Source organism: Eulemur rufifrons, chromosome 15 (genome assembly GCF_041146395.1).
Source record: "Eulemur rufifrons isolate Redbay chromosome 15, OSU_ERuf_1, whole genome shotgun sequence".
Lineage (NCBI taxonomy): Eukaryota > Metazoa > Chordata > Mammalia > Primates > Lemuridae > Eulemur > Eulemur rufifrons.
The window spans coordinates 9,318,442-9,606,799 of record NC_090997.1 but is presented as its reverse complement, the minus strand read 5'-3'; the positions used below and the strand labels follow the sequence as shown (position 1 = coordinate 9,606,799).

Here is a 288,358-nt window from a genome sequence, read left to right as displayed (position 1 = left end):
AGGAGAGGACTGCCACCAAAGCGCCACCTTGGGCCTTAGACTCTGGGGTGGGAGGTGCAATAAGGGTCTTGGGAACCTCCACCTACACTCCTTCCCCCCCGGGCCACTGGGGCAGAGGCTGTGAGTAGAACTCACGTCAACCCTGCTGCCTCCTGCCTGCCCACTTCTGTGGAATAGATAGACACTTCATGCATGTAGATGTGAATACTACATACAGACTTTTTATCCCACTGGGCACAACCTCCAGTATGGTATTGGACAGAAGTGCTGAGACATTGTCTTCCTATCTTGGTAAATACTTAATATTTCATGATCAAATAGGATAAACCATAGACTCTCTCAGGCTATTTCTGCTTTGAACTATTATTTGAATGGATGTTAAACTTTACCACTTTCTGCATCTCTCAATGACTTCTACATTAACGAATTAATGACTTTAATGTTAAACTATCCTGGCATTCCTGAAATTCCACATAGATCATGGTTAATAATTGCTTTCATATTTGCTGAGGCTGGTTTTTTTTAAGCTTGAAGGCTTTGCAGCATCAGATTTGAGGCAGGTTTGGCCTATGGTTTTCTTGTCCTTCATGATGTCAGGGTTATTACAGCCTCAATAAGTTGGGAAGTGTTCTGTTCTTTATGTAATGTCACTTAAGTATCTATTATAGTGAACTCAATAAACCTTAAGAAGTAGAGTTAAGATCCCGTGAAAAAGATGTCAATGCTAGATTAACCAGGCAAACTTTCCAGGGGGAACACCTGTGATAAGGGGAGGAGCCAAAGAGGCTGGAGACCCATCAGCCCACAATGCAGCTATGACTGTAAAGTGGAAGGAATGCAGGCTGGGTGGGGTATCCTGGCTTGTGGTGCAATGCTAAGAGTCCAAGTCAAATATGCCCGTTGAGAGTCCTACCTCCCAGGAACAGACCTACATTAGTATTCCTTCCATGGTCAGTCAGTGGCTAGGAATAGCCATAAGAAGTTTGGCATTGGGTACCTCCATTAGTCTTTCTTCTTTTTCTGGAACATAGCAGAGGGGAACAATACTCACACTTCCTGTAGTCAGGTCTGATAATCCCATGGTTGCTACAGAAGACTATGTGTCATACCTGTCATGGCCTAGGAGTTGAAGGGCTAACCTGGGTGGTATACTATTTCTCCAAGCCACCTCTCCCAGCCCTCCACCCCTGCAGCAGGTGCTGGGGAAGTTGAGACAATTGAATGAGCAGAGCACATTCTCTAGCACCAACTTGCATTGGATGCCAAAGCCCTGGAACACCAGATCTTCAGGGTTGTAGGAAGTTGATGTGGTTCCCACGATCAAGGTTGGGTGTGTGTTCTGATCCAGCAGCAAAAGGGAAGATAAAAGATGGTGAATTGTGGCCTTAGAACACTGCTGGAACCTTGACACTCGGTAGATAGGCCCAGGCAAAGTTGGCATTGATGGGAAGCCCAGACTGTGGGATCTGCTGGTACCTGAAATCAGTGATCATCTGCTATAGTTTCTGCAGCAGATAGGGCCATGTGGCTCTTGAATCTTGAAGTCAATTTATCTCTGGTCTTGCGTCATGCACTACAAAGACCTGCTGTCCTTAGCCAAGGTGGTGGGTCTGGGTCATGTGGCTCCAGGTGCACAAAAATCCCTGTACCATACATAGAAATATAGCAGCCACAGAATCTGTGTCCCTTACCATCCTGACTGGGCCAGAGTTGGGTTGACCTGAGGTAGTGTTCCAAGTGACAGTGACTTGGTTCTGGAGAGTTAAAGGCAAGGAGAGGTCTGAGAACCACAGGAAAAACCAGAAAGCATAGGAGAAAGTGCTATAGTTGTCTAGAAACCTACCCACAGAGGTTATATGGAGAACTTGGGAGAGGACCCTTAAGGTCAACATTGGCTGCTCAGCTCATGTCTATGGCTTGGCAAGTGCCTGTTAAGTAGCTGGAACTAGCTAAGAGGCCAAAAATACAGTGGAAACCCTGCTCTTAGAATTTCCCTGAGTTCAGATTATGACAAAAACTGGATATCCTTGAGTTAAGAGATCTGAATTGTTCTGGCCAATGCTGCCTTAAGATTCCAAGGATTGGCCAGTTTGGGAAGCTATTTCTACAGTGTTCCCTGTTTCACCCATCTACAGTCTCATCCATCAGGCAAAATGACATTATTTCTGATAACCCACGTAAGTCCAACTCATCTTCTAGTCTCTGTAATATCCAGCACACACTTTACTCCCAATGTTTGCATCCAGCCTCGATAACCTCAGCAGCTTTTTACCCACCCTTACCAAAAACATGATACAAGTTGAAGTTCTCTGCCTTCCTATTTTAGCACCAAGTGCCAATTAAATATTTAAGCACCAACCTTGTTCTGGGTGCTATCCAAGGTATTAGGCAAATATGTTGCTTGAATCCTCTGGAATTGGAAGTACAAGAGATTGGGGTTATGGTTTGACAGCTATAGTGGGCGAGCTAACCAGAAATACAGGGAATGCCTTCAAGTTACAAATGCAGACAACATCTCTTAAAAGAATAGAAAGGACTGTAGGGGAACTGGCTCAGCCCACAGGAGAGTGTCATCTCAGATGTTTTACATCAAGAAGTTCCCCCTGTGGTTAAGAATAGAGAGCTAGGCTCCAGCTCCCCTGCCACTCTCCTGGGGGCTTCCTGGGGAGAGGATGGCCTCAGCTCAAATGCCGCAGTGGCTCCCAGAGGTGGTGCAGCTGAAGGCTGTCATATAGCTGCACTCCCCTTGGGTATCAGGTTCCTTAAGGGAGATCTGGCTGGCATGCCTCCATGGCTGTCTCAGACCACCCCTTGTACCACATAAACGTGATTCTCCATGCGTGCTCAGGGGCTTGCTCCTCGAGTGTTCTGGTGGGCCTCTCATACTGAAGAAAAGCTCAAAAGTTAGCGGAATGAACCATATCTCCTACTATGGTGGCTCTAAGGGCCACAACTAGTCTAGTATTCAGGTCCTCATTTATCCTTGATGTGTTCTGACTTCTCTGCCCTCAGATTTCACCTCAGTTGGTATCCATGGCTTAACTAATAGTATGTCTGAAACATAATTCCTGAGGAGTCTGAGCCTTTGGTAATCATACTTCTCAGACTGTGGTGGCTGTACCTGTTGAATTGGTCAAAGCAGCACCAATAGGCTCCTATTGGGTCACATGAATTCCACACATCCCTCCAGTGCCCATTGTGTATGCAGAGCTCAAGTGCCTCCTGATAAGCGTGGCATCTTTTCACCTACTGGTCCATAGAGTCCAAAGTGTTCTGGAAACACCTGAAGCTTCATTGATCACCTTGCTGCATCCCTACAAAAAGTGCATCCCATTTACGGACCAGGGTCTTCTAACACTGCGGAGCTAAGACTTCACAATAAAGTCCCCCAGTAGTGTAAAGTTAAGTGGGAGCATTTCTGATTGCATCTTCAGTTTCCCAGTCCATAGCACTCTGCCTAGTGGGGTACAAAGCTAATAAGAGATCTCTGACTTGGGTATGCAATGCCTCCTTGGAGATGCTTTCCCATTGTTAGAATAATACCTCTAACTTCACTCAGATGTGTCATTCGAATACCTCTGATCAGCCTCTGGATGGTGTGCTATGTGATACAATCAGTGCGTCATATTGCGAGCTCTCTCCTATAACTTCACTACATAATAGATCTCTGGTCAGAGGCCACGTTGTGCGGGATTCTTTGGTTGCAGATCAGGAAAGTCTCTACATCCCTAGGGATGGAGTACTGCCTGAGTCTCTGAGCAGGGCAGTCAAATTCATATCTGAAATAGATATCAATACCTGTTAGAACTCACTGTTGGCCCCTCAAAGATGGAAGAGCCCTGTAGAACTTCTTACCAAGTAATTGCCCTCCCTGAGGGATAGTGCTGTATCAGGCTCACTACTGGTCTCTTTCAAAGCATCCTGGTAAGCATGACAGTGACAAGTCTTCACATCTCATGCCTACTCCCAAGTGTTCTTCCACATGCATCTACCCCAGACGTCCTTGACTCTGATTTGCCGGTCCTTTGTGTCTCAACCCCTGGCCGGTCCAATTTGCCACTGCTGAGGAGTCTGTATGAGTTCTCACCTTTCCAATGACATACTGCTCAAAGCCTTTCTACCGGGAAGACTTTGCCTTGGCAGTGCAACCTCACAGCCATCCCTGAGTGTCTGCTAGAGCTACCATTCACCTCAGCTTCTCTATGCTGGTCTAACACGTAAGTCAGACTTGTACTTTTCTCTTCAGTTGGTCATAATTGGGCTCTGTTATTTCTCCATAGATGTGAGCTCATGTAGGGGATCTTGGGGCAAACAACATGGGTGGTGTAGGGGCCTGGGTCACCTGCTTACGCACCTGCATTTGGATTTCCTCCACTTCCATGTTCTTGGTGGATCGATGCTAGGTCTAGCCAAACTTGTGATTTAGCGGGTCTAACTGACACTACTAAATGATGGGAAGTTCCAGATGTATATTCACATGGTAGCACATGGTGAAAACTTCTCTTCCTTCTCACAGGCCTGGTAGGGTATGGGCCTTTCCTGTAAAGACAAAAGTGCTGTAGATGCTGTGCGCGTGCTTTGAACCCTAGGGGACTGCACTGAGATTTTTCCCGCTGGAGCTCGACATAAACCCCAAACACTACTGCCCATTACTGATAATTCTTAGTTCATGATCTACCTTATTTTTACAGCCTTAGGATCTTATATAAACACAGAAATGTATATACACACATGTATATACACATAATGCAACTCAAGTTTTAACATGACTTACATCCATGAAACCATCACGACATTCAAGGTAATAGACATATTTTTTTTCTCACTATGTTGTGTGGTCCAGGGGTCAGGGGTGACTGTTTCAGTCCAGACCTGATGCAAAGTCTGTTCCTACTCTGGGTTCTCCTCGGAGCTGACAACCTTTTGTGTCATCTGTTACACTGGCTAGAGCAGTATTCCTTAGGTTTGAAATGTGTTGTTTCTAGAACCTAAAGAGGTCTTCCAGGCACTGTGCTACCTCCTTAGTTGCCTCTTAGATATTCTACCAAACTTTCTCCAAAGGCATTGTCTCATTCTTGACCCTAGACCTTTAAAATCTTCCCTGAAGTGGCAGGTCCCTGAACCTTCATAGGGTGTAAATTCTGTCCTCTAAAGTGCCAAGTGTTCTAAGTGCTCCTCTTATAGTCTGGCCCTTTGAGCAGAACCTGTAAGATCAAAGCCTGGGGATGTTTTCTGGGCTCCTGTTGCTACTTGCTGGCTAGTTCTTACAGTTTCTTGGGATATTACTTTCCTCCTTTATTCAGGATTAGTACTGGGATTTTAAACCTAGTTATCACTGTGGTATCCAAGAAATGCCCCGTTATGGGAGAAGCTGTTGCATTATGGGGTAAAAAGCCTTTGGAAAGTCTACCTAACACAGAAGCAGATCACCTCTATAGGATGTGATGACTCAGGAATGTCCAACAAGCCATGATTTTGGGGTGCATCCAGCCAGATGTCCACATCCCATGTTTTGTAGTCCCCAGGTCTTCCTGGCTCAAGCTCAGACGTTATAGCAGACTTGTCTTGACAGAGAATCCAACTATCTTTTAATTTCGGCAGCTGCACCGATCCTGAACTTGCTTCTCAGCTGTATCTACTCTGACTGCAAAAGATAAGGGATTCTTGTAAGCTAGCTGCCAGAGAGACACTTTGGCTCTCATTTGGACCTAACAATAGTTAGTGTTTCAGCTTCTCGTTCATAGGGCATCGCAGCAGAGTGTTAATTCCACTTCTCTGTACTTAAGGCTCTGAATCACTACCCTTGCTAGAGAATTCCTCAACAGGGACATTCTCGAGTCACTATTGATGAAGTTTTAATAATTGTTCTGCCACCTGATATCAGAAGCCATATATAAGCCACACATCCATTGGGATTGGATCTTCCCTGGCCATTTGCAGTGAGGTGATCCAATCACCAAATCCCAGTTGACCACTTGACATCTCAAACTTGTCATCCACTGTACTGATGTAGAAAACAGATTCCATGTATATTCCGAAGTACAAGATTTTCTGGGGAAAACTTAGAAAAGATAAAGGGGCCAAGGAACTGGCATTGGCAAAGTCTTCAGACCACAGTGTTCATCTGACACCTGTGAAACGAGAAGGGAAGGATGGAGAATTGGGTAGGAACAACCTGGGGCTGCAGCGCAGCTCTGAGAAAGCCTTGGCAATACTCACGGGAAGCTCTGGTGCAGAGGAGTCCCTCAGACTTAGTACTTCCCAGCATGTTCCATTATCAAAGTGCTTCATATTCCAGGGAGAATGACCTTAGGTCAGGTGCTGTCATGGACCCCAAAGGTGCTGTAGATGGAGGCAAGTAGTTGATACACTCCTTGCAGCTTGAGTTTGTTCTTGTAACAAGCCAGCCTTCCTGTGCCTGAACATAAGTCCAGTCAGATGAAGTCCATACAGATCGAATCTGTGCCCCTATGTGAGATGAGTAAGCTTGAAGTATCTTTCGTTAGTGACAAGCTTCATAAAGGCAATAGAGCAAAAGAGATGACTTGGCAGGGATTGTGGAGGCAGCAATAAAGGTGCTCAGGAATTTGAGATGATATATTGGCTCTACTTTCTGTTGTCTTAAACATATAAGTGTCCTGGCAGAGACTTGAGAATGTAGCAAATGGCCTGATGCAGAAGCACCTGAGCATAGTTGAACCGAACTGAAGCACTGGCTGATACCTAATGAAGGGGGAGAGTCAGTGAGAGGCAGCTCTATCATGCAGAACCTTGCAGTCTATGGTAAGGAGAGTGGGTTTTCCTCCGTAGCTGATAGAGAACTGGAAGCAGTGGAACAACACGAATGATGCCTCTAATCTCTCTGCCTTCACTATTCTAGGTTGTCCTAGAGCCTAGGATTCTAAAGGGGGTGGTCTCAGGACCAATCTGGTATATTCAGAGCTTGACAACCAAACTCTTGTCCCTCAAACCGGGAATTAACCTGGTATTCAGCCTTTGGAAAGGTTGCTAGAGAACGTTAAATGCTTTAAAGGGACCCTGTGATTCTCCAAGCTGGTTTTGGCCTTTGTGCCAAGTAGCTCCTTACTGGGGTTTAAACTCTTGCTGCTCATACAGCTAAGTGATCATTGTAGATCAACTTGCTCATAATATGCCTCCAGATAGACTGCTTGCTACTTACGATTAATGGCTCATGTATTAAGATTCCTCTAAATATCCAATGCCCAAGACAACCTAAAGATAACAACCTATAGCCAATTTGATTCAAGACTAAGCTACTGATAGACTGGGCCCACTAAGGAAACCAGAGCCAGCTCAAGCTAAAATGTCTGATAGAATTTAAAATGGGCAATTAGCTACAAAAACAATTGAAAGCCAAACAGGATATGCTGGACTACAAATTAAAAGCAGAAGCTGCTTGTAACCCTTAGGCCTGAAAGGACAAAGGGAAGACAGTGCCTCTACAGCCTTGTCGTATGGACTACCGAGACAAGACTAGAGGAACGGCAGGGAATGCTTGGAGGAGACTGAGAGGGCAGAGGGACTGACTCTAGAACCCTGGAAAAGAAATAGCTACAGGCACATTCTGAAGGTGGGAGAGGGGAAAAACACCCTGGCTGCTTCCACCTGCCACCTAATCTCCCATCAAGGCTTCCTGTTGGCAAAAGCCCGATGACAGGTGCCTTATTTGCACAACTGTCACTTGAATTGGACTGCGGGCACTCTACACCACCATCTCCTACTTCAAGCCTGCTGTTGGACTACCTCAACCATCAGCCCTGGAGAAAATGAAGAAGCAATTGTGGAATCTGGGAATAACTGCGGCTCTGGGCAGTTTAGGGAGGGCTTGATGTAATGTAGGATGACTATAGACTGGATGACAGGGTCAGTCAGTGTGTCCAGCAGGAAGACACCCACACTGCAGTGCAGCTCTGGAGAGAACGTCTCAGCTCACTCAGGGACCTTCCGCACAAAGACTGCTGAGAGTCCCGCATCGGGCAGGACAGACCGGGGCCTGGTGTGCCTTCCCCGGGCGTCGGCTGGGATCGCCCTGGGTGAAGAATGTCCTCAGTTCTGACACTGGCAGATCCCACAGGTGCTGAAGCTGGAGGTGGTTAGCAAACCATACCCTTCAAGGCAGGCAGGTCCTTTGTCAGGGAGATTCCAGTGGCACGTCTCCACAGCTGCCACAGTGACCATGTGACTCAAAACTAGAATGCCTCAGTGAAGAGAATTACTGATCACACTGGGGCAACAGGTACAAACCAGAGCTGTCCAGACAAGTTGGCGTATGGCCCCTGGGTATAACGGCTATGACCAGGACAAAGGGCAGCTGGCCGAGCTCGTGAGGGTGCCAGTGAAAAGTGAATTCCATTCTCCTCCTGCCTCTTTGGCACAATTGCTCTGAGATGAGCATTGACTGTTGTCTGGCAGAAACCAGTCCCAACTCAGCATGCTAATGCACTGGACCAAAGTAGCGTGAAGGCACGTGAGGTGAAGGGTCTGAAGGCAGGTGAAGGTTGATGAGCCCTGGGCATTTGTAGCTCCATCCTGTCTCCTGGTGGGGCTGGTGGATTGCAGCCCGGGGAGCCTGCTTCCTGCCAGTACTGCTGCTCAAGGAGGGAGACCTGACCTAGAGAGTCTTCTCTCAAGCTGCAAAATTTCTTAGGGATCTTATCTTTCTGTGAACTCACTGGAGCTGAAACAAACTAGAATCTTGCCTTTCATCTTTGTCCAACAATGCACTACTAGATAAGTCATATTCCTCTGGTGTTGGATATTCTTAGGCCAAGATAAGACTGGAGGAAGAACCTATTTCAGAAGGGAAACAAACTTGAATAACATGTATCACTGGAAACGGGGCATCCATACTGAGAACATCAAATATATAAAAGAAATACATAAGACACCAGCATTCGGGAATGAGAACAAAAATGAATCAAGTATAATGTACAAGTTGATAGAACACAATAGGAATAATTAGAAGAATACAGCTGAAGAACAAATTTAGTGAACTGGGAGATCAGATTAAATCTTCATGGAGGAAGGGGTAGAAAAATAAGGCTTGCAGGATATGAGAAGTGTAAACGTGAAGACAGAAGAATCAAAAGAAAAAATAGTTAAAATAGCAATGATAAACATCCCAAAATGATCAGTGCCTGCACTTCAAAAGAGTTCATGGAATACATGGAAAGAAACCCCACAACTAGATGCAACATAAGATTTAAAACCCATGAGTTTCTAAAGGTCATCTACAGAACAAGAATCAATCTCATAGCGTTCAAGAAAAATATTGGGTGAAATAAGGGAGATAATCTTTAGAGAATTAAACTTATAGAAGTCCTCAAATATGTAGAGAATGGTGTAATCAACTGTATATCTGTTACTCAGATGCAATGACTCAATTTTGTCTTGTTTCACTTATCCCACCAGACTTTTCACCTTACTTTGCTAGAATTTCCTTAAAGCGAATACCATGTATCATATTTTATTCACAAATAATTATTTTAAAGTCACTGTCACATCTAACAAACCAACACCCCTTAATATCTGATAGGTCAAATTTCACTACTTTAAGTATCCAGCCTCTACCTTATTCAAATCAGGCTCCAGACAAGTACCTACTGCATCTGGTTATTTCCTTACCCAAGGTAGAACCAGGGTGGACTTAATTGCTAATGCTTAGTTGTGGGTGCAATCCAGGAACCGTGACCTTGAAGAAAAAGGAACACGAGACAGAAGACCAGGAAACATGAGCTGCTTCTGCATTACTAAGTTGGCCACTGCTTCACAAATGTCACGGCTGACTGCTGTGCCTCCTGAGTGACCAGTATAGAAGGGGGAGAAGGAGGAATTGATCCCTGGGCTCTGTATTCTAGCACTTGCTGGTCAGTTTTTCAGGGATTAAACTTCTGGATATTGCCCACTTGACGATTGGAGGGACATACAAGTCATGCCTCCATGCAGTATGGCATGTCATTGGAGCTTACAAGCTCAGGCATGCAGCTAAGCAGTATAACAAAGTTGGCAAGGCATTGGCCAGTGTCTAGTTTGTAGGAGTCAGGTAACCCAGGGGAATCTGACATGTCTACTGGTCTTAAGTCATCCTCTAACAGACCCCACTTGTCATTGATAGGCTAAAGAAACTTGGTCACTTGTCCTATGCAGTGTCCTATATTCCAGGTTTGGCTGATTGCTTCAACATCTAACTTGTTCCTCTTTCCCCCCTGTAGTTACTGTAAACTGGTGGTTCTACAGGCTGACTAGACAGTTATGGCAAGAAAACTTCACAGGCAGCCTATACTTCCTATTGCATCATGTTTGGAAGTGTTTCATCTGGTTCAAGTCACAGTGCTGCTATGCTTAGGGAATGGATCAGGCTGACACCATCTGAACCCACTGAGTTTCTCATTGCCCTTATCTAAAGATTTTAGTTCATATGGTTGTTCATAAAGAACTCCAATACTAAACTCCTCCCTCTACTTATACCCTTTACAATGTGACTTTGCTGTTCTTCCAATCACAAAATAGACATCTTCTCCACTGCTTAAATGGGAACTGGCCTTGTTACTTTGGGTGATAGAATGTGGCAGAAATGAAATTTCTACTTCAAGCCTGGGCCTCAATGGATCTTGTTTTCTTTTCTTTCTTTCTTGGTGTCATGAGAATGGATCTGGGAATCGCACTGAGAGTAAAAGTCCTGTTGTCCTAAGGTCATTCTAAACCAGCCTTGAGCTGACCTCCAAGTGTGAGCCCAGCTCCTCCCCACAGCTGGCTACATACTTTGACTTATTGCAGAGCAGATGTGTGCCTGGCAGGCAGTTTTTCAGGGGACCAGTGGGTCCCCTTCAAGGTACTGTTATTGAACTTGACAAACCCAAATTTGTCCCAAAGTAGTGGATGATGACTTCTTCCTACTCATCCCCAACCAGGATAACACAGGGGGAAGGGTGTGTGGGAGTAATAGCTACCTCTACAAAACAGGCCAGAAGTTCTACAAGGCTGGTTCCCAGGGCTCCTCCAACTCTTTCCCAGTGTTCAAAATATCCTCCCTGATCACATTTCCTAAGCCTTTCTACTAGGCAGGGATGCTAGCCTTAAGAAGCAATGCAGAAATGCAGAGTCATGAGGTTAGAATCTGTGTCCAGATGCTATAGAACCTGTGCTGGTGGTTTCCTATAAGATGTATTTCCTCAGCAAAACAAGCTTTTGCAAAAAGCTTATGAAAATCTCTAATAGAAATCTGGTTTGAGCCATATGCACATAACTATCTGAAAGGAACATAGTAGTATCTTGCTACTTTGCCATCCGTTCCAGGAAACACTATGGACAGGGAATCTGACCAGAATTCCCAGAGCATAAGTAAATGCTGCAGCTGGTCTTCTGCCATCCCTGACAACCCTGAGATGTCTGCCATGATGCTGTTGTACAGGAATTGGGACATGATCTGTAGGTCCCAAACAGGCTTAGCTAACATGCACACATCCTGATCTATTTGCACACAGTTGCTCACTTAGGGCCTTGGCAAGCTAGTCTCACTTCAGATACTATTGTCTGGTTGTCACGGCCCCTAATGACCAGCCAGCCTCCAAGGTAGCTTCCTACTGGTGTTGAGGATGGTGTTTCAGAAATGAATACCCTTGAATTGGCTCAAAGGGCTCATGAGAACACTCCATTCCCCACCCAAATTCTGGGTCAAGCCTCCTGAGTAATGATAGATAAATCCTAGAGTTGCTGGCTGGCTTCTGTCCCTGCCCAATTCCTTGGAAGCTTCTGAAGGTAGCTGAGGACTGAGGTGGTAGGACTGAGACCAGTGGCAGCTCAGAAGCTCAGGCTGAGCTTCCTAGAACCTGATTCTCTAGTTGCAAGGAAGCAGGCATTCTCTGTAGGATGGCAAGAGGAGTTCTTTATTATGCTTCTTGGGTGCATGAGCATAGCAATCTGAAATATTGTTGTTTCAGTGGATGCTATAAGCCTGCCAGGGTCAGAGAGAAGTTCTTCAGGCCAGTTCACCGAAAGTACTCAGTCCTCTCCTGTCTGTTTTCTCTAAAGGAAGTTTAGACTAATAAGTAGCATGTCTTATTCAAAGAAGTGACTGTTCTGAAGTCAGGCCCAGGTTGAACATCCATCTCATCTTCTTACTTTGTGAACTTTTAAGATTTTTAATCTCAGTCGTCATACCTTTTTTGTAGATATTGCTTTATAGTAAGTTCAATCTTACTATATCTTCAAGTGGTGGTAAGATAACATACAAAATCCCAAGACGACTAATAGTGACTATAAAAACCCCATTGGAATTGTATGGATTACTTTAGAAATAAAGGTAAATATGCTAAAAACCAGTTGACAGGGCAAGTCCTATCCTGGTACCATTATTGTAGTGGTTTCAACTTAACAACTAAGATCAACAGAACAGGGAGGCCAGAAACTACCTGTCACCTAAATTTATATTGTCGGAGGTATCACAAATCAATGAGCAATACAAGAATTATTCAGTAAGTAGTATTTACAATTGGTCATTTGGAAAATGGGTTTGGCAGATCTTGTTTCATATCCTAAAACTACAGAATGATGTATAAAAATAAGACTAGAGAAACTAAAAAAAAAACAAAGAGGAATGCTCATCATACTCCTGAAGGTTAAGTTTCTTTGTTTCCTGAACTTTAACAAAGACAACTTAAAACACAGAATGTTGACAGTAACTTGTATGTACTGGAGACAAACATATACAGCAAATATACTGTGTTCTTGTAGAACAGGCTATGATTTAGATATTCCCAAAAACCTCAGTGGCTTAGCGCAAACATTTCACTCATATTGGAGTAATGAGGGTTGAGTGGCTCGCCTCCAAGCCATGACTTAAAGTGAGATGGAAGTAGCATGAATTCCTATCTAGAATGTCTTCCAAGGTCTTCATAAACATGGAAGAATGATCTCTTGGGGGTTCCAGTGAGACCTAGAAGTTGTGGTCTAACACCTCCAATGGCACCAATGTGTACATGCTTGTCAGTAATAAACTTGCACCAGAATACAAATTGCCCATATCACTAATCACTGTTCAATTGGGATTATTGCCCTAGCAAGGCTTCTCAATGGAGGAATGTATATTAATTCAGTGTCTGGTACGGGTTATTTACTCATGGACTGATAATACAGTTGGTAGATCGGTACTTGTGCGTGGCTTAGACTTAGCAGCACTGGTGTATGCTCTTCCCACAGTGTGACCAGAAACAAGTCATGCTCCAAATTCACTGCAAGAAAACCTGGAAAACAATTGTCAGAGATGCTGCTGTGTGCTCCTAAATCATAGTTTTCTTTGTGGACACAAGGCTACAATAGGTCAACACTTCAAGTTTACAACTGGTCATCTAAAAGCTACTAGACCAACCAGGAGTGATGTTGAAAGTGTCAGAGTAAGGACCTCTGAAAACTTTATCCCTTCATAAAAGCAACAAGAACACCAAGAAAAGCTGTCAAAATGAACTTTTTCAGAACTTGGAAACTAACAGTCCTATAACAATCTAGGGAAAACCTGAATCTAGGTAATAACAGCAAACTTTGTGGTATCTTTTAAATGGCCTATTCCCTCCCACCATCACCCTGACTTTGTGGGAGTCCTAAAAACCAACACCTTGCAGACAGAAAACAGCAGCCAAGCAGTCACCAGAACAGGCAGAAAAGGGACTAGACCTTCGAGGCCCCATTCCTGGAGAATTGTTATTGCTTAACCTGTCTCCTGGCTTTGCTGGAAGACCTCATTCATGAGGCTGTCCTTATTTGACGTGATTTTGATCACCTAGGGAAAAAAGCCTTTTCCACAGGGCACTTGTCAGGAATAACTAAAGGTAATTGTTTAACACTGCAGCTGCCTGAGATGGCAGATGACAGAGCAAACAATAGGCTAAATGAAAACCTGGAAATGACATGTCCAGAGGAATTTTGAAAAGCCTTGAATTCCTAAGAATCTGAAAGGCCATGTGCATGTGTAGGGCTGTACATGCTGAGGAAAGACCTTAGAGCGCCCTAAGCTCTTATCTCTGGCTGACCTTGAGGCTCTGCATAAGCAGAAAGTAATGTCTAAGGATGGAATCTTCAACTGCCTGGCTTAGTGTTGAAGGCATGTCTTAACATAAGCAGAAAAGCCCCTCAGTAACATCCGGGAGACTTATTGGTTCCAGGCATTTAAGGAAATCTATCTAATCAGTAGCTGCGTACTTAACAAAACAGACTTCAGTGACCACACATGACAAAACACAGAATTCACAGAACTCAGTTACTAAATAAGCAAACAGTAATAACAAACTCTGGGGAGAACCTGATGGTCCAGAGTTGCCACATTGTATTAAGATTTAGTTTCCAACAAAACAATATCCTAAGCACAATAGCAATCAAAGTATCTCTGAGGAAGCCCGGATTTTAGACTTACTAGACAACAACTTTAAACCTGCTATTTAAAATACCTTTGAAATAAAGGTCTAAAGAACTAAAAGCATGAGAAACATGTTTTGCCAATTAGAGAATATCAACAGAGAATAATTTTTCAAAGAACCAAATAGAAATTCTCAAGTTACAACACCTGAATAAAAACCTCCCTAGAGGTTCAACAACAGATTTGAGGAGGTAGGAGAATCGGTGAACTTGATAAGTTGATTGACTTGAAGATAGGTCAAAATGTCCTGGAATTAAGGGTTGTGGTTGTCTAACCTTGGGAAGATACTAAGAAGAACTGAATTTTGTATAGTTTAAAGGGTGAATTTTATGGCATGTGCATTTTGTATTTCATGTCTCAAAATCACTGTGAAAAGTAAAACAAGTCTTTGGGTGAATAAAATAAAAAATGGAATGGAGCCTCCAATCCACTTCATTGAAAGCCCATTCCTGTTCCTCATGAACTGCTCATTAATCCTCATCTTCAAACAACATTGTTATGGGTCCACATGTTGTAGTGCTGCAGGCTTTTATGTGAATTAACTGTAATCTTGTGACTTGCTCTACTCATTCAGACTTATCTATGCATGCTGCTGTGGCCCATCCTTCATTACCAAATGATTCTAATGATAAACTGTGATAGGTTTGTGGATTTCGCATTAGTGGGATTTTTTTGGTTTAGATATTTGCTTTTATGAGCAGTGTTGCCTCAAACATTCATGAGCACTACTTGTGCAGGTATAACTGTCAACCCAAGTATATGACTGATCTCTTCTGTCCCCATGTGGACACCCTTGATTCTGCTCTCTTGCCTGATTGCTCTCGCAAGGACTCCCAGCACTATATTGAATAGCATTGGGGACAGTGGGCAGCCCTGTCTGGTTCCAGTTCTAAGTGGGAATGCTTTCAATTTTTCCCCATTCAGTATGATGTTGGCTGTGGGTTTGTCATATATGGCTTGTATCATTTTTAGGTAGGGCCCCATCTGTGCCTATTTTGTTAAGCGTTCTTATCATAAAAGGGTGTTGAATTTTGAGCCTAAAATCTCAATGGAGGTTTACTAAGCCAAGACTTTGAGGACATGCAAGTGAGAAACATGAACCGCAGACAAGCTGTGGCTGTTTTTTTCTGAAGAAGCTGGATGGAGGGGTTGATGAAGTGTAGTGGTTATTCTCGTGAGGCCCAAGAAATCCACATCTTACATAAAATAGGGAGTAAAGGAAGAATCAACTATGTAGGTATTCCAGGGCCAGTGGAAGAATGTTTTATTCTGTCTTGTCTCCAGTTGTTACCTGTAAGAAACTTTTAATTTATTAGTGTAGATTCAAGCTCTAGTTTTAGGTGCTAGACATAGGTACAGCTTGTATGTCTTTGCTTATGGGAGGTTGGCAAGGAATTTCCTTCATTATCTGTGGGGCTGGTTCTTCACTGATGCCTGAGGCTTCTACCTTCTCTCTTGCATAACAAGTTGGTAGGGGGCGGGGAAGAGATGCCCCTGAGACTGATTTTCTTTTTACACAATACTTCTCTAGGGTGTGCACCTGGGAGTGGTATTAATGAGTCTTAGGGAATGCATATCTTTAACTTTACTGTAATGGTTAAATGCTTGAGATTGTAGCACCAAATTTTACACTCTCCCCAGTAAGAGATAAGGCTTTCCTTTGTTCTACGTCCTTGCTAACTCCTTGGTACTAGCTTAAAAAAATCAGAACAAACTACAGTGGCATAATCTTGTAAGAATCATTTTCCCTTCCTTGATTACATATATGCTGTATTCAATTTCACTAAAATTCTAAGTTGCCATTCATGAGCTCTTTAACCATCTTATTTTTAAGCTCTGATTTATAGTTCCACACATTCTGGGTATTAATCCAGAACATATGGTCATGTCCCCTTCTCTCCAATTGTACTTTATTTCCTTATGTCCTTTGAACTGTTCTTAGTTATGGACATTTTGAATCAGACACTGTTACAGAAGTAAATAAGGATAATGTATATTAAAGTTCTGCCTCATTTAAGTACTATTCTCACTATTCAATCAATTACAGATGAATTAAATATCCAATTCTGTCTCATGGATAATAACCTATTGAATACTCCATCTCTTCCCCACTGGCCAGTAATACAGCTACATCAATGTTATGTATGATGGGTTCATGTCTAAATTGTAGTCTGTTCTATGTGCCCATCCCTGCCCAATATCACACTTCTATACACCTATAAAACTGACAATTGCATAATCAGGATATATGGTTTTGATAACTAGCCCATTTTCCACATTGAGCCCTTGGCCTTCCCTGACGGTAATAACTCTTAACCCAATAGGCAAATAGAAAGCCTCTAAAACTGCTCCCTTCAAAGTAGTTAATCAAACAATATCACATCCTGAGAGAGACTGGACGAGATTAATGCCATGTAATACCTAAAGGAGTGGGTGGTGGTGTCCATATCTCCATCTGACTCATCAGTATGGCTACAAAACCTGGATAGGTCTGGAGTGAGTTTGCTTAAGTCTAAGGATCCCCGACTGCAGCTGCTGTGACAGCACATCTCCTTGCTGAAATAGACTAACTTAGCCCCAGATACATGGTATGTAGTCATCACTGTGGTGTTTTCTATCAGAAAAGAAAATCAGAAGTGATTTGCATTTACATGGAATAGATAACATACTTAGTTTTACCCCAGGGATATATAAACTCTCTCCCATGTTCTGTAACGGTATGGTTTAAAGAGATCAGGACTGCCTTACAGACTGAAGGACATCGTATTGAGCCATTCTATTGATGGCATTAATGACTGGACAAGATGAGCAGGAAGGGCTTAACATGGAGGGCTTGGTAAGGCAGTGCGCTTCATGAAAGAAGAAAAACATTTACTGATGTTTCACAAGTCCCAGTGGTCTGAGTATGCAGAGTGAAAGATGAATTATTGCATCTCACACCATGACGAAGGAAGCACACACCTGGTGGGGCTCTTCAGGTTTGGAGGTAGCATAGTCGCCACCTGGGGATGCTGCTCCTACCCATGCACTGACAAAGGCTACAAATTCCAAGGGGGGCCCAAAGCAAAACTAGGCTCCTTAGGTCCACCCTATGCTGCCTGGGCCAGGCAACCTAGCAAACACTTTTCTGAAAAGTGCAAAATATTAAGTATGTTAGGCTGTGCAGGCTGTATAGTCTGTTATAAATGCTCAGGTCTGCTGTTATAGTGACAAAGCAGCCGCAGAATACTTCAGAAGGTAGGATAAACAGCTCAACAGTGGTCACTTATAAGACCAGAAGTCTTTATAATCTTAGCTCTTACATTAGATCTGTGCTCCATTTCAAATTAACCTTTGTATATGGACTGAGATATGAAGAAAGACCCTTGGCTAACTTTTCACGGGAATATCTAATGTAGTTCCACTTACTGAAAAGCTGCTTTCTTGGATCATGTTGGTGTCTTAAAGATCAACTCTCCATATGTGTGGGACTATTTCTGGACTCCCTATTCTGGCAACTGATGTTCTAAGGAAAGGACTCAATGCCTGTGTATGAAGGAGTGTGGTTATATGACAGCTTCTAGCTGCTAGCTCTTTAGGTTCTACTAAATGAAGTTATACTTCATTTGAGCCGATTTTTAAATAGAAACCACATGTATTACTTTCTAGAAAGGGGTTTTCTTTTGAACACACATCAGAACCATTCATCATAATATAATTGCAAGTTGTCAGGGCTGTGCCCTTCACTTTGTGGCAAATCAACACGTCTATCAGTGGCACTCATAAGCTTCTGTGTGTTTATTTCAAAATACTAAGGGATACAAATGTTCTAGGTTACAGGGATTGTAGCTGTTGAGGTGAAGCCACGTTCTGTTCAGGGAGGCCCCTAACTAATGACTACACCACCACCTTGGTCAGTTGTTGGCTGGAGGCTGCCCCGAAAGGAGCTTGCCCTAATCTGCCACCATGGTCAAAGACTTAGCTGTTTCTGTCCATTATGTGTCTCCTCTATGGAGTAACTTTCTCCAGAGCTCCCCATCGGAGTCTTTGTCAAGATAACATCACTACTCCCCAATAAAACTCTTGCACTCCTAACTCTTTAGCATCTACTTTCCAGAAAATCTAACCTCACAAATGATCTATGTCTACCCTTGTGCCAATACTACACTGTCTTGACTACTATAGCTTTATTAAGTCTTGGTCAGGTAGTAAGAATCCTGAGTTCTTCTACATCAAAACTACTTTGGCTATTCTGTTACTTCCATTTCAACATGAATTTCAGGATAATCTTAATTCCCATAGAAAATTCTGGTATTTTGTTTGGGATTGTGTTGCTTTATGTAGACTAATGGGGAAAATAGACAACCACATTTATGGATTTGGATAGTTAAGAGATAATCAGATCTTATTTCTTTCAACATCCTAGGTACTATACATCATTAAGAAATCAAGAACAAATCCGTTAAACATAAGGCCTTTTACCAATGTGTGCTTAGTTTTCTGATTGGACTTGAGTAGTCAGTAGAATTCTGGACCTCAAGAGGAATGGTTTCATAGACATCGTGAGAATAGGAGACAAAGGACCAGTTCAGTGACCCAGGGATTGGCAATAGCAGGCAGCTGCTAACACATCTAGGCTAATGGGGTAAAGGATATGAATTCTTAGAGACCCACGTCTAGGTTACCTGAAGGCTCTGTGGCAGAAGCAGGCAATATGGAGCTTAAGCCTCCACAATGAGATGGTGCTCGGAGCTGGGAGAGAAGGTAAGAACTACTTGGGCTTCTGTGTCCACATTGCCCAATCTATTATCTTGTGCCATTTGCTGAATCTGGTCCTAAGCTTACTGGGTGTGTCATTGCTGCATAACATTACCACAAACCTAGAAGCCTAATGCAACATACGCTACCTGTTTCTGTGGCTCGAGAGTCCAGGCGCAGTTTAACTGGGTCCTGCATCAGGGTCTCCCAAGGCTGCAATCAAGGTGCCAGCTGGGCTGCATTCTCATGTGGAGGCTCCACTGGAGGAGAACCCACTTCCAAGCTTGCATGGTTGTTAGTTCCTTATGGGTTTTGACTGAATGCCTCAGTTTCCCACTAGCTGTTGGCTGGAGGTAGGCCTCAGTTTCCAGAGGCTTCCCTAATTTTCTTGCAACATGGGCTCCCCCAACATGGCTACTGCTTCAACAAAGCCAGAAGGGAAAGAGTCTCCTTCCAAGACAGAGGTCACAGTGATGTATAATGTAATTACTGAAGTGACATGTCATCACTTCTGCCGTGTCTTACTGGCTGGGAACAAGTTGTAGTCCTACCCACACTCAAGGTGCAAGCATGGGAGTGCCAGGAGGCAGAGTCCTGAGGGCTGTCCTAGAGGTGGCCCATCTCAGCAGGGAAGCCTGGAAAAGCATAGTTGTGGAGGGGGAAAATGAATGAAGACAGAGGATCTGAGAGAGAAACTGACTTGCAGGAGAAAGATCACTAAGGTAACAAATCAAATGACATAAACCAGGCCTATTTTAGCCTTTATTTCCTTTTGTCCTCTTATTCCTGACTTTTTTCTCCCCACAGGCAATCACTCTAATGTCTTCAGTTTCTGAAATGTACTCATGTCCTAGGGTAATGTGAAATGTTATATTTTGAATTTACATAAAACTGTGCTATACATCTTTAATCCTCCAAGATAGGTGGTGGTTAATACTACATGCAGTTCATGGTTTCTAACTGCTGTGATTTTTGTCTTTGAGCATCTAGGTTCTTTTCCAACTTTCCTTAACCTACACCAAATAAATTCCTTGTAATCCACATGAAAGTACTCTGGAATGTGACTATGGGCCAAATGGGTCCTTTTGCTTTTTTCCTTTCCTATTAGTAGGGAAAGTACAGAGCTTTATGGTAGCTGACATTACGCATTGAACTTTGTATGCTCCTAACAGCACATGTTTTCTAAGCATTCATGGAAGACTAATAATTCTATACTAGGTCAGAATGTCAAATTTCAAAAAGCGGAAATTCCATTGGCACAAGAGGATATAACCTATGTAATTTCAAATAAAACTCCCACACCCTTCCAATCTAAAACGGTCTGCCTTGAAATTACTGGGTCAAAGAATAAATACCCAGAAGTAAACTCAGCCTGAAGTACTTGCCTTCTTAAATACATGTTTCTTAGTTATAGACCAGTAACCATAGGTTTAGTCAAACTTCACAATTTAAGGTTATTGAAGAATAAGAAAAGTAAGAAATAATCAAAATACACAGCTGATAAGAGCTGGCCCTTCTGGGGATGGGTGGGGACGGGTATGGAAGACTTCGACCAGACTCCTTTTAGTCACAAAACAGGCATATATGTTGATAAGTGACGGGATTTAGGAGGATCAGGCCCCTAGCTGATCATTTAGCTTTTAACAAAATGCTTCTCTCCTCAGTTCAAGTTTACCATCTCTAAGCTAAAATGAGACTGGAGGGGTGGGGGTGGGGGCTTTCACACAAACTTAAACACTAGCTAACGAATGAGCCTGTGCATGAGCTAATGGATTTGGAGAGGCCTGTGCAACTGAGCCTATGTTGGTACCAGGTGCTGCCTCCACTCCCCATCCGTGAGCATGGACCACAGGAAATTATCTCTGTACCCTTCCAGGGGGATGGACATAGGTATTCTTGGGTGGCAGCTCAAGCAGAATATTTAGTCTTGTCACCCACCACCTGGGGTTCACGTCCGAGGGTTCTGCTCAGTACACTGTCTTAAGTACCTCTTTTGACCTCTGCTTTAAGCATGGCTACATTAGTTTATGAACTTTTCTTTCTAAAACACTGGAGTGTAAGGAAGAAAAGAAATGTTTTGAGCATGTGCTCAGTTTACCACCTTGAAGTCTGATCATAGCTACAAATTCTTTTCTAATTTAGCATCTTTAACTTGCTAGGATGCTATGACAGTGGTGAAAAGTAGCAGTAATAGCATTTTCCTAACTAAATCAGGTGCCTTTAGTGATTCATGAAATGATTTTTCTAAGCCTCTGAAGGATTTCCTGTATAAAGTTGTAGAAGTTTTCATTCCTAGCTTGACAAAAAATCCATGATTTCAAAAATTGTGAATGCTTTTTTGCGATCTGAGAATGCAGCTTTTCTTATGCTAATGAAATTAACCCACCCCATATTGATCTGTCCTTGCATTTGAGATGTATCCTACTGCATCCCTATTTTTAATATGCTGCCATATTTGACTTCCTAATATCTTTAGACTCCTTGCGTCTGTTAATAACATAGCTTGCCGTTCTTCTGTCTATAGTAGCAAAACTATGCTAGCGTCATAAAACAGGCCACCTTATCTTGGCATTTTCTTTACTTATGCAATGTATCCTCTCATCAGTCAGGGGCTAAAGCAGGAAAACGAAACACTTCAAGCATTTACAAAGGGAATTCAATCCATGTAACTCTGAGGCTGGTGGAGGGGCAGGGAGCCAAACAGGTTATGGAGGTGGTGAGGAAACTGAAATTTATAGCTGCAGGGATCCTCAGCTGGGCTGGAAGAGGTGGAGGGAAGCAGGGTTAGGAACCACAAGGTGGGGCACCTGGAGATGAGGAAACCAAGCTGGCCCGAGTTCCAGAGGAAACGGCCTGAGCCAAAGAGGAAGGGGCAGGAATACACTGGCCTTCTCCCTTTCTCCCACCCTCCACCTCCATCCCCCACCAGGCCATTCACTGACTGAACCTGGCTGTGGGATAGCTGAATGCGCCTGGGAAATACAGCCTGTGAGTACGAGGGTCTGCCCCGGGGCGCTGAGAACAGAAGGGTAATGACTGAAACTGGGGACAAATGTCAGAAACTTGGATTGGTTTCAGGTTTTTGCTATCTGCACAGTACTGTTCTAGCATTCTTGGATGTTTCCTGGTACACACGTTTAAGATAGTCTTCATAGTACATCCATGAATTTGTTGGGACATGTGGATCTTGTAGCTAACTAGGCACCACCAAGCTGTTGCAGAACAGGTGTATGTCTTATGTTCACACTAGCTGTGTATGAAACATGTCATCACACCTGGTCCCAAACATGCCAGAGTTCCAGGGGTCTTCTGTCTGTTCCTTGTTTTGTGCTCCCAGAGGTTGACCTGAGTGAACTTCATCACCCAGGATGCCAGGCCCTCTAGTCTCCAGTTTGGTGCCTCCAGGGGGGAACAGTGATAGGAGATCTAAGATCTGAAAGAAGGTAACTGCTCCTCCCCCTTGTTCCATTGGGATGTAGACAACAGCTTCTCTGCTTGATGACTACACTGTCCAGTGTGCTCTCCCTTCATGCTAATACCATTGCGAAGAATCCCTTTGCAAATAAACTCTCCTAATCTGGCTGAGCCCACTTGTTCCTGTTGTGACTCAGACTGATAGAGCCAGGCATCTCTACCTCTAATGGCTGCCAATCTATTAGGTACTCTGGGTGTTTAGCTTCTATTCCCTGGTTATTAATGTTGACTGTCAACTTAAAAGACAGGAAAGAAAATTCTACATATGTTGAGTTTACTTTGGGAATGACTATTACTGGAATGCATGGAATGACAAGCCGTGAATGCATTAGTGAGGGAAGCATAAAGGGAAGCTTCTATTAACAGAAAAGCTTGCATAAGCTGATTAGAAACAGTTGTCATTCCAGAAGTTCAAAGCTAGAGTTGTCAGTTCTCTGGAGATACAAGTGTTCCTCTGAGAACATCTTACCTGAATTACTGCTATCCTAAGGAATGTCTAGTAATGGTGGTGAACAGCTGGAAGTCAGTGTCAAGACCCTGTTAGCCACACTTGAGCAATTGAGGGGACCAGAAGAAGCTCTCGGGGTGGGTTCATAAGGATTTCACTATTAAGTTTGATTCTTTTCCGTAGGTGTTATCATCATCTCGAGGCACTAGGACATTTTGTCAGCAGTTCTATTCCTAGAAAGACTTGAGAAAATGGGTACAGTTTAAAAAGGAAAACAAAGCAAAAATAGCAAATGACAATTCCAGTTTACTTGGTGGCTTTGAATCGTCATGAACCTAAACTTAAAGGCAACCAGCAGAACAGACAAAATGACAATAGGGAACTAGTTAAGACTTGTAGCCATGTGGCTTATTCTATGTCACTGAGTCTCAACTTCCCCAGAGGAGTTTACCCCCAGGTACAGCATGTAGTATTAGCAATAGCATGGATACCATCTTGTTTAGCTAATAATCAAGAGCCATTTGTTATCTAACACTATCCTGGCAAAGGAAGCTAATAAGTGTTGCTATGCAGCAACAGCCTTTGCAGTGGAGTCTTCAAGAATTTCTAGGGGTGGTAGCAGATAAATTTACTCATTAGCAGCTATACCATCCATGGTACAAAAGGAAGCAAATTCAGAGTCCCATAACCTCCCAAATAACTCATGTTTAACTCTGTAGTGAGGGGGCTGGTCCAATGATTATTCCAGTGATAGATTTCAGATCTACTGACAGCAGTCAAATGCCCCCAACCTACACTGGCCTCTTTCACCCAAGTGTCTAAACATCTACAGACCCACACTGACATACCCTACCCACAAAAGTAAATATGCTTAATTAGAAGCACAGATAATTTCCGAGTTTTCTGTATATGATAGAATTAAACCAGGAGTCAGTTATATTACTACATACTACTAATGGCCCTTGAAATTGGTTCCAATAGTTCTCTTTGCACACTAGACCCAGGGAACTTTTAAGAGGGAATGACCCATTGTTTATCTCAGGTCTAACTAAGACTATCTTTTTGAGTAGATAAGGCACGTAATGGGAGCTGAAGGCAGATGAGAAGAATGTTTAACCCTACAGGAGGGCCCAGGGATATAATTGGTACAGGTAGTTGGATCTGGGATGTTAGTGACACTTGTTATAGGTTGAACTAGAGGGTCACTAAAGTCATGAACAAATCTTGGTTTTTGATGGCTGCTCCAACAATCGGTAAGGTTTCCCCCTGTGGCAATGGACAGGGAAATAGCCACTGGGGGTTGTCTTTTCTAATTGGACTTCAGCCACTGCTGAAGCGGTGACTCCCTTGTAAGAGAAGTCTTCAACTCTATGGGAGAACATACAGATCAAAGTTAAAACATAACTGTCACCCATGTAAAGGAGGTAGCTGGGTAAAATCCAGCCACCAAACCTCGAATGACTAATCGGGGAGGTTAAAATAGCCAGGGCTGTAGACACTGGCTTTCCAGGATTGAGTTTAGGATAGGTAGGGCAGGCCAAATAAGCATTTTTGGCTGTTTGATTGATGTTACCCCATCAGTATTGTTTCATAAAATTGATCTGTAGCACAGTGACTTAAATCACATATAGTAGTTAATAAAGTTTCGTGGAATCTGGCAGGACACTCTACTTGGCCCAAACCAGAGCTCCTCTTTATCACTGAACCAGCAGCCACTATTTTTCTAACTTTTCAGCCTCTGGTGTCCAACTCTGTACATACTTAGTAATTGTCTTAAGATCACCTTTTGGGAATCTTTCTTGCTGTGCCACGACAGATCTGATCAGTAGTAAGACCTTTAAGGACAGTATGTCTTGCTGCATTGTCAGCAAGGTGACTTACTCTAGCTTCCATCGTCTAGTTTCAAATGGCCTGAAATTTGGATAATGGCTAGAGCAGCCAGGTAGCTGTAGTGCATCTAATTTTTTCACATAGAGAGCACTTACTTTGTTTCCATTGGAAATGAGGAAACCTGTGACTCCATGACACTCCAAAACCATGAGCAACTCCAAAAGCATGCCTACCGTCTGTACAAACATTAAGCCTTTCCCTTAGCAAGGAGACAGGCTTGAGTTGAAGGCAAATAGCTGAGCCTACCGGACTGAAGCGGCTAAAGGCACAGGAGCTGCTTCCATGACCTCAAAGGAAGTAGAGGTTGCAGCCTGCACAACACTTATCGGTGTCGCTTTTTAAATGCAGACCATGTGTAAACCAGGACGACTCAGCATTGTTGAGGGGACTCTTGTAGGAGTTAAAGGTGGTCTGTCAGTTAAGAGGTCATGTGGTGTCTCTGCCGAAGGGGAGAGGAGGATCACAGAGTCATTGCCATGAGTGACATACGGAGCAGCAAGCAGAAGCCTGTAGGAAGCGGGCTGGCAGGAAGATGCTGAGTGTGCTGAGATTTTTGAGAGCTTCTGCAGCAGGAGGCACAGATACAGTTAGGGAGATGCCACGGCTGTCACCTCAGCTGCCTTTGACTGGCGGGCTGGAGCAGGGATGTTCTTAGGGAATCCATGGGCACCAGGATCCAATTGTTGACTATAGTATCCTAGAGGGCAGTGTTGGCCTCTATGCTTTTGAGTTAAGACTCTCAAAGCATCTTTCATAGAGAAAGGGGATAAAAGGGAGTTTAAAAAGTCTTCCAGTTCTAGATCACCCTAATTATAATCTTCTGGTTTACAAACTTGCTCTTCAGATTTTACCCACATTGGGGTCAGGCTTGGTAAATTTGGAGCATACAGGGGTTAGGCCAGAAGAGAAGTTAGGGATCCAGTTATGACAGTAACCAAGTCCTAGAAACCTACAGAGTTGACACTTGGTTTTTGGCTGAGGAAATTGCGAAATGCCTTGAATCCAGTCTGGGTCTAAATGTAATCAATTCTCTGAAATTAAATGGCCCAAATATTTCACCTGAGTTTTCACTAGCTGCGGTTTTTCTCTAGAGACTTTGACCTTCAGCTAGTTGCTTTAACAGATGCACACTGTGTTTCTCTAGGCTACCTGTGACGCAGAGCAAAGAAGGCCATCTGCATATTGCAGCAGAGCCTTGGAATGAGGGACCACATCCTTCAAGTCTGCCTTTTAATATTTGAGAAAAACAGGAAGGGCTTTCAGTAAAACCCTGGGACATTATTGTCCAGGTGATTGTCCTTCTCATGTAAAGGCAAAAAGATATTGGCTGGCCTGATGCACTGGGATACTGAAGACTGTGCTATGCTGATCAATGACTGGAAAACCTATCAATGGGTATTGAGGTTTAATAACACATGGGATTTGGATCCACTGGATATACCTTGGAATAACAATATGGTTTATTTCTGAGAGAGGTCCTGAATGAACCTCCACCCATAGTGGTTTGGGTTTTAGATAGGTAGAACTGGGGTATATTACAAGGACTAGCACATGGAATAATGAGGCTCTGTTTTTATAGTCTTCGGCAATAAGTGTAATACCTTATAATGCCATTGGGTTTATGCTTAATATTAGGCAGGGGTTTTGACCAATCTGAATTTTAATAGGTACATTGAGTCTTGCCAACATCAATGGATGATTTTGCCCATAAAGACAAGGATTTGATTTAGCAGTGAGGGTGTGGCATTGTTTTCTGAATAGGAAGAGACCTAACAAATGGAATTTGGCATCAGGACTCCAAAGTTGAGTCAGCAATTTGGTTTGTGAAATTCTAAAATTATTTCCCTTTTGGGGGAAATCTTCCAGCATGGTATCTTTCTAGAAAATCAAGTCTAAAGAGGTGAATGGGGGAAGAACTAACGAGCAAAAAGGAATAGGTGTCTTGGAGAGGGCCGAGATGGAGAGAAATGGGCTGAGACAAAAGCAGTTAGGGCCTGTTGGAAACTCCCACAGACACTCTTCCTTCATTGAACCAGGCCTCTGCTTTACTGGCATTCCAGGTGATTCTGGCTTGGAGTTTGAGAATCTCTGTATTACAGCACCATGATGCCTGGGACTTCTCCCTGTGGAGAGTGAATGTTGCAGCGGCTAAAGAGGACATACAATTCCTCTAGCATCTGAGAGAGGGCAGCGACGGGCCCCGGGTTGAGAAGTTGGATGGTGAACTTGTCCCAGCATAGCACTGAAGAGAGAATGGAAGCTCAGGCCAGCTACCTCCAAACCAGACATTTAAGAGTTCTCATCTCCTACAGCCAAAGTGCAAATGTTGCTAAAAATCAAGCCCAGTGTATGACTGGGAAGTTAGCAGAGGTGCAAGGAATGCTAAATTCTCAGACCTAGAGTGTCTTACCCGAATGTCAGGCCCTGATGAAGAAAGAATAGGATGGCATTGGGACATCTGGGTTAGATATATTATAGGTCCTTGAACCACCCCTCACTTCCACGGAATCCACTGGGCCTCTCTCCGTAAGGATAAGGCAGAGGTCTCACCTGAGACATGTGTATTATCCTCTTAACATGTGTCCCCGTGGCTTCCAGGCCAATTACTAGTGTTAAGTCACGGCATGATCCAGATGGGGCAGTCTGCCTGCTATACGAGGGAAGGGATTACTCACCAACAGATCTGTGGGACCTGACTACTCTATTAGTAGGAACAGAACAGACCCAGGAATGAGCCTTAAAGGTGATAGAGCAGGGGAAGTCTGGATAATGGAGAGTTTGTATAGGGACCCTCATGGAACTAATGTTCTAGAAAGGACATAGGGAACTAGTCCTAAAATACTGCTGGTACAGATATGGGAAACTTTGGTGTAGGAGGTGGGGGGAAATGATGGCCTATAATAGCAGTTCTAAAACTATATACATATATACATTTAAATCCTGGGAGACTTTAAGAATCTCAACTCTTAAGCTTCCTACAACCTCTTGCAAATAAACCAGAATCTCTGGAAATAAGGCCCAAGCATCAGTATTTCTTAGAACTCCTTGGGTGACTTTTTAGCATACAGCCAAGCTTGAGAACCACTGGTGCATAGCAAATGGGAAAGATGCCAGAGCTACCTTGGAGTTTTGAGAAAGGAATAGAAGCCATTCAGATGTAGGCCTGTTCAAACTTTATCATAGATGACCAGAGAAGCCAGGATAGTTCCAAGAGGCCCCAGAAGGTCCTTCCTTTCCCTAAAATATAAGGAAAGCACTAGTGAAGAGGGCACCAACATCACCAAGATGCTAATGGCAGCTTTCCTTTGTAGGCCAGGGTTGACGAGGCAGGTTATTATGGAACTGGGCTCTCTGATATCGGTGAAGATGTTCAAGTTCAGATATAGCAGATCTAGACAAGAGCATTTAACCGTCAGAGCCAAGGTGGATGTGACTACTATATAGAGTTGCAAAGCCAGAATAGCAATCAGAAGTCTTAAATCCACAAGGCTACTAGACCACTAAAAATACAGTGAGATGGGCAGTCAAAAAGGTATTTCTTAGTCTTCTCACCCAGTCTCTTTCTAGTTAGATTATCAGTTGACCAGATGGAAAGTGAGTATCCCTTGCTCAATGCTCAAAGCTGAGCCAGTCCTAGCTAAGTCTACTTAAAGGAAGTATTACCACAATACCAAAACATGCATACAACAGTGATTCCCCATGTCCTTCAAAGGAATCTATGGTAATTTACTAACACATGAGGAACTCTACCCTGGGGAAAGAAATACTCAAATCTTTCAGGAGTCACTGGATGTGTTACTGATGTGAAGGACCAAAAATAGCCTAATCACCTTCGTATTTAGGGTTACAGTATGTGTGTGGTCAGTCAAAATTCCTCTCCCAAGTAGGTCTTTGCCAATCAGTCCAGTGAGTCTTTGGATCTATTTTATGGTCATTTCATTAACTGAGCCTGACTAGGTTGGACATACTTGGCAGTTGGCCAACCCCTATCTTTATTCTTGACCTAAGAATGAAATGAGATTTAAAAGGATAGGAAAGACTGGGCAGAGACCCACAAAACTACCCTGTTCAAGATAGCAAACCAGAGTAGACGCTGTATCTGGCTCGAACGGTAGAGATTAATGTTCCCTCTAAGTCATAAAGGATGCAGGAATAGGGTCCCGGTTAATCACGTCCTCTGCTCAGTGTGCCAGTTATGGCACCTATGAAAGTCAGATGGACTCATGGTGGGATGATTAAGGGCAACTCTAGGCAACAGAGACCATTACTGGCCTGATAGACCTGAGTTTGGCCCCTTGCCCAAAGCTGCTGCATCAACTTCGGTGCTTTGGACACTTGGCTGTCTCGAAGTGCCTGTTTACTTGGAACCAACAGCTGTTGTTTGTGACTAGCAGGTAGAACATGAAGGATATTCTCCCACCACGAATAGAAATAGGTGTGGCCACTCTTGTCATCTCTTCAGGAGTCCCACTTGAGGAATTTGTCTCCTATTTCTGTGACCATAGAGATTCTGGATCTTGCTAGGGAGGATAAAAGTAAAATAGTCTTACCAAGGAACATACAAGTTAATACTGGCAGGTCATTTTGGATAAACAGGCAAAGAAAGATGACTACATCGACTCTGACAGTGAGGAGTGAGGGCTGTGACATAGTGGGGCCAGGCAGTGGCTTGCCTGGGATTCACAGGACACACTTTGGTGCTTACATAACTGGTAACAGCCTGGAATTTCAATGGTCATGGCCTGATGAGCTCATTAACCAGGGTCTCAGACTCCTTTGGGACAATGTCTGGGTTGCCCCTCTGGGCAAGTGATCCAGACCATACAAGTGGGGGCTGAAGCAAAAAATCTTCTAGAGTAGGGTGGGAGGAGGAGCATTATCAGTGACCAGTTGCAGGTTGAGTCCTCCTGAAGCAAGTACCCATGTACTTTGGGTTATAAGATGTTTACTAGGGATCCACAACTGTGAAAGCAACAAGGAAGAAGCAGGCTGGGCAGATGGAGAAGTCAAACACTGAAGCAGGCCAGAGAAAGCCTCAGCCCCACCCAATGGGAGAGCTGCACTGAGTATTTCCCATCGATGCCCTGTGTTGGGCCAAAAGGACCCAGCCTATGATTCTCCTCTTCACCTAGTTGCAGGGTATGGGCTTACCCAGGAAGAACATCACCTAAAGCAAGGAAGCTCTATAGATGCAGACCCCAAGGAGGAGGGAGCTGGTGACCTTGTATGTTCAATTCCAGGCTGGCTGGCAGACAAAAACAGTGACGTCTGCCATGCTGGGTATGATGATGCAGCTGAGTAGAGGGGAGCCAAAACTGTGCAGGAAGCCTCAAGGGCACGTAGACCACAGCAGCAGCCGTGGTGACATCCTTTTACTTGCCCATGCCCCTGCTTGCCTGAGAAGGCTTGTTCTCCCCTGGGCTGCCAAGATGGTCTAGCTGTCGATATCCATTCTGTCCCTTAGTTCAGTAGTCTCCCCAATCAGATGTTTTCAGGTCTTGTGCCCTGGTGAGGTTGAGGCCACCTGTTTTGTGTGGTGTGTTTCCTTGCAGTCTAAGTGTTTGCTTTCATTATTTTTCTAGCTCATCCCACTTGAGAAAAGCTATGGTTGTCTCCTGTGTGGTCCCCATTCCTACCCCAGCATGGTGTTGCCTCCATAGCCCGGTACTAGCAGAGTTCTTGGGCACAACCACATCAGGCCATCCTGACTAATGGGGGTGGAAGGGTAGGTGGCTTGAATAGGTGAACAGAGGCACCAACAGCTGTTTCCAAGGATGGACCCTCAGGTAGTTCTTTCCTAAAACAAAACTAAAGCCTTAAGTAAAAGGGCACCAGCCTCACTGAGAAGCTGGCAGCTGTCCCCTGTAGGTCAGGACTGACGGTAAGAGAGGTGGTTATGGACTCCTGATGCCCATGGGGATGGTAGAATCAATCCACAAACTGCAAAGGCCAGGCAACATAGATGTAACTACCATTATAAGCCTCAAAGCCAGGACTAGCAAAGGCCCTGATTCACAGGCTACTAGACCACGATATATCTAGTAGTAGAAAAACATGGGTGGCCAACAAAGGGTATTGCTTCACCTATCAAGAGATGAAGAGTGGGTGAGCAGAAAGCTGATGCCAGCTGCCCCCATGGAAAGTCACTATCCTTTGCTCAATGCTCACTTCAATACTGGCTAATTTCCCCTTCAGAAGGGACCCCACAAAATACTGTGACAAGCACATGTACTCATTCCACATGTCCTTCCCCAAAGGAATCTATGGTCATTTATATGAGAAACTATACCCGTGGGAAAGGAAAATACTCCAATATTTCAGGAGTTGTATGTGGGTCAAATTTACTAATATGAAAGACCAGGGACCTTCCTATTAGAGTAAGGGTGTAGAGCTCAGTTATAGTCCTCACCCAAGTTAGTCTCTGGACTAGTCCTGTGAGTCTAGAGATCTACTCTGGACATTTCCCTGGTCTTTGAATGCCTGAAATAGATGGACCTACTTGGCAAAACCCTTGCTTTGTTTCCTGTTCTGTAGACTAAGGGTTGTAATGGCTTCAAAGACCATAAAACTGCCCTCAAGCCAAGACAGTAAATCAGAATTAATATCATAACTGGGTTGAATGGTAGAGACTAATGTTCCTTTACAGTCCTAAAGGATGCAGGGAGCAGTGGTCCCAATCAATCACATCCCCATTCTGTGTACCTGTACAGCTCCTGCAAATGTCAGATGGCTCATTGCAGGTGATGGAATAGAACAATGGAGGATCACAGACTACTGCAGTATAGTGCACAGCTTGGAGGTTGTCGGCCTGCCAACTTTTTGTCCAAAGTTGATGCAACAGCCTTGGTGCCTTTGATACCAGCTGTCTCGAAAAAATATACATGTGATTTGAACCAATATCCATTACTTGACACAATAGAGAGACTATGAGGGTATTCTGTCATCAAGAGGCTATAAACAGGAGTGGTTACTCTCTATCCCTTCTAATAGAAACCCACTTGGCATTTGTGCTTCCCATTGCCACAACTTCATGTTTTTGGTCAACATAGGCACTTCTGGAAGGCGGAAGACTTTTCTACCATGGGGCACAAGAGCTCCACATTAAACTGAGAATGCCACGAGGTCATCTTGGGACCAATAGACAAAGAAGGAAATGTTCGATTCTGATCATGAGAGCAAGGGCTGCTGCTATATGATGTGGCCAGGCCACAGCTTATCTGGAATTCACTAGAGACCTCTTGATAATCCTATGACTGGTAACAATCAGGTATTTCAGTAACTGTCCTGACAAGGGCTTATAACCAGAGACTCAACCCTTCAGGGATGAATGTTTAAAGTACTCCTCTTTGCAAGTAACCTAGACCATACAAGTAAGGGTTTAGAGTGAGTAACTTTCAGTACAGGTAGTGGGGGAAGAAACATAAGCAGTGATGGGGGGTTACGTGTTGGGTCCTCCTGAAGCAGGTACCCATGTAGTTTGAGGTATAAAATGTTAAGGATCCACAACCATGAAAGGAACAGGGAGGAAGCAGACCAGGCAGATGAAGAAGTCAAACACTGAAGCAGGCCAGAGAAAGCCTCAACCTACACAATGGGGGAGCTGTGTGTGCCTGTATTGCCCATAGCATACCATCTTGATCCAAAAGGACCCAGGCCCATGTTTCTCTTCACTCAGTTACAGGGTTGTGGGATGCCTCAGGAAGAATACCACCCAGAGTAAGGAGTTCAGCAGGTATACACCGTGAAGGAGCTGTAACCTTGCAGACTCCAGGCTAGGTGATGGGGGGAAACAGCCATGTGTGCCAGGCTGGGCTACCGGAATGACTGGGCAGTGGGAAAGCTGAAGGTACATGGGAAGCCTGAACAGGGAGTGTAGACGGCAGCAGTCTGGGCCATCTCCTTGCACTTCCCCTCTGCATGCCTTCCTGTTAGCCCATGTGACTTGTTCTCCCCTGGGCTACCAAGACTGGTTATTTCTGTCCTTTTTTTCATGAGTGTGAGGACACCTACTACCTCTCTATAAAGTGTGGGTACTTGGGTTTTTATCCTCCTTTCTTTAGCTCATCCCATTCTTTGGTTTGGCCTGTGGTATCCTATTGCTATCTCTTTACCTGATAGTGGCAGTCCAGTCCTCCTCTCGCTGCAGCATGAGTTCACTCCGGAGCCCACGGTTGGAAGCATTCTTGAGCCATCTGCGTTGGGTCATCCTGATCAACTGGGGTGAGAAGGGCTGGTAGACAGCTTGGATAGCTTGTGTAACTAGGGACTAGGGTATCTGCTTCCTGATAGGAACATCCAGAGTTGGGGGACAGCTATCAACCCACGCATGCCAATGCCTGGAAAGACTGAGCTAAACACTTAAAATGAGCTATAAGTGTGGTGAACAACATGGATGAACCTTATAAAGACCCATCAGGATCTTTTACCACAAATGAAATGATTGTTCTGGAGAATGATTATCAATATCTGACCTCAGGAAAAAAACAACCAGATACTGTATGTTCTGAACAAGTTCACAGCACAACAGTTCTTCTGGATTCAGATATGCACCCTTCTAGACCCATTTACCTGCCTCGAGTTCTGGCTTAGGTGGTTCTCTAACACTGTTCTGTACCTTTCCTGCAGTCTGGGGAGAAGTTGCTGCTACCTCAGCCACAGCCACCAAACAAGGAAATTCCAGGGCCTGCACGGTAAGAGTTCAGGTTGCAACCCTGCCCTGCAGAGCTTTACCCTGTGGTCATGAGGCTGTTGGAGACACCAGATGTGCAAGGAGTTAATGTTCTCCAGGGCAGACTTTGACCATGGGAGAAAAGAGCTGGTAGATAAACTAATTCCTCTTCCTCAAGATTGTTGGAGAGAGAGATGACTTCCTTTGTCCTCTATAAAGACTCCTGGGTAGACTGAGCAATTGACTTGCCAGGAAGCTATGGCTAACTCAGAACACCCTTTTTCTTTTTTCCATCCCTTCTTCCCTGCCTTTTCCCTTCCTGTTTTTGTTGGGACTCGACTCTACTACAACAAAATGTCAGTGAATGTGTTCTTGCCTCAGGATCTACATTCTAGGACACCTGGCCTAAAACAGTCCCTCGTTAACTGTTCTTGCCAAAACTTAGATTTAGATTCTCAATCAGATTCAAATCTAACTTTCAATTTATAGGAGATAAGGGAAAAACAATTACACTATGGAGACAAAAATCTGTAATATCGAGATTCCACAACCATTTAGAGTAGATGACCCAGTTTCAAGGAACTTAGTTTAAAAAAATAAAAATGGGTTTGTATTTGGATCTTGATTCAAAAGTAGAAGCTTCAAAGGTATTAGTAAAATACCATTTCTTGAATTGTTTATATATATATATAGGTGTCTGCTTAATTCTTAAATTGTCATATTTTGAAAACACTATTAGCAGATCAAAAATGGGGTGAACAAAACCAGATGGAGGAGCATTTGGGACTTAGCCTTATTTCAAATCTTCCTAAGTACTAAGTGGTTATAAGGCTAAGTGGTTAAGAGGTAGAATATTCAGAAGTGTGTGACTTGTTGAATGTTGGAAATAGAGATCTCAAGAATGATACCATGGTCCTTGTAAGTGCTCAACCCGATAATACCTTACTGTATTAGTAAGGGGCAAGATGAATGAAAGGAAGTCTTAGTCTGTTGGCACTTGAGAGTCTTATGGGTTGGTCAGGTGGAAATGAATATTGGCAATTAGAAGCTGGATAGAAACCTGGGTAAAGGGCATCTGTGTAGGTAAGGTGGTGTAAAGTGGTCAGTGACTGAGCTTACCTGGTGTCTATTTCAGGCCCTACCCTTGGGGGCCTGAAGTAGATATGCAGGTAGTCTATTGAGAACATAGCAAGAGTGGTAGCAGGAAGCAAGGGAAAGATGATACAAAGATGCTTTTTAGAGTTGGCTACCATTGTGGCAACTGATTGCTGTCCAACAAAGGAAGAAAAAGAGAAGCATTTGCCCAGAGGCTTCATTGTCCCCTTGATCAAGTGTTACCACGTGTGACTCCCTGGGCTTTCTGGTCTACGTGTGCATGAGTGCTGAGCGGGTTCCTACAGGCATCTATGTGACAATGTCAGAAACTCCAGGACAGGATGCCAAGTAGGTAAGGTGTTGGGTTGCTTCTGGGTGAAACTGGTCCCTGTAGCAATGGCTCAAAGGAAACATGAGATCAAATGGTTTGAAGTAGTCCTCAATGTTTCCAGAACCCTCAAGGGGAGTATAGAAAGCAAATAGTTGAGCCCCTGGGGAACACAGACTTTAAGAGACATGTAGACTAAATTGTCTGAAGGAATAGTTTAAGGATTAACAGCAAAGGAAACATGAACAGTTGCCACAAACTAAAGGCTCAAGAGTTTAAGAAGGAGAGATTAGAAGACGCAGCAGAAGTCAAAATGAATGTGACCAATGAGTTTGGGAAGTCATTGGCTAAAATACAAACCCTGGGATGAGAAATAAAAGCAAGGCTACAACTTACTAAGTGATAAATGGATTGCAGTCTGGGTAGACCAGTGATGTCAATATTAATATATTTGCATACTTCTGGCATATGCATATGCTAACTACATTGCCATATGTTAAATATTCTTAAACGAATGTCATAAAATACTTTTGTAACCATACAAACATTTTTACTAAATGAAAATACTGATTTTTTAGTCAGTGATGAGAATAAAAGTGCTCTATGTTCCAAAGTTTAACACTTCATGATACAACATTTGTAAAGATCTCAGTTTAGTTTGTTTTGACTCTTGGTTTTAAGGGTTGTCATAGCTGAGAAATATTTTATGAAGACTGGTAGCTCCAAGTAAAAGAACTACACTGTTGGCTGTTCTTATTAAATCAAGAAACTTACTGTGGTCCCATCTACCAATTATGCAAAATTCTTTGAGACTCTTCTGGAAAACTCCCATTCTGTCATTCTGTTGTTGTAAACTAATTGGAAGGTGTTGCATTTCTACATTCTTAACCAATTAGTCCAAAACCTCCCTGAAATTGTTTGAAAACATTCTTCTAACTTTAAAACATGTCTAGATTCTAATGTGCAGATACAAGACGTTTTAGACACTTCTTCTAGAACAAAATTTCAACATTGGAAATGTCCAAAAATCTGCTTTTACAGTATTCTCCATTGCATGAATTCTTCAAAAAGTTTTCTTCCTCTTTATCATTGTTACAACTTTTACCTTGAAGGGACAGATTTCTCAGAGCATCCAGTTGTCCCAAGGTCAGCAAATGTAGAACATCTGACATTTGGAAAAGACATGCTTAACTCATCCTTAAGTACAACTTTTTTCTCTTTAATGAGATAGGGAGTAATGAAACTTTTTCACATTGTAGACATTTGCTAGTTATAATTGCCAAGTATAAGACATCTCCTATGGTTTAAAATTCTTCATGAATGTAGTCCCCTCAATGACAACTTACTTCTATCACAATGTACTGTCTTCAACTTCTTGGCAACTCCATTTGTGAATGATGCAATGGATGAATTGCACCTCTGATACAACTGTAAACTCACCCTGGTATCAACAGTGGCTACGTTTTCCTTGAAGGGTATCATTTAATTTTTAATGTGGCTCACAAAAGCAATTTTAGGTATATCATTTTTGAAGTAGAGTCTGGCAGATACCATAATCTGAGACACATTCAAAATGTTTTCACTTTCCTCCAGCTGTATAGCAAACTCCATACCATATAATTTGTTCTAAGGTTCATTCTTCAAGTTCTTAGTATTTTCTGTGTATCTGCTAATAGTATTTGATAAATATTTGGTTCTATTTGTTTCCAGTGTACTCTAGCAATTTCTATCATAGCAGGATGAATCAAGTGTTCCCCTGGTGGTAAATGGATTTTTCTTTCACTCCTAAACATTTTATTGCTAAGTTCATTGAAGTCTCATGGAGCATTGGAGTAAGAACCACGTAACTCTACACAACACTGATGTAATTGTAGACACATGTTCTATATACCTAATCAGGATTAGCAAGACTTCAAAAATTAACATATCAAGGCACTGTGTATACTTAGGGAAGGGATTTATCTGCTATTAATGGCAGATCTTACCCTAAGTCTTGATAACTTCAACTGATGCCTTGGCAGATTTCTTGGGAGAACTGATTCTTACTCCATAATATGACTGTTAAAGAACCGTACTAGGAACAGAAATGATCAGCTTTGCAATTCTCTTGTTCTCAGGTGCTTATTAGTTTCTTCAACCTGCAGTTTCACTGTAAAGGTCTGTAACTCATGTCTGCCAAGATTGTGGGGATTACTGTAGTTAAAATTAAACATCACCAATCCACTTAGGTCGACACATTGATTGCTGAAGTTGTACGCAGAGACATGCTTGAGGGAGCCTTGGCCAGCATCTCCAGTTGGAGAACGCCTTCCCATGTCTCGTGTCCCAGGTACTCCCTAAAAGGGAGAAAATACTTTTCCTCAACTCTCATGCGTTTTTCATTGGCACCGATTTCTGTAATAAGACAGATTAACAAGAGGAAGCTTAACGTGCGCAGTGTATATCATGTTGGGAGGAAAGTAAATCAAGGCAGTGGCTTAGAGTCCTACCTCATATAAGATCCTCAAGGAGCAATCCATTGTAGGGAAGTAACAGGACCTAAAACAAAAACAAAATAACAGTCCTGGGCTTCAAAGGCAGGAAAAACCATGGGAAGGGGTAAAATCTGATCCTAGATTCTTGTACTGTCTGAGTTGATGGAAGATTTAGAGTGAAATTTCATAAGGCAGGAAAGGGGAAGAGTAGAAAGACCTTTTGTCTCTAAATCTGTCCTGCTTCTAGGCAAATAGGAAAGGCAGGATTCCCCTGCATCAACTGCCTCCAGCTCCATAATCCATGTTTCTGGGGAGGCACGCTTTTTCCCTTCATGCCTGACCAGCCAATGCATGGATGAGTGAGAGTCAACTTGAAGGTCTGGTGTCTTTATCAGAAGTTAGCAATAATGTAAGGGGTGGGGGCTGGAAGGTTTCACAATGACTGCGTGGCCAGTTTAATGCTTTCAAACTCTGTTTGTTGTGAGGCCTCCATACCACCTGTCATGCAAGTATACTTGACACACAGGCAGCAGTAAGAGAGGACTATGAACTGCAGCAAGTAGCTCAGCTCAGCATGCTGACTGAGGAACCCGCAGGTCTCGACTTTCCCTGAGACCCTGGTGGGGTGGCAGAGGGGTTACTGCTCCTCTCCCTGCAGCGCTCCCTCCAGTGGCAGCCACTGCGAAGACTTGGCCTTCACCGTTCTCCCAGGCAGGGCTGCTGCGGGCATCTCTACCATGGTCAGCGTTCTTGCCATTTGCATGGCCTCCCACAGGGTGTCCATGGTCCTTATCTCAGCCGCCTGCCTCTTGGCTGCACTTCTTTGGGTCTCAGGAGCCTGGTCATGGCAGGTGCTGTCACCTTAGTCTGTCATGCATATGTGTATCAGCAATCTCACTGGGGGCTGAATCACTTGTCATAAGTGACTCCACTGAGATATTTAAACTCACACAGCACCCTATATCACTGTCAAATCTTGTTTTAGTCCAGTAGTTGAGGTCAGTAACTCACAAGGGGGCTGATAAGGTGGGGCATCGTGTTCCTGAGGGGAAAGGGAGTTCTTCACTCTAAGTTCTAACATAACAGAGTCTGGTAAGACCTCATCCTTATAGGGAGATATGCTCCAAATTATCACAGCATACGTCATTCATGTAGCGGACTCAGTGTGTGGAATCATTTCAAAGCCACGTAACGTAGCCATAATAGGTTTGTTTGCCAGTGAACAGTGGGTCAATATGCTGAGACATCAGAGTTGCAGCTGAGAGAGTTAAAACCTAGGGCAGCTGAACGAGGAGACAGGAGGAAACCTGGAGTTCATCTCTGAGAGGTTTGGGAATAGGGTTTTTGAGGGGTCTGGACAGGCGATGGGCTGAAGCGTGGGGACTGCTGATTGGTTGAAATGAGGGGTGAAGTCATGGGACAGCAATATGAAGAAACAGCACTCAGCTGAGTCAGTTCCTTGGTGTCAGCTGTTCCACTGGAATCCAGGATCTGAGAAACATCTTAAGCAATTTTTGAGCAAAACGTTCCTATGATTCTGGCGTCAGATCCTATCTGTAGGACCGATGGGGGAGCAGGCAGCAGGTGGCCGGCTTGCTATGTGACTCTTGGTTGCAGGGAAGTGGGTCCAAGTGGACCAGTGCATCCTGGAAAATGTCTAACTATAGTCCTGCCTAAAGCCTGGCTTATGATAGTCCTTAACTCTGTGAGGGGTTCCTGCTGACAAGGGCCCAGATGGGCATATGCTGATCAGGATTGGAGAAATGAAACTGTTCTGCGGTTGCCTGTAAGCTTTCCGGAGTGCCAGGTCTGGAGTTCCTACCTTGCATAATGAAAACGGTGCTCTTATCTATGGTTTTAGCACAACTTAACAGAACATTGAAGTATGAGGCAAATTATTGGCCCTATTAGAAGAAAAATAACTAACTTTAGGAGTCCTTATAAAACTGACTGAAAGCGCTGGGTTATCCATGAGTAAAATCCAGAAAACCAACTGGATAGGTCTGGGGTTGGGTTGAAACCTGCAACCAGATGGCCTGTTTAATTTTTCCTAGAAAAGTTTCTACCTCTGCAGCTTCACTTACATAAGTACAGCATGTATTTGCTACCATGTAAACTCATCCCTGTTCAGCCAGGATGTAATCCGAAGCTATTCTATGTAAGGCAATCTGAGCCAATGAGTTGCATTTCTCTCTGCTAGGCAGCTATCACCAATGCCATTTCATTAGCAAGAATTCCCAAAGTAATGGAAATGCTTCTAATCATGTGTTCATGGGACATCATTCCCCACCGAGGTGACAAAGTCCACTTGACGAAGTACCCAACTCCAGTGTTGGTATATTCCCAAAGTTAATACATAGATCTTTTAGTCATACCAAGTGGTTTTAGGGAGCTGGTCCAGTGTTTAGTTTCAGCAGACACGTATGGGAGAAGGAATGATTAAGCTAATAGGCAAGTTCTTCCTATATGACAGCTATTGATGCACTCATAGGCCCAGGGGGTTCCCTGATAATACTCACAAACAGGTATCCTGGAGGTACACAGAGGACCTCAGGCTGTATAGATCAAGCTTAGAGTCTCGTGGCAGAGCTTTAGGGATTGCACTAAACCAAGGACCTGTAGCCAGTGGGTTTAGGTTTAGTTTTATTCCTGGGTATTTCTTTTGCAGTAAGGAGTTGCTGAATTTGGAGAGACCTGGATAAGATTCTAGAGGTTATCTCTGGGCAGGTCTGGGGCTACTAATATTCCTAACAAGCCTGGAGTAAAACTGAACACAGTGGGGAGGGGGAGGGGAGGGTATGTTACCTCCTCAGCAAGCTTGATCGAGGTAGCTCCAAGAAGTAGGGGCTCTCATAACAGTAACTGTTCTATGTGATTCTTCTTGTTGGGTCAGGAAATGAGATTATGTAGCTGGCTAAATACTGGGGTTATTAAGTGGCTCAGGGTACTTCACAACCAGAGGGCAAAGAACAAATTCTAAACCCTTCTATAAAGGGGTCAGAAGGAAACAGAACTTGAGATGCAGTGTCTTGGGTTGATGCCTCTTCTTGACAGGTCACTGGGGAGAGTTTTAATTATGTTCTATGCCAAAACTGGGAACAGCTTGACTAGGCATGACTAACGGGTCAGCATGATTATGAACTGAAAAGGGTTTGGAAGGACATATCCAGCAATCAGTTAAACTTCCCAAAGAGGCCAATGTCTGGGAAATCCTAACCACGGGGTTGTGTTCCCATGCAAGTGCAAGGGTCAAGAAAGCAGTGATACATACCAAAATCACATTGGTTCCCAGACGGATAATTAAAAAGCCTTAAAAAATAACAAATATATACTCAGTTCTATCAAAGCTATAAATTGAAATTCTTATGTTTCAGCTTCAGTGAAATAAACTATGTAATATGGTGAACAATTACTGTTGCCCAGCTGACAGACAAAACAATCCACTTAAGTCAAAGCAAATTTGATTGCTAATAGCCTTTTAAGAACTCAAACTGAGGGATGGAACTGTAATCCCAGACAAACTCAGGGAAACTGCTGGACACGCTGTCAGGATTGTCTTTAAGGTAGCAAGGTACTTACCAAAAGTAAAATAATAATGTCCTCTGAAGAGAGACTCATAACCTATCAGTATCTAAATACAGGAATACAAGGGACTACCTCTACATAAACTATCTAAGATGCATAAAACTCATACAATTAGGATGATCACAGCAATTATGAAATAAGTAAAGTCTGCGAAATTTAGCAGGGTAGACGTAGTTAACTTTTTGTTTTTTTACATACTGCTGTTATCATTGCTTTGAATCCAAAAGCACTTAATATAATCCCAGTATAAGGAGTTGGGGCTATTCATTAGCAGGGAACAAAATAGAGGCTATAAAGTCAAGTACTATCTAGCTTTTTTTCTTGAAGCTTGAGGTTGGTCAGGGGTTCACCAGTCCTTGCAGAGGACTTGAGCAGCCTCTGTACAAATCCCCTCTGGACATAGATCAGATGGGGTGAGCTTCATGTGGCCGAGACTTACCTCCTGTAAGTTTTATGGGAGGAGTGGGTCACGAGCAACACTTCGCATGGTCTATTCCACTGAGGCATCAGCCAATGGTGAGGATGCTGGTTTTTTCATTTCTTTAGTTATACACAGTCTCCAGGCTGAATACGATGGAAGGGCACATCTGCTGGAAATGACAACCTGCTGGAAGCAAACTTGTGAATGGCAGTTAGGCCTAAGGATTGCCCGTACTTGATAGCATCCAGCTCTCATGTTTGCTATTGGGGCCTTTCTATTTCAAGATACTAAGGGGGGAAAAAAGGTTTCTGCTAAACGGAAAGGTTTTATAATGCTTGAGTCAGGACTACAAGTGTGCCCATCATGGGAATAGTGTTCATTGTATCCATTAGGTAGGTTTTTGCCCCTTCCCTCTTCCCTCTCCCCCTGCTTGATTTCCAATGACTTTTACTTTGTGCACATGTGTGCCCATTGGTTAGTTCCAATTTATTGGAGTATATGTGGCTATTTTTCCATTTTTAGGATAATCTCTAGTTCCACCTAAATTGCTTTCTTGTATACTCGCTATACCACATCTTGTTAATCCATCATGAACTGATGGGCATTTGGGTTGATTCTATATCTTCCAAATTGTGAGTTATGGTGTAATACACATTCGAATTGGGGGGGTCTCTTCTTGATAAAGTGACTTCTTTTGGGTAGATACTCAGTAGTGGGATTGGGATTACTGGATTGAATGATAGGTCTACTTTGATTTCTTTAAGAAATCTCCATACTGTTTTCCATGGAAGAAGTACTAATCTGCAGTCATTGGGGCCTTTTCATCTAAGGGTTGAGCCTAGGGGGAAGGGTCTCTCATATAGGATTTCAAAAGGGCTAAGTTTGAGCCCACTTTGGGAGCTCACTCTTACTCTGAGCAGGGCAATAGGCAAAGCCTTATCCCAGGCCAAGTTGGTTTCCTGACAAATCTTAGCTAAAGTCTTTTCTCAGAGTATGATTCACTTTTCTCAATCTTCCCTGTAGACTGGCCTCCAGGCTGTATGGAGTTGCCATGTTATACCAAGGGCTTGAGACATCCTGAGTGACTTTGGCCACAAAGGAGGTGCTGTTGTCTCTCTGAATAGAGATGGGCAGGACAAACTGAAGGACAACTTAAGCAGAGCCATAACAACTTTGGATGTCTTCCATTTTGCAAGACAGTGCCTCAGCCCATCCTCAAAGTGTTAACACACATGAGCAGATACTTAGTTTCCCATCACCGTTGGCATTATAGTGAAGTTGACCTGCCAGTCCTCCGTTGGCCCTTCACCCCTCACCTACATCCCTACTATCAAGGGTGGAGGATCAGTTTTGGGGTGGTTCCAGGTGCAGAGGAAAAACTTCTATATATGTCCTTTTGAACAGTCTTATTCATATGTGGGCCAACAATATATTTCTGAATCCATACAATGTGGCACCCCAGCCATAATGTGTGATGTCACGAGCATGTCCAACGATGTCATCTATGAGATGTTCGAGTACCAGGACTGTTCCTTCTTCACTCTAAATCCACCCATCCTGGGCTTTTTGACTGGTGTCTTAGGTCCCCTGAGTACATAGTAGTGTGAGGTCAAGGTTTATTTGGGTATTAACAGCATTGAAATCTAGGGGGGGACCTTTTCTCTTGCTGCCTTGTCTGCCTGATCATTGCCTTTTGCCACCAAACTGTCCATTGATACCCAGGGCAGTGAACTACAAGCCATGTTAGGGGCCAAGGCTGCCTCCAGAGCTACAATGTCTTTAGCATGCTTAATTACTTCATTACTGGAAGTTAAAAGTGCTTTCTTTCCAAATAGCCCCGTGAGTATGGACAGCAGAAAGGCATACCTAGAATCCATATAGGTGGTCACTCGTGAGTCTTCACCTGGTCAGAGGGCCTGGGTGAGAGCAATGAGTTCTACTTCCTGTGCTGTTGTCCCAGGGAAAGTGCTTCAGCTTCTAAAATGTGCCAACATGTCACCACAGCATACCTGGATTTTTGCTGTCTTTGGTCCATGAAGCTACTTCCTTCTGTATATCTCCAGACCTGGATCTTCCAGGGATGTTTCAGTCAAGTCTGGTTGGCAAGAATAAACTTGCTCAACAATTCATAAGCAGTCATATATATGGGTTCAGTTACTGTCTGAGGGAGCAAGGTGGCCAGATTTAAAGTGGCTACAGCTCTTAACATACCTCAGTTATCCAGTAGGATAGCCTGATATTACCTAGCCTTCCAGAGATTGGCCAATAGCCTCCTTTTTTTCCCAATAAAGGAAGGTACATAGTGAAGGGTATGCACTGCTGTGGACTGGCCCAGGGTAAACTCTTCTCCTTCCCGAAGGTCTCGGTGGCAGCAATAGCCCAAAGGCAACATGGCCATCCCCTTGTGACAGTGTCTAATTGCATGATTGCAACTGGCCACCTGGCGTTTCAGGGCCCAGGTTAGCACTACTAAATACCCATTCCTTATGTCTCCTGTGAGAATAGGTCAAATGGCTTCCTTACATCAGGGAGCTGTTACACCAGGGCTCTTAGCACCCATCTTTGTTCTATTCTAAGGGTTCATCGCTCTCTAAAGCATCACATTATGGCTTTGCTGTGAGTCTGAAGTTGGATCCAAATGTGGCAAAATCCAGCCATGCCCAGAAAGTGGCTCAGCTACCACTGGGTAGTGAGTCTAGCAAGTCTAGCAAAAGCCTCCCTCCAGTTGGGGAGCAAATTTCTCTGCCCCCGGGAAGAACTACAACTTGAGGTATTCAGCTGAAGGTTGTGAAACTTCTTAGATACCTTGTATCCTGTTCAGCCAGAAAATTTAAAGTTAATATGTTATTCTGATCAGAAGCCCCCCTGGTTGTGCTAGCAACTGTCATTGATATATCGTAGCAAAGTCCCATCTTTTAAGTGAAAGTCCCAGAGGTCCTTGGCAAGTATTTTCCCAAAGGTAGTTGGAGGGTTTTTAAAATCTTAGTGAGTTATCCAACAGTGCTACTGTTTTGCCTTAGTAACTGAATCCTTGTCCTCCTGTTCAAAAGCAAATAACTTTTGTGACTCCGGACTTTGAAAAATGCTTTCTTTTGCATTCTTATCTAAGACCATAAACCAGAGTTGACCAGTTAAGGTTGTAGGTAATACATAAGGATTGGGGACCACCAGATGAATGTCTTCTACCACTTGGCTAATTGCTCTCAAATCCTGACCCAAACCTACATTGTTCAGTCTCGGGCTTCTGGACTGGCAAGACTGATGTGTGTTACATGGGGACCAGCGAAGTCTGAGTCTGACCTGGAGGACAGCAGATGATAAAGTTTGAGCGCCTCATCACACTTGTTACCTCAAGGTATTGTGTCAGATTTGGCAGTGCCATCCTTGCACATACCTTGACCTGTTCTAGTGTTGTGGACTTGGCCATCCCTGGTCTCCCATCTGCCCAGGCATCTAGATTCACCTCTTGTAGCAATTCTTCAGGGATGGGAGTGGGGCTTCTGAGCTGCATGTAACAATGCAATTTGCAAGGTGTGGGCTTGATCTGGGGGCACTGTAAGATTCAACCATCCCAGAGAGAACGGAACCTCTGCATTCAGTCTAGTCAAGAAATCATGTCCTTAAGAGTGGGGCTTTCAGGCACATAAGAAGCTATGTTTTAAGACTGTCCCAGCTGACAATCCAGGGTTTAGGGGAGTGGTCACTTTCATAGTTTCTGAGGACAGTTTGAATAAGCTTGTATTTAATACAAAATAGATGGCACCAGTATCCACTAGAAAGTCCAAAAGTTGATTTCCCTCCATAACAACTCAGGACTCCACGTGAGAAATATGAAGGGTATTGGCTGGGTCAGAGGAAGCCCCTGGGTCCTGTCGTTCCTGATCCTCAAAGTCCTCAGCCCTAGATCTCTTGGCTATTTCAGGCATGAATGGGAGATTGTTTTCCCCAGTATTGGCCCTTTTGAGGGGTGGGTCATCTTTTTCCCAGTGGCTCTCCTATTTGTAGTAAGCACATTGGTTGGGACTCGCAGTGGGGAACCTGGGGTTCTACCTTACGTAAGGTCTCCAGGTTCCTTGAGTTAGAGCATCTGCCAGAGGGTGGCTTGCTGTTGCATTTTTCATTCTTTCTGCTCCTGAACCTGGTCTGTCAGTGAACGCTTTAAAAGCAATCTCCACCAATTAGGACAAAGGCATACTAATTGCCCTTACTTCTTGCAACTTTCTCCAAATATCAGAGGCACTCTGGCTAATAAATGTCAAGTCTAGCATCTTGAAATTTTCTGGGGCTTGAGGTCAGTATCAGTATATCACCTGAATGCTCCAAAAACTCATGGGAATTTCGAGAGGGTCTCATTGGGCTTTGAACCTTGTTTTAAAGGGCTACCAAAGCAGAAAATCCTTACCAAGTCCAGCAAGAATGCAATCGTGATAATGCTCAAGCTTAAGCCTGTCTCCAGTATTAACATTCCATCCGGGACTGGCTGAGGACACTCTAACCTGGGCGGGTGCCTGCACCAGATTACTGAGAGAATCGGCGTGTGCACAATCTGCCTCCCCTTCAGCCTTTTCTAAGTGGCTCCTCAGTGGCTAAAAGTACGCTTAACAAGGTTTGGACAACAGCCCAGTTGGGGGTCACGAGTGGCAGTTACAGGAGAACAAATTTTCCCTCTTGATTGAATCATCCTGATAGGTGGGCATACCAGCTTTCCAGCCAAGTCAGAAGGAGAGAATGACCCCAAAGGAGAGCCCCACGGTGGTTCTGTGTCAGCATCAGTGCCTCCTGTGTGTAATTGTCCAAGGAGGAATTGCCCTGCTGGAGCTGAAGTGGCACCCTGGCCAAGCTGAGTTCCCTGACAGGTGTGAGCAGGGGAGACCAGTCCTGGCCTTCTGGAGGTGGGAGTCTGTTTCAACAGCTGGTGGCATGGCCATGGCTCCCCCATAAGGTGGAGGGGGAGCTGATGGCTCATTCCACTGAACTAGCCAAGCCCTGTCATTCTCTTCCTGTGACTGTGCTAGTACAAACTTATTTGCATTAACAACCTGTTGTACTGTGGTGGTTGCATTTTGTCTGTATTGGCTTATTTTGCCAGGGAAACAAAGCATTACACATAAGGGATTTCATCCCATTTTAGGTCTAACTGCAAGATGGTATTGTAATTAAGGGAACCACTTTTCAGCCACCTTTCCCCATATTCTAGTGAGTACTAGAGCTAGACTGTATTACAAAAATCATTTTCTTTTCATGGGTTCACAAGTGAAGGATGCCCAACTTTATAAGACACAGCCAATGGGCTACTTGAAGGAATCGAATTAGCATTTCCCATATTGGTTGAGACAAAACTACACCGCACACAAGACAAATGCAAATACCAGTTGCTATGCTGAGTTCAACCTAAAAGGTTCACCCAAACTTACCTTCGTTAGCGCATGCCTTTGATCCATGCAAGGTCGGGGAGGGATGGCCTCTGGTGAATGGTCTGTCTGTACAATGGAAGAAAGCAGTTGCATGGAAGTGAGTTCAAGTGCATCTGGGCTAGTGCCCAGCTATAACTCCTCCTAAAGCCTGGCGTGTGATGCTCGTTAACCCTGTGAGGGTCGTCTCGGCTGGCATTGCCAAGAGGCTCTGCAACCAGGAAAGAACAGCAGAGTAAGGCCCTGGGCTCCACATGGGCAAACAGTGCCCTAATGCCCAAACATAAGATACAGATGCAAGACACTTCCTTTCTTCAGTGGGGAGCTGCGAACATTTTTTGTATACCTCGAACATACAAACTTCTAAGGCTGAAGAAAAACCATCAAATATCTACCAACTGGGTTAGTTACATGTACATTTAAAATCTTTGACTTTAAAACATTGTCCTTTTTCTGATCTAAACTTATAAAACTTCATTTACTCATTTATATATAGCTTTAACATTAGCATTGTCATCACAAGTGACGAGCTGAGTCACCTCAGTTTTTCAAGGCTCATATGTTTCTTAGTCATATGATTTTATCTGAATTATATATAACTGCTATAAAGTTGAACCCAAGCCCCAAGGACTGACATGACATCAGTCTTTGCCCCTATTCCACTGAGCATAGACTTTGTTTCCTATGGTGTAACTCTATTACTTTTAAAAATCTTTAAAAGGCTTGTTTATAGTGGCACCTAAAACTTGATTATGAGGACATGGGGCGTGACCCCAGAAATCATCATTGCGTCGGTGTTTCTGTGAGACTGCTCACTTCCTTTACTGCTCGTCAGGTGATCTCTAGCACAGTCCCAAACCAGCATCGATTGAGGTCTTTCCTGGTTAGTCCTCCCCACGTAGCACTTCGTATTCACAGTGGAGAGGCTGCACCAGAATGAGTCTCTGTAGAGACACTCACTGTATTGGACTCCATCTTTCCTGCGGGGTGAGTTTTTGAGGGAATTCTGATATTTGCCTCACCCCAGCCCTGGCGTCATGCTGCATGACACACTGTTAACTTCTAGCAATTAGTCACTAGCATAATAGAGTCAAATGAGTGCCTGCCGCTGCCTGCTAGCCCTCCCTCATCTGTGCCAGCCCTCCGGCTCCTGGGTCTTACTCAGATCCAGGCAATCAGAGGAGGACGTGAGAATCTGGGATGTTGTGTTTGGAAAGAGTGGCACTTGCTGCCAGAGGAAGGAAACTAGTGTAGAAGTTAAAGGGGGAAAAATACTGGGAGAGTATGAGTTTGTAGGTAAAACAGAACTTGGGGAAGAGCTGCCGCCTCCAGGGGGTGGTGAAGGGGCATCAGTGGGGAGAATGTCTGATGTCTGACAGACAAAGGACTGCAGTTGTTCTTGAAGATTTTACTTAAAGCACAGTATTTGTGACAACTGTCACTCTGTTCCTTTGAAAAGACTCCAGGTGGAGATCGCACTACCTAGAACCTGTGTTCCCCTTGGGGCCGCGTTCACCTGAAGGCTCCATATGCTTGACATGGAGGGATATTATAAAATATATCTGATCTTCATCACTGTTTCGTGAAATACACCTCCTTGGCATCTCTGAAGTGACAATGTCTTTGCTAATGATATGACAAGTGGCCTCTCGATAGCCTCAGGATGGGGGCCGGTCACTGGAAAGACCAAGGCCTGATTGGAGGGTTGACTTCCACGCCTACCCCTTAACCTCCAGGGATGGGAGAAGGGGCTGAAGGTTGAGCTGATTGCCAATGATACAATAAACCATGCCTGTATGATGAAACCTCCACCAAAGCCCAGAGAAACGGGGTTTAGAGAGCTACTGGATAGCTGAACACATGGATGTGTCTGGAGGATGCTGTGCCCAGAGGTCAATGGAACCTCCGGGGCATTTTCCCACACGCCTTGCCCCTGTGCATTTCTTCTATCTGGATGTTCATCTGTTTCCTTTAATGCCCTTTATAACAGATGGGTAAAAGTGCTATTTGGACTTCTGCAAGCCATCCTAAAAAAATTGAACCAAAGAAGAGGTGGTGGTAGGTAATCCCCAACATATAAGCTGGAGTGGTGCCTGGACCCCCAGCCCCCGGTAAGGGGACAGGCAGTGTTCTTGAGTGCTGGAGTTAAGGTTATCGGAACAGCCTGTGGTGGCACAGATTGGAATACCAATGACTAAAAATGCCTTTATCCTGAATTTGTCTACTCAAATGAATATAAAACAGTTCCTATAAATAACTTCCTCTATTACTCACTTTTGTTCAATAAATCCAGTATCTAATTCTTAAGAAGGCCCCAAATTATGAGAACCCTGTGCATATGTGTGCCCTGTGGAGGAAGGTCATCCTGCTTGACCTGTCCACTGCTGTCTATTTCCACGAGGTGGCACCCCTAAGGCCTATCTGGGATGCCTTTCCTCTCTGCTGAACCAGATCCAGTCAAAGCTGCCATGGGATCCCCGGTTGGAATAGGAAAGTTTCACCTTTTTAGAACTCACGTTTTCCTGTGTCCAACTGTTTCCAAAACACAATGTTCATATTTCAAATGCAAATCTAGCAACAGTTAAATGTTAGTTTGATTACAGACTATCTGCCTGAAGTTTCCTTTCTCTAGGAAATCCTGTTTCTGGAACCTTGTATTTTTCAAGACTGTCCCCCCCCCCCCCCAATTTAGAAAAGCAATAGTGACACTGTGTGAGGAGTCCAGGGACTTCCAAAGATGTCTCACCCTTATCTCCTAACTCTGCACACAAAGGAAAAAGGTACTAGCCCTTTTCTAAGTCCTGGTCACAGGAGATCATGTTACAAGTGAATCCCAGGGCAGCAGTTTGACTGTTTGTTCTTAACCTTGTTGCATAAGGCTTGTCACAAGACAAGTGTTCCATCCGAACCCCTCAATTCCATTTGACTGGTGAAACGTGTACAACAAAGCTATCTTAACCATTTTAAGTACAATTTAGTATTAAGTACATTCATACTGTGCAACCAATCTCTAGGACTCTTTGTATTTCCCGAAACTAAAACTATATATCCATTAAACACCATTTTTCCCTCTCCCTCTCTCCCCCAGTTCTGGGCAATGGCCATTCTTTCTATAGATCTGATTGTAGGTTACCCCGTAAGTGAAATCATATGGTGTTTTGTCCTTGTGACTAGCTTGTTTTGCTTAGTATAATGTTCTCGAGGTTCATCCATGTTGTAGCATAATTTCCTTTTCACGGCTGAACAAGATTCCATTGTATGTGTATATCACTGTTCATTCACCTGTTGATGGACAGATGTGTTGCTTCCACATTTTGGCTACTGAGAATAATGCTTCTATGAACATAGGTGTGTACAAATCTCTTCAAGACCCTGCTTTCAACTTGGGGTATATTCCCAGAAGTGGAATTGCTGGATTTTATGGTAATTAGTTTTGAAGAATGATAATACTCTTTTCCATAGTGGCTATATACCATTTTATATTTCTGCCAAAAAGGTTTCCAATTTCTCCATATCCTCAGCATCACTTATTTTGCATCTTTTCCCATAGTGGCCCTCCTGTTGGGTGTTAGGTGGTACCTCACTGTGGTTTTGATTTGCATTTCCCTAATTACTAGTGGTGTTGAGCATCTTTCCATGTGCTTGTGGCCATTTTGTGTATTTTTGGAGAAATGTCTATTCAAGTCCTCTGCCTAATTTCTTTGTTGAATTCTAAGTTCTTAATATATTCTGGATATTTACCCCTTATGCATGATTTGCAATTATTTTCTCCTGGGATATCCCATAAGCTGCCTCTTTGTTCATTATGTCCTTTTCACAGAAACTTAGTTTTGATGTAGCCCAATTTATCTATTTTACTTTTGCCTGTGCTTTCTTTTGTCACGTCCAAGAAAGCATCACCAAATCCAATGTTGTGAAGCTTGTTTCTATTTTCGTCTAAGTTCTGTAGTCTCAGCTCTTACAAGATAAAACTCGATTGATTAAAGACCTGAATGTATGTGGTATAATGTGTAAAGTTCCAACTTCATTCTTTTGTATGTGGATATCCAGTTTTCCCAGTACCATTTGTTAAGACTGTCCTTTCCCTATTGAATGGTCTTGGTACTCTTGTTTAAAAAAAAAAAAAAAAAAAGTAATGAAAGGATTTATTTCAGGGCTATCCATTCTATTCCACTGGTCTATGTCTGTCTTTGACAGTATCCACTGCTTTTATTACTGTGGCTTTACAATAAATTTTGAAGTCAGACCTCCAACTTTGTTCTTTTTCAAAATTTTTTGGGTTATTCTTCAGGGTCCCTTGAGATTCTGTAAGAATTTTATGACAGATTTTTCTACTTCTACAAAAGAGATTTTTGTAGGGATGACATTAAATCTGTAGGTAAACTTGGATGGTATTGACAACAACAATATTAATCTATCAATGCATGAACGTGGGATGTTGTCACATTTATGTCATCTTAATATCTTTCAGCAGCATTGTTTTCAGTGTATGTCTTTCACCCCCTTGGTTAAGTTTATCCTAAGCATTCTTATGCTATTCATGTAATTGTTAATTTCCTTTTTAAATTTTTCAGTTAGTGTAAGAAACACAACTGACTTCTGTATTGATTTTGTATCCTGTAACTTAATTTGTTTAATAGGTTCTTTTTGTGGCATCTTCACTTTTACATATCGTGTCTGTACAGAGAATTTTTCCTTTCCAATTTGGATGCCTTATTACTTTTTTTCCCTAACTGCTCTGGCTAAGACTTCCAGTACTATGTCAAATGGAAGTAGCAAAAGCAGGCATCCTTTTCTTGTTCCTGATCTTAGAAGAAAGGCTTCTAGTCTTTCATCATTGAGTATGTTAGCTGTGGGCTTTTCATATCTGACCTTTATGTCAAGGTAGTTTCCTTCTATTGCTAGTTCATCTGTTTTCAATCATGAAAGGGTGTTGAATTTCTTTAAAATACTTTCTCTACATCAACTATTTTCCTCCCCCTTATTCTGTTAATGTGGTATACTACGTTGACTCTTTCATATTCTGAATCATCCTTGAATTCCAGGAATGAATCCTACTTGGTCATAGTACATGATCCTTTAATGGGCTATTAAATTGTTAGTGTTTTATTAAGGATGTTTATATCAGTATTCATTAATACTGTTCTGTAGTATTCTTGTGTCTTTGTCTAGGTTTGGTGTCAGGGTAGTATTGGCCTCATAGAATGATTTTGGAAATGTTCTACCTTCAATTTTTTTTTTTTTTTTTTTGAGTTGGGGACGATTATTATAAATTGTATTTTGAATTTTAATAGAATATACCAGTGAAACCATCGGTCCTGGACTTTTCTTTGTTGGGAAGTTTTTAATTATTCAGTCTCCTTGCTGGTTATAAGTCTGTATAGGTCTTCTATTTCTTAATTCATTTTTGGTTGTATGTTTTCAGGAATTCATCCATTTCATCTGGGTTATCCAGTGTCCTGGCATGTAATTGTTCATAGTATCCTCTTATAATCCTTTCTGTAAAATCATTTGTAATGTCCTCTTTCATTTCTGATCTTGAGTCTTCCTCTATTTAGTCTAAAGATTTGTCAACTTTATTGACCTTCTTAGTTTCACTTTTTTCTCCTACGTATTTTCACTAATCTTTCTTTCTAATAGCTTTAGGTTTAATTTATACCTTTTTTAATTTAAGGTGTGAAGCTACATTGTTTTTCAGGTTTAAGTGTTTATGGCCATAAATTTCCCTCTTACTACTTTCATTGCATCCCATAGGTCTTAGTCTATTTTTTCATTTGTTTCAAGACTTTCCAACTTCCCCATGATATCTTCTTTGATCCATTGATTTAGAAGTGTTTATTTTTTTTTATTTCAGCTTATCATGGGGGGTACAAAAGTTCAGGTTTATATATTGCCCATGTCCCGTCCATCCCCCCGATTCAGAGCTTCAAGCATGTCCATTCCCCAGACAGTGCGTATCGCACTCATCATGTAGCTATACCCCCATCCCCTCCCCCCACCCCATCCCCCCGAGTCAGAACATTCAAGCGTGTCCATTCCCCAGACAGTGCACAATGCACTCATCATGTAGGTATACACCCATCCCCTCTCCCCACCCCCACCTCAGTCCGAAACCCAGTTGGTGTTATTCCCAAACATGCACTTAGGAGTGTTTAATTTCCAGTTTCTTCTGCTAGTTTTATTCCCTTGTGATCAGAAGACACTACAATTTCAATTCTTTTATAATAAATTTTTTGACTCATTTTGTGGCCTGACAATGGTCTATCATGGAGAATGTTCCATGTGCACTTGAGAAATGTGTGTTGGGCGGGGTGTTCTGTACATGCCTACTAGGTTCAATTGGTCCTGATGTTTCCAAGTCCTATTTCCTTATCGATCTTCTATCTGGTGGTTCTATTCGTTATTGAAAATAGAGTATTTATTTCCCACTATTATCATAGAACTGTATTTTTTCAATTCAATGTTTATATTTAGGAGCTCTAATGTCTGTTTATAGTTATACACATATTTACATTTAGCTGTCTTGATTTTCCCTAAGGGGCTTTGTTGTATTGTGTTCTTCTGCCCATAATCTTCTGTTCCCAGATGCCAGTGGGTCTACAGCCCCTGCATCTCATGCTATAGCACCAGCCGCTGCTGCCAGCAGCCTTTAAACTGATATTCAAACTATGCTGCCGTTTATACCAGTGCTCAGAGTCAAGTGAGACAGAAACCAATCCTTCAGGCTTCTCATAGACAAGGTGAAAAATTGTAAGCAAGTTCCATTTTCTTTGTGTCAAGGAGAGAGCTAGGCTTTGGGCAGCTTCTCTCTAACCACTCACAGATGGAGTGAAGCAAGGGTGAACAAAAATGCCAGGTTACTTCCTATCACTCTGAGCGTGGCTTTTTCTGGTTAGGCATTAGTTTGGTTGCTGCAGCTTAACTGATTTCTAAAGTTCTCACAAAGCTACTTTGATCTGCATAGTTAGTGTTTCCATGGGGGAATGAAAAGCTGGTGCTCTTCTGCCATCTTGATTTCAATCCCTCGGTTTCCCCTCACCACTTCTGTGCACCTCTCCTGGGCTCGGGTGTGTTTTTTGCCTCCAATAGCCTGCACACACGCACCACCTCTTGGAAGGACTGCCCTCAGGACTGGGACCACCTCACCTGCAAGCGCAGCCACCCAGAAGTGTCTGGGAGTCTCCCTGGAAGGGTCGTTAGCCAGTGACTGTCCCCACCTGAGGCAGAAGAGCTCTGCACCTGTCAGTCGTAACTCTCACTCCAGAGTTGCCCTGTGGGAGCTTGTCTGAATCATACCCCTGCTTGGCCGTCTCTTCTTTCCCTGTCCTGCTTCCAACTCCTCACCTGTTTCTCCTGGCAACCCTTTCCTTCGTCATTTGTTCATATCCTCATCTCAAGGTCTGTTTCTAGGGAATATAACCTAATATGCAAAGTATATATTGCATTTCTCCATATACAAATAGTAGCTTGTAGCTTCTCAGGATTTAAATATAAAAGTGGTATTCTATTATACGTGAATCTTCTCATACATGGTAGAAAAACCAGATTCTATCTGATTTGCAAGAGATACTGAATATTACACAGGAATGTGGGATAGTAGAGAATTAGCAAGGAGAACAAAACCCTTAATTTTTAGGTCTAGTTGGGTCCTAGCTGGAGAAGAGGGGCATACCTCAGTGGGCTTAACTAGTGTTTCAATAAAGGGACTCTTTTTAAAGAGGTAGCGGCGGGGTTGGGGGACCTGTGAAGCACCAAGGGAACAGCAACGGGGGAGAACAGTTACCACCACTAGGACCTGGAGGGGTGTGAAAGGGGATGTTGTTACTAGAACCCAACACAAGCTGTAGCCATATGGCAGGGGTCACCCAGCAGGAGCTGCGGCTTTTGGTAGAAAAACATAGCGCTGCCTACAAAGGCCTTGAAGGGAAGGGCACAGAAGGAATAAGCACCCCATCCTGTCATTCTTCCTGCTCTTGACCTTCTGAGTGCCTCCCAGGGGCTGAGTCCACTGAGAGCCATAGGGCAAGTATGAAAACTACGGCTGTGCCACCAAGACCCCCTACAGAGCAGGCTTGCTGCCCGGGCATAGGAAGTGGTTCCCCCTAAGCCATGCCAACCTGAATCCACCCTCATCCAGTGACTGAGAGGTGAGGCTGCAAAGGCACAGCCACGTCCCCCATACACAGGACACTGAGATGGGCAATACTTGCCTCAAAGCTCCCCGCCAAGCTGGCGAAGGCTCTGTTGGGCCTGCACAGCACTCAGATAGCTTTCTCTACCTAATTCTGTTGCTTGCCCTTCCTTTCGCAGGTGTTGATTACCTAATAAACACCTTGCATCCCAAACTGTGTCTCCTCCCAGAGAAAACCAGTCCATGAGAGCAAGGGGGACGGAGGATACAATCACGCAGGTCAACCTACTGTGTGAGGAGCAAGACAGAATGGCTCTAGAAGGGTAAACAGAACAATCTGCACTTACTGTCACTTCTGCACTCTCAATTGCTCTTACGCTCTAAGGGAAAAGAATAAACCCTGGTACCCCTGAGGAGTCCTGGACCATCTGGGGACACCTGTAGGAAACCGGGGAGCTAAGGCAGTCAGGTGTGCGTGCCCGCCACACTCCACACGCTGTGCCAGGCTGTTGGCACAGTTGTCTCTCTGGTGGCCTATGTGCGTGCTGGCCCTGTGAGACTCTGAGTGCTGTCAAGGAAAACTCCAGTGATGCTAAATGATGCAGCTCTAAGTGAGGTGATTAAACAGTTCAGTGACAGGAGCATCCTCTCAGGGAGAAAAGCAACAGGAGGCTCCCAAGGACACACCTGAGTGAGTCAGAATGAGGTTCTAGTGCTGCAGGGAGGGAGCTGGCTGGCAGCCCAGGAGCGTGGTGGTCTGGCCGCTTCCTGCGGAGCAGTGCCCCATGCCCCAAGGGGCCTGTCCTCAGAGTGGTGGGGAGCTCTTGTGCACCTCAGGCCAGAGCTGGGGGGCTGCTGAATTGATGTAGGCTTAAGGCATAGTCACAGTTGTCACTGCTATGCCATTTGTTCTGAGTCCCCTCTGGCCCTTTTTTATAATTCTGCATTTCGTCCAGATTTTCTTGCATTTAAAGGATGTGACTTTCTCCTCCATATGTCAAGTTTCTCCCTGTCACAGGGAGATGCTGGGATAGAGTTTGGGGTGCAAGATCAATCAATGCCTGTAGGAAAATAGGATGGGACAGAAGCTGAACTATGAAGCACGCTGGACAGAACCTCAGCCAACCCCATGGGAACTCTGTAGCCGCTCTAGCCCATCAGTGTTGGGCCCAAATGACCAAGCCTCTGTACCCCCGCCCCTGTCACTGGGCACAAACTGCCCCAGGAAGGCATGGCCTCGAGTCTGTTCTTGATGGGGGGGATCTGGGTGGCACGTCTGTGTCCAAAGCACTCCCCCAGCTGTGACTCTGGTCTGTAGGACCTGGCTGCTCTTTGCCTGACATGTGCTGACTCCAGACTACAAACAGGGAGGATGACAGCCCCTGAATCTCTGATAAGGGGGCTGGGGACACTGTTCCCACATGAGACACACGGGGTCTTGTGACGGATCACGGTAGTTCCTACTAGTCATAGGCTGTATGTCGAGTTGTGACTTGAATTTGTCTTAAAAGATAGGCTGAACCTATACTCACAGCCCTCTTTGGGTATCCTCACTCCCCTCCCTGCTAAGGCAGACTCGGACTAAGATACTAGGACGGGGGCCTATGGGAATCTGCCTTGGGCTCAGAGCTAGTGATTATGGACCAGTAAATGCATTAGGAACTAGGTAATTAGATACACACCAGTATCTGAGTAATTGAGGGCTAGCAAAACTGTGTCATTCCCTAAAGGGGAGAATCCTTTCCAGCTCTGCAGCAAAAGAGCTGATGTTACACTGGCTCCCTCGTCCCCAAGCCCTTCCCCCCAGATGCTGTTCTTGCTCCTCATTCCACTGCCTGTGGATTCACCCTTTTGCTTAAAGGTGTCAAGAACAGGAAGGTTTGCTCGCCCTGCTGCCTGGCCAAGGAATGGCCATACTAACCCCAGGAGCAGCTGTGGTTACCTCAGGATTCCCATAGCCTTCCCTGACTTCCCCCTCTGCAGGGGCTCATTCAAGACTATGTGGCAGGATGACACCCCAGGGCCTGTTTGCTTCTGTCCCCACCTTGTCCCACTTGCAACCACCTGAACACCTCATGACTTGTCCCGTTGAGTTGGTCTGGACAGGTGAGGCTCGTGTTGCCTACTTTGTCCAGCTGTAGTTGGGAGGGCCACTGGAAGTATGCCTGGGTACCTAGACCTTCCCGGGTGCCCCTCAGGACTGAGCTAAGCCCTGGCCACAGGCCCTGGGGCCAGATTCCCCAGAGTCTCAGGATTGCACCTGGCTGGGGATTCCGAGGCTCTGTGGCCTAGATGTTGTCCAGGCTCTACCTCCGACAGCTACTCTTTCACAAAACCTGCAGTTTGCTGTGCCATTCCCCACCCCTTGGGGTGTGTCCTGCTTGCTGCGGGTTCCCTACAGGTACGTTGATTCCAGGAGAATTGCTGGAAGGCCTGAAACACTGCTCCTCAGAATAGGGGGTGAAACAGATGTGGCAAACACTCAGGCTGTCCCACTTGGCAGAGTCGTGACCAGCTCCCAAATCCCCCTGCCTCTGTCGGGAGGGCGCTGCCTGCCAGGGGGTGATGCTGCGGCCAGCAGAGCTCTGTGGCAGCTCACCTCCCTGGATCTGCGCCAACGAGTCCCCAGCGGGAAACAGGTGGTGCAGTCAAATTTGGATTATTCAAAAAAGGCTGATTTCCAAGGGAGCTAATCTCAAAGCTATGGGTGGCGGATAGAACTATCTTTGCCTATTTGGGATGCTATAAAGAAATAGACTAGGTGGTTTATAAGCAACAAACATTCCTTACAGTTCCAGAGGCTGCGAAGTTCAGGATCGAGGTGCCTGCAGATGTGTCTGAGGGCCTGCTTCCTGGTGCACAGACAGTGCTGTTTTGCTGTTTAGCTGCATGCTCGTGTGGCAGGACAAGGGAGCCCTCTGGGGTCTCCTTTATAAGCACTAATCCCATTCAGGAGAACTCTGCCCTATCACCTTGGGGGTTAGATGTCAACATGGATTTTGGGGGAACACAGACATTCAGACTACAGCAGGAAACACAAGGAATGATGAGTAACAAGCAGCAAAGCTGCCCCAAGCCCAAAGGTATGAGGGGCTGGCAGGGAGGTCACCAAAACCCGAGGAGCCAATCTGAGGAGAAGGCAACCTTGAGAGGAGCAAAGACCTTTGGTCAAGGGCATGGCCGGCTGGAGGTGACCTTTCTTCCCCTTCCCTATTTTGATGTCGTGCCCAGTCTCCCCAAGAGCTGAACCCAGCCAGGAAACAGGACAGGGGAGCACAACTGATGTAGGCATACATCTCTGCTTCCAGGGCAGAGCGTGGGATGGGCAGAGGCAGAGTGTATCTTGAACAAGTGGGACAGGTCTGGTACAAGAGTTCTAACTGCTTATGCGTGTGCCCCCGTCAGAGCTTATTCCCAAGGGTTGGCCAGAAGGTTGGTTCCTGATGTGCTTGTGCTGATCTATTGATGCATGACGGATTAACACTTGGTGGCTTGAACACTTATTGCCTCACAGCTTCTATGGGTCAGGAGGGTGGGGCAGCTCTGGCTCAGGGCATCTCAGGAGGTTGCGGTCATCTGCAGGCTTGCCTGGGGCTAGATCACACACCTCTGGCTAGGATGACAGCTCATCCTGGTCTTCCCAGGACTGACTGTTATGTTCTTCCTATGGCTGCTGTGGCATGCTATGATGGAAGGATTGATTATCTCAGAGACCCTATGGACCGCAAATCCTGAAATATTTAGGACTTGGCACTTCACAGGAAAGCTTGCCAGCTCTTGACATAGACTCATGCTGAAAATCAACTCCAGAAGAAACATGAAACCTTTCATCCCTCACCTTTGTAGCAGACAGTGTGCCTGGGTGTCTCCAAATGTCCCCTCGGGACTGAGCTAAACCCATCCCCTCTGGGATTAGGGCCAGACTCCCCAGGGTCTCAGAATCCTGCTTGGCTGGGGTTCCAAAGCTCTGAGGCCTGGATCTCTTAGCACATGTTACAATGCCCTTCAAATAGATGACACCAGACTTGGCATTCTATGTGAGAAACCCACTGAAGTGAGACACAGTTGGTGGCCTGCCATATCCACTCATTGTTACCACTTCAGTACACCCGAGAATGGACTGCCAACCATAGCACCTGGACTCTTCACTTGAGGGCTTTCTCTGCTGTTGAAATCTGGTGCATGGCAAGCCAGCAGTCTCTGGAGTTAATACCACTGCAAGCCCTCAGCCACTCACCAGCAGGAGTTAACATAAGGACACCCCAGTTCCCACACCCCTCCAGAAGAATAATTCTGGGGGGTGTTCTCTTACCGGCTCTCAGAAGTCCCCAGGGAGGTGGTCTCGGTTGCCCACAGTGGTAATGAGCTTGGTAACACCATTTGGCTGTCTCTTCCCTTTGTCTCAATTCTCTCCTCCCTTATCAGTGTTTCCCTGAGCTTATCTCTGAATATCTTGTGCTCAGATCTCTATCTTGGGGCTCCTGTCAGAACCCAATCTAAGATACTGGATACCTAAACTAGAAGTGGCCTGAAAAAGTCCTAGATTTGGCTCAGCTGATTTCCATGGCTGCTAATGTTACTTACTTGCTGTGTGACATATTTTGAAAGCAGAGTGGTCTTGCCCAGTTATCTGTAAAATGGGAATGCCACATCTCTGAAACCCTAACTGAATGAATGAGACTCTTCAGACTAAGAAGTCCCCAGGGGCTCAGCTGACATGAATCCTCCAAGTTTGTCTTCTTAGATGGAAACCTAAACCTCTGCCTTCATCCCTGGTGTGAGCATAGTAACCACCACCCCTTTGGCCTACTGCCATCGACACTATGGTCAAGATCGCTGCCTTTCAGGTGACGAAATATATCTAGGCAAGAGGACAATGATGAGAAGAATCTCCAAGAGTGTCCTGCTCCCTAAGGAGCCTGAGCTGGACTGAGCCCCACAGACTTATTCGCTGGAACTGGTGATGTGCTATAGTTTGAATGTGTCCCCCAAACCTTCATGTGTTAGAAGCTTGGGCCCCCATATAGCAGTGTTGGGAGGTGACTAGGTCATGAACTCTTTGCCCTTTTGAATGGACTAATCCATACATAATGAGCTATTGAGGGGAATGGGTTAGTCATTAGAGTGGGTCTATCAAAAGCCAGTTTGGCCTTCTCTCATAAGCCATCTCACCTTGTGATGCCCCCCACCACTGGATGCCACAGCAAGAAGGCCCTCACAGGCATAGCCCCTTGACCTTAGACTTCCTAGCCTCTGTAACTGCACAAGAAACTTTCTTTATAAATTGCCCAGTCTCAGGTATTCTGTTGTAGCCACAGAAAATGAAGACGTGGTACATATGATGCCCCTCTTCAATTCAAGATATGGATGGGCTCAAGGGAGGTCCTTTGGGTGCTCGAGGCTGGGGACAACTCCATCTGTCAAATCTATCGCTAGTTTTCCATGATTATAATGCCAACTCTATTGGTGCTCTCTTAGTAAGAAGGAATGAGGAGGTGTATTCTAGGGAATTTTAGAACACAAGAGACATCCATAAGCCAAGAAATAGCACAGAGGGTTATCTGGGATCCTGGAATATAATGTACTTTAAATTATTGTATAGTGGGGATCTTAAGTTCACTATATCAACCAATCCACAATACATACTTACTTTGTTCTGATGGGTGCTAATCTCACACTGCCTGATGCCTTGGAATCCAACTGGTAGGACCACATAACATCATCTTGGTGCTGAAATTGGCATTCTATCTCGGGCTTAGGGTGAGGGCTACAGAGAGAAAGGGTGGTCAAAGAATGGTCTCTTGTGGTAGGGAATTTCCGAGCTAATTGGGGAGACAGCGTAATACTTTCAAAGGTAGATAAGGCAACAGTCCAGATGACAAACTCTAGGCATGATATACTCCAAGGGACATTTCTGGAGGTGAAGAATATTTGAGATTGAAGCACAGATAGATGGAACTGAGGGGGAGAGAGAGAGACTGGCAGAAAAGGGCTTACTGAGGAAGAGCTTAAGAACTTGAAAGTTTCTGAAGAGAAGGCTGGATGGTCATGTGAGGCACATGGCCTTCAGATCGGTCTTGGGTTTGAATTTGACCTAACCACTTACAAGCTGAGAGAGCTTGGGTAATTCTTAGGATTTCCACTTAAATCATCACTTTTTAAATGCATAAAATGGGGATTCATAACCACCTCCTAAGGGTGTTAAGATTATAGCTGCCATGTGGATAGGTCTAGCACACAGCAATGTCAGGAAGTAGCAGTCACTGTCACCCCGTGTCCTTCAGGCTGGCCTGCAGAGTAGGGGTGACAGTCATTCTGTATGGCCCTAGCAGAAGTTACAGGGAGACAGATTTGTTTTGCATTAGAAGGACTATCTGAATAATAGTGGATCCTCTGGAACTTGGGACTCTCCCATCAGGTATTAAACAATGGCTGCTGCAGGCTCACTGCTGGGCGGTTGTAAGGGGTGTTGACAGTCTCGGGTAGTCAGATGAGACTCGGAAGTCACCTCCAACCCTGTGAATGATGTGTGCTAATCTTGTTGTTCAGACTCACTAGGCTTTGTCTGGACCCCATTCTGACCAAAAGCTCTCAAAACAAATTTGTTTCTAAATCTTTTCTGTTAAAACCTTGTTGTATCTCATTGCCTGATCAGGGACTTTCATTAGAGGAAGTGAGGTAGATAATATGTATGAAAAATGTTTTGACCTCCTTCAAATGTAAGAAACCAAATTACATTCCAGCAAATTTATTACAAATTGAGATTCTGCGCGTAGCTGTGCCCACCCTAGATGTGTTCTTGAACCTGTGCAAATTAAATCATTTTAGATGTGCCAGGAGGGAGCTTACTGTTTAACTCATATCAGAGGATGTCTCATGTTAAAGAATCCATAAGATGGCTGGATTTGTGAATATTAGATTTAAAGTGACTAGCAAAACCGTTTTCCAATTACTACTTGTTATAAAATGAGTTATGTTCTTGGAAGGATTTCTAGGATCACTAAGTGTGGGGGAAGAGAGTAAGCAAAAGATCCATGCATGTCCTGCAGACTCCTGGTTTTGCCATGCAAGGTCTTGCCTTCACTGGTCCTACTTTTGGGAGTCTTGTAGTTACGTACACCTGACTGGTTACTGGCTAGGGCAGAAACCTGGTAGTGAGACTCCTATTTCCCTGGGACCTTTAGCTTACTCAAGGCTGACTTTCAACTGTCAGTATCTGTGTCTCTGCGCCTGACAGCTTTTTCTGAAACTGCAGGGGAATTGGCAGACTCAGAGTACCAGACAATTAGCATTTGCTAAGAGCTGCCCTCAACCCGTGACTGGCAGGACCATAAACACCGGCACACATTCTCTTCTCTCTCACCCCACCCCCAATCTGGGTGAGGAATTCTGAGGCATTAACTTTGCACCACTGCCCAGGTGCCATTGTCTTCCCTGTATCCTTTCCTAAGCCCCTCCTGGTTCCCCTGCACTTGCGTTAAATCCTCGAGGGAACTTAATCTAAGACCCTGGCTTTGTCAGTTCTTTACCAGCCTCATATACTAGATTGTTGAATATCAATCAGGCCCCCGTGTGTGAACACTTGCACTTTCTGTCCCCAAAACTCCTGAGGGAGGAGCAGGGCAGCCCTCCAACTGTGCTGTGATGGAGTCATGGGATTTGGGACCAGGAAGCTGCCAAGGGTCCATTTGGCTATTTGAAGACTCACTTCTCAGAACTGGGGCATAGATAGCTGCAGGGAGACAAGGTGTCAATTCTTTGTCACCTTACCCTGAAAAACACCCACCTGTTGGTCTCAGAAAGGTATAAGGATGTTTCTAGATTTGTAAGGTGAGTCTTCAGCATCCGTGCCCTGTGTAGCCCATTTGAGGGGGGTGCTGTGTGGGTGTCTGCCACTGCCCTGCTCGGGAGAAGTGTGTGTTCTGGTTTCTAGACAATCCTGCCTCTTCCTAGACCCACGGAATTATGGGGGGTGGGGTGGTTCTTGATTAAAGGTTTGGCAAAGTTATGTCGCCTGCCCCCAGGACACCGCAGATCACCTGGGGGTATTTAGGGTCTCATTGTTCTGGGGCGACAGTGGTCTCCTGGGTGATGGACTGGGCCTGTTCTATGGGCTCCTTCTCTCCCTTGGTGAACTGACAATCGGGCACGTGGTGGTTTAGTGGCACTGAGATGGTGAGACGGTAGGAGCGGAGGAGAATGAGTGACTTTATAAGGGAAACTGAGTTCTTAATTTGAAAATGGTGTCCTGTCTGGTACAGGTAAACATCATTTATAAATCAGCAAATCAAATTGCATCTGGCACCATTTTTAATGGGTCTCATTAGCTTTCCACTGGTACGTGGAAGTACCTCTACACTTCCCTCGCTCTGCCTTGGGGGTACCTCTGATAGGAGGTGGCCCTGCGGGCAAGGAGCAGGGCAGCTGGCAAGGGGGAGCTGCGTGGCACAGAGAGCACACTAAGGGTGCAATAGGGTTCCGCAAACTTAAAATTCCTATGATGATTCCCCTGGTTTCCTCATCTAGATTACTAGACTTCTGTGACTTCTGTATTTTTAATTCCTCCCCAATTGAAATAACTTTAGAGCAAAAATTGTGGGAGGGGAGGGAGGAGATCAACTCTGAGGAGCTGGAAGTAAACTGTGTAGGGGGAAAAGGAGTTTACCATTTTTCCCCGGAAAGGAATGAAGACAATTGCAGGTTGACAAGGTGAGTTTTGAGCATCCAGGCCCTCATGTGGCCCATTTGAGCACGGCTGCAGACAAGCTCCATGGAACTGACCAAATCTTGATGGCACAGAGAACCAGAAACCTGGTCCAGGTTGCAAACTTCAATAAGACTATAAGCTGTGTCAAGGAAGGCAGGACTGTCTCGTCCACCTTTAGTCCCTGACTGACAAGCAAGATGTTTTGATAAATGTGATCATGTTTGTGCTCAGAAATGCATGTTTGAGTAGAAGAGCTCCTGAGGGCTGTCTGGGCTGTTGGAGGCGAGCTTGAGCCCAGAGAGTTGGGTTCTGCAAATGTCAGGGTCCTCAGAGGGGAGAAGTAATTACAGTCCTGACATTTGCAGCTCATGAAAGTGCCTGGCCCAGTGAACTATTTTGGAAACTACCGAGTGAAATGGGCAGCCAGGTTTTATGGAGGGACGGTGGGGGATTCTCTTTGCCTTTCCTGCTTGTGCTCCTCTCCTTCCCAGGCTCCCCACTGGCAGGATGATGGACCACCACGCTCCTCAGGTTCTCATCCATCCAGACAGGCCTTGTCTGCGACAGAAGGGAGCAGGCTGACTCAAGAAACGGACACATTCGGGGTGGGTCGGGGAAGACAGTCTAGAATTAGGGACACTTGCTACACATCTAAACAACTCTACTGAACAATCCAAGGCTACCTTCTGAAGGAGCTTATTCCCAAGGTGGTGGTTTGGGAATGAACTATACCTAGGGTCACTCTCTTACACCTTTATCCTAGCCTGTCAGATGTATCTGTTACCCACCTAGAGCAAGGACAAAGAGCCTAGCTTGAGAAAGTCTAGGGCATTTAAATCACCAATATTTCTGTTTGCAAGAGTGAGAATGTTCTGATGTTTTTCTCCAAGATCATCCTGGATAACTTCCTGGATCTGACTTGTTCAGGGACTTATCCAGAACACTGCCCCCCAAATGAGGGACAGCTAGATAGACATCTCCACTATAATCTTTCCCCTGGTGAGGTGTAGGTAGTATTAAGGGCTGCTTCTTGCCTGCACCAGTTTACAACAGGAAGGAATGCGCTGAATTTGTGGTAGGAGTAAACATGACACCTCAAACCATAGGCCCCTGATTTTTGGTTCAGAAACAGGTGCCAGTGTAAAATTACTTAAAATCTGATATCTGAAACTTCATGTGCTCCCCCAGTGTTATCAACCCAAACTCCTAATGGCTCTGTGTACTTTTAGAAACCTAAAATTTTTAGGCAGGGCTCCATCTGAGATTAAAGTCATCAAATATCCTACACTTTGTAGCACCATCCTCCAGACCAGAGATGGTACTACTTTTAACTGGAGTTTCTCTTCTGTAAACCTCCTTCCACCCCACAGGGCTGGTATGGTAACTATACCATAAATACTTGTGAAAATTCCATTTAGAAATCACAAGCCAAGAAACTACTGCATCCTTAAGGATTTTTCCCACTGTGGCACTTCTGTCAAGGTATTTTTGTTGGAGCAAATCATACTACTAGGGCGTCAGCCAAGCCATTTCTTTACACATCATGCAACTCCCAACACCATACGGTTGTCTTTCTCTCCACCTGTGCCGTGTGTCTGTTACTCTAGGTCTCCTATCCGGGTTCCATGTCTGGATCATAACCTAAAGTATCTTATACCCTTGCGAGGGTAGGTTATTAACCAGAACACTCTAGATAAAATGTTTTAGTTCATACAAACAACTGTAATGTAGGGAGATGAGGCATGACCCTGGAGGGGGGGGCGGCGCAAATACACACATATTAACGGAGTTGGGGGCATTGGAGACTGGAGATTTCTTTCCTCCTACAGCCTCCTAGATCCTGAATGGTAAGAAATCATCTTTCCAGTGTCCAGCATATAAGATCTCAAAGGATTGAAATCTTACAGTGGAACTGACTGCTTGTCAGATGCTGCTGACCATAGAGTTAGTCAAAAAATCAAACCCACTGAAAGTGCTTTTTCTGACTCAACTGCCTTCTTTCCTTTGCCCTCACTGCTGTCCCACATCGTGCCAAAGTCTCAGACCCCCTGGATCTAATCTTGCTGACCTCGTGGAGGAGGAGTTACAGGTGTGACCCAGTCCACCAAAATACCAGTCTATTAAAAGCTTCAGTTCAAAGTCCCTGATAATTTGCTGGGAAAGAGTCCCATTGGATTACACTTTTAATTGGTATGAAATGCAGCCCAGAAAACAGGGGTCTTGGGGAAACTTCATTCTTCAGGCTGGCAGTAATTAACCAACCTCCTCCAGAGTTACTGCCCCCTGGAGTACTGGAGTTGTTAAATTACCAGGCAGGGGGAAATTCCATTATCTAGAAGCCTAAACCTTATAAATTCATTGTTTTCTCCTCTCCTCCCTCCCCATCTTTCTCTGAAGGAAGGCACCAGTGAGCTCTCTCTGACCCAAAGCTTCTGAGGAGACTTAGAAACCCTGTAGAACTGACTGTAAGCAAATAACTATTCCCTCAGCCATATCATTTCCAAAGTGTTCAGGGGCAAAGACATGAGAGTCTGCCTTCATCTATTCAAGCTGCTATACCAGAATACCCTAGACTGAATGGCTTATAAACAACAGAAACTTATTTCTCACAGTTCTAGAAATTGGAAAGTTCAAGAACAAGGCAATGGCCTCCAGTGTCTGAGGGCTCCCTTTCTGGTTCATAGATGGTGTCTTCTCAGTATGTCTTCACATGATGGAAGGGGCAAGGCCGCTCTCTGGGATCTTATAAAGGCACCAGTCCCATTCATGAAGGCTCTACCCTCATGACTTAATCACCTCTCAAAGGCTCTAACTCCCAACATCACATTGGTGATTGGGGGCGAGGAGTGGGGTACAGCATTCAGACTATACTATTCTACCCATGGCCCTCTGAAACTCTTGTCTTTCTCACGTGAAAAACACATTCATTTCATCCCAGTATCACCAAAAATCAGACTTTAAAGTTGATGCTAGAGCAAGTTAAGTCCAAAGTCTCATCTCAATATTATCTAAATTGGATATTGGTGAGACTAAAAGTATAATTCATCCTAGGGCAAATTGCTTTTCAGCTATGTACTTATGAAATCAAAATATGCTTCCAAAATACAATGGAGAGGCAGGCATTAGGATAGACATTTCCCATCCCAAAAGGGAGAAAAGGGGGGTGGGGGGAAGAAGTAGCAGGTCCCAAGAAAGTCCAAAGCTCAACAGGGCAAACATTAAATCTCCAGAATAATCTTTGATGTCCTGCCTTCTAGACATACTGAGGGGGTGGGGGTTAGGCCCCGAAAGCTTAGGGTGGCCCTACCCTCCTGGCTTTGCCGGGTGCATCCCATACCACAGCTTTCCTGGGTTGTAGTTGGGTGCCTGTGGCTCTCCCAGGCTGAAATTGCTTGCTGCCAGTAGCTCTACCAGTCTGGGGCTTGGGGAGTGACCCTGCCCCCTGACTCACTGGGCGCATTGCCCTAATAATAGGGTCTTCCTGTGGTGGCCCCTGCCCCTACAGTGGTTCTCAGCCTGGGCCTCACAGCTGTCTGGGGTATCCTTTGTAATATAGGTGGAGGCAACCACACCTCCACAGCTTTGAGTACAGTGCGTGCTGCACCCAGGTGGCCAAGGAGTAGTATGACATTGGTACACAGCAGCAGAGCCTGTGATGTGGGGTGGCATCACCATAGCAGCCCCTCCCTTAAAATTGTGTTGATCCATAGACTCTGCACTCTGGGCCTGTGATGGGCGTGGTACCCTGATGATTTCTGAAGTGACTTCAGGGCCATTCTTACATGGTCCTGGACAATAGGTCCTGGCTTCTCTTTAAATTGTTGACTAATCTCCTTATGAGATGGCCATTTGGCCACACCCTTGTTTCTCTCCTGAGCATGCTTTCTCATTCCTGAGAATTTCCCAAACTTAAGTAAGTTTGCTCCTCTTGATTAAAAACTTCATCTTTAAATAAGTTTCTTCTTGCTTTTAACTATAAGCATTCCAGAGAATCCTGCTGCACCTTCAGTACTTAAAACTTGCTTCAGCCAAATATTATTTCATTGTTCATAAGTTCTACCTTTTATAAAACATGAATATAATTCAGCCAAATTCTTTGCCACTCTGAAGGTGATTCTTGTTGTAGTTTCAATAACCTTTCTTATCTACATCTAAGATCTCATCAGACTGGCCTTTGCCATTTATATTTCTAGCAGCATTCTGTCACTGCCACTTGGGTATTATCTAAGAAGACTGAGGTTTCTCTGCAGCTCTTCTCCCTTTGATCCCTTACCAGAATCGCCTTTTGGTCTGTTCATGGCAGTGTAGACTTTCGTAGCACGGACCTCAAGATCCTTCTGGCTTCTACCCTTTTTCCAGTTCCAAAGTTCCTTCTACAATTTAGATATTTGTTACAGGAGCACTTGCCCTTCTTCTCAGTATCAATTTCCTGAGTCCATTCAGTCTACTGTAGCAAAATACCTTCAATTTGACAGTTTATAAGCAATAGAAATATATTTCTCATTGTTCTGGAGGCTGGGAAGTTCAAGATCGAGGCACCAGCATATTGAGAGTCTAGTGAGGGCCTGTTTTCTGGCTCATAGATGCACCTTCTTGCTGGTGTAAGGGGCAAAGCAGCTCTGAGACTGGGCCTGTTTTACAAGGATATGAATCTCATTCATGAAGTTCTCCACTCATGATCTAATCACCTCCCAAAGGCCCCACCTCCTCACACCATCACTGGTAATTAGGTTTTGACATCACGAATTTTGGGAAGCTGCAGACATTCAGGACATTGATAGGTCTTTTAGATCCTGCCATTCTAAGACTTAAAAGATTTTCTAGCACCTTCTCTATAAGCCAGGATTATGGGGCAGTGGCACAAATTATTATATAGTCATACGATGTAATAAATACATAACGACGTAGTATAAAATCAGAAGGCAAACTAGTTTTCCTATGATGGAATAAAAATAAGACATAAATTGATATAAAACATAAAAGTAACCAAAGAATTGTTTGTCCATTTTGGAGATTAAAGAAAGTAAACTGGCTCTAGTTGCTATCTCTCAGGCCAGCGCACTGCAGGGTCATCTAAAAAAAAAAGGGCGGGGGAAAGTAAACTGCACATGTCCTGAACATTGCTGGCTTTGCCTTCCCCTGGGTGTTGCTAAAAATGTCAGAGAAATTCTTCTTGCTTCTTTCATGAGGAGGAAATAGATGAGGAGGAAACTATGATTTTGACATTGGTTCCAGTTAGAGATGAATCAATTATAGAACAATTAGAATCAACCGTTCGTTCAACTTCTGAAGTCAAACCAAACAAGCCTGGGAAACACTATGAAGTTCATCTACCTCCAACAAATGAACAATTCAAAGCTCCCCCAAAAGCTTAGACGTACAGCACCAATTCTCCCCTTGACAGCCATTTTGCCTCCCATTAATGTGTGTCGAGACACTTGGTGGAATTGGTGACAACAACTCAATGAGTACCAATGGCAAGAAAACAGAAGTTTTTCTGAGGCTTCAGCAGCATGCTTATCCTGAACAGACACGTGATATTCCCGAAACATCAAAGGAGGCCAGAGTATGGCCATATTCACGGAAACACAAGACAGGGACCCAGAGAGCAAGGCTGCAGGAAAGTTGCAGATGAATGAGGAAGCAGAAGAGACTAATATCATCACCTTGGCAATCTCCATTGGCGTAATGGGGAAGGATTACTGCAAGAGCTGTTCAGCCTGAGGCTGTGAATCCATGTTCTGTTCCTGCTTCTGCTGAGGCCTTTCTGACCCAAGCCTCTGACGTCAGGTGGGGTGTGGGCCAAGGTGAAGCGCTCTCAGCAGACACGAAGGGTTGGGTTTGCCTGCAGTTTTGTGCAGGTCAGGCCTACATGCCTGCCACTCCCGGGAGGATGATTTTCTGTCTTGTGTTACCAGCCTGCACTTTCCCATCCCCAGGCCTGGAAGATAATATGTTATGCCCTGACTATGCTAAGAGGAATAAGAGGATGATGAAACCATTAATGACAGCAGAGAAGAAAAAACCTGGTTTGAACATAATGTAGGAGAACAGAATGTGCCATCTCAAAGATGGATGGATGTACTTTGAGAACGTGTAACCTCTAATATGAAGGAATGGAAAAGGGATCATTTTGTAGATCATGAACATTCCTGCAAACAAATGATTAGGACTCAACAGTGAAGATGGTTGACTGGGTGACTCTTCTTTGGGGCCTGAAAAGCCACTAAAATAAAGTCGCTGCAATTGAGGAAAAAAAAAAAAAAGAATTAGTCCATTTTGTGTTGCTATAACAGAATACCTGAGGCTGTGTAGTTTAGAAAAAACGGATTTATTTCTTGGAATTCTGGAGGCTGGGAAGTCCAAGGCTGAGGAACCCTATGTGGGGAGGGCCTTCTCGCTGTGTCATAACACAGCAGAAGTCGTCATCACATGGTAAGAGAGCAGGGAAGAGAGGAGCACAAGGAGGAAGGCTGCCAAACTCAGTCTTTCCATCAGAAACTCACTCCTGCAATAACTAGCCCACTCCCATGATAATGGCATTAATCCATTCATGAGAACAGAGCCCTCGTTGACCTCATCACCTCTTAAAGGTCCCATTTCTCAATACTGTTGCATTGGGGATTAAGTTTCCAAGCTACAATCTTTGGAGGACCCATTCAAATCATAGCAAGCATGAACTGGTACATGTGACAATATGGATGAATCTCAAACATTAGATTCAGTAAAAGAGGCCCGGCACAAAAGGAAAGCTATGATTCCCAATTTATTGTGATACAAATCAAAATAGGGTTTGTCCAAAAGGTGTCAGAGTAAAGAGTGACTGCGAAAAGCAATCATGAGGGAGCTTGCTTAGGCGATGGAAATGTAGTCATGCATTGCATGATGACATTTTGGTCAATGGTGAACTATGAGGTGGTCCTATAAGATCATAATACCATACTTTTACCGTACCTTTTCTATGTTTAGTTCAGATATGCAAATACTTGGCATTGTGTTATCATTGTCGACAGTATTCAATACAATAACACACTATACGAGTGTTTGTAGCCTGAGAGCAGGAGGCTCATACCACTTAGGTTTGTGTGAGTACACTCTACGATGGCACAATGACTAAATCGCCTAAGGACACATTTCTCAGAATGTATCCCCATGGTTAAGTGACACATAACTAGTTTGTATACCGAGTGGTTAAATAGGTACATACCTTTGTTAAAACTCGTTGTGTTATATACTTAAGATCTATGCATTTCTCTATATGTAAACTTTACCTCCATAAAAGAATCAGACTTGAAGAGCACAATAGACATATGCCCTTTACTCGGCAAATTTTACTGAGAATTTGTCATTAAACAAGCATATAAAGTCATTGCAGTACTTATAATAGAAAAAGATATACAATTTAAATGCTCAGCAGTAGGATGATTAAATTATAGTAGCTTTATACAACAGAATGTTCCACAACCATGAAAAAAAGAATGTTGAAATGTACTTTGACACAGGAAAATACAAAGTGCGAATTAAAAACATTAGAGTACAAATCCATTTTTGCAGACATTAAATATAATTGGCTCTTTTCGTTTGGTTTAATTACAGGCAACAGTTATGCTTTTCTGAGTCCTAAAACATACATAACAGTATATGTGTCTATAATCAATGCATGCAACTTAAATCTCTAGTTGTGATGTTATGTGTTTTTAATTAGACTTGGGATGGTTCCTAACAATGCCCAATTCCTGGACTGCCAATGCTCATAGCCTGTTCTTTCTCTTTCCCTTCAACCCAGGCTCTGAATATTGTATACTTTCTGTCTATAAAAACATCCAGGGGCTTTGTGTTTCCATCTTGTTGACACACTGCCACCATTTCGTCTAGAAAATCTGTTTCCTCTTTTGGGCTTGAATGTTGGGCCTCCTCTCTGTCCGCAGCTGGCCAGCCTGCAATCCCAGGCTTGCACACTTTGTTCTTCCATGAAGGTGCTGGCTAACCTGGGTGGGATCTGTTTACCCTTGAATTCTGTTCATGCTTTGCTCCCCCTTGCAGGACCTGGCCTGAGGTTCTATGTGAGGTGCCCCCACACTTGGCATATTGGGTGCCTTCTCAGCCTCTGACTTGGGCCGCATCTGTGCCGTTCCATCTGGCTTATCTAGCACTGTCTTTGAGATCACACCTTCTCTTCATCTACCTTTTGTACTAGGTTTTCAAATCCTGAGACTCTCAGCTCAAGGTGCTTGTATATTTCCATATTTAGTATAACGCTATAAGATAGTGGGTTGAATGGTGGCCCCCCAAAAAGATATATCAAAGTCCCAACCCCCCAGACCATGAGAATGTGACCTTGTTTGGAAATAGAATCTTTGCAGTTACAATTAGATTAGGTATCTTTAGATGAGATCATCCTGGACTTAGGATGGGCCCTAAACCTAATGACAGCCTCATATAAGACAAAGGAGAAGACGACTTGACACAAGAACGCTATGTGAGGGTGGAGGCAGAGCTTGGAGTTATGCTGCAACAAGCCAAGGTACACACAGTCATCAGGAGCTAGAAGCAGCAAGGAGAGAATCCCCCCAGAGCCTTCAAAGGGAGCATGGCCCTGCTGACCCTTAATTTCAGACTTTTGGCCTCCAGACCGAGAATAAACTTGTTCTAAGCTACCCAGTTTGTGGCGACTTGTTCTAACAGCCGTGGGAAACAAATACAGTTAGTAATTAGAAAGTACCTGTATCAGTCCTTCTACCCCCACCACCTGACCTAGTGAAAGAAGGAATTGATGGTCTCAGTGTTAAAGACACAAGGCCCGAAGCAAGGGCTTGTGTGGAGGCAACTCAGTCTGAGGAGTGACTCCAGGAAATTTAGGGAGGATACAAAGTAAAACCAGAAAGGAGGGGAAGCCAAAACAAGCACGTGTCAGGTAGCAAGCTGGCCACCACTGTGGTCAACGGAGGAGTGCACTCACCGGGACACTCCGGGACCTGTAGCATGGGCCTCCAGAATCTTCCATCTAAGGGACAGGAGAGGGGACCATTCATTTCCCAGCTGCCTTCCCTCGCTGGTCGACAGGGGCCTAGTTGGTGTTACCTGCTCATTGCCCGGCTGCTTCCAGCGGTGCATGCGGGGTCAGGAGTGAGACTGTACCACTGCCCAGAGTTGGCGCGACAGCCATGGCTGGGGTACGAGGTGGGCCGAGAGGACACCAGGCAGGCCCCCAGAGGGGTGACCCTGATGTAGGAAGAGCTGTCATCAGACTTGAAGTGTCTAACTTTGGAGAAATGCTCTCAAAAACTCTCTAAGCTTGTTTAATTTACAACTGTTCATCTGACCTTCCAGATCTGTTGAGGGTTTAATAAGAATGAAAAGTGTCTTGTAAGCTGTGAAACACTTGCGAATATCAATCAAGATTTCCCCAGTTGTATACAATTAGCCCAAACGGCAAGAACCTGTTTTTCTACAATCTCGGCCTCTGTCCTCCACCCCTTCTCAGCCCTCTCCCCCTGCTTGTGCCCCGTCATTCCTGTGGGACCTGTAGCATCTCCCCTAGCCAGTGCCACACCCCAGCGAGCTATAGCCCAGCCTGAGGTACGATTAAGGCTCCAGGAAGATGCTCCCCGTGGAAGCACTTGGAAGGGAAAGAAAAGTGTCCTCAGGTACAAAAGGAACTTGTTCTCCTCAGGAGCATCTTTTCCTATAAAATCTAATTGCACCTTCCATGCTGCTCCAGCAAATGAAGTTTGAATGTTTAATAAGGACATCACCATTTGGGTGGCTCTGAGACCTCGGAAGGGAGGCACCAGTCTGGAGCCTGCACAGTCCACAACCGGCTCAGCAGGCCCTGCTCCTCTGCCTCACGTGGCCTGGGCTGGTGACCTTGCCACACTGCGGAGCCTGAGTAGGACTGCTGCCCACGGCAGAACGGCCAGATGCCGCAGGGGCCCGGCTCCTCCGTCAAACCACAGTCTACGTGTGGCTGGCCCCATGCTTAGCACCCGGCCCAGCACACACTAGCGTTGCTACTCACCACCAGGAAACAAGGATGCTCGTCCTGGGGGTGGGGTCAGCACCCCGAACAGGTCAGGTGCCTTTTCATCTTCTGTCTTCTCACTTTCTCTGATAAGCCGTGTTGGATCACAGGTCCCCTGATACATTACTTTTTAGAAGAAATACAGATACTGTGATAAAACATTAAGCCTTATTCAGAGCGTAAGAATATTTATAACTGTTTTATAAAGTTATAAATATAGTTTAGTTATAAGATAGTTTTTATAAGATCTTATAATTTATATTAGAAGAATTTATATAGCTTCAGTCCAGGTTTCAACTGGCAGCTCACTGGAGGAAGTGGAGGAAGGCTTGTTATCTGTAAGGGGGCTCTTTACAAAGCAAGAGTGGAATGGAAAGAAATCACAAAGGATAGTGGAGCTGTTGCCACCCCTAGGCCTGTTGATGAACAAGGAGAGGGGACCCTGAGAGCTGTGTCCCACAGGCTGCCTGGAGAAATAGCTTAAAGAATGCTGCCGTGCTAGGCACTGGGGATGGGGAGATGAAGGGAGGGGTTCCTTGCTTGTAAGAAACTCTGCTTAGAAAGGGAAGCAGTTATCCAAGTTTGTGTGGTACAAGAGGTATTCTACATCTTCCACTTCATGGATATCACTAGTAAACAGGATAGTTCTCACTCCTGGAAAGGGGGTGAGAAAGGAGAGATCACTAGAAGCCTTCATAGGTGATGGCTGAAATGCATTTAGAAGGAGGCTTGTTTAGACAAGATTTAGATAGGAGAAGCATGTGGTACACTCAGCCAAATACACTCGGTGGCATTTGGCTTCCTGGCATATTTTGGGAACGGCTGGAGTTCTGACATGGCTATGGGGATGGGGGAGTGGGAGAATAAAACAAGGTGCCTCGTTCAGTGACACATCCAAGACTGATCTTCCTGCTCTCCTTACCTGCTTCAGTCAGATAGGGATACTGGGAAGAGTGACTGCAACCACCGTGTGGTGGCACCCCCAGGACAGCTGATGGCCAACCCACGACATCGGCCTGAGCAGCTCGAGGCTGAGTGTGGGTCTCACCAGCCCTCCCCCAACTGCCTTCCTGGGTCTCTCAAGCAAGGAACGTAGTCAGACATGGAAGCCCTGCAGGTATGTGCAACCCAGGATTGAGCAGCCTCGGGGGTCTAGAAATGGGCGACCACAGCTCCTCCATAGTTCTTACCTGTGCTCAGACTCAGCCCTGCAGGTGTGCTAAAGGGCCCAAATGCCCTTTCCCCTGCCCCAGTTGCTAGGCTGTCTCCTCCATGCCAGTAACCTTTGAGAATCAACCCCAGGTCAGAAAAAAGCATCTAACATATGCCTTCTCCAAGGTATCTGTCTACCTATATACTTCTAGATATTTCCACCACTCTTACGGAAATCTGAGCATTTCTTAATAAGATAACACCTGACAAAATACCAATGTTGAAGGGGAAAGCCATGAACCTGCTTGCATCTATTGTTTTTGGCAGTACTGATGGTTCTTTAAAAAATGAAGATGAGACCAGGAACTGACAAGTTTTGAAAGGGGGAGGGGAGAAGGAGGTGAAAAAAATGTTTAGCTGGGAGATGCTAAATTAGGGAGGGTTTTCCAGCTTGAGGGTTTCAGGGTAGATAGGGATCATGTGGTGAAGTTTAAGGTAGGCTTAGATTCATCAAATGGCTACTTGCCCATTCATGTCTTGGTTCCATTCTCATCAGGCTGGGCCTGGTACATGTATCTCACTGGAAACCCATATGGAGTGGAGCCCCATGATGGCTACTCTGTAATCCATGTGGCCTGCTTGGGGAAACATAACTAAAACTGCATGAGAAAAGGCATCTCCAGTCACGTGTGGGGCGTGGAGGGAGTTGACAGGAATATGGTTCCCTGCCAAGCCATGTGTTTCTTCACCTTGGGGTGAGGGGTGGGAAAGTATCAGGGAGGAGCTCAAGACCTTTGCAGGTGCAATGCCAGGGTGACAGTTTGGGTGTGGAGGACACCGGCCTTTGGACTGATCACTGAACTCCATATCCCTTAATGTCTCCATCAGAAGTAGGTGAGAAATACCTGACCCAAGCAGGTTTAGTAGGTAAAGAGAGATGAGAAGCCAGCAGAGGTTATCAAGGGACTAAACTAGCTGGTGGTCATTCCTTCCTCCAAGACTAATACTGGAAACACTAAAGCAGGAAACACCAAAGAAGGAAAGCAAGGAAACCGGAGGCGGGGTGTGGTGGTGGGAGGTAAGGCCTGTATATGGCAGGCATGTTACGGAGCACAAATAGCAAAACTTGTTAGAATCCTGCTCTTGCATTTTCTTGCTACTGCCGTGGAGCAGAGAGTATCTGCGTGATGCCATGCAGCATCCTCACAACTAAACCCAGGGCAGTGGGAAAGCCCTACGCTCCCGAGAAGTGGCAGAAAATTAGGGGATTAACTGACTCGGGCAGTTCCTTCTGGCAAACTTCACCTCCTACCAGGACTGGGGGATATAAAAATATCTCATTCTGCTTTTCTCCAAGGAGATAAGGGCAGTGGTTGACTGGGAGTTTCTGGTGCCTGAAGCACTCCACATGAGAGGTGTCCCCTCCACAGCCCCTGAGCTCTTCGTGGGCAACGTAGACTGGACTTTTAGGCTTTCCCACAAGGGTTCACGGACATGAAGAATGAAAACCCTAGGGGAAAACAAGCTCAAAGTTCAAAATAAGTTTGGGGAGTCAACTGCTGAAACACATGTGCATATGTGTGCTAGGTAAGAGGTTCTGTCAAAAGCAGTAATATTAGAAAAATAGACTAAGAATTTGAAATTTTCCTAATAAACATACTAAATATGGAGACTTCACAATTTGGAACAAGAAAATATCAAAAAACAAGCGATAATATTAGTTATGAAAGTATAGTAACTGAAATAAGCACATGAGATACAGGTGAAAAATAACAGAATTGATACAATTTGTTAAGTAATTTCTCTGCTGTAAGATCAGACTGAGGAAATATGAGAAGGAATAAATAAGTGTTCACATCATGACTTATAGGAATCCTAGAAAGAGCTTAATGAAAAGGAGAGTGGGGAAATATTTAAATGGTGATAACTTTTCAGAAATTGATCTGAGGATACTTTGGATTGAAAGAGCCTATAGCATGCCAAAGAAGAGGGAATAGAAAAAGTTCATACCCAGCCGTGTTAAGAAATAAAATTTTAAACAATAGAAAACTTAGAGAAAGATTCTTCCATTCAACATTACTTTGAATGTCTTTTTGCATTCAGTGTTAAAAATTACTTTCTAGGAAAGTACGAGTTACTTTCTAGAAAAATATATCCAGCCAAGCTAATTGCTGTGGTTTGAATATTTGTCCCCTCCAAAACTCATGTTGGAACTTAATTGCCATTGTAACAGTATTGGGGCGGGAGGTTTAAAAGGTTTAGGCCAAGAGGGCTCTGCTCTCATAGGTGAAATTGGTGACATTATGAGAGGATGAGTTTGCCCCTCCTTTTATTACCTCTCACCCTCTTCTGCCATATTGAGGACACAGCAAGAAGTCCCTTACCAGATGCCAGCACCTCGATATTGGACATCCCAGCCTTCAGAACTGTGAACCAATAAATTTGTTCACTATAACCAGTCTCAGTCTGTTTTGTGTCACTATAACAATACCTAAGACACATGATTTAAGTATTCTCAGGAAATCAAGACCTTAGAAGCTTGCCATAAAATATCTGTCTAATAGTTTTGTCAAGTTCATATAGTTTTTTCAACTTTATTAAAGTATACTTGACAAAAACCGTACCTTTTAAGGTATACAATGTGATGTTTTGATACACATCACAAAATGATTACACAAGCTATCATAATCATCACCTCATTAATAGATGCAATTTTGTGTGTGGTGAGAATACTTGAGATTTATCTACTCTTAGCAAATTTCAAATATACAATAAATTAAAAACTGTACTCACCATGCTGTACGATAGATCTCTAGAACTTATTTATCCTGCTTAAGTTTGTACCCTTTGACTAGCATCTCATTTCACTCATCTACCAGCAACTACCATTCCATTCTTTTTTACATATGGTTTTATTTATTTTTAGTTAATAAATTGCATTCATTTATCATGTATAGCATGTTTTAGAATTCATATTATAGAATGGCTAAATCAAGCGAACATGCATTACTTCAGACATATCGTTTCTTATGATGAGAACACTCAAGACTACTTGTTTAGCAATTTTCAAGAATAAGACATTGTACTATATGGTACCTATAGTTCATAATTATTCCCTGATTTTGAGTTTGACTTTTGTAGACTCCATATAAGTGAGATCACGTGGAATTTGTCTCTAGATTATTTCATTTAGCCTAATGTCCTCCAGGTTCATCCATGTTGTTACAAGTGGCAGAATTTCCTTCTTTAAAGAACTATTATGAATATCCCGTTGTATGTAATTGCCACATCTTCATTTGTCAACAAGTGCTTAGGTTGTCTACATATCTAGGCTATGAATGAATAATGCAATAAACAGAGAGATGCAGGTATCTCTTCAGGATACTGATTTTTATTTCCTATGAATATATACCCAGATAGATCATAGGGTAGGTCTATTAACTTTTTGTAGAACCTGCAAACTGTTTTCCATATGATTACTAATTTAGATTCCCACCAATAGTATACAAAGGTTCCCTTTTCTCTGCATCCTTACCAACATTTGTTAACTTGTCTTTTTATCGATAGCCATAATAACAAGTTTAAGGAGATATCTTTGTGATTTTGATTTGTCTATTCCTGACTAGTGATGTTGGGTACTTTTGCATATACCTGATGGTCATTTGAATGTCTTTTTTTTTTTTTTTTTTAAACATGTCTACTCAGGTCCTTGGCCCATTTTTCAATTAGGTTACTTTTTTCCTGTTATTTGAGCTACCCTTATATTTTAGATATTCCCTTATCGGACATGAGGCTTGCAAATATTGTCTTCCATTCTGTGGGTTACCTTTTTACTCTGATTGTTTTCTTTGCTGTGCAGAAGCTTTTTAGTTTGATTCAATCCTACTTGTATATACTCTTGTGGCCTGTGTTTTTGGTCTCAGAGCCAAAAATTATTTTCCAGACCAATGCCAAGCTTTTCCCCAATGTTCTGGTAGATTTATGGTTATAGGTCTTAAGTTTTTAATCCACTTTCAGTTGATTTTTGTAGATGGTGTGAGATAAGGGTCCATTTAGATTCTTCTGAATGTGAATATCCAGTTTCCTCACCATCATTTATTGAAGCTGTCCATTCTCCACTTTATATTCCTGGCACCTTTCTTGAAGATTAATTGACCCCCTCAGCTTTTGTTTTGCTGAGAAGGTCTTCATATCCCTCTCATTTCTGAAGGATAATTTTGCTAGATGTAATATTCTTGGTTGACATTTCCCCTCCCTCCCAATCATTCTTAATATATTCTCTCACTCCTGGCCTGTAAGTTTTCTGCTGAGAAATCTACTGATGGTCTTAAAAACTTAGATTAAACAAGAAATTATAATGAAAATTCAAAAATACCTAGAACTGGTTTTCCCAGTTTCAAATGGTGGCATAGAAGCAAGCTGACTTCACTACCACCATCAACCCCCCCCCCCAACACACACACAGAAAAACAAAAATAAACACACAGGGCTGAGATTATCACCAGTAATATGCCAGAACTCAAACATGAAGATGGCAGTTCCTGAGGACATAGAAGTGAAAACTCCAAGCAGACGGTAAAAGAATTGGACTTCATATCTACAGTGCTCCTCCTCAGATCATCTTGGCACCAAGCATGTGAGAAAATTTCCCCTCAACTCACTTTCTGTGCTGGAAAGAGTGAGATCAAGATGGACAACCAGCTTCCGCACCATTTTGGGTTCCCTGGCAAGAGACCTTGTCCCTTCCTCAAGAGAAGCATAGTGAGTGCCGTGAGTGCCTGCAGGGAGAAATGTCCCTGAGGACAGCCAGAGACAACAGGGGGAGGTGGAACTACCATCCCCAGCCCTGAATACTCTGATTTGGTGTTTCTTTTGGCTGAGTTACAGAGCAGAGTGGCTCATCAGTAGCACTATGCTGTAGGAGGTATGTTCCACCCCTGGGAACGAACCCCTAACAAGCCTTCTTACGCTGCCAGGATATCCTCTTTAGGACTTCCCCATTCAGAATGGGCAGCACTTCAATTCTTCAGTAAAGCCAAGGCAAACCTGGGCTTGGGGTGCCATCTAGTGCCAATAAAAGGAAGTAATGACCTAAGTGGGGGGGAAAATTCAACAGGTAAATCACAAAGAACCTCTAAGCAATCATATCCAATCAAAACCAAAATGGGCCAGACAGAAGACTGGAATAAAGTAATCTTTCAATGTTAAGACATTGCTGTTTCTTGTGTATATACATCTAACAGAAGAACCATGACCTCAAAGCAAGTAACTGATCCTAATGAGATGGTAAGCTCTCTGACCAAGAATTCAAAATTGTTAAGGAAACTCAGTGATCTCCAACATAACACAGAGAAACAATTCAGGTATTTAACAGAACTCTAATGATATTGAAATAAACATTAAACAGAAATCTTGGAACTGAGAAATATGTTTGAACTAAGACCCTTTCAGTAGCAGAATGTATCAAGAAGAAATAAATCAGTGAACTCAAACAGGCTATTTGAAGATACAGAGGAGGAAAAAATAAAAGGAAAAATACTTCCTGCAAGATGTATAAAATTACCTCAAAAGACCAATTCTAAGAATTACTGATGTCCAAGAGAGCTGAGTAAGAGCAATGGGTATAAAGCTTATTCAAAGAAATAGCAAAACTTTCCAAAACTTGAGAAAGGTAAATATCCAGGTACAAGAAGTTCAGAGCACCAAAAAGATTTGACACAAATAGGACTGTCCCAAGTCAAACTCTCAAGGTCAAGGACATAGTATCCTAAAAACATCAAGAGAAAAGAAGCAAATAATATGTAAAGAAACTCCAATTCATCTGGCAACAGACTAAGAAGGAGCAGAATGACATTTTCAAAGTGCTGAGAGAAATAAAACCCTACTGTCCAGGAATACTGTATCCAGCAAAGTTATCTTTCAAATATTAAGGAGAGAGTCTTTCCAGACAACCAGCAAGAATTCACCATCAGCAGACTTGTCTTACAAGAAATGCAAAAGAGAATTCTTTAATCCGAGAGAAAAACTCAATAATAGGCAAAAATTGGAAAGCATAAACCCATTTTTTAAAGTACACAAACCCAGAATATCTAATATTTGTGGTGTGCCATCCACTCATAACTCCAGTGTAAAATCTAAAAGACCAAATTTATCAAAAATAACAATCCATTCAGAGAGGAAAATAACTTTTTATACCCTCTCCATAAGATGTTTTTGTAAGCTTTATAGTAACCACAATGCAACAACCTATAATATATATACAAAAAAACCCAAAACAATTAACTAAAACATACTACTAGAGAAAATCACCCAACTGCACAGGAAAAGAGGAGTTACAAAACAACCATAAAACAAGTGACAGAATGGCAACAGTAAATCTTCACTTATCAATACTAAATATATTAATAAATGGACACCTCCAATTATAATAAAAGGTATAGTGGCTGAATGGATAAAGAAACTAGACCCAACTACATGCTGCCTACAAAAAACCCACTTCACTTATAAAGGTACACATAGACTGAAAGTGATGGGATGGAAAAAGATATTCCATACAAGTACAAACCAAAAAACAGCAGGAGTAGCTATACTTAGATAGAATAGAGTACAAGTCAAAGACTGTCAAAAAAACAAAAACAAAAACAAAAAAAAAACAAAGGGTCTCTATATAATGACAGAGGGGTCAACTAAGCAAGAGGATATAACAATTATAAATATCTATGTACCCAACACCGGAGCACCCAAATATGTAAAGCAAACATTAATAGATCTAAAGGGAGAAATAGACTGCAATACAATAATAGAGGACTTCAACCACCACTCTCAGTAAGGGAAAGAAAAATCAACAGAAAGAATTAAACTACACACTAGACCAAATGGGCATAACTGACACAGAACATTTCACCCAACTGCTGCAGAATACATTCTTTTCATCAGCACATGGAACGTTCTCCAGAATAGACTATCTTAGGCCTGTGGTCCCCAACCCCTCAGCCGCAGCCCATTACGGGTCCATGGCCTGTTAGGAAATGGGCCGTGCATCACCACCTGAACTCTACTCTGCTCCACCCTCCCCCCACCCCTGCTCCATGGAAAATTTGTTTTCCATGAAACCAGTCCCTGGTGCCAAAAATGTTGGGGACTGCTGTCTTAGGCCACAAAACAAGTCTCAACAAATTCAAACAGGTAGAAATTATATCAAGCATCTTTTCTGACCATAGTGAAGTAAAACTAGAAATCAATAAGAGAACCTTAAACCACACATAGAAATTAGACACACTCCTGAAAAATCAATAGGTCAATGAAAAGATTAAGAAAATTTGCCTTGAAACAAATGAAAATACAACATACCAAAATCTGTGGGATGTGGAAAAAACAGTATAAAGAGGAGAGTTTATAACAAATGCCTACGTCAAAGTAGGAACTAGAAAAGCAAGAACAAACCAAACCCAAAACTAGTAGAAAGAAAGAAATAACTAAGATTAGAGCAGAAATAAATGAAATTGAGATTAAAAAAATAAGAACAACAAAACAAAAAGTTGATTATTTGAAAAGATAAAATCAACAAATCTTTAGCTAAACTAAAAGAGGGAAGACCCAAGTAAAGTCAAATGGAAAGACATTACAGTTGAGACCACAGAAATACAAAAGATTATTAGAGACTATTATGAAGAACTACATGCTAACAAAGTAGATAACCTAGAAGTAGATAAATTCCTGGACTCATACAACCTACCAAAATTGAGCCATGAAGAATTAGAAACCTGAACAAACCTATAATGGATAATGAAATCAAAGCCATAAAAGTCTCCCAACAAAGAAAAGCCCAGGACCTGATGGCTTCACTGCTGAATTTAATCAGACATTTAAAGAAGAACTAATACCATTCTACTCAAACTTGTAAAAAAAAAAAAAATAAAAAATTGAAGAGTACAGAGCATTACCCTGACACCACAACCAGATACAGACACAACAAAAGAAAACTACAAGCTATATAACACTGAATGTAGATGCAAAAATTCTCAACAAAATACTACCAAACCAAATTCAACAAAGCACTGAAAAGATCATTCCACATGATCAAGTGGGATTCATCTCAGGAATCCAAGGATGATTCAACATGTGTAAATCGATAAATGTAATAACTGTGTTCATAGAACCAAGAACAAAAACCACATGATCATTTCAAAAAATGTTGAAAGCATTTGATAAACTCTTTATGATAAAAACTCTCAAACTGAATATAAAAGGAAAATGTTTGAAGATAATAAAGCCCACATATGACAAACCCATAGACAATAAGCATACTGAATGAGGAGAAATGGAAAGCCTTCTTAAAACTGGAACAAGACAAGGATGCCCACTTTCACCACTTATATTCAACATAATACTGGAAGTGCTTGCCAAAGTAGTTAAGAGAAAGAAAGGGCATCCAAATTGGAAAGAAGTCAAATTAGCCTTGTTCACAGATGACATGATCTAAGAAAAACCTAAAGATGCCACCAAAAGACTGTTAGAGCTAAAACAAATACAGTGAAGTTTCAGAATAAAAAATCAATATACAAAAACCAGTATCACTTGTATATGCAAACAGCAATCTGAAAAAAAATCAAGAAAGCAATCCCAATTATAATGGCTACAAAGAATATAAAATACCTAGAAATTAACCAGAGTGAAAGACCTATATGAGGAAAACTGTAAAATACTTTAAGAAATTGAAAACACAAAAAGATTCCTTGCTCATAAATTGGAAGAATTAATATTAAAATGTCAGTGTCACCTAAATCAATTAAAATACCAATGGTGTTCTTCCCAGAAATAGAAGAAAAATCCTAACACTTACGTGGAACCACAAAAGACCCCAAATAACCAAAGCAATCCTGAGCAAAAAGAACAAAGCTAGAGGTATTTCAAAATATACTACAAAGCTATGGTAAACAAATCAGCAGGGTACTGGCACACAGACCATGGAACAGAATATAAATCCACACATTTATAGCCAACTTATCTTTGACAAAGGCACTAAGAACATGCAATGGGGAAAGGACAGTCTCTTCAATAAGTGGTGCTGGGAAAATTGGATAACCACATGCAGGAGAATGAAACTAGACCATTCTCTCTCACCATACATAAAAATAAAAATGGGTTAAAGACTTGAATGTAAGACCTGAAACTATTAGAAGAAAATCATTGGAAACACTCCAAGACGTTGGTCTGGGCAAAGATTTTTTGTGTAAAGCCTCAAAGCCCAAGCAACAAAAGCAAAAATAGACGTGGGATCATATCAAGTTAAACAGCTTTGCACAGCAAAGGAAACAATCAACAAAGTGCATAGACAACCCATAGAATGGGAGAAAATATTTGCAAACCATCCATCAATAACCAGAATACCTATGGAGCTCAACTCAATACCAAAAAAAAAAAAATCAATTAAAAAATGGGCAAAATATTTGAATAGACATTTCTCAAAAGAAGACATACAAACTGCCAACAGATACATGAAAAAAGTGCTGACCATCACTAATTCAGAGAAATGCAAACCAAAACCACAATAAGATACCATCTCACTCCAGTTACAAATGGCTTTTATCAAAAAGATGGAATTACACATGCTGGTGAGGATGTGGAGAAAAGGGAGCCCTTGTACACCTTTGGTTGGGATGTAAACTATCCACAATGGAAAACTGTATGGAGGTTCCTCAAGAAACTAAAAATAGAACTACCCTATGATTCAACAATTCCACTACCAGATATATATCTAAAAGAAATGAAATCAATATAGCCAAGTGTCTGCACTCCAATGTTTATGGCAGCACTATTCACAGTAGCCAAAATAAGGAATTGATCTAGTGCCCATTGGTGGATGAACAGATAAGTAAAATGTGCTATATATACACAACAGAATATTATTCAGCTGTTAAAAATGATCTTGACACTTGCAGCAACATAGATGGAACTGGAAGTCATTATGTTAAATAAGCCAAGCACAGAAAGACAAATCACATGTTCTCACTCACGTGGTGGCTAAAAAAAGTATGTATTTCATGAATATAGAGAGTAGATCAGTGGTTACCATAGGCAGGAAGGGGGGGGGGATATGAAGAGAGGTTGGTTTAATGGGTATGAATATACAGGTAGAGGAACTAAGACTTAGTGCTGAAGAGATCAGTAGAGTGACTATAGTTAATAACCTATTGTACACTTCAAAATAGCTAGAAGACTATTTCGAGTGTTCTTAGCATAAAGAAAAATATTTAAGGTGATACCCCAATTACCCTGATTTGATCTTCATATGAGTGTATCAGAACATCATATACCCCCAAAATATGTATGTATATTATGTATCAATAAATAAAAATACCTAGAACTAAATGGTGGCAAAATTAAATTACAGTCCCTGGGAGTGAAGCTAATAACTTTATCATTTAAAAAGAGGAATGTTCAAAGGTAATGGATCAAGAAGTTAGAAAACAAAAATAAACTCAAAAATCATATGAATTAATAAGAATGAAAATGAATAAAATAAGTCTTCAGTAAGACAAGCCAGCAGAGCCAAAATGGGATTGTTGAATAACACAATAGACACCTCTGATATGGCTGATCAAGATAAGGAAGTAAGACACAAATACTGTGCATAAAATGGGGATGGAGCTACAGTTAAAGATTCAAAAGACAATAAGTAAACACCAATTACAGGCCAGAAATTCTGAAAACTTAGACAAAAATGGATAGATTCCTAGAAAAAGGCAACTGACCAGAACTAACACAAAAATAGAAAGCTCAAATATTCCTATTCAAAACATTGAAACAGTGGTTGAAAATCTTTCTCTGAAAAGACTAGGCCTGCATGATTTTACAGAGGAATTCTATCAGATTGTCAAGGAACACATCATTCTAATTTACAGAATACGAGCAATAGAAAGAGGTGGTATTTCCCAACTCATTCCAGGAGACCAGCCCCAACCAAATCTAGTGAAAAACATTATGGAAAAACAAAATTGTGACCACATTGCCCTTATAAACATGGATTTAGTTTACTAATATTACCATTTTTGCATCCAAGTGTATGAAAAAGACAACACAATCTGGATATATACAAAGATAGTTTCGAATTCAAACTCCTAACCTTAAATAATCCTCCCACCTCAAAGATGGTTTAATATTAGAAATCCCATAAATGTCACATCAACAGATTAACAAAAACCAAGTGTTACTAAAAGATAATTCCCCATAGACCTCTTGTGTTCCTGCACAACTTGTGAGCAGAAGCTCCCACGACCTTTATTCCAAACTATCTTTTCGAGGATTACTGTATAGAAAATAGCCTTGAAAGATAGCGTCTCCTTCTGAAACAGTTACCTTACTATCCAGTATAATAAAGATAATGTCTCGCTTCAGACCAAACGCTGGACTGGTGGCTTTGTAGTCCATTTTAAAAGCTTCAGGTTCCTCAGCTGTGATGCACATCTACATGTGCAGCATCTACCTAGGCTTCCCTCATTATCCCGCGGGGCGGAGGGGCAAGGGGACTGATGTGAACATAAGATGACACTGCCTGTTGTGCCACGAGTAAAGTCCTATGTCTCTTACCCACGGGTCCCGTGTCTTCCCCCAATGTCTATAAAACCAGCAGGCTAACTTACTAGCTTGCAAGTAGGGTAAAATCTCAACCCCTTCACAGTTCTTGACAACTCTCATCACAAAACGTACAGGGTAAAGCGTGTGATAAAAATTTTCACAAGTAGTTGTAGAATATTGAGTAGGGGAACATCAAAAGCATTCTATTTAAAATCAGAAATAAAAGAATTTTCACTAATTTATTCAACATTGTATTGAAAATCCTGGCAAGTGCAATAAAGTGAGAAAAATACAGGCATAAAGATTGGAAAGGAGAAGAAAATATTTGTATAACAAAGTAATCTACATACAAATTATTAGAAATAATATACATTAAGATGGCAAGGTACAACCATAGTATAATCAAATATGGTTGTATGTCCATATCCCAGCAGCAAATAACTAAATGTAATTAAGAAGAAAACATGCTATTTAGAACACAGAGAAAATCAAGAATTTAAGATTAAATCCAACAAAAATTGTGTAAGATTTCTATAGGGAAATAAACCCTAATTAAGAAATATATAAAAGATCTAAAATGGAGAGTTATAGCACATTTATTGATTTAAGGCTTACTGCTGGAATTTTACAGAACTCAAGACTAAATTTTACAGGAATAATAAATATCGGAGTATGTTGTCCAATAAAAGAATAGTATTTCTCTATCAGGAAAACTATGGTACATTAGTTTAAACTGGTTGATGTTGACAGGATAGACAAATTGACAAATGGGACAGAATAGAGAGCCCCAGAGACAGACTCTGACGGTAGGTTGTCATGTCAGGGGGAAGGAAGAATTCTTTTTGATATAGCTGGGAAATTTTAACCTTATAGAATACAGTAAAATTCAGCCCTTTACCTCATACCACACCCAATAATTTAACATGAATTAAATAATTCACCTATATTTTCTACTGGTATTTTAATAAAGGTTTAATTTTGAACCTTGGAGTTGGGAAAAATTTAAGACACAAAACATTGACTATGAAAGAAAACTAAAACTTTACTATATTAAAATTAACTTTTGTTAATTCATAAAAGATTTCTATAATATATACTAGTAATAAAAAATATTCAGAATATAAAAAGCCCTGTACATAAGCAGCAAATAGGCAAAAGACATAAATGGGCATTTCACAGAAGGTGAAACATAACCAATAATATATAAAAATGCAAGTCAGGGTCACAATGAGACACTATTTTATACTTATTCAATTGGCAAACATTTTAAAAGTCTGACAGTACCAAGAGTGGGAAAAACTGAATCCATAAGATTTCTTATATCAAGTTATGAGCACTAACTTTGTAAGACAGCATTAATACTACAATGCACAAAACTCTTTGTGTCTGTAGGCAGGAGAGGAATTGCCGGGTTGTAAAGAATTTGATATTCTAAAGCTGAATATTCACACTTTTCCAAATGTATATGGATCCCGTCTACTCTGGTCAAATGCACATCCTGGCCCCATGCGGTTGGGTGGAGCCATAAGTCTGGTTTTGGCCAACGAGTTGAGTGGAAATCAGCTGAGTCTCATCTGTGCCAGAGCACTGAAATGTCGATTCCAGATTCTTCAGAGCTCTCTTTCCCTCTGTCAGCTACTGTCAACATTTGAGGTGGTGACTGTCTTGTCAGCCTGGGTCCTTGAGTGGGTACAATCAGTGTTCTTCCCTGTTGAACACAAAGGACATATAGCATAGGTGACAAACAAGCCTTTGCAGTTTTAAGGTGCTGAGATTTTGAGAATGGCTTGTTACTGAAGAACACTGTGACCTATTCTGATACGTACACAACAGGAGACATGTACAGGACTGTTTATAGCGCCAGTGTTCACAATAGCTCTGGAAACAACCCAAATCCCTGTCCCCTGAAGGAGGATGAATAAACTCTGGTATGTTTACTCAGTAGGAGGTTATTCAGCAGTGAGTAAAATAACCAGTGACACATAACAATACATATAAGCTTTAACAATGTAAATAAAGTGAAAATGTAAACCCAAAAGCTGATTTACATATATAATACATAATATTATATCAAGATGCCCTTCTTGTAAAACTAAAAATAACTAAAATGCAAACAAAGGTTCAAGAATACAAATGGGTATAATAAAATCATAGGAAAACGAAAGCAGGACGGTGATAACCACGGAATCCAGAATGGTGGTTCACTGCAACGGCACGAGCTGGGGTATAGAAGGAACAAAATCATATTGTCAGATGTAAGGTATTGCCAAAATCTTGATTTGGGGGGAGTTGGAGGGATATAGGAATATTTTATAAGTCCTTATTAAAAATAGTTAAATAAGTGGCAGTCTATTCACGGTCAGTGATGAATGCCTTATGAACCAAAATTATGGCTAATCCATAATCCAATTTTATGTACCTGAGATTTTAAACAATAATGGCAGAACCAGTCCTACTGGTTAAGATCTTTGCAAAAAGAGTATTTGGTGAGATTCTCAGTCGCCCAGAGGTTGAGAACATGTGGATGTGCACCGTCTACTGGCATTAAGTCCCAAGGTAGGGTGACCTGTGCTTAGAGGATCCCAATCAGCCTGTGAGTCACGTAACATATTCCTTTTTCTACAAGGTTCTTAGTTATACACTACAGTTAAAGGCTGAGCAGGAGGTAATTTCTGCATGAAATATGTAGTAATTACTGACCTGTCGACCACCCTGTGCCTCCTCCTCTTTTGCCAGGCCTTGCTCCAGGGACTGGGGAGACGACAGGACACTTGGGAGCTTGCAAAGGCAGGGAAATCTGTTTGTTGGGACCTGCGGGCAGGTAAGTGGGTGCTATGGACACTAAAGGAGAGTGTCTAATCCAAACTACTAATGGGAGAAGAGGTGACCTCCCAGCTGAGACCTAAGGTGCAAGTAGGATCTATGCAGGCAAAGGTTTGGATGGAGGGTGGAAGGTAAAGGAGGAAGAAGACGTATTTTAGGCAGAAAACAGTTATGTGTGACCCCAAGTGAAGGAGGTTTGGAGCAGCTAGCTCTAAGGTTCAGTCTGGCTGGACTGAACGAACAAAGGGCAGGACGACAAAATGAAATGTGAGAATAAACAGGTCCTGTGGGGCTGTGCGGGATTTGGATTTGAACCCAAAGGCGGTTAGTCACTCTGGAGTGTTTGAGGACCAGTATCAGATTTGCATTTCAGAGAAATGGCTCGGAGCTGCTGTGTGCAGGGAGATCACTTAGAGCGTGGCTCAGGGTTCCCACAGGAAACACAGCACACTCACGGGGTTTGACTGAAGGGAGTTTAATGGAGGGCTGTATACGGAGCCGTGGGCAGATCAAGGCAACCAGGAAGGGACAGTATAGCACTTGGGGAGAAGTGACAGCCACACCTTTACCACTGCAAGCCTTGGGGCCAAGGCTGCGGAGCTGTGTTACCAGAGCTTGATTGAACCTGGAGCCATGAGAGCGGCCGCCGAACAGAGGGGCTGTGGCTGCAGAGGAATGTCCGCTGCCCAAACCAAGCCCAGCAGGAAGGGAGAGGGACACCCCCACTGCCATGGCCTTCTAACTGCTGATTTCCTGCCCATGCTTCCCGCCGGCCTGACCTAAGCAGATGGCAGAGGCAGGGAACCTGGGTGCTGCGGTCCACGAAGGTCAGCCTCCAGGGCACAGAGAAGGACGTGGAGAGGCAAATGAAGAAAATTTGCACAGGAGGCTTGTTAAGGACTGAATATTCGTGTCCCTCCAAATGTATATGTTGAAGCCCTGACCACCAACGTGATGGTCTCTGGAGGTAATTAATTAGGCTTAGATGAGGTCATGACAGGATTAGTGTCCTTATAAGGAGGGTGAAAGAGACTGAAGAACCCCCTTCCTCCCCCTTCCTCCCCCTGAGATAATGGGAAGATTGAAAGAGATTTAGTAAGTCCATCCAACTAATGGACTTGGGATCAAAGGGGTGATGGTCCACAGAAGAAAAGACAACTCCATAGAAGAGGAATACCTAATGCAGTAGGTCACAAGCTGCCATTCACAAGGCCATGCTTCCCTAGTGGGCAGTGTCACCGTGGCAGTGCTCTTATGTGGCATGGCTTTCCCTCTCTCTCCACTGCATATCCAGCACCCACATCCTACGGCAGGCCTCGCCCACGGCTGGGGCTGGTAGGCTGAGCCAGGGCCCCTCCTGTGTTCTGGCTGCATGGTCCACCTGCTGATGCTGAGCATGTCTCTGCTCCTATAGACCAAATCACTGCTCTACGGGTCTAAGACTAGACTGGCAAGGTTGGGGGAGGGGAGAAACTTTGGGAGTCTGATTGGGGTTCGGACCCCAGCCACATTCTTCAGTCCACCTCCACCAGCAATGAGGCTTATAGCTTGATCTCCACTGGGATGTCCCTGGTATTTACCTTTCAGTTGGTTCTGAGATGAGAAAATACAGAAAATGAATGATATCCCTGAAGACCCCCGTGCTTGCCGTGGGTTGCCCACACATGCCATGTGATACCAGAGCCACATGGGCTTCTGAACCTGCCAGAAGTTCATAGTTCAGCCAGCTAAATGTTCACTAATGTCCCACCCAGCACGGAAGACTTCTAGATGGTAGTCAGGAAGTTGGCTTTTTACTCAAAAAGGAGAGCCACTTTACTGGTGGTTGTCACTTCACAAAGTGTGTTGCAGGGAAATAAATTGCTGTGCTCCAAATCAGAGGTCTTGTGGCAAATTATGGAGAACAAGAACTATATAAAAACAGCTGACGAAAGCATTGAACAAATATTTGTGTGCAATCACTTGTACGTGCAAAGTTCACCTTTTGTCTGTTTTCTGCATTGCGACAGAGAGATCTAACACAGGCCTGGAAGGGGCATGGAATAGCATGGGCCCAGGGGAGGGTCAGCAACTGATGCAGACCGGGGTAGAGAAGGGGAGAGGTCCTTTAAGGGAGGTATCAATTTCCTAGCACAAAGGATTAACAATACCGGGTTCATGCCATGCGTCGAACCTAAAATGATGTTTGTAAACTAAGCTTAATATCATAGCCTACCAACCACTTTAAATTTATTCACGGCTCCTTGTTCCAAAAGTGATTGACTATGCATATCACAAATTAGATTGTTTGCAATTTGTGGAACCATTTTCTTGCCTTTATATAAAGTCTAAAGTTCAAGAACCCCTTTGAGTATTATTGACAATTAAAGGTGTTTAGTTCAGATATCTGAGCACTGAAACCTTCTATGTAACCGAAGATAATGCTTATTTCTATCCAAGGGCATCACATTTAAATATGCAGAAGTAGCTGCTCTATAAACATGCGGATTAGTTACAAGAAGCCAGCAATCCCAATGTCTTTGTCTTAGCATCTGTTTGTGAAGAAACCCAAACTGACATTGAAGCGCACATAGTGTATTTTGGATGCAATTCCAGGAAACACTGGTTAGGGAGTGGGGAAGTGAGACAAAAAAGGGACGTAGCCAACACAGGGCACTGTACTTGCCATTGGAGCTTAATCCCATGGAGGAATTCTGGGAGCTGTCCTAGGAAACATGCCTCAGAGTCCTCCCACCCAAGAGGTAGGGGAGCTAATACCAACTCCCATCAGTTGTTGGTTGAGGGCCACTAGTGTGTGTGTATGTGAATGTGTGGATCCCTGTGTGAGGACAGAGCAAGAGGAAGTCCTCAGGCGGAGGAGCGGTTGCCGGTGGATGGATGGCAGGCCAGCATGCTCTGAAATGCAAGGGGCCGAGGGAGCCTGGGCGGGGCACCGGCAGTGTCTCCTACACCCAACGGCACACGTTTGGTCCTCTCCACCATGACTGAGAGGCTGGATGGAGTGGGTGTCTTGGATGATAGAGGAGGGCACTGGGTGATCATATTGGACCAGACCGGCAGGACAGTCCAGCCCACTGAGCACCCTGATCTGATGAGTCCACCCAGAGACAGTGGGCCAGAGGGGTCACTGCAGGATGTTACTGTCCACTTCACTGACATCGACAGGTGAGAACCCAGGGTTGTGAGGGAGGAACAGGCAGCTTGAGCCTTGGTCACTCTGGCAACAGCCTGGTCCCCTGTGATTATGTCTAAACCGTTCAGATCTGAGTGTGTTTTTACAGGGGATTCCGTGCATTTGAAGGAATTCTCCCACTGTCCTTAGCCTGTTGCCTTAACAGTGTCTTGATTTCTCTCAAGCAGACTTCAGTCTATCATATTTGCAAGGAAGGACCTCTTGTTCCCTTCTGCTCTTCACCCTGTCCCAGCTTCCCAAGGCTGGATCCTAATCTAGAGAAGCCATTCCTTATGGTGCAGGTGTGTGAAAACAGCCTTAAATGAGCACCCAAGGATCAGCATCTAAACAGTGCTTCTCAAAGTGTGGCTCTGAGAACCCCTGCCCCAGGAGCTGGAGGAACTTGTTAAATAGGTAGATTTGGGGGCTCCCTGCTATACCCATTGAATCTGAATCTGAACCATTAACAGGATAGCTCACCTTTAAAATTCTTAAAAGATGAGAAACCCCAGCTTCTCAAAGGCACCCACTTAACGGTTTCTTCTCTCCTAGCTGTAGGTCAGGTCACAGGTTCTCAAACTCAGCTGCACATTTGAGAAGCAAAACAGGTGATTCTGACACAAGACCTAGCCCAGTGGTTCTGAAATTTTGGCACACATTAGAATCACGTGGGGAGCTTCAAAAACTCCCATTGCACAGGCCACACCCAAGGCCAGTTAAGTCAGAATCCAGGAGTGAGATCTGGGCATTAGGATGGTTTGACCCCCCAGGTGATTCCAGTGTGCAGCTGAGTCTGGGAACCCGCTATCTGACCTACAGCGAGGAGAGAAGAAACTGCTCAGTGGTTGGCTTTGAGAGGCTGGGCTTTCTCAGCTTTAAAGAGTTTTTAAAAACAGGCCCTTCTTTCCTCCTGGCCTTACAAGTCTTATCTAAGACTCTCAACTTACAGATGAGGGAACTGAATCCTAAAAGGTAAAAATGCAGTGGCCAAACAGCTAATTGCATCTAGATTTCTTTCTCTTCATTCACTACAATAAACATTCTTAAATACTCAGTGCCAGTGCCCCGTGTTTAATAAGTCATTGTCAGACAGGGCGTCAGATGTGTGTTACCCAAATGTACCAGGCATCCCCACTGCATGATTTAAAGAGTTTTCTTTTTATATGACCTTACTCTGTACTTTTTAATTTCTAAGTCCTGACCAATCTCCTTATAAACAATAAAAGCAAGAATTTTGGAGAAAATGTAAATATAGGTAAATAATCCACAAATAAGAACTAAAAGTCCTCCAAACCACATACTGGAAACCACAGGCTTTTAAAAAAGAATAAAATGAACTCTCAAAATTTTGCATATATATACATAGTACAAGGTTGAAGTATTTTGACTTTTATCTCAACATTTGCAAGTATATGAAAACATTACTAACCACAATACACACGTTCTGGGACTTGTGAGTATGTCTATTACCATAGCTATGCACACTTTCTCCCATATGGAAGTAAAAAAGTAACTTCAGTTTATTGATTCGTTTTATTTTTTGAGAAGCTCATATGCAGTAGAATGCCATAGGGTATGTCTCAACTGTTGTTTTGTTTGCTTCCAGGAGATTTTGCTTTATAGAAAATTGTTAAAGCAAGTGAAACAACCTCAGTTCACTTCAGTGCGTCACATTTTACCTTCAAATGAAGATGGTCCCACTCCCAGGGAGAGATGTGACCAACTCCTCCATGCAGCCAATGCAAACTTGGTTCTCTGCAGGTGCAATATGAGAAACCAAACAACATCAGTTTGGATTTAATCAAATGTACCACGGAGCCATAGTGGGTTTTGGTATTGGTAATAAAGCTTTCAGTTTCATATTTTTTAAAAATTAATATGAAGGGGAAAATATGAGGAATAAAACCACATTTTAGAAGGAAAATTATAGGCTTCCTATAGGGGTTGTTTGCCAAATTATGAAGGCAATTCAACTGCACTAAAACCAACAGAAGCTTAGTTTGATTTTTCCTGAAGCCAAGAATCGTTTGCTTCATGTGTTGCACATTCTCATCTTTCTTTATGCTTTAAACCTCCAGTAAAAAATACTAAATATTCAAGGTAACGGAGTCTATATTCTTTCCATACCATGGGTTTGGCCTAGCGCAAAACCTGTTCACCTGGGACACCGCTTGAAATATCCCTAAACAGGCAGAGCAATGCATTTTGAAAAGTGTTCAGTTCTGCCTGAAGTGACTCTTTTCTGAAAGCATCTCCTGCTTCTGGCTCCTTTGCTCTGCCAGGTGACGAGAGCACTGATCTGTGAGACACACGTGTGCCACCTGGAGCAGACCAGGCTGGAGGCTCGGGGCAGGTGGCTGGAGGCCCAGAACCATGGCCTCCATGTGCTCCTGCTAATATTTAAAAGTTGTTCAGTTCCTCACCACTATTCTAGAAGCTCATGTTTAGTCTCTTCATCTTCCTCTTTCTCTGATTTCCTAGGTGATAGGGCCTGTGTCAACAAAGGTGTGGTCAGGAAAACAGAAACCACTGTCCAGGTACTTCAGAAGGGGGGATTTAACACAGAGTGGGTCTCAGCTGCCCTACTTCTGGTGGCTTAACTCAACCTGCCCTGTCTCTGAGGGACAGGGGTTGGGGGACATGCTACCTCCTGGGGCCTGCATCCCCGGTTCTAGGTCCTGGAGATACCCAAATTCCTGGGTTCTGGCAGCAAGACAGAGAAAAGAGTCTCTTCAGGAGAGCAGGTCTAACCTCTCACTCTGTTAGGGCTAGACAGGACTTGCACGTCTCACCTTTGTCTACGCTTGCTTCCTGAACTTCCCTCTCCAACCAAAATTGCTCCTCAAAATTACAAAGTGAAAATTCTCATCCTGTATCTATGCATGTAGACAGGTACATTGCGGAGAAAGGGGGTGAGGTGTCGTCTGTACAATGAGCAAGCCCAGCTCAGCCAACAAAAAACACACAGATAATTAAGAGTAGTATTAGAATAGGTATATAGAAAAATAAAAATACTCAAACCCCATTTCCCTATTACAGATCTGTTTGTATACTCATTCCCTTTCTATTCTTTTGACTCCCTTCCCCTAAAAGAATAGAGTTGAGAAGTGGGCCACGTTTACTAGAGCCCAGGGCCGTGCTTCTCAAACCCCACAATGCATAACCAAAAGGCTGAATGTTGCTTCAAGTTCCAGTACTACGTAAGCGACCAGAGCTTGGGAAGGTCCCAGGATTCAGAGAGCCACTGCCTTTTGTTATCTACTTCTATGCAACAAAATACTCCAAAATCTGGCAGATTAAAACAAACATACCCCATAAATATGTGTCAACTTGAAAATAGCATTTATTATCTCACTTAGTTTCTAAAGGTCAGGGCTTCGGGCGTGGCTTAGTTTGGTGGTCCCAGCTCAGAGGTTGCAGTCAAGCTACCAAATGGGCACCAGGCCTTCAGGGCTAGAGGATCCGCTCCAAGCTCGCTCACGTGGTTGTCGGCAGGTCTTGGTTTCCCGTGGGCTGTTGGAATGAGGGCTTCGGTTTCTCACCACAGGGCACCCTGCATGATCAAAACACAGGGCAGCCAGCTTCCCCCAGAGCAAGTGATCCAAGAGGAAGAAAGAGCCCAAAACAGAAGCTGCAATATATTTTATAACCTAATTTTGTAAGTGGCATGCCATCACTTCTGCATGCTATGGGTCACACCGGCCAATCCTGTCACAAAGCAGGAGGGGACGACACATGAGTAGGAACACCAGTAGGTGGCGATCGCTGGAGACCATCTTGGAAGCTGGCTGCCCCACCCTCATAGACCTCCCACCTAGCTTTTGCAAAGAGTAAGCCCAGAAGGAAGAAGTCCTAGTCCACTTAATAATCAAGCAGTAATTGCTTTTCATTCAGGTCCTGTTCCTTGTCCTTTTCTAAGAAACACTGAGCTGGAGGGATGACTGACATTCTGGAGTCCCATGGAAATACCATCGAATGCTATTAAACTGTAATCATGGTGGATCAGGTGAGTACACTCACAGAATTTGGGAGTCAAGTACTGTATTGCAAAGCTGAGGTCTCTGACGTATAACTGGTCCAGGGTCTTAAAATAAATAAAGTTTGGATCTTTTCTTGGCCACATTAGGATCATCTTTCCTAGGGTGGGGCATACTCAGAGACATTAGACTGTGGAAGTGGCTGCACTCACAGTGAGTCCTTGCAGGCCAACTTCATTCCAAATGGAGAGGGCAGGGCTCTTGCCTGGGCCAGAGCAAGTGCAATTCAGAACGAGCCCTTTAATCTTTGGTGGGCGTGATGCCTTTTTGCGATCATAACTCCTCCTCCGTCATCTCAAAAAATTGTTCTCAGATGATGCTCGGGAGCTTTTTGCCTCTTCAGGGAAACTATAGTTCTGATGCTGTAGGAAAAATAGTAGAGGAAAGGGATTTTTGTGTTGCCTTTGGAGTAGTAAAATCAGCAAAGGCCTGGGGAATCCAAAAGCTAAAGTAAGACTACACTGTAGAATGTGGAGCAGAGGTCCTGAATGTATTTCGTTGGATTTTTGAAGCATGAACAAGGGGCAGTCTGAGATATTGGAAAAAACCAAAGGTGTTTTTCCTATTCTCTTAAAAGTCAACATGGAACACTTCCCCTCTGGGTTTCTCCCCTGTACAACCAATCAATTCTCCAGAAGGCACCAACTGGCTGATCTACAACTCAATTCGAGTCAGACCCTATGTACCTGGAGATAGTGTCAGATGTCACAGGCTGAGGGCTCAGCCTCACAAAACTGTCCCCCACTCTCAATGTTGGTTGGGAGCAGTAGATTGCTACCTACGCTTCTGACCACCTGGCTATATATTGGGGGTTCCCCTGACCCCTTCCTTGGGTTCAATTTGCTACAGTGACACACAGAACTCAGGGAAATGCATTTCTCATTTATTATAAAAGGATATTACAAAGGATACAGATGAACAGCCAGGTGGAACAGGTGCAAGGCATGAGGGAAGGGGCGCAGAGCTTCAGTGCCCTCTCCAACATGGGCATGTCACCCTCCAGGCACTTCTATGTGTTCAGCCATCCAGAAGCTCCAGGAGCCCAGTCCTCTTGGGTTTTTATGGAGGCTTCATTATGTAGACGTGCTTGCTTACATCATTGGCTGCTGGTGATCAACTCAACCCTCTGCCCCTCTCCCCTCCCAAGAGGTTGAGGGGTAGCGCTGAAAGTCCCAACCCTCTAATCATGCCTTGGTCTTCCGAGTGACCAACCCCCATCCTGAAGCCACATAGGGAACTCCAGCCACCAGTCATTGTATGAGTATCAAGACACTCTTATTATTCTACATTACAAGGATTTTAGGAGCTATAGGTACATATGCCAGGAAACTGGGATGAAGACCAAATACATATTTCATGAAATCATAGGTAGTTTCTATAGTTGCTCAAGTGGGCTTCTGCAAGGCTTGGGAGAGACACAAATGGTAAAGGTCAGGGGTCAGTGAGTTCATTGTGCTTCTATGTTAAAAAATATCTTAAACCAGTCAAGATAGGCTAGATTGTACTGTAGTAACATACAATCCCCAAATTTTGGTGGCTCAAAGGTTTATTTCTCTCTCACACTTCATGTCCGTGATGGGTTGACTTGGGTGTTCTGCTCATCATCGTCACTTAGGGACCCAGGCAGGTGAAGCAACCACCGTTTTGAACTTGGCAGGTCACAACGACAGATGGAAAGCACATTCTGGAGAATCTCCCAGCCCCAAATAGAGAATTTCCAGTCATTTCCACTCATAAGTAGTTGACGAAATTAATTATAGGATCTTACCCAACCACAAGGGAGGCGAAAATACCACCCTCCCCACCCCCACATAAAGTGCCTGGAGAGGGGAAGGTGGGTGAATATTGCTGAGCAGCATTATTGACAACCACAACTGGATCCTAGTGAAAACGAAACCCTTTTATTTTGCTTTCTCATCTACCTAATTCCCCCAGATAACACTTCGTCTGTGTGAGTGTCTACAGCTGGTGACAGCAACATGGGTCTAGGGACCGTAATACGTACTGTGTTCTGGAATCGTCACTCTTGTTTAGGAAATGCTATTGTTGTGACTAGATGGTATGGGATCCAAGGCTGCTGCTATGACATCCATAGATCCTGTTTAGCCTTTCAAAGGGTACCCTTTGGAAAAGGGGAACAAATGAGACTCAAAGCTGGAATTAATTCAATGGTGCAGGTGCTGAAACGATAATGTCCCCTCCAGCAGAAAATATCCCAGAACACTGCCTGCTCTACCCAGGCTGCCTGGTGCCAGGTACTTGGTGAGTGTGAAGTCAAGGTCACAGCAGGAAGGAGGCTGCAACTCAAATGGTTCAAAGGAAAAAGAAGACTCCATGGAAGAACTTTTAGAGGTGTGGCCAGAATTAGGCGAAACAACCAGTACGTTTAAAGCACCCATTGCAAGCATCAGCCTGAACCTTGAAATCCCCTCGGATAAAAGGAGAGGAAATAGCGTTATCTTAGCCTATGAGAGCTAGAGCTGGGAAGAAGAGGCTGCTGAACAAAATCCACAGTTGTTCAAGCACACAGCCACCACTACAAATGTGGGCAAAGCTGGAAGAAATATTCCACCTTCTCTCTTCCCACCTGCCAGTCTCCTATAAGTATCTCTCGTTGGGTAAACCTGGTGAGCAGCCAGCTAGCAAGGGGGCTGCAGTGGTGCAGGTCCCGGGCACCAGCGTCCTGGGCAGAGAGAGGGCAGAAAATGGCCTAGAAAGATGGGGGCGGGGCTGGGGCAGGGCTGGGGAGAAGCATGACTGTCTCTACCTGGGTTAGCACAATCAGAAAACTATGGTGACTTCTGGCCTTTATTAACTTCTCTGGGACTTTAATTTCCCCAAGGGAAGGCAGATTTTATTTTCTCCATGGCAACACACACATAAAATAGGGAGAGTTTGTTACTGGAACTTAAGTATCTCTGAGGGAATTTAATAAAGAGAGGGGATTCATACGATTTCCATTTAGAATATTTTTTATATTGTGGGCATTGCATGTGTGCTACCCAGGTGCTTACTGTCCTAGTGAGCCAGGCTGGTCTATAAGGCTAGGAATGATTTGGCTTGAGAAATCAAATAAGGGGTCAATATTTGGTGACTCTATGACCTTGGGCCAAGTGTCTTATTTTATCCTTTCAGAAGCTTCTAGAGCCCACAGAAGAACTGCCCACAGGGGTTTCCCTTGTGATGGCTGGTGTCTCCCAGTGAAGGGGGTTGTCTCATTCCTGGTTGACTGTAGCCTTGAGTGAAGACTCCATGCAAGGGCTTTAAACTTGAACTCACTGGTCTAGCAACACCAAGTGGGTAAGTGTCGAGGAGGAAACACTTCCACCAATCAACCCTCTCCTCCCAGATGTCTACTCAACACCCAGGGAGGACCTGCTATCTAACAAGAATGCTGAGGTGTTGACTGGGTCTCATTCACAAGTTGATGCAGGGCGAGGCCTGTTAGGGGTTCCTGACTCAGTGCACTGGTTCTGTCCATTGGGATGAGAGAGAGCTCCAGGAAGTTTCATTGTCTTTATCAAGTGGGTGACTTCACCAAGTTCTTCCTCCTTGCAGCTGGAAGCTCTGCTCTCTTTTCCTACGTATGTTGGCTACTGATCTATGACTTTTGAATTTAGGGGATAGGTAGCAAGTCTTGCTCTAATCCTCAAACCCAAGCCTCATGCTTAATTCAGAGCTCTGTGTTAAAAAGTACACAGACTGCTGTGTACTTGCCACTGACTGCTGTGGTTTGAATCGTCCCCTAAAGTTTATAGTTTGGAAATTTAATCTCAATGCAAGTGTTGGAGGTGGGGCCCAATAGGAGGTGATTAGGTCCTGAGGTCTCTGCCCTCACGAATGGATTAATACCATTATTGCTGGAGTGGGTCAGTTATGGCAGGAGTGAGTTCCTCATAAAAGGATGAGGTCAGCCCCCTTCTTCTCCCTCTCTCATACTCTCCAACCATATGATACCTCTCACCATCGGATGACATAGGAAGAAGGCCCTCACTAGATGTGAACCCCTCAACCTTGGACTTGCCAGCCTCCAGAACTGTAAGTGAGAAATTTCATTATAAACTACCTAGTCTGTGGTATTCTGCTACAGCAATATAAAACAGACTGGCACTGACCTATCTAGTAATAAAGAGGCTCTTTGAGTTTAATTTTGCTACACATGTACTCACTATTAAATTGGAATTAACTAATGAACACATGTATACACAGAGGGAAGTAAAACTCAGTGGAAATCAACCAGGGGGAAGGGGGAAGGAGAGGGTAAAAAAACCTCCCTAATGGGTACTATGAACACTATTTGGGTGATGGCCACACCTATAGTCAGACTCAGCAATACAAAAGAGATTTATGTGACCTAAAACATTTGTACCCCCTTAATATTTTGAAATTGTTTTAAAAAATTGCTTTTATTTTTTATAAATGCATCCTTTAGGTGCCTGGGGAGCAGGAGAGTGGACATTCATTGCTGCTTGCCCAGCACCCTTTCCCCTCCCAACTATCTTTTTCTTTCGGTAAGAGCACCTTCCTTTTGGAAAATTCAACTTCCTCACTTCAATCATGCAATTTGAGTGGGAGATTCTCAGTCGCAGTCTATAGGGTGGGCACATGACCCAAGACAGACCAATCAGAGCAGTAGTAATGATTGGCCCTGTTTTGATCATGTGCTCATCTTTCCAGAGTATCAGTCCTTGATGTTGTTAAACCAAATCCTGGTTGGAAACAGCCTTTTCCTTCCTGGTAGTGAAGTTGGTGAGAGGTGAGCACAAAGCATCCAGGACCCCTGTCCCCTATCCGAGGGAGAAAAGTCATTCATTGTTTCCTTTGCTAGACTTCCACCCCCAAAGCAACAGATAAGTCTGCAAGAACGTTCCAGAGAGATCATGTAATCCTGCTCGTCCAATCTTCCCCAGCTGCAGCGGTGCCCTTCCTGAAGCCAATAGCATTTCCTTTTTGTCTAGGGTAGATTTAACTGGATTCTGTCACAAGCAGGAGTCCTGACTGATTTCACAGGGGACGTTAGGGGAGGATATGTAGGTGTTTCGGGTGCCTGGCCATCATACCAGCTCCAACCTACATCCTTCCCAGGAGGGATTACGTAAAGGAATGGCACAAAATCAACAGTGATCAAATCTCCCTAAATGGGTCAGGGGATGCCTCCCCAAAAAGTAATGCCTGTTGGAGGCATAGGTTTTTCTGAACCCCAAAAGCACCCTGGCAGAATTTAACAAGCTTCAATTTGCATCGAGACTGTAGTAAAAGTAAGAAAATTCTGCAGCATGAGAAACATCTCACAAGCCATTCTACGGCATTTGGACTTCATCTTGTAGGGGATGGGGAGCCACAGTGTCTACCACCCAAGACCCCCGACCTCTCTATTCAATCAAAACAACCATGTGCCTCAGGCTGGCACTTCTTGGGTGGTAAAGGAGAGACTGGATGTTAAAAATAACTAGAAGGGGAATCTGAGCTCATTTGCATGTTCTTTAGAAGTCTGAGACAAGGGAGCTGGGACAGTTCTAGTCACGGGGGATCTTGGACCAAGTCCCCCTGCCTCCCTGATCCCACCCCCGCCAATCTTCTCATCTGTGAAATGACATCAAAGGTGCGTCGAGAAGCCTTTGCTGACTCATGCGCTGACCAACACTGCCATCTAGCGGAGTCTTTGGAAATAGCCTCACAGGATCACGCCGGCTTCTGCACCTCGTCAGCCTAGGAGGCAGGGACACCCAACCCCCGTGCCTGGTCTGTCAGTGATGAGCTCCTTGGCCCTGGTCGCCCCACCACCGTGCACAGGAACACAGTTCCCGGCGTGGGAACAGGGCTCTGCAGCCTGCGGGCTATGCTCACCTGTCAGCCTGCTGTGGCCCTCATCAGAACCAGCACAGCTGTGCTTCCAGCGCTCTGTCCGTCCTGTGTTGGCATGAATGTAGGATGGCAGTACCGTACAAACGTGGCATTCCTCTGGATACTTCATTGTCTATTTTGCATGGGCTCCAGCCCCTCATATTCCTCCTCACTAATTTGGGGAATTGCCAATGCCAGTTGACAACCCCAGTCATCTTGGTGATGGAAGGAACAGGTGATGGTAATGTCTGCCATGTTGGTTTTTAACCATATTTTAGCTCACCGGGCTGATGTGTCCTTTAGCGCGGTTCATTCATGAACTTCACACCCCCACCTCGCTTGATGAGCTACCGAAGCCCACGTGAGATATCAGGGGTGCTGGTATCTATGCTGAAAGGGCCACCATCACCACACGTTTTCTAATGTCTGAGCTACTGGTGCAATGGTCAAGGGTGTTGGCTATTCCAAAGTTGCTACTCCAGGACCTCATCCTCCACATCTCCCCTTGCCACCAGCAGTTAGTTGTCACCAATTGGCACTCTTTCTTATATACCCAATGTTCTATGAAGACATAAGGTTTCTGCTCTATGGTCCAAAGTCTGGCAAAATATTCCTATTGGAGAAAGTCACTCCTACTTCCAATTCTACTTATTTCTGTACCGTAACTTCTAGTCACTTCTCTTTTGAAATCTAGGGTCAGAAGAGCAATATTTCCATTAGCCACTTTGGACTCAGTTCTGCCCAAGCAAGTTGTGATTCTTTTCTTTCTCAATACTTAACTCTGAAGCATGGCCCAGTCCAAGACTGGGTAGAAAAAGAACAACTAGAGAGTCGTGTCTTACTGGCCATTCCTTGTCTTGAGAAAAGGGCAGATGATGCAGGATCCTCTGATCTGGCCTCCTGGCACCATTCTTGGCAGATTTCTAGAACCAGGAAATGCATTAGGTCATGCACTTGCTACGTACTATGTCAGCCTGGAACCCAACTGAGCGAGGAGGATGAGAGGGGAGGGAAGAGTGGCAGAAGGGAGAAGGAGATAAGGACAAGGAGAATACAATCAAAGCTCTAAGAACAAAAGTAGAAAGTGTCTACATTTTCAGGTCATTTGAATGTGACTTCTGCCTTCTTTCATGTAATGTGGAATTGAAATTGTTGAAATTGACTGACTTGGTCTCCATTCAGTTCGCCAGTTATGAAACAGAGTGAAGGGGTATTTTTGTTTTGTTTTATCTCTTTTTGGTCATGCATTTTTGCAAGGTTTCTATTGCCAGAATAAATCCCAGGGATTATGTCTGTTCTCTCCTGCTGGCTGAAGACTCCACCTTGCTTTTCTGGGAAGCTGGGCCTGTCTACTCCACCCATCTCCTGGGAAAGAACATAGTGCAAGGGGTGAGTGGAGAGACTTCTGCAGAGGCAGGACTTAAACTGTCTTGAGATGAGGGAAGTAGCTCAGGTCCACGGAGCAGAAGGCCTGGCTTTCGGCTCCCCTCTTCCATCACTGTGCCTGTGTTGAATGTTGTTCAGTGCTATTCAGCAAGTTTGTGTTGCGTGCCTACTGTGTGCCAGAGCTTGTGCTGGAGGCACAACATAGCAGAGGGTTTCATGGCTATGAGGAAACACGTAGAAAATTCATCTGGATCTTCTACACAAGACTGTAAGAACAACGAAGGAGGAAGCTATTCAGTAGTGGAAAAAAGCAGCAGAAATTGGAAAGGGCAAATTCAAAAATAGGAAGTCCTGCAGAGATCGTAAGAATAGTATGAGTCTGAAATCTTAAATCTTACAGTGTCAGAAATTGAGGGGAATTTGGGGAACATCTAGTTGAACCTGCTCTTGTACCAATGTAGTGGCTGAGTCCTGATTCTGCCACCAATTTGTGGGCAACATCAGAGAAGTTTTTCTACCTCCAGTTCAGGCAGCCTGATTTGCATCACCCCAAGATCCTGTATGAGGAAGGGAGGTGCCTGTGTGGCAATGAATGGAGGGAAATATGGACTGGAAGACAAATGGCATGGGAATAATATGTTGTTATAGCATCTGGGAGATACAGGAACCAGGATAAAGCTGTGTGCCTGCAGGGTCTGGGCAATTGCGTCTCTTCATTCACCAATGGATTCTTGAGTGTCTGGCATGAACCAAACTCAATACTGGACACAAGAGATAGAAAGATAAGGAAAATTTACCACTGTTCTGAGAAAATGCATAATTAATCAACTCACACTTCCTTTTCTCCAGAATGTCCAACTCCAGCATCCCCTCCATGACTGTGAGCTCCTGTCTCCCGCTCCTCCCACTGCATCCACTTGTTGGTCCCTTGACCAGCCCCCAGCCTACCCAGCTTCCTGACGCCCTGCCTCCATGTCTTCCATGCCAGCCAGGCCAGCTGTGTTCTCGCAGCTCCCTCATGTCGCCCCTGTCCTCCACCTTTGATCTTGCTGCCCTGCAATTCCCAGTTTTGGTCCAACTCGTGCTTTCCACCCATTCCTTAAATAGTCATTAAGTATCTGCCATGGGCTCCTCCCTCTACACACTGAGGACACTTCAGTGAGAAGTGAAAATTCCTTCTGGGCTTGTGTTCTAGAAGCAGTAGACAAGCTTCATATAAACAATAAACATATAAAATGTAAACATGCAATAGAATGTCATGTAATAAGAGTGGTCAGGGAAAGCCTCTTTGACCTGAAGGAAGTGCAGCATTGAGCCAGGAGAACATCCTGGATAAGAATATTCCAGGCAGAGAGGCCCTGGGGCAGGAAATGCGATCAGTGTTCAAAATCAGCAAGTGGTGTGGCTGTGTGAACTAGTGGATGGGGACAGTGGGGTAGGAAAGAGAAGCCAGAGGCCAGCTCAGAGAGCCCTGTGGGCTGTGTCTATGTTGGGTTCCTCTCTAAATGTGACAGGAAGCCACTGGAGAAGGGAATATCTGAGCAAGGGGGGTGATGCGATCCCTGGAGAAGAGCAGGAAGCCAGTTGGGTGCTGCTGCAGGAATCCTGGGGAGGAGCGTGGGGCTCCTACAAGGAGGGTGCAGTCACCAAAGTGGTGGGAGTGCTTAGGTGCAGGCCGAGGGCTGTAGGTAGAGCTGATGAGATGCGTGAGTGGATCAGGTACAGGTCACAGGGAATGATGGGACAGATCCTTGGTGACTCTGAGGCAAGAATCTTGCCATCTTATGAGACAAGTCATGGGGAAGGACTAGGTTGGCAGGGGGTGAAGAGGAAATCAAAGATGCTTCCCCTATGTGTCTGAGATGTCTTAGCTGTCCCAGTAAGATATTATTAAGGAGGCAGTTTGGTAAATGATATAAACACGAGACCATTGGATCACCAGTGATGCTTGAAGCCACGATGCTAGGTGAGATCACCTAAGGAGTGAGTGTAAACAAAGATGTCTAAGGATGGAGCTCTGGGGACACCTTGACACTTAGAGGTCCAGAGGGTGGAAAAACCAACCAAGGGGGTTGAGACAAAGTTTCCAGAGACTAGAAGGAAACCAGATGACCCAGTGTCCTGGAGGTGACCACCTGCTCGGCTGTCACTAAGGTGGTGTGCCTACACACGGAGCCAGGGACGTGGTCCTCCACACATTCATGTCTTCCTGCCCCAGGTACGCCTGGAGGCTGCTGTATCCTCCTCTCAGCCCTTGCTGGGTAGTTTTCTTCACTGGGTCCCACAGTGTTTCCTCCACTTTCCCCATCCCTGACTCCTTCACATCCTACAAATGACCTCTTCGTTAGAAAGAGGGAGAGAACTCGCTTTCCTTCACTTCACAATGATGTCCACCTTCCTCTATTTCTGTCAGAGGAGCACAGGAGGAGCTCTCCTAGTTTCCTTCTCTGGCCAAAGTCCCAGGTTTGTCACCTTGATCTTCAGTATCCCAATCTCCCTGTCACCTGTAGAGCAGGAAGGAAAACAGGAGTGACTCCATGACAGACTGGACCTCCTAGGATAGGCCTAAGCTTCGGTTTCCCCGACGCGGGCCCTCCCCCTCCCAGGAATGCCGCTGGTAACAACTGAAAGCCCCCAGCTTGGAAACTGGCCAATCAGGAGCCAAGCGCCCCCCCCCCCCGGCTTAGAAACCAACCAATCAGGAGCCAACACTATCAGCCACTTTTGAAAGAACAAATGAACTAAGGGGGGAGGGATGGGAGGATGGTGTGCCCGGTACATGTAACCTACTGATGAGTATAAAAGCTTAGTTCCCACCCTAGGGCGGGGTCCTGGTTCATGGAGAGGCCACTGCGTTGGCGCTCTGGGACTTGGACCCTAGCTCGAGCTAGACAATAAACTCCTTTGCCGTTGCAGCCTTGGTGACTCTGCCTATCTGTTCCTGGGGCTGAGAGAAACCGGTTCTAACACACCAACATCCTGGATGTGTCACCAACTGCTCACCCTGCTCTCAACTGTTTCCCAGCCTGGGAAGCAAAAAGACCAGTTCATCCCTAGTGTGGACAGTTTCACTCCATATTCACCTTCCACCAGCAGCATCCTTATCAAACTCAGATCTGATGGTCATAGTGTTCCTCTGCTCAAAATCCTTCCGAGGCTCTTTCAGGAGAAAGTCCACACTTATACTGCAGGGTATTCAGGTAAGTCCCCACTGCCTCCCCCATCCTCCCCCCAGCTGCCTCCTCTGCTGCACACAAATGCTTCGTTACATATAGGGAGCGTAATCCTCCCCCAAACTACCACGCACACTCTTGACCACTGGCCAAAGTTAATCTTCATGCCTGGGTTTTACCAAGAGGCCTTCAACACACCAGCTCAAACATCAGCAACTCTGATGTTGTCTAGCCCATCTCCTCCCAGCCAGCTCCTCTACCAATCAGAATTCGCTGCTGTCTCCTCTATGTGTATAGACCTTGTTCTCCTATTGCTGCACCTGTCATTACAGTGCCCTTGTGTCTGTCACCCCTACTGGACTCACAGCTGGTTCCCTCGTGGTCGTGTCCACCTTTGCTTCCCCTAGAGCTGCGTTCTTAAGAGGGGCTCAGAACTGGATCTGTGTGGGGGTGGGGATGGCTGCCAGTTGCAGGAAACAGGCTGCCTGTTACACTCAAGGAAATGACTCAAGCTGAAGCCCAGGCAGGAACGAGTCTGGCGTGTTGGGTGAACAGTGGGAAGGCAGTGCGGCAGGAACTGAGGAGTCTGAGATGCTGGGAAGGATGAGTTGCCGAGGGTGAGGATGGCAAAGGAAATTTGTGGTCAGGCTCAAGGGTCTGGACCTCAATCCTGAGGAAGTGCCTGTGTTTTCCCAAGTCCTGTGGATTCCAAATGTCTGTTTTTCTATCACACCAAGTATTCAGAAATTGTGGTTCTGTGGCAACGTGATGCTGAGCAGCGTGTGACGTGGGGAAAGGGGGCTCAGAGAAGCATGCGTGCTGCCACCTGGTCGGAGCTGTGCAGGGAAGCTGTTAGTGCACTGCAGGTAAGGGGGAGCCCAGGACCAAGACACCCCAGTGGGACAGCAGGAGGGTAGCCCTAGGAAAGCCTGCACGTCACAGGGAGAGGGAAGGGTCAGGTCCACCCCTGGGCAGACAAATGAGTCTAAGGGCCTTGAAAGAAAGAAAGCTGCCTACACTCCAGTTAGAACTCGGGTGTCACGGCTCCCAATCCAGTGCTCCTTTCCACTCCGTGAGGGGAATCTGAGAAGATACAAGTAAGGAGAATGCTGGGCTCTGGAGATCTAAGCTCAGCCCTGAGAACTGTTTGCAGTTCCTAATGACATATGCAAATTTGGTGCTAAAATAACCCTGGGCTATATATACTTCTAGCTCTGCCGCTGGCATTCCGGTAGACGGCGAAGGACTGCCACGTCCCTCTGAGCCGCCCCTCCCGGCCTGCACTGCTCCGAAGCTCAGGCTCCCAGCGTCCCGGAAAGGGGTGGCCGTGGTGGCCTTCAAATACAGCAATTTTTTCCCATCACACAATTATGTGTTCTCACTATAAATTTAGAGAATAAAGACAATTTGTACTGAAAGAAATTATCCGTGACCGCGAAGGGCTTTATAGCACATTTCTAAGTACACAGCCTCACCTGGCCAGAACCCAAAGCCCCACACACCTGGCCTGGTGTCTGCTTTCCTGTGGTTCACTCAGCCTTCTGGCCCACGGAAATCCTGTTCTGGTTCTACAGCCTACTCTGGGCTTCTCATATTTCTATCAACTACCACAAACAAAACAAAACAAAACAAAACAAAAAAAACCACAAGTAAAACCTAACTCTTTCTCCAAAACACATAGTTCTCAGGAGTTTAAAACTGAGGCAGGTGTTTTAATAGAAGTCTCAGAAGAACAGAATGGAGACACAAATAGTAGAACAAGAGGAAAAGAAACAATTAAGATAATAGCTAAGGATATAAGTCTTTAAACGAAAAGAGCCCATCAAATATTAAGCAGAATTTCTAAAGTGACACATACGTGGGTATATACTAGTAACGTTCTGTATCTCAAAGATAAAGAGAATTTCAAAAGCTTTCAGAGATGCAAAAATATTTTTTTCTATAATACAAAGGAGCAAGAATCAAAAAGACATAAGACCTCATCAGCAATTGAGGCTAAATGACGATGGAGCAATGCCCTCAAACATCTGAGAGAATGGCTGAGTATAGAATTCTAGGGGTAAAATATCAAATGTGAGGAAATATAAAGGTGCTGTGCAAGTCCAGGTCTTGCAAGAAACGTTCCAAGACAGCATTATGTGTGCAAGAAATGTATTAGGGCATCACCGTAGGAGACATGGGGCCAGGAGAGGCTGGGCAAGCTGTCAGCCTGCGATGGTGATCTGGCTCTACGTGAAGGTGAGAGGGAGGGAAGGGCAGGTGGGAGTATTAGACTGTGCTGCAACTGTAGGAGAGTTCAGAAAGGTTGCAGGGAGTCCTCAAACCCAAGTGAAGTCCCTGCCTCCCTGCCCAGTCATTGGCTGGGGTTGGCCTAGAGAAGCCTAAGCACGAACACGCTGATGGATTTCAGAGGCAGCAGCCGGGACGCGGGTCAATTACACTCCCTGCAGGTGGAGATCTGAGGGGCACGGTCTCACAGCAGCCACAGACGGGTTCTGATTTGCAAGGATTCAGAAAGTTTAAAACCCACTAACTAGCCTGGTGTGTGAAAAATGAAGGATGCACTTTAGAAAAAATAAATCCCCCCAAAATAGAGTGAAATATGAGAGAGAGTAGGCACTGAGTACACCCCAGAATGGCAAAAGAAGTTAGTTATGAAAAGAATCACATGGAACCTCAGTTCCCTTCAAGTGACACAGATAAAACACTGTACCTCCTTCCACTAAGGGTTCGATCACACCGCTTGAGATTCTGCTATAAATAAAAGCTAAATAAATAATCATAATCTTGTAAGTAGACTGGGTTTCTGTTTTTTTGAGTCAATCTCTAGAAAAAGCACAGAAGTAATTTTGAAGGACAGAACAAAAGCATGGTGACCCTTGACAAAGTGAAAAAGGATAATGCCAGTCGGGAGGTAGAGAGTGCAGCAGCTCGGTAATTTTCTCTTCGTGACGTAGGTCTGTCTAAATGAGAGTAGACAGGAGCACATTTATAAGTTTATTATTTACAGTGACATAGGTAACAGAATCGAAGTCAGAAATTTATGTGGTTCTACATGACTAATTTTATCATTTTAAGTTTTGAGTGTTTAAAAGGACTTCTAGAGATTTAAATGTTAAAAAACTCTCTTGTTTTAGAAAAAGTATACATGTGGAACCTTTAACATGAAATAAGAACTCATCTATTATTCTTAGAAAAAATTGTCTACACTCAGGTTAAGAGTGATTTCATTTCGGGCTGTGACAGGCAGGGATGGCAAGTGTTCTGTTTAGTAATGCTAGTTTGATTCAACTTTAGCAAGACTATGTCCTTTGTGCAATTTAAAATGATGTTTATTAATATATCTGCTTCTAGAGGGGTTGATTTTGACTCCCTGTAGGGAATTCTTAGAATATGCACAGAGGACAGTGGCATAAAGGATCTGAAGGCATATCTTTATCTCACGCTGGTAGCTGTAGCCTAAAAATAATCACAGGTGAAAGCCAAAACTCATTCCCTGATGTAAGCTCCAAGTACAATGCTACTCCAGAAAAAAAAAAAAAATTTTTAGGGACTGAAGTTTTAAGTGTTTTGGTTGCTTTGTCAGGGGGATAGAGCCATGACCAAACAATGTGGAGTAGATACGGCTGACAGTTACCTAAGGGCATAAAAGGAGGAGAGGGAGATACCCCAGCGCCGAATGCCACTCTTTTAGAGGAGTTGTATTTCGTCGTCCATGTCAGTCCAGCAATGTAAGAGACTGTATGAGGGCTTGGGACCAAAGCCTGAACTGTCGTAAAGAATGCGTCTATCTTGGGGAACCAGGGAGAGAGATGGAGAGAGGACAGATCTTCCTTCTGTAGCTGGGGGCAGGGGCAGCTGGGACTGGGAAGAGGGCTGGTTTGGCCAAGACCTGGAGGAGACCTCTTGTGAACAAGTACAGACTTCAGATTCTAGAAGCAATGATGTTCAGTATCCAGTATCAATTTTTTTTTTCCTTTCTGCTTTGTAATCGTCTTCTGTTACTGTAAAACTTTCAGTAAGGGACACCATGTCCTAGTTTAACTATAAGAAGTTAAGGGAAGGATGCAGTGTTCAGCCTCAGCCAAATACTCCCTGCAGGCAGAGACAAGGGACCAGTATGATACAAGCTATTAGGGTACCAGCAGGTAGGCGGGAGAAACGATCTGTAGATAGCAGGAAATGCTTTTAAGAATTTTGGAATTGTACCCTTTGGAGAGGGATTCTCTGACATTATGTTGAGCTGGTAACTTGATTAAAAGAATGGGCTTACCAGGGTCCATTGGAAAGGTTTCAAACCCCTATCTCTTGGATATTAAAGGGAAGGCTAGCTACTTAGGAGTGGGGAAATCGGGGATATTGGAATGAAAATTTTTTTCTGCAAATAGCCATTAATTTTTGCATGTAAAAAAATCTTTAGATCCTCTTGGATTTTTAATGAAAATAATCATGTCATATTCAATTAGTGAAAGTTTGCTTTTCTCTTTCCAATCCTTATATCTTTGATTTTTATTTATTTTTTCTTACCGTCTAGGATTGCCAGGTCAAGGTTAAATATTAATGGTGATGATGGGCATCCTTATCTCATTTCTGATTTTAAAAGAATACTTATTATGAAGAATATTTCCTGTAGGTTTTTGAAAGATACTTTTTTAGATTAAGCAAATTCCCCGGTATTCCTTGTTAACTGAGAATGTCGTAGAATGACATCCGCTGAGATATACCACTGTCTCCTTTAATCTGTTCATATAGTTCTCTGTTATGTTCCATTGATCTCTGCCAATATCACACAGTCCTGATTACTATAGCTCTATAATAAGTCTTAAAATTGGATAGACAGATTCATTTCATTCTTGTTAAAAATTTAGTCATTCTAGTTACTTTGCCTTTCTGTCCAAGTTTTGGAAGAATGTTGCTGAAATTTTTATAGGAATTGGTTTAAACCTGTGGGGAACTAACATCTTCTTCCAGTGCATGAACACAGTACATCCCATTGATTTGATTTTTTTTCATCAGCGTTTTGCTGTTTTTGCATACAATTCCTATACATGTTTTGTTAGATAAATACTCAAGTATATAGTTTTGAGCAACTGCAAATGGTATTATATTTTAATTTTGGTGTCCATGTGTTAATTAATGTTATACAGAAATATAATTAATTATATCCTGTGACATTATTAAAATCACTTATTCTAGTTTTGTTTTGTTTTACATTCCTTGAGATTCTCTACATAGTCCATCATGTCACTGCAAATAGGGACCATTTTGTGTCTTATTTGCATGCATTCTATTTCCTTTTCCTTGCTGTATTGCACTGACTAGAACTTCCACACTATATTGAATGGGAGTGGGGGGAGAGAACATTCTTGCCTAGTTTTTGATCTTTTTTTTTTTTTTTTTTTTGAGACAGAATCTCACTCTGTTGCCCAGGCTAGAGTGCCATGGCATCAGCCTAGCTCACAGAAACCTCAAACTCCTGGGCTCAAGCAGTCCTTCTGCCTCAGACTCCCAAGTAGCTGGGACTACAGGCATGCACCACCATGCCCGGCTAATTTTTTCTGTATATTTTTAGTTGACCCGCTAATTTCTTTCTATGTTTTTAGTAGAGACGAGGTCTCGCTCTTGCTCAAGTTGGTCTCTAACTCCTGACCTCAAATGATCCACCCGCCTTGGCCTCCCAGAGTGCTAGGATTATAGGCATGAGCCACTGCGCCTGGCCCTTGTTTTTGATCTTAAGGGGAAAGCATTCAGTCTTTCATCATGAAATATAATGTTAGCTGTTGGATTTTTTTTCTTAGATAATATTTATCAAATTGAGGAAGATCCTTTTAATTCCTATTTTTCTGAGAGTTTTTATAATGAAGTATAGAAACCTTAGCTCCCTTTGTGTCCCTTCACCTTCCCCCATTTATAATAAATTAAATTTCTTCAATGGGTTCAGAACCACATCAATGTTGTTGTTTTTACATCAAATAATGTAGAAAACTCAAGAGAAAATGCATTATATTTACCCATGTTTTTACTCTTTCTATTGTTATTTCTTCTTGATATATCAATTTATCATTTCCTTTAAGTTTATATAAGATCATATAGCCATCATTTTAGGGTAGATCTGTTGGTGACAAATTCTTAGTTTCTCTTTCTCTGAGAATGTCTTGATTTCTTCTTCATTCGTGGAGAAGATTTTTGCTGATACAGAATCCTTGGCTGACAATTCTTTTCTTCCATGCTTGAAAAAAATTGTGCCATCTCCTCTGGCCTTCATGGTTTTCCATAAGAAATCACTATCATTGAAAACTTTCCCCCTATAGGGGGGAAAGTCAGAATTTTCTTCCTTTTTAAGGCTGAATAACATTCAATTGTATGTATATACCACTTCTTACCCGTTCATCTGTTGATGGACACAGGTTGCTTCCACATGTCCATCACTGCAATAATGCTGTTGTGGACATGGGCCTACAAATATCTTTTTATGATCTTGCTTTCAATTATTTTTAGTGGAAGTGGAGTTGCTACATCACATGGTAATTCTATTTTTAATTTTTTGAGGAGGTGCCATACTGTTTTCCACAGTGGCTGCATCATTTTACATTCCCTCCAACAGTTCACAAAGAGTACAATTTCTCCACATTCTCACCAACACTTATTATTTTGTGGATTTTTTTTATGGTAGCCATCTTACTGGGTATATCTCATTGTGGTTTTGATTTGCATTTCCCTAATGATTAGTGGTGTTGAACATCTTTCTATGTGCCTGTTGTCCATTTGTATATCATCTTTGGAAAACAGGCAAAAGACTTGAATAGACATTTCCCCAATCCGGTTGTTTGTTTTTTATTGATTTATTTTTATGGTGACTACTTTAAACTCGGTTAAGAGAATTCTAACACCTGTGTCATATTGGTATCCTCATTTTTTGATTATCTTTTTTCATTCAGTTTGAGATCTTGTTTCTTGATATGATTGATTTGTGATTAAACACTGGATATTTGGGGCATTATGTCATGAGACTCTGGGTCTTATTTAAACCTTCTGTTCTAGCTGGCTTCCTCTGACACTGTTCTGGTAGGGGAAGGGAGCGCCACCTTGTTACTGCCAGGTGGGGGTGGAAGTCCAGGTTTCCTACTTGGCCCTCATTAACCCCTGTGAAGGAGAGCTCCTTGTCACTGCTGGGCAGGGGTGAGAGTTCTGGCTCCCTGCTAAGCTTCCCTGGTTGGGAGGGGCAGGAGTGCCCATGAGTGCTCCCCAGATGGCCTCCCCTGACACCATGGGAGTGGACAGCAGCCTCATTACCTCTGCGTGGTGGTAAAAGGCCCAACTCTCCACTAGACCTCCTCTGATACCACCCCAGCAGGAGAAGAAGTAGTAAGTGTCTTGTTACTTCCAGGGGGCTGTGGAAGTCTAGGCTCCCACATGGTCTTCACCAGCCCCGCAGAGGGTAAGGGGTGCCTGTTCCTGCCAGGCAGGATAGATGTTCCCATTCTCTGCTTGGTATTCTCTGATACCAGTTTGGGGAGGGAGGAAGATTTTGGTGCTTCCTTACGGTCTGGCCATGGCTCCCCACTCAGCCTCTGCTGGCGTCGGGGGCAGGGGGCACGGGGCACAGTTATTTCCTATGGTGTTTTGCTGGAGTAGAGTGGTTATTGTCTAAGAGTTTTCCATTTTGCTAGGCTATCCTTTTCCTGGTCCTGTGGCTGGAGAAGGTGTGGTATAATTGAGACTTTTTTTGTCTGTGCCTGTTGGCTTTTTGGTTTGGGGGCACTTCAGCTTCAAATATGGGATGTATGAGGCAAGAAGAAAACCTAGGAAACTCACCACCATGTTCTTCCTTGGGTTCTGAGATCCCTAGCTGATCTGCCTTCTTCTCTTCTCCTTTCAGAGCCTTCTTGTGTTTGTTTTTTATCTAACATCCAGGGTTTTTAGTTCTGTATGTTAAGTTCTTTCTTAACATTGTCAATGGATTTCTTGGAAACTGCAACTGTAAGTGAAACAATATGTAAGAAAACCAATTATACTATAAGCAAATTGATATAAACAAGACTTAAGTTCCTACGGTGCATTTCTGGTCACAAAAACATAACCAGACTTCTAAATAAAGATCCAAAACCATTCTAATATTAAACATTAAAATAAATGAGAACTATATATACACTTAAGAAAGATTAATAAAAACAAGATAATTATTTACCCACTTATTCGGGGGCATAGGTGGCTGGAGCCCATCTCAGCAGCTTAGGGTGCCAGGCAGGAGCCAGCCCTATACAGAACACAAGCCCATCACAGGGACATTCACACACACAGCCACACTCAGACTGGGACCATTTGGACAAGCCGAGGAACCTAACCTCACATCTTTGGGATGTGGGAGGAAGCCAAAGGACCTGGAGAAAACCCACAGAGACATGGGGAGGACATGCAAACTCCACACAGTGGCCTCAGTTGGGAATCAATTCTTTTTTCTCATCAATGTTATAACAAAATGATGTTAAATGAAATGTTATTCAAGGACCTGCTGTACTTTGCAGAAGAAATAGGGGAAAGTACATCTATTCCATCATCTGTTCCATCAGAAGTCTAAATTACTAGTTCATTTAAAAAATAGTTATAGGGCTATTCAGATAGTCTATTTTTTCTATCAGTCAATTTCAATAAGCTATGTGTTTTTCTAGGACACTGTCTATTTCAGTTTTCAAATTTATTGTCAAAAAATTGTTCACAGCATTCTTTCATTTTAAAGTTCCCTGATATTATCCACTGATATGTTCCTTTTTCTATTTATCATCTTGGTTATTTGTTCCTCTCTCCCCTCTCTCCATTATACTTGGCAAAGGTTTTGTCTATAATTGTCTTTTCAGAAGATTGAATTTTAGGTTTGGTGATGATGGTTTACTATATCTTTTCTGTTTTATTAGTGAGCTAGCTGTTGTTGCAATAGGACTGCATAGCAAACCACCAAAACTCAGCATTTAAACAACAAGCATTTATTTCCTACTAAAGGATGTGTGAGTCAGCTGCACTCAGCTGGGCTAGGCTGGAATCCCAGCTCCAGACTCCAAGTTGCAGGTTGTGTTCAGGTCTTATCCTCCTTGGACCTGGGGCGCGTTCTTCTCTTAGTGAATGACAGGTATGCAAGAAACCAAACTAAACTGCACAAACATATTTAAGTCCCCTCATCTCATCAAATTTTCCAACATTCCATTGGCTAAAGCAAGCTGATAGTGAAGCCCCTTTTCAATGGGGCAGGGAACTATATATATTCTACCTGGTAACTTTGCAGTAGCCTTCCATTGTGGGTAAAGGATGTGGATGTATAATCCTTTATTGGGTGAAGAACTGAGTCCAATAATCCAATATATCACAATTGTTGATCTGATCTTTATTGTCCTCCGCTTAATTACTTTGGACTCTGTTCTCTTTCTAATTTCTCGAGTTGGATGATTAACTCATAAATTTTCCAACTTCTTTCGGTATATGAGGCTATAAATTTCTTTAAAGGTAGCCTTTAGCTGCACCCCATGAGTTTTGATATGTAGATTTTCTGTATTGTTCAGTTGATAAATTTCCTTATGTTCTTTAAAATATTGTCTTTAACTCAAAAACTAAGTGTTTTAAAATTTCCAAATGTATTTTATATTATATTTTTGTTATTGCTTTTTAACTTCATTGTAGTATAGTAGATAATCTGTATGATATCAATTCTTTTATTAGTTGTAAAGGTTTGTTTTGTGCCATTAATATGTAGCTAATTTTCATAAATGTTCTGTGTGTTTGGGTAAAGTTTATGTTTTTTAATTTGAGGTACAGTGTTAATGTCCATTATATCACAGTCACTAGTTATTAACATCTTCCAAACACTTACTGATTTTTCATTTACTTAATCTGTAAAAACTAGATTGTTTGGGATTTGACATTTTCCTTGTTTCTCTAGATATCTTGCTTTGTATATTTTGGGGCTATTTTGGTATATAATATTTATAAAAGTCATATCTTTTTAATGAATTGAAATTTTACCATTATAGAGTAACCCTCTTTAGAGAAAAAAAGTATTTCTAGATATAAAGTCTGTGTCTCATTTTGAGATAACTGCACCAACTTTGTTTTGGTTACTATTTGCCTGGTATTATTTTTTTCCATTCTTTTATGTGTGACCTTTGTGTTCCTTCATGTGCAAAGTATATCTTTTATGAATGATATAGAGCTAATTTTTTTTTTTTTTTTTTGAGACAGAGTCTCACTCTGTTGCCCAGGCTAGAGTGAGTGCCGTGGCGTTAGCCTAGCTCACAGCAACCTCAAACTCCTGAGCTCAAGCGATCCTCCTGTCTCAGCCTCCCAAGTAGCTGGGACTACAGGCATGCGCCACCATGCCCGGCTAATTTTTTTTTTTTTTTCTATATATATTTTTAGCTGTCCATATAATTTCTTTCTATTTTTTAGTAGAGGTGGGGTCTCGCTCTTGCTCAGGCTGGTCTCGAACTCCTGAGCTCAAACGATCCGCCCACCTCGGCCTCCTAGAGTGCTAGGATTACAGGCGTGAGCCACCACGCCCGGCCGATATAGAGCTAATTTTTAAAATATTCAACTAGATAATCTGATCTTTTAAATGACTTATCCTTTTTATATTAATTATGATTGAATATTAATATTTCTAGAATTTTTTGTGCTACCATTTTTCAAATAAAAGACACACTTTTCCTCATATTTTAATATCTTTGAAGTTAGAATACTTAAAAAAAATTTTATTTTTAGTTATGAGTACATAATGTATATATTTATGGGGTACATGTGACGTTTCAATACAGACATAACAACATGTAATGATCAAATCAGGGTAATTGGGGTATTATCACTTCAAGCATTTATCATTTCTTTGGGTTAGGAACATTCCAATTCCACTCTTTTAGTTATCTTAAAATATACAATGTGGTACATATACACAATGGAATAATATTAGGCCATATCAAGGAATGAAATCCTGTCATTTGCAACAACATGGATGGAACTGGAGGGCATTATGTTATGTGAAATAAGCCAGACACAGAAAGGCAAATTTCACATGTTCTTACTCATATGTGAGAGGTAAAAATTTTTTAAATTGAACTCATGGAGATAGAGAATGGAAGGATGGTTACCAGAGGTTGGGAAGGGTAGTGGGGAGGGCGGGATAAAGTGGGGGAGATTGATGGGTACAAAAATACAGTTAGAATGAATACGATCTAGTATGTGGTAGTATAATAGGCTAACTATAGCTAATAATAATTTATTGAAGTTAGAATGCTTCTTATAATTCATGTAATTAGGAGCTTTCTTCTTTTTTAGTAGCATATAAAATTTCGATGTATTTTACAAATGGTGTCATCTTAGACATTTTAGAGTCTATGAAATAAGATATTTACCTTGTTTTCTTAAATTTCTCACTCCTCCCCCCTTTCCTATCTTTATTGACTTGATTAAGGTTTATTTCCATGTTTCCTCTACACTTGCTTGGAATTGTCACATTCAACTTATATCATTTTAGTGATTACTCTTAAAATTGTAGCAAGCATGCTTTAATTAAATTCTAAAGCTAATTAGTATCTTATTTGGATTCTTCTAAAAGCTGCCCGTGAGACGAGAACTTGGGCACAGGCATTTGGGAAGTGACGTCGGGAAACACAATTGAAGGCATGGGAGAGTGAGACAAGAAAGAGAGAGAAGCCCACCTAGGGAGCACCCACAAGCAGGGCATTTATCTACTGACTCCTCCAGCTTTTGAAAGTCATACTGGGTGTTAACTTCCCTAAACTTCCAGGTTGTGCCTGCTTAAGGCAGAACAAGTTTCCATGGTGCAGGACAAAGACATTGGGCATAGAAAGAGAGACATGCTTGAGTGGGAGCTGTTAGTCTGTTAGAAACTGTCTACCATAGCTGCCAGTGAACTTGGGTGGGCAGAGGATATGGGCAGCATATCAGTAGTGTCTGCTACAACCAGTATTCCTAATCTTCTCATGCTCATTGCCAAAACCTTGAAATTCTCATCCTGATCACCAATCCTACTTTATATGTTCATCAGTATATATTTTATTTCCACTTTTTTATATACCTTCAAAAATTATTAAACAATCAATGGTCACTCAGATTTACCCATAAGTTTATCAGTTTCCTTGCTTGCCATTCCTTCTTGATAGTCCCATTTCTTTCTTTTATGGACTTAATTTCTTTCCTCCTTTAGTATAAGTTTTCTTTACCATCTGAACTTTTTGGCTCCTAGGTTTGGATAATGAGTTTAGATACTGAGATTGAAAAGTATAACAGGTTATGCAAACGTATTTCATTCCCAAGTTTGAGATAGCAAATAGCAAGAGTTTTCATAGAGGATTTTTGTAATTCAATAGGATTTTTATTTTTCCCCCTCAAAGAGTCTGTTAGTGAATTTAGTCTTTGTCAAAAATGACTTTTGTTTCCCAGTTGCAAGTGATAGTTTGGTATAAAATTGTAAGTTCATTGTTACTTTCAACACTTAAAAGATACAAGGAGACTTCAAAAAGTTCCTGGGGGAAAAAATGGAATTAAAAGATAAAAATATAAATTTTGTTTCTCAAGACAAGCTCTGTCAAGTGCAAGACACTTTTGTAAGTAGTGCTACCAGCCAGTTAGTCCATCCCTGCAGAACTGGGAGTCCTGGGAATTTAACCATGTCAATGCAGTCTTTTTTACATTATTAACTGAAGAAAAATGGGTGTTCTTTTTTTTTTAAGATTAGGAAACAAAAAAGAAGTCAGAAGGAGGGAAATCAGGACTGTAAGGTGGGTACCCAGTGATATTCCATGAAAATGCTCACAAAACTGCCCTTATTGGATGAGAGGAATGTGCAGGAGCATTATAATGCTAGAGCAGGATTATCTGGTGAAGCATTTCCGGGCATTTTCTGCTAAAGTTTTGGCTAATTTTCTTAAAACACTTTCATAAAAAATGCTACCATTCTTTGGCCCTCCAAAAAGTCAGTAAGAAAAATGCCTTGAGCATCCCCAAAAACCGTTGCCATGACTTTGCTCTTGACTAGTCCACTTTTGCTTTGGCTGGACCACTTCCACCTCTTGGTAGCCATTGCTTTGATTGTGCTTTGTCTTCAGGATTGTACTTGTAAAGCCATGTTACATCTCCTGTTACAATTCTTAAAAGAAATGCTTCAGGATCTTGATCATGCTTGTTTAAAGTTTCCTTTGAAAGCTCTGTTCTGAAGCTGATCTGAGCACAACAGTTTTGGGACTCATTGAGTGGAAAGTTTGCTCAAGTTTAATTTTTCAGTCAGAATTGTGTAAGCTGAACCAAATGAGATGTCTATGGTTTCGGCTATTTTTTATGCTGTTAATCATCCATCCTCAGTTAGGGCATGGATGAGTTTAATTTTCTCCTCAAATCAATGTGGATGGTCTGCCACTGCAGACTTCATTTTCAACATTGTCTCATTCCTCCTTAAAATGAGTTATCCATTTGTAAACTGCTGATTTCTTTGGGGAATTGCCCCTGTAAACTTCTTGTAAAGCATCAATGATTTCACTATTCTTCTACTGAAGCGTCATCATAAATTTGATGTTTGTTCTTCAATTTTAGCAGAATTTAAAGTCACTTCCTCTGATGGAGCTCTTTTCAAACTGATGTCTTATCCTTCTTGGTAACTCAAATTAGATCTTATCCAGACATGTTATAACAACTTAGTGTAAGTTTATTTTGATGCAAAAAAAAATTGAAATCTATGCATAGTTTTTTCATAACATGCATTTTCCATGAACTTTTGGCAGACCCCTTGTATTATTTGAGAGTTTTTGATTAGAAGTCTGCTGTCTAATCATTCCACTTTGGAAATCTGTCATTTTTCTGGTTGTTTTAAGATTTTATCTTTGTGTTTCTTGTTCTTCTGCACTTCAACATGTCTAAATGTGTACCTACTTTTATTTATGCCATTCAGGGCTGTGTGACCATAGAGATAGTCAAACAAAAAGAGAAAAGAAGAGTGTTTCTGGATTCTGCCAATACCTTTTGGTCCAAAGACTTAGGGGAAAAAATGAAAATACAGAGTTTAGTCAGGCAGTGATGAAATTAGTGAACAAAATCAGCTGAATGCATGTTGGAGGTTGTAGAATTCAGATGACTCTATTCAAGTAATCAAAACTGAAAGGGATTACAAAAAGTGTTGTGTGATGGTATAATTGAAACAAGTACTTAACCTTACCTGAAAACTGTGGACTTGGGCATCCCGTATAATCTAGAGATTACTAAAACTGAACTCAGTGTGTCAATCTGTGATGTAGGAAGAATCACACTGGACATAGGCAGCTCCAAGTCCGGTATCCCTGTACCAAATGTCTCTGTCCAATTGCAACTCCAGCTTGCCTAAGGTGAAAATCATATTATCATGAATTATTGTCTCAGTAACCTAAAGTCATAATAAAGCTCGGTGGGTTAAGTATCTTTTAACCCAAGAAATATAGAAATTATGAAGTGTATCAAACCCATGGCATTAGTTTGTGTTACATTGAAGATAATCTCTGAGTGTTGGGTATTTAAAGTGCTTGTAAAACATAATTGAATTTGGCATACTAAAGTAAATGACAAATTAGCCTGTGATTCCAAATTAAATGTGTGCTTGATTTGAAGTTAAATGCTGTAAGAGGAAGTGACTTAATTTATAAACAGTGTTAGGATAGTGAAGAGAATTTATATTAAAGTGTTGCTTAATATTAATAACTAAGAAAGAATTAGCTTGTTGGGTCATAAGTTTGTTGAGTTTAGACATTCTAACTTCTGAAAGAAACTTAAATATATTAAGTTCATAAAAGTTATTTAAGGTGCTTAAGGAAAAATTAGTTTGTTCAACTCAAGTTTAACATTAATCAAAATTGAATTTCCTTAAGTAATCAGCCCAATTTATATTAAAGTCTCCCTGAAAATGATTATTATTTTATGTAAAATGTATGGGGTTAAAAGTAATATAATAAAATTTATCAGATGAATTTAGGGGTTTAAGGAAAACTGTTTTAAATTTTATAATTTCAATAAATTTTAAAAATCAAACCCAAATAAATGAGAACAATGATCTCTGTGCACAAAAGCTACCCTTGAACTTCAAAAATCTCACATGGAAACTGAACCTAAGGATTCATGTCCTTTATCAATGTAATCTCTTGCTGATTCTCTCTAATCTCACTTTCTGAAATTCCTATTGGGTGTAAATTGGACCTTTTCACTCTCTATCTTTCATGCCTCTCATTTTTTTTCTGTTTTCTTACCCAGAATGTAGCATGGAGAAATAACTTACCTCTTCCAATTCTCAATTCTGTCTTCACCTGGATCTGATTTATCTATCCACTGGGAATTTTTCTTTAATTTCAATGGCTCTATTTCTCATTTCACATCAGACACAAACCTAGCTTAACTCTTCAGAGTCACACTGCTTCCTTTGTTCTCAAAATTCATCCTACTTGCATTAACTCACTGAGTGAACAGGTACTCTGCTCCCTTCGCTGAGCTCTTCAGACGGGCCAGAGGCCTGAGATTGCACAGCCCTCCCATCTCACACGCCATGCCTGTCTACACCAAGTTGCTCCTCCATTTCTAGGCATAGGATCTGGTTTCCTGAGTGACATCAAAGGATTAACAATGTAACACTTATGAGTTAGCTCTCCATGGAGTGGAATTTGAGCAATGGGGAATGGGAAACAGGAGGTAGCTGGGCAGATAAATTCCGCTTCCCTTCTTCCTTCTAATCAGAGGTGGCATTTCTTTTTGAAAACTTTTCAGAAAAGTCCTGTGTGCTAAGCAAATATACCTGCTATGTGACCAACTGTGTTTCTTCATGGCTTCTCAAGAATGAGTGAGCAGTGCATCACATGGCATAACGCATCACATTATGTTGCTTCATATCTCTCCTTGACCCACTTCCCCTTTTTCTTCCTCACCTGCATCTCACTGGGGTTGTAACTTTTCCGAATAAATTATCTTCATCTTAATCCTTGCCTCAGGCTCTGCTTTCTAGAGAACCTGAGGTAAGAGAGTTCTTAAAACTCTTGTTTAGTTCTTTTTGAAAATTTTCACCTTCCCTCATATTTTTAAAAATTATGTTCTTTGATGTTACCAACATAATTACTTATCTTTAAAATAATTATCTTACATTGTTGAGAATCTAATCATGCTTTTCATGTTGCTGACTCTCACTCATGATGAATGATTTCCTTATGTGTTTTGTGATTTTTGGATTGTGAGTTTATCTTCAGAGGACTGTATTGAAGGGAACCCTGAGAATCCTTAGATGAGTTTTTGTCCCTCCAGAGAGAACTTGAATTCAGTTTGTCATATGTATTACCAGCTGGGGAGTATTCAGCCACATAATTAATATAAATGCAAAATTCTGCCATCAGGGAGGGCAGGTGTCTTGGGGAATCAGTTCCCTTTATCCAGATATCAGTAAAGACAGAGTAGCTTCCTTGATACTGCTCTTTGCTTATGGATTGGTCTTGGTTTTAATTCCTACCCTTTTTATAAATGTATATAGTAGCTTTTTGACAGTTTTCAGCTTTATGTACAAAGGTTTCAGCAAGGTCTCTGAGGCAGACAAACCATCTGAGGACAACTTCAGTGTGAGCTGAAGACTACTGCTCTAGTTTTCAATTTCCTCTTCATTTTGCCCCTACGATATATAATCATTTTCTTATAATTGCAGCTATGCATTTAGGAGACTATTTCTTATATTTTATCATACCTTCATGGTATTTTATAACAGAAGGTTTTAGGATTATCTAATCTGCTGTAGTGCCACCACATTTTTACACTGCTAGAAATGTAAGATGAGGTCTATCTTTAATAACTGACATGAATTGAGTTATTACTATTTTTCAAGTACTATATAAGCATATTAAATGAGTTAATTCATTTATCCTCTTAACAACTCTATGAGGTAAGTACTGATCCACCCCCACTGTGTTAGTCTGGGTCCTCCAAGACACAGAAGTCAAGAGCAGAGCAAGTGTGCAAGGATTTTATTAAGGGAAATGTCAGTGAAAAAAGAAATTGGGGGAAAGCTGGTAAAGGCCGCAAGAATCTATAACCCAAGTGTAACACTGAGTGAAGGAGAAAGGGAGGGCAGGTGGGCTAAAAATGTTTTAGACTACAGAGCAGACTTAGAAAAGTTTGGCAAAGCTGTTGGAGGATCTTTGAGCCAAAGTTGGCTGATAAAGGAGTCCCACACCTCTCAGCAATGGGTGTGCCATGTTAGTCACTGGTAGGGAGCAGCCCATGAGAGATGTAGCCTTGGCACAAATGCTGTGATGGATTGCAAATAGCAGCAGCTAGGCCCTTGGCCAGTCATGCTCTCTGTACTAGAGGGTCTGCCAGGTGCATTCTCATGCCACCACACCCGCTTTATGCATGAGGAAACAAACACAAAGAGGTTGGCTGACTTGCTTAAGAGCACACAGCTAGTACACAGTGGCAACATGATTCCAATTTGGGTACTTTGGCTCTGAGACACAACTTCTCAATGAGCATGTCATGCTTTGCTTTTTTTATAAATAAGATTTTATTGCATTGAGAATTCACATTCTTTGTGTAGAAAGAATATTAAATAATTGTGCATATAATTTGTATTTTTTCAGGGTGAAAGTTATATTTTTAATCAGATTCTTCAAGGGGCTTTACAAGAGAAAAAACATACTTTAAAAATTCTTTAAGGGTGGGGAACCTCAAAGGCAGGGGCCTATGAATTTGAGTGACCTTTAAAATGTGGCCATTCCTGTTGGCTAAGTGACGGCCCATATACAAACTTAAGTGTTAGCCCTCATTTGAATGGTCTTTAAGTGGTTTGTTGACTGCAATGTGGAGTGTTGCCGTTTTCTAGCATGTCATTAGAAATGTGAGTCCTGATTGTCATCTGCAAACCTTTTGTTGACATCTTTTATTAAAATCAATAAAGTGCCAGCAGCAAAACCTATAAAGTGAGCATCAGAAGTTTGGAAAAATATCCCAGAGACAATCGTGGAGCACTCTTAAGAATATCACCAAAGCACCTGATAACCCAGAGGCTGATAGTGTGGAAAAACTCAATACAAAGTGATGATTCACCCTTTGAAAGTTCCAGTTATGCTGCAACCTCATCAGCACTTAGTATGATCAGCTTTTAAAAATTATAGTCATTGTATTTGTTTTAATTTTATTAATTATTTAATTTATTTAATTATTTAATATTAATTGTATTGTTTGTGTTCCTATTATTGAATTCTTTATATAGTATATTCTGGGTGTTCATTATCAGATATTTGTCTTGCAGATATTATCTTTGTGGTTTGCCTTTTCATTTTTGTTATAGTGTCTTTCAAATAGAATATTTAAATTCTATGAAGCCCAATTTGTCATTTTTTTTCTTTTATGGCTCATACTTTTTATGGCTAATCTAAGAAATCTTTACAAAACCCAAGATTACAAAGATTTTCTCTTGTGTTCTCCTATAGATGTTTTATGTCTTTTGGATTTTTGCAAATAGGTTTATAATCCATTTCAAGTTAATTTCTGTCCGTGTTACAAGGTATGGGTTAATATCCAATTGTTCCATTGTCATTTGTTGAGAAGACTAGCCTTTCTCCATTAAATTCAACCTTTATTGAAAATCAATTGACCATATAACTGTGGGTCTATTTTCTGTTCTGTTGCACTGATCTGCTTCTGTCCTTTTGCTAGTCCTGTACTGTCTTGGTTACTATAGCTTTGTAGTAAATCTTAGAAATCAAGTAATGTAAGTCTTCCAACTTTGTTCTTGTTTTTCAAAATTATTGGTTAATCTTGTTGGTTTACTTTTCTTTACAAACTTTAGAGTCAGCCTTTCTATTTCTACAAAAAAAAAAAAAAAGCTTGCTGAGGATTTGGGTATTTGTGGATTATGTTGAATTTATAGATCAATTTGGGGAGAACTGACATCTTAATATTGACTCTTCCAATCCATGAACACAGTATAGCTTTATTTAGGTCATCTTTGATCTATCTCAGCAATGTTTTATAGTTTTCAGCATGAACCTTATACATATTATATTTGATTTATCTCTAAATATTTCATGGGCTCTTTTGATGCTATTATACACAGCATTTCTTTTTAAATTTATAATTGTTCATTGCTAGTATGTGGAAATAAAATTGATCTTTATGTACTCACCTTGTATTCTGCAACCAGGATAAGCTTTAAAGCAGCTTTTATTTTATATTCTTTATGATTTTCTATGTATTAATAAAACATTATCTGCAAATAGAGATAGTTTTGTTTCTTTCCAATTTGTATGCCTTTTATTTCTATTTTCTTGCCTTATTGTGCTAGCTAGACCCTTCAGTAGTGAACAGGAATAGTCATTTCTCTTATGCATACACAAGATTGACAGATGGTAAATATGTCTAAAGATATATAAAAGAGCTTTCAATAACTTAAAAACAGAAGAGCATGTTGTCACTGTTTAATTGGAAGCTTTTTTTCCCTCAATGACACCTAGAATAATGGTGTATTTTATAATTGAGGGTGTTGGATACAATGAAATCTTGTACTAGAGCAGCCATGTTGCATATTCATAGACTATCATTTGAAAATGCTCCTGGAGTTCAATATGGAGGCCCCCATATTAAGTTACACATGTCTAGGGGCTTCACAGTTAGTAATGTTACCACTTAAAATTCCATTTAACCAGAGCATGGGGTTTCGACTTAAGATGGAATCAGGTCTACTATTGGGGCCCCATAGGGCTAAAAGTGGTTGGCATGCCAAACGCATTTCCTAGGTGTTGACTATGATAAATTTGAGCAAGTGACTCTCAAACTGTGAAGGTCTGAGATTTTACCTTACTTGCAAACTAACAGAAGAGCCTGGCAGTTTCATGGATGCTTCCATAAGACACAGAATGCCTGAGTATTCTGTAAGACATCCAGGAACTTTATCGCTTATAACACAGAGACAGCATGAGTTCTGTTTGTGTTGGTTCCTCTCGCCTATGAAGTGCCCTGGAGAAATGCAGGGCTGAGCCCAGACAGGTGCTGAGCCTATTACAGGTTTGGGTCACACATGAGAAACCCCAAACTTAAGAAACCTCAATCTTTAATTGGGGTTGTAAGCAAACCTATCTAACTTTGCCCTGGAGAGACATTATCTTTATTATTCTGGACATCAAACTGCCCTCTGCTCCAGAGGCAGACACTATTTCCATCTTCCAAGACAAACATCCATGAAGATAGTCTGGAGTGTTGCCAGAGCCTCTGCCCAGATGTGATCCACGGAGAATTTTACTCCGACAGTAATGTGCTTCCGGGGTCAACTAGGAAAAGGAATCCTGGGTAGAACATCCCTGTCACTCAGTCTGTCCCCAGCTGTTGCAGTCCACCTATACATTCAACAAACCCGTTTCTTTGTCTAGACCCACAGTTTGACTACACTTCTTTGTGGTTAAGTGTGGCCACATGACTCGGCCAATGAAACGTGGATGGAAATGCTGCCATCTCCAGGCCTGGACTATAAAATCTTCCCCACACAATCCTCTATGCCCCTTCCCTTTCCCACCCTTTTCATGCTCTGGGTGAATTCAGAAAAAGACAAATTCCTAAAAGGTGGTGGAATCATTATGGAAGAAGATTGGGTTCTTGAGTGGTTGCCTCTCCCCCATTCTCTCCTCAGTAGGCATGGAACTGTGGTGCAAGTGAAAAATAAAGCCATCCATTTTTAGTGGCCTGACAATAAAAGTTCATCAGTCATAGTAGCTAGCATTACATACTCTAATCTATTAGCCTTACCACTGTCCCACCCCAAACTTAAATCTCTCTCCCCATTACATTTGGCCTAAGTGGACACTAGCTTATCTGTTTGTTACTTATAGTCCTCTATTAGACGTTAACAACACAAGAAATGAGAATTTCAGCTCCATTTGCTGTGAATATGGTGTAACTTGTGTAATTTGTCAGCTGAAGATGCCAGTGGTGCAGGATAGCACCAGGGAGGCATCTAAACTAGTTCTGGAAAATGAAAGCACGGCTGAGAGTCTTTCACTTGGCAGGGTAGGTCACAGCCACTTAACATCGTGTGAAGGGGGTGGTGGGGAGATGAGTAGGGAAACTAGTGTCTGTTGTATTTATTAGCTTCTTTGAGACCTCTGCTGGTCCTCCCAGAACTACCTAGGTGAGAGAGAGGTCACTTAGTCCCATTAGTAGCCAAAGCTGGGTCAAAGCGACTCAAGGAACACGGGTTACATGAGCCTCCCCACAGCCCTTTATACTTCAGGGTCAAAGCTTTTCTGCCATCTATTGCAAACTGTATTTTCTAAATACAGTTGTATGGGAACACAGGCATGCCCGTTTGTTTAGGGACTGTCCTTTCTCCAACTGCGGAGTCAGTAGTTGCAATAGAGCTGCTACCAAGCCTAAAATATTTGCTATCTGGACTCTTACAGAAACAGCTTGCCAACCCCTGGCCTAGAGACCATTATTACACACATTATACATATGTGGATGTGGGGGCTCTGCCGATTTAGATCATTTGATTCAATTCGCAGAGTACGTTAGTGGTTCAGCCAATCATTGAACGTAGGACGGTAGATTCCTTGTAAGGCTCCCTTGCCTGCCCACTATACAGAAATCCTACTGTGCACATCTCCTTAGCCCAGGGTATCAGTTTGATTTTTTAAAAATTAGGAGTCAGATTATATCTATTCCTATCATCCTCCCTTTCCATTCTTTTCTGTCCCAAGAGCTAAGGTGGTCTGACACATCTCTAGAAGAAAAAGACAAAACAACAAATAACCAAACCCTTTGCAGAGCCCTTGGCTGAGGGAACAGTGGGAAGTGGTTTCAGAGTTATACGGACTCAATTTCAAAGACAAAGCGATGTCCAGTAGCGCTCAGTGGCCCTTTTGAGAGATTGACATTTGGGGGAAATGACACCCAGGCGGGGAAATATGAGGGACACGTCTCAGGGTTCTGAGGCTTGTGTGTGGGCTTTAAAGCATTTATTGTGTTGCTACCAAGCCCATTATTACTTGCCACGTGTGTGTCATGATGTCTTCATTTAGAAAACAGAACCCAGGGGCCCCCTTGCCATCACTGACTCCCTCTGAATTTTAAATGGCAATATCTTACCCTGACCCTCCCTTGCGAGCTCTCGCACGCTCTAGCTCACTGCATCTTGCTGGCTCCTGTGTGTGCACTTGACACTTTCCTCCTCCCCCAATCCAACCTTCTCTGAATCCATCTGAACATTCAGTCCCTGGACCCACTCTACTTTATCCTAATCTGTCAGTACCCTTCCAAATTCCCTTCTTCCCCCATCCATCACTTCGAGCGCTCTATTACCCTCAGCTCAAATCTTGCCCAGTTGTCCTTACAGAGTGTGTACCTGACAAACTTCCAACAATGGATCAATCCAATCATTTACTTTCTCCTCTCCTACCACAAGCCTACTCAGGCTGCTGGGGATAATCAAAAAGCAGGGGGACCTGGAGTCACTACAAACTTCTCCTGCACACTCATCAGAACCCCCATTTCGGCACCATCCACCTTAGCAAAGCCTTCGACAGTTGCTTCTCAACTTTTCCCTAGAAACAAGCTATGATGGACATTGCTTGGTTGGCTTCCCAGCATCCATTCTCTGCCTTTCCCTCCCAGTAGCACTCAGAATTTCCTCTGAGTCCCTCTCCCATTTCCAGTCGTGCTGCTTGGGTGGGTTTGACCTGATTCCACCTTCAGGGGTGGACACTGATGGACTTCAGCTACTGAACTTCCCCCTTCTCTGGCCACAGTGGGGGGTGCATGATGGATGCACCATGGAGCACGCCACCCCACTGGGCCAGTGAGACATGCAGAGACAACTGCAGGGGCTTCTGACACTTGCCACCTTGGTGGATGTGACAGCTCTGCTGACACCTGTGGAGCAGGACAAGGGTAAGAGAATCGCAGGAGCCAGGATTATGAGGATACCCTGAGCCTCTGAATCAAGCTGTGCCTACACCCAACGATGCCTTTAGACTTTCAAGAGTTATCAGATGTTAAATCTCCTCATTGCTTTTTTAAAGCCAACTTCTGTTGAACTTTCCATACTTGCATCCTAACTGATCCGAAATGATGCCCCCTTTACCTCTGCCCTCAAATCCCACATTTCACTACACCCCCAGCAAATGGCCTGGTCTCCTGGTTCAAGGAGGACAAGGAAGTCACCCAGCAGGCACCCCATCAATGTACTTCCCCGACACCTTTGAGAAGCTCTGAACCTGAACCTACCTTCCTCCTTCCTTCTAGTCTTCTCAGGGTGCAGGAGGGAAGAGATCCTGTGCCGGAGCTGCCAGCCGCAGCTGCCTTGAACTCTGGAGGGCCCGGGGAGTGTGGCAAGGGCATCAGCCCCACCCAGGACCTTCCACTGCTTTACCAAGTCACATGGCTGAGGTCAGAGAAGGGGACTTTTTGAAATGTAACTCAAGGCAGGCATGACAAAGACTTAGGATCATAGAGTGGACAGAGACTTAGGATCATAGTGTGCTGCACAAGATTAATGCCTGCACAGGATGGAGAGGTCTCAGTGAGCAGGAGATAAAAACTTTTCTCAGCCACATTCTCTTCCTGAAGTCAGAGCCAGAATTAGGGGCAGGAGAGGGTAGAGGTGCAGACGTTTTCACAGTGCTCTGCTCTTTGACCCTTTGTGGCAGAGCACGGGAGGGACATGGTGAACACCTCGTTAGGTCTTACGTGTGCCTTTCCATGACTGAGCTCTGTACCCTCTATGTTAAAATAGACAGCCCGGTGACTTGGCCTTCCTTTTCTGGCATGTGCCTGTACCATCATTGTTTCTCAGCGTTTATTGATCATGCACCATGTACCAAGAGCTGGGAGAATTTTGCCCTGTAGGTGAGCAATGAACCTTAGACCCAGCCAGGAAATGGCTGGCTACCAAACTGTGCCAGCAATCTTGAAGCAAGCATGGAAGAAAGATGAACCAGCAGGCAAAGACTACTCCTCCCTCCCTCCCCATGCCCATTCCCTTTCTCCAAAGATTAAGGGTGAAAGAAAAACAAGGTGTGGCTGGGGAAGGAGTGAAACAGGGAGTGCTGGAAGAGGCTGGCAGTCCTTCAAGCTGGCCTAAAGCTTGGAGAGTTGTAAGTCCCTAAGCACAATTTCCAGTGGCACAGTTAGTTCTTCCTCCTTTTGTACTGTAGAAGCAGAATGGTGAAAGCACATGCGTGCCTTCTGAATACACACTCCAGGGAAGAGAGAACAAAGAATGGGAGAGCCAGGCAGCCTAGGGCTAGAGTGATCCCTGTGGAGGCCGTGGCAGTCCAGCTGAATGACTGGACCCTGCAATCTTGGGTCTGCCCTGATGACCTCACCTTTGACGTCTTTGCCTGATCACCAGTCCCTTCACACAATTCTAGGAGCCCTTCTTGTGTCTGAAAAAAAGGGCTGCATGGATACCAACACGTGAGGGAGAAGCGTGCCTACCTATGGAGAGTCAATGCTGGGAAGCAGGGAAGGAGAATTGTGTGCATTTAGGAGGAAGTGATTATAGACTGTGTTAGAAGTGGCGTGGAAGATTACTCCAGGCTAACATCTGTGGTTAGAGTTGGAGTAAACGTTTTTCTTATTGTCAAACTCTCACGCCCGTGATGAGATGGCACCGCTTGCTGCTCAGGGTCATGCCCCTGTCCTACCTTAACTGTCCAGTGGGGGCCCCTCCCCTGTTCATCTTTCCTTTCCCAAGGAGCAGCCGCATTTCCTTCACTCGGGTGTTGCCTTGTCTTTCTCGCGCCTCACCCTAGGCTTACGGAGTCTGCTCCTAGCTTTCCAAGCCCTCTGCCTCCCTTCGTGAAGAAACTCAAACCGAAGCTCTAGGAAATTTTCCCTGATTAACTAGCAAAATGAGATGGAGATGTGGAAAATGTGTGTTTAACGAAGAGCAAGTTCATTGTCATTTCTCCCTGCTCTTGGACCCCTCAGAACCAGGGAGCAGTTTTACCCTCTGCATCAGCTCATTTGAGGTCTCTGTATCATTTTTTATATTCTCTCTGGGTCTTGCATCCCACATGGGAAATGCCCATTTTTATAACTCACAGGAGTGACATTGCAGGGCTGTTTCCCCAGCAGCCACCGGCCCTTTCTAGGTTCTGGCTGTGTGTCCTACAGATGTCACTGAAGGGTCTGGTGGTGACTGACAGGGATGTGACAAAGGCCCCACAGAGGAACAATAGGCAGACTGATGTGCGAGGCACGAGGCCATGACTGAAAGGCTGGGCCCAGACGCAGGCGCTGAGTGAGTACAGAAAGAAGCCCGTGGCCGGGGCCCAGCAGAGAGGTCAGCAAGGTCTCCGTCCATTGGGCTGCTGTAAAAATAACTCAGACTGAGCAATTTATGAAGAGCAGAAGTTTATTGCTCACAGTTCTGGAGGCTAAGAAGTCCAAGATCAAAGTGCTCATAGATTTGGTGTCTGGGGAAGGCCTGTTCAGCAAAGGCGGTGACTTTTAGCTGCTTCCTCATATGTGGAAGAGCGAAACGGCTTCCCTACCCTCCTTTATGTGGGTGCTCATGAGGGGGAGGCTCATGAGCCAGTCACCTCCCAACACCACGGCACTAGGGATTAAGTTTCAACATGTGGAAGTTGGGTTGCCACAAACATCCAGACCACGGCAGTAGGTAACAATACTGAGCATTCCAACATGGCGGGCATGGCTCATCCGACACTCACATACCTTTTTGAATATTATGTGAGATTGTAAAACACAATATAGTTCAGAATTGCAGCAGGAAAGAGATTAGAGACCCAAGGGATAGTCAAAGAGAATTAGCTGAAGGGACGGTTTGAGGGGTGTGGACAGGGTCAAAGACAGCAACAGAAGACAGTGCTTTAGAGCATGGATTCTGGAGCTGGACTTCTCAGCTTCCCCACTTATTATCACCACTATGTCCTTGGGCTAGTTACTTAACTTCTTTGTCACTCATGTTTTCATAATATAGTAATATCCATTTTAATTGATTTTTCACAACCACCCTGTGACGCAGATAAGATAGGCAGTGTTCCTTTTGATGTGTGATGAAACCAGAGAAGTTAAGTAATTGGCCCAAGGTTAGGCAGTGGATTTGTGGCAAGTGAGGACTGGCAGTAAGAAGTCCCTGCTGCGAGCCAGGGCTCTTTCCACCTCATCAGCTGCCTTATTCACAGACGCTTGCCCTTCCCTGACTGCTCCAGGAAGAGAACGCATCCCATGGTGTTCTCAGTCTGGCCAATCCTCATATGAGTAAGAAGGGCTTCTCAGGTGTTTCCAGAAATGTCAGCCTTTGATATTTCTTGCTTTATATCTCCACCTCGATAATTGCCCCAACTTGATTTCCCAAACAGCAACCATATAATCCAGACTGTACAACTTGATCTTGCTTGCAGAGGAGTCGAGTCTGAGTAAGTGGATTTGATTGCCTTAGGGCTAATTTCTAGTTCAAAGGTAGAGCCAAGTATGAGTTCCTTGTCTTCTAAATGCATGGGCCTTGATGCAACGAACTCCAACTCTGCGGGTATGAGTAGAATAAAGTCACATGTAACATCATCTCCTGCCTCCCTGGGCCTGATGGGAAGGAAAGCAGGAATGGCACGTCCATATCCCTCTCTCTCTTCCACACGGCCCTCAGCTCCCCTACCAAGGCCTTCCATTGACAGAATCCAAGCAGGAGCCTGAAGGCCAGGGGGCCATGGAGTCAACCTCTTGGGGCAGAGAGCAGGGGGCAAAGACAGGTGGAGAATGGATCCTGGTAAGGATGGGGCAAATGGAGAACAGACAGTATGGAATTCCACCAATACAGATATGAAAGGGCATCTCTTTCCTGTAGTTGTGACATGCAATATCTTTAAAGAAATAGTAACTCACAGTAGGAATTCATACACAGTTTTTAAATTTTCTGTCGCCATGTAACAAGTTACTCTAAAATGTAATGGCTGGAAACAACAAACATTTATTATCTCACACAGCTTCTGAGGGTCAGGAACTTGGAAGTAGCTTCTCTGTGTGGTTCTAGGTCAGGGTGTCTCATGAGATTTCAGTGGAGATATCAGGGGCTGCAGTCATTTGAAGGTTAGACGGAGGTGGGAGATCCACATATGAAATTGTTTACACACATGGCTGTCGGCTGGAGGCCTCGGGTCCTCACTGGCTATTGGCAGGAGGTTTTAGTCATCATCACGAGGCCTCTCCAAACAGCAGCCCCCAACATGCCAACTGGCTTCTTCCAGAGTGAGTGACTCAGGAGAGAGAGCAGGGAGGAAGCCACAGTGTCTTTCGGTGACGACTCTCAGAAGTCTAACACCATCACTTCTGCTCCATTCTATTTGTTAGAGTTCTAAGTTCAGCCCACATTTAAGGGAAGGGGAACTAGGCTCAGGCTTTTGAAGTGAGGAATATTTAAGAATTTATGGGCCGGGAGTGGTGGCTCATGCCTGTAATCCTAGCACCCTGGGAGGCTGAGGTGGGTGGATCGCTCAAGGTCAGGAGTTCGAGACCAGCCTGAGCAAGAGCGAGAGCCTGTCTCTACTAAAAAAAAAAAAAATAGAAAGAAATTATCTGGCCAACTAAAATATATATAGAAAAAAAAAATTAGCCAGGCACGGTGGCACATGCCTGTAGTCCCAGCTACCCGGGAGGCTGAGGTAGGAGGATCGCTTAAGCCCAGGAGTTTGAGGTTGCTGTGAGCTAGGCTGATGCCACGGCACTCACTCTAGCCCAGGCAACAAAGCGAGACTCTGTCTCAAAAAAAATAAATAAATAAAAAAGAATTTATGGACCTGATCAAAACCACCATATGCTCAGAAGATCAGTAGGAGAAGTCATTCAGGATGACTTCACAATGGGGATGAAGGGCTGGTCCGCAAGAGATCTGGGAGATCTCAGGAGAAGGTTCTCAGTGCCCCCAGCAGCCCCTCCTCCCTAGTAGTTGGCACCCATCCATCCTTCTGGACCATCCCTGTGCCGCCTTATTTTTTCCCAACTCGTTATCATACCCACCCTACTTTCCGTTATTGCTCTTGGCTGCCACTTCTTGCAAAACAGCTAAACTAATTTGAGTAGAGGTATGCATGGTTTCTAATGAACCCACAAATCCCTCATGGGGGTTACCTAATTCTAATAAAAGCTCTCCTGGAAGCACAATGAGTCTAAAGGAACCAATCTCTTTAATCCCCTCCATGTGGGAAAGGATGGTTTCTGTAACACCAGTAAGGCCCTCCTTGCCCCTGGACAACAACATAAAAACATCAGAGCACTCGCTTAAGTGTTATATGATTTAATTTTCATAGCAAAGCTGAAGACAAGTTTTTCATTTCTAGCCAGTGTGGAACCTATGCTAGTGGAGAGCAGCAATGTGGCAGAGGCTGGGTGTGAGGCATGAAGCTGGCTCCCGGCACAGAACTCCTGTGGAACCTGGTCTCCCAGCAAGGACCCTGAGCACCATCTTCATAGCAAAGTGAGTAGCCCACCCTGGGAATCCAGGGAGATAGAGTTTAATCTATTTTCCTTTCAATAGTTTGGGGAGGATGATGTGGGTACTGAGCAGTTAGAAACAACTCCTGGGATGCCTCTGGGTCTCCCCAGGATGACAGAGTGTGTATTAAGGCAGCAATTCTCAAGATTTTTGTCTTGGGAACTCATTATACTCTTACAATAGCAAAGATCCCAAAGAGCTTTTGCTTATTTGTTTATTTGTGTTATCTCTATTTAACAACTATTTTTATTATAAACTTAATACATTTATTTTATTTTAAAAATAAAAGTTGTATGCATTTATTATGTACAACATGTTGTTTTGAAATGTGCATATACTGAGGAACAGCTAAATCGAGCTAATTAACATATGCATTGCCTCACATCTTCTGGTGGTAAGAACACTTAAAATCTACTCTCTCAGCAATTTTCAGGAATCCAATACACTGTTGTCAACTATAGTCACTATGTTGTACAATAGAGTCTTGAAATAGTTAATATCTACTTACTATATCAATTTATTTTAGAGTTATATTAGAAATTAAAACTGAGAAATTTTAAAAATATTTAACTCATTTAAAAATAACAATGTCAATAATATCTATTATATGTTAACATATGCTTTTGTGAAAAGCATATTTTCCAAAGCAAAAAAAAAAAAGAGAAAAAAGTGGCACTGTGTTACATTTTTGCAAATTTCTTTCATGTCTGGCTTAGAAGGCAGCTGGATATTCCTATCTGCTTCTCCATTCAATCTGTTGTGAAATCACACATTGTGTAGCTGGTAGAAAACCCCTCTATGCAGTCCTAGCAGCATGAGAGTGGAAAAGGCAAATAATGTCTTAGCATTATTATGAAAATAATGTTGACCTCGGAAATCCACACTTTGAGAACAGTTGAATTAATGTGGTCTTACAAACTCTCTTCTTCTTTATTTTGCTGATGACAGATTCTAAACAGAGAATCCTGGAGTCAGCACTTCCTGGCTCTGGGACAGTATCTGACATACACAGAGATATAAAGCCTCCATGGCTGGTTTCAGTATGCAGTGGGAGCTAAAGTAATGAATAAATGGAAGAATTATCCAGAAGAATGGAAAAGCTGGATGATGCCTTAGAAAGAAAGTAGAATTTTGTTCCTATGGTAAGATTATTTTACTGTTTCTCAAAGTCTGCTTCCCCTTTCTGCAGGAAGACAATTATCTCTTCCCTTTGAAGTTTGATATAGCCACATGACTTGCTTCAAATAGAGTGATGTGTGACACTTCCAGGAAGGAGCTGGTAGAATCAGTTTTCTTTTTGTCACACTTTTTTCCCTCTTGGTAACCAGCAGTGTTTTATGTGGATATTAGCTGCCCCATCAGTCTAGCACCCAGAGTGTGGACAGCAGTGATGGCAAGAAAAGTTCCCAGCTAACCCTTGTTGGACATGTAGCATCAATAAAAAAAATAAACACGTGTGATTTTCAGCCATTGAGATGTTGGGGATGTTTGTTATAACAGTACAATCTAGCCCATCCTGACTGATACAGCTGTCTTAGTCCATTTTGTGTTGCTATACAAGGAATACCTGGGGATGGATGACTTATAAAGAAAAGAACTTCATTTAGCTCATGGTTCTGCAGCCTGGATGAGAAGCATGGTGCTGGCATCTGCTTAGCTTCTTGTGCTGTGTCGAAACACGGTAGAAAAGGTCAAAGGGGAAGCAAGCACGAGCAAAGAGGGCCAAACTCGAGCAGTGTCCTGGCTTTATAACAATCCAGTCTCCTGGGAACTAATCTATTCCCCCAAGAACCAATCCAGTCTCATGAGAGTAGGTCCTACCTCAAGAATAGGACGAAGCCATTCACAAGAGACCCACCCTCATGACCCAAACACCTCCCACAAGGCCTTACCTCCCAACACGGCCACACTGAGGATCAAATTTGAACATGAGATTTGGTGAGAACAAACAAACCATTTCTAAACCATAGCAACAGCCATCCCATTGGAAAGACAAGTCGAGGATATGGAATCCACCATTTAACCACATTTATTGGGAGTCTACTCTGCATTAAACACCATGCCAGGTGCATGATTACAGATGATTTAGATTTGGCACCAGCCTTCAAAGGGCTTAGAGTGCAGAAGGCATATAAATAAATAAACTATATTACTCTGTTGTAATTGCCACTATTAGGAAAGGGTACTATGGAAGAGAGGAGTCCATGCATCCTGTATCAGTCAGGGAACCAGCAAGAGACAGATGACATACTCAGCTGGAATGTTTGAAGGGACATTTTACTGAAGGGACCATTTCTGAGGTATGGGCAGGGTTAAAGGGGCCAACAGGGATGTTGAGACATTCAGTGACCATCAACAGAGGAAAGCCAGTCCCACCCCAGTCTAAAGAAACGAGGGTTAGAAATAGTGTTACTGGACCCGATGGAATCATGGCAGAGGGGCCATATAACACCAGCTACAGTTGCAGAAGGGTGCAGGCCTTGCCAGAAGCAGAGCAAAACAGGAAGGGGTCAAGAAGAATAAATATTCTGACCTCTCTCTCCTCCTGCTCTCAGATCTCCTGCCCATGGCTCCTTTGGCGAGATTCCCCTGGGAACCAGAGGTAAGGGTGCCTGGGCGATCCCATCAATGCAGTCGGTAGAGGTCAACCTCCCGGTCCTCAGAGCAGAGTGGAGAAGGAGCTGCAGGAGCAAATGGAGAGCATCCTGAATAAGGTCCAAAGAAAGAGAAATGATAGGAATAGTTGATACAATATTTTCTAAAACTTTTTATTTCATGGCTTAATTAAAACGTCTAAATTTGCAAGGAGAGTCCTCAGCTACTGACAGAATGGGGATGGGTTTAAATGAATATTCATCCAGAGGACTAGATACTTAAGGCTTCTATTAATAAGAGAAACTACGAACATATGGCCAGAAATCCCATCCTGCATTTGGTTGGGGGCGGGAGAGGGTAGGAGCTGAAAGACAGATGAGAAGATGTGTAGGAATAAGGAGGAAAGTGTCTTCCCGTCAGCCAGAGAGCAGATCCCTAGAGGTAAGTCGTCAGGTGGAAGTTGCATCATTTTCCAAGCTAGCCTCAGAGATCATGCAGCATCACTAGCACCCTATTGTATTGGTTACAAACTCACCCAGGTGCAAGAGGAGAAAAATTAATTCCACCTTTTACTGAGGAAAGCAAAGTTCTAGAACAGCACTGAACAATACAGTAGCCAGTAGCCACATGTGGCTCTTTACATTTAAATTAATTAAAATTTAATAACATTACAAATTTACTTCCTCAATCACACTGGCCACATTTCACGTGCTCAATAGCCATATGAAGACATAGGATATTTCCATCCTTGCAGGAGGGTCTGTTAGACAGCATGGCTCTAGAAGGACATGTGAGACAGGACATATTGTCCCAGCCATTTTGTCAAAACACAGGACTTAAACCATATTGTATTCAGGAAGATGGACTAAAATGGGGCAGTGGTTCACATGATGTTGTATACAAGGGTTGGCAATAATTGATGCTGTTTATTATGAAGAAGAGGACACCTGGGTTGAGTTCTTAAGTGAAAGGAAGCACATATAGCCCCAGTGGCTAAAAACAGGGCCAATAGGAGGGTATCACCGAAGGGTGATTTTTAGGCCAGTATGCTCTGTCTTTTAGGTCATAAGCCTCTCTGAGCATGTGATAAAAGCCACCTCTCCCCAGAAAAAATGTACACATACAGTACCATGCATCTCATTTCAAAGGTCTATAGATCTCTCCAAATCCATCCATGGACTCGCCAGATCAGGGCCCTAATTAGGCTGTGAGCCGCTGAAAGTATTTCCTTTCCGCAGCCATTAGCAGAGTACCTGGCCCTGATGAAGCTTAATCACCATATGTTGAAAGAAAGAAGTACATTTTTGCTCAATACAAGTAAGAATTTTAATAGGCAAGGAAGGCATTTAAGTGGAACAGGTAATATCAGGAAGCCAGCAAGTTTCTCCGCAGTGGAGGAGTCCAAGCAGATGTGTGCTAATGTAGAGAGGATTTCAGCTTCCAAATGAAACAGACTAAGCTTTAATGTTTTGCCCAGCTCCGGAGATCCAAGGTTCTATAAAAAGTGACAGTAAGGCCCAAGCGAAGGCATAATCACATACAATTTGTATGAAGAAGGTGGAATCCAGAAAGGCTCTATGCCGCTGGTGGCATTTTGGATTAAGTTCATTATTGCAGGTAGATTCTTCCCTGAGATTGAGTCCTCTCCTAGAAGGCTCTTCAGGTGTCATACTTCCTCCTCCCCCCAAAAATGGCTTTTGTCCTTCCCATCCCCATACCCAGTTCTCCTGATAAATCCAGACATACCTGCCCTTGGCAATGGACAGAGCTTAATCAGTCCTCAATGGGTCTTCAGGCCCCTGGCAAATAGACTTCTGTCTGACCTGTCCCACCGGTTTCAAACATACCCAGACACACCTTCACCCCCTACAATGTATTGTCTGAACTTTCAGTAACATCATGAGAAACTCACCTTGAGTCTAAGGCTAAAATCTTCTCAGCTCTTTGGACAGTCTTGCTGCATGTGTAAAAGTCAGTTATATTCAGTTGCTCTTTCTTCCCCCACTAGTCTGTCATTTGAGACCAGGAGCTATATCCTCACTTCTTAAAATATGCTTGGCAGCTAGTCTGTACTGGTCGGTGTTTGATTCTTGCAATTTCACAGTGATAGGGTTTTGGATACAGTAGATAGTCTGGTTTGAGCATAAAGATTCTTGGTACATAAGTTCATTATTCAGTGTATCGACCCAAAAACTAAGTGACTGAGGCAAAATCTTAATCAATGGAGGTTTATTTACCCAAAATTGAGGGACACACCCAGGAAAAACACAAACCACAGACAAAACTTTGGCTGTATTGTCAAAGGGGAATTTGGAAGTTTCAGCATTTAAAAGCATACAAAAGAAAATAAAAGGCCAGGGGTTGGAGGTAGAGAGACAAGACGGTCATTACTCATGAGACCCAGGAAAATCTACATTTTGCATATGGCAAATGTTAGAAGAGGAAAAGGAAGTGAATAAAGCATCAATTATATAGATGTCCCTGGAAGAATGTCTGATCCTGTCTTGTCTCTGTTCTGCTGTCTGTGAAGATAAACATGTAATTCATTATTAGTGTGGAATACAAGAGACTTTAGTTTTAGGTGCTCGACATAGCCTGCAAACCTAAAGTTACAATCTGGGTGTCCTTGCTTATGAGAAGTCAGTAAGGAATTTCCTTAATGAATGATTTGTGAGGCCAGTTCTTCACAGATGCCTGAGGTCTTTACCTTCCCTTTTGTATAAGGATTTGGGGTGAAGGGGACTGAGATTTTTATTTTCTTTTTACAAGTGTGTGTTACCATCCACAATCTTAGAGGACTCTGTTTTTCATAGAGAGAAAGAGGCACACCCCCACCATTTCCAACACATACTGGATCTTGACTGTATAATTGCAGGAATCAGATTGTTCTGTGTTTGAAACCCAGTTTTGTCACCTATGAGCTGTGTGACCTTGAGAAGATTACCTTCTGGCCTCTCTAAGCCTCAATTTTCTCAGTTGCAAAATGGACACTCTCTTCATTCCAGGATTATTGTATTAAATGATACTGAGCATGGTGCTTGGTGTGCAGGAACCATTCAAAAAATGATATCCACTTATTCTGTGACTTCTCCGTATATGCTCCTTTTTTGAATGAAGAGGCCAAGATTGTTAATGTCCTTTTGGGTTACAGTTGGAGAAAGGCATCTTGAAAGATAGAACTGACTGTCCTACAACCAGGGTCTGGACTGGGGCGAAGTGAGTGAAGTGGGTCGTGCAAGTGCAGGATTGGTCTTGTTTTTATTTAAAATGTTAATGTTTCATGAATTTTTAAACATTGATTTTAATTTTTTGAAATACTGCATTAAAATACTCCTAATCTTGTGAACCGAGTTTTCTTGGCATCCCTCTTAAATTCTGCACCCAAGGCAGTGTCTCATTCCTGTGGCCCTAGTCCTGCCCTGCTTACTGCGCTTTGTACCAGTCACACCGGCCAGAGACGCCTGGAGGAAGACCGGGCTTGCTCCCTGAGTTTACCCTGCTGCCCTGAAACACTGACCCCCCAAGGAACGGGGCGGAGGGGGCGGACTACAGCTCCCAGAGGGCCGCGCGGCGCGGCGCCCTCGCCGATTGGCCGCGCGGGCCCCGCCCCCGCCCCCGCCCCGCGCGCTGACCCCGGCGAGCGCCGGGCTAGTGTGCTCCCGAGGCTGGCTACCAGCCGAGCCTGGCCTCTGCGCGCCGGCTTCATGGCGGCTCGGCCGCTGTCCCGGATGCTGCGGAGGGTTCTGAGGTCCATCGTCCGGAGCTGCAGCTCGGGGGCTCCGGTGACGCAGCCCTGCCCCGGGGAGCCCTCGCAGGCTGCCGCGGAGGTGAGCCCACCCCTCCCGCCCGCATCTGCACCCTGCCGGGTTACGCCAGAAGCACCTGGCCGGTCCGCGGGGCCGCTTCTGGGAGGGACCCTCGGCGCTGTACAAGGGGTGCAGTGAGGAGCTCCAGGTAGCCGGCTCCGTCTCACCCGCTAGCCAGCGGGCAGGGCTGCTCGGAGTCTCGCTGCTAAGCCTCCCTGCCCCCAGGCACGCCGCCCTCCTCCAGGTCTCAGCTTTGGCCAGAAATGGGGCAACCGGGGGACTGGCACTTTGGGTCCAGTGAAGTGTTTTATTAGTACCCCTCAGCCCTGCCTGACACCCCACCTCTTCCCTGAACATTCTCCCTCCCTGTCCCCTGAGAGGAGGGTGTCTGTGTGTGACCAAGTGTTCCTGTGACACCTGCTTCACAGCGTGACTGACTAAACATGTCACCTTGGTGCCACCAACAGTCAGTTGTCACTTTGTAGCCACAGGGTTCTGTGACCCATCCTTTGCTGACTCTCTCTTTCTGTCTCATTTTTATTAACCTTGGGAGAGTTCAGCCTCATTCTAGAGCAGGACAGAGCAGACCTGGCCTCTTCCAGGTGACGGATTCCTGCCTCTCTTCACGGTTTGGGGTAGGATCCCTCAGTCCTTGGCAGCGCCCCTCGGAATGTTTCAAGTCTTAGAAAGTTTTACGTTTGTTCCTGTTCTTTTGCTCGTGTGGTTAGGGAGTAATCTGGAGAGAAAAGCATCTCTTCTCATTTGGTGAAACCTCTTTTCTAGACCTATCTAGTAGTTCTTTTCCTGCCTCCCAGGACTAGGCTTCATGTCCAGGGATTCATCACCTCACTGCTGCCCCTCCCCCACGTTGCTCAATGACGGGGAGGACTTCTGCCCAATTTGTGTTTCCCAAGTCTACGCCCCTCTGGGATCCTCAGATAAACAGGATCCCTTGCTGGGAAGTGAAGATTTTTTTAGTATCTTTGAACTCTGAACTTTATTGAGGAAAAGATAGGAAAACAAAGATGGCTGAGATCTTTAAAGAATTTAAGAAAAGGGAAGTTTCTTCTCTGCCCACCCCCCACCCCCCAATTTATTTTGTACCTTTCATGAGAGGACTTGTGTGCTAAGTGACTTCATGTGTGGTCTCATTGAGTCCTCACGATAAACCGTGTGAGGTGAGCAAGAGTCTATTTTCCGGTGAGGCTGCGCATCAAAGTTAACTTGCCTCAAGTCCCAGACCCATAAAGCAGGGGGCAGGAGCTCAACTCCGAGGCTTGTGCTCACACCTCCCTACAAGGAGACCAGGGACAGAGGCTACTCCTGTCCTTCCCTTCACACTGCAAGGGAAGGGGTAACAGAGCAGAAAGAACATAGAGTCTAGGGCAGAATGCGGGGGTGTGTTCCAGCCCCACCCCTTATTAGGTGTACAAGCTTCAGCAAGTCCGTTCACCTCTTAGTGCCTCGGTTTTCTCATCTGTAAAGTGGAAGTGATACTGTCTACTTCATAGGGTGTTACAGGGATTAAAATCATTAACATAATGGTAACATACATACTAAGAACAGAGCCTGGCACATATAGGTGCTGTATTATGTAAATGTTGGCAGTGATGATTATTATCCTTGCTGCCATTGGCACATGCTGTGTCCTGTTAGTCCCCTCCCACTTGGACATGCAGGATAGCCATTCTGCCAACTGTTTGATCACAGACCTTCCACCCTGGACACCTCCATTAGTGTTAACCTCAGCAGACTGGGAGCGCCTGAGGGCTGGGTGCTCCTCTGCCTTTTACTTCCCCACGGTGCTTAACACAAAGTTGTGCGGGCATTGGACTCAGCAAGTGTTTTTGGCTGTTTGAACCCCAAATAGTGGGGAGTCACATGACACAGTAGACGGAGCAGTGGGCAGGAGTCCCATGTTTTCCCCTTCCAATTTCACCTGGCTCTCGGGGCTGTCACTTCCCCTTGCTTCATGTCTCTAAGACCAGAGGGTTGGGCCAGCTCATCCTAAGATGGGGAAGGCACAGAAATCTGTCTTTAAGAGAATCTCGGAGGCGAGATGAGTCTGGAGATATGTTAATATATATTCAGCTCATCTGCAGAGCTTGCCAGTTGACAGGAGCGGGGCGAGGGGGGGCATCTGGAACTTCTGTACCCCATTCCCTTCCTGTAGTGTCCCTCTCCCCACACCCTCCCCACAGGGCTCTGGTGGTCTGGTTTGGGATCAGAGGTGCTTGGAGAGCCAGGATGGAAAGCCAGCTGGCACTGTCCGTCTCGTGTCAGGGTGTGGGTGTGAGAGAAGTGAGGTGTGAGCGGGAACTGGCTGTGAGGACAGTGGAAAGGGGGACTTGGGCTGGGTCTGAGGACAGGTTGAGCAGCTTGTACAGGTGGAAAGGGCACGTGGTGGTGTGTGGGTCGGTGGGGAGGTGGGTGGGCGAGACACAGCGACCTGCCTTTCTCATTGGGGCAGCACAGACAATCTTCTCTGCAGGGCTGAGCCTAGCCCGAGAGCACTGCACCCTTCTTTCTGCATGTCAGGCTCCATGCAGCCTTTGTTGGGGCAACAACACAGGCCTGCTGCCTGTGGCAGGGGAGAGAGTGACTCTGGGCAAGGCAAAGGCACCCAGCTGTTTAGGGGGCCAGAAAGAACAAAGCGGCTAGGAGTTAGGCTGGAAGGAAGTGGGAGTGGGAGAGGTGGGAGGAGCACAGCAGGACCGGGCATGGGGAGTGAGGGAAAGGAGCAAGAGGGCACTTTGCAGGAGGTTATCTTGACTTCCAATCTGCCCAGCTCCTCAGAATCGAGTATCAGTGAGGTGTGACTGTCCTTGCCAGGAGCCGTAGGTGTAAAGACCTCACACTTAGGGTGGGAGTGAGAGGGGTGGGAGGGAGAACCAGGCTTGGGGCTAGGCACTTTACTGGGTCTTCTCATTTAAGAGAGATTAATTTTGAGGGACCCCTGGTATATATCATCATAATAGCAGGTAAATCGGGGTGACTGATAATTGGGTTTGGAATGTGCTCTTTTTCTCCTGAATAACTCTTAGACTCTGGAACTATTTGGGGGCTAGGCTTTACCATTCAAATCAGATGCCCAAGGTTGTGACTGTCGGAGGAAGACACTTGAGAGTGGGGTATCCCCTTAACCAGCTCCTTTGTACCACCCTTCCCCACCCCTCACCCCAGTCTGCATTGGGTAGACAAGAGATAAGCAGTAGCATATGGCAGGCTGTCTCGTGCCTGCTTACAGTACTGGCACTGGTGGCCCTGGGACAGCTCAGACCCTACTTGTCCTGCTTTGGGTGGTGAGACAGTAGCTTTGAAACCCTGCCTCAGGCCATACGCCATTAGTAGGGTTGGAAGACCAGGAAATTGACACGGAGTGGGAAAATTAGTCATGGCACACGCTGTGGTGTTCCTCTACAATCCCTTATTGAATACCTACTGTGTGCCAGGAACTCCTGTCATTGAGTTCGGTGGGATTATTATTCCCACTATAGAGTTGAGGAAGCTAAGCTTTAGAACAGCGGTCCCCAACCTTTTTGGCACCAGGGACCAGTTTCATGGAAGACGGTTTTTCCACGGAGGGTGGGGCTGTGGGCGGTGGTTGGGGGTGTCATGGGTCAGGGGAGGGTAGTGCAGGGCTCAGGCATATGATGTACCACCCGTTTCCTAACAGGCCACGGACTGGTACCAGGTCACCACCCGTGGGTGAAGTTTTAGAGAATTTAGGCTACTTTCTCAATAGCTAGAGCCAGGTTTGTAATCCAGGTTCACCTACTCCAAAGCCTTTGTTCAGAACCACAGCTATGCCTGGATTAAAATAGCACCAACCCTGCGATGTCCACAGGCTGCACAGTGGAAAGCTGAGGCATTCAGTGGGGTCAGAGTCTTTGGGGTGGTGCTCTGTCATCAGTCCCCCTTAGAAGCTGCTCAGGTGATTTTGATGTGTGCTGCGGTTGAGAACCACTGCACTGGACTACACCATTATGACAGTAGAAACCAGCCTGGAAATGAACGATTGCCCCAGCGTAAGTGGGTTTGCATACACTTCCTTTCTCTTTACATTAGGGACAGGCTGATTTGTTCATGGACACAGTGGTTCAACACTTGGTACCAACATACTGTGCTAGATGCTGGGGATTCCGTGTCAGGCAGGATGACTTGTCACGCAGAGGAAACAGCCTGGTCCAAGCGGGGGCCCTGGGAATAGGAGCAGCTCAGGGCTTTTTGTTACCTCTGATGTGTTCCAGACCTATCCTGTAATTCCCTCTGAATCCTGGGCTCCTTTGACTAGTGCTCATAGTTTTTTCTTCCAGGGACTTAAAAGGGGAAAAAAAGTGGAAAAATGAAGGTAGCACATGCAGTGTTGGAGGAGAGAAGATGCAGGGACGAGGCTTGTTAATATCCAAGTAATAGTTTGCGTGGCTGACAGGGTGAGGGTGTGTGTTTGGGAGGCTGTATTGGGAACTGGTGGTGCAGCCTGAATCCCATACTCTATTCATAGATAAGGCCACAAAAGTTCTCAAAAGTGAAATCTGGCCGGCCCCTCCGTGGCCAGAACAAAAATGTTGAATTCCATTCTCGATTGCTCCATCACAGCGCTTGCTCTTGGATTTCTGCTGAGTCATGCTCCTTGGTCCTCTCACCTGCTCCCAATTCCTGGGTGTATTTTGGCTCCTCTCTCACCCAGCCCCCGCCTCCTATATGTTAAGATTAGGGTGGGGGGGAGCATCGTGGCAAGTGAAGAGGCAGAGTCTGGAGTGACTAACAAAGGACTAAATTGCAAATAGCTGTTGATGGAAAGGAGGGTGCAGCACCGCTCTAAATCTGGATTCCAGGCATCTCATCTGGACTCTGGTGGCCGATGGGATTCTGGATTATGGAGTGGCCCCGCCCCACCCCCATGGCTACCCGTGGAGAGGCAGTGGGTGAGTGTGAGCTTTTTCCATCACACCACAGGGACGGAGGAAATGACTGTTTATGAGTGTAACAGACTGCAGTTCAGAGAAGTGATTGCTGCTTGTTTCCCATGGGAATGTGAGCAGGGTCTCTCAGAGGGGCTGGGAAACTGGTCTCGGGTGGGTAGAGTAAGGAAAGTTTTATGGACCCAGGAAAATCATGAAAGCACTCCTACACGCTGTCACTCGTGTCCCTTTTGTCTTTAAGTTAATCAATAGCTTTTGACCCTGGCTGCAGATTAGAATCACAGAGATTGAAAACACAATAGCCCCAGAGGTCTGGATTCATTTGGTCTTCAGTGGAATATTTTTTTAAGTTCCCCAGATGGTTCTAATGTGCAGCCATGACTGAGGAACTTGATGAAGCAAATGTTTCTTTCTGCTGGTGTAGACATGCAGTTTACCTTGGAGCTCTGGAGGGCCTAAGGCCTCTGCTTTCTTAACAGGATCATGATAATCCTAGAACCTACCAGCTTCTGATCCCGGCCACCCCCCATCTTTACTCCTAGCAAGACAACCTTAGCCCCTTACTGTGTTCTTATTTGACAACTGGGAAAACAGTCCTGGAGAAGTTAAGGGACTTTCTCAGGATGCCAGGTCACACCTGGCCCAGTCCAGAGCCCTGTCTGTAGATCTCGTGGATGGCCACCACAGTCATGATTTCTTTGCCCTAAAGATTCTAGAGAAGTGACTTCTCCCCACCCTAGTCGTCATCCTACCTTCTTGGACTCTCCCTGTGTAATCAGAGGAAAGAATTTAGAACCTGAAATCAGAAGACCTGGATTTGAATCTTGGTTCTGCCAAGGGTGTGTTCTTGGACCCCATCAGAGCCTTAGTTACCCCTTATGGGGTGGGTGTGGGAATTGAGCAGAGGACACTCTTTGGAAACTTGAAGATGCTTGGTAAATATTACTTCCCTGGAGCAATTATCTCATCCGCATCTGTGGGGATCCAGGGCCCTGCTCTCCAAGGGGGAGAGAGAGAGCAGAGCAGATCAGAAGGCTAGATCACACTCAGGCGTGAGAAGAGCCTGAGGTCGGCTCCCTCCTTTTTCTCCTCAGGAGGAGTTTGGGCCTTGCTGAGAGCCGCCAGCAGTCTCCTCCCTCTTGGGCCCCACCCCAACAATGGGTACATAATCCTTCTTTCTGGCACTGGGTAGAGTGAAGCGTAAGGACTGATAAAGAAGGATAAAGAGTTCCCCTCTGCCTTCACTCCACCTTGCTGCCTAGCCAGAGATCCCACGCCCCAGCTGAGTGCCCAGGGGACGGGCCCTTCCCTTCAAGCCTGTTTCTCAATCAGTAAACGAGACGGACAATCTCAGCTTCCCAAGGATTGTGGAGAGGTTGGAAGTGCTGTACAGATGTCAGGGTGAGGAAGGGGGCAGTGGCAGTTGACGTCTGGGGCTACCTCCGTTCTCCCAAGGTGGTTCTCCCTGTGCCCGACCCCCCACCCCACCCCAAGCTCCCTCCCTGTCCTGTCCTTGCAGGAGCTGTCCCGACGGAGGCAGTTCCTGCGGGAGCACGCGGCCCCCTTCTCCGCCTTCCTCACAGACAGCTTCGGCCGGCAGCACAGCTACCTGCGGATCTCCCTCACGGAGAAGTGCAACCTCAGATGTGAGTTGCCTTCCTGGGCCCTCTCTGGGCTGCCATCCCTCTGCGGAAGCGGTTCGGAAATCTGCGCATGCCCAGAATTCTCCGCAGTCCTCCTATTCCGCTTTCTAACCTCCGCACCCACCACTCCTTGCTTGCCAGGCCAGGTGGGCTTCAGGGGCCAGATTGGGGTCAAGGTTGAGTTTTATGCTTGTGGAAACTGGGTTCTACTTGGGATTAGACTTGAGAACAGAATCACCATTGGGTCTAGGATTGAGATCGGGTCCTGGACCTCTCACTCTTCAGGGCCCCTTCCTCTTGTTTCCCTGTAGTTCCCAAAGTCCAGCACGTGGCCGGGAGTGGGGGGTGGGGGGCTGGACATTATAAATAAGTAAAATACACAGCAGTGCCCTGGCCAACACTGCCAGCCATGGAGACACCCGAGTTCCAGGACAAATGAGCTGAGGCTGTGCCTAGCACTCATTTCGTAACACTCTGGGGCTGTACCCTCTGCTGGTGGGCTGCCAGAGTTCTGGTCTTCCTCCCTGTCTTCTCCCTTCCCCTCCTGCCTTCCCCCTTCACCTCCACCTCCTTCCTTCTCTTCCTCCCTGCCCCCTCCCTCCTTCCTTCTTTCCATTGTACCTCACCATAGGAAATGTATTTATTTCATGGCTCAATAAATGCATACAAATGTGTTTAGTAAATGTTTAACCAAACAAAACATACTATATGTACTACATACTAATATTCTTACTCATTCTCTTTAATCTCAAAACACCAGTTCTGGACCCAGATCACTCATTAGACTTCATGACCCTCTGGCAGATCCTGACCCAATCCTTAATAAAACCGTGTTGCAGGAAGCGTCGGTAGAGGATGGCGCCTCCCCCGCCACGACTCACCTCACGTACCCCATCCGCCCCCTCACCCTGAACAAGTAGCACCTCAGTTTTCCAACCCAGACAGTGGGACTGAGGGTGACCTGAACTAGGTACTAGGTAGGTGCTTGTAGCCACACAGGAGGGCAGCTCTTACCAGGCCAGGGAGTACTTCTCCCTCTCCTCATGGCACATGCAGAGAAAGAGGACTGTTTGCCTCAGCTAGAGGAGACGATGGAGGATGCCCAGTGCGGAAGGAACGGCCCCAGGCCCCCGCCAGGCCCTGCCCAGCCGCTGGGGGAGTCAGGCCTTGGCGCCCGCTACCTCAGGCCAGGCTCTGTGCTCAGCCTAGCTCATCTTCAACCTGTGCCCTCTGCCCCCAAAGAGGGATGTCACAGCCAGATGGGGATGGGGGGTTGACACTTTGGAGATGAGAAAGGTGAGGCCCAGAGGGACGCTGGCCTAGAGTGTGTACCACCTGGGATTTGGTGAGGTCTTTCCTCATTGTCTGGATGGGGTTCAGGGAGACTTGGCCTGCTGGGAGTGGGGAGCTGGGGCACCACGGGTCTGCCGTGCCCACTGCCTACCTCCACGTCCTGTCCTTCCCTCAGGTCAGTACTGCATGCCCGAGGAGGGTGTCCCTCTGACCCCCAAGGCTGACCTGCTGACCACAGAGGAGATCCTGACCCTCGCCCGCCTCTTTGTGAAGGAAGGTGTCACCAAGATCCGGCTCACGGGCGGAGAGCCGCTCATCCGGCCAGATGTGGTGGACATCGTGGGTGAGTTGGACACAAGTTGTCACCTCCCTCCCCAGCTCCCGCCTCATCCAGCGGGACTCCAAAGTTAGTGCTGAGATCGGCAGCTGACATTCATCTAGAGCTTGGTGCCCACTGAGTCCTGCAACACCTCTGACGCAGGTGCTATTGTTGTTATTCCCATTGTGATGGGAAAATGAGGCTTAGAAGTTGAATAACTTGCCAAGGTTATTGGGAAGGCTAGTAAATAACAGATCCCAGTGGGTGGCTGTCATATTGAGACCAAAGTCCTCCCCAGGAGCCCACATGACCTGGCTCCTGCTGTCCCATTGGCCTCTCACCTGGCCCTCTGCCTCACCCCCTTCCTAGTCACACGGCCCCCGCGCCCCTTTGCACCTGTTGTTCTTTTTGCCAGGAGCTCAGGACTCCTGCTGGACCTCCCCCAGGCCTCTGCTAACATGTGGTCTCCTCAGCGAGGACTTCCTCAACCTTTCCTGTCTAAAGCGTGTCCCCAGACACACCCCAGATACTCTCTCCCAGAAGTTGGCAGGCTACAGCCCGAGCCAAATCTGGGCTGCTACCTGTTTTTGTCTGACTTGCACGCCGAGAATGGTTTTCCTATTTCTAAATGATGAGGGGAAAAAAATCCAAAGAAAATTAATATTTTCTACCACGTGGAAACTATGAAATTCTAAGTTCAGTGTCCATTAATAAAGTTTTATTGGCATGTAGCCATGCCCACTCACTTCCATGCTGCCCATGGCTGCGTTTGCAGAGTGGAGGAGTCGCAGCAAAGATGGTGTGGTGAAGCTGGCCGGCAAAGTGGAAAATATTTGCTATCTGGACTTGCAACCCCTGCCCCACCACCTTACCCTACCTTGTTTTTCTTCGTAGCATTTACCTCATCCTGGCATTGTGTGATTGGGTTGTGTGCTTGGTTATTTGTCTGCGTCCCCCATTAACGGGCGCGAAAGCTCTCAGGTTGCTGGAGCAGGTTTTGCTCACAGCGCCTAGAACCGTGCCTGACACATAGGTGGTGCTCACTGAGCCTTGTTGGATGAATGAAGAGCGGGTGAAGTGCAGTCTCTTAGCTGTGCCTCCTCACCAGCAGCGAACCTTCTGGCAACTTTTAAATCTGTTCCAAGCCTCAGGGCAGTGACAATACCTCCCTTATAGGGTTGACCCTAGGAGGAAATGAGAATGAAATGCCCAGCGTGTGGCCAGTGCTCTGTAAGGTAGCTCCGCACAGCCTCTCGCCGTGCACTGTGTCCAAGCCCCGACATCAGGAAGAGAGGGAGCTTTGCTCATGTAATTTTAGAGGATGAAATCAGAGGAGTATAAGGTTCCATGTTCTCGATTGCTGCCCGCCACCCTCAGCTGCTCTGGATGGGATCTCCCAACCCGCAGCTGTGTGCCTCACTCACTGGTTCGTAAATGTTCTCTGGAGCACCTGCTTATGTGCCTCGTACTGTGCTGGGGACACAAAGACAAATGAGCCGCAGGTCTGTTGGAGGAAGCACCTGCTGGGGTGGCATTGACCCGCTATATGTAAGAGCCAAGCAGGGGGAGCTCAGGTGCTGGGGGAGCCCCAGGGAGGAGCCCAGGGCCCCCTGACAGCCCTCTCCTCCCTCTTTCCCCGTGGCCTGCTCCCTCCAGCCCCGGTCACTGGGATCCTGCCATCATCCCTGTGTTGGACGAGCTGGCGCAGGCAAGCTGACCCCCTGTTCGGGACAGCTCCTGAGAGCTGAGAAGCAGGCTGGCTTCCAGGAAAGAGCCGAACTTCTGAACCCAGCTGCATGCCAGGCCCAGCCCCCTCATTCAGGCTACTCCCAGGCCACCACCTGCTGGCATGGGCTCCACTTTGTGTGGGGGCCTGTGGGAGAGCAGAGGGGGTGAGGATCACTCGCTGGTCAGGGAGGGGCAGGATGACTGGGCACCAACACGGGCACTCAGAACTCTCCACCAAGGCCCTGACTGGCACAGTGGGAGGAGTGAGACCCAGGAAAGTTGGCAGCCCTGGTCCCATTCTGCCACTTCCTGGCCAGGTGAACTTGTACAGGTTCTTTCCCCACCCCGGGCCTCAGTTTCCTCATCTGTAGATGAGCCACTTTACTGCTGTGGTTTTCCTGGCTGATGACATGGGAGGGGCAAGGGGTGACTGCCAAATAGATGCTGGTTAGGACAAGGACCTGCCTACAGTGACCCGCTTCTGAGGATCTGCCTCCTGCCTCCAAGGGGGTGGGTGGGCAGGTCGGAGAAACACTATACCCCTCTCCTCCCCACCCCTTCCCTTCCCTAGCGCTTGAAAAAGAGTGGCAACCACACTACCGTGAATTCTCATGGTGCTGCTCCCGCAACCACTTTGACATCTCTCAGGCCAGCCTCTTATCTTCCCCAGAGGTGCTTCTTCAGAGCAAAACAGCCCTGGAGGGTGGGGCAGGGGGTGCTAGTAGGGGAAGGAGGGCTGGGGTGAAGGGAGGGAACAGAAGTCAGGGCTGGGATGTTCACGAACACTTGTGCCCACCCTCCCAGGTAAGAGTTTTGTGGGCGGAGTGAAAAGATGGCAGGTTTCAGGTCCCTGCCTGAAGCTCTGTGAGGCTTGGGGGTGCTGCAGAACTCCCCATGGGAAGGGTAGGGCCCCTCAGTGCTCTCTGGTGCCCTCTGTCTGCAGTCATCAGTGATGCCTTCTGCCACACCTTGCCTCTCTGGGGCTTCTCCAACCTGCCTTGTAAGTGGGGAGGTTCCTCTGCTCCTTCTTTTCAGCTGAGATGAGTTTAAAGTAGCGCTGTCCTGTCTCTCCGCATCCACGCCAACATGTGTTGTTTGGGGACTTTTTGATAAAGGCCATTCTCACTGGAGTTAAGTGATATCTCATTGTGGTTTTGATTTGCATTTCCCTGATGATTAGGGATGTTGAGCATTACACTGCTGGTGGGACTGCGAACTAGTGCAACCCCTATGGAAAGCATTATGGAGATACCTTAAACAGATTCAAGTAGACCTACCATTCGATCCAGCAATTCCATTATTGGACCATCTACCCAGAGGAACAAAGGTCATTCTATAAAAAAGACACCTGTACCCGAATGTTTATAGCAGCACAATTCACAATTGCAAAGATGTGGAAACAACCCAAATGCCCATCAATTCATGAGTGGATTAGTAAATTGTGGTATATGTATACCATGGAGTATTACTCAGCTATAAGAAATAACGGTGATATGGAGTCCCTTTTTTTCTCCTGGAGAGAGTCGGAACCCATTCTATTAAGTGAAGTATCCCAAGCACCACATGTACTCACCAGCAAATTGGTTTCCCTGATCATCACCTAAGTGCACATTTGGGAATAACACCAATTGGGTTCGGACTGAGGTGGGGGGTGGGGAGAGGGGATGGGTGCATAACTACATGATGAGTGCGTTGCGCACCGTCTGGGGAATGGACACGCTTGAATGTTCTGACTCAGGGGGATGGGGGTGAGGGAAGGGGATGGGGGTATAACTACATGATGAGTGCAATGCGCACTGTCTGGGGAATGGACACACTTGAAGTTCTGATTCGGGGGGATGGGGGTGGGGGAAGGGGATGGGGGTATAACTACATGATGAGTGCAATGCGCACTGTCTGGGGAATGGACACACTTGAAGTTCTGACTCGGGGGGATGGGGGTGGGGGAAGGGGATGGGGGTATAACTACATGATGAGTGCAATGCGCACTGTCTGGGGAATGGACACACTTGAAGTTCTGATTCGGGGGGATGGGGGTGGGGGAAGGGGATGGGGGTATAACTACATGATGAGTGCAATGCGCACTGTCTGGGGAATGGACACACTTGAAGTTCTGACTCGGGGGGATGGGGGTGGGGGAAGGGGATGGGGGTATAACTACATGATGAGTGCAATGCGCACTGTCTGGGGAATGGACACACTTGAAGTTCTGACTCGGGGGGATGGGCAGGACACGGGCAGTGTATGTGGCCTGAACTTTTGTACCCCCCATGATGATAAGCTGAAATAAAAAAAAAATAAAAATAAAGTAGCACTGTCCAATAGAACTTCTCAAGTTAATGGAAGTGTTCTACACCTCTGTTGTCTGATACTATACGGTGACCACTGTCTACACATAGCTTTCAGCACTTGATCTGCTGCAAATGTGACTGAGTAACTGAATATGTAATTTTGTTACATTTTAATTAGTTTAAATAGCCTCCAGTGGCCGGCATCTGTTGGAGAATGAAAGAGGGATTTTTCAAAAGAAGGGGGAAGGGAACTAAATACACCAGTATTGTAATAGTTTTGGAGGAGTTTGCAGAGCCCTTGTTTTGGATCCTAGCTTCAAGAACTACTTGTCAACTGTCAGATGAGCTTGGCTGAGCCTTAGAATCCCTCAGTGTTGTAGCCTCTTCCTCTAATTTCTCTTTTCTTTCTTTTTTCTCTTCTTTTGTTTCTTTCCTCTTGTCTTTCTTTCCTTTCCTTCCTCCCTCCCTTCCTGTCTTTATTAGAGAGCAGCTGGATCTCAGAACTTAAAGCCCACAGAGGCCTAAAGCAATAGAAAGCCATTGACAGATTTTGAAAATGGTTAAGTTTTTTGCTTTGTGTTATTTTTGATAGACTCCAGTTGCACAGAATTAGATTAATTCATAATCCTTGGTTCATGAGATATACTCATGTTAATTTACTTATATGTTTTAGTAATGTTATAAATTCCTAAGGAAACCCAATACCCCACCAGGTTGGTTTTTTTTTTTTTTTTTTTTTTTTTTAGAATAAGAACACTGGCCAGAACTTTTAACCATCTGTTTGGTCTTCCCTATGCTGTACCTACCCCCACCCCAACCTCACAACCTGAGGTAAACACTCCTAAATGTTGTGTTCATCATTCCTTTGCTTTTAAAAAAGTAGATGTAATGCATTTGAACCTTATAAGTATCATGCTGTGCGTAGTCTTTCAGGGCTTGCTTTTTTGATTCAAGTGAAATGCATACATGTTACCCAGAGTTGGAGTTCTGTTCTTTGCCCTCTAAGGTCTGCTATTCCATTATGTGACTAGACCCTACTTTCTCCTTTTAAGTGGGCATTTGAGTTGTTTCCAGTTTTTTTGTAGCAAACAATGCTGCTTTGAACATTCTATTCTCATTAACATATCTTGGTGTACCATTTCTCTAGGAGTGTAATCGCTGGATCATAAAATAGGTGAATGTTTAACTTTGGAATACAATTCGGCATTACTTTATAAAGCAGTTGTGCCAATGTACAGCTCACCAGCAGCATATAAGAGACCCTGCTGAACATCTTCCCCAGCATTCAGTATTTTTCTTGATTGTTGCCAGTTGAACAAGTATAAAATTATATTTCATGGGATCTTGATTTGTATTTCCATGTTTAAGAATGAGGTCAGGCATCTCTTCCCATGTTAATTAGCTGTGTGTATTTCTTTCTCTGTGTAATACCTGATCATGTCTTTTGCCAATTTTTCTATTTGGTTATTTGTCCTTTCATACTGATTTGGTAAAACTTCTGTACTCATGTTGCAGATATCTTCTCCCAGTCTCAAAAATCAAGCTACACCTTGTGTAATGATTCTTTTGATCAGTAGCAGTTCTTAAATTTATCAGTTTCCTTCTTTTATGGTTAGTGCTTTTTATATTGTGTTAATGAAACACCTAACTGAGGGTCAGATCAACCACTGATGTTTTCCACTAAAAAAATTTTAAGCTTTGCATTTAAGTCCTTAGTTCATCTCTGATGATTTGGGGAAATCCAATTGAATTTTTTTCCTATGAGTAGCCATTCATTCTAGGTCTTATATTGAACCGTCCCCACTTCCTCCATAAATCTGCCATGGAGGTATTGCTGTTTCAGGTTCTGCGCTGTTCAGTTGGTCAGTTGTCTGTCTCTGTGCCAGCGTAACACTATCTTAATCACTGTAGCTTCATAGTAAGTTAATCATCTGGTAGGGCAAGTCCATTTTATTCTTTTGCAACAGTGTTTTAGCTATATTAAGCCTTGTCCATGTAAATTTTAAAATCACCTTATCAAGTGTCATGGAAAATCCTGTTGAGATTTTTAGTTCATTGAATTGGAGAAAATTGACATCTTTTTTTTCCAACAACCTCCTTGCCCCCCCAAGAGCCATTTACCCCCTTTGTCCGGCTTTTTGCTCTCTGTGACCCCTAGAACCACACTGCTCAGGATCCTTGTCTGCTGGCCCACTCTTTGCCTTTATGCTGAGTTTTTGACAGTAGCCAAATTCCCTCAAAGACAGACTCTCACGAAGCAGCCCCTCCTTCATGGTGACTTTCCCGGGCCCCTAACTTAATTTTCTCCCATGTCTCTTTGGCCCTAGGCGTGGTAACAAATTCCCAATTTTGCTAGCCCTAGTGCTGTGCTATCCAGTTTTTGGTCCCTTAATCCTGCCCACACATTTATAAGCAGACTTTTCATTATAGTCTCTTTATTTTAACCATCTGGGATGAACTCAACTTTATGCTCATTTTTAAAACTTACATTTTGTTTTTTGTTGCTGTTGGGTTCCTTTTTTACCTAGCCAGGCTGCTGTCTCCTGTCAATGGTATAGTCTGTCTGTTTAGAGTCTTTGAAGTCTTCTGTGCTAACAACCATATTATCTGTAACTAAAGATAATTTTTTTCTATCTATATGCCTTTAATTTTCTTTTCTTAATACAAAATCTAGGACCTCCATTGTGCAGTGTTGAATAGTAGTGGTAATAGGAGAATGCTCCTAATTTTTCCCCATTTAGAATGATGTTTCTTATAAGTATTTTTCGCAAATAATTTTTGTCCAGTTAATGAAGCTCCCTTCCTAGTTTACTAAGGTTTCTTTTCTTTTTTTAATTGCATGCTTTTTCTATTTTATATTAGGATGATCTATGGGTTTCTTCTTTACTCTGTTACTCTGAATAATATTTATAGATTTTCTAATATTAAACCTGGAATAAGCCCAAACTAATGATGCTATATTATAGTTTTATGCCCTATTAGGTTCAGTTGGCTAATATTTTTTCTTAGGTTTTTGCCTCTGTATCCATGAGTGAAATGGGCCTGTAATTTTCCTTTCTCATGACTGACTGAACTGATTTGGTATCATGTCTCAAAGAATGAGTGAGGTTGTATTCCCTCTTAACTCTGTCAGCTGTGAGACTTTGTATAAGTCCGTGATAATCATGTCTTTGATAGTTTGGTAGATCTTACCTGTAAAACTCTATGTGCCTAGTATTTTCTTTGCAGGGAGATTTGTAACTGATGCTTCAATTTCTCTAATACTTTTTCTATTCAAGTTCTATACTTGTTTTGCAGTCAGTTTTGGTGGATATTTTTGTTTTTTATATTTTTAAGAATATTCGTCATTATTTCTGACTTCAAATTTGTTAGAATGAAAGTTGTTGAAGAAAAATATTTTCTTATTTTCTTTATCTCTGCTTTACTTGTAATTTTGGCCTTTTTTATTCTTACAATGATTTATTTGTGCCTTATCTCTTTTTTCTTAATAAATTTTGCTAGAAGTTTATCTATTTTGCCAGTCTTCAACAAACAAACTTTTGGATTTGTTGAATCTCTTCACTGCTTGTTTGTGTTCTCTTTCATTATTTCTGTTTCTAGTCTATCCTAGCCTATTGCTTTCATAAAATTTAGTTTTAAGTATTTGTTAATTTTTATTTTAGTTTGTTCTTTGACCTAAGATATCTATAAGTAGCATTTTTAATTTTCAAGTATATGATGATTTTTAACTTACATTTTATTATTAAATTAGAACTTAATTGTATGATAATCAGAGAATGTTAGCTATATGATACTTGTCCTTTAAAATTTATTGAGGCTTGTGTTTGGAATTGTTATGTCTTTGATAAATCGAACCTTTTATCATTATGTGCTAGGTCTTTCTATTTAATACTTTGGTCTTAAGATCTATGTATTTTATTTTACTTAAGTTATATTAGTTCTCTTTGGTTTTAATATGTCTGTGTTTTCATCTTTTTATGGTAAACCTTTCTGTGTTCCTATACTTAAGATATATTTCTTATACCAGCTAAGTTTTGTTTCCCTTTTCAAATCTGAAACTCTCTGTCTGTTAACTAGTGAGTTTAGTCCTTTTACCTTTATTGTGATTATTGATATTTGGTTTTATTTCTATAATCTTTTAATTTGCCACACTTTATGTTTATTCTTCCTCCTTTTTGGTGTTTAAAATGATACCCCCCACTTCTTAAGAAAAGAACTCTGGCACACTCTTCTGCCCCCTGATTTCTGAAGCCCTCCGCCATGCTTATTGTTGATATTTTCTGGAATTTTACTTCTAGGTTATTATGAATTGTCTGTCCCTCCCTTTTAAAAGCACACTCTGTCTTTGAATACAACAACAAACTTTACCAAGGTGTTTCGTCACCTTTAACTCTCACGGTGTTGCAGCATCTGCTGAATTTTTTTCTTATTTCATTAGAGTATTTCCTCTAAAAGTTTTCAATGCAGTTCTTTGTATGGAAAATCAAATTAAATCCAGTATCACAGATAGTTTTCATAATGTTTTTAGTACACTTATGCCCTGTTAGGTTCAGATGGCTAATATTTTGTTTATGATTTTGCATCTGTATCCATGAGTGAAATGGGCCTAAAGTTTTGTAATGTTATTTGAATGAATATAAAGTTTTAGGTTCAAATTTCTTTTCTTCAGTATGTGAAAAACGTTACCCTGTTTTCTTCTTACAGTCAGCATTGCTGTTGAGAACAGTTTTATGTCAGTTTGGTTTTTACTCCATTGTAGGTAATACGTTCTTTTGCTCTGAAAATTATTAGAGTGTTTTCTATGTATCTGATTTTCTTAAATTTTACTATAGTGTGTCTAGAATAGGTTTTCCTCATCAGTTCTGATGACATTCGTTCAAATTTCCCTTTCAATTCTACACTGTTGTCTTAAGTTTGGAGAAAATTTTCTCTATTATTTCTTTAAATATTTCCTTCTCTCCACTTAAATTTTTTCCCCCAGGACCTCTATCATCTGGATGTTGTCCCTTCTACTTCCAGCCTCCATGTGTCTTAAATTTTATTCTGCATTTTTTATTCTCCTCCTCTTTTTCCTGGAAGAGCTCCTTAATCTTATCTTCCAACTCACTAATTTCTACTTCTGTGTCCATATAATTCTTTTTCTTATATCTTATGTTCTTTATTTCACAATTGTTTTTACCCTTTTCTTGGTACAATTTTAGAATTTTATTTCATATAGTTATTTTTTCCTAATTTTTTTATTTCTTTTACTATATTTATCATGCTTATCTTATGTTCTTGGTCTGACCATTTTAATGTTTTTTCTTTTATCAGTATATTTTAAAGGATTTCTTTTGGGAAGGGGTTTGGGAGAGGAAGCTCAAGGGTCTCTTTAGTTTAGACCTGAATTTAGGTTGCCCTGAGGGTTTTGGCTATTCTGCATGGCGTTGCTTAATGTGAAAATGTTTAAGGCAAGATCTTAGTCTTTGATAGGTGGAGAAAGCTCAAGGAAGTGAGGGGGAGTGTCTCAGGTCCCAGAATGACACAGTTATTCACTTTAGTTTGTTATCTCCGCACCAGACAACCAGCCTTGCCATCAAGACTGCATGAGTTGTCCACTGCACAACTCCAGGTGATATTATTCACTTAGATTATGATGAGAATGACACCCTCTATGGTTGTGGTAAGTGCCCATCCGGTAGGTCTTTGCCTTGAATCCTTCAGGGAGAAGCAGAATTGGAAGGAGGCAATCACCCTTGATTTTAATCCACCATTCCTGGGGCTTGGGCGTGGGGAAAATGGAGCAGTGAACGCTTGAGTGTGGCCAGTCCACACCTCTTGTCTTCAACTCCTCTTCCAGCATGACTTGGCAGCCTCCCTGAGTTTACCTCCAGTAGGTTCTGAAACTAGTTCTCTGGGCGATTGCCACCGATTTCATCAGTAAGGGGATAAGCAATGATTGTGCCAACGTGTCAGTGGTCAAGGGCAAGAATAAAGCTTAACCTGCCCTGCTTTCCTGTATCTGCTCACATTCTCTGCCTTCAACCCCAGGCTACCGCCTGCACCCCATGCCAGTTCAGAACAGCTGTCTGTCTTCCTGAGTTTCTCAAGACTCTTGTTTCAAGTTCTTAGATTCTCTGTTTTTCTTCGGGGTTGATTTGGCAGAGGGAGCAAACAACCACTGCTGATTTTTACCTTGTTGGTGGAGCTGGGAGCTGGGGTGAAGCACTTTTCTTTCTTTTTCAAACAACTTTCATTTTTAAACTATTGGGGTTTTTGTTTGTTTGTTTGTTTTTTAACAGAAGTAATACGTGTTTATTTCAGATAAGCAAAAGAATGTCACTACTCCTCTCTTGGTATCTTGGTTTGGTGACCTGCCTGCCTTTTTTCTCTGCATCTGGTGCTCACTGTTTTAACCTGCTCTTTCTACCTAATAAAACATGTACATTTCCCTGCACCCTAACATAGGATTTTACCCTCATTTTTGGTTGCATAATGTTCTATCATCCAGAGAAAACATAATGTAAGCAGTTTTCTATTGTTGGCTATCTGGATTATTTCCCACTTCCCTGTATTATGTATTGCTCTGTAACAAATATCCTTGTAGGTAAATATTGTTCACATCCGTGATTATTTCCTTAGGTTGAGTCTTAGAAGTGAAATTCCCGGTCAAAGGCTTTATAAAGTTCCATACATAACCCCTCTCTGGAAAGGTTATATAATTTTATTCTTTCACCATGGGTGTATACATTTCAATGCAGCCCTGCCTAAGCTGATGATTAATCTTGTAATCTCCTGCTGCCTTTTTCTCAATTCAGCTTCATCTGAGCACTTTTCTCCTGGTTTCTGCTCTCATGCAGCATCGAGCTGATTTTTCACAAAGAGACGTGTTCATGTAGTTTCTTACAAGCACCCAGTCTGGTGGCTGGAAGGGTCTAGTCAATGGCACTGTCCATGTAGCACAAGCTAGACTAAAAACCAAGGGGTATATGTGTTTCCCTACATTATAAAAGAAACCTTTTCATTATAGAAATAAATTTTAGCTATAAATAAATGTAAACATCAACTATAATCCTATTGATCAGAGATAACTACTGTGAGCATTTGGACACAGTGTATCTTTTCTCTAGATGTTATTGCATTTGAATGTGAGCAGGTGGGTTTTTCAGGCTCATTCTTTTCATTCTTTGTTCCTATGTGTGCAGTTCTTCAGGAATTCCTTTGCTCATTTCCCAGCTCTCCCATTTGTTCTTCATATGTGTCCATTCTGCATTTCCATTCAGTTTTTTCTTTCTGTAACTATATTTTTTTTCATTTCCAAGAGTCCTAATCAGTTCGTTTTCGTGTTTTCAGGGATGCCATATTTATCCCAATGAGGATATTCCCTCTGTTTTTTAAAGAATTGTCTTCTGTTTGCTTGTTGCTTCTTTTTCTTCTTTCATTCTTCTGTCTGGGGAATTGGTTATCTTTCTCTCCTAACCTCCTCCTCAAATGTCTGGCGATTCTTGGCTGTGTACTCATCTTAGTGCCTGTGGTCTCATTGGCCTGCCTGGCAATGCTGTTTCTGTTTCTGCTGGTTGCCCTGAGGAGGTGGAGAAGGGGCATGGGACTGGGACTCCATGTCTCCTGAGTGTCTAGAGAGACTCACCTGCCCCCATGGCTGGCTTTAGTGTCTACACTGGTGCTCTAGCCTTGGGGCAAATGCTTCTGTTGCATTCCTCGTGCTGACAGGGAAAAACAGGCCAATTTGCCCAGCTCCTCCAAATGCAGTTTCCCTACCAGGGGATGTCCTTGACATGCCTTGGGACCCCTCTGCTCCCTGTACCCACAGCTGCTAAGCTTGGTGCACACTAGTCACCTGCCTTGTTTTTACAGAACCTTCTCCTGGGTTCGCTTTGGGTAGTGTTCTCTGTCCATCTGATCCCATCTGCTTTCTCTCTTTCAGTACTTCTGTGCCTTGCTTGGCCATCAATGGCATTCTTCATTACCTTCCAATGCTGTTACAGATTTTTAAAAAAATCCTTCTGTTATTTCTAGAGATTTTTAGTGGAATGGAGCTGTCAAATAGCACACAATTCCAACTCCTACTTGCTTCTGTTATACAGAGTATCAGGACCTGTGTAGATGGCTGTGAAGAGCAGAGTCCTGAGTCAAGTACATGTGAAATTGAATCCCAGCTGTTCTTACTAACTGTGTGACTTTAAGCAATGTTCTTAATCTCTCTGAGCCTCTCTTTCTCCTCGTCTACTAAATGGGGGTACTCCTTGTTGGGAGGCTTCGGTGAGCTCCTGTGTGCAGAGCCCTCAGCACAGCACCTAGCACAGCATGAGCACTCAGTGCTTCAGTTTTTCGTTGTTTTGGTCGTTGTTTTTATTTTTACATTTCTCATTAAGCTAAGGCTTGGTTAATAGAGGTCCTCACAAATCCTCTTTTCCATCCATCTTGTTTGGACAAAGCTTTGCCTTCCAGACCTCTCCCGGCCTCACCAAGAACAAGCTGTCTGACGCCCTGTCCCGTTGTCTCTGCAGCCCAGCTCCGGCGGCTGGAAGGGCTGAGAACCATTGGCGTCACCACCAACGGCATCAACCTCGCCCGGCTGCTGCCTCAGCTTCAGAAAGCTGGTCTCAGTGCCATCAACATCAGCCTGGACACCCTGGTGCCAGCCAAGTTTGAGTTCATCGTCCGCAGGAAAGGTGATCCCATGTGGCACAGTGTCCCTCCCAGGGCCGTTGTGGCTGGGGAAGGTGTGGCCATTGCTAGGCCAGGGGCCTGGCCCCTTCCTCTTGGTGTCTGGGCCAAGGCCAGCCCCCTGCCTGTTTTTGTATGAGTTGAGTCAAGAATGGATTTTGCATATAACATTTGAAATCAGTTAATAATGGGGAACATTAACTGTAGACCCCAATTAAACAAAATATCATCTCTGAAAAAAGAATTCCATTCTTCCATCCCATTTGTAGACCTGTATTATAAAATCTCTACTCAATTACCATATTTTGATTTTAATCAATAACAACTTTATGACATATATTTATATAGGATCCTCAATTTTGCCTCTTGACTTACAAAGCCTAAAATATTTACTCTCTGGCTGCTACAGAAAACGTTTGCCGACCTCCAGACTAGGTGGTCTCTGAGGCTCCTTATAGTTCTGGCTTCCCTGAGGGTGTTTGGGGCAGGGGAGAGGGAGAAAGTTCCTGGACCCGTGTTTCTCTCTCCCTGCCCACAGGCTTCTACAAGGTCATGGAGGGCATCCACAAGGCCATCGAGCTGGGCTACAGCCCGGTGAAGGTGAGGACGTGCTCTGCCACTGACTCCGACTTCCTCCCTGCTGACTTGGCCTTCCCTGCAGCTCCCTGGCCCACCTGGCAGCCCACACCTGGCCAGCCAGCCCCACCCACTTCCTCCCAGCCGCATCCAGCCCTGCCTGCCCCCAAGAGAGAAGGGAGAAAACCAGTGACCCCCTGGAATCCCTCAACTTAAGAACTGAGTGGGGAGAGGCAGGGAACAGCCCCCCAGTGGAAGGCCCCAGTGGTGCTAGACCCCTAAAGGTCATGCCACAAGAGAATATGGGGGGGACAGGCCTCACAGTCCATTGTCCCTTGGCCAGGTTAACTGTGTGGTGATGCGAGGCCTAAATGAGGACGAGCTCCTGGACTTTGTCATCTTAACCAAGGGACTGCCCCTGGATGTGCGCTTCATAGAGTACATGCCCTTTGATGGTCAGTGACACGGGGCGGGAGGGAGGAGGGGGCTGGGCCTGGGGCGAGGGGGTGGCTCGCCCTGTGGGTACTGTTGACCCCAGGAATCGGGGGGCGGGGGGAGCCTAGGCAGGCGCTGGCTCTGCGGCTATGTTGGGGCATTGGTGGCCTCTCAAGAGTCCAGTGTGGGTGTGGTTTGATCCACCCATTTTAGGCAGGGCCCCCTGTCCTCCCACCCAAGAGGCTGGGCAACTGATTTTTGTGCTGGGGGCGGGGATGGACTTGAAGGCCCCAGGGCCCCTTCAACTCTGTGATTTAACAGCTCCCCCACCTCCCCCCAACCCAAATATAGGCAACAAGTGGAACTTCAAGAAGATGGTCAGCTACAAGGAGATGCTGGACACCATCCGGCAGCAGTGGCCAGAGCTGGAGAAGCTGCCCGAGGAGGAATCCAGCACAGCCAAGGTGAGGGAGCAGGAGGGTGGGGCGGGCCTCCCCCTAGGATTAGAGCAGGGGCAGTGGTGTGGGCAGTGGGAAGCATGGCAGAGCCATCACAGCACCTGCCTGCTTCAGCAGTGGAGAAGTAGACTGGGTGGGCAGGCAGGGGGTTAACTGATCAGAGGACACGCTCTGTGGGGTGTGGGGGCTGTGCTCGTCCCACTCTTCCATGTGGCCTTCTCTGGACATGCTGCCCGTGGGTCCCTGTGTCCTTAGCAAGTTTCGTCTCAGGCAAGCCAGGCTCTGGCAGAGAACTCACGGGCCATCCATTCTTTCAGTTTTCTGTCACCTGAGGGCCTCGGGTGCCACCTTCGCAGGGGCTCCCCTGGGAGAGGGCTGGGGAGTGGGGGTCCCGAAGTCAGGGCAGGAGAGCTTGGGCTCAGCAGCCCCTCCCGTCCCCTCACTGCCCTTTCCCGCCCGCCTCGCCCTCCCAGGCCTTTAAAATCCCTGGCTCCCAAGGCCAGATCAGCTTCATCACGTCCATGTCCGAGCACTTCTGTGGGACCTGCAACCGGCTGCGCATCACGGCAGACGGGAACCTCAAGGTGAGTGTCCCCTCCACCATGTTCTCATGTGTCCTCCCACCTGTGCTGGCTGACAGGGGAGGAGGCCGGCAGGGCACGTGGGGTGGTTGGTGTGGTAGTGTCAGGTTTGGGGGCATCGTGGGAGCAGCTGATGAGGGTGAACTTGTGGCCCCTGTGGAAATGTCACTCTGATTCCTTCCTTCCTTCTGTCTTTGGGTCTCTGAAGTAGCTTCGGGTTGATGTGACCCCCTTTCCAGCACGCGGTGCTACCAGAGGGGAGGACCAAGGGATCACTGTGCACTTCGCCCAGTGCCCGCCGCGGTTGGCCCCTTCCACCAGCCCGGGGCTCCGCTCTGAAACTGGCACCTGTTAGTCACATCTAATGAGCACGTCCTGTGTGGTCAGCACTGTGGGGATGTCAGGGCCGTACACACTCACTGGTGACACCAAACAAAGAGGTGGTGTGTGGTGCCACATAATTCCTTGTCAGACGCATGGCTGGCCAGGTGGGGGATGGGGTGGTGGACCTTGAGGAAGAGCACCATGGACCTTGGGTAGCCTTGAAGAACAGGTGGGCGGGAGAGGGGAGGAGGGGAGGGTGCATACGTGGGGTCCACGCTGACTTGCAGGAGCGGATTAAAGCCAGGTACGTGGAGACCGCGTTGTAGAGGCCTTTGGTTCAGAATGTGTTCTGCTGACAGTAGGGCTGTGCACAAGGTTTCCCAACGGGGAAGACGCGATTGACCCCACCCATGGTTTAGGAAGAATATCGCACAGGTTGGATAGAAGATAGAAAGGCCAATTCAGTGGCCGCCGGCGTCGCTCCAGGTGTAAGAGTGAGTGAAGGCGGGAGGGAAGACTCGGCTAGGTGAAGCATGAGGAAGGGGAGGAAGGCGTCGCAGTAGTTGCTAGGCCTTGGATCCGGTTGGGAGTGGGGCGTGGGGGATGGTGGTGGTGGGTTTGGATGCATCCAGTTTGACAACCAGCAGGTTGCTGAGAAGACGGGAGATTTTTCTGGGCTGGAGATGTAGAATTGCCTAGGTAGTGCCTGTATTGGTCAGCGTCCCAGCTGGAAACGGAGGTGGGTTCTGGCAGGAAGGTAAGGAGGGGCTGTTCACAGTGTCTCAGGGTAAGGGCCCCGAGAAGGGATCGAGGCCCTCAGGACAGGCAGCAGCGAACACCTGTTCCCACCGAGTGGGGAAGGGGAATGGGAGGAAGTGGGGTCACTGGGACGCAAAGAGGGCTGCAGCCTGGGAGGAGAGGCAATCTGGTTGGCATTTCAGCTGTGGAGGGAAGCAGCTGCTGCCAGAGATGTCAAAGCAGGGAGGAAGCAGGGGACAAATGCCCCAACCTTTCTTTCCTTGCAGCCTCGACCTCCCAGGCAGGGGCAGCTGGAGGGGAGCCCACCAGGTGAAGTCCACAGGGGAGCCTCCTAGTCGCAGAGCAGGGGCAGAGAGTGGGCTGTGGCCGGAGAGCGAGGCATGAGGAATAGCTGCACGGTGCAGTCGTTAAACCGTCTGTCTCAGGTTTCCTTGGCATCGTATCTTCTCGAGTGATCCCTGCCTCAAGGGCTTCTCACACATTCTCCTGTCTCTGTGGCCGCAGTGCCTTGTGCAGAGCTAGCACGTAGTAGGTGCTTTATAAGGTTTTATGGAAGGATGGTAGGCATCTCAATCTCTAGGACTGCCCCCCAGTACCCAGCATCTCATGGAAGCTGGGAAGCATTGAGCGAAGTCTGAGTGACCTCAAGATGTCATTTCCCCCAGCCCTCAGCTGCTCAGCTACCAAGCAGGGATCACAGACTCACACAGGTTCAGGGACAGGCAGGTGATATCCACGGGTGAAGGGACCAGGAGGAGACTGATGTGAAATGGGATGTGCATGCCACATCTGGGGGGACTTCCAGGATGCACGTAACCCCGACTGAGTGGGGGCCGTTCCTTCAAATGTCCCTGGAGAAGGTACAAGCCGGATTTTCATGTGCTGTCTCTGTTGACATCTACTTAGTTTTTAAAGTACACTGAAGCAAGCATGGCTGTAACTCAGACACCCGCCTTGGGAAATCCGACTTTGCTTCTTGCGCTTCTAGCCTCTGACCCCTTCATATGGCACCTCTGTCCCTCGTTGCCGGGGGTCCTGCCTGGAGCATGATCCTGCCATGGGAGGCCTGGCACTGGTGCCCTGCCCGGGTGGCTGAAGGGACGGTGTTACTACCCAGAGGCCAGGTGGCCAAGCCTCAGGGAGGTGTGTTGTCCTCACCCCCACATAGGTCTGCCTCTTCGGGAACTCCGAGGTGTCTCTGCGGGATCACCTGCGGGCCGGGGCCTCTGAGCAGGAGCTGCTGAGAATCATCGGGGCGGCCGTGGGCAGGAAGAAGCGGCAGCATGCAGGTAACGGCAGGGCGGGGACGGCCAGGCTGGACGGCAAGTGGGCCATTGTCTGCAGGAGGGAGGTCCAGAGTTAGGGGTGAGAGGGCCAAGGGGCACCTGGAAAGAAGCTGGCAGGGCTCGGTGTTGTGCCCACTCTCATTCACTCCTGCCGGACCTCCAGACTCGGAGTGCGGGGATGGTTCTCCTCCTTTGGGGAAATTGTCATAGCCGAGGCCGCGTGGGAGAGGGGATCCGGAATTCTCATGGGCTGCATTATTGGGCACGGGGAGAGGGGTGGCATTGCTCCCCTCTCATCCCACATGTTGCCTTCTGATAGGGAGGGCAGGGTCCTGGGTGTCCACAGACTGTTCTGGGCTCTGCCACGAGTGATCTCGTGGTGTCCGTGTGGGCCTTTTGTTGGGGTGCGAGCAGCTGATGCTGTGCAGGGGGGCTGGCAGAGCACGTTCGTTTCAGCGAGTCTCCTCCCCCTGCCCTCTCTCCCCTTCCCTGCTCTCCTGTCCCTCCCCATCCTTCCCTTACCCCAGGCATGTTCAATATTTCCCAGATGAAGAACCGGCCCATGATCCTCATCGGTGGGTGACCCATCAGTACGTAACCACTCACCCTTGTCATTTGGGGACCCCGTGGGGTGGGGCCCTGCCATAGTAACCTCCAGCTCCATCTTTCATCCTGATGTTCTCGTCCTTGTGTTTCTATTCCTCCTTCATCTTTTCTCACCCCTTCAAGCCTTTACTGTTTCTTCTCTTCCCTGTTCGTGCTCCCGTCACTGTACCGGCCACAGACATGATCACTCTGTCTTGGCAGAAGTCAGGGCGGGGATCCCCCGATTTCATAATCACTAAGTTAGTTGTTCCCTGAGAATTGAGCTCCTGGTTAAAATAGAGACCTTTTCCTCAGCTCTAGAATCTCCCAGCTTGAATACAAGTTTAGACGATGTCCTTCTCCCCGGCAGTGTGGAACGATCCATGCGCGTGTATCTGGACTGTTAGCCCCAATAGTTACCACGCATCTGTGCCAGGCGGAGCCTAAGGCAGCAAGCAAATAATGTTACTCACGTTTTCAGGGAGGAAACAGCCAGAATTTCAACTTCCTAATTTCTTAACTCTCAGGAACATCTGTACATAGGACATATGTCATGTGCATAGGATGCTTCAAACCAAAACACCCTTTATAAAAGCCGTATGTGGTGCCCTAGCCCGGGGGACTGGGCTGGTCCCCAGAAGCTGTATGTGCAGCTGCTGCTGCCCCTCTGGCAGAGTGCCCAGATTAGAGAGGGGAGGCCTGTCCCTTGCTCACAGCCGGCTCTGGGCCCCCTGAATTGTACCATTAGACAAAAGAAAGCAGTGAGAAAACTAGAGGAAAGGATTCTTTTCTCCAGAGTTTGGAGCAGAGTGAGCCCAGCGGCCCAGGGGACAGCAGGCTAGAATGGGCTGGAGACGGCCCAAGGACCACCTCTGCACACAGACCACCCCGAAAAGGAAAGGCAGGGCACCGCTGGGAAGCGATGGCAGCGCTCCATCAGGAGGCAGACTTCATCGCCCCTTCTCCCCCACCTCCAGCCTCACGGTCCTCTTCTTGGCCCTTGGCCCATGCTGGTGCCCCTCATGGCAAGTAGGGGTGCCTTGTTGGCATCCCCCCAGAAGGGCGGTTGTACCTCTGACATTGACATGTCGGAGCATGACGAGAAGCCGGAAGTTGGGAGGCCATTTGCTTCCCGCAGAATTTCGTTACTCTCGGGGATGTGGCGTAACTCGCCTCGTGCTTTCTGTAGATCCAGGAGTGGTCTGGGACGGGGCCCCTCAGCCTTCACATACACGAGAATCACGGGGGGATTTTGTTATTTCAGATTCTGACGCGGCAGGTCTGGGGTGGGACCCTGCATCTCTAGCGAGCTCTCAGAGGTGCTGGTGCCGCTGGCCCGCGGACTGACCCCCCTGAGTAGCAAGAGCCGAGAAGTCCCCAGGCCCTCGGGACACGGGAATCAGCCTTCCAGTTCTGTGTGCACTTCTCGTGCGCTTGAGGGAACTTGAAAGACATGATTTAAGTAGATTAAATATTTCCCTTAGTACCTTGCTATAAAGTAAATGACTACATTAACTCTTCATAGGGACTGTGAAGATGAAAATAAGCGTAATTGGTAATTGAGGGAGAGACCTAGCTATAGTGTTAAGAAAATGAAGGGACAATGAGAGGTCATTTGATCCAGGCTTCGGCCTTCACACCTTAGGTGTTTCTTAAGAGGACTAGGAAACAAGACAGCTCTCGTGAGGAAGGGAGCCGGGAGTAACCCTACCCCAGCGTTGCGTGGCAGTCACCGGTGCCCTGCACGTCACCTGGCGGGAAGGGCTGTGAGCTTGCCTTGTGGGGACCTCCTGTCCGTGTACTTCTATGTTGTCTGTGCTTTGTGTTCATCCCTCTTTCTCCATTGTGAAAGAAAGAACTTGGCGTGGGATAGGGAGAGGGCTGGGGAGTAGAAGTGGGAAAAGAATTGCCTTATGGACTTAGTCTTTCTTTTTCCTTCTTGCCTTCCAGAGTTATTTTTGATGTTCCAAGATCCCCCACCAGCCAATCTGAGCATTTCCTCCGGGGACCCCTTCCATGTTCAGGGTCTGAGACCCAGAGTGAGCTTCTCCAGCCAGATGGCAACTCTGTGGAAAGGACGTGGGGTCCCCCAGACCCCTCCCGTAGCCCAGCAGCGGCTGGGGTCTGGCTCCCCTCAGAGATGCTACACTTCCCACGCAGACTCAGATGCCAACTCAAAGTGCCTTAGCCCAGGGTCCCAGGCTCCTGCCACCCCCTCAGGACCCCCATCAACCTCGGAACAACTAAGCCACGTGGACTCGGAAGGACGGGCAGCTATGGTAGATGTGGGCGGGAAGCCAGACACAGAGCGGGTGGCTGTGGCCTCAGCTGTGGTCCTCCTGGGGCCTGTGGCCTTCAAGCTCGTCCAGCAGAACCAGCTAAAAAAGGGAGATGCCTTGGTGGTGGCCCAGCTGGCCGGAGTCCAGGCGGCCAAGCTGACCAGCCAGCTGATTCCTCTGTGCCACCATGTGGCCCTGAGCCACGTCCAGGTGCGGCTGGAGCTGGACAGCACGCGCCATGCCGTGGTGATCCAGGCGTCTTGCCGAGCTCGGGGCCCCACCGGCGTGGAGATGGAGGCCCTGACCTCTGCTGCTGTGGCCGCACTTACCCTGTACGACATGTGCAAGGCTGTCAGCAGGGACATCGTGCTGGGCGAGATCAAACTCATCAGCAAGACTGGGGGCCAGCGGGGGGACTTCCATCGGGCTTAGAGCTCCTGCCCCCTCACCCCCGGCCAGCCAGGTCTACAGATGGGGTGCAGTCTGGGCTGAGGGGAAGACATCACGTTCCTTTAACCCCAATCACTGTTCACCTTCACCAGTAGGAACCCGAGCTCATCCCGCTTTGCTACTAGGTCTGCTGCCGGACGGTCTCTGATGACCTGTGGGGCTTCCTGTGTACAGAGGGGACACCGGCAGGCCCCTAAGCCTTCCAGGACACTAAGGTCATGGGAGGGGGTTGCAGCGAGCAAAGCTAGATAACTGAAAAATCACGTCCTGTTATTTGTGGACTACTTCAGACCACCAGTTTCAGACAATCCAGCCCATAACTTCTCATTGTGGGTTTTTCTCTTCTGCTTTCCTGGGGAAAGAATAAGGGCTTATTAAGCAGAGGAGCCCACTTTGAGGAGGGAAAAGCACACGCTTGCATAGAGAATGTATCCCAGCTTCTCCCCAGCAGCTCTGATTCCCAAGTGTGCGAGGCCACAACCCTGCCTGGTCCCAGCTTCTGCCCCATCTCGCCTTCTGCCCGAGCCTGTGTCCCACCGGACTTGCAGGCTTTCAGCTTAGCAGCTGCCCCATCCTGCCAGCGCCTTCCTCAGCCCGCGCCTCGTAAGCAGGATGCACACACGTGGGCCACGACCCCAAGGGCTCCTGACCGACCACACAGCCCACACCTGGCCCTGCTCCAGGACATTCCCCAACCCCTCCTTATTCTGGAACATGTCAGGGAAAGAAGAGAGGTGAAGATCGCCTTCGCCCTCACAGCGCACAAATAAAGTCACGATGCCAAACTTGCAGATGCAAGAATGAGGACTGTGTCTGTGGATGGCACCAAGCTGTTACAATTTCACACCCATCCCTCAAGCCTGTCCCCAAACCCACTCTCCTGGGGAGGAGAAGAAAAGGGGAACCCTGGAAAGCCATACAAGGGGCACATTCTCTGAATATCCCCCTGCGGGAGAAGGTACAGTGAAGTAGGAGGCACAGAAATGCACTAAGGGAAACGTTTAGGGGGGGAAGCAGCATTCAAGCTCCCTGCTTGCACCACCAGCTATCAGAGCCCAAAGGAGCGCAGTTACAGGCTCCTGGTTCTCACATCCCCAAACGCTGGTGTGGCCTCCTGGGTCCTCTAATGTGGATTGGCACCTTTGGGTCTGTCCTCAGTGGTGTCCCCTGCCTGCCTTCCCTCTGCCCTGTGCAAAAGTTTTTAACAACCAGCTCTCTGGAAAACAGACAAATACTCCCGTGTTGACCAACTTCAAGCTACCAACATTATTTTAAATGGCTTTCAAATCTCCTGAAACTGTAAACAATTAGTTCTCCTGGAGCTCCAGGACACCACTGGCTGTGCCAGCTCCCCAGCCCACATGGGAAGAAGACACACGTTTCAAGGCAGGCGGGGTAGGGATGGTATGGATTTAATAGTTTTTAGTATTACAATATATTCTTATAAAAAAGGTGCAGGTGAAAAGGACACTGCAGATTTTGTCCATTAGCCTCATTTGTCATGTGAGGCAGCTGGTGAGAGCAGCCTTGGCATGAAGGCATCCCTGGCAGAGGTCAGGGGAGATGGTCACAACTCCCCGGTTGGTGGCAATGGGACGGGGGTGGGGAGAGCCTGCACCAGACCCTTCCCATCCACCTGGAGAACGTTCTCCTCCCACTGCCCCTAAACACTTTATTTCTATCACAGGGGAGGGGGAGTAAGTGCTGCTGCTGAGAAGGGAACAGGTTGCATTAGGTTGACAATGAATTTTACATCGGACACAAAATTAGCTGGAAAAATTTTCCCAAAGGTGGCAGGAAGGGTGGGAAAGGCATAGGGAAGCAAGACCAAGGAACACATTAATAGACTGAAACATGTAACATATCAAGGACCAGTGCAGCCACCCCACTGGGCACCAGCCCCTTGTGAGTTGACTGCGACGGTCCGTGGTCCAAGGCACTGTTGGAGATCTGGCTGCAATGGCATCTGGTACCAAAGCCACTGGCCAGATCTGGGAAATAATAAATAGAGAAGAAAAATCTTTGGGGGTGAGAAGGCTGGGCTCTGGACCGATGTATGTGTCCTCTGTAAACAGTTAAACCAAACTCTGCTTTTCTGAGGATTGAATGTGTCTTGAACAGCTTCCACATTCCTTGTCTTTCCTGGTGCATATCCGGTCTTCCTTGGTGGGTGGGAGTGCCAGGATTTGGAGGTGCTTGTCAGACTGGAGCGCTCCCCTTGGGGGCTAGATTGACCTCAGCCTGGCCGGTTTGGGAGAGGATCTTGAGAGGCCTCACTTACAACCTCCCCATCATCCCAACACCTGCATCTTGCAGGGGGGATCTCAGGGGTGCAGATGGGTATAGCAAAGCTCTCTGCAGCTGCTCTTCCTGGAAACCTTCATCTCACCCTCACCTGGGTTCCAGGATGGCCTCTTCATACCTGTGCTGGCCAGGCTTGCACTGCTCAGATCCCTCCCACCAGAAAACACGTGCCACCTGCCCCCTCGAACCTACACACATGCTGGGCTCACCAACCCTGTGTTTCTGCCCCCCGCAGCTACTATGGTCCCACCCCCAGGAATCTGATATAAGAAAAAGGCAGAAGATAGGCAGCTGCGAGCGGACCAGCCCACCAGTGTGTGCACTGGCAATAACCCTGAGCCAGGGGCGAGGTCGGGAACACAAAGGCAGGGCAGGGGGCGGAAGGGCTGGGAGCTGGTGGATGGGTTGAAGCAGGGCTGGTGGCACAGACAGTGAGACGTTATGGAACATAAAAGCCTTGGAATTGACCTCAGGCCCCTCCTAGAAGAGATTTTGTCTAGAGCCAGCTGTCCCATCCGCCAAGGACAGCTCAAGATGGACAAAATGGAAGGTGGGAGTGGACGGGAGCACCAGAATGGGTCCCTGGCAAGTCAGGCTGAAGAACCCAATTGGGTTCCAGAGATGGGGGAGGGCCCTCAGGCAGTGCACTCCCCCATCCCCAGCTTCCCTCGCCTTCCCTTCTCTCCTCTTAGCCCCCATCTGAATGCCACAGAGGAGGGGCCACCCTTAGAGGTGTAAATGTGGAGGGCAGCTCTGGCCCCGGGGACCCCCTCGTCTCCCCCACCAGCCAGGACACTGGTTCCAAGTGCCCTCCTGCAGGCTGGGCGGAGCAGGAAGCTCTTCTGTGGCTCACTGTGGCTTCTGCCCTGAGGCAGGTGTTAGAGAAAGGGGGGTGAGTGATTTATGTGACGTGGTAGACCAGGGAGCTGCTGGTGGAGCTGGTGTTCAAGTGCTGCCCTCTAGCGCGGGGCCACAGGGAACTCCTAGGCAACAGGTGAAGTCACTTCCTAACCAGGTCCAGGTTGCATGGGGAGGTGGGGGGACTTGGGTTATACCTCTAGGGATATGCCCGAGGCATCAGGTGTGGTGTGAATGAGGTCCTACTTGAGCCCCCTCCCCTACCAGATTCAAGTACCTGGTAGTGAGCCATAGTCTTGGAACCCAAAGCGGAGTCTCCCCGGTTGTGGATTAGTAGATGAGAGGGAGGTGGGCAGGGGGGTGTAGGGAGAAAGACTTCAGACATGGCAGAGAGAGGCCAAAGGGTTTGTGACATAGGAAACAGGCACTGCTACTCTGTTCTGGTGGCTTTGGTTGCTGCATCATCCTCCCAATGTTTGTTGTTTTTCTGATCTAGCTAGAAAACATAATGCCTTTCCCGTTTCCATCCAAAGGGAAAGAGTGCCCCCATCAGTGTTCGCTAAGCCTGGAGGGCGGGGGCCTGGACTCGCTCCCCCTTGCTCTCAGGGCCCCGTTACCCACCCTGTACATGAAATCTGGACAATGTCATGGACCGCTCTGGTCTAGATCTGGAACAGTTCTGTGCCAACGTGTGGGTGCCCACGGTGGGGGTGAGGAGCAAGGCCCTCAGCCTGGGCTTGCCTGGCTACAGGCCCGGGGCCTGCCAGGGGTGTCCAAGCCAGCCTCGGAGACGACCCCTGGGGACTGATGCAGAAGGAATCGTGTGAAGGGGAGAAGAGAGGAGCCCCTAGGTGAGTGTGGGGGGACACCTGGTCCAGCCACACACCACTCCCCACCCAGGGCCCAGCCCAGGGCTCAGCCCGAGCACCAAATCCTGTATCAGCGCCTCCACTCGGCCCCCTCTCGGCTGTCCCTGTCTCCCAGCCTCCCGCGCGGCCAGTCCCAGGTCAATAATTTAGCCTGTTTATTGCGCGCTCCCTGGTGACCTCCAGGGCCTGGCTCCCCGACCGCTTGCGGCTGCGCTTGAGCTTGCATAAGTCCTTGTCGAAAACCTCCCCGGAGCGCAGGGCCGACACCAGGTCGTCGAACTCGCCGCCCCCCTCGTCCAGCGCGCTGCCCGCCCGGACCTTCCGCTGCCGCTGCCACCGCTCGCGCTCCCTCTGCTCCTTCAGCTGCGGGGAGACGGGGAGCCCCTCAGGGAGCCGGCCGAGGCCCACGCCAGCGCCCTCCAGCCCCGGGGCCACTCCTCGGGGGCGGCCGTGGTGCCCGCTGTATCCGTCGCCCCACTTTCCTGTTCCCAGACGCCCAGCCTGCCCTCCCCCTCCAGGGCCCCCCTCGCGCATCCCAACCATTCCCTCCCCGGTGGCCCGCGGTGGTCCCCGGCCCAGCCCCTCACCATGGCCTCCATGCGCGCCCGCCGCTCCTCCTCCTCCTTCCTGCGCCTCATGGCCTCCAGATCCTGCCGCGCCTCCGAGAAGGCCTGCAGGAAGGTGTCGAAGATACCAAAGAATTCGTCCGGCTGCATCTTGCTCTCCTGCTCCCCGAAGTGCACCAGAGCCTTGGCGAACTGTCAAGGGAGGGAATGGGGAGGTGGAGAGTCACCCTGAGCATGGTGGGCTCAGCCCCTGAGGGTAGCTGGGTTCCGGTCAGAGCAGAGCCCAGTCCGAGGCTGGGGACTGTCGGCGTGGTGGGCAGGGCTGGAGGGGCCGGGGAGACTCCCCCATTATCACCAGGGCTAGGGACAAGGCCAGGGAAAGACTGCAGCTGACGCCCTGGGGAGGTGGGGCATTGGGCCGGTTGACAGTCTCACTTGGAGCCACCTCTCTGCCTGTTAAGGGGCAAGTTGGGCTCTGGAGGTATAGACCTCAGGAAGCCCTTCCTACGGTCAGGAGCAGCCTGGAAAGAGCTCAGGAGGACTTTAGAGATCGTCTAGTTAACCGGATAATGATTAAACCCCTCTGTGCCTCAGCTGGCTCATCTGTAAAATGGGGATAATAGAATCTACTTCATTGTGATGTTGTGGGGTTAAATTAGTTAATAGATGCGAAGGACTAGTTATATGTGCCAGGCACTGTTCTGACTTTTATTGAGAGCTACTACCTCTCATTCAAACCACTCAATATCCTCTAAGAAAGACCTCGCCACTCAAGTGTGCTTTGTGGACAGCACCAGGTGCACCTCTTGGGGGAAATGCTGAATCGCAAGCCCCACGCAGGCCCCCTGAATGAGAATCCACGTTTTAATTAAGACCCCCATACTTAGGGTCCATGTGCACGTTAGTGTGAGAAGCAACTAAGCCCAAGGCTGAGCTGCAGTGTCAGGCTGTAACACAGTTCTAGCATTTACAGCTGGGCAATCTTGGGCAGGTTACTTAACCTCACCGATTCTCAGGTTTGCATTTGTCCAATTGGATAATAACCTTTCAACAAACCCATAAGGTAGGTGGTGAGACAAGTCATTAAAACACTTAACATGGTGCCTGACACCCCATAAATGGGCAGGGATCTTTGCAGTCTGCAGTTATCATTGTTTGTCTTGTAGGAGTGAGGAAACTTTTTTCTCTAAGCTCTGTGACTCTGGGTTTGTCCCTTCTGGGCCATCTGTGGTAGGAATGGGTGAAGGAGATGTGTTCAGATAAGGCCGAGCTGGAAAGCAGTGGGGTCAGGGTTAGGCTGGGGTCAGAATGGGAGCTTGGGGTGCCCTTACCTTGTCCCTGGCCTCATTTAGCTGGTCCTCCAGCTCTGAGAAGCTGAAGCTGGACACCGTGATGAAATCGCTCATGATTGGGACAAACTTGTCATTGGGCTCCCGCACCTGGCGCCTCTGATATTCCAGCTCCTGAGGAGGAGAGTGACATACTGCTTAGATGAGGGCCAGGATAAGTGTCAGGGATGCAGGGTCACCACATCTGCCACCCTTGTCACTCAGAACACTGAGCCCGTTGGAAGAAGGAACACCCCGAGTCTCACAATTCTAAGGGTGGCAGAGACTATGAGGGTTAGCAGCCAGCCCACCCTGCCACTACCCTTCCCTCGCCCACCCCTGCCATCTTTCTCTAGAGCCTTGCGACCCAAAGTGTGGCCTAGGGGTCTAGGGCCAGGAACCCCCGCTGGGAATTGGTGAGAAATACAGTCTCGGCCCCCCTCCAGACCCACTGGACCAGAAGCTGCATTTTAACAAGACTCCCAGGTGATTCATGTGTGATTAAAGAGACATATATCTAAAGCCCCCAGCTGCCATGACGGACCACACTTTACAGGACTATAAAGTTAGAAATTTGGAAATATTCTACCCCACCCACCCCATAGTGGCAACAAAAAGTTCTTTCTCGTACTTAACCTAACCTCAATCTCCAAGTCCATTCTCCCCTTACCTACCCTTTCCCTCCACGGTGAGATGGGCAGGGTCTCTAGTTCCTAGGTGTGGGGTACAAAGACTTGGGGACATCCCTATACTGGCCTGGTGGGGCTCACTTCCCCACTCCTCTGCTGGGGCCAGAGATAGTATCAGCTGAGAAGCCATCAGAACAGGAGTGGTGGAGACCACCAGTCACTCCAGCAGTGAGTCAGCACCTGGGCCCTCCACTGGCCCAGGGAAGAGGCAAAGAGACATAGAGAAGAACCTTCTAGGGACATCAGTCCCACTGCGACACTGGGGCAGCTTTCAAGGGCTGAGGATTCTCTTCCCATCCTGCTGACCCCTACTGAAGCATGCAGCAGATTCATGGTTCATTCCATTTCACTGCCAAACAGACACCATGGTGGACAGTGACATGCATAGTCTCAGATGTTCTTTCTTTAGGGGTTTAAATTTAAGCCCCACATAACCCAATCACCCTTTTCTGGGGCTGACCTGTGCTGGAGGCTGTGCCCACTGTGCCAGGTGTTCTATCAACCCATCGAGGAGTGACAGGCAGCATGGGCAGCTTTTCCTAGCAGTGCCCCTCAACCCAGGCAGGCACAGGTACTGTACTCACCACCTCCACTGCTCTCAGGCCCTTTCTGAGGTTGCCCACCTCCTTCTCCAGCTCTGCCAGGCTGTGAGGAAACACAGGGAGAAGAGGGGTCATCAGCTCTAGACTTGGGGAGCTGAGGCTGGTTCAGGGAGAGGGCAGTGCAAAGCACAATGGCCTGGGAGTCAGTGGACCCGAGCCACTGACATGTGGCCCTGGCAAATCACCTCCCCTCCATGATTCTGTCTGTGCGTCTGTGAAATTACAGTGGCGAAGCTTGCATTCTACAGCTCTCTCCAGATCAGAAATGCCATCCTGCGTATCAGAAGGTTTCCAAGACATGGCCTCTGACTTACACTTATTTATTTTTATTCCCACCAGGGAATGCTTATAAGCTCTTGCATGCTCAGCATTCAGTACCTGTCAGCCAATTGCCACTGCATTTCTCATTCTCCTGGAGGTGGCTTCTCTCAGCCTATATATTTGGGTCTGATTTCTCATCTGTAGCAGATGCTGTTGGTGCCCCTGGCCATATTTTCTTCGACCATCCTTTGCAGAGCATGGCCCTGACTCCTCCAACTGTGTGAGCACTTTTTCCGAGGCCCAGCGCCATCTGCCTATACCCATGGCCAGAGAGTTACGCTCCCCCCAGAGCTCCCCAGCCAAGACTGACAGGAGATGCTGTGATTGCCCCAGCAACCTTGCCCTGTGGGTGTGATAACTGAAGCGAGTTTTCTTCACTGTCTCCTAGTGTTCCTTAGTGGGGTTAAGTTCCAATTGCCCACGGTGGTAATTGGCTTAATAACATTCCCGCTACTGGCATTCTTTCTCTCTCTGGCTCACTTCCCCACTCCTCTACTGGTGTTTTCTGGAAGCATCTCTGAAATAAGGATTTAAGGGCAAATTGTCTTTGTTTGGTTCTCCCAGAAGCAGACCCTAGACACTGCCCACTCCTACTGAGCCCAGAGTAGGCCCCGGAGGAGGAAAGTCAGACAAGAGTGCAGGTGATCACAGGAGAAGGAAGTCTTGGAGGGACCCCTCACTTGACTTTGGCAGCTTCTGGAAGATGCTGCAGCTCCGAAGGCATGTTCAGGATGTCAGGGAAATGCTTCTCCAGGATCATGATCAGGTAATGGAGCAGAGAGATGTTTCTGCGGATGAAAGTGCAGTCAGGGGTTAGGGACAGAGGACATTGGCAATGAGTGGCAGAGGGAAATTAGGGAGAGATGTTAAGGGAAAGAGACAATGGGTCTTGGGATGGGAAGAGAGGGAGGATAAGACGGAGGAGGGGAGAGGACAGGGCAGGGAGAGAGGAAGCTAAGGAAGCAGGGAGGCCCCTACCTGTCAATGCTGGACTTGGTGTCGGCGATCTTGTTGAGGCTGGCCACCCGGAACCCGTAGGCGCCCCCACGCTGCCCTTTGTTCATGAAGTTGCCGATGGCTAGGACGACCTCTAGCATCTGCTTTAGACGTTTGCTGCGGATCAGCTCCCGGGAGGCCAGCAGGATGGCTGGGGGAGGGGCGACCTGTCAGAGCCCTGCACAGACTAGGCCAGGGCAGCGCCTACCCCTGCATCCCGGGAAGATGCCACCACAAAGTTCAGGGAAGGGGCTGTCAAGAGTCTTCAACTCTCAGGGTGGCCGAGACTATCCCTGCTCCTCAGCAGAGGGACCTACTTACATCCCACATCCAGCCACCTCCAGGGGAAGCAGACGATTCACCTGGTAACCCATTCCCACAAGGTACCGACTCCTCCTGAGAATGTGTTTAAGAAGGTCTATTCTTGCATATATTTAAAGATTATTAATATAGTCTTTCTACAAATATACACAGGAATATATTAATAACACTTTTACTTCTCTAAAGGAGCACTTAAAAATTTTAATCTCAGCATTTTACATATATGGGATTTCTTCTGCCTATTTTGAAATGCGGTATTTTTATTGATTTTTTTTTGGAAAGAAAAAAAATCCAGCAATTAACACGTCATCAATTATAATATTCCCATATTATTTTTGTTCCATAAAATAATGCTGAGTTTTACAGTTGATGGTATCTTAGATTTGATGAAATAAGTTACCTGACATCCTGTCGAACGTCCTTGTTAAGATTATTACAACCTTAAGGCATTTTAACCATTCTCCCCCGATGCCTTAAATGATATGTTAATATTTGCTAGTAATACAAACTAAGCCAACAGTAACCAAAACTTCAGTATTTCATTCTAATGAGTGTGCGGTGGCCCTTCCTCACCTGGTACGTATTTACGGTGGAGCTGCAGAATCAAGATACAACTCCTGCACTGAGATTTTGGCTACTAGTGGTGGAATATGCTTTCCGAATACTGAGTGTGGTGGTAAGAAGACCAGGTTATCCTGTGACCTTTGGCTTATGACAATCTCAACATTCCTTAGGATGCTGCTTTGAAGATAAAATGAAAACCCCTTGACTAAAAGCTTACAGAAAACTTCCAAAGCAGTTAAAAATAAGTAATTGTGAAAAAGAAGCTGTAAAAACGACTGCTAAGTAAGGTTTGTCAGTAGCTTCTAAGTTGAATGTGTGCATACTCTCTGATCTAAAAGCAGCATTACTTTTGAGGGATATTTTGGTGGTTTCTAGTTTTTAAGAAATGACAAATCGAATGGGTAAACTGTGGTATAGTCAGAACATGGAATAAAATGCAGCACTGAAAATGAAGATCCCACCACTACATGTAACACCCAGGATAACTCACAACCATACTGTTGAGCTAAAGAAGTCAGCATGAAATGACTCGTACTTATTCCACTTATATAAAGTTCAAAGCAGATGAAACTAATCTAGAAGGCAAGATAGTTGCTACCTTTAGCAAGAAGGGAGGGAGTAAAGGTAGGGGGGCATGGAGAAGGCGCTGGGGTGCTGGGAACATTCCATTTCTTGACCTGGGTGTTGACTACACAGGTGGATTGCTCCATAATGATTCATCTCATAGGAATCTTATGATTTGTGTACTTTTCTACATGCATGTTATATTTCAATAAAAAGGTTATTAAAAAAAACTACTTGGAAAAGTTTCTGGCAATTTATATCAGTTAGGATAGTTTTTCTAAGGTTGATACGCTGTTTGAAAAATCTGCAAAGGAAACATCCTAAAAATGCTAAAATGTTGGCAAAACAGAAAATGACAAGAGTTCAAAGGAAATCAGTGTAAATGGGAAAAGTCCCATATGCAACCCTGACACTTTAGATATATTCATAAGAATATTATATTCATGAATATATTCATAAGAATATTATATTTGCAACCATATTCATCTTGACTATATTCAGTGAATGTATTCATAATAAGAATCGGTAAATTTGGTATATTCAGCAATAAATATATTCATAAGAAGAATATGTTCAAGAAGAATAAGATCATGAATATATTTATGGAAGAATTGGTAAATCCATCAAATTCGGTGAATTGGCTTTGGGTAAATTGACCTGGAGCCCCTGCTGGGGGATGGGAGGGCAGGTGTCAATAGGTCATCACCCAGCTTGGATAGGTGAAATCTTAGCTCTCCCAGGAATACTTTCTAGGAGAACTGGGAGGAAGAATAGGAATTACAACTCTGCATACTCCTCTGGTCTCCACTCCCACTCTGATATGATTCTGCAATATGCAACTTCAGGCACCTCCTCCCTACCTAGCTCTGGGAAGGAAGAGACCTGTGGACCATTCAAGGACAGCAGCCACTGTATAGCGGAGCGATATGATGGAGCAGAGCTATAGAAGAGCAACTTTCACCAGCAGGTTTTGCTATCCCAAACACGTCTCACTCTGCTTAGCTTGATGTCCAGGGAGACTCTTTCCTGAGCGTCCACTGATTAATTCTTAGGGAGAGCTTAGGAGTGGACTCCTGGGAACAGGAAGCTGTCTGAGATTAAATCTTTCCAGTGGCTGAGCCACTGTGGTTCCAAAGCTCCAAAGGGCAATTGCTCACATTGCTCCTCTGACCCAAGACACAAACAGTTGAAAATACAAGTCTTGGGCTGGACCCCTTATTTGTGCTGCATGCTCCAAAGGCTGTCTGCAGCAGATGCAACAGTCATGATGAAGATAAGGGTTCAGCCAGCACCAGGGCAGGAGATACCGCCAGACCTTGGAGAGGTAGTCACTACTGATATCTTTCCTTCTCCTTCAGACCGATTATCTATGATCACCACCTAGAGGTTCCTGGCTGTGCGTGCCCTTCTATGGCCTGAGGGGGAACAGGGTCTGATTACAGAAAATGTCTGCCTTTCGCTCTACGTGCTCCGGCCTACACCCAGGATCCTCCCCAAGGAGCTCACTGGATTCCACGAAGGGCCACTCTCTGGACCGGGCATCTCAGGGAGTGCTGACTGCCCTGGTGTCCAGCAGGGGGGGCCCATGCTCTGTTCTGCCCCAAGGCTGGCACCCTCAGCATCCTGGACACAGGCTGTCTTATGCTCTGCAGATCCTATCCTTACCACAAATAAGCCTCACAGCCTCTCCTGCTAGTCCCCTCCTGAGTGCACACGTCCTCCCACCATCCTGACCTCCTGACCTCCTGCCTCTCTCCCAAGCTCCATGCTCCTCCTTCCCCTGCCATCCCTGCAGGCAGCCCCAGGGAGATGCCCGCTGGGCAGTACAGGAGGATTAGAGGGAAGGGATTGGTTCTGCAGAACAGCATCTACATTCCTATCCTGACTCCACCATCCACCAGTAACATGGCCTCGGGCAACTAACACGGAAGAGAGAACCAGAGGTCAGTAAGAGCATCCACCCATGGGATCGTAAAGACCAAAGACCACCTATGTAACTTGCTTCACCCAGTGCTCGGCACATGGTTCTCATCGAATTACAAATTTCTTGTCTGTAAATGGCCTGTGGTGGAGGGGTTCCCCGACTCAGAAAATCTGATGCCTCCAGGGATCACCTTGGGCACTTTCCTACTTTCTGAATGGCTCACACTTAAAATAATATGCCCAGAGGTCATCTATGAATTTAGCACCTCTCAAGTAAGGTAAAGATTGAGGAGCTTGACTCGTGCCAGGTACCGCTCCAGGTGCGATTATCATCGTCTTCTCAACATCTCTGTCCCATCTGGGGCAGATGTCAACAGATGCCCCACCTGGGACAGTTCAAATGCTGAGTCATAGGAAACACGTCTCACGGTTGGCACATGTGCATATCTTTACAATAATCACTGTTTAAATTTTGTCTTTGACTTTGGTTTTCCTTTTGGGTTGAAAATAACGAAGGTGTTTCCTCCGGCCCTGTGCACTGGCTCCCACCACCCTGCCTTTCCCAGATGCCTCCCCACGGTAGGCCTCCCGGAGCCCTCAGCCCTACCTTCCACCTTGGGCTTGGCCTCAGCCAGCCGCTCCTGGAACTTCTTCTTGAAGAAGAGGGCCTGTAGTCGCTGCTGGTAGTGGTCGATCCTGTACACAGGGCCAGCTACGTCACGAGGTACCCCCACGCGCACCCCAGCCTCCTCTTGAGCCCGCCTGCCTCCCTCCCCTGCCCCTCGGCAGAACCCCCCTCCGCCACAACCCCAACCCCCGCTGCCACGCCCGCGGCCCCAACCTGCTCATTTCATAGAGGAAGCGGTCAGCACGGGCCATCCGCTCGATCTCATGCTTGTGCTCCTCCAGGAGGTCAATGTCACTCTTCTCAGGGATGAACTTGAGGAGCTGCAAAGAGCAGGCGCAAGTCACACAAGCACTGGTGAGCAGCAGACACAGTGTGGGGTTTGAGAAGCTGCACGTTGACTCTGCTCAAGATGGGATTGTGCCCTGATCCAGAGGAGCCCTGCTGTGGACCATTTATGTTTCATCTGCCTGAAGACAGCACCCTACTCGAAACTTTTTTCTTTTTTTTTCAACTTCTAACACACTAACTGCCATGTGAGTTGTATTTAACTCATGGTAGTTTTGAGCCTGGGGCCTCATGAAGCCTATGTAACTCACATGTCTCTTCCCCTTGGGAGCCGCGCAGTTGGCCAGCCACTCACGCTGCCATGCTGTAGTGTACGTGTTACGTGACGGGTGGGCCCTGGGCAAAACCCTGCAGTTGGTTCGTGAAAATCTTATTGATGTTTTTATTGTTCCAATTAATATCGACAATTTAACTGCATATAACTCATGCACAGGAAGCAATAAAAAATAATAAATTTGTCATTAAATTGGAAAGGATCATTTTGTTTTCAAAGTTTTTATTCTATTTTTGTAATAAAACACCATGGCCCCAGTGGAAAAACATTTTTCTAGTGTGGCAGTGAATGTGTTAAAATTGAGATATAACTTTCATACAGTAAAGTACACTATTCTTAACTGTGTAGATCAATGTTTTCTTTCCTCTTAAAACCAACTTTACTGAGGTAGAATTTATATAAAATAAAATTCACCTATTTTAAATGTGCAGTTCAATGAGTTTTGTCAAAACTCTCCATCCACTGAACCACCATCAGATTAAGATACAGAACATCTTCATCCCCGCAGAAAGTTATCTTGCATCACCTCAATAAGCTGCTCCACTGAATACAGGCTCTCAACTGGATTCGATGACCTTAGATTAGCTTTGCCTACTCTTGAACCCATGCGTCATGCTCTCTTGTGTCTGGCTTCTTTCATGCAACATACTCTCTAAGGTTCGCCCACGTTGTGCATATTAGTAGTTTGTTTATTCATTGCTGAGTAGCATTCTACTGTGTGACTATACCAGTCTATTTATTCACTTCCTTATTGATGAACAGTTGGGTCATGCACAGTTTGGGGATTTTATAAATAAAGTTGCTATAAACATAGCTGACCCTTGAACAGCACAGGGTGGAACTGAGAGGGTCCACTTATGCACAGATTTTCTTCTGCCTCTGCCAGCCCTGAGGCAGCAAGACCAACCCCTCCTCTTCCTCCTCCTCCTCCTCCTCAGCCCACTCAATGTGAAGACGATGAGGAGGAAGACCTTCATGATGACCCACTTGCACTTAATGAGCAGTAAGTATGTTTCTCCTTCCTTATGGTTTTCTTAATAACATTTTTTTCTTTAGCTTACTTTATTGTAAGAATACAGCATATACAAAACATGTGTTAATCAACTGTTTATGTTGATTAAGACTTCTGGTTAACAGTAGGTAATTAGGAACTAAGTTACTGGGGAGTCAAAAGTTACATGGGCATTTTTGACTATGGGGAGTTGGCAACCCTAACCCTCACCTGGTGCAAGGATCAACTGTATCCTTGTGTATGTCTTTTACTCAGTATTTCTACGGGTTTCTCTTGAATGTGTACCTAAGAGGAGGATTGCTGGGCAGCAGGGTAGGTGTATATTTAGCCTTCATACGCACTGCCAAATAGCTTTCCAAAATGATCGTGCTGGATGAGAATTTCAGTTGTTTCTCATCCTTGCCAGCACGTGGCATTGTCAGTCTTTCTAATCTTGGCTACTCTGGTGGGTGTATGGTGCCACCTCATTGGGGTTGACTGTCTTGCTCTGACGACCAGCAGTACTGAGCACCTTTGCACATGCTTATTGGCTATTGGAAATCCTCTTTCAGTAAGTGTCTGTTCAAGTCTTTTGCTCATTTTTAAGTTGATTTCTTCCTCATTTTCTCATTGATATGTAGAGTTCTTTGTTCGGAATACGAGATCTTTGTTAGATAGATGGACAGCTGTTATCTTCTTCTAAGCGTGGCTCATCTTCTCACTCAGTAATAGAGCCTTTCGAGGAACAGAAGTTCTTAACTTTAATGAATTCCAACTGATGATGCTTCTGTTTTCTAGGTTTCTCTTAAAGGACACAACAAATTGAGGTGGAAGAGATTTGAGGAAGAGGTGACAATTGATCACCCTGACTTAGCCTTGGGACCCCTGAAGCGGCCTTTTCCAGCCCTCCCCTGGAAAGGTTGGCCCGGGAAAGTTTCTGTAAACCTCTTCCCCAACTCCTCCAGCCTGATTCCCCCTTGACCCAAGAGTCTTAGCCTCTCTGGGGGGTTGTCAGGAAGGGGCATGGCTGCCCCCAGGTCCAGCCCCCCCTTCCCTTCCCACGAGGGTCCCCACCTGCTCCAGCATGTCCTTGGCGAGGTCCTCCTGCTCATCCATCTTCAAGATGGCCTGCCGGATCTCCTCGTTGGAAAGCTTCAACCTAAGGCAAAACCCCACTCCCTGAGCAGCCTGGCCTGGCCCCTGAGCCCAGGACAGTGCCCACACCTTCTTCTCCAAAAGACGCAGCCTCTCCCAAAAGACTCTCCCTAACGTGAACTGGGAGTGTATTCAACAGCGCTGCCCCCTGCCTCCTCTGTAAAGCCTCATCAGACCAAACCAACAGGATTCACTCCACAAACTCAAAAATGGGTATTTCTAAAGAGACTGGAGTCTCTGGTCTCTTGCTTGAGACTATGTCAGAGCTGATAGGGACATTTGGGAGTAAAAGGGATGTCCTCAGTGTAGAGGAAGGGACAAGCAAAGGTTTCTGATCCTGCTCCTCCTCCTTATTCCTAAACAATGTCCCGCATCTCCAAGGCAGACAGACCATCCGCAAGACCCTGGCGCACAGGCTCACCGGCAGCGGCAGCGTCTGACAGCGCCTCGGCTCCCACACAGCTGTCCCAGGTGGCCTCACACAGCCCGGGAGAGGAAGAACCACCCCCCACAAACCCCATGGCCCTTCCCATCCCTCCACATGCACGCCCGTGAGGAACCCTGGGGATTCAGAACTCTCCCCCACCATCAAATGGGAGAAACTGAGGCCTGGCCGTGTGGAAGGAAAGGAGGGTGGATGTCCCCGAGGTGGCTGGGGCAGCACTAAGAATAGTATGGGAGGCAGTGCCCTCTGACCCTGGCTCGGGCGGGAGGCCCCGCACAGAAGCTGTGCTGTTAGCGCACATACTGCCCTGTTTGTTCTGCAGCCGCGGGAAATGCTTAGGGGCTGAGATCATGCTGCTCCATGGCCTAAGCCAAGCGGGGCCCTCGTGGGCTTAGAGCAACTCAACTGCCAGACGCTGACCAGGCTGGTCAGGGGCTTCATGACTGGGCAGTTTCCTGTCTGCAGAGCCCCACACTGCTGTTCCCAGGAGAAGGTTCTAGATCAGAGCCAGCCCCCCCCCGCCCCCCATCCCAGGGGAGAGCAGAGAGGGGGAGGCCAGAGACTGCCATCAGCACATTCGTCTGCCACCTCTCTCCCCCAGGCATTCAGTTCAACCACCTTCTTTTGCTCTGGCCCCATCGTGGCCCCTGCTCCTTGGCGGCCCCTTCTCTCCCAGCAGGAACCTGTCCCGGGGCAGAGGCCACAGAGGCAGGGCCAGCACGTACTTGGAGAGAAGGATGATGCAGTTCTGGGCCCTCCGCCCGTCAATGACCGACAGCTCTTTGACCTTGCGGGAGGCCAGGTAGATGTCCTCAGTGGAGCCCAACTCTTTCTGCAACCGACAAGTGAAGTGGAAGGTTGAGGTGTGAGTTTTCACCAATCCTCTTCTTGCCCACCCCTCAGGAGCCACCCCCTACCAGCCTGGGCTTGCTCTTGGTGTGCAGGGAAGAAAGAAGGGAAAGAAAAAGACAAGAGAGAGAGGACGGTGGCGAATAACTGACTCTAATATCTGGGACTTTACCTCAGGCTAAAATGGGGTGGGGGAGACAGTCAGGAGCTCCCTTTATAGAGATTGTCCTCATTGGGCAAACCAGGGAAGGGGCTGCTCCAATGGGGAGGGTGTGCCTGTTCCCTATGGCTTTGGGCAATGTGATGTGACCTACCATGTCCCCTACAGAATCAACCCCCACTCTCACTACCCCACCCAGAAACCCTCCCCAGCTTATGATGAGAAGTTGGTTCCAAGCAGGCACAGCCCAATGTGCCTAGGGTAGAGGGCATCCACAAGTTCAGAGGAGTGGAAACTGAGACAGAATTCCATGCAGAATTCTCTATTCTGAGGGTCTAGCAGGCAGATTCTCAAGAAATCAAAGATTCCACCCCCTTCATTCTCTTGGGCCCTTGGTGAGCAGACAGGAGGCTGTCTAGTGTACTATTCCTGCTCTGGAAGGTCCATCCAAGGAGATGCTCCGTGTTGCACAATTCCAGGGGCTGCCACTCACAGCATTATCTCTATGAATTGTGCTCCTGGAATTGTGCAGTGCCCAGCCTGTGTAGTAGTACAGGAACGGCTTGCCTTACGCCTGGTGGGTAACACAATAGACCTAGAAGCCTTCTCCTCATTTCAATAGATATTCACCTCCACTGCTGCCAGGGGTCTGTTTGAATTACCTCCCACTGCTACGTTTCTTCTTTCTCTTTGGGGACCCTCCCTCATGCCACCCTGTATGGACGGGCAGTAAGGTAGGAGATGGGATGGACAGCCCTCTTTTTTGGGGCCCCCAGTATAGGGCAGCAGCCCAGGATAGTGGTTAAAAGTTGGAGTGTTCAGAGCCCCAAGAGTGACTCACCTGCAGAGAAGGATTAGTTATCAGCTCCTAGGCAGGTAGCAGCCACAGCCAACAGAGAATTAAACATGCACAACATTAGCCAAGAGGTTCAGGGACCCAGAAACAGCAGGACAGATACAGGGATCCCTCATCATCTAATCTGTCCACTTTGTCCCAACGAAACCCCCATGGTTGCAGGGACCTGGCGGTGACACTGGACAGGAGCTGTTTCCAGCAGACGTGCACTCAGAGAAGTCAAACAAAGCAAAGATCAGGCAGCTCCTCCCACCTGCCCAGTGGGACCACCACTCCCCAGTCTGGGCAGACCAGGGCCCTGAGTCCCCCACCCCAGGCCTAGACTGCCTGTTCGTCCCTCTCCTCTGCTGAGAGCCTGCTGAGAGGGTGGAGGCGTTCCTCCTCCCTGGGATGAGCCCATCTTTCTAAGTAGTGGAGGAGATATAAAAAAACTTGAGCTGGAAGCTATGGAAAGTTGTGTTCCTTCAGGCAGAAGAAAGCAAGTGTCCTTGAGTATGTGCCTTGCCCCTTGCCCCTCCTGCCTTGGATATCCAAGGGGAGCTAAGGAGGCACCGCCTGCGCCTGTACTCTCCTTCCTGACACTGATGGAGCTGAAGCCGCCAACTCAGAACCTGCATGGGGCACGGAGGGAAGATCACAGCTTTCGGGACACCCCCTGTCCCATGACCAACTGCCCAGGGCTCCAAGACAGGGAGAGGGGGCAGCAGGGGAAGCACAGCCTCTGGGATCCCTGCAGCTCTGCTGCTGTGAATTCGGTCCCAGAGACCAGGCGGCGCGCTGAGCGACAGGAGGCAGGGGCTGGACTGAGTGGGCTTGAGAGGCGAGGGGCACAGAACACGGAGTCTTTCAGTCTCACCCCTTCTCAACTCCCTGGCTGGGAGGCCCCAGACCTAGTTTGTCCTCAGCCCCACACCCCTCTCTCCTGAAAGGCCCCACCCCAGCCCACCTCGGGGCTCTGGAGACTGAGACTAGGAGAAGGCGTGTGACTGCCATGCCTGGGACACCTCCTGCACACACTTCTCTGTCCTCGGCACCACACAGGGAGCCCCGATGCATAGGCGCCAGTGCTCCGAAGAGCTCCTTCCAGCTCCAGCAGCCTTGGCTATCGGGCCAGCCTGACACGGGCATGGGGCTAAACATGTCTCCTGGAATTGTGGGCACAGAGCCAGATGCAGTGGGCCCCTATATTTAAATTAAATAAATAATCATCTGTTTTTTCCTAGAACCCCAAGACAGGGCCAGAGCCTGGCCCCCACCCCCATCCCTTTGGCCAGTGCCCTAGGAGCAGGTGAGTGTGTCCTCAGTCATCCACAGGCCTGGACTTGGCAGAGAGCGGGCCAGGGCACCCTCTCCAAAGCAGTGGGGAGGCAGGACCCAGGAGGGCACAGATCCCACTCATTGGCACCTGGCAAAGTCCTCGAGACTGGACCTCTAGGCTGAGCAGAGAAAACAAGGAAGATGGCAGCACAACCCAGAGTGGAAACAGGCCCTCCCAGGCAGGACAGAGAGAGAGCAAGCACCTATGGCCTCAGCCGGCCTCGAGGCTAGTGATTCCCAAAAGAGACTTAAAGGGAAGGCTCCCAGTTGTGCTAATTACAAGGTAGAGTCCTGGGCCCCAGCTTATCTCCTGAATCACATTCATTTGAGGAGAAGTTCTGAGAATCAGCATTTTTGGCAATCCCCGCAGGAACTCAGCATAGTTTGAGGCCCCTGCCCCAGGAATGTCCCCAGTTCTGCCACCAACTCACACCCTCCTCACTTCCGCTGGGGCTGGAGGACCAGACTTGCCGGCCAGCCACCTGCACGGAGAGCCTGTACAGCAAAGCCCAGGGCCTCTCGGGGCCTTCCCAGGCCCTGGCCCAGGCTCTGCCCCTGAGGTGACAGGAACAGCACCCTCCACCTTCTTTGCAATGTTAACGTCCTCTGCCCACAGGGTGCTGGGAGACAAAATACGGTGGAGAAAGCAGTTTGAATGGTGATAATGCCTTCTAGGTCTACTCCCTAAATCCTGGGCCAAAGAGAGCAGGAGTCAACAGTGGCCAAGCCTTGTGCCTCCACCTCCAGTGCTCCAGGGTGAAAGCGAGAAATGAATAAAACACTACTATAATACTTGACGTGTGAATATAAACCCTAATACAGTGGGATGTTTCCCCCTCCTGGACTGAACACCTCTAATTCATATCTGTGTCCTCAGTAGGCATGTGCACCTCATAAAGAATAAAATCATTCAGTATACATGTGAGGAAGGACAGGAAGGAAAGAAGGAAGACAGGGAGGGAGGGAGGGAGAGAAGAAGGAAGGAAGGAAGGAAGGAAGGAAGGTAGGTTGGTTTGGGTTCAAGGGTGTGGAGTGTGGAAGTCAAGGCCCAAGAGGCCAGAGGGGGCAGGGTCTTACCTGGTGCCTCTGATAGGCTGAAAACATTTTTTCAAAATCCTCTAGGTCCAGAATCCGAAATACCTGCATGTCATCAATCTCATTCCATACGGTGCCAGGGACACGCTCCTAAGATTCAGGGTAGGGAGACGACCCCATGGTTGACCCAACTCCTTCATTATAGGGATGCCAAGGCCTCCCCAACCCCACCTGTCCCCCAACTGCACATACCACAACCACCAGGGTTGCAGACCTTCAGAAGGGGTCAACTGCTCCCCTCAACCTCCACTCCCCTTCAGTACTCTGCTCCAGGGAGGAGGCCAGAGCCAGCCTCCTTCTCCTCCCTGTTGCTTGAGGCCACATGCAAGCATGTTCCAGAAATCATTGGGAGTGCTGGAGGGATGAGTGGGCAGTATGAAAGGGGGTATACTGCATTCCTTCCAGAAAAGCAAAGGCAGAAGCCATGCTCTCAGGGAATTCCATGCAGGCCCACTCTCCCTACAGGGCAGGGTGCCTGGGAGATGTCCCGTTTCTGGCTGCAATCACTGGAGGGACGGGGGCCATGCATGTCTGGGATCCTCAGATCCTTGGCACAGACTGTATTTCCTGTATGTGAGGTGGTTGTTTTCTTTCCCATGTGTCTTCCTCCCACTTTCCCAGGTTCCCAGAAAGCGGACAAATGCCAAAGGTTGGGACACCTGGCACTTGTGGTGACTCTGCTCAGACCAGCAAGCCTCCGCCACAGTTTCCCTTTGGTCTAATCTAAGAAAGTTGTCCCCATCGTTTATGATTGGGATGGCCCTAGGGTTTTCTGTTCCAAGGTCTCTCAATCTGGGCATCGCCTTCTCTCTGCGTAGGACCCTTGCACCGGGGTCTAGAGAGTAGCTGGTGACCAAGCCAAAAAAAAAAAAAAAAAAGAAAAGAAAAGCCACAACAAGGATGCAGCAGCTTGCTGGTGGCTTAGAGGACAGGAGGCTGGGCTTAGAGCACAGACAGCAGAGGTGTTCCACCCCTCTCCTCTTGGGAATCCTCACCTTATCCAGAGCTTTGCTGTCCTTCCCGATAGAATCTGCCCACCTTCCTGCGCCCAGAGGGCAGCTGGGGAACCTTCTCTGTGCCTCTCCCTCCCCTCCCTACATTGCCCCTCAGCAAGCCTGGGAGAGAGAAACATACCTTTCACTCACTTTTATTTTCTTAAACTCTGGAAAGGGGAGGCTAGGCCAGAGTTGGGGGTGGGGACATTCCTGTGGCCTTCTGAAGGCCAGGGACCCTCTTGTGGAATGCCGGGCTGGGAAGCTCGGAGCAGCAAGGGATACAGGCAACTGGCCAAACCCAACACAGACGCATTCTTTTCATGGCAGAAATAACCGCTGTGTGTGTGTGTGTGTGTGTGTGTGTGTATGCGCGCGCCCACAGGAGCATGTGTGGGGTAGGGAAGGGGATTGGGAGAGGAGTCGGGCTCCTGGAAAGGGGGGCGTGGGCAGCAAAGCGGAGATGGGAAGGGGTATGGAGTCAGGGAAGGCAGGGAGGGGGCTCGCCGGGGCAGCGTAGGGTGCTGGGGGACTCAGAGTCCACTCTGCGGGGAGACCTCCCGCTAAGTCCAGGCCTGGGGTTAGGTCAGGGGAGAGAAGCCCGCAGAGATAAAGCTTCCCGTCCTTCTTTCTTCCTGGTGAGGCCAGGGCGAGAAGGAAAGGGCTGGAGCGGGAGAGCTGGGTGTTCGGCACTGGGAAGCATTTCCCGGGGACAGCAGGCTGTGCACCCCAGCTTTCTCTCACTTCTTCCCAAACATGCCCCACCACCCCAGCTCCCTGCGTTCGCCAGAAGGACTTGGGGCTCTTTGTGGAGGCATAACTGAGGTCCAGAGCCAGAGAGAGGTGGGTCTGTTCCTAACATTCCCCACATCCTAGCTCTCACCACATCACCCTGATATGCCCACCTTGGGCAATAATGCTCCAACTGAATTTTCCACTCCTCTGGCCAAGGGCACATCATCTCCAGTTTAGACTCCTGGGACCTCTGCCCCCCCTAGAGATATCCTTTACAAGCCATGGAAATCTTTCTCAAAACCACATTTCATTCTGCTTCCCTCATAGAACATGGCCTTTGGGGTCAGGCAGGCCCGAGGGGCCGAACGCTCCCAGCCCCGCCGTTGTGTGGGACTGTGGGCAAAGGTGGAGGACTGTGCCTTGCCCATGTCACAGAAGAGGAAACTGAGACTCACTGGGCTGACAGGAGGATTCAGTGAGACAACAAACTTACAGCACACGTGGTAGGGCCACCAATAATAATAATCTAATACTGTTAGTATTAAGACTTTCTGTGTGTCGGCCACTGTTCCAAGTCCTGTATAGGCACTAAGTCAATTAATCCTCACAGCAATCCTTTGAGAAGGAGATTGTCATTACCCACTTCTACAGATCAGAAAGCCGAAGCCCAAATAATTCAATAACCTGCCCATCACACAGTCAACAGCTTGGGACTGGGGTAACTTGTTCTGAAATATTATTCAGTGCCCCTCCATCCTACCCCTGCCGAGAATGTCTGTAACTTCTATAAATGTCCAACAAACCTACACTTTCCAGTCTAGGAATCAAACTCTGGCCTGCTCCGGGCCCCTGGGGGAATGTGTATAGACTTCACTGTGGCTGGACCTTGGAGAAAACCCTAAGCATAAAGCTGCATATGAGGAAAATGTTGCAAAAATACCAGCTGCCTTGTCTGTCTTCCTTAACAAGGGACACACCTGGTAACTTCCCATTTTTAAAACCTTATGAATTGTGAGTACAGGAAGAAAAGAATATTTTTTCTCTTTTTACCATAAGAAAAGATATATCCTTTCTGACCGTGAGCAATGGCTGTGCAGAGCCGTCTGCCTGCAACACGCAGTCGGCCTTTCCCACTCGCCTTGTGGCCACGGAGGGGTGGCCTTTCCCACTCGCCTTGTGGCCACAGAGGGGTGGGCCTTTCCCACTCGCCTCGTGGCCACAGAGAGGTGTCCGCAGGGCACAGCTGCACGGTGCAGTTGTCACAAACTGTAACAGCCTTGCTTCAAAATACCACTAACAGGTGGCTCTCAAACCTTAATAGCTCAGACTGGAGATGTTATCAGAGGCCCAGGAAACTATGAATGCGCTGTATTCATGCTTCAGTTTTCCACCTTACGTTGTAAAACCAGAGGGAGAAGGAATCTCTTAGAAATCATCTCACAGCTGAGCAAACTGAGATACAGACAAGACGAGTGACTTACCCAGGTTGCCCAGCTAGTTGGTTGAAGCCAAACCTGGTCTGGCTGGGGGTCAGAATACTTCCCTCAACCCCTCCCCAGGGTCTCTGTGTGTTTCCTCGAACACACGTCCTGGTTTGCCAGATGCTAAGCTCTGACGGGGCAACGTCACCTCTTAGCTTTTGTTATTACGCAGCATAACCCCAGCACAAAGCTTTACATAAAGCAAACCTCAGGTGGCCAAGCACCTATTTAGCCATCTCGCATCTCTCCCCACTTTGAGCTCACCGAGGCTCTAACAGAATGGCACAGTTATGAACGGCGCATTTATGAACGCCCCAGGGGTCCAACAGGCCCATATAACAAGGTCAGAGTGGATCCGTTAGTCCCAGCTGCAAAGTGGTGTCTGCGTGGCTGTTGTTGAAGTGTGGGCATGAGTCAGGCTAACTGAAACCAGTCACCACGTGAGTGTCTACCTCAAGGACAAAGTCCCTGGTCCTCTTAACAGGACTTGCCACTGTGCAGGCGCAGAGGCAGGGTCCAGCCCAGGCCGGCACTGGCCTCCCATTCCCAGGGCTCTCATGCAACTCAGGGCATCTCTACCCTGTGCCCGAGAGTCCAACAGAGGAATCGACTCCCACACGTGGGCCTGGGCTTGGCGAGTGTTAGTGGACATACTGAGGAAGGCCCCTCACTGCGGGTCTGGAAACGTGGCCAGTGTGTGCAGCTTCCCCCCAGGAGGATGTCAAACTGGGGACATCGTGACATCAGACTCTTCAGTCCTTCGTACACATTACCCTGATCTTTACCAAGAATTAGAACTCGCCTCAAGCTCTTTGCTATTTTTCCACCCTTTTCCTCAAATTGACCCTGTCCTTGAAATTCTAGCCCAGCCCCTGCCTTGTCTGTCTTCGTGACTCTGTTAACCCTCAGCATACACAAACCCATTCGTGGGTGACTTTGCCAGTGTGAGCACTGCCACATGCCAAGTGTGTCTGCCAGCGTGCATGATCTCCCCCAGGGACGGTGAGCTGCCCGGCACAGCAAACCCTCTGCTGTGTCCCCTGTGCCTGCCCTGCCTCCCCACCAAAGGGAGGACCCGGTGGAGGGGCCTCTGCTATAGGCGAGGGGACTGCTGGCCCTTCCTGGCCACTCACCTCATTCAGCTTGACCCAGTTGAAGGACTTCAGCGGGTGGGAAGGCTGGGGGACACGCTTTTTCCTGAGTGGCACGTCACTGCTGGGGTAGGAGTCCTGAGGGAGGGGTGGGCCCATGCCGAAGCAAGGTGGGGCACCTGGCGGGGTGGGGGCTCCCCCCGGTGGGAGGGGTGGGGGTGGGGGAGGGGGACAGCAGGCAAAGGGCAGAGGAGGTGGGGGTGGAGGCAGGTCACTGGTTGTCATGGAGGAAGACAAGGTGAGGGGGCCCCCTGGGGGAGGCGGGGAAGATACAGGGCCTGTCTGTGAGAGGACAGAAAAATCAAAAGGACAAAGCCATCAGTGCTGATGCTGTTCAAGTCCCCCACCACCCTTCCTTTCCTTACTCTATTCTCCATCTATACCAGACCCCAATTCCTGCTCTCGCCTCCCCCATGCGCTGAGCCCCATTCTCTCTCTCCGCATTCAAACATCCAGCACACGTACACACGAACAACCATAGACAAGGAACACATATGGTCACACACATACACACTGGACAGAGTCATAGTCACCGCCATGCAACAGCAGGACAGACACACACAGTTGTACAGGCTACTGACTGCACAAGGGTCTCCAATTGAGAGGGAGAAGAGGCGCCAAGACCCCACCTGCACTCTGCTTTCCAAGGACAGCATCACCCAGAGGCAGGGAAATTATATTTTCTAATTAACACAAAGGTGCCTCCCATACAGCCCCAGGGTCCCTTCTATCCTGGCCTGAGGGCCCCCTCTCTCCTTTCCCTCATCCTGGGGTCCTCAGCCTCTCCCCACACCTGCTCTGCCCACTCTATCCTGAAGCCAGGGTCTTGGCTCAACACTATGAAAGGGGGAGGCCCACATACTGAGAGTTCGCTGAGCTGGGCCACCAGCTCTGCCACTTGTCCCCGAGCCTGGCGCAGCTCCTGGGACTCCCGGGCCAGCTTGTCCTTCATTTTGTTCAGCGTCCGCATCATCTCTTCCTTCTCCAGCGTCTTTGTTTCGCATTCCCGCTCCTTCCTCTCCAGCCGGCTCACGAGCTCCGTGTGTTCTGGAATGGGGTGGGGGGAACAGGAGAGGAGACAGGGGAGAGAGTGAGCGTCGGTGCCTCCCATCCTGGGAGAGGATGGGGTCCTAGGCCGGGCAGAGGAGGGGTGTGGAGCGGGCAGCAAGCTTAGGCAGACCCCCTCACCTTTCCGGAACTTCTCTGCCTGGTCACGCCACTGCTTCACTTCATTCTCATTGATGAGCCTTTGGGGAGCAGAGGGAGGGGCGATGTAGTTGCTGACTGTTGGCTCACAGCCCCCAGAACACATGGCATCTCTCTGCTCCCAGGCCGGTACCCCGGTCTCCAGTCTGGCCAGCCACGGTAAAGAGGCCAGGAATTTGACTTTCCAGCTGTCTCTCCAGGTCCCTATCCCCGCCCACTTCATGTGATGTGTCTGTGTGGGCCTTGAGATCTGAAAGGACCTTAAGATACCCTATAATCCAGCCACTGTGTGACAGAGTTGAAGTACTGGGGCTCAGAGACCAGAGAAGGGGGAGAACTAATTAATGTTAGAACTAGGACTAGATCACAGGCTTCCCCAAGGTGTATGACTTGTACCCCTTTGTAAAAATAGGCTTTGCATTTGAGAGAGATCAAAATATTGGCCCTATCGTGGTCCAGGCTTCCCAAGTCCAATGTCTAAGAACAAGAGAAATTGCTCCCCCGCCAAAATACAGAATGGGTGCATTGAGGGTGAAACACAGGAAGCGCTTGTTCATGTCAAACTCTCGGAACGGGCTGTTAAAGTTAAGCTTTGAACTTGACATCAAGGGATACGAGAGGTAAAATCCCAAAGTGATATTGCAACAATCATTTCTTTTGTAAATCTGAAAAGACGGAAGAGTCAGATCCAGGACCCTTGGTGTCCTCGACCACATCAAGGATATACAGCAGTGGCAGAGCATGAAGGGGGTCGGGGGTGCATATTTGGTGCAGGGACTTTGCTGGAGAGAGCCATTGTGCCACCTCCTTCACCACCATCCAGGGAAAGGGTTTCTTTGGGCCCACCCCAAGAGTTTTGACCCATGCTCCCTGAAGTTGGGAGTTAGTGCTGCATGGCCAGTGGACCAGGGCTGACGGAGGGGCTGGAAGCAGCCAGCCAGCCAGCTGGAAAAAAGTCCTGCAGAGCCAGTGAGCTGGGTTCCACAGTGAGAGGCACCCCACAAGGAACTCTTGAAGATTCCAGGAACACTGACGTCTTTACCCATGTGCCAAGCCCACAGCAGGAAGCCTATTTACTTAATTATCTGATCAAGTAAGACCTTTTCCCCTTCTCCTTCCTGTCCCCAGGCTGAGGGGGTCAGAAACTAGTTAGCTAATGGAAAGGCAGGGTAGGAGATAGAAGGGGACAAAGGAGAAACAACAGAGGAACAACAGAGAAAAGAAGGCAAATCTCTCTCTCTCTCTCTCTCTCTCTCTCACACACACACACACACACACACACACACAGCCCTTCCCACTCCAGTGGAGAAGAAAGATTTAAAGCTAAACCAAGTCTAGAATGTTGATTCACATCTGGGATTAGTCCTTCTAGTTGCTGATTTGAGACTGTGTTGTGCTTTCAATTGATTTTAGGATTTCTATTATCCAAGAAGGAGCAAACGCTTCACTGGACCTGAGGAGTTTTCATTCTCTGGAGTGGAAAAGATTCCCCACTAAATAATGTAAAGAATCAGTAGACAATAAAACTAAAGCTGCCTTTTGGTTACTTTACAACTTGCACTTGCCCAACACACCACTTAGGATTTCTACAACATCCACATCCCATTTTTTGTGCAAATGAAAACAGTAGCAAAAATAGCTCAAAAATCATTTTCTTCTTGGCTTTGGAATGCAATATAATGAATTACCACAAGCCAACTCACCTCCTTAAGGGCAATTGGCTCAAACTCATACTGAAAGTTAAGTGAAAGTTTAAAGTTAAAAATTAGTATGTTAGTGTAAGGTCTTATTATTTAATTGGTGTAAACTTAAATTTGTTTCTCTGAATTTCTCTACATCCAGGTCAGTAAAAGATGACAGGCCAGAAGGCCTCGTGCTCTGACGACCTCATCCAGCAGACTCGTGTCAAATGGCCACGCTCTGTGTCAGTGGTCGCCAAGCATCTACAAAGGGCCAGAGCAAATATTTTAAGTTTTACATACCATGTACAGTCTCTGTCGTATAATCTTGCGTTTATTTGTTTAACATGTAAAAACTATTCTTAGCTTGTGGGCCATACAAAAACGAGCTGGAGGTATGGAATTAGTGCATGCACTGTGGTTTGCTGACCACTGCTCTATGTTAATGTGTTTAACTGCTCTATGTTAATGTGTTTAAACTCCCCCTCTGTCCGACACAGGCTATGGATCATTGAGAGTTGAGTATATACCCTATACATTTGTGCTGTCCAATATGGTAATCACTAGCCACATGTCATGTGGCTATTCAAATTTAATTTAAATGAAATAAAATGAAAAATTCAGTTCCTCAGTCACACTAGCTACACATCAATACTCCATAGTCTTCCCTGTTTGGACCCAGGGCATACTGTGCCCTGGGAATGCAAATTACTTTTTACATTATCTATGAAAAGCACCTGTTTCAAAATATTACATGCTGAATAATGAAGTCTTCGGGGAAATTTTTTAAAAAAGATTTCAGGATTATCTACACTATTGCTGTACAGAGAAAGATGAATGGAAGCTGATTACAGGTGTGCACTGAGAGACAGTCACAGTGAGTTAAAGAAGTGCCTAATGGACATTTGGGCACCACACTGGACAGTGCAAATATGAAGCCTTTCCATTAGCCCAGAGAGTTCTATCGGCCAGTGCTGCTTGAGACCCATCTGGGGATGTCGGGGTTGAGAAAGGGAGCGAGGTTTCCCCGGCTGACCAGAGTGGGAGAGTGCCGGGGAGGGTGCAGGAAGACAGGGCAAAGGCTGGCCACTGCTCACATGTTGACGATGTTCTTAACGTTGAAGTTCTCCAAGGGAGCCAGGTCAGGGTCCACACCCCGCTCATCCTGGAGGACAATCTGCTGGAGGATGCGATCCAGGAGCTGCCACTGCTGTAAGTAGCCACCATTCCGCTTGTCTGGGGGACGACAGGCACCACATCCTTACTGAGCCCCGCAGTTCCCAGGGGCCCTGCCCTGGAGTTGCTGCCTGGGCTCTGGCTGGAGAGGCAGGCCCTTCCCCCCCACAGCGAGCTCCCCGTCTGGTGGAAGAGGCAATGCCACTGCTGACAATGGCAACTCTCTAATCCAGTCACGTCTTGATTATCTGCAACTGACCTTCTATGAACGTGTCAAACCGCCCCCCACCGCCTGGTATATTTCCCTACTCCCTGAGACACTTTCTGGCGCTTTTCTTCCCTGTTTGGACCCAGGGCATACTGTGCCCTGGGAATGCAAATTACTTTTTACATTATCTATGAAAAGCACCTGCTTCAAAATATTACATGCTGAATAATGAAGTCTTTGGGGAAATTTTTTAAAAAAGATTTCAGGATTATCTACACTATTGCTGTACAGAGAAAGATGAATGGAAGCTGATTACAGGTGTGCACTGAGAGACAGTCAAAATGAGTTAAAGAAGTGCCTAATGGAACCCGAGAAGATTTCTCGTGGAGATGACCTTGAACTATGAAGGCGAAGGCACTGTGTGTTGTGTGTGATCTCACAGGGCCCCCCTCTCATCCCCTCTAATGATAGTCTGGCTGGACATGAACTTCCTCTTTATGTGACAGCCACAGGCTCTCCATCCTTGGTCTATGATCCCAAGCACTTCGTCTCTACTGACCACCCTAGAAAGCCAACAAGTGCAATCCTGGCATCAAAGTCAAACCACAGGGCCTACAGGTAGAAGATCAGGTCTGCAAAACCCGATTTGGGAGCAAAATAGAGGGACCCATTCACATTGTCTGTGGAACATCAAACACAGGGAGCCCTGGGAGCCAAAGAAGCCAGGTTTCCCGGGGACTTCCATGTCTTCCACCAAGACCTTGTGGGCTGCGTTCTGGAGAACTGATAGCTTCCCCAGCCAGGGCACCGCGTCTACCCTTTCCACCGCTCCACCAACACGTGCACTGCAAAGTGGCATAGCTTTCCATTGCCCTTTCCCACAAGAAAACAGTGTAAAGCCAGGTCCCTACTCACAGAGGTGGAGCATGTTTTATCTAAACCCTTGACCCCAAAGAAACAAAAATCCCTTCTGTATGTCAAGAGCTCCTCAGCCTCAGATTGGTTCGCTGTAAACTGGAGATCATAACCTACACTCCACAGGTCTTTCTGCGGTTTAGAGATGACGTGCTGAAGGGCCTCACATCACGCCTGGCCCAGAGTTGGCACACGATAAATTACGGCTGTCATCACCATCACCACGATTGCAGCACCGTCACCACCACTGAGGAGAGCTTAGCTAGGTTGACCATTATGGTAGACCACACTAGTTTTTAAGATACTCTCTTTTGTGAAGAGCTTAAGTTTCAAATGAGTTAAAGCTCATTTCAAATTGCCTTCTGGGGTGGCTATTAGCAATTACATATAATTTATTTAATCACTGTGCACACCTGGATCTTAAGAACTTAGCATCTGCTCTTACAGATGCTGACATTTGGTATCTGTAGGGAGAGGCAGGGGCAGGGGTATTAGGGTAGAAGCCAGCAAAGACTAGATGGAGGAGTAGATAAAACCTAAAACAAAACAAAACAAAACAAAAAAAAACCCAAGGAATGCTCATTCCACATCTGTGCTACTTCCCCAGGCACAAAACTTCTTTTTGGAGCTCCCCAGGAGGACTGGTCACTGCTCTGTCATGAGCTGACAGCCAGAGCTGTTCGATTTTGCAATGATCAAGCTACTGCTTGTTGGACCGGGATGCTGGGGCTGCACAGAGGCAAGCCCCCAGCTCCTTCTCCAGGTGACAGTGGAGGTCCTGGCTCCAAGGAGGGAGGGAAGAGCCAGGGCCTTAGTCATCAGGTCTGGTCTCCCGAGGGCCAGAGGGAGACGTGGTCAGGCTCCCCACCCCAGGGAGGTGCTGAAGCCTCATGTCCACCTGCCCAGAGCCCGGGCGCAGGCCCAGCGGAGGGGAGTGGCAAGTGCAGGGAACTCACAGGGCATCTGCAGGCAGTGGTGCAGGACAGAGAGCAGGCAGGGGTAGGCCTCGGTGTGCTTCAGCTTCTTGTGGATCAGCTCGAACATCTGGGAAGCGCTCTTAGTGTCGATGTGGACCTGGGGGCCAAGGAGGGCACAGTGAATGGAGAGTGGGGAGGCAGCAGAGGAAGTGAGTAGGGGAGACAAGACCCCGTTTCCAGCCACTGAGCCCCATCTCTCAGGAGAGCTTTTCTCCCCTTGCCCCTGGCCCAGGCTGTCCTGCGCACTGCACGGTGCTTAGCAGCACTCCTGGCTCTGTCAGATGCCAGCGGCACCCTTCACACCAGTGGTGCCAACCAAAAATGTATCCAGATATTTGTTCCCGGCAGGGAGGAGAGGAAAATCGCCCCTGGTTGAGAACTACTGATCCACATGAAGAAAAGAAAGCAGGGGCATAGGGGATTCAAGGCAGCAGGTAGCAAGTGGCAGGTAGCATAGGTCCACCACCTGGTTCAGATCCCAGATCTGCTCTCTAGCTGTGTGACAATAGGCAAGCTACTTACCCTCTCTAAACTCAGTTTTTTTTTAACCTATAAATCTAGGGCTTTTGTGAAAATATAATGGGATGGCACTAGATGACTATCAAGCACCACCCAAAAGTAGGTTTCTGTTTGGATAGGGATTTTACAGCACAATATTCAAGCAGCAGAGTTGTGTGTTTTCAGGGCTGCTAAGGCTAAAATGAAAATACAATTTTGTTTGCTAAGCATGATCTGGTTAGGGATAGGGAGAGGTGACTAGGAAATTGCTGGAAGGCAGGGAGAAAGTCAGCTGAGGAGAGGTATGTGAGACTAATCACATGCAAGAACTTTCTCTTTATTTGGGGGTTTCAGTCTCCTCTGGGGCAGACACCCCACGAGGGGAGGCCCATCGGGGCCAGCATACTGCCAGTGCTCCGGGAGCAGGATGGAGTAGTTAATTTTAGGTGTCTACTTGACTGGATTAAGGGACACCCAGATAGCTGGTCAAGCATTGTCTCTGGGTGTGTTTGTATGGCTGTTTCTAGAAGAGATTGGCATTTGAATCTGCCCTCACCCAGTGACCAAATGTGAGCAGGCACCATCCAATCCAATGAGGGATCAGATAGAATAACAAGGACAAGGAAAGGAGAATTCTCTCTCTCTCCCCCTCTCCTGGAGCTGGGACACCTTTCTTCTCCTGCCCTTGGATATCAGAGCTCCAGGTTCTCCAGCCTTTGGACTCCAGAACTTGCACGAGTGGCCCCTCAGGCCTTCAGCCTTGGACTGAAGTCACAACACTGGCTCCCCTGGGTCTCCAGCTTGCATATGGCCTCTCATGGGGCTTCTCAGCCTTCATCGTCATGGGAGCCAATTCCCCTTATAAGAGCCCTCTCATCCATCTGTCTGTCTCTCTAGCTAGTTGGCTCACTAGCCTACTGGGTGTGTTTCCCCGGTGAACTGTGGGTAACACACAGGACCTGGCTGTGAGGGTGCCCACCAGGGAACCCAGCCCACATGGCCCTACCACACCACAGCGTCTACAGAAGTAGCCGTGAGGCCCCTGGAGCCCTGCCACACCCACTCCAGCCCGAGGGCTCCTCACCATGTCAAACCTCCTGGCCAGCTCCAGGTCATCCTCATTCCGGACCATCTCGAAGAAGTCTAAATGCCTAAATAGAATGGGGCGGGGGGGCAGGTAGAGAGAGTAGACATTACAGCCAGGACATCCTGGTTGAGGGTCACAGCCCCTTCGATCCCCCACCAGCTAAATCGGAAAGCTTTATCAGGTGAGGCCAAGGAAAAGCCAGAAAGAAGCGCCTGTCTGCAGGCAACACTGCCCTGCTTTATAACATCCATGACCCTCCTCAGGGAGCCCAACCCAGGGTCCCTTCCCCTTAGACTGAGTTTCTCAATTGTGGCACTGTTGACATTTTGGGCTGGATTAGCCTTGGTTACGGGAGTCTGATGTGTAAATTGCAGGATGTTTAGCATCGCAACCTTGGCCTCTACCCACTAAAAGCCAATAGCACTCCCCAGAGTGACAACCAACAATGTCTCCAGCCATTGCCCAATGTCTCCTGGGGGATAAAATCACCCTCCGTCAAGGAGTATTGCCCTACAGCTGTCTTCCCCAGTGTTCTCAGACTGTCCCTGAGTCAGCCCTCAAAGCCAGTCTCTCATCAATTTCTACCCCCGTCCACACACCCACCCACTCCACCTCAAAAGGAACCATCCTCTCTCCCTTAAAACCCAGCATAATAAAAAAATCTGTACCATTGGGACAGAACTGGAGGGGCCTCCCTGGTCTCACACAGGAGTTTAAGGCCATCTAAGGATGACAGTAGTGGCAGCCACACCAACCAGGTGCCCTTTGATAACAGGGCTTTATAGCATGCATTGTGGGTGAGGCATTTCTTTATTAAGCAGGAAGGTACTGCAGGACATTTAGCATTCCTAGCCCCCAACAACCAATACCAGTGTTGCCCCCCACAAACCAGTTTGAAAACCAAAGAACACCCCGACATATTTCCAAATGCCCCCAGCTCTGGTGGAGGACTGCTGGGTTCACCTGTCTGTAACATCAGAGATGAGACAAGCAGGTCAACAAAGAGGACAGGTGGGCACACCTGCCCACACAGGGCTGATTCGGAATTCACGCTGGATATGGCCGGTGGTCTCTGGTGGGAAGGGCAGACTTCACAAAGTCCTGACCATCCCCAGCAGAGGCACTGTCCCCACGGGTCTGCAGTGGGGATGGGCGGCTGGGCCTTACTTGTCCAGGATGGCATTCTCGTGCTGCCGGAGTTTGTCAATCACAGGCTGTATCCCCAGCATCAGGAACTCGTACCGTAGATGCAGGCGGAACTCCAGATTATCCTGGGGGTCACCAAGAGAGGACCAGACTCATTGGCTAGTCTCAACTTCCACAACAGTCCCCAGTGGACCCCTCATCACCACCCCAGCCACGGTCCCACCACATCTCTTGCAGCAAATTCACCTAGAGCTGCTTTGGTTCCTAGAGTTCCAAGAAAGAATGGGAGGTGCAGAAGGGAGACATCCTGACCTTATTATTTCTCTTTTAGGTCACCTGCCTCACTTCCTTCAAGCCCCTTGCCAGTTTTCTCTTTGTCTTCAACATCGAAGAGCAATGTTTTAGAGGGATATGGAGCACAAGCCTTGGAATCAGGCAGATCTTGGTTCAAATCCCTGCTCTGCCATTTACTAGTCTTGTGACCCTGGGAAAACTTTAGTTTTCATCATTTGTGAAATAGGCATAACATTACTTACCCACAGGCATGATATGCATGAAAATGACCTGATGAGCTATGGTTACCAAGCAATCAGAACAGCTGCCAGCCACAAATAGCTGGCACTGACAAAGGTGATGTCAGCATCTTAGGGACAGATCCTTTCCCCAACCCACCTCACCTAACCCAGGTCATCAGGACTGGCTGCAAAAAAGTATGTTTGTCCCCTTTTGTCCTTTGAGTTGAACTTGCCCAGGGCATCTGATTGCCTTAGAATTTGGGAAGTTCACCTGCTCTTCAGGTTCTAATGTTGTCATTTTTATAGTCTGAGAATCCCATCCTGGCCCCCAAAGAAGGGAAAGCAGAAGCCACACCTTCTAACAGCAGAGGCTAGAGCAGCTGGACCAGCCAACCAGAAGCAGCTCAGGAGCAAGGCTCTAGGAAGAGGGGCCCCAACCTGCCCTCCTCCCATCAATAACCCACCAGCAGCCTGAGCCGTCTTTAGCCAGCCTTGCCTGGGGGCTGTCCAGGACACCCACAGTGCATGATGCCACCTGTGTGGGAAACCCCAGGAGCCGTCCCAGGTTTAGATGAAATCAGAAACAATTGTGCGGCGAAGCCAAGCCAGAATTAGGCCTCATTACAACTCTGAAAGGCCCCAGATAAGACAGACTGTGGGTTACATGCAGTCCAGGTTTGGCTAATGTGGCACCAAGGTTCATGACACACATTTCTTTCTTGGCCCCAAGTGAAGAAGGCAAGAGGTTACAAAGGCCATCTAAGGACGAGAGCAGTGGCAGCTACACCAACCAGGTGCCTTGGCTGCTTCTCTCCGCTACTTCCCCAGGAAGCACTCACACTCACACACTCTAACTCGAGCCCAGATTGTCAGGCAACAGTAACAGCAAGGAGAAGGCGCCTCACCTCTCCGGCTCCAGCATTGAGGACAGCATTGATGAAGGACATGATGGCTGTTTTCAGATTCACTTCATCCCGGTACCGGCCCAAACTGCGGTCTAGCTCATTCAGCAACGTCTGGACGGGAAAGCAGGAAGAGCAGGAGGGGAGGGCTCAGTATCCTACAAGCACAGCCTCTGAGCCTTTGCTCCTGCCGTTCCACCTACCTAGAATGCCCCAGCCCTCTCTCTACTCAATCTTGTCTATCCAACTTATCTTGGACTTTACCAACCTCACCTCTGCCTAGAAGCATCCTCTGCCTTTGCACACTTCCATCTCAGTACTACCTTACTCCACTCAGCCCTCGGGGCTTGGTTTATAGCTAGTGCATATTCCCTGCCCAGCTCCTTGACAGCACAGACGCTCCTTCTTATCCCTTTTGCATCTCCAGCAAAGAGTCAGAAGCCACTTTCAGCACAGAGTAGGTGCTCAAAAATGTGTGATTACAAATAGCCTATACTGGTGCTAAACCATAGAGTTTTTCAATGTCAAGAGATCAAGGCTGCCAGGCACTGTGCTAAGACACTTCATACTTATCGTCCATCTCATTGGTACTTTCCTGGGCTGGTCAGGGAAAAGAAAAGAGAACAGCATGGCCTGAGCTCCAAGGGCTGGTCCCAGTATCCCCACATCAGGCACTGGCCCAGGCACAAGATCTAAAATCTTGACCCCAGGAAATGCACTCAATGCAACAATGCCTGACCGAGCCTCTGTCATGAGCCAGGCCTGAGCTCAGAGATGTAGAGCCACAGAAATAGAGCAGCCAATATTCCAGCCTCTGGAAACCTGTGGTCTAGCGAGGAGGACAAGTTCATTTCCCACCCAAACCCCATAACTCATAAGGCTGCACATGTGTTTTTATGTAAGCTCTCCGTGTCCCAGGACTCTCTGCCTATGACCTTCCAGGAATAGGTACGCAGCCCACATTCTCACCCCTTTCCCCCAGATTTTGCTACAAAGAATCCTCAGGCCCTCACTTCCAGTATGTGACACCCCTTACCTGCTCTGCTGCCACCCACCCTCCGCCTGGCCCCTCACCTGAAAGCGTGTTCGCTCCGCCGCATACACCTGGTAGTGCAGCATGGCCTGCAGCACCTTCTTGTGGCCGCCGGGCACAAGGCACACGGCGCCCAGGATCTCCAGCACGGCCACCTTTGTCTTGCTGTTCTCGGTGCGCAGGCTCTGGGCGATGGTGCTGATGGCCTCGGGCTGCGCCAGCACGTGCGCCCGCCCCTGGGAGTTGTTCATCAGTGCCTTGATGCAGCCGATGAGGGAGGTGTGGATGCGGCTCTCGCAGGTGGCGTGGTCCATGCTCCGGAGGAAATTTAGCAGACAGGTCAAGCCCTCAAGCTCGATGAAGCGGGTCACAAACCTACCAGCCAGAGCCATTAGGAAATATGGTTTACCCTATTTGCATATGATTCCATATACATTTCGCAAATAGTTACCCCATTATCTTTGTACCACCATGCACCTGGTCCCACCTACAGTAGCTGCTTGGTTCCTTTATAAAGTTTATCTGAAGCACTGAAATCCTATCATCCTCACAGAAGATTGCATCTTATTTGCATTTTAAATACTATGATTTGCATATCATTGATGGTAGCTGCATAGCTAAAATAGCATGTGATGGGGATAATCCTGATAATTATTACAGCCGTTAAACCTTGAACACTCCTCTCCGGGGAGGATGGGAATTAAGAGAATTACAGTCAGATAACAAAGAGGACTTCCAGACAGGGAGGCCATCAGAGTCACTCAGTCAAGGATCAAGGCTGGGGAAGATACATTTCAAGTGGTCCTTTAGAAAATGGTAGAGTTATCTTGAACACTAGCAGAAAACATTAAAACATTAGCTCAGGGGTTCTTAGCTTGGAGTCTGTGTTCCCCTAAAGGGTCTATGGACAGCATTCAGGGGTCCAGGGACCTGGGTGGGAAAAGAAAATTACATTTTTATTTTTGGTAACCTCTAACTAAAATTTAGCATTTTTCTCAATGTTAAATGTAGGCAACAAATGACAGTAGCAGCAGCACTATTGTGACTTTGTCATCCAAAGAAATCACAGCTATTTTCATATCAAATTACAGTTGTTGCAGGTATCTCAAAATACCATTTACACTCATCAGTTCTTCAAAATTATGGTGGTTATCAGACCCGCTGCTAGCGCTTGCTATTTAAGGCATAAAGAAGCACACTTATTGCTATCTTGCTCATTTTTACTACTTGGTAGCTGTATTTTAATTTAATTGGTTTATTTTTAATCTTATCTTTTTACCTATTTTATTTTATTATTTAAGACATCATTTCTGAGAAGCAGCCTATAGGTTTCATCTGGGTTCCAGACGTCCACAGAGCATGTACACACACACACACACACACACACACACGGATTCAAAACCCTTGATTTAGTAGAACAGCTATTAATGATCTAGGGGAACACTATAAATAACCAATAGACTGATCCCAAGCATATTTTGTATTGTACAAATATGCCTAGAATAATAGAATATACTGTCAAATTAAGTTAAAAATAGGTATTTTTTACTTTTTTCTATTATGTGCTTTTCTGTATTCCACAAAATTTCCACAATGACTATGTGTAACTTTTGTAATCAGAATGTTACTAAGGGAAATTAAAATAAATTGAGGTGGGAGACAAACCTCAAAACCCCCCTCAACCCCTTTATTTTCTGACCCCCTCATCCTTTCTGCACCCCTTCCCATACCAGGACCTCACCCCTACCAGAGCGACGAGGGGGATTTAGGATGCTCCCAACTTCCTTGAGACTCCGTTTCCAGTTCCCTGGAGGGGAGAGCTCAGCCCAGACAACACACACACACATACACACACATGCACACACACAATATGTGCAGATGTTTAACAACTAGCTCTTTGGGGGAGGGACAAGGCATGGTTACAGTGTTTGCTCATTTCTAGGGTATAAACACTCCCAGCATAGCCAATTTCAAGCTTTCAGAGTGGCGTCATTGAATGTGGAGTTGGGGAGAGATGCGTTATCTCATGGTGTTGCCACCGTGTACATACAATGGGTGGAAACTCAAAAGCATATGCTATAGTAAAATGTAAAAAATAATCAGGTCATTAGGGAGTGATGAGTTTCAAGTATTTGTTACCTTTGTTTTGATATAATTTATTGAATCTTAATTTTTTATAATTCAAATTTTACCTATGTTTAACAACGAGCTTACAAAACTGCTGACAATTTAACAGTTGGCTTTCACCAGCTGGTACAAGCCAGTTCCAGCACACCCCTGGGCAGGCCCAAACACAAGGAGACCCCTAGGTGTGGGAACCTCTGTCTGAACCCCGCACACTGGGTCTGGGAAGGTGGAGGAGTCCCCCTGGGGCTCTGGGACATCCCTGCCCCCTTCCTGGCCTGCAGGGCTCCCATTCTACCTGGCAGAGCCCATCCAGAGACACCACATCACCCCCTAGTGGTGGGAGTGTCTCTCGACCCACGCCCACCTCCTTCCTGGCTGGGGCGCTCCCCTGCCCCTCATTCTCAGCAAGCTCTTTCTTCTCCACCTTGTCTGTTTGCCCACCCTTCTGTTCTAGTCCATCTTCTCCGCCCCCCCAAAAAAACAGCAAGTACTTGCCCTCACTTCCCCTTTAGAGAGGTCCTCAGGACCTGAGGTTTACCCGCTTTCCTACGTCCATCGCCCTCCTCCCCAACATGCCCACCCTGCCGCCTCCCAGGAGAGGAGGAGGATGAGCTGCGATTGAGCAGAGCTGAAGTGGACTCTCGGGAATGTGGCCAGGCAGATGGGCATGGCAGCACAGCTCTGTGCCTGCTCCAGGAGGTGGAGGGGTGGGGTGGAGAAGGGCCCCAGCAGGAGGGGAGGGGAGGGGAGGGGAGGGGAGGGGAGGGAGGTGATCACCTCATGGGCTGTGTCCGGAGAGCCGTCTTCAGGTCCTCCACAACTTGGTTCCTCGTCTCCGTCTCCTCCTCATCAAACGCGTACAGACTCTGCATCTGAGGGGCCCACAGGTAGAAGGGGACACAGGTCCCTCTGGGCCACCTGTCTCCCAGCCACCTGCACCCCCAGTCCAGGTGTGACCCAGGGGGCACCTGGCCTCAGGGAAGGCCAAGCCTCAGGGAATGCTTTACTAAAACCATTCCAGTGTCGGACTCTGAGAAGACCCCGGTTCTGGGCCCCGACTTCACTTTCCTCATCTGTGAAATGGGGAGAATGATTGGCCCAAGCTACTTCCCAAGCCTGTGTGCTATTCAGACGGGTTAACAAATGTTTCAGTGGTTGGGGGACTCTAAGGTGGGACGGAGGAGGGGTGGATTATGATAAAACTTTGTGAATAAGTGGAAAGCGGCAGAGCCCCAGCTAAGTGGGGCTTGAGGAGCAGGGAAAGGCAGTTTGGTGTGTCTGTAGCAGGGGTGGGGACAGGGGTCACTCTCCTCCACAGCCTCTCCAGGTGGGGGCAGGGCGGGAGAGGAGCGGCCACTCACCGCAGCCATGGAGTTGATGCGGTCAATGTAATAGTCTGGCCAGCTAGTTGCCAGCTTGTTCGGGTCCTCCTGCTCCTGGAACGAGAAAGAGGACTGTATGGACTAACCGGCAAGACAGCACCGTGGCCTGAGATCCTGAGCTTCCTTCGATGTCTGCAGAGGGATTCATGTCCCAGCCCTGCCCTGTGGGGTGACTTGGAGGAAGTTACAGAACCGCCCAGGCTTCCATTTCTTCCCAGGTAAAATGCAGGTCACCAACATTGACTGTTGGGACTGACCCCTGATATGCACAGAAACCATGCATGTGCATATACTTGCAATGAGTACAAATTTGTGCTTACGTTTTGTACATCTTTTCTTAAATTTTATTTTCCTGATAATCTCATTCTCATCTTTTACAAAAGTATTAGTCTGTGACGTTTGGAAATTTTAAAACTTAAGTCTTTCTCTCGGCTACTTTAAGGACACTGACATAAAGCACTGGGTGCAGTGCCTGGCACGCGGTAGGTGCTCAATAAATAGTCGATTTCCAAAAAGAGAGAGAGACATTCCCAAGGGCCTGGGTTTGGGAAAGACTCGGAGCCCCTCCTAGGCCTGTGATTTAATTCCTAACTCTCCTGACTGCAGGGTGTGTGCAGCTGGGAGGCAGAGCCCGAATCTGAGGACCTTTGGCCCCGTGCTCAGCCCCCAGGAAAGTCTCAACTCCTCCCCAAGTGTGGGCAAGAATGACAGGAGTTAAATAAGTACTAATGTTGATTGAAAATCCAGCCTTCTCCAGCCAATGGATCTGCTTCTGGGCATTGCACGTGTCCTGCTCGTTCTTGTCCCTGTGCCCTGGCCACTTTGGATGCCCCCACTCCCCCACCCCCGTCTGCTTTCTGCCAATCTCCTGTTTCCAAATCGACACGAAAACTTAACCTCCTCCACACCCTCCCCGCAGAACCCCTCTCTGCAGCTGCCAGCTGGCCCTGCATCCCTCAGCTCTGTCCCCTCAAACTTCACTATTGTGTTTCACAAAATCCAAATTTTAGACCAGTGGGAAAGCTTCCTTGTTTCGGTCTTTATGATTTCCTGTGGCTATATGTGTTAAAATCTCCGTGAGTGAAGGCCCAGCATTGTCTCCTGCCTTGTGGAGGGAATCACACCACCGAAAACAATGGCATCCGCTAAGGTACTTTCCTGCACTCGCTGGCTCATCATCTATTTATTCCATATGCATTTAATGAGCACCTACTAAATGCTAATCACCATCCTGAGCCCTGAAAGTACTGAGTAAAGAGCCATTGTCTCTGCCTTCCATGTAACAGTCCGTGCCAGAGAAAGGGCGATGACCGCTCTATGGGAGAGCCGTCCATAGTGGGCCTGGGGGTGGGGTGCATCTAACACAGACGGCTGTGCAGGGTGGGCTGGGCTGGTCCACGATGACTGGGTTGAGTTATGAAAGATTATTAAGGCAAGACAGGTGGGAAGGGGGTTATAGATAGAGAAAGTGCCATGTGGGAAGGCCAGAGGCGTGTGAAAGTATGTGGGAAATTATATATAATTTGGTTTGGAAGGTAGTGAGAGATGCCCTTATATTTTAATAAATCTTTTATTTTAGTTGTACAAGAGATCAACTTAAGGGAACTCCATAATAAATCAATTTGGAAAATGGAGAATCATGAGATATGATTCATTACTCCTGAAATTTTTCTCTTTCCTTCCTATCTCCCTTCCTTCCTCCTGTCCTTCCTTCCTTCTTCCTTTCCATGACTTGTGCTTTTTTAAGACCTGCTTTTCTCACAATGAGATTCATAGACACAGTATCACATTCTGCAGGTGCTTAATAAATGTGCACTGAGTATACTGAACAATGGCTTGTGGTGTGTGCGGCTTGTGCATCTTGTCACGGGTTCTCAGACTCCAGCACTTTTCTCCCCCACAGTCCTGAGTTCTAGCAATGGTGTAGCCACTTGCCAAACAGGCTGGGTGGCTTTGGAGAGTTACTGCCTCTCCAGGCCTTCCTGGCCTCATCTGTAGAATAAAGAGTAAGAATACAGAATAATAAAGAATAAAGACATTGGATTGTTTCTCAGGTTCCTTCCAACTCTGAACTAGTGTATGATTCTAATCCTCCAATTTTCTAAGGTCTGGCTCAGTGCGGAGCCCCAGGAATGGGACGATTGTCATGGCCAGAGAGAGTAAGAGAAGAGCTACGCACGCACACAGGAGCATGAAAGAGAAATAGCTCAGACTGCTGCCTCCTGCCAGAAGGGAAAGGGCCTGAGTCTCAGGTGCAGGAATGACCAGGCTCTGATCCCCAAATCCATCCTCTGAGGGCAAACGGCCAAGCTGCGACCCAAGTCTGAAAACTAGGAGGATGGAGGGGAGAGGAGAAAGGTGGGCTGAGAAAGGAAAACCAGAGTAAAAGAAGCAGAAAGGCTAAAATAGAAAGAGGGCAGGAGAGAGACAGGGAAAAGGAGCTGAGCGAGAAAGACAGAGGAAGAGAAGAGAACACGCAGCCAGCGGCAAAGCAGAGGGAGGAGATAAAATCCAATTAAGCCCTGACTGGGGCCCAGCACACCCCTTTTTAGGGAGGGCCACGGCCAAGAAACTAACAACATCTTTTAATGAACAACAGGAGAGGGAGGAAATGGTGGGGAGAACAAAGACTTAACGTGTGACCCCTAGCCTGGGACAGGGCAGAGGTCAAAGATCCAAAAGAGGACACCCCCGTATCCCCACTCCCTGCAAACCGGGTTATTCCAGTAAAGCTGCCCCCAGGTGCGGCCCAGGGCTGCACGCCCTCCATGCCTGGGGACAGGCACAAGGAAGGAGTCCACGCTGCAGTTGAACCTCTCTAAGCCAGCCCCGTTCCTGCAGCCCAGCAGGTCCTGCTTAAAGAGTTTCTGAAAAAGAGAATCCTATTTCCCTGAGTGTGGGAAACAGAATCCTATTTCCCTATTTCTGCTCCATGAGGACCAGAATTTTTGTGTGTGTGTGTGTTTTATTCATTGTTGTTCTCCAATGCCTAGAACATGCTGGCGTGTAATAAACATCTGTTGACTGAATGAGCGAGCAAGGCAGCAAGAGCTGCCCCGTGCCAGGGACCCTGAGATGTGGTAGGAGAGGTCAGAGAGGTCACCTTCTTCTTGCTGCAGTAGATCTGCCATTTCTTCTCCGGGGGCAGTGCGAACATGGCCTCGCGGTTTTTGTCAGTGAGATCCAACTCGTCCTGCAGAGACAGCAAGAAAAAATATGACTGAAACCGGGGACAGTTGGCATTAGAATATCCTTCCCCACAGGGAATTACAATTTTCCCAAACCTATTCCTCAGCTACTGTCTTCCTCCCAAAGAGCATCAAAGATACAGGGCAGTTCTTTTCCTACTAGAAACACAGCCCGTCCCCTCGCCTCCGCCCAAGCCCAGGCGTGTTCTATGCACACTCCCCTTTCTTCTGTCCACCCCTCGCCCTGTCTCCGCAACACACCCCCCTGCTCCAGCTGGCCCTATTCCCTCCCATGTCCCGCTCTGCTTTGCCAGCCCCTAATCCCCTGCCAAGGGGTTCTTGTCCTCCTTCCCTGTCCTTCTTCAGCTTGTCAACACCACAAGTCACAGCCTGACAAAGACGGAGTCATCTGCAGACCTAGTCCTGCCTCCCTCTCAGATCCTGCCCCATCCTGCAAGTCTACCTGCCCTTGGAATCTCTCCCCCAGAAATCCTCTGGCTGCCCCAACCCAGGCTTGGTCCTGGCACAGACTGGGGAGAGCTAGCAAGCACAGGCGCTGAGCAGAGGAGGACGGGTGTGCTGTGCTAAGGGGGCGTTGGCCTGCTGCCCACAGAGGTAGTGTCCGCGGAGGGAGCCCCTCTGCCCACAGGACCACCAAGACCCAGCTGAGCACACACAAGGCGCGGGCTTCACCAGCTAGTCCTCACTTCCCAAGGAGCGGCACCAGGCAGTTTCTGAGCCATCACATGCGATCTTGTATTGTGGTTAGTTATACACTTGTTTCTTCCAGCCAGTGGTCTCTACCTCTAAATCAGCGGGCATTTCTTGGCAATTCTGCTCAGCCTGGAGAGCGTGTGACTGCTGGTCGCTCACTCCTGATTGAATTTCCCTGCCCTGGTGGCTTCAGCAACCTCACTGTCGCGCAGTCTCTCCTGCTCCGCCTTCTGTTCCTACCTGGGTTCCTGTGATGGCTTCTCCTCTTCTGTCCGACCTCCGAACGTTGAAGTCCCGCAGGCACTGTGTCCTTTCCTCTCCTCCCTCCATGCTTCACCGTAGGTGAGGCCTCCTTGCCCATTCCCAAGGACTCAGTTATCATGATAACGCTCTCAAACCTGTACCCCTACCCACCAGTTTCCTGAGCTCCTGACCCTGGGGCCCAACCACCTGCTGAACCTCTCTACTCTAAGGTCCCCTGGATACCTCACACACTTATATGGTGTTACTATGCGCCAGGGATGTTTATTCACGTATTTAAAACTTGCAACAGCCCATTTTACAGATGAGGAAACTGATGCACAGAGAATATATAAATTGAATTCATCATCCCAGCCCCCTAAACCCGAGTCTCCTCCAGCATACCCTGTCCTATGCAGGGCCCCAGCATCCACCAGCTTCCCACGTCAGAGACCTGGGTGTTCTTCGATTCCTACTTACTCATCAATCCTACCAAGTCCTACTTTCTTTCCTCCCAAATAGCTGTTGAATTTGTCCACTTTTCTGCATCCTCCCTGCTACCATTCTCCCTAGCTTGGATTGCTACAGTAGCCTAGAACCGTTCTTCAACGGAGTATCCCACATGGTCTTTTAGAAAAGCAGATTGTGGCTGGGTGCGGTGACTCGCGCCTGTAATCCTAGCACTCTGAGAGGCAGAGGCGGGAGGATCACTTGAGGTTCAAGACCAGCCTGAGCAAGAGCAAGACCCCGTTTCTACTAAAAATAGAAAGAAATTAGCTGGATAACTAAAACAATACGTAGAAAAAATTAGCCGGGCATGGTGGTGCATGCCTGTAGTCCCAGCTACTCAGGCAGCTGAGGCAGGAGGATCACCCAGGAGTTTGAGGTTGCTGTGAGCTAGGCTGATGCCATGGCACTCTAGCCCTGGCAACAGAGTGAGACTCTGACTCAAAAAAAAAAAAGAAAGAAAGAAAGAAAGAAAAGTATATTGTCTCACCTCAAACCCATGCTTCACATTGCCCTTAGGGTTGAATCCAAAATCCTTACTTATTCTGGTCATCATTGTGTCCCCTAAAAGGACTCGGCTTTTTTCTGACTTGAGACTCTCACATCTGCTGTTCCTCCTGCAGGGGACCCTCTGTCACTGTTCTGCACCCCCACCTGCTTATCTAACCATCACTGCCCTGGGATCTCAGTGGGAATGTCACTGCTCACGGAGGCCATTGCAGACTTCCCAGTCTAGGACAGCGCTCCCTGCTAGACACCCCCAAAGTCCCCGAATGCTCCCTGTCCTCACACTCACCACACTTGTCACTGCTCTTCAGGATCAGTCTTCCCTGTTAGACTGCAGGTTGCTGGAGGCAGGGGCAGTGTCTGATGGTTCACACTAAATCCCTACGACTCTCCTAGGGTGCGGCACACGGCAGTCTCTTCAAGGACTATTTTTCATTAGTTTGATGGATACCTGACGCTGTTCTACTTGCAGGCAAGACTTGTCTGGCTCACCTCTGATTTTACAAAAGTGCCTTGCAAGGGTCCCTGCCCCACTGAAGATGCTCAGTAAATATTTGTTAAATTAAAGGGCTAAAAAAAGGAACACCGCTTATCAGGTTCTTCTTTCAAAACTCACACAGTCTACTCAAGAAAACATCCCTGACCAACACCAATCAGGCTCCAGATGTCATCTACACTAGCAAACACTTTGTTCCCCCGCCCCATCCCGTGGAAAGGTATAAATCAGGAAACGGTGAGTTTTCCTGAACCTGCTGTGATGAGGAAGCTGGACAGCTTTTTGACATAACCTGCCGGTCTCATCTTACAGTGGCCCTGCTATTTCAAGAGCTGGATTGGCTTAACCAGGTGCATCTATTATCAAATACAAGCATGAAGCCACATCCCAAAGCACACGGCACTGTTTCTTTACTGGCTTGACCACGACGGGCCCACCACGGGAATGAGTGCGCAAGAGCTAACTAGATGAACTCGTGCTATGGCTTCATGCCAGCATTCAGGTCCTGCATCTCTGGTCTGGACCTTCTTTGGTTGTGCAGGCTTTTCTCACCATCAGACCCCCAAAGACAGAAATCGTGCTTATTTCCTGTTGTCTCCTTGCGGTCAGAGTATGAAGTTTCATACACAGGGGCTTCTCGCTCAGGCGGACTGGTGTGCTGGTCTAGGTGGGCCGGCCCTAGTGCAGATGGCAGAGCTTCCATCTGCCCCTGGCTGGACACCGGATATGACCATCCCAGACCTGAACTGGTTCCAGGGGTGATACAGGCATCTCTACCCCCATATTTCTAGCCAATCATCCCTTGTTCCAAGGTGCCCAGTGTCTACCTATGGAATCCCACTTTGTCCCTTCTTCCTGACTAAGAGATTAAAGGATCCGAGGGAAACTCCAGAGAGCAGAGGAGAGACAGTAGGAGCGAAGTGCTCTGATGTTCTCTGTGACTCCTCACTGCCTTATTACACAAAAGCCTGGATCTGCTCCTTCCTGGGTAACCTGAGTGCTGCATGTGGTCTAGAATCCAGTGTAGACGGGAGGTGGGTCCCCCCTTCTAGGGACACATTTCCTGGTGTCCATCCCTGTGAGATACTCTGTTACCCCCATGCAGCTGAGGTGTCCCAGGGGCCCACCGCCTCCCCAAGAGGAGTTTTGAGAGGGGGACATCCCAGCACAGGGCCCTGCCCTCTGTCCCCCTCCTCCCATGTCGACACCCTCCCTCCCCGCTCTCTCACTGACCACCAGCTCTGCGAAGCGGACGTTAAGCTCCTCCGGGTTCGGGATGGGGCTGGAGAACTCCATGTACTGCAGAGGGTGGTTGTCCCGGAGGTTGATCTCGGGGAGGTCGCTGCCCCCGAAGCAGCACAGGAAGCCCAGGCCATGGCGGCTCCTCTTGCGGGGGGCCATGGTCGCCGCGAGCTGGGGGCTCAGCAGGCAGGTGCCCTAGGTCCTCATGATGATCTGGGCAGGAGAACAGAGAGCACAGGGTGGTCAGTCATGGCAGCCAGACAGGCGAGGGCAGAGGTCACTCTCCTTCGTAACCTCTTTGTCCCACAGACTGTCAGGGGCCCTTGACTCTATAGCCAACGACTCCTCCCTCCTCCCACACCTCCCTCTAGCTCCTTCCACCGGAGGCATTTACATATCCTCCCCACCACGCCTTCCAAGTGTTTCCTGCCTGAACACTTTCCCATTCCCCCTTTGTGCCCCCTGAGAAGAGAAGAAGGCTGGAGTCCCAGAATAGGACTTCCAGGTGGTCAGAGCTGACCCTCCACGCACGTGCAGATGGGATCCTATTCCCCGTCCTCTGGAAGGCCAGTCTCCAGCAAGGCCCACTTACTCACTGGATTCATCCCAGGGCCTGGGGATGACTGATTTCAAGGCGTCACCCCATGGGAGGGGAGGGTGGAAGAGAGCGGGCAGAGGAGATGCCGAGGGAGCTGTATGGCAGAGCTCCTGGAGCAAGGCCGACAGAGGAGTAGCGGGCGGAGGGCTGCAAAGACCTGCACAGTCTTCTGCTCAGTCTGTCCTACCCAGGCATGTTTGGATGAAGGTGAAATATCAACAAGGTAGTGGTTCCCCCACCCTTCTAGAAGAAGAAGGTTAATTTCCCTCAGGGAAGTCATTAAAGAGAATCCTAGGTAAGGAAATCAGGCTTGGGATGGTGTTCAGCTCACTGAAAGCAATCTGCTCAGATCTGCTTTTCATACCAACTAAGAACAGAGAACACTGCCCCGGCCAGAGAGTGGAACTGACGGACATCCAACAGTTGGAACAGAAAGGCTTAGGTCCTTGGCTTGCCACTGGGAGAGCCTGTTCAGTGATGGCTAGCTCAAGGAGGAACACGGGCCCCAGTCATTGATGCCGCATAGCCCCTAGGTCGATTAAGTCCAGGGTCAGCACACAGGCCTCCTGAGCGGCAGGACCACCCTCCACCACTACCACTGGTTCCTGCACATGCTCAGACAACCTGGTGGGGTCAGCAGAGAGACCGCGGCTCACACCCCAAGCTGCTGCCAGCCAGATCCTCCCCATTCCATGCTTGCGAATCTTAATTTTTTAGACATAAGATTCTGTTTTTATCCCTGTCAAACATTGTTGGGTTTTTTGGGGGGGGGTTCTGGGGGTCAAGATATTTTTGAGTCTTGATTCTTAGTTGTTTCTCCTGGATTTGGATCACTAACAGATTAGAAACATCTCCAGGGTCGTCACTGGCATCATTGCTGAGAATACTGACTATGACAAGGACATAGGCCCTAATGACACAACAGCGTCATCTAGGAATGCCAGAGAACTCTTCCTCAATACTCTCAGGGGACAGTCCTTCAACCAGCTCTAAATCCATGTAACTACGCTCTTCTCCAGCCCTCTTTTCTATAAAGACAACAAGGAGAGATTTTTTCCTAAAGCCCTGAGGAACTCAAGATATGCTAAGTCTCAGGCATTCCTTTGAACCAAGCTCTAGAATCTTATCAAGAAAGAAGACAAGATAAATGTGGCATAACTTGTTCTTAGTGAACTCAGGGTAACTTCTAGAGAACATTGCTTTATTTCCTAACAGCCTGTCTGGCCTCTTCTATGTCATGACCAATTTTCATTGTCATTCTAGAACAAAAGTTTACTGGCTCTATTTTATCTTTCTTTATAAACTTTGAGACAGACTTTTTAATAAATCCAGGAGAGCCTACAATAACACAGTACCCAAGGTTGCCTTGCATGATTGGCTATCAGTTCTGTTTCCATGTTGGCTTTTGCAAACAGTGGAGGCTGCCTGAGGGCAGGGGCCGTGTCTCCTGCTTCTTTGACAGCCACCCCCCCCCCCACATTTCTACAGCCAAAATAATCCTTGCACTTAGTGGGTATCCAATAAGTATTTCTTGGTCAATTGGGAAATGATCTATGCTCGTGGAAAAGGAGAAAAGAGGGTCCTTATTGAGCAGATAAGAAATATGGATTGACATGTCTGACTGCTAGCAGTTGATAAGTAATCAGGAGCCTTTGCAAGACACAAGAGGACATCGGGAGGCTGGGGATGGGAGAGGCAGCAGGCAGGCTAACGCACCAGTGCTGGCACGTGGTGGCAAAGGCCTGGGATAGGCTGGCAGCTTAGGGAAACAGAGAGGAAGGGGGACTTGGGGGTTCCCATGGGACTCGATAGCCAGTGGCCGTGAGTGGGTAAGGCAAAGCCCTGGTCTCTGTCAGGCTTAGTAAAGCACCAGTTCTTCAGAAAAATGGGGTGGACCACCCTGGGGCCTCTGCCCAGCCTCGAGTGTGGGATGATCACACAGAATGCAGACCACATCCCCTTTGTTCCATTAGCCTCCAAAACGCAGCTGCAGCTGGTGAGCAAGCAGCTTTGTTCGGGGCACAGGGCATGGGAAGGAAGCTCCCCGGGGCTGCGGGGAGGCTGGGCTGGCGGCAGATGGGGTTTCAGAGGGACGGGCTGCTGTCTGGCAGGACCTCTGGACACCTCTTCCTGCCTTCACCTCCTCGGCTTCTCGCTCCTCTAGTCTCCCTCTCCCCCTTCTTTGTTCCTCAGCTCCTGAGCCAGGTTTTTACTGGAGGAGTCCGGGGCAGGGACGGGGCTGGTGCACATCTGGCACACTGTGGCGCAGTTGTGCACCAGCTGTTTACAGCCGTGACTGCTCTGACTGGCCGGTGCCTCTGCCATACCTGTTGTTAATATTTTAACGTCTCCCCTGAGCACAGGGAGTGAGGTGCAGCGGCCCCGGGAGGAGGGAAGTGCACACAGATCCTCTAAACAGGAAGCACCGTCCCCTAAGAGAAGGGCCTTGCGCACTCGGGGACTGCTGCATATTTGCCCTTTTAAGGGGCTGCCTGTTTGACAGCTCGGGAGTGTGTTTATGTTCCTGAGGACAGCCCTCCCCCGCTGGCCTTCTTACCGCTTGTCCTGCCACCCTTCATAAGGCACCATCACAACACCGAGACTAAGCCCACAGGCTCTCCGAGCCTCAAAAATCACGTCGCTTCATGGTACAAATCAGATTGAGGTCCAAAGAGGAACTATCTTATCTGAGGTCACATAGCTGGGGACTAAAACCCAGGACTCCAGGAACCAGGCTGCAGTTGGGTCACTGCCCCCCAGAGCTGCCCCCCACACCAGTGGGCCTTCTCCCCACCTTGCTCCCAGCCCAGTGACCTCCCTCTAGAGCTGACACATCTCTACAGCTTAGTTTAGAAATGCCTCTAGTCACGACAGTCCTCTGAGACCAGGAGAGGCTTGCAGAGGCTCCAAATGCCACCTGCTTCTCCCCGTCAGTAGGAGCTGCTTCCGTCTTGCAAGCCCTAATGTCTGGCCCACCCTGCTCTGACGCCTCCTTCGCTCCCACGTCCTAGTGGCAGAAGGAGGAGCAGCGGCTTCGAAGTCAGACAGACTGGGGTTTGCCCCCCCCCAGTCGATGCCCTGAGCCCCAGGTTCCTCATCTGTGTCACCAGGTCACCAGGATCGTCACCGCACCTTGCTCACTGGGTTCCGGTGAGGAGTAAAGGAAGCAGTGGGAGCTACAGGCCCGCGGCACGGCGGCACTCACTGGACCAAGCCCAGCCCTGCAGCAAGTCTTCCTTCCCATCCCACCAGCGAGGCCCTGCCAGACCTGCCTCCAGCAGCCCTTCCCCAGGCAGGGATGTGGCTGCGAGCCCTGCCTTCCTAGGAATTTGCCCAGCCAGGTTTAGGAAGTCACCAGCTTCGCCTTGGGAAACGGGGAGATCTAGGCTGCAGGAGCTGGGCTTTCCCTGGCCTCTGAGCTCCCTGGAGTTAGAAAGTAAACAGCTCCTCACCACTGACCCTGGACAGGGAGAGGGAGGGGGAGGGGAGGGGGAGAGGGAGGGGGAGGGGGGGAGGGGGAGAGGGAGGGGGAGGGGGGGGGGAGGGGGCCACAGCAGTTCGTTTCTGCAAGAGCCGTTTAGAAAGAGGAACAATGAGGTTTCCACCACAGAGGAGGACTGCAAGCAGCAGGGGAAATGGCAGCCAAAGGCAGAAGGAGACCCAGTGGACCTGAACTCGGGCCAGAGGGATCTAACCTGCCCCCCTTCTCCACAGAAATTTCCCCAACACCGGCAGCTCCCTGCCCTCCACATCCTGCCTCCCTGCTCCCTCCCTTCTTCCTGCGGGAACAAGGTCATTTCAGGTCGGTCAGTCCCTAAACACAGACCAACTGGCTGCCAAACCATCAGGTCACAGCCCATCAACCAACACCTGCTGTGAGGGCCGGAAGGTCCCTCAGAGGGTCCCCAGTCTTCTGGCCCCAGCCAGATGTCACCCCCTCACTGTCACAGTCCCCCCCACATTGTAGGGAAAGCATACTGCCTGAACTCCAGAGACTGGGGCTGGTCCCCGCTCTGTCAGCAGCCAGCTGGTGGGTGGGGGCTACAGTGCTAGCCCCCCTGGGGCTCAGTTTCCCCTCTGTGCAATGGCAGGGTTTGACCCGAAACCTCCAGGGCCTTTGCCAGCGCTGACCTTTCACACTGCCTGGCTCCGCCCCAGTCCCAAAGGCTTCCCAGGGGCCCTCCTCAGCCTATACCGAACACTCCCCGGACCTTCCATCCCAAGCCAGGAAGCACTTCCAGTCACTTAATGTCATGTCTTCCATTGGGTCTGTAAAGACGCAAACCCTAACCCTTACCCACAGACCTCGTCCCTGGCCCTCCACACAACAGCTTTCCCATTTTGGGACTTCAAAAGCCCATATCATCAGTGCTTATCCCTCAGTCTTGAGTTAAAGCAGAACAATACTAACACTCGAGACTTTGCTATGCGGCAGACATAGGCTGTATTTACATTTTACCCCCACAACAACTCTCTGAGATAGGTGCCTTCATTTTAAAGAAGTTACTTAAAATAATTAATTAATTTAAAAAAACCCCATGGTTCAGAGAAGTTAAGTAACTTGCGTAAGGTCACACAGCTAGTTAGAGTCATAGCTAGGTTTCAAACCCAGCACTGCCTGACTCAAAAGCTATAAACCACTAAGCCATAGGATACATATCTGAGAAATATCCTAAGGTGAGATCTGCTCAGAGCTTTCTCAAGTATTCTATAGATTCAGATTTAATAACTCGTGATTCTATGTTTCCTGTGAGTTGGGCCAGGTATTTTCACAGCTCTGCAATCTCGTTTTAGCTTCACAAAGACCTTGCAAGGTAGTTATTATTATTATCCGCCTTTACAGATGACGGTATTGTGGCTTCAGGAGCCGTCACATGACTTGGTCACAAACACCTAGCTGCTAAGGGGCAGATCTAGGACTCACAGTAAGTATTCTCACTCCACGCCTAGTGGTCTTGTCACAGAACCAAAGCTGACTCATCAGTCCCTCTTTAAGCTCTTGGGGCCAATACTGTGGCTTTGGAGCATTTAAATTGCCTTTTCCTATCCCCCTCCCCACCTCCATACACGGGGTAACAGAGCAAGGACATGCTGTTGACTGTCTCTCCTTGGCCACTTCCAAAGAGCCCACTGGGAGGTGGGCGCTGCACTGATAATTTTCTGCATTATCTCATTTAGTCTCCAACTCTCCCCTCTTACTGACGATGACATCAAGACTCCCAAAGGTCAGGCAACTTGCCCAAAGACCAAGTCCTATAAGTGAAGAGGCTGGGTTTGAGGACAGTAGTGTCTCATCAAACACATGCTTTTGACCAGCTTCTAGCCCACGTGCTGGATGCTGACCTGGGTGACGAGGACCCAAGAATAAACAAGGCATGGTCCCCTTCCTCAAGGCCCCCTTCTAGTGGCAGAACAAGGAGAGTGAAGCAGTGACAACACAGAGGGTTAGAGAGAGAGGTGTTTGGGCAGCACTGAGGAGGAGGACCTGGGCCAGCGTTGGGGGAGGGAAATCACCGGCAGGAAATCTCCGGCAGTCTTCCCGGAGAAGGTGATGTTGAGCTAGTCTGGAAAGAGCTGAGAGAATTAAGGAAGGGTGCAAGGGAAGGGAAAAGGCATTCGATACAAGGGGAACAGCATAAGCTAAGGTGTAGAGGGGAGGATCACATGGCATGCATGGGGACAGGATACTGACCAGTGGCTTTGTTCTTTTGTGGCTAAATCAGTAGGCAGAGGAAGTGCAAAGGGTACACGAGTACCCCGGTTTGATGGCAGAGCTGCAGGCATGGGGAGCCTGCCCCTTTGCCCTGCTTCGCCTCCCCCGCTCCCCTTGGGGCTAGGGCTGGGAATGGGGCCCAGAGCTTCCCAGAGCTGCTGCATGGAACATAAGGAATGTAAACAATTTCCTGCTCCACAGGCGGAGATTGCTCCCTATAGGCTGACCCTCCACATGCCACGTGCTGCTGGGGGTCACCTAGGAAATGGCCCTGGGCCAGCCTGGGGGCCTGGCTCCCCATGGAAGAGTCTATGCTTTTCCATCTCAGGCTACATTGCCAGACCCTCCACCCACCCATCTCCCCATCGCCTACCTATACCGCACCTGCTTCCACCTCAAGCCTCTGAGGACCATCTCCTCACGCTTTGTGGGCAGCAAACAGGCCCAGGGGTCCCCCTTAACCCAGTCTATATCCACAGCCCCCATGAAGCTGCCTGAATTACTGACGCCCAACTCTACCTGACAGATTCAGTCGGGTTCTGTTCAATTGCTATGTGTTCAGTCACCTCTCTAACCATGTGGCTTCTGACAGGTTACTTAGCCTCTCTGAGCCTCAGTTTCTTCATCTGTAAAGTGGGGTAAATAATAATAGTAGATAATTCATAGGGTTGTCATGAGGATTAAATTTGTTGATATTTGCAAAGCACTTGGAATACAGCCTAGTAAAAGTAAAGGATATTAATAGTTATATAGGTAAGCTACTGTTATACTTGTAAAGATATCTGAATGTTGACTGTATATATTACAGAAAGTTTTCTCTATACGCAAATGGAAATATGAGGTTTAAATAATATTACAGGGCTTTGCAAATATCACAGGGGCCCAATCCAGCACGCAGACTGTTTTTGTAAATACCGTTTTATTGGAACACAGTCATGCTCGTTCATTTAAATGTTGTCTATGGCTATTGTCATGCAACAGAGAGAGTGTGGCCCACAAAGCCAAAAATCTTTACTACCAAGCCCTTTACAGAAAAAGACTGGGGGTACCTGTGTTAACCTTATGTGACCAACAATATCCAATTACTTTTGACCTATAAAAACATCAATTTCAGACGGTTCCACTTAATATATCCTACTGGTGCCTCACTTATTCCCTCTGACCCATTAAACTGGGAGGGCCATGCTCTAAATCTAGTGATTTTAATCATGATAAAATTATAGTTATCATTTATTGAGCACCTGCTGTGTTCAAGGTTTATCTCAAACTTTAACCTCCCCATTTTACAGATGAGGAAATTTGAGGCTCAGAAAGATGTTAAATGTGAGCCTAGGACTCCCACCAGGTCTCCAGAAACCACTGCTGTGCTGGCCCCGCTCAGGGGTCTCTAAGAGGTTGCTGGGAGCGGGAGCCACCTCTGATTAGGATTGGAAGTGGAGAGCATGAAGGCCTCCCATCCCCCCACCAATCTTTGTGCCCAGCTTGGAGCCCAGTCCTGTGACTTCCCTGGCAGGGCAGTTTGCGTTCTCTCCCTTTCTCTCTCCTCTCTCTCTCTCTCTCTCTCTCTCTCATGCCCCAGGTAGCACTTGGAACAATCTGACTTTCTGACTTGCAGCATGAGCCTCAGGCCAGGCTGGGGACAGGGAGCATTTTCAAAAACAAGCAAGCTAAGCTCTCTTTCCAGGACTGGGAAACTATTCTTAGCAGCAGCCGCCTAAATTATGGTTTGGTTCCCCTACGCTCTGGGAAAGGCAAAGAAAGCAATAGCAAACTCTCCCAGCCCCAGAGACCCCTCTGTGCAGGCTGGGGTGGGAGACGCAGAGAGGAGGAGGCACTGAGACCCAAGAAGAGCAAGGAGAGAAAGGAACACATTCCTGGGAAAAGTGAAACGGGAAATCCCTCAAAGTGACATTTCTCTAACTTGGGGGTGAGGGTAAGAGTTGTAGATTTTTCAACTGCTTTTCTCATTTTGAGAAATGATAACGACAATATAGGTTTCTTTGAATTACTCAGGAAAAAAGCAGATGGCAGCCCTCCAAGACAATGGGCAAGCGGTCACTCATTCATCCACCCACCCCCTGAGTAACTACCATGTATAAAGCAATTTTCTGGGTGTTTTAGATGAAGCAGACATCGACTCCTATCCTCGCCAAGTGTATGGCCTTCTTGGGAAGCCATGTGCACACACACCCAGGATGTGGGGGAGGGGAGACTGCAGAGAGAAAAGAGTGACTTCTGGCTGCGGTGGGCTGGATCATTCACCAGAGGCAGTGACATTGCAGCTGGGCCTCAGTAGAAGGAAGGACATGGGCACATGCCAGTGGGGCTCCAAGAAAGCATTCTCAACCGAAGGTGTGCCAGAGAGAGGACCTGGCATGAACAAAAGCCCACGTGAATGCAAAGCTAAGGGAAGCCACTCTGCAGGCGGCTGGTGGGGCTCAAAGAGGGGCAGTGGGAACCAAGACTGGGGCCACAGGAAGGGGGGCCTCAGTGCCGGGCTAAAGAGGAGGGAGCCACTGAAGGGTGTGTGGGTGGGCGGATTATGGCTTATTGGTTCGTTAGCTTAGAGTAGAGGAGAGCATTTGTGAGGTCTGATCAGAGCTGGGATCCAAAGAGACGTTTCTGGTGGCACCGTGTGGGGCAGAGTTCTAAGAGGGAGAAGCAGAAGCCAAGTGGGGAAGAGTTAGAAGGCAAGTCTGTCTGTCTGTGCAAAAGTGAATAAGGCCCAAACTGCGGAGAACAGAGAGGAGGAATGGATGCTGCTAATGTCACGGAGGGGCGTGAGCTGCACTGGTGTGGGAGGAAGAGGAGCCTGAGCACACAGAGCAAGGACTTGGGCTGACAGTGGGACAGGGGAGGGTGGGGCGCTCTTGAGCCACAGCTGTGAAGTGAGAGAAGGGATTTCAGCACCCAAGTCTCTGCTAGCCTTTGGAGCCAGAAGTCTGGGGCTCCTGGCCAAGGGAAACCACACTACACATGACAACGCATGGCCTCAGCTCCTGCCGCACCAGGAGGCCACGCTCCTGCCCTGGTTCCCATAGACGGGGCTGTTGGTATTGAAAGGTGCAGGGAAAACAGCCTCCAGCGCCCCGTGCTAAGCTGGCATCCCGACACTGGGGTGTGTGCCACACCATCCAGGAGGCGCTAAGTGACGCTGGTTGAATTGAATCATTCCCATGAGCGCCCATTAGTTCATCCTTCATTCATTAGTCCATTTAATCACCATTTTTTTAGCACATCCTCTATGCCTATCTCTGCTCTTGGAGCTGGGCATGTAGGGGTGAACTGAGGAGACCAGCTCCTGCTCTGGCAGAACTGTTGTCTCCCAAACTCAGAATCCCCTTTGTCTCTCTTTGTCTTCAATCCTTGAGGCCCCATCCTGTTAATGATTCCTGCCACCTTTTTCCCAAAAGGCCTTGGGTGCATTTGTTTCCTTCTGAAACCCCGAGCTCCAGACCTGGCCCGGCCCCACATGAGCTCATGCTGAGCCGGTGCTGACCTCTCAGTCCCCCCTTTCCCAGCCATCCCGCAAACAGCTTTTTGATATGTTTCTAGGGTTGTTCTTCATCCCTCAGTTCAGTGGAATTGACAGCAGCCCAGGGTGGGTAAGAACAGGACACTGGTGTACAGTCCAGGATTCACTGGGGGTACACAAGAGGGCAAAGGGGATTGACAATACAGCCACCAACTGCAGTTTTCAGGACAAAGCATGGGGGGTGTGTGGAGTGAGTGGGGTGGGGGTGGGGATACCTGGTGCTGGACAGGCGAGTAAGCCCAGTGAGCAGAGGCTCACCAAAGACTGAAGGAGAGAGGGAGGAAGACGAGAGGGAAGAGAGGAATGCAGCTAGCATGTGAGAGAGGGTTTGACTCCATGAGTGCACAGGTGCATGTGTGTGTGTGTGTGTGTTTATGTGTGTATGTGTGGTATGTATAGTTGGCGTATGTGTATGTGTGGTGTGTGTGTAGGTGGTATATGCGCTTATGTGATATGTGCAAATATGTGTTCATCTCTCAGAAGCAAATACACATAATTGCACTGACTTCCAAGTCTAAGGAGAAAGAAGACCCCCATCAGCTCCCCGAAGTGTATGAGCAGAGGAAACAGTAATATTACTGAAAATCAGCCCCCATGCCACTTTCTAATCAGCCCACCCTTAGTTTACTAAGGAGTTGTCCAAGTGTCACATTTAGGAAATGTTACTGCGGAGAATGCAATGTCTTTTCTTCATTTGCCCACGAACCCCGCTATGGCCTGGGAGCAGAGACCCATTCAAAGGATGCTCACATCACCAGAGGCCAGAGACTGAGTATTCACATACATCATCTCACAACAACCCAGAGGGGGAAGGATTTTTGCCCAATGAGGACTCTGTGGTTCAAAACCAGGAGATGTTACCCAAACTGGGGCTCTTTTCTGTAACACTTCATTTCATTCCAACCCAGCTTCGATTCAGCTCCAGGCAGAGGGGTTGCAAGGGGAAGGGCTTCAGGGGGACAGGCTCCAGAGGGAGGCTTCTCCAGGGGCAATGAGCAAGGGCAGAGTGTGTGTGTGTGTGTGTGTGTGTGTGTGTGTTTCCAGAAGATGTAACTGGGTTTCCCTTTTGTATATATTACAATGGGGCATATCCACCCTAAATCCTGCTTTCTCTGAGTTGTTGTGAGATGATGTACGCGAATACTCAGTCTCTGGCCTATGGTGGATGTGTAAATGTGGGTTCATCTCTCAGAAGCAGATACACATAATTGCACTGACTTCCAAGTCTAAGTAGAAAGAAGACCCTATCAGCTCCCCAAAGCGTATGAGCAGAGGAAACAGTATGGTAGGTTTTAAGCTGGTCCCTCACCAAGCCAGAGATATAAAAAACAAATTGCTGACATTAAATATCCCAAACTCCTCCGTGCTCTGCACATTATAAAATAAATATTTGGCACATTTCTAGAAAAAAAAGAATACTAACATTTACTAAAAGGTAGGCTGGACTCAAACTTTAACACTTATTATTTCACTTAATTATCCCAACATCTGGCAAAGATAGTAGTGTGATCTCCATCTTTACATACAGGGAAATTAAGGCTTGCCCAAGTTAGTAAAGTTCATAAAACATGTGAACTTCAGTCTCACGGATTCCAAAACTCAGATGCAGCCTTTCCACTGCAAGGAGATACCAGCAGGCAAACGGCAGCATCCCTGGAAACAGCTGGCGCCCCTGCAGCCAAGGCACCTCCAGTGGTGCGATCCCCATCTCTTACCATCCGCCCGCCCCCCCCCAAGGTCTCAGGAAAGAACCCAGAACTTGCACAGAGAAGCCAAGTCTCCCCCAGAGACAGCAGCCGGCCCCATCCTCTCACCCACCACTCACTGAGTCACAGAACGGTCCAGACTGCCCATCTTCTGCACCAGCCTCTAGGGCGTGCAAGCTGGGCATGCTCAGGGGGCCCCCCCCGCACTTGCTTCATAGCTCTGCTGTTGCTGTCTTGAAATTTTTAATAATTTTTACACACGGAGCCCACATTTTTATTTTGTGCCGGGCCCTGCAAACCATGCAGCTGGTCCCGCCCATCTTCTGCAGTGGCCAGCACAGGCGGTCTTTCCCAGGAAGAGCAGCCCGGCCGGCCACTCCCTGTGTGTTTCCAAAAATGTTACCCACAGTCCCTGAATGGTCAGGACGAAATGAGACAAGTTACTTTAATCTGGGGTGGCTTCCTGCCCAAATGGCCTTGATCTGTTGCTCAGTAACTGCTCGGCTGCTCCCACCTGACCTCTCCCCGTTATCACACCCCACTCCCCCACCCCATGCTCCTGGCTTCCGGCCACGCTGTCCCACTCATGCCTCCCCACATGCACCATTGCTCAAGGGACTGAAATTCCTAGAGGGCATGGACACATTTATCTCCAACTCCCCCATGGGGCTCTTTGCTCACACACAGCAGGAACTTGATAAGAGACCAAGGATTAAGTGAATTGCTGCAATGTTATCTGTCAATTTAAAAAAATATAAATTAAAAAAATTGATATGACAAAAAAATAAATTGCTCTATTTCCTGAATTTTCAACCCTATCAACTGTAAGACATATCATCACTGTGATGGCATTGCATTAAGCACACACGAAGACTGCACGTCCTTCTGCAACTGGATAAATAATAAAGGCAGCAGATTATCTTAGCTCTGAAATATAGCAAAGAACGGCTCTGCTCATTCTGCATGTGGGTTCTCAACATTACCCCTCACCCCGTCCCCGTGCCCAGCTCTGCCCCCTCCGCCTCTCCTCCCACGGCCCTCTGTGCAGATCCTGCCTCCTCCAGGCAGCCTTCCTAACCACTCCAGCCTACCTGAATCCTCCCAGATGCATGCAAAGCACTTTGTGTCTGCTCGGTTTATAGGACACTTAATTATATACTACTTTGTGGCACTTCATGTTATTTGATTTCTTGTATTAGTTTATATTTTATACACCAAGGCGCTTTTCCTCCATCTAGACTCCGAGCCCCACGAGAATAGCACAGTGCCGTCCATAGTAGCAGGGCCTCAGCCTCAGAAAGCTCTTCCTGAATGAATGAAATCTAATGGCAGTGGGGGGGGGGGGGGGGCGGGCAGAGAGGAAAAAGTGTTTAACTCCCCAGAAATAAATCTTCATGGCAAACCCAACCCACTCAGGTCCTCCAACCCCTTCTCCTCTTCAGAGTCCACTGAGGATAGGAGGTATTCAGACCTGGGCCAGACACCCTCAAGAGGTGTCTCAAGTGACATTCAGCAAAAGGCAAAGGAATGCTCCTTTATAAACTCACATGGTTACATCAGACCTTGGAACTCCCAGATAAATGCAGGATGTTTCCATCTCTCTTTTGTTTCTGTTTTAAATTTCTCGCTCCTCCTTGGCAACAAAAGGCATCTTGTAAGTAAAAGGTATGAGATATTTTTCCTCTTTGTGCTTCGAGGGATGGGATGCTTTTTCCAAGAGAAATACGACTCTGGCTGCAGAACTTCAGGCTACAGAAGCTGAGATTTCCTCTAAGAACCCAGGCCACCTGCCCCAAGAGGTCCCTGGGCCCTGAGGACTGTCCTTGCACGGACTCTACATTTCTAACTTTTTTCAACACTGACATCCGTGCAAGCTCTGCCCTGAGCCTCTCCATGGAACCGGTCTCCCTCCCCAGTGCCCAGTGATGGGGGCCGTGGCCCCACCTCATCCTGGAGAGTGCACTGATGTGTGTCACCTCTTTCCATCCTGTCACCCCTTCAGAGGCCCTCCGCTCCATTCTCCCTCTTCATCCACCTGCCCCAGATGCTCCCCACTCTCTCTTGCCTCTTTGACTCCCCCTGGAGCCCCTTCCCTGGAGAACTCCCTCGCTAGAGCCCCTCCCCTAGGCACCCCCAGGCCCCCCTGAAGCTACTCCGCCTGGAAGCCTTCCCTCTAGAGCCCCTCCCTTGGAACCCCCTTTCCCTGGAATCCCTCCTCCTAGAGCTTCTGCCCTTGGAGTCCCTCCCCCTGGGGCCCCCTCGCCCTGGAGCATCTCCTCCCTGGAGCACCTTGCCCTTGAGCCCCTGGCTTGGAGCGTCTCCCCCTGGAGTCCCTCTGCCCGCCCCTCCCCATCCTGCTGACTGCAGCCCTGGCAAGCCTCACTTCTTGCTGGAAGCCCTTCCTGCCACCCCTCCCCCTCCTTAGCATCCTTCCTTTCTCCCATCATCAAACATCAGGCAGATCTGTTGCTTCCTGAATTACAGTCACTCTCCCTGGGCTGTGACCTTCTTCAGTCAGGGACAGCACCTCACCAGTTTAACAGGAACCCTGGTGCCCAGCACAGAGCCTGGCACCTGGTCAGCATGCCAGGGCTTTGCCAAGGTTCAGACCCTGAATGTCTGCCTTCTCCCTTCTCCTTTCCCCTCCTCCTTACTTCAGAGAATTCAGCGATGACCACTCCAAAATCCCCGGCCCCTCCCCGGCTCCATATTTCCAACCATTTGCCTTTCTAGTCAGATGGGTGGAGGCAAGGCCCACCAACTCCCCCAAACTGATCTCATCTCCTTTCGTTCCCCCTTCAGGGCACCCCTGCTTTTTTCTGTGATGACACCCCAGCCTGAGGTTCAAAACCACAGAAGCATCTTTAACTCTTTCTTTGTCTTGAAAACTACTATATCATGGGCATTTGATATGTATTATCTCATTTAATTCTCACAAGACACTCGTAAAAGTGGATATTAGCATCCCAATTGTAAGGATGAGGAAACCCATGTTCAGAGGTAGGTTTTGACCCAGGCTGTCCTACGTTCCCACTGTTCCCCTCAACACACACACACACACACACACACACACACAGTTATCTCCTTTTATAGATTACCAGTATCCACACCCAGTTGATTGTACTTTGAGATGCTCCCTGCATCAACTCTGGGCTGGCCTGTGTGGACACTCGGGCTCCACTCAAGCACTGTGACAGGGTGTGACCATGTTGTCCCCGCATCAGGGAGGCCGGCTGAGCAGAGTCCTCTACGTTTGGCTGGCACCGCTGACCTCAGCTCACGCTCACTCTGTGAGCTGGCACGTGCCATCCACTTGGGACGGACTCTGCAGGTACTGTCCTTTCTTGCCAGTGTGGCCGACCTGCAGCCACACAGAGGCTGAGCCCTTTCTCCTGCAGTCCGTCTGCTCTCCTCGCATTGCTCCTCCTGGCCTCGGCTCCAAATCACTCGACAAGCCACCTGCTTGGACCAGAGCCTGCGTTTCCCAGCTCTCTCCTCTCATGGGAGCTCTTGTGTCTTCCACTTTCAGCAGACCTCAAACTACACTGCATCGCATGTCACCTTGTGAGCTTAGGAAGGGCTCGGCCTTCCGAGTTTCTGAGTCAGCAGATCTGGGGGAGGGACTGGGAATCTGCATTTTAACAAGTTCCACAAGTGGTTTAGATGTAGACAGTCTAATCCACTCTCCTTTCATTTTCCTCCTCTTTTGTCAGCATTTCTACCAATCTTTGTCACAATTCACCCCTCCTTTCCAGAGTTGTGAGCAAACCCCTCAGGTTTTCATACCTGGCTGCGGAGTAGAATCATGGGGCATTTGGAAAAAATACTGACACCTGGGCCCCAATCTGAACCGATTAAACAGAATCTGGGGGCTCAGGTGAGCAGCTCGTCGTGGTGAGCCCAGGAATGTCCCACAGCCCGGAACTTTCTCAGTCCGGGGCAGACCGGAACGGGAGGTCATCCTCCTGGGCTCTGGCATTTGTAAACTCTCTCCAGGTGATGCTACTCTGTAAGCAAGCTTGCCAAACCCTGGACTACATCCGCGTCAAGAGGGGCCTCTACCCACCAGCCAACTTGCCCTGTGAGTCCCTAAAGAGGGAGTTCCCCTGTGTTTTGTTTTCATTGAGGGCTGGTCATCTTAAAATGCGCCTTAGGCCAGCAGCATCAGCATCACCTGGAAATTTGTTTCAAAAGGTGGAGCCAGCTTAAATCACAACAGCAATAATAATCCACACCTGCAGTTTATCCACGTTCCTACCACGGGCCACGCGCCGCCTTACATGCTTTATGTGTCCTTCAACTCACGAGAAACACGTGAGGTCATTATTACTGTGGCTCCTAGTTGGCAAATGAAGACACTGAGCCCCAGAGAGGTTGAGACACCAGGCAAGGTCATACCGTTAGTTGGTGGCAAAGCTGTGCCCAGAACCCAGAAATGCCTAACTCAAAAGCCCCACGCTTGTCTCTCACCTACAGATCTTTTCCAAATCCCTACCATAGACTCCAGAAGCATTTACCGATTCCAGCGAAGTGGTGATTAAGGAGTTAACTATCAGGCATGGGCTAGGGGCAGAGGTGGTTTGAGGCTGGGAGGTCGGCCCCCCAGGGAGTGTCGCTGACCAGAGGGGGCTGATTTTGACTCGGATGCAGCTAACATGCACTAACCACTGCCTAGCTGGCTTGAATATGCCATCTCATTAAATTCAGCAGTAACCCTGTAAAGTGTATGGTGTTGGGGTTTTGTGGGGTCCATACATAAAACTTTCCTTTCCTTGCTCAAGTTTGGGACCAACTGAGAAATGGATACACGAAGCAGACAGATGGAGGTCAGAATAGCAGCAGTGTTTCTTGCAAAGCTGTTGGGAGTATTTATTTGGCTTTACATATCTGGCCAAATGCACTTCCCAGTATTCCACTCCGGAACGAGGCCAATTCACACATCCAGTCATTGGCATAGGAGGGTGACCAGGGACCTGCCCCAGGAGAAGGCTCTTGACCTCACCACCAAGAGCTGGCCAGATGCACCCACACTGCAGGTGGCAGATCCAAGAGAGGCAGGGCGGGAGCTGGCAGGCCCAGCTCATAACTTCTCCCAGAGTCACCAGTTGGAGAAGCCGCCTCTTCCCTTGAGGAAGCAATGGGGAGGGAGCAGCCCGAGAGGGCAGCCAGCAATCTCCACCCCATGGGCATTAGAGCTCCTCATGCCCTGAGCCCACCCCAGAGATGTAGACTTGGCCTGGGGAGGGAGCACGAGCATTGATATTTTGTAAACATTCCGCAGGTGATGCTAAGGTGTCAAGCATTGAGTAGTTGCTCATAGAAGATCCGATCTCAGAAACAAGAAGCCAGGGAGGTGCCTCCAGAAGGGTTGGAATTGTTCCTATTTTACAACCAGGGAAACAAGTGCTCAGCAAACTTGAGTATCTTGTCCCATGTCCAAAACTACGAACCAGAATAGTAAGGATGAGTAATGAATGGCAGTGAGCAAGTAAGCTTTCCCCACATTCAGGGTGGACTTGGAGGTTTTCAGCCAGGTTGGAGCTAGATCAGTGAAGCTAGCTGTTCTCAAACTGTATTGTGCAATAGAATCTCCTGGAGGCTTATTAAAATGCTGATCGCTGGGCCCCACCCCAGAGTTTCTGGTTTGGAGAGAAGGCCCTGTCGCTGTGAGAAGAGATGAGTTAGGCGTATCTGGATTCTCCGCATGGCTTTGCCACCAACTTGCAGTATAACCTTTCCTGGTTTACTTAACCTCTCTGGGGCTAAGTGTCTTCATTTGCCAACTAGGGAATCACAGTAATAACGAACTCATGTGTTTCTAATGAGTTGAATGAGGACACGTAATGCACGTAGGGTGGCCCGTGGCCCGTGTCCCGTAGTAGGAATGTGGATGAACTGTAGCTGTTATTGTGCTGTTGCTGTTTAGGGATGGCTTCTGTGAGAATGCTGGGGGGAGGTTTTGGATGCAGGCAAGAGCACCCAGAGACAGAACACCAAAGTGAGAATGAAGCAAGTCTTAAAGGATGCAGGGGCGTGAGCCAGAATGGAGCCAAAGCCAGTGCACAGAAGTGGGGATGAGTGAATCATGCACAGAGGATGGGGTCTGCTGAGGATCTGGCCAGCAGACGGGCTGGGATTTGAAGTCACCCAAAATAGAACTTCCTCCTCTCCAAGCTTGCAATTTGCTTTTTCCCTCCTCCCCTTCTCTCTGGGCCACACTCCACATGCCTGTGTCCAGACTCATTTGTTAGAACTACCTCTCCCCACCCCTCCCCCCACTCCTGCCCTAGGGACTCAAGGAATCTTAGCAATGTCTCCAATTCTAAGTTCTGGAGGAAAAGAAGCAAAGTACAAGGAGGGAAAACCCTCTCTTTAGGCCTGTGTCTTTGCATGACTTCCCCCCGTCCCCAGCCTCCTCCTCCCCCAAGAGATGGCCATTCCCAGTCAGCAGCAGTCTGGCCATCAGGTGAGAGGTATCCAGACCAAGAGGGACATCAACGGCCTCCCTCCCACCACTCGGGCACAGAGTCCTCTCTGCCGCCTTTGCCAACCCATGCCCCTGCCCCATTTCCTAGCTAGGCTCAATGCTTATCCCCTCAAGTCTTCCCTAATAAATCTCACGGATTACATGAGTTTCTTCCTCCGTATGTTGATCCATTCATCCATTCATTCCACAAAGGCACACCGAGCGCTGCCTCTGCGGCCAGGCGCTGCGCCATGCAGCAGGGATTCTGACATGAGCAAGGCACAGTCCCTGCTCTGCTGTGGGCTGGGGAGGAGAACACAGGATTTGGAGGCAGGCGATGGGTGCTCACACCATCGTAAGGAGAAAATGGGGCCCCTTCTTATGCTCCTCAAGTCTTCCCTTCTAACGTGAGAAGAGACCTCCCAGCCACTGGTGCGGCAAAGGTGAGTCTTCTCGCTCTCTCTCTTGCCCACATGAACACACGAAAGAAAGCACACTGTGTCAGACACACGTCACGACTCCACACGTTTCCTCCCTGCAGACTTTAGAAATTTGTCTGAGCCTCGGTGCATGCCATCTTCAGTCACTGCCTGGACCCCTATGTCCAGCATCTTAGCTTAATGGCCATCTCAGCCAGCATTTATTGATCTGCTTGGGTGTGCTGGGCACTGGAGATTGAGATAAACAAAATACATTCCTGAGCACCTGGAGTTCACAGTCTAGAGCGAGAGCCACGCACATAAACAGATAGTCATGCCACAATGTGGGCAGCACATAGTGATTGAAGTAAGGCATTGTGAAGCAAGTGGAGAGAGGCACCTAGCACAGACACCTGTTGATGAAGAGGACAGCAGGGAAGGCTCCCTGGAGGAGGCAATGCCAGAGCTCAGTCTTAAAGAAGAGAAGCCTTCAGTCTGAAATTGAGCCTGTGTGTTAGCTTGGCTCCTGCCACTTCAGGTCACCTTAATCACTTCTCTCTGACTATGCTCCTTTCCCTGCCCTGCCCTGCCCTCCGTCTCAGAACAGGGAGGGCATTGGGACTTTTGGAAAAATGAATCCCTGTGCCTGTGGTGAGATTGTGGCTGGATTTTCCTTCCTTTTTCTTTTTAGTATTAATATTATAACACCAATAGCATGATGCTGCTTGTATAATGAACACTAAAAACATGAACCCAGAGTTTATTGCCCCTTAACCATTTTCAGGTGGTTCCCAGATACCTCCTTGGCCTTTCAAGTCCCGCACAACCGAAAGCCAGGGCTGGGTTTTCGAATGTTGCACCACGGTCCTCAACAGCTGGAAAACAGCCACTGACAGACAGCACAGGCCAGGGCTTTGGTCAGCTTGGGGGCCGGGGGTCAGGGCTGTGCCAGGCTCGGCAAACAGGAGCCACAGCTGCGAGTCAAAGGCCTCTTTCACGAGGAAAGCAGAGTGGGGAGAAGGTTGTCACATCACACTTTTTGTCCAGTGCGATCAGCCAAACAGGTAGTGAGGATCATTGTCCAAGTGAATGGGGAAAGAAAGATGCAGGTATCACATACCTGCGCACAGGAGAGAATCGGAAGACTAACAAGCCCCTTTCTATCACGGAACAAGATGTCCTATGATGCTGTAAGGGTCATGCCCTTATATTTACTCCGGGCTGAGCCAATTGAGTTTGGGGGATTCTGTACATTATCCAAGGGGCTGCACCTCATGTCACTGAGTGCTAGCTAACGAACCCCCACCCCAAGATCCTTTCTGAGAAGCAGCAAAAGCCTCAGGAATATGATGGGGTTAAGAATCTAGAATTACTAGATTCTAAGCTTGGCTCTGCCACTAACTAGCTATAAGACTTTGGAAAAGCTACTTGACTTCAAGCCTTACTGCCTTCATCTGTAAAAGGGGAATATGGGCTGGGCGTGGTAGCTCACACCTGTTATCACAGCTCTTTGGGAAGCTGAGGCAAGAGGATTGCTTGAGGACAGGAGTTCAAGACCAGCCTAGGCAACGTAGGGAGACCACATCGCTATAAAAAAAATTAAAATTAAATTAAATTTAAAAATTAGCCAGGTGTGGAGGTGCATACCCGTGGTTCCAGCTACTCAGGAGGCTGAAGCAGGAGGATCACTTGAGCATGGGAGTTCAGGTTGCTGTGAGCTATGATTGTGCCACTCATTGCAGCCTGGGCAACAGAGTAAGACCCTGTCTCTTTCAAAAAAAGAAAGAAAGAGAATTTGACAGGACATAGCCCACAAGACAGTTGTGAGGAGTGAGAATTCAGGGGTAGTGCCACTTGTTAGGCGTAGAGGATTTTACAAGAAAAATATTTAAAATATTTCTCACTACATTTGCCTCCAGGAAGTAGCAGTGTTTAATTGGTCCCCTTTCCTTTCTCTCACTGCCCTTCTAACATCAGAGGTAACCAGGACCGTATTGTCCCCAGGAAAAGAAGCCTGATAGCCTGATGGAGTGAGGAACGATTGATGAGAGGTAATGTTTTCTCTACACAGGAGGGGCAATAGAAAACCTTTCTAGTATCAGGAGGAAAAGAAAGTAAAAGGCCAGGACTTCACTCCCTTCCCCACCTCCAGGGAGGAGTTGTGGGGTGGGGGTTGCAGTATCATTAGAAATAACCCAATGACTTGGAGAAGTCCAGATTAGGGGTGCATGGCTGTGGAACTGTCATGGTCCTCGAAGAAGCCCTGCCTCAGCCCAGCTCCCAGCAATCACAGCTCTACCGGGGACAGGTTAGCAGCAGCTGAGAAAGTCACCTGGGGCTGCCCTTGGGCCCACTCATCTAGAGCCCTCACATCCCAGAGCAACAGCGGGACACTTGGCCCTCCAGGGGTAGGTGAATGTCCTGGAAGAGCCAGGGCCCAGAGGTCCACCTCAAAGGTGCTAGGGACCAGACTAGACCTGGGACCTTCAGTGGACTTCGGCACCGAGGCCCACGAAGCAGAAGGAACAAGGCACAGCCCAGCGGAGATCTGCAGAACCCTGCAGCCCAAGGCCCTGCCCTGGCCTCCTTGAAAATGCGGAAGCTTCCCCGAAAATCAGACTGCATGGGGGAGGAGGAGGGTCTGAATTGCAACTTGATGGAAACTTGATCCAAAGCAACTGTCTTAAATCAAAGAGACCAAAGTGCCTTTATTTATCAAGCTAAGTGTTTCATCACAAGTTATCCATTAGAGGAAATAATTACTTTCCCCACACATCTGAGTGCAATGTATTCATGTTCACCACCCATTCCAGTGCGGCCTCAGTAAATACGAGCTGCTATTATGTCGCCATCAGCATCATTATTACTAAATAGGTTATTCTCAGAGTGACAAGGAGGGAGGGAGGAAGAGGACAAGAGCAAGAAATAGTCGCACTTGTTTGAGATTTGTGTCTTCGGAGGGCTCAGAGAGGCGGGCTAGGAGGGGAGGAGGGGAAGGACGGCAGCCTCCGGACTCGCCCCCTCCCCAGCAGTTTATCCTCCCCTCTCTCCCGTTCTGATTCTCGCAAACCTAGTCAAGGCCTCCCTCTACCCAGGCTTCACTATAACTGGCCTGTCAGCTCCCTTGCCCTTTTCTCACTGAGGTAGTGAGAGCCCATGCACCTGGCCCGACCACCCTGTGCCCGCCCCTAACGCCCCGCCCCCGGCGCCCCATGCCCCGCCCCCGGCGCCTCAACGCCCCGCCCCCATGCTCCTCCCACCCCCGCAGACCTGGTCTGCTCAGGTGGGACCTTGCAGGCCTCCTCCCCTCCCCACCTACTCACTCTGCGGCCTTGGCAGTAGAGTGTAGCGGTTAAGAGCCCGAACTCAGAAGTTAGACGGGACGCCAATCCCAGCGCCACTTCTCATCTTCTCTGTCATCTTTGGCAAGTTACTTAACTCCCCGTGCCTCACTTTCCCCGTTAGAAAACGAGTAGAATAGCAGTAATATGCCTCAGAAGGTACCCGTGTGGATGGAAGTAGTGAGCCGTGCACAGCAGTTGGGGCAGTGCCTGGCACCTCCTAAGCCCTGAGCGTGAGTGACGGCACCTCTCTCAAGGAGTCTCCACCGGTGTTTAAAATAGCAGCCCCTGTCCCCGCGCTGTCCACCTCCCACCGCCCTTCTCTGCGCTTTCCGCACAGACTCAGGACGTGTGAGAGGCTATACCGTCCACATATTTATTATCTCTCTCCCACAGGCTGTGAACCAGCGGGGCATTCTCGTCCATCATTCATTGCTGTATCCACAGAGAATAGAATTACGCCCCTGCACACAGTAGGCCCTTGTAATAAAGAAGGAATAAATGAAACTTAACTTACTATCTGTATACACTTAGGCAAGTCCTGTAGCTCCACATGCTTCGGTGTACTCATCCGGAAAGTGGAGGTGATGCCTACACCCCCACATTAATGTGAGGATTAAATGAGGAAACATTTGTGAGTACGCCCACTCCAGTCCTTGGTACACGGTCGAGGGACGCTGGTGGATCTGAGAGGACCAGTTTCAGCCTGACTCAGGCGGGGTCTGAAATGGTTAATCTCTGCCTCTCGTCACCCAGGCAAGGCGAGGCTGGGCTGCAGAGCCACTGGCAGCTGTCCAGGTGGAGGATAAATGTCAGGGGTGTGTGCCTGCAGAGCTGGCCTGGTCCTGATGCGGTCTTGACCCAGGCAGCTGGAGTCTCTGGCCACCCCCTCCTGCTGAGAGATGCTGCCTGGGCCTGGAGCATTTAGGAGCACAGGAGCTGAGCGGTGGGAACCTCCGCCGGCCCGGGTCCCACGCCACATCCTGGCCTTGGGGGAGGTGGGCCCAAGGCCTGGACTTGCTTCCCAGCTATTCCCAGGCGGCCTGCTCTCCTGCAGGCCCAGCTGGGCTGCCTGAGCCGAAGGGCTGCAGGGGCAGGTCTGTCCCTCAGCATCGCCTCATCCCCACCCACGAGGAGGAAGACGCAGGCCTCAGCATAGTAGGGTCTGGACTCAGGGCCGGGCTCTGTCAGCCCTGAAGCCCACCTGCCTCCTGGGGGAGGGAGTGTGTGCAAAGAGCCTCATGTGGCCAAGTCAGAGAGGACACACTGAAGCACAGGAACTCCAAGCAGGGCTCCCTGCACTTCTTCAATTTATCACATGTTGCAGCTTATCCGCAGCTTCCCCAGGAGTCCATCCCTCCCCATGTCCAGTCCAGAAAGAGATGAAAACAGGTAGGCACAGGCCGCAGTACGGATGGCAAAGATGAAATAAATGCAGCCCAGTGTTCGCCCCAGGGGTTCGTCCATTCCACAGTCACCTGTGACCCCCACTCTGTGCCAGGCACTGTGTACTGTAAGGAATGAAACGGTGAATGGAAATACAGACCTGGCCAGCAAACATGCCTGCAGGTACAGCTGGCGAGCAGGCCAGGTGGGGGCAGGAGCATCGTGGTAGAGCCACCCAGCAGTGGCAGGAGCATAGGTGAAGGGTCACTAACTCAGCCCGAGGAAGGAGGGAGAGTGAGGAACCAGGCAGGGTGGTACCACGGTGCTTCTGGCAAGTTAACAACTTGGGGAAAAATATGGGAGCTGATAAGTGGAGAAATGATATTTCTCAACAAGGGGCCAGCTCAGAATGGCTCCAGGGAGGATGCCAGCCTCAGCCCCCATCCTCTCCACCTTCAGGGACTTTTGCTAGAAACTAAACCCTCTGAGGGCAGGGACAAGGCTCAGTGTGCGTCCTCTGTGCTTAGAGCAGTGACAGACACATACGTCATGGGCACTCAGCAACTGCATCTGAGCACATCAATGAGTAAACAAACATCCTGGACGTAAGATCACTGCTGGCCACTGACATTCACAAAAATTTCTATGGCCCAATATCTTCTTGGTACAGGAATCTTCACAGGCTATAACTCTCTACCTGGTGCCAAAAAAGACGCACTCAGCCTTCCACACGGGCATCCTTCAAGGGGGCAAACAGAGGGGTTTTTTCTGTCTCCCAAAGTGCTGCCAGCTTCCCCTACACAGTCACACTCCTTCAGTATGCCCCGGGCACAGCCGCAAGAATCATGCACCACTGTGGACAACGGCCAGGAAGAGCAGGCATTTGTGCCAATGTTTGTGGCTTGGTACCTACAGAAAAACAGGATCATACTGTACTTGCTGCCCACAAGCAGTCACAGGCACATGTGCGGGCCCATTCACACACCCCCAGAATGTGTCGCCCTGTCCCAGTCCCCTGCCAGGGACAGTGGTACTCAAGCAGGAGACACCAATGGGAGTGGTCTGTTCTGACACCATCCCGGCCCCAGGGTTAATGAATTATCCAAACACTCACCACTCTTGTTTTCTTCCCAGGGAAGAACTGTAAAAAGCATATCTTCCCCTCATGTTTCTGTTATTCGGTCACGAAGCCATTATTTAATGAGGACCTACTATGTGCTGTGGACCTACTCTGTTGCTGGGACTATGCTCTGGTTTGCATGTCTGTGCTCTCTCCAAAATTCATGTGTTGACACTTAATCCCCACTGTGGTGGTAGTAAGAGGTAAGCCTTTTGGGAAGTGATTAAGTCATAATGGCTCCACCCTCATGACTAGATTAGTGCCTTATAAAAGAGTAGAGGGAGCTAGCTTAGGCCCCTGTTTGTCCTTCCATTCCTCCCACCATGTGAGGACACAGTGTCATTCCCCTCTGGAGAACGCAGAAACAGGCATCATCTTGGAGGCAGAGAGCAGCCCTCGGTAGATGCAAATCCTGCCGGCGCCTTGATTTTAGACTTCCCAGAGTCCAGAATCAGAAATTTCTGTTGTTTATAAATTACCCAGTCTGTAGTACTTTGCTATAGCAGCCCAAATGGACTACGACAGACCAGGAATACAAGATTGAACCTGTCAGATCGTTGCATTCTGGAAGCTTACAGTCTGGGGAGAGGCAGACAGAACAGTGGTCTTCAAACAGTGTGCTCAGGGCTCCATCGGGGGTAGGCCTGCAGGAGCAGAGGTGAGGCGGAAGCTCACCTACCTGAAATTGAGGGGGGGTTAGGGAAGCTTTACAGAGTGGTGACGTTGGAAGTGGGTCTGGAAGGGCAGCGAGGTGCTCACCAGGTACGAGCCTGCAGGCAGCGGGAAGGGAAGGCTAAGATCCAACAGACAGGGCAGGCGGCGCCTGGCGGCTGGAGCGCAGACGACCTGAGAAGCAGGCCAGGGTGCAGACATGAGGGAACGACGCTCCTTGGATTCTAAAACTGGATCTGGATTTTCCAAATTCTGCTTTGGTTAATTAAGAGAATCCATTCTCAGACCCAGGAGGCCAAGGGGAAGCACGCTTCACACCAAGACAGAGGCCCTGAAGAGCAGCCAGGCATGGGGACCCCAAGGAGCGGAGTTGGGGAGCATCCTCCACCACGGCCTCTGAAGCTCAGGGGCCCCCATCCCAGTAGGCACAGGGCCACCTCCATGAGCCTCCCCTTAACACACACACACACACACACACACACACACACAGAGCCAAGGCATGAGTGAGAACCGCTCTTCTCTGGGGTGGCAAAGCACCATCCCACAAACTCAGACCAATAATCTGAGTCTGCTAAAGACTCCCCCCTTCAGCTCCTGGACAGCTGCGCCCCCTCTTGAAGTGTCACTCCCTTCACCTGCGTGGAAATGAACTCGACTCCTCCTTTCTCTGACAGGACCTGCAGAGGGGCCCCCACACGGCTGTGGGGAGGCACAGGGGGTTGAGAGTGGAGGTGATGATCACTATCAAGACCACTTTACAGGCAAGAAAGCTGAGGCCCAAGAAGCAGGCCCGGCCCCAGGATCCACAGCAGGCTCACGACAGAACCATGCCTAGAACCCAGCCTTGAACCCAGCACAGAGCTGGCCTCGTCGTTGCCACTACAAGACAGTGGCAGACAAACACTGGTTTGGTTCTTGGTGTCCCCATAGTTTCTGCTAAAGGTAGTGTATGGAGTGGAAACAACTGTAAAAACAAAAAATTCTAGAAGTCTTATCCTAGATGCATTCATGAATATTTCTCCTAAATATTACGAGCTCTGGTAGGGTCCAAGTTACACTGCCTCTTTTTTCAGGTGATGTTCCCTAACATTCCAGAAATTAATTTTCTCCTTGAAGCCTGGAGAATATGTAGAAACCTTTTTTTTTTTTTTTTTTTAATAAGGGAAGGTGTTCCTAATGATTACTCCAAAAGGTTTGGATGTGCAAAGCTGAAGTTATAGAAACCTGTGAATGTATATACTTATTATCATTACTTGCCTACCATTAGTATGACTTTTCACACTTCACATCTGATTTTCATGTATATTTTCCTTAATCTCTGTGTGTAAACAGTCCTAACATGAAGTGAGAAAAATTATCAGTGAAAACAGAAAGCAAACAAACCAGCCTGGTGTCCAGGGACTTGGGGATTTTAGGAGGATCAGGTGGCGTATTGGATATGTTCTCCAGGAAAGAGGAGCTATGGGTCAAACAGCTTCACAACCAATGACCAGAGGATTCAGTTGCAAATACAATAAAATAAAATAAAATAAAATAAAATAAAATAAAATAAGAAAGAGTTGAGACTCTTCCCAACTCCCCAATGGCTTCTCTCCAGCATTAGAACATCACAGAGATGCTCACCTTTTGAGAGACTTGCTGTCCCCAAATGGCCCCAGCTGCTTGCTAAGGCCGCATGGTCCTGTGAGTGATGAAGTTCTCGAGGCAGGGAGCCCTGAGAGTCCCAACGGGCGAGGAGAAAGCTCACAAAATTCAAACAAATATCTGCCATCAGCTGGTAATTATTTGAACTAGTTACACCAGACACCAAGAGTTGGCCTTAGAACCACTTTCTCCCCGGGCCTCTTCTCCCCAGCCTGAGCAGACGCTAACCATGTTTGTTATTCCTTCCCACTGTCTTTTCAGGCAGCTGGATCCCAAGCCAGCAGGCAGAAGCTGGACTTAGATGCATATCCAGTGGGGAAGCAGGCCAGGTTCCCTGAGCCAGGCATGGGATATTCCTTATCTAGTATTTTCCAGCACGCCTACACCTTTGGGACACATAAAATGTGAGTGTTGTCCTCATTTCCCATTAGAAATTGGAAGTTCCCAAAGCCCACATAATTTATGCTGGGCCATTTAGCAGTGGCAGAGCAGAGCGGTCTCTCTTCTACCCCATTCTACCCAGGGGCACCAGGACCACCGCACGCTGTGTTCAGGGTGGGAACTGCAGGAGAATCCCGCATCCAAGGGGAAGCAGAACCCCCCTTCCCGTAGGCATGTGCACCCTGGAGAGCATGCGCAGGCTCGACGCTGGGTACAGACACGGGGTGCAGGGGGACCAGTCCTACCCATGCTCCCTCAGCCCCCGGAGTCCAGGTCCCACCTGCCCGATGACACCCATGGTTGGAGCAGTGGGGGTGCAAACTCAGCATCCCTCCCAGGCCCCACAGAATGTGCGAGCAGGTGAGAGGCTGGGCTTGTGTGTGAATCTACAGCCAGGCCCAGGAAAGCGCCCCTCAGGCACAGTTGGGCCACTTCTATGGGAGTATGGTTAACTGTTTTTCCCTTAAGGAACAAAAACCCTTTTTAAATTCACACCAAGGCTTTGCATGGATGAGCAGGCTCCCTGAGCAGGGCTCCCCCTGAAGCCACCCCAGGTCACCTCTCAGGACTCTCCTCCAGCAGCCTGGCAGTTGGGATAAGCTGGCTCTGGAAAAGAAGGATGGCAAGTCCCAAGAAGGTCTCTGTGTCTCCCTCCCCTATCTTCACCCAGCTGGCCTCTCTCCAGGGCCCTCACCCATTCTAAACACACCCTGGATGGGGAAGGAGGCGGCAGAAATTCTGTGCTCTGCACCCTGCCTGGAGCTGGCTGCACCCATGAGACTTTCACAGCACCTTCTCTTGCTGGGAAGGCTCCGGTGGGGCCTCTCTGGCTCACACATTCCCTCTTCCAGCTCACCCTGCCTGCAGGAGCTGGCCGGCCAGCCTGCGTGCCACACAAACTCCTCTGTCCCAGATCTGTAGAGCCATCTCTGTCAGGGATTCAGGGTTTGTTTTCGTAATTAACTGAAAATGCTAACATGGGAGCCCTGGAGCTGGCAGGGGCCTGGCCTTCAGCGGCTGCTAGGAAAAAATTCTTGCTTTGAAATCTGGATCTCTCATGCCCCACATGGGATGTCAAAACAAACAGGGACACTCGATCTGGAAGTGCAGGGGCTGGGGCCGGCTCAGGTTACAGGGCCAGCGATGGATTTAGCTACAGGATGCTTTAGTAGCCAACAGGTGACGAGATCCTGGCTTCCCAAAATGGCACAGCTAGACCCCAAAAAGGCCCCTGCTGTGGCACAGGCTCTAGGGGACAAAGGGAGAGGTCACTGGGGTTTATGCCAACAATATTCACTGAGTGACTACTGCCTGGCAGGCACAGTGCTGGGGGTGGGGGAGGCAGCAGAGATGGCCAAGTTCTGTTGAGTCCTGTCCTTGAGGAGATAAGTTAGGAACGAATTACCAAAGTGTGGCATAAAAGGCCCCCAAAGGCGAAATATTTACTATCAGGACCTTTGCAGAAAATGTTTTCTGACTCCGAATGTAGAAGATGGCAAGGGTGGAGCAGGGTCTGAGAAAGGAAGACCAGGATGATTGCCCAGGACCAGCTGAGCAATGGTACCAGAGAGTGAGGACATGCTGGAGTATCACGCAAAAGCAGGTATGAGTACCTCATGGCAAGACCCAAAACCTCAGCAGGAGGAGAGAGAGGAGCTGGAAGAGGAGGAGGAGGCACAGGTCTCTCATCTCCAGCCTCCTGCTTTGGGAGGGTATCCAATCCAGACAGGGTGCTTGTTGCCCAGCCCCATCCAAGGGCCGAGGCAGTAGGCCAGTCTGATGTGCCCTGGATGCCCTCGCCATGGGGCCCGAGTCACAGCTACAGTTCCCTGCACCAGAGATTGTGCTATGGCCATCTCACCTAACAGCAGGGCCTCAGGAGAGGTCGGAAGTTCTGAATGATGGGAGAGCACCCATCTTTGGGAGGAAGTCACCCAGTGCTCCAGGGAGGACCCACATTCCCCCTTCCCGGCACAAATGGTCCCATCCGCAAAGGCCCAGAGAGGAACACTGACTGCTGGAGCTCAGAGATGCCATATCAGAAGCAGAGCTCCTGGATCTGAACTCGGGGTCCTTCCTCTCCTGACTTGCCCTGTTCCTCTCTGAGTCTCTGGCCTGAGTCCATCCTGAGCCTGGTGACCAGGAGGCTGAAAGATTCAGAACCCCAAACTGCTTTGTCCCAGCTGAGTCCAGTCCACTCTGCTCCCAGGAGAGGGGGAGGTTGAACCATTTCCTCCTGGGAGACTCATACCCCACCTCTCCCTTCCTGCAGTAAAATCAGCATGGCCTTTCTTAGCCTTTAGTGCTTTGGCCCTTCCAAGCATACAATGTAGAACCCAGTTTAAGAAACAAAGCATTAAAAGTTAAAAACTATCATTTTAGAAAACCACTTGGTGCCAACTTGCACAGAAACATAAACTTGGGGACTAAAATCTCATGCCCATGGTAGGTTATAGGGTGGTCATTCAGATGATTCAGAATGGATGCATTCAATTTTTAGATTATTATTAAAATGAAAACAAAATGAAACATTCCTCCAGGAAAAGAACATCTCAAGCAGAGCTCTCAGGCCTGGGAGGAAACATTCACGCAGTTAGGCTGGCCTGGGCGCCTCTGAGTCGTGGTCCCAGTGGCATCTTCAGTGGCTACCACAATGGCTGGTATCACACGTAGGATGCCAGCAGTCCCACTTTGTTGAACAAACAGAAGAATGAATGATTGAATGAATGAAGAGGTTCGAGTCCTGGGTCTGCAATTTACCAGCTCTGTGTCCTTTGGCAAGGTCCTTCATCTCTGAGCCTTAGTTTCTCCATTTGTAAAATCTACAAAATTATTCGTGACTCAATGAATTACTGCATGAGATGGTAAGCCATTGTCCCAGTGACCAGTGTATTCAAGTTATAGGAAAAATGGTAACTGTTATTTTTACTTTTCAAAGATGGCTTTAATCCCATATCCAAAACATCCTTCTAGATCTTCACACCTTCCTAATTCCATCATGGCATTTTCTGTTTCAGTAACTCCCTAGCTCAGAGCCTGGCACAAGTGGGAGCACAGAGAACATCTGTCGAAGCAGAATTTAACAGAGAGCTTCTCTGATTCGGAAACCTCTGGCCTCTGGTTAGTGCCAAGGGCTACAACTTCTATTAATAGTATGCCCTGCCCCTCCATGGGAGGCCACCCCTTTGGCACCCATCCTGGTCCTCCAACCTGTACCTGGGCATTCAAGGCCAGGGAGCTCACCTGTGTCCACATGATAAGAAACGGGGCTGGGTGGCCATCTGCTCTGCAGAGGGTGGGGTGCTGGCTCAGTCCCATCCCCCTGCTGCACAGACCTGTCTCCCATTCTCTTCCATGCCAGCTCTGGGCAGCGTGGGCCTCCCTCCGAGGCCCCGTTCCCAGGCTTCAGCAATAACAGGCCCTCCATTCTTCCCTGCCCTGGCAGACCTGCCACCTCCCACTATGACACTGCCTGCTGCTGCTCAGGGGCAGCTGCCCCCTGGCCAAGGGGACAATGCAGACCTCTTTGGGGTCTGGGGAACAAGTCCAGGGCCTAGTCTGTCCCTTCCCCCAGGAGGAAGAGGAATTGGCCTGAGTCTCCTGCTGAGATGGATTTCCAGGGTCACTCACTGCACCCTTGGGTTGCAAGTGTCGTTCAGCCTCTGGCATCTTCACAAACAGCCCTCACTGACCACACTTCATTTTCCCCAAATGAGGGAGAAATCTGGCATCTGCCCTTCCCCGGTCTTCACCCCTCGGGCCAGGCTCCAGCTATGTCTGGATGTCAACCCTCAGCTCCCTGCCTCAAGGGTGACAACCACTGGGAGAAAGGGTGGGAGCCAACCCCAAGCTGAGGCTCACTGTCACTGGGGCTCCCAGCCCCCACCTCTGTCTCCTTCTCACATCTGCCCATGGACCCCATTGGCAAGAATCACCATAACTCAACCCAAAGTCTGCAATTGGCAATCAAAGGAGGAGGATGTAACGCGGCTTTCTTTCACTTACCAAGTTTATCCAGCTATTTTCCAACTTTCTTTTTAGGGATCCTGAGCTCAGTCCTCAAGAATGATCCTCTTATGTCCCAGCGCCAGAGCTGTGTGATGGGAGCCCAGGGCCGCAGTGGGGGGCTGCGGACAGGGAGTCCTCCTGTGGTCATGGATTCCTGGGGGTGTGCACTTGATTCGAAGCAGCCCCCTCCTCTGGAGGCTCCTGCACTAAAATCCAGCCCAGGAGGGTCCCGGCCACACACACAGCCCAGCACTGCACCCAGCAGGGGAGGCAGGGCCACTGTCTTGTGGAGTAGCAGAGTGTGTGGCTGTCTCTCTTAAAGGGACAGCCTGCCCCAGAGCCTGAAGCGGGTGGAAGTGCTAGAAAGTGAGGGAGGATGAGCCAGCATTCAGGGAAAAGCTCTGAGTGAGCACCAGGACCCTGGCTGAGCACTGGCCTAGTCCTGAGGTCCTACAAGCTTGTCCCCTCTCCTGACATGCAGACCACTGAGGCAGACAGACTCTTCCCCAGGGAAAGGTTCCCCTCCCGCAGCTCCTACTGCAGGGTTAGACTCTCCCAGAGGGCAGTACCATAACCCACCACAAACGTTACTTACTGGTGCAAGGCACTCTCCTAAGTGCTTTGCATGAAAACACGTATTTAGTCCCCACGGGAACTTTCTGAAGTAGGTACTATTATTATTGTTGTTGTTATTTCCATCTTAGAGATGCGGAAACCGAGGCTTAGAGAGAGTAAATTGCCAAGGTCTCCCAGGTAATGAGTGGAAAAGTTAGGATTTTAACAAAAATGATTCTACCGGAGTTCAACCACAAAGCTTCCCCTGGAAGAGTCCAGGGAAACCGCACTGTATCAATCCAGGACTGCAGGTGGGGCACCTGCCAGGGTCAGGTTCATGCCTTCGAGAAGGCAGCATCCCAGACGAGGTGTCTGCCCTCAACATGCTCACTGCAAGGAAACACACCTCCAGATGCTGACACCAGCCTTGTCTGGAGGGGGGAATTATTTGTGCTTTTTTTTTTTTTTTTTTTAAATCTTTACAGTTTTCTGTATTTTTCACATTCTAAAATAAAAAGTTATTTTTCATAAAGAGAAAAAAAACAGAGATTCCCTATTCAATCTCCCACTCACATATTTCAAACAACCAAGGCAAGACTAGAGCAAGAAAGTATTTGTGTCCTACTCAGAAGCGCTAAGAGGAAGGAGAGTAGAAAAGGTAACGGAACAGGGCAACAATACTGGGATTAAATCTATCTGAGCGAAGTTTTGCCTGGTATGGAACTAGAGATAGGTTTTAAGTAAAATTAAAGCAATAACTCCTTCTTTCAGCCAAAATTGAAATACAAAGGTTGTTTTAAAACTTGACAATTAAGAAATTAAGTAAGTCCAAGTTCCTTATGAGTTATCCAAGACCCTTTCTAATCTGATCACCAGCTCCTTCTGCAGCTTCCCCCACACAGCCCCACCCACCCCACCCAACAACCAGGCCAGACTACTAGAGGTTTCCACAAGCCGGTCCAGCACTCTGCCATCTGCACATGCAGCGCCTGCTGCCTGGGATGCCCCGTCTCTCCTCCTGTAAGTCTCTGACATCTTTCAAGACCAGGTTTAACTGCCATTGCTGCTGGGGGGCCTTCAACCCCCACAAGCAGAATTGACTGCTCCCTTCTCTGAGCTCCCACAAGCTTTGACCATTACCGGGGACTGAATGTCTGTGTCCTCTCCAAATTCACATGCTGAAGACTAATCCCCAATGTGATGGTATTTGGAGGCAGGGCCTTTGGGAGGTGATTAGGTCATGAGCATGGAACTCTTGCTGAATGGGATTCATGCCCTTATCAAAGAAACCTCAGAGAGCTGCCTCGCCCCTTCTGCCATCTGATGACACAATGAGAAGACAGGAAATCATCTATGACCCAGAAAGCAGGAACTCACCAGACACTAAATCTGCAGGTGCCTGGATCTTGGACTTCCCAGCCCCCAGAACTGTGAAAAATAAATGTTTGTTGTGTAATCCACCCAGTCTATGGTATTTTGTTACAGCAGCTCAAACTAAGACACCATCCAGAGCATGGTGTTAGAGCTGGCATCACAATGTATCCTAATTAATTTAGTGTCTTTATTCACTTTTCTATCCCCAGCACCTAGCACAGCACCAGAAATATTTTTGGAGTAAGGTGGCACATGATTATTATTATTGTTTGAGAGCATATATAGCTTTCCAGATACTTCCTCGTAAGTTATCTCATTTGAACTTTACAACAACTGGCCAGGGTGGGTATCAGAAGTGTCAAATGTTAGTATTAGAGGAGGTAGGTTGTGTTTGAGGTCCTTGTAACTCTACGCTGCAGAGGTTAGGTTGCCCATATAGTTTTGAAGGGCTGGTCAGGCTCCCCAACCTCCCGTAAATGCTGACAAATGTAGTTTTCAGCTAGGCTGGACTGTTTCTATCCCACCCTCACCCTCTGCATGCCTCCCATTGTTCCAACCCAACATATCCTTGTCCTCATCCCCCCCTACAGCCAAGTGGAGCACCAGTGGGCACAGGAGTGGTGCTTCTCAGCTAGTGTGTCGCCCGTATTCTCTCTGGGCTAGTGAACACAGTACTGCCAGAGTACTAATGAGGCCACAGCTTCAAGTTAGAATCTGGAATGATCCTGCCAGTCTCACAGGGAAAAACCCTGCCATGTGGCACTGGCTGTACCCAACCAGGCAGCCAGTACCCGACCTCTGACATTGGGGTCACCAGGAGAGGGTGTGGACCAAAGGTACACAGAATCTCTAAGGGTGGAGCCTTAGAGATCATGTTGCTCAACCCCCTCTAGACAGCCAAAAAAACTAGGGCCCAGACTGAGATGGACTTGTCAGAAACACAAAGTAAAATGGCAGCAAAATGACAGCTGGCTCCTGAGCCCTTCCCAATGAGTCTGTTCGAAGCAAGAAAAAAGCAACTTAAAGGGTTTGTACTAAAAGGAAGTCATAAAGGCCAAAGTAATTTGCAAGGCATTCTTCAAGTACACAACGTACAAATGGTTTTTGAATGCAACACACAGAAAAAATGTTATAAAGAAAACAATGAAGAGAAAACAGAGGAAGATAGTCAGTAATGATATTCAAATTTAGTCACCCGGAGGCCAGGCCATGGCATAACCCATCCCCTTCCATGACCTCTCCTATGAACAGGGTGAAAATGCGGGTCTAGCTGTATTTCTGCATTGTGTTAGCAGAATGCATTAAAATGGGAATACCACAGATTGATACTTTCTTTCATCCTCAGATAAAATTATTTACAGTTGTGATAGTTATTGGTGCTTAGTCAAATATTGGTGCTTGGTCCCCACTCCTGGCCAGGCACATAGCACATTGTACTTCCTGGCCACTAGTGTTTGGGTGGGGCCACATGACTAATTCTGACCCACGAGCTGAGAGTAGAAGTTGAGTGTTGCAACGCTTAATTTTATGTGTCAACTTGGCTAGGCCATGGGACCAGATATTGGGTCAAATGTCTGGATGTCGGTGGGAAGGTATTTTTTTAGATGAGATTAGCATTTGAATCAGAAGACTTTGCATAAAGCACACTATGCTCCATTATGGGGGTGGGCCTCTTCCAATCTGTTGAAGGCCTTCAGAGAAAATGACTCAGGTCCCCCAGTGAAGAGGGAACTCTGCCCCTAGATGGTCTTCAGTCTTGAGCTATAACACCAACTCTTCCCTGGGACTCCAGCCTGCTGGCCTGCCCTGCAGATTTTGGACTTGCCACCCCCATAATCATGTGAGCCAATTCCTTAAAATAAATCTAGTTAGACAGAGAGACAGAGAGAGATCCAGTTGGTCCTGATTCTCTGCAGAACCTTGACTAATGTAAGAGCCATTATACCACTAGTGGTCAAGAGCCTGTAGCTAGCAAGACCAGACCCTCTTTCCCTTTGGCACAGCACTTGTCAACATTTCAGATGGGACCTGCCCTGCCAGCCTGGGGTCCTGATGACTGTAATGAGCAAAGCCCCTCTGTTGACCCACATAACAGGAAGCATGAGTAAGAAGGAAAATTCTATTAAATCACTGAAATTTGGGGACTGTGTGTTATGGAGCATAATCAAACTTACACTGACTGAAGCACTAGCTGTTCATCTTAGATTTGAGGTGCTAGCTTGTGAGGACAGAAATACAGAAAAGCAATGGGATCATAATAGGATTTTGATACTGGCCTCACGTAGAGACTCCCAGACACACAGCTCTTCCTCCAGCTGCACAGCTTTCTGGCTTTCTATCTTGGGATCCTGGGAGTTTTAACCCAGAATCCAGCCATAGTTGTGCAAATGCATCAAAGGTACAACCTCACTTGTGAAACTTCCCTAGAAAATGTTCCGAGTTCTGCTGAGGAATCTGACCTGGCCTAGAATGGGAAGCTCTCCAAAGCACAAAAGTTTCCACTACGGCAACAAGAATGTTAAACATGACTCAAAAAAAAAAAAAAAAAAAAAAAAACCCTCAGTAAGAGAAATGAGACGATGAGTACTTATAAGCCAAAAACCAAAGGCCATTCCCTGGTTCCTGTGAGGTTTCCTGCCGCACTGGGAGAGTCAGCGGGACTAGAGAGGGTACTGGGAACAGAGCTGGATGTCCTTGGCTCAGATGCAGAGGGGCAGAGTGTGCAGCCTTTGAGAGAAGGCAATTAAACAAGGCTCATGAGTCTCCTTAGCAAACAAGGTGACCCAGAGGAAGCTGGAACTCTGTATCTTTCTTCTCAACGGATAAATCCAGTCCCCTGACCTTAAATACACTATAGAGATAAGACAAAATAAGATGTAATGGTCTTAAACTATTACAGGAAGAATTTAGCTTAGACCAGTGGTTCTCACCACTAGGGGTGGTTACTCACTGCCTGCCCCCCCACCCCCAGGGGACATTTGGCAACATCCAGAGACATTTTTGGTTATCACAACTAGGGAATGTTACTGGCATCTACTGGGTAGAGACTAAGGATGCTTCTAAGCCTCCTGTAACACACAGGACAGCCCCCCCTCCAAAAGAATTATCTGGCCTCGTACCCCAGGGTTGAGAAACTCTGGTTGAGACGGGATCCCTCGTTACGAGGGTGTGAGGTTTAGGACGAAGAGCAGGAAGACCGTTTATAGAGTGTGATGCTCCAAAGGAAAAAAAATATATACATATAGAGATAAACCAAAACTGACTGTGCCCCTAAAGCATTCTGAGAGGTAGTATATAGATCATATCAGTAGGGAAATAAATCTCATTGCCACTCTTGTCTCCCCGTGAGAATCAGAGTAGAAGGCCCCTTATCTAGACTCTGTCTTTAGATCTGCAAAGTGAAGCAAGGAGCCAAGCTGAGGAGCAGGGCTGGAGAGTAAAGATAGCTGAATTACTCCACATAATAAAGGGGGGACTTGTTTGATTGAGTTGCTGGTGAGTACCAAGGGAGAGAGGAGGAAGGCCAAATGACGTGACTTTTGGCCAAGTAATCCCTTTTAGAACAAGGTTGTCCAGAATTCAATTTCAAATTGTTGTAATATAAACACCCTTGGTCTCCCAAAACCTCCTTAAAGTTCACCATGTTCACAAAGCCCTTGTCTAAATAGTGTGTGTGAGCGTGTGTGTGTGTGTGTGTGAGCGTGTGTGTGTGTGTGTGTGTGTGTGTGTAAATCAGGGCATGGGGGCTAAATTCCACATCTGGGTCAACATGGTGCAAAAGAGAGTTCATAGTTTGCAGGAAACTAAAGATAGTTAACATTTCCTGCGGGCTTACTACATGCCAAGCACGGTTTAAGTACATAAGAGACACAGTCTCATTGAATGCTCACAGCTGCCCCATGGGTGACACCACTGTCATCCCATATTAGGGATAAGAGTTCTGAGGCAGAGGGAATTTAAGCCACTCTCTCAGGGACACCCATACAATGAGTGAGCCTTAGAGGCAGAATTGAAATTCAAGTGGTCTGGCTCCAGAGTCTGGTTCTTAACTTCTGGGCCACCCTGCTTGTGACCAACGCGTAATTAATAATCTTAACTAATTGGATGGAAATAGGAAGTCAGAGCTGGAGGTGACATGAAAAACATAAGAACCATCTCTGACTTTGGAACGCCTAGACCAGCGGTTCTCAGACTGCAGTGTGCACCAGCATCACCATGTGAGCTGACAAAGCGCACACTGCTAGGCTGTCTGCCCCTGCCCCTGCCACCAGAGTTTGATTCAGGGGTCTGGGGCAGGACCCAAGGGTTTACATTTCTAACAGGTTCCCGTGTGATGCTGATATTGCTGGTCTGAGGTCCCACAATCTGAGAGTCACTGTCTTCTGCTTGTGCGGGTGAGATTCAGCTAATTTATTCTGAATCTCAAAGACAGGACTCCTCGGGTGACACCTGGCCACAATATCAATCACTGAGTACCTTTGAATTGGAGCTGGCTAATACTGAAGAGAGCAGAAGAGGGGAAAGGTTAGTGTCAACTGGAATTCAACCTAGAAGACTTCCTGGAGGAAGAGTCAGGTGGTGAGAAGTGACAGTGTGATTACTGACTTCCTCAAATCTGCCAAGGTCAAAGGCAGGGCTTACTTTGTTGCTGCTCACAATCCATGCAGGGACTGGGATGCTGAACTTCAGATCTTCTTTATCCTCTGTCGTTTAAAAGATCTTGCATCCCAAGGAGTGTCATCTGGTGTTTGGGGGCCCAATCCCCCCAGTTCTGAGCTTTCTCTCTACCAGACCATGCCCATGTCCCCTTTCCACACCTAACTCAAAACTCCTTTCCTCATTTACATTTGAAAAGTTGGTAATACTAAGCAGAGGATAGAACCAGAATACAAAACTAACATCTGCATACACAATATGCACTCAACCATGCTTTAAAACTGTGTGCAGAGAGAAAAGACTGGAAATGTTAATTGCCGAGCGTTAACTGAACTGGGGAGGCACGTTCCCCAAGTGCGGTTTGTGACCAGGTGGGAAATCGGGGGGTGCAGGGGGGAAGGGACAGAAGGATCCGAACCCCTTCCAGTCCCCAGTGTGGGGCTTACAAACTAATTTTAATTTTGTCTTCTGCTTCTATGTATTTTCTACAATAAACGTGCATTTCTTTTACAATAAAGGAAAGAAAGTGTTTTTTTTTTAAACTTCATATCCTTCCAAAGCTTTTCTTGATTCTGATCCACTCCACACGCACTCTGCTCCCTCGACTCACATGCTTCCTCTTGGCTCCTGTCCTCTGTTTCCAGCCTATGAATTTGCATATGTAGCCACGAGAGGTTGCATTCTGAACCTTCTTGAGCAGATTTCCTATTCATGTACCTCGGCCCCTCTGGTAAGCTGAGCTGCCCCAACGTGGGAGGAGACGTTTCCTCCCCACGGAAGAGCAGCCAGGCTCACTGCCCACCATAAACTCTTGGGGGATCCACCCCCACCCCAAAAGCTCACCAGAGGGCTCTTCATGCACAGAGTAGTTCATGTAAAAGGAACTGCACAGAAAGTGGCCTGGAAGTGAGAACTGTGAGTATACGCACACGTGCACACATGTATACACACACACACACACACACACGCACACGCACGCACACACCCCAATCTGCCACTTCGTTCCTTCTCTATCCGGAGGAAAATGTCATCCGGTTAGTGCCCTCAGATGAACTGGGGAGGCAAGTTCCCGGTTGTGGTTTGTGAGGGGGTGGGCAGCAGGGGAGGGGAAGTGTCAGGGAGAGCCAATCCACTTCCATCTGGCTCTGAAATCTACACTTATTTTCCTGGACCGGACCACGATCCTGTTTCCCAATGTGAGGAATCTCTCTCTCTTGGTGACACACACTTTCCCCAAGAATGCTTGGCTTTTCAATGAGGAATTCTTGCAGAGTTGGGCTTCTTGGAAACAGGACAAAGACTAATGAATTGCTGGCTCCTACCCTAGGTTTGGAAACCCTCTAGAACTCACAGGGGTAGACAGAGGAGGGAGGCAGGAAGAGAGGGTGAGGGTGCGTTTGCAGTAAAGTGGAGGGCGGTAGGATTGAGATGCAGCATTAGAATGCTCCAGGCACAAGCACTCCAGAAGCTACCCACTGACCCCACAGTCAGAAGCCACCGTCCGTTCTGTGAATAGAAGGCTGGCAGGGGTGGGGTGGGGAGGTGGTGGGTACTGAATGATGCCTGCTGAGGCCGGAGAGGTATAACAAAGCAGAAGTCAGGTAGTTGATTGCCAAGTTCATGGCAAAGGGTGATGGTTGGCCGCTGTCGGGGTGCAGTACGGACAGCATGGGTCTCAATGTCAGGCACACCTTACTTGGAATCCCCTCTGTGCCACGAACTAGCTGCATGAGTTCAGGCAAGTTGTCTAAACTCTCAGAACCTCGTTTTCCTGTTCTGTAAAATGGGATAACACCCACTTTGCAGAGCTGCAGTGAGAATGAGATGTGCGGAAATATGAAAGGGCACAGCCCAGTGTCTGGCACCTAGTGGACCCTCCATCAATGGTGGGATTGCTTGGAGAATTGAAAGAGGAGGAGTTTACAAAGCCCTTTATAGGAGGTCAGTTGCAGAAGGCCTGACAGCCTTCAGTATGGCCAGGGAGTGGGAAGACCTAGCTCCCTGGGGTCGTGCTAGCTGGGCTTAAACTTCCCCCTTCCTAGGCTCTTCAGGGGCCTTTGTGTGCCCTGGCAGGTTTGGGTCGTGCCACCCTACCCCAGCTCCAGCTACAAACCCTCTGTAGCCTCAGGTGCAGAAGTCCAAAGCGTGACTGGGGGCTACAGATCACCAGGATGAAACCATAAGTGGTCTGCAGGAGTCCTGGGGCCTCCGTCTCCTCAACTCCAAACTGTCAGAAAGTGCACTGGCTTCTCAGTCAACATCAGACAAATCACCCAACCCTGCTGTCCAGGGAACTCTAGAGTTCTTAAGCCATTCTGCAAAAAGCAGGGGCCAAGTTGCCGCCCCCACCAAGAGCTCTAGGAGCCTGGGCTAACAGACCATGGTCCCAGGGTGTTCTCAGTACAACTGAGAGGACAGACACAGACATAAAAGACTTCAGAATACAGAAAAACAAGGGAGAAAGAAAAGAGTTTTCTTTCAAAGAGCTCATGTATGCAGAGGGATCATGAGTTGATTTACGGAATCCACATTCCATGGGGTAAATCCGGGGAGACTTTCCAGAGAGGATGGTGCAGGGTGGGGCCACCACGTGGTGTTACCCACAGCTCTCCCCAGAAGTCCCCTCATGTCCCCTGTGGCCTGACTGAAGGAGAACAGGCACTTTGTCCCGAAATAGTAAATTTATATAACCTCTCCGTCGCAGGGATGCTCAGGGTGGCTCTAGTTACAACAACAAGGGTTTAGGAACTGGAGTGCTTGCAATGGCAAAGGCAGAGAAGGAAAACAAAACAAAATCCACATGAGGTTTTCATTTTCTTTAGCCACGTGAGAATGGCCCTGAAGATCCAGCTATAAATACCCAGCTGCCATTGCCACAAGATGGAAAATCGCGCACATGCACACACACACGCGCACACAAACACATACACACACGCGCACACCCCACATACATATGCAAAGCCCCTTCAAACAGTTTGAGGGCGTAAGAATGCAAATCAATGTTTCTAAGAATATCTGCCTTGAGAAGAGACAGTGCTGGACTCCCCGTGCTAAGTGCCGTGTCCTGAGCCCTCCTCGAGCAACTCTGACGGGACGCAGCAAGAGGCTACCCCACGGCCATCACCAGGGTGCAGCGTGGAGCTGCCCCCACGACACCTCGGCCAAGCCAAAGCCCACCAGTGGCCACGGACGGGACGGAGGGGAAGGGTTTTAGATCAAATCCTGCAGAGCAGCCTGCTGGACTCAGCACATCTTAGACTGGGTGCCCTGGAAGCAGAGCCTGAGACAGAGATTGGCGTGTCTGTGATTTATTGAAACCATGCTCTCAGGAGCAACCAGGAAGGGAACAATGGAAACAGGAGGGGGCAGGAGAAGGATCAAGTGAGAATGTGCTTTCAGATGAGCTCTAACTTCAGCCCAGTCCTGGGGGGAGCTCTGGAGGGTGAGCTGCACTGACATATTTGCCCCCAGTAGGGCCGAGGGAGTGGGGCTTCTGGACTCTTCTCCTAGTTAGTCCTCGGCCACCGGATACAGAGGAGAGGCAGGCGGGAACAAGTAGGGCATAACTCCCAGGCACCTCTGGGTGAGAGGGGTCCCATGAGCCCAGGGCAAGCCACGCAGGCACAGTTATGGATAGCTGGAGCACTCACAGCTGGGGATCTGGGCAGGGCACCAACAGCATCTCCTACACAGGATCTGTGAGCCCAAGTGGCTTGTTGCTTAGAATTTGTATTTTCTATTGATTACAAAGGTTTGTTTTTGTTTGTTTTGTTTTTGCTTTGCCTGGAATGCTTTTAGAATTGACTTGCTGAAGAGAGAAGCAAAGGTTTGATCAATGTGATACACAATGCTAATTGCCTACCTGTTCTCTCCTTTCTTCCTACTAATAAATCCCTGCTTTTGTATGAGGCAGCAACATGCCCAGTTAAAAATTTTTCAGCTCTGCCCAGCTCCTTGCAGTTTGGGACTCCCCCAAACCCAGTATGGGACCTCTACTTAACACAGTTTGGGCCAGTTTCAGGATGGGACTTTCAGAGAAGCTTGTTAAAGAGAGAATTAGCTGGCATGCACTTTTTGTGCTTTGTCATTTTCTTTCTTCCGGCCTGCAATGCAGATGTGAAGATGGAGGCAATGCAGCCATCTTGCAACCATGAGGCAATGAGCACAAAGACAAAAGTCTCATTCTAAGGAAGACTGAAGCAGAGAGCCAGGGTCCCTGATGGCACTGTGGAACCACCCTACCAAATCTGCACCGTCTGCTGGACTCGTTGCGTAAGAAAAATGAAGAACCCTAGTTCAAGGCGCAACTCTACTCAGGTTTCTGTTCCATGCAGCTGTAGCTGAACACAAATTCTAACAGACACAAACCTCAAAACACTAGTTCTGTGGGAGTATCCCATGAAAAAGTCCCTTTAGGTAAATAAATTGGGAAGCACTAGTTTAGATGATGTGAAACCAGTTTTTTACTGCAGTGCTTTTCTGAGCATTATGGCTCTGTAGGGGCAAGAGTAGGGGAGATAAAAAAGTGATGCTTAAATTTCTTTAACCACAGAAATTTTTCTTCCCCTAGGACCACTGTGAGAATCTGGTGTCGTATCAAACACAGCTTGGGAAATGCTAGAATAGGTGACCTCTTCAGATTCCTTTCCTCCTGAACATTCCATCATTCCCTACCTAGAGGGGACCCCGCAGATAGCCAGGTCCATGCACAGCCCTGGCATTGAACTTCAATGGGGCATGAGTGAGAGAACTGAGGCCTGTGGGGTTGGTCAGAAAAAGGCAATGAACTAGGTAAATTAAAAGACTCAATGAAGTGCCAAGTGTCCTGGAATTTTGGAGTATTTACTCCTCCATTCCCTTTCTGCTAAGCCAAGGGTCTGGCAGTGGCTGTGTCCCCCTAGGGCCATGGCTCCACCCAGGAAGCCCCTCCTCCATGGCTTTGGCTGGCACAGAGCTCTGACAATACCATTCCTTCCCTTTGCCCCTTCAGGTGTAGGAGTGCTAACGGCTTCCCGGTGTTGCTGTTCCCTGGGTGCCTCAACATCTCTACTCCCTTACCTCTCTGTAAATAGTCCTTTCATTCAGTTCTCAAGGGTTAAACCCTTTGGGGAGTGCCGACTGTCCTGCCTGGGGCCTGCCTGATAGAGGCTACAATACACACCCTTAGAGCAATCATACTCCCAGGATTTGCTCAAACAAGTCCTAATTTCCTGTGATTTTCATCTTTTTAATTAAGGTGGATCATATGATGTATAAAATAAACAGGACGCAGAGAGGAAAGCCACCCCCATCTCCAGTCTCCAGTGCAAGCACCCTGCCAACCTGATAGGGGTTCCCTGCTGCAGAACTGAGAGTTGACGTTCAGGGGTTCGGTCAAGGATGAAGGCTGCACAACAGAGCACGGAGGCCCTCAGGGCCAGCACAGAGTGTGTCACTTGGATTGGGCTCAGACCGGAGTCCAAGGAAGGGGGGCTATAACAAAGACTTGAGTCACATAAAAGAGCTGAAGCAATTGTGCTTCAATAAGACATCCAGAGAAGGGGTCAGCATGGCTCCACTGTCAAGTAAAAGAAAGTGAAGCAATTCCCAGTGCTTGGACATTGTCACTTCAGGGCAGGATGTTTGCAAAAGGAACAGAGCAGTGGCTGTCTATTAATGAGCATCAGAAGGGAAGGAGAACTTCATGGAGAGCAGGTCATTATGGTGGGGAGAGGAGGGTTCTTTTACCCCGTGGCAATGAGAAATATTTGAGACTGTTGGTCCTATGTCCTTACCAAAAGGGATGTCAGGACCATGGCTGTGGTCACTTTCTAGCACTTGCAAGAAATCCCAGTAACTCCCAAGGAAGGATGGGAGAGAGAAGGATGCAGCAGTTTGTGATGTGGGGATGAACCAGAGGGCTGCTGTTTGATTTCTATTACTATGATGCCACTTTGCATCTCCACCAACATATCAAAATATGAGTCCAACAAATCCACAAATCAGAAAAAAAGCAGACCAAGATTTTTAGCTCAAACGCAGTAATGACCATGTGCACATGGGATCAAGTGTAGATGTTTGGAGAACAGCCCATACAGAGATGTCACGTCTACTGAAAATTTCCCAGGTGGACCGGAGCCAATGGGGAATAGCTTCCCATTCACTCTTCAGCATGTCTATTTGCCAACAAAGATGGAGTAGGAGTTTGTGCCCATTTATTAAAATTAACTTTTTTAAGCTAAAAAATATTTTGGATATCTAAGAAGTATAGATAATAATAAACATTTGCATACCCACTACTCAGTATAAGAAGTAAAATATTACAGATATAAATGGAGTCCCTGTACACCCTTCCGAGTCTTCCTTCCTTACTGCCTTCCCCAGAAGCAGTCACTTCTCTGAATTTCATAGTTGCTCCCACACATGATTTTATACTTTAATCACACATGTAAATATTTGTAAATAAAAGAGAGTATTATTTTGCCTGATTTTAAACAATATCAATGGCATCCTTCTGCAACTTCCTTTTTCCACTTAATATTGTTTCTGAGATTATATCTCACTAGTACCTGTCTTTAATACTTTAATAATGTCTTTCTAGCACCTTTTTTTTTTTTTTTTTTTTTGCTGTACTCCATATTATTCCATGATATGTACACATCAAATTATTTAACCAGTATTCTGGTTGGTGACGGCCATTGGATTGCTTTTTAGCTCTTAAAAACCAGGCTGTAATGAATATTCCTGGACATATCTCCATTTCATATGTGTTAGAGTTTGTAGACTTACCTAGGAGTGAAATTGCCGGGCAATAGGCTAAGTGCATCTTCAATTTTACTCAGTAGCACCAAATTGCCTTTTGGAGTGTTCATATCAACTTAATTCCACCCTTAGTGAATAGGAGTTATCTTTGGGTCTACATCCAATATGATGGGTATGAATTTTTTTTTTTTGGTCAATCTGATGAGTGTGAAACACAGTCTCCTTGTGATTTTAATTGATGCATTTTCCTGATTCCAAGCAAGGTTGGGCATCCTTTCATGTTTATGATTCTTTCTATAGGATCATTTTAATGTTAGAATGACATCTGCATGCTTTGAGAAATCAAAATAATTTTTCTTTTAATTCTTCATTGGAAAACTTGGAGAGGGAAGAAGAGCTGTGGATGGAGGCAGAGGGAGGACTTCCTTTTGCAGACTGGCTTCTAGATTGGGAATTTTTAAATGAGTCATAATGTTAGAGAAGAAGCACATGAAGCAGAAATTCCAGCAGTCCGTGGGCAATGTGGGGAATGCATTTTTTAGGCCTTGTTGACATTGACTAGGAGCAGTTCAGAATGTTTTCATTATGCCCTTCACCTGCGAGGCACATAACTATGTGGACATCGCCAACGAACTGAAGGAACCACAGGAACAATTTGTCCACCTTCCTGCTGCAATGAGCGCCATATATTTGCCATCTCAACAGATGAAATTGCTCTTCTGATGACAGAAACCTGGAAGGAAACTCCACAGCCTCCTTCTACTCCCAAACACTCTTAAATGGAACTAAATTCCTCAACTTTAAGCATCTCCCTCTCATAGCATTAATCAGAGGGAATAGTATTCTTCAATTCTAGATCCTTCCCCCATGACATTGCTGAGTGCCTTGAGGACTCATCTGTTTATCCCCCGTCCCTGGCACAAGGATGGTGGCGAAATGGATGAACCACTTTGGAAATATGTGAGGGCAGGGACTCCATGTTATTCAATGTCAAAGTTTCAGGAGGTGTTTGATTTCTATTTCTTAAGGGAAGGAATTTTTTCCATACTGACCTGAATCTTCTTCTCTAAGCTTTAAGAAGAAAGTAATGATGGAAATAAACAAGCCCTTCTTGCTCAGGATGTAGAAGACATCTAAAAATACCTTAGGACACCTCTTTTTTATGAAGCCTTCCCTGACTTCCCCAATGTCAAAATGACCCTTCCTCCTTTAACTGCTTTTTGCATCAGCACCATAGAGTACCTGGTATCCAACAGAAAGACAACTATCTGGCAAACAATGATAATACTAATAAAGATTTATGTCATTCATACTATGTTCCAGGCACTGTGCTAAGTACTTTACATGTGTTAATTTTACCCTCATTTGGGAGTAGGTATTATTACCACCATCATTGTACAGATGAGGAAACTGAAGCTCGGTTTCCAAGACTGCACTCAAAGTAAGCAGTGGAATCTGAATGTGGACCCACTAGTGTGACTCTCAGAATCTGCACTAGAAAGCACTGTGCTGTACCAAAGCTACTGCTGGAAACACAGAAGCCCTTAAACGCTTCTTGCTGATGTTCTAGTGAAAATGCAGCCGAGGGCTTAATAAGAAATTAATTATCCTTTGCATCCTTATCTCTGACACCCACATCAAATTCTAAGGCCTGAAGAATTTGCTGATTCCTTCTTTATTTATTAATAAAAGTTCCAGTCACATGGGCTTGCCCATATACACTGTCCCCTCACTTTCAGAGACCTGAGCCCAGGAGCCAGGAGGGAATTTTGCTCCTCCCGGGATTCACCCACAGGACCTGACTCAACACACAGCGCCCTACACCCGGCAGCTTTGCAAATATTTGTTGAATGACCACAACCATTAACCTAAGAATTATACAGCATTTTTCATATACTTTACATCATTCAGACTCACCTCCGTCCTGCACCACTGGTATTACTGTCATTTCCATTTCACACATGACTAAAACCAAGGCTCAGACAGGCTCAACAGCTTAGCTAAGGCAGTTCAGCTAATTAGTGGAAGGCTGGAATTCAAACCTTGATCCTGATACCAAATCCCATGATACCACATCTTTTGCTACTAATTAAGTTGATCCCTTTTATTCTTTGTCCTTTGCGTGTATGCATGCACACACACACACACACACACACTCACGCACACGTGCACACACATGCACAACTCACCTCTCTTTCTGGACCGGTGGAATAGCCATCGGCTCACAAAAAGAGGAAAGAATCTCAACTAAGCTCTTGTTCTATGAACTATGAATGAATGAATGAATGAGTGAATGAATACATGGATCAATGATATAGGCAGTCATCAAGTATTCCCTGAGTGCTAGCTGTATGTCTGCCACCAGACTAGGTGCTGCAAACACCGCAGTGACTAAGGCACAGTCCTGGCCTTCTAGGTGCTTCTGGTTTGTCGACAGAGGAGTCTCAGTAGTAACTGAATCTGTCAAAGGGAGCTCACCTTGTCAGAGCCACCTTTGAGCAGGAAATGCTGCGGAGAGGGGAAGAAAAACGCCAGGCCCTGCCTGACCATGAACAAAGGAGACTGGGAAGGACAGCACATCAGGGCACCTCCAGACAGACAGTGCTCTACAAGGGTTTTAAAAAGACATACGGCTCCACCGCTCAGGACAGCGATGCCCACGCAGCCATCCAGAGGGTGCAAAGACGTCCTCGCTCCCCCAGGACAGTTTCAGGTTATGCCTGTTTCCCCCAGCATCCCATCCGGTTAATGTCCCTTTGACTCTTGAGAGTCCTGGTTTAGACAGTAAATTATATGGTCGCCTTTGCCTTCCAGGAAATTCATGACTCTCCAACAGCCCCTGGGCAGGAAAACAATCTGGCTTCCCAAGGTCACTGAGTTGCTTGCGTCTGCTCCTTTTTATAGGGCTTCTCCTCACAGCCCCCAACTCTACAGCTATTTTCCCCTCCAGTGTTAGCACTGAAACCAAAACGAGTCACCATGATCCAAAATGTGTGAGTTTCAGATTCCTTGTTTTATATCCTGACCCTGACAGTGTCTGCCTATATGCTCTTAGGCAAGTCATTCGAGTTTCCTCTTCTGAGCCTCACTCTCCCCATCTGTAGAAAGGTAGTGATAATGCCCATCTCAGGGGATTGCTGTGAGGATTTGGTGACGTGGTATAAAGGAAAACACCTTGCACAGTGCCTGCTGTGGAGGACTGCCCACCCCCCAGCAGACTTTCTGGAACGTGTGAACTCTCAGATAGAAAGGGCACTGAGGATGTTAATGTCTCAGGAACCCCCTCACGTGACCTGGCCTCAGGCCTCTGCACTACTGAGCTGGAACTGCTTCTTTATCCTTCAAGAATATGCAAAACATGGCACAACCCTTTCATAAAATTCTGGCCATACACCCTAAAGCTGAACATGTGCATTCCTGATGATCCAACAATCCTACTCCCAGGAATGTACCAACAGAAATGCATTCATGTGTTCACCCAAGAGTGCACAAATGTTCACAGCAAGGCTATTCACAACAGTTCCAAACTGGGAAACCACCCAAACGCCCATCAACAGAAGAATGGATAAAGTGTGTTATATTCACATAATGGAATACTATGCAACAATGAGAATGAATGAGCTACATACACAGCAACGTAATATGAGCAAAGGCCAGACATAAATGAGCACCCCTGTATGATTCCATTTATATGATGTCCAAGAGCAGGCAAAACGAATCTACGGTATTAGATGGATGATGGGTGGGTAGAAACCAGAAGGGGACAAGAGGAGGCTTTCCAGGGAGGGCTGGGGGTGGGGGAAGGGCGTGAAGTGCTCTGTTTCTTGATATGGGTGTGTTCGGTTTGTGAAAATCCATTAGGCTATGTACTTACAAACTGTGTAGTTTTCTGAATTATGTTGGACTTCAGTAAAAAGTTAAAAGAAAATTTTTGATTGGAAAATATATTTATTTGGGAGAGAGTTGAGCAGACTAGGCAATAGACACTTAGCAAAAGGCAGTGGGATACATTATTTAATTTATGTTTGTTGAGCCCCAGCTCCGTGCCAGATGGCTGGGGAAACAGAGCTCATGAGATTTGGCCCTGTCCTCCGTCATCTTCATCACCTTCTTCATCATCGATAGCATTCCTTAGTGCTCACTATGTGCCAGGCATGGTTTCAGGTACCTTTTTTTCTTCTTTGCTTTTTTCCTCTTTTTTGGAACCAAATAATTCTTCCTAAGAATCCATTTTACAGACGAGGAAAGTAAGGCACAGAGAGATGAAGTAACTCATGCAAGGTCACGGAGCCAGCAGGAGGTGGAGCCAGAATCTGGACCTCGGCCATCTGAATCCAAGGCCTGAGCTCTGAAAAACAACCTTACGTGGCTCCTCACAGTCAAGACACCTGGCCTGTTTATCAGCTGCAGCCTCAGCTTCCGTTTGGAGAGCCCCGGACATCGATAACATCACCTCTGTTCAGGGCAAAGGTGATGGTAAATTACCGACTTCGTGGCTAGGATGGGGAGAGCAGTTCCTAACTCTGTCTCTGGGCAGCCGCAAGGACAATGCCTCATGGTGGGGGACAGACGGAGAAAGACACTGATGGAGATTTACAATAAAAAGAAATAGAGAGTTAAAATGGCCTGATCCTTCTACCACTCAAAGTCCACAGAACTCTGAATTTGTTTCCATCTCGCTTCAAAGCTGCCTCTGGCACTGTGGAAATGTTGACGCATCTCCCCACTGACCTGGACTCACTTTCTTCCCTCCCTGCCCTGGTCAAGGGAACCTGAGGCCGGGGGCTGCGGAGTCTGGGACTTGTTGACACTGACCCCCGGGAATGTGGTCAGACACTGAGCTGGGAGTCTGGACCCCGGAGTCTGGCGGACCAGGCATTCATCACACAGGCACGCTGTGCTGTGGCATTTGGCCCGGACGATGGGTGTACATGACCTGAGTGGCGGAATGCTCAAAGCATAGCACCAAAGACCGCCTGTGCTGGGTATGAAGGAGCAAGAAACAAACACCACAAGGAGGAATCAGATTTGGCAGAAGCCCATGCAGCCGTGACGTGAATACCTATGCAGGCAGGGAGGTGGCTTCCAGTGGGCCAGCCAGGTCCCCTGAGACCACCTCTTTTATCTTGCAGAAGCACAGGTAAGACAGAGAGGAATTCCCAAGCCCTCTGTTGAGCCCCCTGTCTCCAGGCAGGATGGCAACAGAGCCATCTGACTATGCTTTTACCCAGATACACCTATACCCTTGAGATTAACATGGTGAGAGGGACAAATGCAAATTTGGCAAAAAAAAAATCAAGACATTTGCTCAGTCTGCCCAAATACAACTCTATTTGTAGAGAAATCAGTTGGGTGTCACCTAGAAAGCACACAAAATAAAGCACAGGGGAAAAAATGTGCTTTCATATTCTGACATAGCTACCAACAATTACCTAGAAAATCATGGACGCCTCCAAAACAATTTCATATAAAATAGTTAAAACTTTCGCAGTTTCCCCAGGCACTGTGCTGAGGACTTAACAAGCACCTTCCCATTTAACTGTCTCAATCACCCTAGGAGGAAGGGAATGTTATCTCCATTTTACAGATAAGAAAACTGAAGCACAGACAAGCTTCATAACTTGTTGGGCAAGTTATGGAACAGCAAGGCAGGTAGGGTTTCCTGGAGGCAGACTCTGAGATGGAGCAGGTGGGCAGGAGGCTTGTTAGGAAGGGCTGGAATCACAGCCTGGGGTGTGGGGAAGGGGAGGAGGGAGCCGTGGTGTAGCTTCAGCTAAGCCCCAGCCAACCCCATGAAGAGCCCCAGAGCTGGGATGCCCTCTAAAATGGTCCCACTTTGGGGAAGAGGGGCCAAGTCTTCATAGGCCCCCAGTCACTGGCTCACAGGGTAACCCAGGAGGAGGCATGGGCAGGAGTGACAGGCAAGCCAAATCTCTTCAGCTGAGATGATTCCAAGCAGGGCTGACCATGGCCAGCAGTCCCTGCAGCTGGGGACTCAGTCCTGCACGGTGGTCAGGGGGCCCAGACCAGTGTCCACTACACAGGGACTTGGATTCAACCAGTCCACACACTTGGCCATTATATTACACTGCACGATTTGCTCCACCAGGACCATTCTCTGCTCTAATTCATCAGCCTGCCACATGTCCTGCATGTTCAGTAACAAGGAGATCCAAGGCAGCAAGGCCAACTCTGATGAGCAGGAAGGCGGCCAGGGGGCAAAACGGGGCCACACATACCATGTAGTCATACCCCAGGGTGGTCACCAGGCTGTGTATGTCACCCACTCAGCCGGAGTGCCAAAGCAAAGCTTTCCTGGGTGATGGATGATTCCTGAACTGGCAGACTCATGGACCCCAACTGGTGATCACCCAGGATGGAGCCACATTTAATAACTGGCTGATGAAAAAATGAATGTCCCAGCAAAAATGACATGACCTCAAATCTGTACAGCTGTGTGTATGTCGAGGCATAAAGAAATCAGAAAAAATAAAAATGAGTTAGATCCACTGTAGGGATGACCTTGACATATGGTCAAGGGGAAGAAAAGTATGCTGCAGAGTAACATGTGCAGGAAGATTCAATTTAAGTGAATAACAAACAAGCAACACCCCTCCATACTTGTATGTGCATCTGTAAGTATTTGTATGAACAAATGAAAAGTTAAAAAATGAAATATTACTAGGCCATTAACATTAATTACCAGGGTGTGTGAGGGGGTAGATACATTATCAGTTTTCTATTTGTCTTTGGGTATCTTTGCATGATACTGATTCACTTGTTTAAGAAAGAAAGAATTACTTTCATAATATGGAGAAATCAAGTAAAGAACACATTTTTAAACTGGCCTGTCTAGTGCCATGTGCACAGTAGGGTCCTGCATAAAAATACTACTTCATTCCCCCTCCTCCTTCCCTTCTGAACTGTTCATTTGGGGATGATCAAAATAAATATTTAATTTAAGGTGAAGAGTTTTCTCTGCCCCCTCCAACCATTCGAACAGAACTTCATTTTAACATTATTCCATACACAGTACCCATCTGCCGCCAAAACAAATCTGCCACTAAAATCTATAAAAATTATACCATATATTCTGTAGTCAAATAACAAAGCTGTGAATTATCTATTGTTTGATATTATTTGTGACCAAGCTTCTATTTCGGTGCTAATGAAAGCTGATCATACCACGCCAACTCCCAATTATCTTGGCACGTATACATGCAAAGCTCAAAGAAGCCAAAATCCAACTTTTCACCACATCTCCTGACCAGAAATCAAGGAGTTAGTTTTAAGTTTCTTTCACGCTTCCCCGTCCCTGGCTACCCCATAGAAAAAGTTTTCTAGAGCGTAGGAGCCACCACAGAGTGGCAGGATGAGGACACAAAGCACCCACACTGTCTATAAACCGGGTGGCTCTTACCCATCTGGTTGGCAACTTGCTCTTGCAATCCCATCAGCGCCTAGGCAAGGCCCACTCATGCCTCAAGGGTTAGCTCAGATATGATTGATCCTCAAGGGTCTAACTGACACTGTTTGCTAGCAGGTGTGGATTCTACAAGGTAATTTGATTTGTATGAGCTGCAAGCATGTAGAAGGCATGAGGGAGACTTAGTCCTTCCTTGGCTGTGATGCAAATGTCACGACAGAGCTGTGTGCCAGGCTCAGGGAGTAAGGAGGACAAGCAGGTTGTGGGGAGCCTTGCAAAGGAAGTTTGACTGAAAGGGGGACACCTGAGTTGGCCGTGAAGGATGAGTAGACCAGGAAGGTAAGGAATGGGGAAAGGTCTTCCAGGTAGATAGAAAGAACTACCAACAAGGGTATGGAGGTGGGATGTTCTTGAGACCAGTACAATAAAACAGAAGTTAGCCCCCGAGCAATGATGGGGACTGCTAGGTGGCACAGCCGGTGGCCATGCAGGAGCACCTCACTCACACATCCTGGGGCCCCACCTGTGTTGTCTTAAAAGGACAGACACCCTTCATCTCAGAAATCTCTTTCTTCAACACACCAGCTTAGTGAGTGCTTATTTTTTCCCATCACATCTCTTATTCTGTCTCATGATACTGGATTTAGGTTTTGACTTTAGCCTGGTTAGTTTTCCCTCTATGTGGCTAATTGCCAGTAACTAGAACAACCATCGCAGCAGTAGCTAGTGTTGGTTGAGTGCTTACTGTCAGCCAAGGGCTGACAACCCTCTCAACCATCCTGAGGGAGGTGTTAAATTATTTTATTATTATCCTCACTTTTCAGATAATCAGACAGTTGAAATAATTTGCAAGATCTTTCAAACGGTAAGTGGCCCAGGAATCATACACAGGTTTGTCTGATTCTTAAAGACTATGTTGTAATGACCTTCCCTAAGTTTCTATACTCACTCTGTGCATGTCTGAGATCCAGAGTAGGAGCCGGTAAACCTTTTCTGTAAAGGGCCACATCGTAAATGTTTTTAGTTTTGTAGGCCACACAGTCTCTGTCATATCTCCTCAACTGTGCCACTGTAGCATGAAAGCAGCCACAGACAACACATAAATGAATGGATGTGGCTGTGTTCCAATAAAACTTTATCTATAAAATAAGGTGACAGCCTGGATTTGGCTGTCAAAACTGCCAACTCTTAATCTGTAGTATTGTGTTCATTCACTTAGCCAACGTTTATTGAGCATATACTTTGTGCCTGGCACTGTTCTAGGCTCTGGGGATACAGGAAGACTACACAAAGCCCCCGCCCTCATGAGGCTTAAATCCTAGCCAAGTCGTGGCTGTTTGTTTTGCCTATGCCTGGTACTCTTAGTCCTAACTTTAGTGCTTTTCACTCCTCTCTTAGGCCAGTGGTTCCCAACTTAGACTTCGGATCACCTAGGGAGCTTATAGACCTCTCAATGCCTGGGCTCCATCCCCCAGAGATTCTAATTTAATTGGTTTGGAGTGGGCCCAGGTATCGATACTTTTGTAAGATCTTCATGTGGTTCTAATGTGCAGCCAGGGCTGGAGACCCAGCACTTGGACAGCTGTTTGCTTTCTGTTTCTTCCGCTGACTTGCTATGTGAAATAGGATAAGTCTTTTAAGCCTTCAAAGCTTGGGCTGTAAAATGTGGTTAATACCAATCTCATATGATTGTTATGATATTTAAATGAGACAAATGTAAGGTACTGTCATCATTGTGCCATTATTCTTAGGTGTTAATGTTAGGTACTGCCTCAGTGATTTCTATCCTCATTTTTGACCCAAGACAGTATTTGGGATTTTTAAAACAAGCTCTATAGATAGAGAGCGAGCTCATTAATAACCCAAGTTCATGGGTGAGTGAGCTGGTGGCCTTTCCTTTCTTCCAATAGAGGGTTACATGGGGCTGTTCGCTTGCGATAAGGAGCGCTGTTCTGTGTCCCGCTTTTGCATTACGGGCCTTCATCTCCAGGCTGAGATATCTGACCTCTGAGCACAATTGTTAAGCCTGAAATAAGTGGCTTATTTACTTTGACTTGCGGACACATGTCCAAACTCATGTACTTGCGTGAGCTTAGAACTGGAGAGGGCAAAGGCATTAATATTTTGCTGAGCACTGAGCAGTTTTCTGGGTCCTTCCCATATGTCATTTCGTCTCATTTTTGCAACAACCCTGGAATGTGAGAATAGTTACTGTTCTCAGCAGATGAAGAAGACTCAGAGAGGCTGGAAAGCCTGGGACCTGGTGGTGCCAGAACTCAAACCTCCGTCTTGATTCTAAAGCCCTTTCCATGGAACCATGGGGCATCCTACAAATAATTCCACTTCTCTTTGGCCAGGATTTAAAGAAACATCAAACTGCCAAAGTCCATTTTTCTCAGGGTTTTCTTTTTGAGGGGGAACTCAGAAAGAAAAACCCACAACACGTGCTAATGACCATAATCTGATAAGCCCTGGACAGCACTAGCATAATGAATCAGGCTCAGAGAAAAAAGGCACTTTCTCCCTCCACAGCCTCTTGACTGTGCAGTTTTAGAACCTCATAATGAAACAAAAAAACAAACAAACCAAAAAATGTGAGGAGAGTTGGAGAAATAGATGCTGCCAGGAGGGAGGAATTCACTGACCCCCAATCTGGGCCATCTCAAGAGAAGTTGGCCACTGACTGAGCCTCTTAAAAGCTTAAAAGTCATCCCAGGCCATGGTTAAAGAGCGAGCTTGGACAAAACAAAAACAAATGTGATCTTCAAAGTCTTAAATGTCAACTTGAAGGATAACTTAGAACCTCTGGGCAGGGCCGAGAGGACCTGCAGCTGCTCTCGCCAGCGTCAGATGCTCCTTTCCCTTAGATCAGTCACTTCCCGGACAATCAGGGTTCGGGGGCAGCCTCCTACCTTGTACCCCTGGAGATGTTTGTGATGGCTAAAGCTTCCATGCCTTCCAACCCATCACATTCCCCATTACTCTGACCTGAGCACCCGGGACAAAAAGGGCCTGCCTAACCAACCTCTGACCCCAGGCTTGTCCTTCAAGATTCAGCTGATTCTTGACCCTCCTAGCCCACCATACATACACTCCCTGCTCCCTGCCCTTCGCCCTCCCCAGAGAGCGCAAGCAAAAGAGTGATTTCTAGGCCAGACATCCAGGATGCCTGGTGCCTCCTCCCTGCCCTCAGGGTAATGGACCAGGCATGCTCATGGATCATCCTCACTGGTCACCTTTTCTAGAGGGAGGAAGTGAGGGTGACCTGAGCCCTAGAAACTCTAACCACTTGCCTTCAGTCATGGAAAATATGTAGCTAGATTTAGGGATGGGTCTTCCCATCCTAGCTCCTGATGGTGGGAAAACTGAAAAATAAAAATATGACATTCCATTTGTTAAGAGCCTATAACATTCCTAGCTCTGTTCTTAGCCCATTTGCACAAATGTTATTTTCATAATGACTTGGTGAGATGAACACTCTCCTCGTTTTACAGATGAAGCAGCCAGAGCTCAGAAGGAATAAGTAATGTAGCCCAGGTTACTAATTCACATATAGGCCACAGTTCTCTCTTTCTCTCTCAGGGCAGCTGCCCTGGAATCTGCACTCTTTCCCCAGCGTCAGGCTGCATTCGAAGTCCAGGGCTGAATGACCCAGTATCCTTGACATAGAGTCTCCAGCTGAGAGATCTAGAGGGTCATCTGCTATCAAAGTGAAGGATATCCTCCAAGTTGTTCATTCTACTATGTGTGTTTGCCTTTTGCATCTTCAAGAATGTCTGAGAATACATCCTCTCTAGTTCATCTAATCTCAGACAGGACCAAAGAGCTGGCCAGACACTTAGGCTGATAGAAGGAGTGGTGAGAAGGCTTCAGTGTCAGCCCAAGCATCCGTGGCTGGGAATTCATTGCAGGTTTGGGGTTGGTGAAATGTCTCCTAGAGCAATCCCAGAAGGGTCAGGATTCCACTGGCCCTTCAGAGAAACCCCACATGTTGAAAGAGCTGAAAGCCCAGTTGTCACCTGCAGCCCTCCTTGAAGAGTCCTGTGCTGGCCAAGGGTATTTCTAGGAATCCTGCTCTGATGGGTCCCCTCTATCCTTAGATATTTAGTCTTCCATTTTTAAATAATGGGAATCAGTGAAAACATTTAAACTGATTACGTCCATTGGCCCCACTAAAATCAAAGAAGAAAGCTTCCTCATCATTCAGCCTCTCTATGCCTTCCCGACCACCTGTGCTTGCCCTTTGTCTTCATTCTTCACCCCTGCATCCAAGGCTATTCAGTAATTGGGAGAGTTTAACCTGTTTTGTGTCAAAAACTTTGGAGGCAGGGAGTTTGGAAGAAGGACTGGGGAGAGAACATATTCTCACAGAAGGCAGTAGCATTTCAACCTCATCCACACTCGCCCAAAGCAAAATCACTCACAGGCCCTCCCATTGGTCCTGTGCTCACTGTCTCCACCTTCTTGAGCCCCTGACTTGCTAAGTTCCAATACCCAGGAGAATTTTCTCTCCTCTTTTTGTCCTGATGGGGGCACAAGTAGTCCCTCGGCATCCAAGGATCTGGAGGAAAAGGTCTGAAAACTCAGCCAGGAGTTAGGAGCCAGAGTGTGCAACTACCAGGGAGTAAGACAATAATAGCACAGTTGTTTTCTTAAAAGAAGAAATGGGGGTTAGATGTGGTTCCCAGCACAGATGAAGAAATGCACCATTTATACTTCCATGCCTGAGGCCATGGCTGGCCATCACCACACAGTCATGCATGTGTAAACACGCGCTCAATGCGCATCTCCTGGGGACCCAGCCATCCCTGTTTACATGCAATCTTGTTTACCTGCCCACAGGACTAGTTCCTTCCTCTTCATCACACTTCAGACGACAGCATACTCCTGAAGTGATTAAATGAATCTATTTCTGACATCGCTGCCTGCTCAATCTTTTATGGCACTTCCCTGGAGATCAATTTGTAAAATTTCTAAAATCTTTCTCAAATCTCAACTTCCTGTGAGTCTGTTTTTACATGCAGATTTCCTCCCTCTCCCCTCATCCTCTCATTTTTTTCCTAGGACATAGGGAGAATCCAGTAATCTTCCTCCCACCCAAACATTGTAGGTTGGCTATATTGCAAAATACAAAACCAGAGACCTGGCTAGAGCAAAGCTGAAAATGCTGGCTGTCTGTGGTCACCCATTGGTGGAACCCAGCTATTGACATGCAGTGCCCTGCGTTGTGCAATCCAGGCTTGAGGGACCCATACAGCCCTGCAGCCCCTCTCCTCCCACCCTCAGTGGAGCAAACTTTCCCCTCCGGGTCGTAGTAGGGAAAATCCAAAACCCCCATCTTCAGCTGGCTTTTCAGAGAAATCCAAGACGCTAAAAGCAAAACTTGGAAGGGGAAAAACACAAAACTTTTAACTTTTGCTTTCATTCCCATGTAGGCTTCAAGGAAAACCTATGGGGACTTTTTCCTGGAAAGGTGTGATTTTCCTTCCCACCCCATGGAGAAACTTTCCAAATCCGCCACAGAATTGCGGAGAAGTGGCCAAGGCAGAGAGAGAAGAGTTAAATCAAGCCCAGACCTCAGCAATCTGTGTTCAATTTTGATAAAAATCTCTCTCCCTCTCCCCCACAGCCCCCCTTCCTCCACCCCACAGCTCAGACACGTCTCTTTATGTTAGGAGCTTGCATCTTGTTTGGGGCACCGCGCACAGGCACTCCCAGAGAACCTGGCAGTACCCCACCGTGGCCGTGTGGCAGAAACATCCATCCCACTGCCCGGGCAGGGTTGGACACAGGGCCACAGCGTCCTGGCCACCACCACCTCCACTTCCTCCTCATCCACTTCACAAAATTACCTGCCTCCAGGCCAGATCCCTCCTTCCCTGGTTGAGTCAGAGTCCCCACGCCTGGTGAGGTCAGGACCTGAGGCTGGGCTGCGGCCGCAGGTGCTGAGAGCCCCAGCGTCGGGACCCCTTTCCCGGGATGCTCCTTCCCGGGCCCAGCGTCCCACTGCCGCTGAGAACAAGAACCTCACCGCTGCCGCTGCCCTGCCCGCTGGCCGGAGGCCAGGCCTGCGAGTGGGAGCTGGGGACTCCTGAAGACTTCAACCCACCCAAGTGAAGGCACAAGCACAACTGGGATAAGCCACCACTAAAAAGTTGTCGGTTTAGGGGATACCTTCTAAGTTTGTCCACTTGTGACAACAAGGAGTCAGATTTCAAAGCTACACACACAAAAATTTTTTTTTAAGACTTCCAAAGACATTTCCTGCGTCGGGATGCGCCAGGACAGACAGACACACACATGCAAACACACGCAATCACACCCTTACACACACACACAGGCCCTGGGAGCCCACTCCAGTGTCCGCGGCTCCTGCAGACACTTTAGGGAAACAAAACAGCCAGCCCGCGGGGCTGCTGCCCTCCCGAGCCCCACTGCGCGTTCCAGAGAAAGCAGAGGGAGCGGGGCAGACGCGGCCGCCCCGCCGCACTTACTCCGCGCCCGCGGCGCCCGCCGCCCGCAGCCCCGGTCCGCGCTCGCGTCCGCGCCGCCCGCCGCGCTCTGCTGGGTGCGGAGAAACCGCCCGCTTCCCTCCAGGCCCGGCCTCGCTCCCGCCCGCCCTCCCCGCTCTGACGTCAGGCGCCTTGGAGCGGGATATTTATGGCAAGGATACTCTGAATTTTCCCTAGGTAGAGTTCTGATTGCAGCTCCTTGGGATTTGTAATTTTCACACTTTGAGCGGAGCGGAGGGGAGGGAGGCAGGCAGCGAGCAGCCGGCAGGGCGAGGTGTGCACACAATGAGGGTAGCTGTTTCCCACTTTGGCAAGCAGCCTTCTCGGCGCTCCCTCTGTTTGGGGAACATGTGCGGGTCAAGGAGGCAGAAGTGGCCACCTGGGCAGTGGTTCCCTCCTCCGCTCTTCCTCTGGGCGACGGGGAGAGGCCTGTTCCGAGGCGGCTTGCTGGGGGAGTCGGGCGCTTTGGAGTCCCCTCTGCCTCCCCACGGTGTCCTTTCCCCGGACAGTCTGTCCAGGGAGGTGCTGGGCAAGACGGCAGAGAAATCAGGCACAACAGAACAGCTAATTAGGAGTGCTGGTCCACACCCTAACAACTTTCCATTTCTTTTCTGGGAGTGTGTATATATATATATATTTTTAAAAAGGTTTATTTTTATTAAATTATGTTCCACACTCCCTGCCTCTGTATAGCTTTCCTAACTCGGTGCCAGTCAATTCATCTTACTTCATTGCTTATACACATAGTTTGAGCAGTTCACAATAGTTCTTATTCATACTTTAAAAAATTGCTTTTAATTTTTTTTGTTTTTTAAATGTGATCATTGTCTATCTTCTTGACTGGACTGGAAATTGCCTTAGTCAAGAGCAGCTGTCTCCTCCATGGTTGGCAATACCCTCAGAGTGAGTCTTTGATCTTATCTATTTCCTATTTTCCCCATATTCCCAGGAGTCCCTCTGCAGGTAAATGGTGTCCCCAGTGTGTGCTGTCCTGCATAGAGTTTTCAGGGTGTTCAGCTCAGGATTCTGATGGGCATCTGTTTCTCCACCTAGCTGAAGGGGCTTAGAGAAATGGCTGGTTAAAGGCCATCCTTCCAAAGAAAAAGAGAGTGTAATGCATTGTCCTTCATGGTTCCCAAGGATGGGAGAACAAACTTAAAATGATACACGAGACGCAAATTACTTACACCGTTAGATAACGTAAGTGTTTAGTATTCAACTCTCCATTAATGAGAGAGGGCACGGATAAATCATCATTAACACACAACCAGAGTGAACTTCCCATCGGCCCACATGGAGTAGAAGTGGAGGTGTGTTTGAACCACAGTTGCAGCGCAGCAGAGACTCAAAGACTTGGAATGTGTTTACCCCTTTGGCAGCAGCTGGTTAGGGCTGATTGTCAGAAGGAGCCAAAGTCCTGGGGTTGGGCCTCTTGGTAGAGGACAGCCATGTTGTTTTGATCCAAGCCACAGAAGGCCTCAGAGCCCTGCTCTTGGGTCACTGTTAGGTGGCTGTCCTCAGCATCATACCCCACTTTCACCTCCCTCCATCCTCTCTCTCATGTCAAGGCTCATGGCAAGGTGAGCTCTGTGCTGCAGCAGACACTGCAGATTGGCTCCTAGAAGCCATTGACAAAATCCCCTGTCCCTTGCCTTCCAACTGAAGCAGCTAGAAATCTACAGTATTCACCATCCCAGACTCTCTTGTAGCTCAAGATAGCTATGAGACTCAGTTCTGACCAGTGAGATTGGAATGCAGAAGGCAGAGGACAGTTTCCACAAAAACTCTTTAAGAAAAGCTCAGATTCAGATGGCATTCCTTTGACATTTCCTATTCCTCCTTCCCCCGTTTCTTCTCTCCCGGAGCACTGATAGCATGCCTGGAGAAACAGCATCCACCTTGCAACCTTAGAACAAAATCTACTCACTTAAGGGCAGTGGAGCAGGAAGGTAGAAGGAGCCAAGGTCCCAGATACTACCTATGAGTGGCTGTGCTTCCCTCTGACTTTCCTGCTAGGTGAGAAAAATAAACCTCTATGTGTTTCAGTGACTATAATTGAGTCATCTGTTATTTACAGACAAATATAATTTTACTTAATATATTTTCATCATTCACCAAAATATAATACTGGGGCGATTACTGAGCATTACCTTACAGATATGACAAGTATTTTTAACACGATGCCTTGCATTTGCATAACTCTTTATAGTTTCCAAAGCCTATTCACCTATATCTCCTCTGAACTTCAAAACTTTGAGAATTATCAGTAAAACCTTTTTTAAAAAATAAGAAACGACGACAGCTGATTAAGTGTCCTGCCCCAGGTTGTTTGTCAGCAAATGAGGGAGCTTAGATCCTAACCTAGTTCTAACTCCAAAGCTGTGTGTTTTCTACAACATCTTTAATAACACAACAAAAAACTCTGATAAAGAACCCTCATTCCTTCTAAGTCAGTATGAATTCTATTTAATTTAACCAAGATGGAACAGATTTCAAATAAATTCTGGAACTGCAAATTGCCACAGGCCACTCGCAATCAAGTCCAGTCCTCCGTCTCTCCTTCCCCTGGCCTCTCCTGCTACCCCCTGACATCCTGCCCTGAGTCCCTGCAGGTGTTCCTTCTAAGGTCACATGGCCTTTTAGATGAGTCCACCCTTGTCGTTCTTTATTCTCACATTTTTTGAACTGTTTAGACCACCCCTTTCTCGAGGTGCTCCCCTCTCTCCTGGACATCTTCCCATCACATCTTTCTTTGTGTGGTTTCTTTTCCTGGTTCCTCTTCTTCCACCAAGATCTCCATGTTCCCCAGGGTTTGGTCAGCTACCATGCTTTTCCTGAGCATCACAGACTCTCCTCTCGTGACCTCATCCTTTCTCGTGAATTCCACCACAGGCCCAATAACTATCTGGGAAAGTCAACCCTTGTGTCTACACCCAAGTCTCTGCCCAATTTCCTCTCAACTGTAATCCCTCTTTTCTAACTACTTACTGTCTATAGTTCCTAGCATATAACGAGTATTAAATAAATGTCATCTATTTTTAATTATCATTGTCAAAATAAAGGATGCAGAAAAGTCACTAGGGCATAAGAGAGTTTTATGACAGATTCATTTCTACTATCAGGAGCTATGGTGTAATCATCCTGCCCTGGAAATCACTTCACAGGCCAATCTAATTGTCCATGGTCATACGAAAAGGTCATGGAATTAATATAGCAGCAGACCAAATAGAAGCGAAGTGGCAGATCTAATGAGAAATAGAATCTCTTTAATTCCTGTTACATGCGGTGTCGGTGAGGACCTGTCTACAAGATTGACACTAAGTAACTTCATTTCAGGCAAAGAGAGAGAAAAGATGAGATTAGATAAAAGATAGGGCCAGAGACTTAGAGGTGGTGGGTCGGGGGCACGACATGGATAGGAACAGGGAGAGTGAGGCAAAGGAGCAACAGAATATTCTAGGTCTGGGAGAGGGGAGTGTCCATTCCTGCCCAGGTGTTCTTACTCAGGATCTACTGGGACGAGGAGCAAGAGTAGTTCATAAACTGTGTGGATCTCAGTGCTATGGAGAGCTTTTTGAGGTTAGTGAGCCCTGAGGAGCCTATAAGGAGGAAGGGCCCTCTCCAGGGTCATCTGATTCAGCCCCTACCACCAAGCTTGCCTGTCACAGGGGCCTAACATAGGTGGAGGTCTCTCCTATTCCCAAGAGTGCCAGGGAGGGGTTCCATCCTTCTTCACCTGTGTACTCCGGGGGTGTTCCCTGAACACACAGTGAGGCTCTCTGAAACACACTACTTACCTGGAAAATTGCACCTGCTTGATGCAAGAGCCTCAAATAGCTCCTTAAGGTAGGCCTGGCTTCCAAATCCCACCATGTACTTCCAGGACCCGGCCTGTCATGGTGTGAAGCAGGCTTCCCAGAGGCTCCTCCTTGCTCACTCTCCAGGGGTGGAGCTCCTACTCTGCACCATGTGGACCACAGTAACACTTAGGAAAGACTTTTTGAAGAAGAAATGAGACCTCCATGAATATGTCATCTAATCAATATGAGGCTCTCCAAGAATGACATACTCCTTTCCGTGGTTTACTGACCCAGATGTAGCTGTAGCAGATGGTGAAGAGAACTCAAGCATCAAAGACCTCGGTTAAATCCCTAGCCCCACCTCTCACTGCCGTGTGCCATCAGTGTGACAGGTAACTTTCTCAAGCTTAGTTTTTGTGATAGTTAAGTTCATGTGTCAACTTGGCTGGGCCATGGTGCCCAGATATTTGGTCAAACATTCTGGATGTTTCTGCAAAGATGCTTTCTGGATGAGACTAACATTTAAATTGATGGACTTCAAGTAAAGCACATTACCCTCCATAATGTGGATGGGGCTCATGTAATCAACTAAAGGCCTTCATAGAACAAAGACTGACCTCCCCGCTTCCTATACCAAACAAGAGGGAATTCTGCCAGCAGGCTGCCTTTGGACTCAAATGCAACTCTTTCCTGGGTCTCCAGTCTGTTGGCCTACCCTGCAGATTTTAGACTCACCAGACCTGCACAATTACATGAGCCAGCACCTTGAAATCTCTCTCCCCCCCACCCATTCAACAATGACATGGGATGAAGACCATTTCATCCCAAAGGATTATTGTAAAGGTCAAATGAAGCAAAACGAATTGAAAGCCTCTACTTCAATAAGTTTTTCCAAGACTGGGGAGGAGGAGGATCACTCAGAATCACCCAGGTCTCTCTCATCCCACCATTTAGACTGTCACAGTCAAACTGCAACCTCCCAGGCTCTGTTCAGGGAGGTATCCAGCTGTTATCAAGGATGCTGTTAATGCCTAGAAGGCAGAAAGAACTTGTTCTGAACTGGACCCAGTTCAACACAGACATATCACACATCAGTTATTTTGATCGTGGGTCTGATCATGGGCCTATCCTACTTCTCTCACTTACAATAAAGGATATGATCTCCATTGTTTAGGACTGGAATCCTGGACTTCTAATACCTGAAAGTAACTTCCAGGGATACAACTGAAGAGGAAAAATGTCCATGGCTACCACAATTTCTTCCTGAAAAGGAGCTATCGGTAGGCCCTAAACTTGATATCACAGCAGTTTGAAGATATTTTAGGTCCTCATTGTCATGTGGCATAGTAGAAAGGCCTCAGAATGTGGCATCAGAAAAATCTGGTTTCTAGTTCCAGCTCTGGCTCTTGCCACTAAGAGCATTATTTCACTTCTCTGCAAAATATGAATTAATAGAAGGATCAGTCACATGGTGCTAGAGTGAGGATTAAATTATGGAACATTTGCACCTTACAGATGACCACTATTCTTATATACGTTTTCCTCTCTTTGACCTCTTTCCTACCTCCACACCCCTTGACACACACACAGCTCCTCTGTTAGCTAATATCAAGAGTGCACTTAATATTAACATACAATTCCCCAGGTTCCTGGCATTCGGCTCTCTGCAAACCTCTTTGCCCAGAACTAAGAAATCTCCCCTGGCTCAGGCAGAACCACACCAAATAGGCAGCAATTGAAAAATTTCCCCCATGAAGGCCGTCTCCTTCAGGAGGAGCAGGACTGCATTTTTGAGAAGCCTTCTCAGGTTGTTTGCAGCGGCTTGGAGGGTCAGCTCTGCTGCCTTGCCTACGTCAAAACCCTAAGTGTTTAACCACAAGACATACAATCCTGGGACATCGTGGCGGCGGCCCTCCACCCCCGCAGTGAGGCAGGCCACGCGTGTGTCTAATCTGGTATGTGGCCTCCCTCAGAGGCCAGTAAGACAAACTCTGGCCCACTGCACCACACCTGGCCAGATGTGGGATGGCATATCACACAGTGAGCAGAGTGCTTGAGTGGGTGGAAAATGGGGTGGAATTCTTTCCTGATCCCCCCTAGACAATCCATAATCAAGGCCAAGGTCCCCAGGCTGGGGAAGGCCACACCTGCTAGTAGCCACCAAAGCTTATGTTATTTCTGGAGCCAGAGTACTTGCACCATCGTGATCACATACAAACCTCCATTATATCCCCATTTTCAGTAGCTCAAAACCCTTTGAAAAATAATGCTTGGGGCCAAATATTCCAGTTAGCTTCAGGATAAAGTTGTATTTTGGAATATTTAAAAGAAAAATATTTTTCCCAGCTGATCTATATTTGGAGTGAAGGTGGGTAACTCTCTCTCTCTCTCTCTCTCTCTCACACACACACACACACACACACACACACGCACTTTTCTCCATTGAAAAATAAAACATTTCTTACAGTGTTCAAGATGTGTGACTTTGGGCTGGCAAATATACGTGTGTGCAACTGAGTAAAGACTCAGAGACTTTGGGAGAAGCATGACACATTTCATCATTCAGTGGTTTTGTCTTTTAAAGGAAAATATCTTAAAAATGGTAAAGTGATGATGTTAGGAATCTGTTCTTAATTACCACTCAGTAACTTGGCAATCTGCTTTATCCCATTCATTTCTTTTGGAAAGTTCTCAGCAACTCATCTTTTCAGCTTTGTGTATGCAATCACATACACAGATGTAAAAAAAAAAAAAAAAAAAGAGAGAGAGAGAGAGAAAACCCACCGGTGGTTGCCCTTGGAAAGAGCACAAAGGACATTTGCACGCTTAACACATCTTTCTGTGGGTTAAATATTCATAAGCACAGATTTTCACACAATGGGGGGTTTCATCAGCACCCAATAGGATTGTTTGACTATTGCTCATCTGTGGTTTGGGATCCTAGTGTGGAGACCTTTTCTTTCTTTCTTTAAAAGAAGAAGATGCAAAGAAACCCTCCACTAACACTGTTGTTCATTCAATCCTGCTAAATGCCAGACACTGTGGTAAGCCCTGGAGGTGTAAAATGAGTAAGATGAGCTTCCTGTCCATCTTATAGTCTAGTGAAGGGACCACATAATCAAGCTTTACCACAATCAGGTTAAAAACAAAAACAAAAACACACGAATCTTTCAGAATTCCCATGGTTAGGAAGAGGTGAAGGTCAAGCACATTGCCTCCCTTAGGGAATTTTCTGAATGAGAAGGAAAATACCTTTCCTTTCCATTGGCACCTTCCAGGTCAATATTTCCAAAATATCTTCTACATAATCCTAATTCCTTGAGATGGTTGGCCAAAAAGGTAGGAGAAGGTTCCTCATAGTCAAAGAAGCTTGATAAAAACTATATATTCTACATGCCCGCTTGGAAACTCACAGTCCATATTTAGCAGATTGAAGGTTCTGAGCATTCCTGCAGCAAAAGAGATGTGCGTAGCTTTGCTTAACACAGTGTTCCCTAAAGTTATTTATTCATAAGATCCATTTTTCACATAACATCTGTGAACATCCCAGAATTTTAAGAAACATTGTTTAGTCTGAAGGAGACCAGAAGAAGTCTATAAAAATAAACACAAGTGTAACAGGATGCTGAATTAGAATTTTTTTAATGAGGCAGCAAGATACAATAGATAAGAAATTCTAAAATAATGTTTCAGGGTGAGAAGCAGATTTTCAAAAGGAAATATGTGGGGTCCAGTTTTATGCTTCTAAAAATCCCTTCCTATGAGGAGTTTATAAAAGATTTGGAAATGTGGAGGTTAAGAAAGAATGTCATGAGGAGTATTTCTTTGAGAGACCTTGATTGAATTTTTTTCTCCACTCCACAGTGAGGAGAGCTTCAGGGGGATGACTCAAGGACCTCACTACGTGCTCCCTAAAGTTGGAAATTGTGGGTTGTGTTGGACTCCAGCCTGGAAATCTCGAAGACAAGAGACACAGATGTTGAGTTGATTTGGTGGTGGATTAAAGGAGAGTAGTTGCTTTGTTGGGAAGGCTGGCACTCCTCGAGCTTGCCAGGACAAGGATTAATGCATATTTCCTGAGGCCCATATGTGGGCCACATGAGAGAGGAAGTGAGCCAGGAGCTATTTTTAGATCCTATCCAAGAGGACTACCTGGAAAAATTATGGGACCACAATATTGAGAGTTGGTGTGAAGTAGACCATTGGGAAACCAAACCAAGTAAGGAAGAAGCAGCTGAAGAGAGAGAATGTGCCCCCAATGTTATAGGAGTTTCAGTTGGAGAGGCCCAACTGAATAGGCTCTGAAGAACCCACTGTAGGTCTCACAGGAGAAAGTGTCTGAAAAGCCATTTTACAACTGTACCAGTCAAGTAAAAACTTTTGCGTGGAAGAAGGAACTTCTAGCTACATCTGAGAAAGGAGATCAATATACCTTATCCCCCCAAAGCAACTATACGATTGACAAAAACAACCAAACTGGTTTCAGCACTCTGGAAATCAACCAAAAGCGTATGACACTCTGAGAAGCATTTATACTTTAAAATAAAAGTAAGAATATTAAAACCAAAAGTGAGCTGAAACATCATTGTCTGCATGCTACAGATTTCACAGATTCAGCCAAGGCAAGTTCCAAAATGAACAAGCAAATGAAATGGCAACAGAAACCTTTGGGGGAGCAAAATCAGAATCCAAAGTTGTTACAACAGATTATCTAAAATGTACAGTTTTCAACAAAAAATTATAATACACACAAGCAGTAAATTGTGACCTATATGCAAGAAAAAAAAATGCAGTCTGTTTTGAGTGTCCTCAAATGCTGGATTTAGCAAAGACTTAAAAGCAGTTACTATATGTTTAAAGAACTAAATAAAGGAATGCTTAAAGAATTAAAGGAAAGAGCAACAGTAGTGAATTAATAAATAGAGATTTTCAGTTAGAACACAGAAATTATTTTAAAAGAACCTAATAAAAATTCTGGAGTTGAAAAATACAACTAAAATTTAAAAATTCACTAAAAGGGTTCAGTAGAAAATTCAAGATGGCAGAAGAAAGAATCAATGGACTTCAAGATAGAGCAATAGAAATTACTAATCTGACTAACAAAGAGAAAAAAATGAAGAAAAATAAATGGACCTTCAGAAAACTGTGAGAAAAAATAAACTGTGCCAAAATTCATATAGTAGGAGTCTCAGGAGAGAGAAGATAGAAAGAGACAGTAAAAACATTTGAAGACATAGTGGCATAAAATTTCCAAAGTTTAATGAAAATCTTTGATCTGCTGCTCCAAGAAGCTTAATAAATTCTAAATGGGACAAACATAAAGAAATTCACACCTAAACATATCGTAGTTAAACTCTTAAAACACAAAGACAAACAGAAAATCTTGAAAGAAGCAAAAGAAAAATGACTCATTACACACAGGGAACATCAGCATGATTAATGGTTGACTTTTTATCTGAAATTATGGTGGTCAGAAAGCACTGGAATGAATGACATATTCAAAGTGCTAAAAGAAATAATGTTAACCAATAATTCTGATCCAGCAAAAGTATTCTTTATAAATTTAGGCAAAATAACTCCCAAAACATAGCTAAAAATAAACACAAATCAAAAGGATACCCCTTAAAAACTTATTTAACACACAAAGAAAGCAGTCAAGGAGGATTAGGAAACATATGGGAAAAAAATAGCAAATTGGCCATTATAAATCTAACTGTAAAGATAAATATATTAAATGTAAATGGAACAATCCATGTATATTTGAAAAGATGGTGTATTATCTATTATTAGGAGTCACAATTATTTATTATATTGTTTAGATCTACAATCTTACAAATTTTTATACAATTGATCTGTCTTTGATTAAAGGGCTGTATTAAAAAAATGTAAATGGCCTAAAAGCCCCAATAAAAAGGCAGATATTATTGGATTTAAAAGGCAAGAATCAACTACATGCTGCTTATTAGAAACACATCTTGGGCTCAAAGTCACAAATAGGTTAAAAGCAAAAGGATAAAAAAAGATATGTCATGCAAACAGTATTCATAGGAGAACTGGAGTGGCTATATTATTATCAGACAAAACAGACTTTAAAACTAGAAATAGTATTAGGACAAAGAAGGATATTTCATAATGATAAAATTATCAATACATTAGGAAGCTATAACAAATAGCAATAGAATCCCAAAATTCATAAAGTAAAAAGTGACAGAATTAAAAGGAAAAATACAGAATTCAATAATAGCAGTTGAAGATTTCAGTATCTGACTCTAAATAATCGATCAAGTCAATAGACAGTGAATCATCAAGGATATAGAAAACTTGAACAACTCTATCACCAACTTGACCTAACTTTTTGTGCATGTATGTGTGTGCTCATACACTATGGTTTGATTGTGTCCCCTCCAAAATTTAGATGTTGTCAATGTGATAGTATTAAGATATGAGGCCTTTAAGAGGTGATTAGGCCATGAGGTTTCCTCCCTCATGAAAAGAATTAAGACCTTACATAAAAGAGGCTTTATGTAACATTAGCTAGCTTACCCTTTGCCTTCTGCCATATAAGGACACAGTGTTTCTTTCCTCCAGAGGATGCAGCTCTCATCAGACAACCAAACCTGCTAGTGCCTTTACTTTGGACTTTCCAGCCTCCAGAATATGAGAAAATAAATTTCTGTTCTTTATAAATTACCTAGTCTTAAGTACAGTCATGTGCCATGTAATGACATTTCGGTTAACAATGGACTACATATATGACAGTGGTCCCATAAGATAATAATACTGTATTTTTACTGTACCTTTTCTATGTTTAAATATGTTTAAATATGCAAATATCATTGTGTTTCAATTTCCTATAATATTAAGTACAGTAAGATGCCATACAAGTTTGTAGTCTAGGAGCAACAGGCTATATAGCCTAGGTGTGTAGTAGGCTATACCATCTAGGTCTGTGTATGTACACTCTATGATGTTCTACAATGACAAAATCACCTAATGATGCATTTCTCAGAATGTATCCCTGTCATTAAGTGGTGCAAGACTGTATTCTGTCACAGCAGCACAAATAGACTAAGACTGTGTGTGTGTGTGTGAGACGGCTTGTTTTATAACCCAGTATATGGTCTTTCCTGAAGAATGTTTCAAGTGTGCTTAAAAATCATATGTATTCTGCAGTCATGGGGTGACTATTTTATCATTATGAAATATCCTCCTTGTGTCTAATGCTATTTCTAGTCTAACACACCTGGAACATTCTCCAGAAAAAGAAAAAAAAAAAAAAAAAACATGTTCCAGCCATAAAACAAGTCTCTATATATTTAAAAGGATTTAAATCATACAAAGTATGGCATATGACCACAAAAAATTTAAATTTTAAAACAACAACAAAAAGAAATCTGAGGAATACTCAAATATTTGGAAATTAAACACACTTCTAAATATTCATAGAAGACTCAATGTTGTTAAGATGGCATTTCACCCCAAAGTGACCTGTAGATTCAGTTTACTTCCTGTAAAAATCTCAGCAGGATTTTTTTGTTGTTGTTTTTCTTTTTTGGCAAAGAAAGAATTAGCAAGTTTATCTTAAAATTTATATAGAAATGTAAATGACTTAGAATAAGCAAAACAAATTTGAAAATGAAGAACAAAGTTGGAGCATTTATACTACATGATTTCAAAACTTACTATAAAGCTACAATAACCAAGACAGTGTGGTGTTTGGCATAAGAATTGGCATATACAATTGACATATGATCTATATTATAGATCAATAGAACAGAATTGGAAGTCCAGAAATAAAGCTTTACATTTCCATACAATTAATTTTTGACAATTCAATGGGGAAATGATAGTTTTTTCAACAAATGGTACTGAGTTTGTTGGAAATTCACATAAAAAATTAAATAGATTATAAAAAGATTTAAACAAAAGAACTAAAACTATAAAATGTCTTAGCACTAAAAATCTTTGTGGTCTTGGGTTTAGCAAAGAATTCACATATGATACCAAAAGCACAATGCATAAAAGAAAAAATTGATAAACTAGACTTCATCAACATTTAAAATTTTTGCATTTCAGAAGATATTGTGAAAATGAAAATATACCACATATATGGAGAAAATATAACAAATTATGTATCTGATAAAGGACTTGTATCCAGAAAATATAAAGAACTCTTACAATTCAATAAGGAGACAGCCCAATTTAAAAATGGGCAAAAGATTTGAACAGACATTTTACTAGAGAAGATACACAAATGGCTAATAAGTATTATGAAGAGATACTCAACATCAATAATCATTAGGGAAATGCAAATTGAAACTACAATGGGATACCTCTACATACCCCACAGAATGGCTACAATAAATAGACAGACAATAATAAGTGTTGGTAAGGAAGTGGAGAAACTGGAACCTCGCACATTGCTGATGAAAATGTCAAATTTTATAGCCCCTTTGGAAAATGGTTTGGATGTTTCTTAAAATCTTAAATACAGTTTTATCATTCAACCCAGAAATTACTCTTTTAGGAACAAACCCAAGAGAAAGAAAAAGATATATCTACACAAAGACATATATGTGAATGTTTATTAGATCACTATTCATAATTACCAAAAACTGGAAATAATCCAAATGTCCATTATATGGTGAATGGATAAATAAGACATGGTATATCCATGTGATAGAATGCTATTCAGCAATAAAAATAAGAAGATTTATGATTCATGCCACAACATGTATGAACTTTATAAAACATTATGCTAAGTAAAAGAATCCAAACATAAATTACTACATGTTGTGTTATTCCATTTAAAGGAAATATCCAGAAAAGGCAAATTTATAAAGACAGAAAGCAGATTACTGGCTTCCTTGGACCGTGGAAAAGAGTGAGGGTTAACTGCAAATGGGCTTGAGGAAACTTTTTGGGGTAATGGAAATGTTTTAATAGAGTTAAAAATTATGATGGTTACAGAACTCTATAAATCTACTGGAAATCATTGAGTTATACATACACTTAACAATGGGTGAGTTTTTTGGTATGTCAATTAAGGTATGCCAAAGTATTTTTTAAAAACACACACACACAACATTCCTGACTCTCCTCCTTCCTCCCAATTCCCATCCTCGGGAGGAGGGTGAGTAGGGGAAGAGTCAAGCCAGAAAGAGAGGATCCTAGCCACATCCTTTCCACAAAGGTAGGCAGTTAGACTGCAGCCAATTTTAGCTAAGGAGGAGGTGGGTATAGGGGGAGTCAGAGAAGAAGGAAGTCTTACTCTAAATATGAATTGTTTTGCTCCCTAACATGTTTGCAAAACTTTCTGTTGCCTACTAATGAACAGAAGAGTCAAAGGGCCTGAGTTTTTACCTAGTAGCCAGGAAAAGACAGCCCTCCAGCACGCGCGTGCACACACACACACACACACACACACAGAGGTGTGAAAGAGTAGCAGACAACAGGGTAGCAGACAAAAGAAAAGTAAAGTTGATCTCATGATCACCACCCTTGAAACCCAATTTTTAAAGCTCTGGTTCCAGGAGGATCAGAAACAAAGCAACAGAAACACAAATTCAGCAATATAATGTAGATTCAAATATAATGTTTGGGGAACTTAGAAGTTTGAACTCAGTATCTTTTAAACCTGGCTTTGA

The 288,358-nt window shown here is 46.4% G+C and overlaps 2 protein-coding genes and 1 long non-coding RNA gene across 7 annotated transcripts; 2 read left to right on the top strand and 1 right to left on the bottom strand.

Moving 5' to 3' along the window:
• The first annotated feature begins 141,725 nt into the window (after nt 1-141,725).
• On the top strand, nt 141,726-171,265 carry MOCS1 (molybdenum cofactor synthesis 1). Of its 4 annotated transcripts, none has more exons than XM_069488953.1 (11): nt 141,726-141,896; nt 148,320-148,446; nt 149,912-150,079; nt 162,582-162,746; nt 163,280-163,341; nt 163,661-163,772; nt 164,104-164,216; nt 164,684-164,794; nt 167,043-167,163; nt 167,688-167,750; nt 169,696-169,761. In XM_069488953.1, the coding sequence occupies exons 1-10, from the start codon at nt 141,774-141,776 to the stop codon at nt 167,741-167,743; spliced, it is 1,158 nt and encodes a 385-aa protein (XP_069345054.1). In that variant the 5' UTR covers nt 141,726-141,773; the 3' UTR covers nt 167,744-167,750; nt 169,696-169,761. The 4 variants fall into 4 exon arrangements, with proteins under 4 accessions (XP_069345054.1, XP_069345051.1, XP_069345050.1 ...); XM_069488949.1 differs by having other exon boundaries at nt 141,727-141,896; nt 167,688-167,735; nt 169,696-171,265; XM_069488952.1 differs by lacking the exon at nt 141,726-141,896 and adding an exon at nt 148,154-148,201 and having other exon boundaries at nt 167,688-167,735; nt 169,696-171,265.
• Nucleotides 171,266-174,129: 2,864 nt separating this feature from the next.
• On the bottom strand, nt 174,130-274,942 carry DAAM2 (dishevelled associated activator of morphogenesis 2). 2 transcript variants are annotated; one of them, XM_069488224.1, is made up of 25 exons: nt 274,894-274,942; nt 216,590-216,811; nt 212,808-212,897; nt 209,684-209,758; nt 209,100-209,194; nt 206,237-206,570; nt 205,166-205,276; nt 203,767-203,870; nt 202,597-202,663; nt 200,994-201,111; nt 198,836-198,974; nt 196,042-196,100; nt 195,716-195,900; nt 194,836-195,135; nt 190,477-190,584; nt 186,943-187,049; nt 185,692-185,776; nt 183,221-183,327; nt 182,987-183,075; nt 178,990-179,158; nt 178,692-178,799; nt 177,673-177,733; nt 176,403-176,534; nt 175,093-175,263; nt 174,130-174,868 (listed from the first exon to the last, which is right to left on the bottom strand). In XM_069488224.1, exons 2-25 carry the CDS (start codon nt 216,755-216,757, stop codon nt 174,644-174,646), a joined length of 3,207 nt encoding a protein of 1,068 aa, XP_069344325.1. In that variant the 5' UTR covers nt 216,758-216,811; nt 274,894-274,942; the 3' UTR covers nt 174,130-174,643. The 2 variants fall into 2 exon arrangements, with proteins under 2 accessions (XP_069344325.1, XP_069344326.1); XM_069488225.1 differs by having other exon boundaries at nt 176,403-176,531.
• LOC138395416 (uncharacterized) lies at nt 178,608-183,363 on the top strand. Its single transcript, XR_011235542.1, has 3 exons — nt 178,608-178,777; nt 182,946-183,086; nt 183,289-183,363. It is a non-coding gene; the product is annotated as an uncharacterized lncRNA (long non-coding RNA).
• Nucleotides 274,943-288,358: the final 13,416 nt, after the last annotated feature.

Bases quoted from the DNA above. Each gene is read 5' to 3' on its own strand.
- MOCS1 (XM_069488949.1), top strand. From the start codon at position 141,774: ATGGCGGCTCGGCCGCTGTCCCGGATGCTGCGGAGGGTTCTGAGGTCC. The intron at 163,342-163,660 runs GTGAGGACGTGC...TCCCTTGGCCAG, and splicing joins TGGGCTACAGCCCGGTGAAG to GTTAACTGTGTGGTGATGCG. The intron at 164,217-164,683 runs GTGAGGGAGCAG...TCGCCCTCCCAG, and splicing joins AGGAATCCAGCACAGCCAAG to GCCTTTAAAATCCCTGGCTC.
- DAAM2 (XM_069488224.1), bottom strand. From the start codon at position 216,757: ATGGCCCCCCGCAAGAGGAGCCGCCATGGCCTGGGCTTCCTGTGCTGC. The intron at 196,101-198,835 runs GTGAGCAGTGGC...TGCTCCCCAAAG, and splicing joins GTTAAGAACATCGTCAACAT to GCTCATCAATGAGAATGAAG. The intron at 178,800-178,989 runs GTAGGGGCCTCC...TTTCATCCGCAG, and splicing joins ACCAAGTCCAGCATTGACAG to AAACATCTCTCTGCTCCATT.